At 38.3% G+C, this 261594-nt stretch overlaps 2 protein-coding genes across 5 annotated transcripts; both read right to left on the reverse strand.

Moving 5' to 3' along the window:
* Positions 1-60432: 60432 nt before the first annotated feature.
* LOC139686773 (choline-phosphate cytidylyltransferase A-like) lies at positions 60433-179161 on the reverse strand. Of its 4 annotated transcripts, XM_071583811.1 has the most exons (11): positions 178951-179161; positions 178129-178253; positions 118080-118454; positions 82282-82390; positions 81661-81777; positions 80675-80826; positions 79743-79964; positions 76294-76461; positions 75234-75361; positions 69272-69363; positions 61960-62073 (listed from the first exon to the last, which is right to left on the reverse strand). In XM_071583811.1, exons 1-10 carry the CDS (start codon positions 179027-179029, stop codon positions 69273-69275), a joined length of 1566 nt encoding a protein of 521 aa, XP_071439912.1. In that variant the 5' UTR covers positions 179030-179161; the 3' UTR covers positions 61960-62073; position 69272. The 4 variants fall into 4 exon arrangements, with proteins under 4 accessions (XP_071439911.1, XP_071439913.1, XP_071439914.1 ...); XM_071583810.1 differs by lacking the exon at positions 69272-69363 and having other exon boundaries at positions 60433-62073; positions 178951-179155; XM_071583812.1 differs by lacking the exons at positions 69272-69363; positions 178951-179161 and adding an exon at positions 178452-178596 and having other exon boundaries at positions 60433-62073.
* A 233-nt stretch (positions 179162-179394) lies between these two features.
* Karybeta3 (karyopherin beta 3) lies at positions 179395-210436 on the reverse strand. Its single transcript, XM_071583814.1, has 22 exons — positions 210333-210436; positions 209696-209845; positions 205145-205371; positions 203479-203575; positions 201203-201307; positions 199481-199606; positions 199174-199385; positions 198583-198814; positions 196442-196595; positions 195174-195283; positions 194876-194976; positions 194285-194402; positions 192330-192456; positions 191755-191928; positions 189229-189420; positions 189024-189136; positions 186599-186739; positions 186360-186509; positions 185074-185281; positions 183498-183660; positions 182281-182500; positions 179395-181010 (listed from the first exon to the last, which is right to left on the reverse strand). Exons 1-22 carry the CDS (start codon positions 210411-210413, stop codon positions 180921-180923), a joined length of 3291 nt encoding a protein of 1096 aa, XP_071439915.1. The 5' UTR covers positions 210414-210436; the 3' UTR covers positions 179395-180920.
* Positions 210437-261594: the final 51158 nt, after the last annotated feature.

Raw genomic sequence — 261594 nt, forward strand, 5'->3', positions numbered from 1 at the left:
CTATATTTATGCATGTACCATACCCACTTCATATTTTTACCAACAACTTCCTATTCTCGTTTACTATGCACAACCCTTATTTCGTCTTTTTTTACTGTGGCAACTGCAATACAGTTTAAATACGTACGTTAATACATCCATGGTACCCCACAAGCCACCGCTAGGGCGTGTAGCATGGAGCGATTACGCCCGAGGCTACTTTAGACACAAAATACTTTCCCCTCTAGTGCGGTCGGATGACCTTATTCTTATCCCTAGGCGTCTTTGCGAAAAATTTCATCATAAATACATCTAACTTGTAGGGTAACATGTGTGTATGCTGACACCCAACTACAGCATTTTCTCAAGTCTGGAAAATCAATCCGTCTGCAGATAGGTTAAAATGCGTGGGCGAAAGCGACGAAACGCTTTCTCCTCTTAAAGCTGAGTATCCTGTCTTCATCCTATAGTCATATTTGTACAGTCTGATCCATGTGAAGGCCTTCATTCCACATGTTACGTAATTATCGGCCATATCATTTATATATCAAACGCCCCATTTCCTGAAATAGGGGAATAAAAAGCACATTTTGTTTTGACGGAAGTATTTTTCACTACAATTATCTTCTGATCACTTCAATTAGGTGTTTGTACTAAGAGAGAATCAATGAACAGAAATGAATCCATGAAAGCCTTAAATGCCAGAGTGAAATTAAACCATAGAATGAAATGAAAACATTTCGGAATCCTTTTAGCAGGTTGATAAATTCTATAAATATTTCCGCAGCGATGGTATAGTTTGAGATCATTTGCTCCGTGAATTCTTTTTGATAGTTAAAACTCTTTCTTCATGAACAAAATAGGGCTGAATTAATGAAATAAAAAACCTCACGTAAGATTTCCACTGCGCCGCCCCTTTCCATCCCGTAAGGATACGTACTGGAATGCAACATTCTTGGCTTACTTACTTGCCTACTTATCTTGCCAACTCACCTACCATCTACCCCTTACTCCACCCTAGCCTTGGTCCGCAATTCAGATGCTATTTGTCGTATAATTTCTTGTTGTCGAATATTATTGTCTAATATCTTATTGCTTCTTCGGTTTGCTGTTCATGACGTGATTGGTCCCATGGGTCTGGATTTTAGTGCACATATGAGATGAGTCGAATTCTTTCCATGCCTACTATGTGATTGAAAATGATGGAATCACAACAATCTCATCGTAAACAAAGGATGTAATAAACACACTGTCAGTGCTTGAATTATGGATGAAAGTACTTGAATTATGAATGATTCCTTCGAGAGATATAAATGCGTTCGCAAAATATGTACCATAGCACTCAGGTTATTAATTTCAATCGTGAAGCTTCAAATATTCATTTTGAAGCAAAAAAATTACGATAGCGAAAATTTCAGTAGAATGCTGAAATTACTTTATTTCGGAGTTGTTACGGACCTTCCGCATCTTCTACAAATGGTATCTTAGCGGTGAGGCTAGGGAACAGGAGCTTTAGATTACGGTTGACGGTAGCGCCGAAGTCCCAACGCTTAGCCAGCAGTGAATCAAGGCTCAGCAGTGCGAACAGTACCCTTGGATTCTGTATGCACTGAGCGGAAAGGAAGTCGAAATACATGATGTCTTAGTCCGTGCCTTGGGAGAATACAGGCCGCCCATAGCCCACGAATGCTGAACGTTCTCCCCCGATGGAGACCCCCTGGCCTCCATCACTTTTGACGTGCCTTTTCATTGTACATCTGATACTTAACTATTATTTATAACAATTTTAAGAACGTGGGATAGGATCTACGATGGTCGTTTACCACCAGACGAGCCCGTGGAGGCAATGTGAGACATTCCATGACCTTTCTTTTAATTGGTTCCGATAAACTGTTCAAAATTATCCAGCGGTCAAAAACAGAATAAATTTAATTTGAACAGAACTGTTATACTTCAATTCTTACTGGCGTCAGTCTTCTCTCCCCCTAAATACCCAAAATCGTGATCAGGACGACGGAAGAACTCCCAAATTATCAGAGTAAACTTTAATTTAGCGCAGTGTGATATCGTCTTTATCAGTGTTTCCCAAACTATTTCTGCAACGGAACACTTCGCAAATCTGGGGCGCTTGACGGAACACTTCGCTTATTTTTTAAGCTGGGTAATTCTACTAGTTAAAATGTACTATCATTTTATTAAAAAGAGTTATTTGTTCAGTCATTATTTTTAAATAAACCTAGGAATATGAATAAATTAAGCGTTTAATGACTATTATAATTTTGAATTAATATTTGAGTAATATTTATCCTTCGAATTCGGGACTTGCACGATTTTTGGGAATTTTCACTCGGTGGAGCTCGATGTTTGGTGGCAATGCTCCGAGTCAGACGAACGGCTGGGCATATACTGTGCCTTGATCTCTCTCAGGTTGAGAGGGGCCCAGGACTAGAATATTTTCGTGCCTATAACTTGCAGCGAACGCTAGCAAGGCTGTTCGAGTTATTTGGCGACAAGGCTTGCGCTCGCGCCAGCAATATTTGTAACTCAGGTTGCAAGTATACTCAGTATCGGGAAAGGCTGCCTTTTTGCTTTACGAATGTTCATATCAATCATGGCACGTCGATCAGGAAGGGTGGGAACGCAGAGAGAAAACCTGACATAATCTAGGGGGAAGTTACGGAAGGTTAAATGACGGCGGAAAATGATAAGGGATAAATTCATATAGCGATCAAGCGGTTTGACAGAACAATGTGTAGCAGTGAACCAGATTCGCGAACAGTATTCAAGGACAGGAAATAAACAGGCAAAGAATAAATTACGGAGAGCTGACAAGTTGGATACATCACCGTATCGATAAACTGAACCCTCAAGGGACATCGCTTTTGAGGACATACTTTTGATATGCTCACGGCAGAGAAATTTTGCGACGAAAAGTACACCTCGATCTTTTAACTTATTTACGCAACCTAAAATACTAAACACTACACGTTCGCGCAAGTTGTAACTACAAGAATTACCCGACCACTGGTACCTAGATACATTCAAATCCAAAACTCAATTTTATTTCAGGTTTTCGCACCGTCGAAAATTTAAAAAAATTAATGACATCTCCCCTCCCTCGCCGCAGCGTTAACTTTCCCCCGCTGCTGCGCGAGACAACCTTCCAATCCTCCGGTTTCCGGAATGGCACCTCTCCCCTATCAAAGGATTGGACTCCGGGAGGCCTCTCGATCACTCCGCCGCATGTTGCATTCGGACGAATCCGTGCGGCTCCATTGGCGTGGCGAGTTTTCGCAACTCCACCCAGATTCAGGCAGAGTCAAATCATTTTGTGTAAAGGTAATACTAGCAGGAATATTTTAGGGTTTCATTAGTGTTCTAACCTCATTTACACCTTCCTTCGGAATAGAAGTGCCCCTCTTTCGCTAGGGTAAACTGGGATATAAATAACTGATATTGGTCTCAATTCAACAATTTCAGAGTGCGAAAATCATTCGCCTGATCCCGAATGAATTTTTCACTCTGAATTGAAATGCATGTTAGCGGATGACTCTGTTAAAAGGTACTGTCGCGGTATCTCCCGCAGTTTCTTTGGAACTGATATTGGTGTACAATTGGCAAACTCTCTTAAGTGACGGGAAGAAGATGAGTGTAGCAAGAGCTTAGAATTGAAAGGAAAATTTAAAATCGACGAAAATGCAACCCGATTAACAAAATGAAAATCCTGGCAAAACAATTGGAAAAAAATTACCACTCAAGGATTGGGAATAAATCGTACCCCATTTGATATTTCCGGCGGGCTAGGTTTTGAGTGTGGTGTTAAGGGCATAACGCAAGGAAAGAAAACCTTTCGGTTGTATTCGGAGTGTATGTCGACATGGACTTATGCAACCCCTGCCATACACCTTTGGTGGATCGCGGTGTATTTATGTAGATGTAGATTCTAGGGTTAATTTTGAGTTTTACGTGACGAAGGGAACAGTAATTTTCACTGCTGTGAATTTACTCCGTATGAATTTTCGATGCCCACTGTTGCTAAATCCAGCAAGGCGACGACCAGCAAACCACGACGCCCCAACCCCATTCCCTCTTCTCCGAGCCAGTGGAACAGTACCCCCCGGCCACTCCCTAACCCTCACCCCCACTTCCAGGGGGATGGGGCCGAGGAATATGACCCGTTTGCAGAGTCCGAGATTCTCCATAGGGGACGGGGGTTGAGGACGAGGGGGGCACACGAGCCCACCTCGCCCTTGGCAAGTACAAAGGCAAACCTAGTCGTTGGAACGGAGACCTGACCCACCCAGATTAGAATCCAGTTCAGCTTTTGCATTGATTGGACTGAGGCCTTACAAATAAAAGTACATAATCACATAGTGATGACCAATTTTCTCCATTTTCACAAATTCACTGAAAACATTCACTATTGATGGCTGTCAAAAAAATACGAAACAACGAAGGTAGCGGGAAACCACCTCAATTATTACTTCCTTGGTTTTCATGACTGGCAGTATAGAGAAAATTGAGTCCTGGCAACTATGGGACTCAACTGTGTGTCGTGCCTGGCGGCGGGAGCGGCAAGGTTTCGGCAGTCGTCAACTCAAGAAACCCTCGGAAAGCAAAACTGACATCAGCAGCACAGAAGACACAGAAGAACACCGAATCACTTAGAATTGGAACTTGGAACGTTAGGGCAAAATATCGAGGACTGGAAAATTAGAGAATATAAAGGGAGAGATGGAAAAAGGAAATAAATATATGAGATGTTTCAGGGCTATACAAGGTGAGATTGAAGGAATAGGGGGGATTACTGGAATAACAGTTATAGAGTAATTTACAGCGGAGGGGATGAGACAACGCACGCCTTCCAGCTGTAAGAGAGGGGCTACTTAATAATTGTACTCTGGACAAATATTCCCGCTGTTTAAAACACTTGAAAATCGTGCGAGAAAGGGAAAAGGGAGGTTCAGGAAACTTCTCAACAGAAAGTAAAATGGCAGCGAGAGGTCACCGACGAACTAAGCCAAGCGCGCGATAACCTGGCCAACACTCGCTCGCCTTCTTGCTCCTTTAGGTCGTCCAGACCATTTGGGAGAGCGCGAAAGGTGATGTTTACTCCGGGAGGGTAATACTGAAATGGGACAGAGAGGGAGAGTGGTGGAGAGGGAAGGTCAGTTTGCACTCTTACACCCGTGTAGGCGAGCTTATTCCCGTCTGTGTGACTGCTCCCCAAATTGAACCATTTTAAAATTATTTAAGGTTATACATTTATTCGGCTCTCTTTTTCCCCATCCCCTTCTCTGTAGGGGTCTGTGATACATTTATCTCCCTTTTCCTCCCCCTCACATATTAAGCGGCGCAATCATCAGTGTATCGAATTTGTACATTTCCCCGAAGAAAAATAAAAAAGCACATTTGAGTTTGACGTAAACGCTTTGCATTGCTATCATCTAGAGCTGATTTCCATTAATATTTTCTGAAATTAAATTTTACTTTTAGTTTTATTTACTACCCTACGAGCCATCACCAGGGTGTGTGACGGTGGGAGATTACACACAAGACTACCCTTGACCCAAAACACCTTTCCCTCCTCCAGCGCTCAGGCAAACATTTGATTCTGATCCCTTTCGTTGGTGGGAAAAATTAAATTTTCCATCTATTTCTTCTGCGCTTAATCTCTCCAATTTAATTCACACTACTGTGAAACGATGGGGCTAGTAACACAAGTACGCCACCTAGAATAATATATTGTTAAATTAAATGAAACAAAGGTTTCTAAACTCTTTTGAAATGCTTACAAGTTCTCAGACCATTCTCAGCGATATTTTCGTACGTGAACATTGGAACTACGTCGTTCTTTGGTGATAAATGCTCATACAGATTTCTTCATTAAAATTATTGAAACAATGCAGTAATAAAACCATGGTAAGATTTTTGGCCAGGACCGAGAGTCTCCTTAAGTCTTCGAACTCATTTGCCGTGATCGCTTGTACTTCCTACTGAGAGTGGAAAAAAACCTCATTCGAATTCGAAACTTCCTTTGTTGGAGCGACCGAAACAAAGGGAACCTTAGCCCTCTTCTTCGAAAAGGAGATAGAAATCCTTCGTATATTCTCACTTGAGTCTGTTATGGCTCGCTTCGTAGGAAATACTCTCGGCACGGGCCACCCCCTTGTCCATAATAAGGAGATTTAATGAAATGGCCCACACTACCGTTCCCCAAATGTCTTGTGTCAAATTTAAGTACAGCAGCCCCGACTCACTCCGCTTGGAAAGGCAGCCTACTAACTTGGGACTCGGTTTGTACCACTCAGTCGCTGCATTTGCGATGGTCGAATGCACCCGCGAATGAAGCCATCGGGTAGGTCAACGTGAAAGGACCTCCACCCCAACAAATTTCTCCCCCCCCCCTTCCTCCCTCACTCATTTCACCATTCCAACGCACTCATCGGCCAGGTGATCTTGAGCGGATAAGTTTTTCCCTCTTTCATTCTTGTGCCTCCCGCTCTCGTCCATACCTTTGCCTACATTGCTTTCTTCTGTTCCTGGCAGCCTACCTTCTCTCGAGCGGGGCGTGAGTGGAGCTATCTGGACGCATTCTGGAAATTTAAGTACAGCAGCCCCAACTCACTCCGTTTCGAAGGGCAGCCAACTAACTTGGGACTCGGCTTGAACCACCCGCAGTCGCTGTGTTTGCCATGGTCGAATGCACCCGCGCATCGAAATCACTCCAACTCCTCCACTTATTTCTCCTCCCACGTGCGAAGCCATCGGTTAGGTCAACATGACAGGACCTCCAGCCCAACAAACTTATTCCCCCCTCCTCCTTCACTCATTTCACCATTCCAATGCACTCATCGGCCAGGTGATCTAGAGCGGACGAGTTTTTCCCCTCTTTCATTCTTGTCCCCCCCTCTCTCATCTTAACCCTCCTCCCTCACATCCTCTCCCTGTCTCAGGCAGGCGTCATAGTCTCCCATTACACTTGCTCGCTCTCTGCCACTTCCCCGCTCGTATCTTCCAGCTCCTCATTCCTCCATCTCGCCTTTTTGGCTACATTGCTTTCTTCTGTCCCTGGCAGCCTTCCTTCTCTCGAGTGGGGTGTGAGTGGAGCGCTCTGGGAGCATTCTGTTCGTGGCTGCGGAGGGATGACGAGGAGTGAATGTAGGAGTGAGGGAAGATTGAGCCGCGCCGGTGGGCCGACGGAATTAATTACTGGACGCTGCTCCGCATATTCCAGGTGGGCTTGAATGAGTTTCACTAACTCTCGCCGACGATTTATATCTTAGTCATCGATCCGAAGGGATTTTTTGAAAGATGGTGATAATTGTACAGCTCGCGATCAACTCTCTTAGCCCGCGTGAAACTCGAGAATCCAGTGAATGGGAACATTCAAATCGTATCTCTTTCCTATAATATAGTTTTCCTCAATTTATGAATACCGCATAATATTCCTATTTTAATTTCAGATTTCTCCAAATATGCCGACCAGGATTGCATTCCGGGGACCACTTAACAGTATGTAAAATTTCGGTTGTCAAGACTACTACGTCGCATCATTCTATTAGGAATATTAATGTAATACTTATATTAAATGTTTGGAGCAATTACTTGGCAACGAAAGATCCAGGCAGATAAGTTGCTCATTCTTATGTCGTTTCATGTACTTAAAATTCGTTCCAAGTGAAGATAATTACTCGTAGTCTAGTTGTGTGTTGTTTAGAACTGATGCCACATAATTATGACCTGATAAAAAATTTGTAACTTATAACAATTGCTACATAATATCAAATTTTTTAGACTGTTTTTGCATTCTTGGGGACTAGCCAAGGAACATGACTTCAACGAAGGAGATCAGGTTGGTGCGGCAGCTAGTATATTGGCTTCCCATGCTGAAGGCCTGGGTTCGTATCACAGTGTTGGCATAACTTTCCTAAGATATCCTGATCCCTACTTGGGTGCCATGTGCTGTAATGGAGTGGTCCCCAATATTCAAATCATAGCCAAATGGAGTATTAAATTGTGTGACCTCTTGGCGTCTTTCCCTTCTAGTAGACTAATACTGACAATGGTGTTCTCTCCCCACCCCATACCCAGATTGATATCCTAGGGTATTTATTCAAGCACAAATGAGAAGATTCATGAACTTTTCCCTCAAATATTGAGCATGGAGATGAACCTACTCTGTGATCCTTAAGTTTGCTTTTTGTCAACAGATCAACGAGGCTTAAAATGAAAGATTTCAGTTATTTCTATTAGGTTTGAGATGTATTATATCCAGTGTGTCTATCTGTGCAAGTTATACAGCTTCTTTTTCTCCAGAACTCTTGTCAGCCCAAATGCATATACTGAGTAATTGCTTGCACCATGGTTTGTACCATTTCACCATCCTTTTATTACTATTTACAATGTATTTTCACGCTATTATGCCATCTTCAGGTACATGTGAGCACATGTGAACAAATGTGCCTACTACTACAGGGATAAAAATATAGATTCACATACAAAATATAGCTGGGAGAAGTGCAGTACTTCATTGTACACGATTTAAGTATTTAGTAGTCATCTTGGGAAAGATTTTGTGGAAATAATTTTAATGAACAAATCTTATGGTGAGTAAATTGAAATTCAATGAATGCTCATAACATTGAATTTCATAGCAATTGAAAATAGTGCCACTGGCACACAATGTAATCAGCATGTACTTGTTTCTAAAATTAAAAAGTTTTAATGGTAAATTACTTTCATATAGGTATTGGACAATTTAGAGAAAAAATTCAAAACTCTCTAATCATACAAAGAAAAAAATCTAAAAGAATTATTCTCTCTCCTTTGAATCTGCATTCGAAAATCTTCTCCTTTTTTTACTTAATTCTCTCATTTTTTTTATCTTGATCAAATTCATCTAACCATCTGCCATCCAGTTCTGATGCCATGTACAGAAAAAGTAATAATAGTTCAATCACACAGATCCACAAATAAGGAGATTTTTTAGCCAAATTTTCCTAGTTCTGTATCTTATTGTTGAATTTTGTTTTCATTGCCTTGACCCCCAAACTGCTTATGCGGTTGAATGCTAGTTTTTTAAATCACAAATTCCCCCATGCTGCCACCCTTCCCATTGTTGTACTTTTCTAGGTTTGAACTTCCTGCCTAGTAATAATACTGATGGAACACAACTCTTCCCCCAAGCCTAGAATGGACTCCACTTTGGAAGAACGGTTTTTGATGTCTGCAACATCTTCCATTCATCATCAGCATAACTTTGGTGTCACCATTTGTGTGTTCTCAACTGGAAGAAGCCACGCTCCGAAGTGTGCTTGACCACATAAGGTCTACTGAGGCAGAAGAGGGGACAAGGAAGAGAGCAAGATTCACACTGCAAGTAGTGACGTAAGGTATTTTCAATCTTTATATATTTTATCCCTTTGGTGAAAATTTCAGGATATTTGCAGTGCTTCTACAAGAAGTAGTGAGCGTTATATGTAGTTGGTGGCATGTCTAAAGCCAAAGATGACTCTTTGTAAATTGAAAGTATTTCATTTTATTATTCAAATTTTAATTGAGTTTTGTTTTCTTGCTCAAATGAACCTTTCAATCAAAGAATTACTTTTCCAAATCAATCTCATATTTCCCTTCAACTAGTTGGATGCAAGTCATCTAATGTACTCTGTGAAATGAAGTTATCTTTGAACCTTGGCATAAATTTAAGTTAGAACACATAATTTCTGAGGCTTCTATGATGAGTTCAAGTTAAAATCAGCTCTCGATGGCCATTAGTTTTGCCTCTTCAAGTTACAAGTTGATCAAAGGCTGCTCCGCACACATTATGCAACCACCTGCAAAGAGAATTGGTTTTATTTTCATTGTCTCTATTGTGCTGGTGACAGTTTAGTTCTGTATTAGTGGACAATGTAAGACTTGCCGCATTAACCTTTCACCTTGAAAATGCCTCCTGGGATGTTTTTAATTATGAAATTCTTTGGATTAATTGCAAAAATGCTTTTAGACCAGATAAACCAAAGCAGTGGAAAACCCAGAATGAGTAATTCATCATTTCCCATTCATTGCCTAACCCCTCTGTTACTGCATTTAACACCTTAAACTCCTCTGCTACCTATTTTCTTACCTCTGTATCAGCCCCAGCCCCCTATCTCCAAATCCTTCTTTCAAATCTTTGCTATTTTCTCTGTACTTGCCTATTTTTCATTACCTTGTTTTGCTTGGTCATATTGTCCAAGAGTCAGTTCACCTGCTGTAGAATCTCACTGAAAGGTAATGTATAATGAACATGATGTTTTGTCTTTCAAGTGATGTTTCCTGTAACTCTGCATTGCAAGCATTGATTAATTATAGCTTACTTCTTTTGAAATTTCAATGTTATTAACAAGCTCCTCTTACTGACATTTATGCAGACTTGCCTAGAGTGAAAATTACAATACTTTATCTGAGTTGAGAGAATTATTCAATCTTACTTACTCAAAGGGATCATTGAGTTACAAATCAGTTACGTATATAGACTTTAATACTCTGGTTCTCATGGACATATGGATTGCGATCCCAAATGGGGCTTTGAAGGGTTTTATGTGGGATTGCCAGCTGAAATATTCTAAAAATGGTAATGGTTTTTAAGCAATTTGGATTTCAATCAGCATCATGGTTTGAATAATATCATAATTTAAAATATTCAGTAAAACCATCAGAAATCCCAAAAATTGGGATTGTCTTTGGTAAAACCAAAGACAATCCCAATTGCAAATTTTCTGTCACTTCTAAGAGGAAAAAGAGTTCTTTGTTACTCCCAGCAATACTCGCATTGGATATATCCTCCAAAAGTGTTCTTAAATGTTTTAACACTGAAGTGTTTTTTTATTTGAATAGCTGAGGGATTGAGAATTATGACCCGAGTTATTTTGGTACAAGGCTGAATGGAGAAGGCAGAAGGGAAGGCAAAAGACTTGTCATGGGACTTCTGAGGGAACAAACGAGATGCAGTTGGCAGGGCACCTTCTCCATCACAGGTTATTTTTCTCCATTCCTTCCATTTCTCCCTTCTATTGCATTTCCTGTCTTCTCTAAGCCCTTCATCACCACAATTCATTGAGAGAAAATTGGTGATAGACAGTGGTTTGGTGCTGTTTGGTGTCACATCAATTGTATTACTGCAAGGAATATGATCATGATATATTTTCATAATTTCTTTGACAGAAAGTTTAGATTTTAGTTTAGATTTTTCATATACTCTTGGGAATCATGAAGATAATTTCTCTGGGCAAACTTTTTCCCCTTAATACTTGCAAATTTCCACTAGTTAGGCCAATTAATAAAAATTTTGATGAAAAAAATAAATGGTTCACCTACATGGGCTAGAGGGTATTTGTAGTAATTAAAAAAATGTTTTGCAGTCGGAGTTAAATTTCAAAAAGGTCTGATTTTGAAATTCATTGCCGTTGTAGCTTTGTAATAGTGATGTAATGGTTATGACTTATCCTATAGCTGCTTCTGAAGACTGATTGTTGCAGTGTAACAGTGGTAAAAGCAAGCAGTTATAGCGATCACCTGCAGGCAGTATTCATGGCAATGGTGGTGAATTTTTGAAGGAAGTGGGTCTCACTATTGATTAAATAAATCCCAATATATAATGATTGTTTATAACTTGATACCCTCTTCTGTTGATAGTGCTCAATTAAATTTCTTTTCGTCCTTGTTGAGGACATGAATTTCACGAAAGTTCAGTGACAAGAGCTTTAGCCAAGGGATATCACAGATTATTTCATGTGAACCTTGGGTCCTCATGTGATTCCTCCAGAAGGATATAAATGTCATTGAAATGGTAGATTTTTGCTACCTATTGAATGGCAAATATGGTAACCGTGGCAATGCTAAGTTTCATCTGTTAATCTTATTTCCATGTCCAATCCAATTGGTGCCAAGTATGAACAAGGAGATATTCAAATTTCAAAGAAACTGCGGGAGATGCCATAACAGCAAATTTTAACAGAGTCATCTGCTAATAATAGTATGCATTTCAATGCAACAATTTCAGATCGTAAAAATCATTCACCTGATTTTTACGCTCAAAAATTGTTGCATTGAAGGAGAGGTTCTCAAATGTGTATTCGAAAATGTTAAGAGACAATGATGTATTGAAATGAAGATAGTTGGATCTGTAAGGGGGTTAAAAACTTTCTTTCCTGCCAGACTATAATTTACTTTGTGTGAGAAACTGCCTCATTGATCTGAAATCAAACCAATGCAATTTTGAAAGCTGGTTTGATAAGAGAGATCTCCTTAATTTAATGAATATTATTTGAACCATTCATGGAATTCACACAACAGGATAATAAGAAAGGGCTAGTTCCATTCCTTGAGCCAGATCTGGTTTCCCAAAGAGATCTGGTTTAATGACTAATTGCACATGTAATCAATCAGTCTATTACGGTCTATGAAGAATTTTGAATGAAATAGTTTTCAAATATGCACATTTGTTATGTTAAATTTTGTTAATCTTAATGGAAGGTATTTTTTACAGAAAGTGAGTCAGTGTCAGTTAATAAACTAAATGCTTTCAACATCTGTGATAAGTGTCAAAATTTTGCCGGTCTGATGGTAAAGGATTTAATCAATTTAATCAAAGAAATTTAATGAACCTGGTAGTCTGGGAGTAGTGCTGGTCTGCTGACTGGAGGGCCTGGGTTCAATTTGGAGTCATGTCTCTAAGGCACCCTCGGCTCCAACCAAGCTTTTTTTAGGGCCACAGATCTTCTTGGGAAACCATAACCAGCACAGGGAAAGGCACTGACCCCCCCTACCCTGATGTGTGAATTTGACATCCCATTGGCCTTAGTATTGAGTAAACAGACCTTCGGGTTGGTTACTGTAATTTTTTGTGGTTTATATCACAGTGTTGCCAAGTATTTAGTAGTTTTTCCTGGTGTGGCTAGATTAATCCTTTGTTATTATAATTAACAGATTTATTCCTATTTGATGTAATCCAATCTCTAACATGAAACATGTAAATAAAGACTTTTACTATCTATTTGTAGAATAATGAAATGCTTTAAGAAATATTTAACAGGCAGCCATTCATATTTTTAGCTGCCAGAAACCAGCTGCAACCGATAGATCAAATGAACAGAAAGGTAGGTAGGTGCCTGTGGTTGAAAATATTACAGCTGAGTTTGAGCTGATTAATTTGAAGTGTGATTTAATGTTTAATTATTCAAGCTGGAAACACAGTAAATAAACCCTTGAGTTTTTTGCAATAAAGTTACCATAGTGAAGAATATATTTGAGGGGCTCTTCACAATGGTCCTCAAAGACCCATGACACCCAAAGACTCTTAATCACTCACTCGTACAAAAATGGCATACTTTCATTTGATTTTTATTTCAAATGTTTCTTCGAATTAACAATTGCCGGGTATAAGGGTTAATGTTCTCCAATCTTTCCAAAAGCTTTTTCCCCCTCCTCTTTTTTCCACATAAGTTTCTCAAGGTCCGATTCTTAAATCTTCAAACTGGATAATTGGAACTGAATGGAGAGGTGCAATGAATTATGAAGAGTATTGATTACAATTTGAAGTAATCAAGCATTATCCACTCCTACTTTGAGTCAAATTTTTTGTTTTGGCAAACAAGTTCCCAAAAAAATTCCAAATAAATTAAGATTAAAACCCTCCCATTTGTATAAGATATTATTTATATCTGTAATTGGCAGGTTAATCTGGTCCAGTAAATTACAGTTCATTAAGTTTTGATCCACTGTTACCCAATTCATAATCCTTATTTTGATGTCAGATTCGTACAAATCAAACCTACTACTTGATCATAATCTTATTTATTTTAACTTCCTTGGTATCTTAATTTTATTTGATTGCTACATTTCCTCCAGTTCTTTAGCATAGGTCTAATAATAATAATTATTATTATATTAATCTACCGGTAAAGATAGGTTTATGATAAAAATCCGCTACCAAACAGTGCAGCAACAACTTCCTTACCTCATCTAACTAAACAACCCAACATCCAACCCTACAATAGACCCCTCTTCAATTTATGCGTACCTCCTTATTCCATTCTGTCTAATATGCCTCTGCTATTACTTACTACCCCCTCCTTGCCTAACAATCTCCCCTTGATTACAAATCTAAATTCCACATGCCTGTGCAACTAAGCAAATGAATTTTTATTAGGTTTTTAATATGAATCCCATTGATAGGTGAGCATAAATAATTTCAGAATATGACCTACTAAGTGACGTAGGGGTAGTAGTTTGTGAAGTCAATTTCATAATACAATGAAAAGCATACGTAATAATTTTTCCAAATTGTGTAAGAGATTAAATTTTTCCTTCAACTTTTCGCATAGACAAAATATTCTTTGAACATCTTCAAATGTACGAAATTTGAATTTGGGCGAAATCCAAATAAACTTAATGGGAGCTGAAGTGTTATTAACCCCGGAATATAAGGGACATGGGTTTTGTCTGCTGCATTGTTTAAGAAGACTTATTTAGTTGACACTTTTGTATTCTATTTCTTTGAAATTAATAAAGATTTTGAATATATTCTTGCATTATTGATTCTTAATTATAATTAAAATTTTTACCATGACTGGAGTAATAAAGAATTAGAAGCTGTTAGCAGTTCAATGGATAAAATTGTGGAGAGCAACTGCACCATTAAAACAGTGTTGAAATCAAGTTCTTCAGGAATTTTTTGGAAAATGATTTTATTATAGTGCTTTGGATCAAATATAACATTGCCTTACTTCACAACTGGCTGATTCCATTGATAAAAAATGTAATTACTGAATATAAAGTAGGAGATATTACAACCTATTAGGGTTGCCACCCCATTATTAATTTGAGCATTTAAAAAACCATAAACACAGTAATCAACCCGAAGATTGGTTTGGTAGGTAATGGCCGAGTTCATCCGGTACTAAACCTGACGGCATGTGAAATTCACACATCAGGGTAGGGGGGGCAGGTCCTTTCCCTGTGGCGGTTATGGTTTCCCAGGAAGATCTGGTACCCAAAAAATCGCGTAGCTTGGGTGGAGCTGCAGGTTCCCAGAGACTTGCCTGGGAATCGAACCCGGGACCGTCCGGTCAGCGCTCTACCCCCTGGAATACCTCGTTAATATTTAAATTCCTTATGAAAATAAGAATGTGCAGGAAGTAATCGGAAGGGCGCGTTATATTAATGTTAAACGTGCCCTAAGTTCGGACGAATCCCATTAAGCCAGATACGAAACACACAATGCATTTTGAATGGTCACGTAAAAATTGAATTTCGAAATTACACGTCGGTGTCTCTAGTGGGAAAAGAATGTATTAGGATGTGCTGGTATTTGAGGTGGTGTCAACTAATGAAGGCATGCGCCATCTGTTGGCTGTATCCTCAACCAATCCGTTAATTAATTTTTGGTTCATTAATTTGCAGTCAATTGTCACCAGAGATTTTGACGGTGGGTTCAGGACGCCGCAGGAGATCAGGAAAACAATTAAATGTTGAATATTTTTATGAAAAGGGCTGCCATTTTTTCCGGCGCCCCGCCGCCCGGCTGGAAAAAATGGCAGCCCTCCTCGCAATAATATTCAATATTTAATTGTTTTCCCGATCTCCCACGGCGTCCTGAACCTTCCGTCAAAATTTCTAGTGAACATTTTGTGCATATTAGCGAATCGAAAATATTTTGCAAAAAAAAAAAAATTTCGGCTGCAAAAGTAAATCGTTGTAACATGGTCTACAGTCTCGCTTCCATATTCCGCCTCTTATCCCCCAGGCTACCGAGTTACTTGTAAATAATGGGTTCAAAACTAAAACATGTTCTGCAAAACTACGGACTTAGCCGATTTCTTCTCAAAATCAACTCGAACTCGGCAAGGCTCTCTCACCCGACGAATCCAAGGCATCTGCCTGCCTCGTCGCCTCTCTCGCCAGGCGAGGGGCTCTGGACTTATAATATTTTTCGCTGGGTGGACTCGGGACTTGGATATATTTTTTTCCGTGGGGCTTAGCACCTCACCTTGGGTCTCACAGTACTCCGAGACGGCTCGTGAGCGGTTGGCCGCTGATGGAGCTACTCGTTTTTGAAGCGTGAGCCGGTTCTTGGAAAACATACGATACCATGCTTTTTCGCATATAATTATTGGACAGGCTTCAGTTCGGTGCATGACGTAATTTTTGACCTGGTGCTATCAAATGTAGCTCATATGTCTATTGTAATCACATATTACACCTTAAAAACCAAAGAACAATTGTGCTGAGTGGACACAATGTTGCCATGCTGGATGAATAATAATAATTTGACATTTTAGGCTACCAACGTACGGGTTGTCATCTTTTACACATGCTACAGATAATACATATTTTTTACGTTTGGTTAACTGCTGTTTAACTAGTTTATGCTAATAATTAATTGAAATAACGTCTCTTTCGCGGTTTTTCGGCTTTAAAACAATCAATTCGATAACTATTTGTTTCGAATTGATATTTGCAGGAAATACCGACATACCATTCAATTTCTAGTTGTACTTCTGTTTTAATTCATAACGAATTGAGTAACCCACACTGCCGAATGTATGGCCGAGGGTGTAAATATATTCAGTGCCATTATTTTTTTGGAGATTGTTAGAATATATCCATTTACAATGTACGGGTAACAATATTTATTTTTTTAATGGATTCCTGTATTTCTCTTTGTAATTATTAAGCATATTAAAGCAAAATTAGTCATTAACCCAAAGGGGAAGATTTAAAAATTATACAAAATCCATTTGTATTTCTTTCATCTTTATTAGTGATAAATACATTTGTTGGGATAAATGTGTATTAGAAATTGCATCAGTACTCAAAGTATCATTTTATAACCAAAACATTTTACTGAAATTGCCACTATCCACCAAGTTAGCAGTGGAGGAGTTGCAGTCTCTTCAGAGGCCTCATTTAAGGCTGTCAACCACATGATGTGCACTTCTTTAGATGCTGACAGCACTGTGCAACTTGGCACCAGCAAGGAAATATACACCTTTGATTCTTATTTCCTTCAGTGAAAAAGCTTGCTGATCAACCTTGATTCCAATGGATGCTCCTCGTCTTATTTAGCATAAGCATCCAATGGAGGACCTCTAGGAAAACAATTGCAATATGATTATGAATTTTAACTTAATTTGGTTACTTAAAACTACTTTTAGGATGTTTTAAGCAAAAATATAAATACTTGTGTGTTCAAAAGTGCTGAAGAAATATTTACTGGAGTAAGATTGCAAGATTGGCTCCCCATTAAAAACTAAAAAACTGGAAACATTCACTTTAAATCTATACATATAACCACAATGAAATATCAGAGATATTAACCTTTAATTGAAAGGGAAATAAATTTCATACAAATGGTATTTTAGTGAAACATGCAATTCATCCATGACAATTTAATGGAAATTACTTGATTAACAACTGCTGCTACTACAATATTTCAATATTTTATTCACTTGTCTCAAAACTAATGGTTGGAACACCCATAAATGACTATCTGTGGTAAACAATGGTGAAGAACGGCTTGCTGAAATTGACAATTTCAGATCACTCCTAACTATCATGTAAGAAATTTGAATCTAAAATACATTAATATGTTTGTGCATGTTGATCACAATAATTTTTTAAAGCATTCGTACTGCAAAGACAAAAATATATTTAAATAATACATTTTTATGAGTGTATAAATTATAAGATTAAGTTAAAATAACAATGGAATCCTTTCAAGAAAAGGGAGATGGGGAACAATGGAACATTGACCAACATACATTTTACTGTTTCAAATATGTTTATTTGATGGAAAATCACCTGGGCTAATAATTAAGTTTATGACATATTCTTACAGACTTATTGATGGATTAATTTTTTTCCAAAGCAGCTCCAAGCACTGCTTAGCCTCCCCTTCCACCGACACCTGCCCGTGTGAGCTATATATTCCAAAAAGGTGACCGAATATTAACCAAGGAATGAAGACAATGGATGTAACAATGAGGACAGAATGAAAGTAGAGGATTGTGTGCTGGGAGAGTCCAAGGCAGGAGAGGTGGGAAAACAAGAGGGTAAACAAGGAAATGAATAATCAGTTCTCAGTCATAACATCTGCCTTACTTAATATCCTTTAACAGGGGGAAGTAGCACTTATTTAAACAAATTATGTCATTATATCATCACTTAAAACAGTTGCTAATGCCAGTGGATAAGCATATATTGAAAGCTTGTGAAATGGTATAGAGATTGGGAAAAAATCAAATTGAAATGCCATTAAAACAAGTTTGCGGCATGGTAGGGGCGGGAGAAGTGTTTTGGGAATAATTTGAACAGTAGGAAATACTGCGGGGCATATTGACTGGACAAGGTCATTTGGCACAGCTATCGTTTAACTTAAGAAAATAATGCTTATAAGTATAATTAAAGGTAGTTTAGATTAAAAGGAAAAATGAAGGGAAAGAGTTGATATTGAGGATTAAATTAAAGTAGATGTTACACTTGCGCGGGGGAAAACCTGACACCCAGTAGAGATCACTCCTTTGACAGAAGTGCCCTAATGGACATCACAGGAGGAAAACCACAAGTAAACATCAAGACCAGAATGTCTCAATCACCAAAGAATATCTCATTCATGGGAGAAATTTTTTAATAATCTGATGAAATCACAAATTACCTCAAAAACAGAAGAATGAAAAAGAAATAGCACACAGTAACTAAAGGAATGAGGGCTCAAATAATATTTTTATTGTTCACAGACCATACATATCATGAACGTATAGGAGTCTTCAAACAAAGAAATTTACAAAATACATTTCGGCACTATGAAAATGTTTAATAAAGAGTGTGCATCTTAAAGTGTGTAATAAAAACTATGCATCACAATTACTTTGTGTGAAGGTTTCCATGGCGTTGAATAGTTTGTCTTTGCATTTCTGGGTTCTCCATCCCTATGTGTCTTTTGGTGACGACAAGTCTCTGGCCATCCTGTCTGCGTCTTCAAGCCAAAGGTATTTTTCAAAGCTTTCTTGTCCACTTTATATAGGGCTGGTAGTCAAGTACTGTGATCTGATTGGATAGTCCTTTTCCACGCACTGCTTAATGGATATCCATCATCCATGTTGATATTTCTTGGTCTTGGACAAGAAAGCTTCGAAAAATACCTTCGACCTGAAGATGCAGGCAGGATGGCCAGCTAAACTGTCATCACCAAAAGACAACCAATGTGGATGGAGAACCTGGCAATGCAAAGACAAGCATCACAGTTATTAGTCCTTTAAACATTATGCAATGAAAAATAACTCTTAATTAGAAGGAATTTCTCAAGTTTTAATTTGAAACTACTTAATATATCACTCATTTTCAAGAGTTTGGTATTGTGTTATCAATTAATAAACCCATTACCATTGGGATTTCATATGAAATTGCTGATTAATGATAACTTATGTGGATGTTATGATTTCTAGTTGAATAGGAGTCAATATTGCTTTTTGCATAAAAAATCTGGATATTATTTATGATCAACATGACAGGCATGGCAAATTTTACATAGAAGGAATGGTTAGAAAATTTAAATGTTTTGAATAAGGGCCCATATGTTGGAAGAAAACTATGTACAAAATGCATACAGATGATCCCCAGAACACTATTCCACATTAATTCCCTTGGAGAAAAAAGTAGAATGATACACGAGTTTTGATACCTCTAAGAGAATGTTATGTAGGAACCAAATAGTGTACATCAAATTTTGCAGTTTAGAACACATTATTAACATCAATATTCCACACGCCAGTTTATTAAACAAGTAGAGCTTAAAGCTTGGTATTGAATGTATAAATAATTATTTCTTGTCGAGATTTAAATCAATCCTCTTGCAACATTGCACGATTAAATGCAAGGACCTGTGTCGTCTTACAAGACTAGTATATAAGTATGCTGAGACTTTGATAGTTTCACCTAAAATGAGTGTTAAAAATTTACTTAGTTGAGTAACCTTTAATGATTTCATTTATTTTTCCATTGACATTTTGTCAAAATGCATTTTATTAGAAGGAACTAAGCAAAAATTGACATTAATCCATCTCGCAATTGGTGATTCTTATTGAGATAATTTTTCAATACAAAGAAAAGATGAAAGAAAGATAAGAACTTTAACGTGACACTTTCATATTATTTTGATTTATTTAAATTTTCATTGGCTTTTATAATGATTTAATTATCTCCTAGAGAAATTGATCAAGTTTTTGACATAACATTTATTGTTGGTAAAAATACTTTTATTAAATTAAGGTGAGGAATTAAAGCTAATTCTGATTTTACTGAAATTTTAATTATGTTTAACTTAACTCTATTAAAAATATATATAATATACAAACTAAGCAGAGGGTGATTAATCCAGTGGGTAGCATGTTGGTTTAATGCCCTGGGGGCCTGGATTTGATTCAGAGTGATGCCTCTTGAGACCCTCTGCCCTTCATCCATGCTGGGGGATTTTTCAAGTACCAAATCTTCCTGGATAACCACATAATGGCACAAGAAAAGGAACTGTCCCTCATTATTACCCTGTTGATTAGTGAATGTGACAAAATTCAGCTTTTTACTAGGCAAGATATATCAAAGCCAACCTATGAGTTTATTAATGTTGTTGGTTAAAATTAAAATAACCTCCCAGTCAGCATAATTTAAGTATGTACTATGGTTTCACCCAAATCCATGCTACTTAAAAGCCAAATTTAAAAACTATTTGAAAATCAAACTAACCAAATGACTAAATAAGGGTAACCACAGTGATCAGCACAAAGATTGATTTTTATAAATATGAGAATGCAGCTCACCTCACTAAGGCATGTGGCATTAAAAGGTTGACAATACCTCTCAAACTGACAAATCAGGGCATCATGCCAAAATTAAGGAGCAGAGATGAGGCCATTTCCTTGGGCTGCCTGTGGTTTGCATGTTAAGCATCCTAAAAATAATAGAATTATGGTGAAGCTGAGAATTTTCCGAAGTCACCAGGAATCGGGCCTGGCTCTTCAGAGTTAAACTGAATTATCTAATCCCTTGACTACCAGAAACTCCCAGAAAAATACTTTCATACTAAATTTCCATTATAAGATTATGTTAATTTAACAATGAAATTTGAAAAATAACTTTTTTCAACATACAAGATATCAATGATCCATTATCATTGGGATGATTACAAATTGGGCTTCTTAGGTTACCATTTGGATCGTTTTTCCAAAGATGTGATGCTTTCAACATGGGCTACTCTACTCAAAAAAAAAGCTAATTTCAATCTGTAATCGCACCTTGGGTGTCATAAAACTCATTAGTTCCTTGACATATAATACAAAAAATCTATTTAAATTCACTTGATTTGGCAGATACTACATATTTAAGAAGTGGCATCTCAAAAGCTTTTGCCACCACCAGAAATTGGCACCATATTTTACAAGTAAGTTTTCATTGTGGAATGATTTTTTAATTAGGTAAAATATTTCACAATAAATGGCAAAACGTACTTTAAACTAATATTACTAAATAATAAAACAAACTTGTTAATAATATATTAGTTCATCAGTAAATAAAAGTTTAAAGTTGGTATTGGAAAGACACTAAAATACAGCCACTTCACTTCTCAACCTTGCCAAAAAAGAATATCTGACACCACATTCTACAATAAATCATCCCATTCCACATTCATCCTACCTACCTTCATTCCACCCAACATCCCTAGTATATTCCAACAATCACCTGTTATGACAAACGTTCTCCCCTTTAATACACTCAATATCAGGCTTGATTGCATGGAAATTTTTGAAGGAAAGGAGAATGCGATGTATTTACCACAAAACCTTTATTTGCTACATCTAATTTCAACACAGGCATCATCATAAAATACCCAAGGATGATAGATTTGCATTGGAACTAGTTGTCGCAAATGTAAGATTTGTGGAAAATACGTAGTAATCTTTTATTCTCGGCTATATTACAGAGTCAACATTTACACCATGACTACTTGCTAAGACAAAATGTAAATAATTCATAATCTTATTTACAATACTTAGGAAGTGAGTGAAAATATTTGGCAAATTGTCTCAGTAGAGCCAGAGCTACCTTAAGTTATGAGATTTTACCTATATTTTCTTCTCTCCGTAGCAGGTGGACATTTTTTCAGGTGATATTCCTGCCACAGGCCTAAGATGAAATGGCGAGGGAAGCTTGACATATTTCAGTCTAGGAGTGACCTCATCTGAAGTGTACCTGCAAAGGAAGCAATTTCAAAAGAGTATTTTTTTATGGCAAAATGAAGGAATTGGTGGCTAATTTCACTGAGCTCCAACGCGCCGGGACGGTTGCTTTCTTTTCCTTATTTTTTTTTTTATTCCTGGGAACTACATTTCAGTCGCTCGGATATCCGACGCTAGATTAGAGCGCACAGCCTCTGTGCTTGGACGGCGAGCGCGGTATTAATTAGGGTGCCACCGTCTCGTAAGAAGGAATTAACTACAATTTTCAGGTTGAATTTTTATACACTTAACACGGGATCGAATCTGCAGTCCCTCACCATTTCGAATCATATGCCAAGCGGGGGGTAGACCAGAAGGTAATCAGATTATAAACTGTGGAGCGTCTAAAATCACGAAGAATTGGACGTCTCAAATTGAAATTTCAACGCCTGTGCACACAAGAGTTGGAAGCTACCGCGGCCGTGATTGCAACCTCAATATTGCCGAGAATCGACAACATTTGTAATTTTAGAGGAGGTGGCCGAAAGCAGAGGTCATTAGCGCCATTAAGGGTTGATGAGAAAGGTGGAGAGAAACCTGACGTCGGCAGTAGTCCACTCATAACGAAAGGTGCCTAGGGGTCCTCAGTTTAACGTCCCATCCGACGGACGGTGTACTGACTCAAAGTGCTCTTCACAAAGCACCTTCTTCGCAGGTATCGAGACTCCACTGAATAAAACCTGCCGCCTCTAGGATTCAAACTAGCACCCTCCGAATGGGAAGCCAGTACGTTACCCACCGTACCATCCCAATCCCTAGTGATAACAATTACGGGACCATCATTAATGCATCCCCAGGACAATGACCAACGATAATTGAGCTAAGCTGACAGTCGGATTTACCGCGTACTTCAACCCTTTACTCAGTGTATGTATATACGGATGCCAGCAAGAGAAAACATTTCAAAATAATTTTTTTAGGCGGACTACTTACGTACCAACATGCAACCGTCAAATTTGGAAAGTGGCCCAAAGATCTAGATAAACGAAACCTGCCGTTTAGAAACTTGATACACTGAACACGTTTATGAAGAAGCCTAATCTACCACAGCATGTTTTCACGTGGGCTTTTGTGAAAACACCACTAACCAATGCTATAGAGCAGCCCGTGATGTCGACCGTTCAGTCTTCTCCAGAGTAGCTCGACGATATGCCCTCGCGGGATCCACGAAGTCCAGGATAGCGATGAGTCCACCCGCTTCGATCGGCTGGCTCATCCCGGTTCTCAAAGCGAACTGGCGAGACCGAATTCCCGTCTGAAAGTAAGGGGGGGACTTTGGGGGGAAGGCGGGGGAGACTAGGGGGGTTTGTTGAGCGAAAGACTTCACATAAGAGCACTAGTGAAATCGAATTGGGACGAGGGAAAAGGAGGCAGAGGGAATTAATTGTTAGCCCATTTCAATTCCAAAAATGCGCATTTGTGTATCTTCGCAGGGATTTGCATCGGAGCGAACTGGAGTCCTGCAGTTAACTGAAGTCCCTTCCTCGCCTAAAGCTCGATTGCCGAGTGTACGTACAGCTGCCTCCAAGACCACCAGCCTACAATGCAATTGCGTGCCACTCCAGAAATGCGCGCGCGTCATCCATCGTGTGACCATTCAGTGAATTCAGACTTGAGTATCAATGATGATGCCAATGCCTTGCGACCCGAGAAATAATTTGCAAGTTCCCATTAAATTGGCGATAAATTGCTGTAGGGAACATTTCATAAAACTGAATATTTACTTATTTTCTTTGAGTTTATCATATAATGGCATGGCAGCTTGCACATAACGGGGAGGGTGGAGGGTCAGAGGAGAGGGGGTGGGGGGGTTTGAGGCACAGGTGAAGCAGCATTGCCAATCCCGCCTCGGAAGTACGATGAGTCAACTTCGTCCCATCCGACGGACTGTGCAGTGCACTGGGATATTCTTGGGTAGCATTCAATTCCTCTTTCGCGAAGACTATCATTCTTTGGTTGGTCTCAATTCCCCTACCCTCATGCGGGTAGGGGGATTGAGAATTCTCCCGCAGTATCCCTGCCTGTCGTAAGAGGCGACTAAAAAGGCTGAGAGACATACGCGAAAACTAACCCCCAATAAGAAAGGGATACCTCCTAACAGTCTAATGGATTTACTGTCTGCTTACGGCCATACCATCCGGCCTGTGATTCACATGGGTGTTTGCCGCGCCTGCAGACCCGCAAGTGTGAGAAGGGGATTTGATCCCGGAGGGTGAGCGCTCTGGTTCCCAATCCGGTTTTGGAAAGCCGGTATGGACCAGGGAGTAATATTCCTCATCGACCCTGGATTTCGTGAAAACGGGTGTCCGGGGCCGATGCACTCCCAGTCAATTGACATTCGTCACGTTAATATATTTTGAAAGAAGATTGTAAGTGGGACCTCTTTTTTCCGAAATTCTTTCACTTGGTCCTCGTATCGAATTCAGGGTTTCACCATAGGTGTCTTCGGCAGTCGGCACGCTGGGGGCCAGTAAAGTAGTGGCCGCAATCCGAATACGGACAAGCGCACACGAACAAGGCTCACACGGAGTAGCATATGTAAGTGAGCAATTACGGAGAATCGTTCCTAATCTCGAGGAAAAAATCCACGACAATCTAAGAAATTGTCTTTTGTCCATGCAAAGGTGTTTATAATGGCAAATTTGGATAACAAACGCTACGGCAAATTCAAGTTCAACAGCTAGGGTAAAAAAGGTAGTCGCAGCAAGCTCTTTAATTCTTCGCTGGTTAAAATGTAAAGGTTAGAAGTGGAATTTTGAGATTTACGAGGACAGAAGTCAACAGCATTACTTACATTTAGTGAGAACAACATAATAATTCACGCAACTACTTATCCAACGGGGATTTAAACATCACAACAAAACAGGTAAAAATTAAAGAGAGACAGGAAACTTACGTGAAACTTCCTACATGATGTTTCTCCTTACTTCTCCCATCCATACTTATTCTGCGGGGTTCTCAAGTGCGCTACAATAACCAATCGTCATTTCCATCACCAGCAAGATCACCTGAAAGACGGAAAATAAAAACAAAAATATTCAATGATGATGTGAGACATTGGAAAACCACTCCCATGACAACGCGAATAAATGCCCTGAGATCACGCAAGAACCGGAAAGAGAACACATCGAAAGCCGTTCTCCACACTCGAATTCGTCCTGCCTTCTACTGTCTAACTGAACGAATTCACCTCTGCCCACTCGCGAAATAATACCTGCCTGGCTCAAGTTACAGGCGATGTGAGCGGCACTGCCACATGCAAATAAATGACGAACGTTCAACGCGATTCCCACGAATATTCCAGCGTTGCGTTAGAACATGGAAGAAACAAATTCTATTGAGTTATAGACTTTGAAAACAAGTATAAATCAAGGAAAACTTAACAATAAAGACAGGCAAAACGATTAGAAGTAGGATATGAATAATGCCAAATGCTAGTATTGATTCTCACTCATTAATACTATGTCATGCTTGGGTCAGTGATATCCATAAAAAGAAATTGGTCAAGGTAAAGAAAAGTTGAAATGTAATGAAATAATTGACTTTGTAATTCCACACACTTTATTTAAAAACACACGACCCAGGTTTCGACACATACTAGCGAAAAGGCTTAATGTACTCTTCAGGGAGGTTTCCAAATTTTCCACGGAATATGGTGTAGTGAATTCCTTGGACCTTGTGAACAAACTTATGAAAAAGGTCATCCCGAAAAAGTGCATGCTTGTTTCCTTTGATGTACGCAACCTTTTCACCAACGTGCCACCCATGGAAGCGGTGAACCTTGCCGAAGACATCCTCATCCGGAAATCTATCCCAGTTCCAGTTATAAGTGAACTTTGTGCATTACTTAAGACGTGTGTTTCCCAAAATTATTTCATTTTTAATGGTACCTATTTCCAACAACCCAATGGTTTAGCCATGGGCTCGCCCTTGTCCCCACTCCTGGCCGATATGTATATGGACAATTTTGAAAAAGTTTTGTTCTCCTCAGCCTACCCTCTCATTAATAATGTATTTTGTTGGTTAAGATATGTAGACGATGTCTTCTGTGTGTGGACAGGTTCTGATAGGCAACTAGATCAGTTTCTAGCACATCTAAATTCTATCAATTCTAATGTACAATTCACGTGTGAAAAAGAGGAAAAAGGTTCCCTGAATTTCCTCGACCTATCCATTTCTAAAGACAAAGATGGGTTACAGTATTCCATTTTTAGGAAAGAAATGTATACAGACCAATTAATTAATTCCTCTTCAAGGCATTGCTTCACCCAAAAGCTTTCGGCATTTCATGCAATGATCCACCGTTTGACCGCTATCCCTATGTCAAAATTCAATGTAAATAAGGAACTTAATGTAATTAAAACGTTAGCAGTAAACAATGGGTATTCAGAAGATCTAATAAATAAACTTTACCGGAATAAACTTACAAAAATAGCCTTAAGCCACATTTACAACCCCGAACATGTAAAAGATCCCACTGCCAAATGGCGGAGAATACTATATCTTGGGACTATTTCTCAAAAAGTAATTAAAAGTTTACCTAAAGAAAAAATTAAATGTGCCTTTTACAGTCGTTCATGCCTTAAGAACCTGATCTCTCACACTAAAGACAAAGTCCCCGAAAACGAGAGGAGTGGAGTGTATGAGTTAAAGTGCTCGGATTGTAGCACAAAGTATATTGGACAAACAGGACGGAAATTTAAAGAAAGGATTAAAGAACACCAAACATGTGTAAAAAATAAGAACATAACATCCCTCTTTGCAAAACACCTCATCGAAAGTGATCACAAAAGTGACTTTGTGACAAAAATTATTCATTTTGAAGAAAAAGGTCAAAGGCTCGATGCTTTGGAGCAGTTAGAAATTTTGAAATGTGTCCGTTGGAAAGATGATCTTGCCAACGAAATTTTGTATCCCTCCCACTCCCCACTCCTAGACCTACCACTCTTCTAAATCAAAAATGTAATTCTCTTTTCTTCCCAGCTACATTGTAACCTTTTTTACCCCTCCGACCTCCCTCTCTGACCAACCCCCCCCTCCTATGATCAGAAGGTATATATAGCCAGCGTGCTTCTATGAGGACCACCTGATGATGACGTTCAACGTCGAAACCTGGGTCGTGTGTTTTTAAATAAAGTGTGTGGAATTACAAAGTCAATTATTTCATTACATTTCAATATGTTATGCAAATTCCACAAAGTTACGCCTGAGACAACAAATTTTGTAAAGAAAAGTATTCAAACTTGCGACATAAAAGCGTGATGGATGATTTTAACTTCCAAGATAAGAATATTTATTATTCTCAGTAAAAGGTGAAAGAGGGAGCCTTTCAGAAATTCCTATGAAATCATCTCTTTGATGTAATAGTATCTCTTTCTGATTATCTCGCAGTACTGAGAATACCAGAGGGTAGCAAAAAAAACAGACTTAATATAGAACCTTCGAGGAAATTATTATGGCATCACATTACCATAGGAGCTTGAACCACAATGATAAAATGAAGACAGCCACCGCTACTGACAAATTCTAGCTTTCCTTCCCCTCTTGAACTAAATTTAATCTCGAAAAAAGCGAACATAACTGCTCTTCCAATCTCAATTCGTGAAGTAAAATTGAAAGCTTAAAGAAAATTGTTGCTTAGGCGTAACCATTGCCGCATGACGTAGATAGTTTGTTCTGTGCCTAATTAATGTGTCTATTTATGTACCGATATATAGTTATGCGAGAGTGAATAATTGAAAATGAAAAAATAAAAGCTTATGTCGTAATACCACCAGCCACGCCCCATTTCCGCTGCTTGTGGAATACAGTGTAAAGATACAGCTCGTCTCTCGAAACTCACGAAACAAAGAGAGCTTATGACATTTTACGTAATGATTTTTCGTGGTCTCGTGATTGCCCCTGGCATTGTGTAGTCCATCGTTTCCACTTATATGAGATTTTATTGCAGGCACTTAGGTTCCAAGTAAAGCCATCCTGCCTGCCTCTATACGAATTTAGAAAAATGTAACAACATTCATTGGATGACTCCAATAGAAGAGAGTGTCTTTAGGAATAGGCGGGTAATATGGTAGGGATGACAATAATAGGATATTCGGCGGATGGAGAACATTTATAAGGAAACCCGCCATCAGGATCAGACTACTCTTACCTAAAACGCTTAGGATTCACAGAGCTTTACGTCCTATCCTACGGGACCCACTTTAAATGGTCTCTTCACACGGCACGGAAGTAAGGATCGGGATGCCACCGAAAAATTCTTCCAACGCAGGGATTCGAACCCTTAGGTTGGGAAGCCAGTACGCTAGTTACCACAGCTACCGGATCGCCGTCTGTTTGAAGACCCTCCAGACCAAACCAGTCGGGTGATAAAATGATTTCATGTTCTCACCTTCCAATTTAAACACATTTTTTCGACGATCCGTAAAAACAATCACCCTTACATCCTTCATCACTCGTGAAGGTTTTATTTTCCCAACATTTGCTTCGCCTCAGTTGTCAATAGTATTCAACATTTAGCAATGAAAGATTGGCGTTTTCTTGTCAGCCAGAAGAACGTACCTCATATTTCTCAAGGGTGTGGCGTACGCTACCTGGAAGTTGGGAGTTAAACAAGGAAGAGAACAGGAATTATGATTCGCTACCATTTAGTTACGTCCTGGATACTTCCTGTCAATTATTACTCGATGCAGTGAGCTTACAAAACAACGAAGGGGCATGGTAAGGAAAGAAGAGTGGGTGGAAGGGAATGGGGAAGGAGATGAGGACATCTATGGACGGAGAGAAAGGCTAAGTAAAAACTAATACTTTATCTGCCAGAATTGAAGTCGATCCTCCGTATATCTCTATTATGTCTTGGAAAAATGTAATTTTTGAAAATTTTGTAAAAAATAATGACGGGCAAATATTCGGGTGACCTTAAATGCGCATACATATATGCGCGAGTATCGTGAGAAATGGTGATTATAATTAGCGGTTATTATCATCAGGTAATCTACCGGTTAAGGTAGGTTTTCGGATGGACAATTACTAATTAAATAATTTGTGACCCCTAGCAAAATACAACATACATTAGCGGTAATGAGTACATACACAGGTAGGTAGGTACCAGGCATAGGACGATGGAAAAGCGAAGTTCATGAGATAATAATTAAATAATTCAATTATTTCTGGTAAAAACTGGAGGTAAAATTTCTTTACACAGTTGGGGGAACAGTATAAATACAATTCCGTCGAATAGGAGGAATGCTAGGAAAGATGTTAAATTGCTGGTCAGGTGTGGTGTGGTGTTTCTAACTACTGAATATATTCAAAATATATTACAGGATCAATGGACGCTATTTTCAGGAATTAGACATCGCTCAATGCCGAGGAAAGCGAAGTGTTAACTATAATATAATTCGCCATTGGAGGTACTTGGGGCCAGCAAGTTATGCTGCTGCTTTATAAGACGCGGGTTCCTTAGTTCTCGCCAGATGTAAATAGACTATGGCAGGTGAAAGTGCTTCCGAATAGTATGAATATTTTGCTATTTAGCTTAACTGATTAACCAGGTATCTTAGAGTTCTCTATTTGGTATAGACTACCGGCACCTGGAAGACACAGTGCGAGGAGGTGCAAAGTTTGCAGAAGAAGTGAAATTGGTGCGCTGTAGAGCAAGGTTAAATCACTATTGGGATGTAAGAAGGATAGATCTGTGCTAACAGTTAGAGATAAGTGGGGTAAGATAATAGTTGACTTAGAAAAGATCAATAGAGATGGAAGGAATAGAAGATCTAGTATCTAATGAAATGACTTCGCCTCTGTCGCATTCCTATGTGTTAACTCTGGTATACTCATCAAGGCTGAGGTTATAATACCGACAGACTCATCGCGGGAAATGTTTGGAACGAATAATTTCGTAATTGGCACCCGAGAAACCTAAGTGTCCACTTAAAGGTGAAAGGAACGTAATGGTTTTTGCTGAGCACATCATATGTATTTCTGCCGACAGCGAGAGGGGGCTCGGCGAGATGCCTCGATTCCCAATTTTCGGAAAATCTGAAAGGTGTATGTGAGAAACCTTAAAAAGGAGAGATCCTTTGAATTCGAACGCGCGGGAAACAATTCAGTGTGGCATCACCAACTTCCAACTCATGCAACAGATTTAATCTGTAATTTAACCGTAACTACGTGAGTGATTCCCCACCTAGCCCCTCGAATAATTTTGATACACTTCTCTGTTTATCATAAAAAAGTTTTATAAAACTAGCTCCTCTACAGTGCACGCGATTTAATTCGAAAATCAATCCAACGTCACAAGGATCCCATATACTAGCAGTGAATTCTAAATGAGACCTAGCCAGCTAAAGAAATCACTGTTCTTTAACCTTTTCGTCACATTTCCACTATACTCCTCTGATGAACCCAATTTGTTGTTACACACACATTTCCGGTATACACACGAAGTGCCCACCATCCGTGAGTGAGAGTAACCCGTAAGTATTTAATCGAGTCAATACTTCCTACTTCGGTATTTCTGATGCAATAGATCTTCGGGAAAGGAGGACGGGACTACTCCTAATAGTAGTAGCATTTAGGGGAGGCGCCCGACAACTGCGGTCATTTGCGCCATAGGGGATGGACAGGAAAGGATTAAGGGTGGAGAGAAACCCGGCGTCGGCATTAGCCTACTCTTAACGAAAGGCGCCAAAGGGTCCGCAGCTTAACGTCCCATCCGACGGACGGCGTACTCACTCAAAGTGCCCTCCACAAAGCACCTAAAGTAGGGATCGAGATACCTCTGAAAAATATTCAACACCGCCGGGATTTGAACCCGGGCCCTCTGGGTGGGAAGCTAGTACGTTAGCCCCCGCACCATCTCGATTCAAAAATTCATCAATAAACTCTTTTTTGAGTTCCATTCTCATTGCAAAGTGTCGCCCTAATGTTGTTTCGCATTAAGGTCATCTGTTAAGGTTCCACCATCCGCGGGAAAACGGATATCTTTGGAAACCCCCACACTTAATGAGGCATTGAAAGAAAGCACGCATAGATGATGGTTTCTTAACCGCCACAGTCACCTCTCTCACTCAATTCCTCCACCAGAACGAAAGATGCACCGAGAGAGGAAAAAACACTTTCTGCTGCCGCTGCAGGCTGTCCCTTATTAGTATACCCATTCATCGCCATGTGGTTGTCTCTGACGCTCACGAAGCGTGACTCCTACAATGAGTTCACGGTTTGCGAATCTAGGAAATCTAACAAAAGGGGTCTTATAGTAGTGATATGGCCTAATTCATTTTCTCTCAGCAGAAAAGGGTCGCCGGCACGCAATGCGATAAGACCCGGGTCTCTCATGAAGCGGCAGGACTTCCATCACCGTTCGTTACGATGACGTAATTGATGAGGAAAATACCTCTTGTCAGTAGCTTAGGGAGTCCCGTCGCCCATAAGCCAAACCTTCTCGAGATTTTGAATGAAAACTTTTGTCGTAAGTCTCATTGACTCCAGATAAAAATATTCTTCTGATAGGCAATCTACCAGTTAAGGTAGGTTTTGGATGGACACAACTACCAATATTTCTCTTGCCTCTCCTTACAAAAACAAAACCCAACATCCTACTCTACAACAAGACACCCCGTATAACTTCCTTCCTGCCTTCATCCGATCCAACATCAACATACAATTCTTGCCCTTTCCTTGCTTGCTTAACATTATCCCCTCTATCACAGTCTTCAACATCCCGTTGCCAATCAATATGCTTTGCATCCATTTTAGCTCTCTCCTTCAAATTTCTCCCAGCAATCCCCTCTTCTCCCTAACCATTACTACTAGCAACTGCTCAGTTGTTTTCTTCTCGGTCCATTTCACCTTTTCCATTCTCCACACCCACATTTCAAAAGGGTCCTATCTACGTCTATCCTCCTGCTTCATTGACCACGTTCCCGCGCTGTACATAACCACGCTCGCTCCGAATCAAAATTTTGACGTCTTTTCTTAACACCCCTGCTCAACGTCGCTGTCATCAACTCCCTCCTTGTGAAAGCCTCTTTGCTTAGCGCAATTCTTCTCCTTACGTCCCTACTACTTTGACCGTGTTGGTCCAAAACACTTCCGAAATAGGTAAACTGTTCCACTGCTCTAGCTGTTACACTCCTATTTTAATGTGAATCTTAGCCTTTCTATTTCTGGAAAACCGCGTAACCTTCGTTTCATAAACATTTATTCTCATCTCATACCTATTGCACTTAGTTACCAATGTACTCAATTCTTGCAACGCCTTGGCTGACTGACAAACTAAAGCGTGATCATCGACACACCAAACTGATATTACGAAAACCCCTCCGACTTTCATTCCTGTCTATAGCTCTTCCCATGCCTCTTTAATCATTTCTTCCACATAAACATTGAACAGCAACGTTGATAATGGGCAACCCTGCCTCTTCCTAACACTGTCCATCCGAAATCCCTGTCTCCCACTTGCGCCTGAGCAGTCTGAGACAGGTTGCGAATAAGCCTCCTGCCCCTCCAATCTATTCCTACTTTCTGCAATATACTCATGCAAATGCTTCCTGATTATATTTTGTATTCCTCTCGATTAGTGATCTTATTACTCCAATGGCATCACGCGTGCCTCTCCCGTTCCTGAACCCAAACTGATCATCCCCTGCGTAATCATTTGCCCCACTCTCTATCCTTCTGTTGATGATGCTCGGAACAACTTAAGCTGTGTGGGAAATCAAATTTCCTTGTAGTCCTCACATGATGTAGCCTGCATCTTTTTCGGAATAGAAACTAACACTGATTTCATTTAGTCTTACGGTCACATTCCTTCCTCATAGATACTATGAATCAGTCTATACAGTCTCTTCCTCCCACATTTTCCTAAATCTTTTAGCAGTCCCGCCGGAATGTTTTCTACTCTTACGGCCTTATTTTGTTTCATCTTCCCATCATCTGCCCTTTCTATATCATCGTCGAGTATGCCTGTACCTAAGCTATCTTCCTCTACGTCATGTTCCTTTTCTATGTCTAACCCCTTCATGATAAGTTCTTCACCATACAGTTCTTCTACTATCTACTCATCGAATGGCAGCGGTTCATGTTTTAACCTTTCTGACCTGATTACAGAACCAAGTCCAAAAGGCTTTAACATGTAATCACCCCCTGCCACACATCCGAACAGTTGCCACTGCAGGGTAATATGTAATATTTTGTATGATTAATTTATCTCTTTCTTTTTCATCTGAATGTTGAAGACTGTTCGACGGTGGTGGGGAAAGAAGAGGCATGTTGACAGGAACATAAGGAGGTAAGAAGTATACAAATGTGAAGAACCGCTTATTGTAATGCAGGTTAAAGAAATGTAGAAATGTGTTAGGTGGGACATGTAGCAGAGCATAGGCATTTACCCGTCAAAAACCTACCCCGGCCGGTAGATGATTCTTACTGATAAGCTGTAGTAGAAAAATCTAAGAACTTTATATTTTAAGTTGTAGTCGATACAATATTCTTTATAATTAGTATTAATGATCCTAGGTAACCAGAGAAAAGGGAAACCAAAAATTAGGCTAATACGAACACTAGCGCTCTGTCAAAGACGCATCATTTTAAAATATGAGGGTGTGAAGCTGGATAAACCTTGGGATAGAAAAATCAGTTAAAGGAAATCGCCGTGAAATCAGTAATAAAGAGGATATTCGCAGAAGTACCTTATTGTTCTCCATGCACAATTCTATCGCTAGTCTGGTCGTCGAATCAGAATTTTTTATCTCATGAGCTGGCCATAACCCTCATTCGGGTTATCCTTCTTCATTTGAGCCAGCAATCTCCTTCAAGGAAGAGGGGGAGAGCACGAAGCACTCAGCGGGTTCTTACGACTTTTTATCGAGAGACTTCGAGAAGAAGATAACAAACAAAAGCAGCAAAGAGCTTCACTATCTCATCTCCGACCTTTCAAATTTTATCCTGATAACTAAGCATAACTATTCGTCCCTGGATTTCATCCCGACAGCTAAGGTTATTTGCGCCTTTAGGGATGGATGGGAAAATAAGGGTGGAGAAAGGAGAGGCGTCGGCATTAAGCCTTACCATGTCGAAAGGCGCCAAGGGTTCCGGAGTTTAACGTCCCATTCGACAGACGTCGTGCTCTCCACACATTTCGATCCCCACCCTGCTCCTCAGTGCTGAGTCGCAAACGCAAGTAGGGGAAGATGATCATCTTCGAAGGCAGGATGGGAAGGGGGACGTTACCCCTTCGCCCTTCCTGAGATCTCATTGGGTCTTCCGCTCGTCTCATGGTCCAAACTCTCTACCTCTGCCAGACGAGTTCAGACGCGCTGGGTTAACAGGAGAGTGAAGTTGTCTAAGGTTACTTGAGTGGAAATTTATTGGTCATCAGGTATTGATTTAATTGTGATGTTCGTCTATGTTGGAAATACAGTATCGGAACATTGGAAGACATTTTGAAAATATCGACGTATGATAAGTTTCTTTTCTTTTCAGCCACAGTTGATCACGATTATTGATGTGTATTGCATGGAACCTGTAATTCTGACTGAGTTGACGACTTCGGAGGGAAATAGTAAGTAGTGAGAAATCTAATTCATAATAAGTGTGGTATGTATTGTTCTCAACAAATATTTTGCAAGCGATTATTATTAAGGACCTTGGGGAGCACGGGTAAAATCCACTTGAGTTTAATCAATGCAATATTTTCAGAAGTATGTAAGTCGTTCGCCTTGATCGGCATTCCTGTAGATTTTTACTCTTATAATTGTTGCTATTACCCCTATCACAATACCGTTCGAGAGAGATGCCAATGAAATTGGAGAGGTCTAGTGTAGAGCAGGTAGATATAAGATTTTATTATTTCCATGAACGATAAGGGATCGCAATAATACTGTTCGACCGCGGTAGTCGTCCGGGTAAATTTATTCTGGTGTGTATTCACCCTCTGCCACACACTCGAGGATGGCTTCCTGGGTCGATATTAATCATTGCAAAACGAGCATGGGGGGGTATGACTCGTTGTTGCGGCATTCACAGTATCTTAGAATTATTTTATTCTATCGTTGGAAGCCGAAGGGATGGGTTAGTAAGACAAAAACGATGGCGGTCCATTTGTTCTCCTGGTTGAGAAGGCAATTGAAATATAATTAAGAGTTGAAAATGTGTGTGGGATTCTGAGGGAGCACCATCTCGAGACTAAAGAAATGTGATATTGAAGGATCTTCCCAGCTGTAATAAGTTGCAAGGGTAACATCTATTTGTGGTTGCCCTTTAAATTTTCGGAAAATTAGATTTAATCTACTAATTAGATACACTGTGACTCGTTAACGGCATGAAATTCATCGATGTGACTCGGGTGGTTAATTGAAAGATTCTTTAAGTAATTCCAATTTAGGCGGTACTGGGATATACGGCATCTATGTAGGGGCATAAAATAATCATGCGATTAAGAATGTAATTGTCGACTTTGGACGATGGGACTCTTAGAACGAAATGAGACCAGCTCATTTCATCCAGGGTGTTGGTGCTATCCGTTAGCCGTGCGGTGCGCCGTGAAACAGAATGCTAGGAATTGGAAGTGTATGCCTTAATTTTAAAATTGTCTTTACGACCACTTTTTAGCATCGAACCGAAGGCACACCGGTTAATAAATACCGGAAATAATTGGCTCAATTATTTCTGGGTTATCTCAATACAGGTAAAACCTTCCATCTCGATGTACAGCAATTCGTGGCTAAATCTGTAATATTTTTTCCGTGGGGCCTAAGCGTTAAAATTTATTTTTACACGATTTCGTTGCAATGACAGGACTTTGAAAACTCTTTCCTAGCGATAGGAAATTATTTAGTTGTCAAATTTTTGGAAATTTTCGAATATCACGATCGTAGAATTTCTTTCGAGAGTTAATGGGAAATCGTGTTACTAATTGTGAGGTTGTTGTTGGAAGACCTTTTTTCAGGGGTTAAACCTGGGTGGGAAGTGAGCGGCACGCTCAGGGCCGCTCTATGCTCTTCTCAGTAACTTACGGGAAGTGTGGGCTCGTTAATTTTTATGTTAAAAACCTTTTAAAATTGCAATCATTTTTATTCTCTCTCTGCACATGAGCATTATTACATGGCAATTAATGATTAATTCAAATCTATACAGTACCGGGTATGATGCACCTGAATTTATTTGCACACGTGGATTTTAACATTTATTGAAATGCGTAGGTATGGTTCCTAATTAATTAAATGTCAGTGGGGTCTTCTCTGTCCTCAGTGTCTGAAGGTTCGATTCCAGGTGAAGTAGAACAAGCATTGGAAGTTGAAGACCACATCTTGGCAATGAAAATGAATGAGGGAAAACTACCCAAACTACCTGTCTATAAGCCTAAAGGTAAGAGTCATCAGAAACAGGTTTGAAGCATGTGTGCTTACAGTAAGGTTGATAAGTATTATTAGATAAGGGTTTCTTAATTATAACATTTATAATTGATGCTCCTTTGGGACATGTATAATAAAACCCGTAAATGACGATGTAGTGTTCGATTGTATGGTAATGAAAAACTAGAATGTTGTGATCCCACAGGATATATAAATAAAATATAGATTTCGAAATTCAATTGTCTGGTATGTAGTACTAAAGACATCTATGTAAGTGTTCCATTCTGTTGGGGAGTGTTGGTGGCGGCTATTAATTAGAGGTGGGTCAGTAAGAGTTATAAGGGGGGCAGAAAAAGCAATGGGTTCCCCCACTGGAAATTACACTATTTGAATGAGGCAGGAATATAGATTGGGGGTGGGCAGCCTGTGCTAAATGAATTATACTTGAGTAACAGTAAACAAGGTTTGCAGGTCAAGAGAGGAAGGTGATAAAGCTGACTTAATTTTTCTCTGCCGGTTAAAGGTGTTAACGAGAGCGGGGTGTTAGAAAAGTCATTGGCCATATTGTCCTTATCCCTTTGCCCTCAGCCCTTTTTTGTTTTTCAAACTCTGAAAGCTCTCACCTCTTTTCCCTAAATTTAAAGTTTTTTTTCAAAATGTTCGTGCGGTTTTTAGCTCAGTTGGTATTGAAATACCAACTGAAAATGGGAAACCTACTATAATTTTTATTTGAAACTTTTTTGGACATGTAAAATTAAAAAGTAATTTTATAAAAATATTTTGCGCTAATATTTTAATGTATCACAGTTTTTGTTATAAATGATAACTACTACAACGTGCACTTTTGTCAAGTAATAGAGTAGATATTGAAAAACATTAACTTAACGACAACCCCCTCTACACTCTAGTGTAGTTACTTTCTTCCTCCCTTCATTCTGTCACCCATCCCTGTCCTATTTCCACCTTTTCCTCGTTTTTCTAATATTCTCCCCAATCATTGTTTTAAACTCCAACGTTGTCAATTGATGCGTATGCTTTGCATCCATCTTTTTTTCTTCTTATGGTTTCACCCAACAATCCTCTCTCCTTCTTAACCATATTTAGCACTTCATTTGTATTCCTTTCTGTCCACTCAGCCTTTTCCTTCCTTCCCCTCACCCACATTTCAAAAGCTTCCAATCTACACCTATCACATTGAATGACTAAATTTCCTTGTTTTGTATCAGTTAATTAATACTTGTGATGAACATTAGGGAACAGCATAAACAATTCACAGTTCCCAAGGAGCAGATACAGATCTTGTTTGAATTTATGCTACACAATAAGGTAATAACTCCAGTAGTGTGAAAGAAAAATCTGTCTCAATGATCAGTGATGTCAGGAAAAATCATAGCTGGACCAGAAAAGATCCAACTGAAATGGAAAGAATATATTGGTCTAGGCTTACTCAATGGTGAGACGGAAAGGGCATTAAAGGAAACTAAGTAATACAAGACTCGTGGGGGTAAACAACCTTTCTATGGAAAGGCTTCAGAGAAAATGAGAGGAAGAGCTATTATGGACTACTACGTAGCATATATGAGAGAGGAATTAGGCCAGAGGACTAGGTTAGATAAGTGTTAGTTCTCAGGATCATCGACAAGAGAAGTGGAGAGCAGGGCAAATTGTGGGATGATCAGTTAGCATTCAAGAAGGGGTTAGGCTTGCGTGATGACGTAGCAGTGGAGGTTACTAATTTAGAGGAAAATAGAATACAATGAGGATTGTGTTTCCCACATTATTGAAATGGTCTTTGATAGTGAATTAGGGAGAATAATGGTTTACATGGGTGGCCCAAGAAGTGACAGACCCAGCAAAGAATACACAAAAAAACAAAAAAAATATTAATTTTTCCTCAATCTTTTTTCTACTCTATACACATACCCAGCGACGTTCAATAAGTGCAATATGCTTGTTATATTAAGAAGTCTTGCTCCTTGAAGTAGCCATAACTGCTGACATCACTTCTTCACAGTTGGAAAATCTTGGACCGCAAAGCCATTTTTTTCTAGTCTGGGAACAGAAATATAATCTGAGGGGGCTAAATCTGGTGAATAGGGTAGCAATTTAAAATTAAAGAAATGAAATTTGGCCATTGCAATAATGGATTTGTGAGCTGGTGCATTGTCTTGATGAATCAATACTTTCTTCTTAGCCAAATGGCTGCCGTTTCTGCTCTATTTTCTTGCTCAAACATTGCAATAAGTTAGCATATTACCAGCCGTTAATAGTTTTTTCTTGAAAATTTATTTCATGCGCATCCCTAAAAACTGATGCCATGACCTGGCCAGCAGATGAAGTCTTGAGCCTTCTTCAAAGGTGGTTCACCCTTCTGCATCCATTGTTTTGATTGTTCTTTAGTCTCGCGTGTGAAGTAATGGACCCATGTTTCAACCATGGTCATGAAACTGAAAAAAATTCTGTTTTGTTGCTGTTAAACTCTGATTAACACTCAATTGAAACACCTTAACGGCACTGGTTTTGCTCGAGTGAGAGCTAAAGCAGCAACCATCTTGCTCACAGCTTTCTGATGTCCAAATTTTCAGTTTATATGCGATGTACAGCACTTTTTGAAATGCCTATTATGTCTGTCAGCTCCTGCACCTTGTCTACAATCATCCAGTATCATCTGTGGATATTCTTCACAGTTTCTGGAGTCATCACCTCATTTGGTCGACCAATGCAATTCTCTTATTGACAGCTCGTATGGCCTCTATTTAAATAAGCTACCCAATATTTTACTGTTGTAAACAAAGGAGCAGACTCACCCAGGGTAGAATCCAGTTCAGCTTTTACATTGCTTGGGCTGAGGCCTTACTTATATGAGTATTTTATCAGGTAACGATGACCAATTTTCTCCATTTTCTCAAATTCACTGAAAATGTTCATTATTGATGGCTTTCAAACAAATACTAAGCGACATAGCATCTTCTAAGGTGAAACATATGTCTTATAGAATGCTTATATCTAATACAGTGATATTTTTCAAACAAGTACCGCCATCTCTAGGTCAGACCAGGTACTGAAGGGTCTACCCTCGCATTGCGGAAAGTAGCAGTTGGAGGAATGGAAGACTTATCTGCAATCTGTTCATGTCTCAGACTGATATGGTATTAGTGAGGAAGGAGAGTCAGGATGAGCAGTGTCAGGAAGAGAGTAGTAAGAATGGTGTACATTATCACCTGTGCTGTTCAACATATAAGTGGACAAAATAAGTATAGGGACATAAGGAGGACTAGAGTGGGAATGAAAGCAGGGAATTTTCATGAAATATGTTAGATATGCTGATGATAAACTGGTGTCCATTATCACCTGTGCTGTTCAACATATAAGTGGACAAAATAAGAATAGGGACATTGGAAGGACTAGAGTGGGAATGTAAGCAGGGACTTTTCATGAAATCTGTTAGATATGCTGGTGATGAAGTTTTATATTGCCTCAAATTGCTATGGTTATGGGATAAGAATGTGTATAAAATAAATAATCTGGTCTTCCAGAAAGTGAGAGCTATTCTGAACGCTGAAATGAGGAGGGCAAAAACTAGAGCAGTTGGAACAGTTAACATAAATCATAAGTGTTTGGACCTAATATAGTATTCGAGACAAAAGAAGAAAGCCCGTTAAAACTTGATAATGGTTTGTAGTTATTACATGTGAGTGGTCATTAAAGTTGGATGATAGGCATAGATAAGAGACTTCTGAAATGTGGGTGCGGGGAAGGTGAAGTGGACAGAAAAGAAAACGAGCAAGTGTTGGGTATCGTGTGGGAGAAGCAGTGATGTCAGGAAAAGTCACATGGAGGCAGGAAAAATTTGGTGAAAACTACCTATATTGATTAGCAGTGGAATGTTGAAGATTTAGACCAGAGGGAGAATGTTAGGTAAACCAAGAAGGGACAGGAAATTTTAAAGTGTGTTGGATGGAGTGAAGAGAGGAAGGAAGTATATGGAGATAAAGAGGGTCTATAGATAAGGACCTAGATGTTGTATTTTTTACAAGAGACAGGAGAATTATTTCTAAGCATGTGTCCATTGAAAAACCAACTTAATGAGTAGGTTACCCATCATAGTAATGACCTTAGAAAATCTGGTCCCGCTAATTAATAATTTTCTTACGCTTAACACAATTCATATTAATTTATAACCATATATATTCATAACCATGTATATTCATCCCTAACCATTCAAATCCATCTGTATTCATTCTTCCGTAGCTTCCCTGGATGACGAAATTGGATGTAATGAAACTCATTTGGGAAGTAAACTGATGATTTCACTTTGTTTTTGTGCACAAAATTATGCCAATTCAGATGGTATAAAAATACTCGTGGCTGCCACATATATGCTGCGCACTCAGTTAAGTTTCAGCCATCTATGTCTTAGGGCTGTGCTGGCTTCCCACCCTTAGGATTCGGGTTCGAATCCCGGAGGCGGCAGATATTTTTCAGTGGTAACCCCATCCCTACTTCAGGTTCTTAGTGGATAGAACTTTGAGTGAGTACGCCATCTGTTGAATGGGAATTACGTATCAGACCCCTTGGCGCCTTTCGTTAAGAATAGTCTAAATGCGTATTCCAGTAGGCTAATGGGGTTCCTCCATCCTTCATCCTTTCCCATCCATCCCATATGATGCAAATGACTTCGGCTGTTGGTCACCTCCTCCAATTTTTACTACAAGTTGGGGCAATCGAAAGCCTTAAATGTACATAAGATTTTTTAGCTGCATGGCAGTTAAAGAGTTACTTTTGCTAACCTACCGTGTAAAGTGGAATCAAAGTAGTCAAACTAAGGAGTCTTGGATGATTGGCTCTCTTTAAAATACTGTTTTTGTTCTAAGGAGTCTTGGATGATTGGATCTCTTTAAAATACTGTTGTTGTTCTAAGGAGTCTTGGATGATTGGCTCTCTTTAAAATACTGTTGTTGTTCTAAGGAGTCTTGGATGATTGGATCTCTTTAAAATACTGTTGTTGTTCTAAGGAGTCTTGGATGATTGGATCTCTTTAAAATATTGTTGTTGATCATGGTTTTTTGTTAATTTGTCCATTATAAGTCCAAGTTATAATTTTTGAATTTTATTATTACCTCCATTTTCAGCTAAATTATGTGAGATCTACAACCCCATGTCAATAAACATGCATTCCTCACGTGTGGCATTGGCATTTTATTGACGTGCCAGCTTTCTGTCGTAAATTTGTTGGCTCATCCCCCAGCCAAAGATAATTCAAATCAATAGTAGACTTGAAAATAGAAATTAGAAGGCATTTGAATGGAATCATGTCTGACATTTTTTTCCTTATTTGATTAGGTGTCTGGACAGATGACTATGATGTTCCCAGGCAGCAGGCCCAGATGTGGGCCTATGACTACTTTTCTGATGCCACGGAGGAAACAAGACGATTCATTGTGAATGCTGTAGCGGCAATATTTGAGTGGCAGCTGCTTCAGTTTTGTTCTGAGAAGTAAGATACATTATGAGCGCATTGTATTATTCAGAGTGATTTTAGCAAGGTTGACTGAGTAAGACGTGGGATATTGGTCAATTTTTGGATTGTTTTCTATTTATTAATGGTTCGTGCAAAATTAAACCTTTTTACAAAATTATTTTTTATAACCTAACTTTAATCTATGTTGGCAGACATAAATATTTGTGGATGGGAGTGTTTTGGCAGCTGGGTTCCATAAGGGATTGATTGCATCCTGTAAATCATTCCTTTCAGAAAGGGAGTTTTAAGGCATTTAATACCTTAGGATCAGCTGGATTGGTATATAAATATTCAGTATTCAAGGGAGACATATTGTCTCTGGAAGTAGCCAATGAATTCTCCAATTGAAGCCAGCAACAATGTATCAATATCCTTAATATCCTAATGCTGCAGCTTCATCAGGACTTCCTTTGTACTTGATACTATTCAACTGGCTTCACTAAACATGTTGCGTACTGGCATATTTAAATGGGATTCACGAGGGCGGTTCAATAAGTACCCATGTGTGACAACAAAGGGCGTTCCTGAGGGAAGTATATGTTTTCATCGTGTACTGCCATCTATCAAACGATGGTGGAACAACTTTCAGACTGATTGAAAGGTAAGTTTGGATTTGGCAGCCATTCGAGCGAGACATGTTTCGTGATTTTCGCTGTGATGGAAAAAGAGCAGTATTGTTCGGAAATTCGCTTTTTGTTTTCGGATGGGAAGAAATGCAAGGAGATAAAAGCAAAGTTGGATGCTGTTTATGGGGACACTTCGCCATCTATGACCAAAGTTAGAAATTGGTTCAACGAATTCAAACTTCGGTGGACATCTGTTTTTGATGAGGAGTGACCAGGACGCCTGGCAGACATAGTTACCAAGGATATTGTTCAAAAAGTCCACGACATGATTCTCGCTGATTCACGAACGAAAGTGTGCGTAGTAGCTGAGGCCGTGGGTGTGTCGACAGGAATGGCAATTAATATTTTACATGATAAGTTTGCGATGAAATATAATTGATGGTTTCTGGTGTAACTTTATGGAACCGATTCATTATAAATAAATTAAAGGACTAACTTTGTAGTTCCACAGGAACTACAAAGTTCCCTGGCTGTATATAAGAAGGGCTGCAAATGTAGAGAGCTCACCTGATGATGAAGTTTTACTTCGAAACCCGGGTCGTGAGAATAAATCGTTTGTGTGGAACTACAAAGTTAGTCCTTTCATTTATTTTTTATGGCGATGAAATAATTGTCAGCCCAATAGGTGCCGCGATTGCTCACGGTGGACAACTAGCTGATCTGGCTGCGAAGCGGTGTTAGCAGCAATTTAAGTGAGATCTGAAGGTGTTTTTCCGTCGAATTATCACTGTTGATGAAACCTGGATTCATCATTACACAACAGAAACTAAGCAACAATCAAAACAATGGATTTCTCCCAGTGAATCTGCTCCAAAGAAGGTCTGATCGGCTGGAAAGGTCACGGCTATGGTTTTTTGGGATGCCAATGGTGTCGTCATCATGGATATTTTAAAAAAAGGAAGAATGATCACCGGGAAATACTGCAGTGAGTAATTTGACCACTCTGACAAAAATTGAAGGAGACACTGCCGCATTTGGTGAAGAAGGTGCTGTTTTGCCACGGTAATGCACCAGCACATTCATCCGGAGTTACCGCCGCCAACCTGCATGAACTACATATGAATTGCTGCCGCACCCCCCATATTCACCCGATCTGGCTTTCTGTGACTTTTTCTTATTCCCTACATGAAGAAATGGCTCTCGGGAAAAAATTAGCTCAAACGAGGAAGTTATCGCCGATACAGAGGCGTATATTGGAGATTTCGACATCCTATTTTCTTTGGAAGGGTAAAAAAAATGGCCAGAACTTTGAGAGAAAGGTATCAACGCACAAAAAATTTTTGTAAAAATGATTTCTTCATTTCTAACACGGGTACTAATTGAACCGCCTTGTAATCCTTTGTTCCATCAGATTTCTAAATTGTTGTTTTTAAACATTTATTGCGTCAGTTAAATTGTCAACTATGTTAAAAATAGGAAATTCTAATGGAATTGCAATATATTACTCCACAAATAATTATAGTATTTCTTCTTTGTGTGATACTCCAAAAAACATTCTGTGTAGTGGAACAATGCAAGAAGAGCACACATCTTGTCTTGTTACTAATTTTTGTTGAAGCATACACTTTCCATCTCCTTGTGTGGTTTTCTCTTTTTTCTTTTTTAAATGATAAGAAAGAGATGTTGACTATGATCTTTCAATAGATAATGTGGATTATCCCATAAGGGATCATGTTGAGTTGGTATACCATAGGCATTAACTGTTAATGTGGCTGTTAGACTTAATCGTTGTAGTAGAGGTTCCTGGTGAAGAATTGCTTATTTGCGCTCAGATTGGAGTTACTTTCACTCATCAAGAGAGGAGTGCAATTTTTTATTGTTGACCATAAATACAACATTGAGATCACGTTTGCTCTAGTTGCTCGTCATGAAAAATATGGATTAAGAAAATCCCTCTTGCAAGGCTAACCCATCAAAGTATTAATTCCCCGGAACCCGAGGAAATGCTGAAGACACATCAAGAGAAGGTACTAACCAGAACTATGGATAATTCATTATTGGCCCCCCTCATTCTTTTCATAATGCATGTTTAAATTGATGAAGCAGAGCAGAGAGTGCATTACATCAGTTGGGAGTGGAACCTGCTGATGGTCGGGAGTGGAACTTAAAGGCGAGACAATTGTCCTTCAGTTGATAGAAATAAAATTGCTTGCTGATAGCTCAGCCAGGGCCATGTAGAAGAAATGACAAAGCAAGGGGGTGCACTAGGAAGAAATTTAGAAAAATATCACGACCTAGATAAAGAGGAGAGCAAATAAGTTTTAAGCTGTTGTAAATGGATTTGCCTGTCATCTTGAAAAAAGTCTTAAAAGTTAACCCTTCTTTTTAAATAATGAAAGGCAAATTAAAAATTACCACCAAAACTTAAAATCATGTTAATCAAAAGTTGCAGGTGATATTAAATAACAAGAATTCTTGTCATCATAACTGTTTGGATTTAAATGATGAGAATTTTCGTCATCGGTATGCAAGGTGTAAAAAATCCTCAATTAATACTTAGCAGATTTATGGCCTGATTGAGTTCTGTTCTGTTCTGTCAGTCAGAACTGTATACATTGAGCAATTTCACAAGTCATACTTGATTCCAACTGTTTTGTCACTCTTGAAAGATCCTAACTGCCAGATGTAACATGCTTATGATCTCCCTGAATGTATGCATGCTTTCCAAGTAACTTCATTTGTCAGTCCTAATTTTTTCTGTTGGAGGAAATGTTGCTTCACTCAAAATGTCTCTAGCACACCCTTTATTAATAATGCGCCATAAGTTATGTGGTAGACAATGGTTGATTAAACATTTTTTACTATCATAGAAAGAGACATTACAAAGAAGTGAAGGTGATGATGTGAAACTAGTTTAATGGAACTTTAAATTATTTAATGATACCATGAAGTTAAATTTCAATCTGCATCAGTGATGTTGACTGTTGTGCATAGAAAACAGCCCGTAGATGGCAATCCTGTACCTTCACAATGTGTTAATCACCATCCATTTCAAAAGGTTAAAAATCATCTCACCAGGATTCATATCTGATTTTTCGATATCTGGCAGAATGCATAAGCCGGTAAAGATACCAGGGCCTCATCTAATACTGAATTTCTAGGGGCTTTTAAGGAACTAAATGTTACGGCATAAGTACTATGTCTAAAGTAATTGCAGTTATGATATGCTGTCAGGATGGTGATACCTTGTGAAATTGAATGCATGGAATATTTATTACAATACCCAATTCATTCAAAGCCTTTTAGGAGTTCGGTATTGTGTGATGCCTCTATTGCTTAATTGGCCTTAAATCTTGATCAAGGCAAATTTTTACCTTTGAAATTGATAATTTTAATGCAAATTAGGGAATGACTTCGGCATCTCTTGCAGTTCTTGGAATGTTTAATCATTTTGGTGGGTTTGCTCTGAAATGGTGACATCCTTGGTCAAGATTTCATTTGATTGTTTTGTCGAAATTAATTTTGCATAAATTTTGCCTTTTAGATGTGCTAACAATGGGCCATGCTCGAATTGTGGACATTGGGATTGGGTTTCCAAGCCATTGACACCAAAGAGTGTCAATCATGCGGAAATCAAGCCTCGTGCATGTGATTTGAAGACAATTGAAGATGGTTACCCTTCCCTTCGCCATCCTGAAGTTGATTGGATGAAGGGTCCTGGCAGTTTGATTAGCAAAGAGGGAATGAGGTGTGCAGTCTCCGTTATCATGGCTACAAAAGCTGATTTCTGGGCTAAAGGACCGTTGAAAACTGAAGTAGTTAACAATTTGGACGAGCTAAATGTGAAGGGTGCCAAGCAAGTGAGTGCATTATAGACTTCTGGCTGAAGTTCGCTTTTGTATTACTAGAGCTTTTAATGATAGTTTTTAATTCACTTGGAAAATTTTTAAGTTGCAATTATCTGAAAAGAAAAAAAATGTTTTTCCCTTGGAGCTTGAAACATGGTCATTTTCTATAATGAAAATAACTAAAACTACTGGTTATTGGAGTGAAGGTTTCCCCTGCTTAAGTATGTGCTTCAACCAAATTTGGTCTTTTTTCCCATGCTTGATAATCGAAGGCTGAGTATAGGAAATAATGCAATTTTATCAACCTTACTCTTGCAATGTTGATCCTTTCTTAACTCTCTTATTTATCATTTAAATAAGAGCCAACGTTATCCCCAGGAGGACACAAGCTGATTAAGAATATATGTTAAGACTAATAAGGGCCCTTGTGACATGGATTAATAAAATTTTTAATTTTTAGGTTGTATCATCAACCTGCATTCAAAGTTAATACTTCCCTGTCAACTTGTACAAATACCCTAGAATTTCTTCTTTTGAAAAAATGCTAATGGCTTAATTCTTCACAGCGACAGCCTTGTTAGAAGTAGAGATTTTCAAATTTTGCCTTTTTTAGTTGTCATGAAAATTTTTATTGTTGTCATAAAAAATATGCATGTACCTGTTTCTTGAGAAGTTCCCTTGTAACATTTCATCTGCTAATCAAATGGCTAATCAGCAGTGGCTAAAATAATTTTTGGACCATATGAATGCGATAATTTTCACATATATGAAGCTTCCAGTTACAAATAAACTCAAGACCCCTGAAGTAAACTCAGTGATGGGTGGTGAGACTCCAGCCCGTCACTCATAATAACAGCAGGTAGTGTTATAAGTGAGGCCACGGTCAACTCAGCTTGACGAAGTGTCTCCACTCCTTGAGTTCGTAACAGCCCCCCCCAGGTAGAGGGTGGTCTAATACTGGAACGGGGGAAATAAACTTCAGTGAGGGATGTAGGAAGAATGGCCAACCTTATCCCAGTCTAACATGGACAAAGTGCTAGCCATAACCACAGACACAATTTTTTTGTTTTTGGAAGATAATCATGTTTGCTCAAATTAACTAGGGAGAAATAAGTTTGTGAAAGGCCAATGGTGATGGAAGGAAAGCATAAACTTTGGCGAGAAGTCCTCTAAAATCTTAAGGTATATGAATATCAAATGCATAATATTTGAGTAGTAGCTGTTCCAGTTAATGTGATAATGTAAATGTATATTGTTAAGTATTATTTAATATTTATTTTAGATACAAATGCAGAGGTTTTAGTGAAGATTTCCAATACAGATGTAGAAGTTCTAGCGAAGAGTTCCATTGTCCATTAGAGGTACATGCTTAATGTTGACTGTAAAGCAAATCTTATTCTGTGATATAATGCTTACATAGTTTCTTAATTTTTTTGAGCCCTGAAATATTAAAAAAAAGTACCTTTGTAGCTACAATCATTGTATTTTTCCAAGCATTTTATTTTTATCGTGTAATTTGAATGTTTATGGGACCTCCAAGAAACAAGGATAGAATACCATGTACAAATAGTGGATTTATACTAGATACTCAATAAGTCTTAACAAATTTTAATTAAGCCGGTACATGACTTGTCAGTTGTAGTTGTAGCATAGGACTGAGTAATTGTCTTCACTGAGTGTAGATTTTGAAACAGTTGTCATTCGAACTATGCTACTTTGTATAAATTGTGTGGTGGTTATGCTCAATATGTTATGTCCGTTATCATGTATTTTATTATTGCACTGCATGTGTTTACCTTTCTTCTAATTATTTCTCTATCAGCAATAATTTCACATACTCAATGAAATTTGTGGCATACGAGTACCCTTATAGAAACGCAGTTTTTGCTGTAGTTAATAACTTTAACTTGCTCATTTTTTAGTAATGGCTCATAACTTGTTAGGCAATTAAACAAAGTTATGGAACATTCCCCTTTTGGTTTAGTTTCCTTTACCTGTAAATATTAATTCCCACCCATATACTTTTTTCTTGTCTCCATTTGGAAGTGTGTGAAGGTTGTTTGTGAAACAGGCAATATTTAATTGTTAATTCACCATTTATTACCTTTGACTTAATATTTGATGCTTCATGTTGAGAGTGAAATTTGTCAATTGTGTGCGAGTGTGACAAAGTTGAGAAATAGGTATCCTCAATAGTTAATTATGCCGTTCTTTACATGATAAAATAATAGTAAGGTGAATTTAGTGTTCCACATAAAATCATGCCTTCATATTCCAGATATTTTAAGATCACCCACCTCCAGGGATTGCCTCATTTTGAAATAATTCCTGGAAAGCAAAAGGTTTCCACTATATGTTTATGCATATCAAATGATGTGAATGCAACCTACATACAAGTGACTGTATCATGGCATATATCGATGCTTATTTTCAGGCAGTTTTAACTGTTAGGTTTTGTGCATTGGATTGAAATTTAATGATAGTTTCATATTTTTGATGAAAAATATTAATTTCATAGTGTATATCTGTTTATTATAGACAGTTGCACCCATTATTTTAAATTTGGAAAATATGGTACTATTCTTTATCCTAGGGCAATAATAATTGTCACATTGCAGTTTCCAATAATTCTATTAGTGTGCAAACTAATTTAAATTTCATTTTACAGCTGATCTTGGGAAAACACGCATGTACCATGGTGCAAGATTTATACCCCACCTGGAGCATAAATGATGCTGCACAACCTGTCATAATTGCAGGTCTTTGGGCAAACACTCGTCATATTTTGGCAATGATTGGAGGAACACCACTGCCGAAATGCATACCATTATGGAACATTGTACCAGAGATGAGGTTGATTTTAAGCCCAGACCTAAAAAAATCATTTAGGTCATATCCAGCTGGCTCTGAGGTATGTCCGACTTGAATTCTATTAGATATTGGATATTATTTGTTGAAGTTGCTGTTAGTCATTTTTTGAAGTGGCATTATTACAGTTGGTTGGGAATGGAAAAAATCTTTGGTATACTTCGCGGAACCAATTAAGTTTCATGAAACTCAATTTTATTGATAATTTTTAGTACTGAAGTGCATTAGATTTCCATCAATTTGCAAATATCATAGTACAAATTCTCAGTCCTATGCTCATCTTAATTCTAAACCCACTTTCCAACTTAATGAATCTGTCAAGTTTCCCTTTGGTGTGAATGTAGAGATACATGTGACAAGCCTACAGTCAATGCCAATTTTATCGCCAAAACAGCATGAAATACTCAATGAAAAGTTCACGTATACAGAAGAATTACTTAGTATAGCTATTATCAAAATAAAGTTTGCTTTTAAGTCATCCATTGGCAGTTGGTATCTACCAGTCTGTCAGTCATACTTGAGTAATATGCAGGGAGCCCCTACAGTCTTGCTAGCCTCGAGGTGATGTTTATCTGCCCTTATATGTAAGTGACACTTAAAAGCTTGGGGATTGGGGTGGCGCTGAGGCCAATGTACTGGCCTCCCACCCAGATGATCCTGGTTGGAAGCTAGAAGATGGCATATCTTTTTCAGTGGTATTCACACTGCGATGTGAAACGCAATAAAAACAAGTTAGCAGTCCATTGGATGAGACGTTAAACTGCAGACCCCTTGCACTGTTCGTTAAAGAGTAGGATAATGCTGATGGTGGGTTGGCCCTCCAACTTTTCTCCTTTCGCATTCGTCCCTAATGGTGGAAATACGTCAGATTCTGTTGCTTTCTAGTAAATGTGTTAGTAGCTTTCAATTAGATTAACATAAATCTAATGTGGATACACAGTTAACCCCAAATTAATGTTATCAGAATTGGTTTTCCTGCAATTTACAACGATTACAGTGCTTCTGATCAAATCTTGTGGTATTTAAATGCATGTGGAAAACCAAATTGACCGAATTTTATTTTCAGTTTTACAACCATTTGCATCACGGCTCGTTAAAATACCTGGCATTCCAAATCAGTTATTTGGGTATTTGTCTAAATGAAAAATTTCTTTGAATTCATTTGATACGTGTTCACTTAAAAAAAAGAATAGCAGTAATGTGAATGTTTTAAGAGAAAAATCGATATGGGAGGGTAATACAAAAAAGCAACTAGTGATTGAAAATTGAACTGCTTGGATTTCATTGAAGCTACCAAAATTCTTACCCATGAAATCTCTGCCAGGAAATGATTCTTGCTATGAAACTATTACATTGAATGATTAGGAGTTAGCAATGCGATTTATGCATTTGCGAGAGACAATTTATTTCTCAAACAAGTTGAAATTATGAAGAATGAAAAGGTTTTCTGACCCAAATATGATGATGCATGAGGAATAAAGAACTGAAAATGACCGTGATATGACGATATTTGAAAAACCTGGCCACATTGCCCATAATCAAGAACACTTCATCTCATTTCATTACCCTTAAAAGAGTGCCAGGGAGTGTGAACGCGCCTCCTTCATCTCTTGCTTAGAGTGCCGGGAGCGCTGTCGCCCTCCTCTGATAGTGCTTTTATTAGTTCTTAGCTTTTCACAGTTTTCTTGACAGATGTAGAATTTTTACAATGCCAAATGTATGTAGTTTTAAGATTGACCTGGTTTATCTGCCTATGTTTTTAAATGTGCTAAAATTTTTTTAAAGTTCACTTAAATTTTGTGGCTCTTAAACTTCAAAATAGTGTCTACATTGAAGTCCGCATTTATTAGTGATGATGATGGTCTTTAGTAAGTCAGTACTTATGGAGATGACGATTCTGTAGAAGATATTGGAGGGGAATATCCCTGAGGAAGTGCTTAATATAACATCACATAATAATCTTAAAGTGATAGCTGTGATGATTTTATTCCTCTGAAGTGTAAACAAAGTCCTGTAATTCCTGGAAGTTAAGAGAGTGGCAGCATGTGTGAAAATTTTGAAGATTTGAACTATTCTAGTTTTCTTGTGTTTATCAAAACACAAACTGATCAAGATTTATTTGTGCTGTCTGGACCTTATCTTGAATTACCCGGTTTGAAGAATGTTCCCAAAGGCACTAAACCTGTGGAATGTTATGACATGTTTTTCGATTTGAAACTGTGGAATGTAATGGTCGCTGAAAGGAATAGTAATCAGTTTTTGGGTTCACGGCAGCATATACCTGTATACCCTAATTCTAAAGTCGGAGAATGGTAAACATTAATGGAAGCTGTGGTGTTGGAAATGGAAATTACATGATGACCTACCATATTTTCATCCTGGGTTGGTAATAGTGGAACCATTTGGGAGTATGTTCTCTAGGAATAGATTTCAATTAATATTGGAATTTTTTCATCTGGATGGCAATAAGTTTCTACCAGGTCATCATAATTATTATCTGTTCTTAAAATATCCCCCTTGTTGAGCATGCAAATTTGGTGTTCAGATTTCATTACAAGCCACACCAGCACTTATCCATTGACGAGTCCTTAGTAGGCACAAGAAGTCATTCAACTCTTAACTTAATATCTTCCAAATAAGAAGCACCACCAATGGTAAATAAAGTTTTGGATGTTGTGCGACTCTGTTGTCATTATTGCTTAGGATTTTTCTGCAAAGGAGCAAATGTGATGAAGGAATGGGGATATCAAAAAGAAAGGTCTTGGTCAGGTAGTGGTGATCAAATTGCTCAAACTAGGGAACTACCTGAATAAAGGTTATCATGTGGTAACAGACAACTTTTTCGTCAGCATTTCTCTATTAAAATATGTTAGAGAAAGCATCATCCTCGCTGGAACATTTAAACCAACTAGGAGGGGCCTGCTGAAGGATATTGCAGCAGATTATGATGCAGGGCAATTAAAATATTTCTGCAGTAATGACTAGCTTTTTGTGTGGATATTGAAAAAAGAAATCTTAAAAGAAACTCGTGTTTCTTCTTTAGACCAATGCAGTTACTGAGAATGTAACCATGTGTAGGACACCATATGCCTTACAGGGGCAAATAGCTAAACCTGCAATAGTAAATCGGTACAATAAATTCAGGGGGGAAGTACAGGTAACAGACATGCTACAGATGAAACTGGTAGCGAAAACGGAAGATGCGTCATTGCACCTAGGTAGAAATTCAATAAGTAATGTTGTATGCAGCAACAGGAATGGAGGACCTGTGAAAGGATCCAGTTCAGTGCATGACAAGTGTGGGAAGGGACTCCACGGATTGTGTGTAGATTTAGCGCAGCTGCTAGGGATTCCAAGAAGTGTGTCTACTAAAAGCATTTTTTGTTAATAGTTAAATTCTTGCTTTGCAATGACTTATGAGCTTTGAAGGATTAGTTTTTCTCTACGATCAGAGAACATACCAAATATTAATGATTTTTTTATCAAAAGTTGCTAAAAAGTTTAAAAATTATCTGTAATGTATTCAAAGTTTGCATTAATTCTTTAACATTACATGCATTGTTCAAAATTTTTTTCTATTTATATTTTATAATAGAATCAGCGAAGAATATATTTGAAAGGTGAAAAAACAAAGGTTTTCTAGAGTTTTTGAGCATGTAATTTGATTTTATCTCGATTCATACTTTTTTCCTAAACCACTGCAAAATCACCAAAATACCTTGGCAATTTAAGCGTTGATCCTAAGGAATTGGTTGGCACTCACGAGTGTTAATTGCCAGGTGTTGAGTGGCAGAATCTGAAATCGCTGGCTAAAATTTTCTGGATTAGTTAATTCATTCCAAAATATTTTCAGCCTGCGTTTGTCTGGTCAGGGGGAGATTCCACATCTAATAAATTAAATATTAAATCTTACTATGATTAACATGCCCATTAAATGATATTATGAATAGTGTCCTGAAAGATTGACAGCTTAGTACTCCACTAGACTAGCTGATGTTTGCATGGCATATGAGGGTTGTTTAAAAGTTGAAGACCTCAACATTAAGATAGCAGCACTCATCAACAAAAGTAGGGCATGTGCTTGAAGGTAATCATAAAGACTTATCATTTTGCACTCCTGCTGTGGTTTGACAATGTCTTAAGTGAGTCTTAGTGTGGGTTTTTGTGAAAATTGAAAAAGTTGAGCATGAAGCAATCGTGAAATATTAATTTTTGTAAGGAAATATGCCAATGCAAATCGGAAATGGTTGGACACAAGTGTATGGGGACTGCAGCATCATGACTAAAATTTTGTTCAGCTGAATGTAAACATGACCATAACAGCTTGGCTCATGATACTCGTTCTGGATGACCAAATATTGAGGCAACTACCGATAACTGAGAATAAGTTCACCAAATGTTGTTAGACAATAGTCAAATTAAGGTTATCAAGATAGCCAAGGCTGTGAGCAAATATGTGACTTAAGCATTTGTCATTTATTGAATTGGACAAGAATTGTATACCCATAAGCTATGCCCATGTACAGTGCTGTACTTGCTTTAACTCCTAGGAATCAATATTTCCAAGGTCCTCATGGAGCTGGTTAAACAAATACTCCTCAGCAGATATTGCTAGAAAAACAACTATATGGAAGAAGAAGATATAAGGGCTTATCCATCAGGACAAGGCACCTCACTCACGGCATGGGTCGCCATAGCTACAATTATTGAATTACATATTGAATAGGTTGACCACTCATCAAATTCGCCAGATCTGACCCACAACAAATTTTCCTTATTTCTTAACTTAATAGTTGCTTTAAGGATGGATTATCAAAAGATGAGTAACTGTCAACAGATAGACGACAAAATTCACTAGCTTTTATTTAAAAGGGATCTTCATGTTGAGGTCTGAAAAAACTATTCAGACCATCCTCATATATATAATGATTTGTTTATGTCTATCAATGCAACATTTAGGCTAAGTGTGGATAGTGATGCCTTGCTTAATGCCTATCAAATTATCTTTCTAGGAGCTGCTTCATTTCCTGAAAATTGCAAAAGATCTGGTCTCAACACCATTACTCATTTTCTTCCCACAAGCTCAAGATTTGACCATGCTGCTTGAAGCTAAGGAGAATATAAAGGAAAAACCATTCCATTATCATGTGTGCGCTCAAGAATTGGGAATTGAGCCAATTATGGAACACGACATCAGATCAATTTATGGTAGGTTAGGAAGTTTTTATTTGGCTAATGCGAAAGCTAATAATCATCCACTGACTGAGTTTTGGTCTGTGGATAAAGTCAAAGAGAGTGGAGATTATGATGAACAATATAATGAACTATGTCAAGCCTTTTATGGATTAAAACCAACAACTGAGGAAGCGGCTTGTGTATTGCTCCAAGCTAAACCGAGGAATTATCTTGATCAGTTGAATTGTGTCCTGGATGAATACGGGATGACTCTATCAGAGAAGCAAGGAAGAATTTTGACAAATTAAGTATTGGAGCATAATGGTAGTTATTTTGAGAATTTTTTAATGATATAATATTTTTGTACCTCAAGATATAAACAGGTTTAAATTGCATTACAAGAATTTGCAAAAGAACAAGTTATATAATATTTTCCATAGTCATAAGATTCCCTTGAGTATCCTTCAAGTTCCTAAGGTGACAATTCAATTGTTTTTATGACAGCATAATATTTTATTCAATATTCATTTTAGGCAGGATTTTTTTATTTCACAAGTTAATGTTAGCTAGAGCATATCAGACATCACACTACTGGAGTCAAAATGATTAAACCATAGACTTGTAAAAGTGTGATACGTTTGTAACCTTTTCGAAAAAGATAGTTAGGTGAAAGAATGATATTGAGAAACAGAACAGCGATACCAATTTTGAAAACTGCAATCAATATTTGGTCATCCTTATGAGTCTCTCAAATACAGTTTTCTGTTGTTATTTACTGATTCAGGTTAGAATTAATGCAAAATATTTGTAGGTAAAAGGGATGTAATGGTTAGACTAGAAATGAAGGAAATATTACCTTAAAATATTCATCCCTGTCACTCTAACGCTGTTGGTTCTTGCATGTGAAGTGACACTGCTGCAATGCCTTCATGATTTGTGAAATTTTTAGGAAGTGAAATATTGTCAAAGTTATACTCTAAATGATATCCAAGTTATACTCGAAGTCCTATACCCTGGCCTAAGAAGACAGGCTGATTTTAGAGGACATGTGTAGTTTCAAGATGTCTAATTAGCAAGGAAATGTGGTGTGGCCATGGCTCATTTGAGTATGACGTTATTTTGTTGGTCATTGACACCTTCAGCGATGGACACTTAAAGTTATTCATAGTGCATTCTATCTGTTGAATAAATTTTAACAGTTTTCTATTCTGAATGGAGTGAGAATTACTAAAGTAAATTTTATCAATGGGTTTAGGGCATGTATTTAGCTGTTATGGTAACAACCTGCTATGAGAAGTTACTGGATGACAAATGTCTTTTGTTCTGTCAACAGCAGATTAAAATCTTAATGGAGTGATTCAAAGTTGTAGCCAAATTAAACTTTGCAATAAGTTACTGTAATTTTTGTATTCGAGTGATTTGAAATATATAATGGTTTTCAAGGAATGCTTACTGTATTTTCATTTAATGTCCTAAGAGAGGTGACGTCCTGGAAGGTGAAGATACTAAAATACTTTAAAAATGAAGTGATATGAAATGATTGGTTCAGCTTATTTGCATGAAAGGCATATTATTATAGCCTATCTACCAGTTAGGTTAGGATTTAGATGGACCCGAGCTACTAATTCTTCTCCATCCCAAAAAATACCCAACATCATACTCCACAAGAAGTCCCTCGTCCATCTCTGCTTTAAGTGGAATGTCATGTTAAAATTTTAATACATTCTGAGATTTTTCTTGTAAAGTGAAGTTCTTGAATGGTGAAACAACTTTTTGCATTAAAGGCCTATAAGATGACCTAAATTTGTCAAGATCCAGTTATTTCCTCCCAACTACTTCTTATTATTCCAGTCATGGACCTGCAGGTTATTTATAACTTTAATAAGCTCCACACAAAAGCACTTTTCAAGCTTTGTTAGGAGATAACTGGAAGGATCCATCTCAATCTGAGAGAGCCAATGGAAATAACATTTCAACATCATTGACTTCTTAAGATGATCATTAAGGCATGAGAAGGGATCACCAAGAAAACTTACTTCTGATTAGAATAAACTTTGGTTAGAGAGCATGGATGAAATGAACTTGAAGGTATTTGAGAGCGCAGATGTAGGGCTGGTAGTGAACAAGATTTTGTCTTAGACCCAATTCCTGGGGCTGGAGGTGGATAACATTCATATCTATGAACTCGTGGTGAAGCACACCTATGAGCTGACTACCAAAGGCTTAAGAAGAGTTATTATTGTTTCCCAGAAAGACTTGAAGGAGAGTGAGCAGGTAACAGAGAAGCAATCCATCTAGGTCAATAAGATAAATGCTGAAAGCATGGGAAATGTTGCTTCGTACAAAAAGAAGCATCATATGATACCTGTTTTCGTAAAGGTTCCATTTTTGCACTATTTGAAAATTCTGCAAAAATCAATGCATCTAGGCATGTTTCTAGTTTAAAAGAATAAAAAGTGCACCATAAATAATAAAACTAATTATTTTGATTCGTTTTTTTCTACAAATCATAATTCATATTCCATGTTGATTCATTCCACAATAAAGAGGAGATGACTATAGTTCTCTGTTGCATCTTATATTGAGAAGCATCACCCTAATGAGACTGACATGTATGCTTAAAAGTTACATAATGATATTGCTGACCCACTTTGAAAAAAATTGTGTTACAACAAATGACCTGCGCAATCAGTTCTCGACCCTGCTTCCCCTCCTTTTCCTCCCCTCCAAAATAAAAATCCCCAACATGACCATTCACTTCACCACCCATTCCACGCAACTAGTTTCCAATGACTCACTCCCCATACTTTTGACCGTTACATTGCACTCAGTATGTGAGAGACACTACACACAAGACTGCATCATTCCATCTCTAAAGAGGACTGCTTGGCAGTCATAACAGTCTCAGCTTCTGGGCACATACCCTACCTCTCCCGGAGGGAGTCACAGGACTAATGTTAAAAGAGATTCCTCTGTAGACCTGTCTGAGTGAGCAATTGCAAGGGTTAAGGCATTTACACATACCCAAGCGAGTGAGTGATTGGCAGCCTACTGGTGCAGAGAGGAACCCCTCTGAATCCCTGGTTGTGTGAGTGCTAGAAACTAGCAAGGATCAATGCTATTTAGTTAGTACATCCAAGGTAGAGAGTGCGTGATTAATATGCATTTATTGTATTTTATACCGTGTGATTGGCTGGCGTCTAGGTAATTCTCTTGCAAGCCCTGACAGGTGAGTGCTTGATAAGGGCAAGGGTCAATGCTATCTAGTACATCTTAGCCAGAGCATTTTTGCTATTGTATTTTTGTTAGGAACAAGCCCTTTGAAGTCCCAAAATTTCAAAGTTTTAGAGGACACCTCGATAGCTTAACTGGCCAAAGCACTCGACCTGATATTGAGGGATCTGGGTGCGAATCCCAGTCAAGGCGAATGATTTTTATACTCTGAAATTGTTGCATTGAAAAATCTTTGTATTTAGTCCAGCTGATTCCTTACTGCAGTTGAATACAAGAATTGGAAACATGAATGTGCAATAAAAAAATTAAAGTCATTGGGTTAGACGAGTTACTACTTAAATTGTTGGAACAACACTGAAAGAAATTTCCATCTTTAAGGCATATAAATGAATTAGAATGTAAGACGCACCCTTGATGGGTGCGGCAGAAATGGGGCAGACAAGAAGAAAAAAGTCCTGTTTTGTTATGATGTAATATGATTAAGTTCATTCAATATCTTGCTCGCACCTTTTTTGACATTGCAGAAGTGAAAAAAACAATATTGACATATAACAGCAATGAGCCTAGTACCAATAATCCCAGCTACAACATTCTTCAATGGTATGACAAATATTACGTATAAGTAGATATGAAGGTACTTAAAAAGATTTGCAGAATCATCACCGTGTGCAGTGGTAATGCAACGAGTTTCCTGCGTAGCAATAGGCAATTCTATATGATTAAACACAGCGTCAGTGCTCTGAGCAGAGAATTGTGGTGTGAATGCCTCTCTGTTGTTGTTCCTGTCTAGTGATATGTGAAGAAGGTAAAAATTGTGATTCTAGAAGTGATTAAATACTTAAATAAAAGAAAGGTATGACTGCAAAGGAAATTCATGACGACTTTCGGATCACACTATGATCCTTCACATTCAATTGTTGCCAAGTGAGCAATTGAGAAGTTTTGTCAGCTTACATATGATGATCCACATAGTGGTCGGCCAAAATGTATCATTACACCAGAAAATTATTGCAGAAGTGCATAAAATGGTCATCGAGGATTGCCAAATAAAAGTGCGAGAAATCGCCAGAGCTGTAGGGGGATGTCATCTGAGTGGTCTTATCACATTTTAATGGTGGAATTGGATGAGAAAATTATCCACCCGATTTGTGTCGTGACTCTTGATGCAGGATGACAAACACATCAGAATGGAAATTTCTGAAAAATGTGTCACCAACAAAATTTTCTGCGTTGGTTTATGACCGCAGATGAAACTTGGGTCCACAACTATACCTCGGAGACAAAACAGCAGTCAAAGCAGTGGAAACATGTTGATTCACCACCACCAAATTAATTAAAGGCAATACGGTTGGTCAGAAAGGTGATGGCTTGAATGCAGCAATTCCAGAGTGTAAAAATCATTTCCCTTGACTGGGATCCTGGTCAAGGCGAATGATTATTATACTCTGAAATTGTTGCACTGTAATGCATATTAGTGGATGACTCTGTTAAAGGTTACTGATGCAGCATCTCCTGCAGTTTCTTGGAATTTGTGATGGCATTAGTTTTTTGAGACGCGGAAGGGAGTCTGATGATAAATTATCTTAATGCTGGTCTAACAATTACTGGAAAATACTATACTAACCTCCTGGGCCAACTACAGCAAAAGATATGCGAAAAAAGGTCAGGTTTGGCAAGGAAGAAAGTAGTCTTTCATCTAGGCAAGCCCACATTTCTGTCGTTACCATGGCAAAAATGTGAACTAAGATACAAATTTTGCCATACCCGCCTTATTTGGCTCCATTTCTTCCCCTAAGCTCAAAATTTTCCTTGGTGAAGGGAGATTCACTTTAAACAAAGAACCAATAGCTGAAGTGGACTGGTATTTTCCAGGCCTGAAGGAATCTAATTTTTGAGATGCAATCTAGACATTGGAACATCGCTGGACCAAGTGCATTAGTGTACAGAGAGACCACATTGAAAAATGATAAAGTTTCATTGCAGTGTCTTATTATTTCTATTCCATTCCGAAAATTTTCTAATTACCCTTGGTTAATGGAGTCAAAATAGATAGTACTGATCATATGGGGTAAAAATATAGTGTGCAGTATTGGACATTAACCCGTTGAGTTCCAAACTTCACATATTAGACTCGGGTGAAATTAGAATCTTAATTTTGAAGAAAAAGCTTGCATCTTCTATGCTGTCAAAAATAACCAATAAACTAAGGCAACCAACAAACCTATAAAAATTGATTCATATATTTTAGGCTATGCAATGAGGTGCATTCCAAGGGTGGTCATTTTCAAGAGAGAATGATCCTTTGGTATCCTGCCTTTCATGTATTTTTTTTATGGACAGCTTTCATAATCAAGTTCTGACAGGCATGAGATAAAATTTAGTATGCAATTTTAGTCCCAAACATTATTCATAGTGAAAAATAAGCTCGTGTAATTTCATGGGGTATTAATAAAAATTAGCTTCCAAACAAAAGTGCTTTCAATGTAAATAAAACAAAAAGTCCACTTTATCACAGGCATACTATGGGTAAGAAAACAGTAATGCATATCTTCAATGGAGATATTAAGTCCTTTATTGAAAATTGGTGGTTCAAAAAAAATTTGAGGAAACTGAGATGATACTTAGATTTTTACCTGGCAAAGTGAGTTCCACATTTTCCCTGCCCATACATGCTTTTGAACTTCCTGGAGCCGGGTCAAGCCAACACTTTTGCAAAGCATTTTGATTTTCATCTATGTATAATTTATTTACTTTCTCTTTGCACCTAGGAGCATACCAGTGTTACCATCAAATTATTTTAAATTCTTGATATTTACATCATCTGACCTGTTGGTTAAAGCTGGAAAGTTTGACTTTAAAATATTTTCCCAACATCAAATCAAGGTTGTTCTAAAAATCTGCGGACATTGAACAAGAATGCATCTTAAGAAATGAATACAATTTCATCTTCTGCCAAACTAGGATTCTAAAAAAGCTTATGCATCAAACAGTATGATGCACAGAATAGAAGTCAATTATGAGTGTGTATACTGTACACATACACTAGTAACATATTTAACCCTTCAATTAAGGAACTAAATTCATCTTTAAGTCCATTATGCTATTAGGTAATCACAATTCAGCAGTGACATCATTATCTTAACAGAGTATCACAATAGTTTATTCTCAAGTGAGAAGCACAAAATAATGCTGAGGAATTGCTTAAAAAAATATCTTTAATCCTACAGATCACTGGAATCATCAAAGATTACCTACCTCGGTGTCCCTAACCTGTACTGCGATATATTCGGTGAAAGGGACAAGGTGTAATCTTGAACACCAAAAGGCACTACATTCTTTATTTTCATTTGTCCCTATGCAATTCTTCCAGACACCATTTCTAATTACAAGAAACCCTGCAGATGGAAGAAAATAATCCATAATTTGGATGTAATTTCTCTTTATTCAGGACCTTCTCATTGATAAGAAGCAATACCAATAATAAATAATACAACCCATTACTTCATCACCCAACCATTCATAGCAGGAATGTCACATCCATGGCTCCGATTGGGTATTATAAATCTTCATTCCATCTAAAACAATAGAAAGAAGCACCTCCATTGTAATAATGGACCACTCCTCTATAAAAAACTAAGGACATATCAGTTGTAAGTGGCAAGAGCATCTATCAATTGTCCATTTCTCATCTGCTATAAAATTACATCTCATGAGGCTTTGGCAAACTTTGTTTCCTGTAATGGTTTCATAAACGCTCCACCATCTTCTTTTACTTCATCACATTCAACTCAGTCATCTGGCATGACTGGTCAGGCAAACTGAATTGAGTCAATGGAAGTTTGGAAAAACCAGTATGTCAGAGTAATTCAGGAAAAGTACAATAATTTATAAGACTCTGAGAGAATGAATTTCTATCACCAGCTCTAATCCTCCCTAGGGCACTCTCCATCCTGGCCCCTATGCAGTCTTCTCATTTTTTGAGGAGTGGTCACACTGACGTGATCCTCGATACAACATGGCATTCCTGCCCATTCTGAATGCCTACATGGTCCCCTCTCAAGGTTAAAGATGGGTGAGATGGGTCCTGCGTGTCACTCTGATCGCGATTCCTCTTCCTCATCCTCATCATAATGGTCGTGATGACTCGAGGAATTAATCTGGCTCACAGATGATCGGGGTGATGGGAATTCGAAGCGTCCAGCCTTGGGTGGTGGGCTGGTGGGGAAAAAGAATGCAAACATTTTAGTCCCAACAATAATTGCTGCGGTGAAAATTCATGGCACGGAAAGAGTTTCCTAAATTTTCCAAAGCAGTGCCCAGCATTTTATGAAGGTTGTGCATCTTGCATTGAGAACCAAGCTTACCATTGTTATTACATAAGCCTTCAATCAAGGAAGCAGGCAACAAATCTAACACAAATTATACTATAATTCAGATCAAATTTAGTCGAAAATGAAAAATTAAGCAAGGTTTCTCTTGTACTTAAGGCATATGGAAGGGTAAGATAGTTGACTAAATAATTTTTTTAAAAACATGGAATCATTTAGCATGCTCCATGAAATTTACAAAATAGCTGAATTTTCAAAACTTGAATTGGGAATTTAACTATCTTTGGCAAGTAATATATGACAATTTTGACACAGGAAAATCCACCTTACAATTACGAGGAGATGATAGACTTAAGGTATCCCGTCATTGGGCTCAAAAACAAAATTGTTAATCTTGATTTAACAATGCCATGCCTGGTTCATGGAACAAAGTCATCTAGCATTGACATTTAACAAGGAACTATCAAGGGGTGAGGGAAATAACCCTGAATAGGGAGGAATGGAGGGCTGTAATCAACCTTTCTTAAGATTGAAATCCTGATGATAATGAAATGCCTAATGGTTAAAAATTATCCTTCAGCAAGATGAAGTCAGGAAAAATTAATGCAGTGAAAGCATATTCATTGACGTATCAAAGAGTTTTCAGTAAATGTACCTACTTATTAGATGACTAGTAGCATGAGCCATCAAAGATTAAAGAAAGAAAACTTAGAATAGTTAGCAGCACACGGTTACAAACAGATGAAATATGGAGTCGCTTTCTGAATCTTGCAGGTTAAGTAGCTAGAAATAAAAGAAATTGAGCTCTACGGCCTTGCAAATTAATAAAATTAAATAAAAACTCCAAGAGCCACAATAAGTTAGCAACTCTCATCCCTCAATGAAAACAAAATTTGTTGTGATAGTTTGTGGGAAAAGAAATTCCACGACATTGACCAACCACAACCACCCTTCTGCAGTACTTTGCAGGAATGTCACTTTCTTGCTAGTGACCAACTACAGACCCAAACACTCAAACCCAATTGGGATTGCTCCCCTCTTAAATCATCTAACTCCCTTTTCATTTCCCCCCCCTTTACCATCATTAGTTCCTTTAACTGTGCTTTTACACCCCCTTAAACTTACCCTCTTAAGTTCACCTACTGTTCTCCGAGTTTTTTCTCCCCTTAACTGTCATTGGTTCCTCCAATTTTTGCCTTTACCAACCCCCCTCTTTAGCTTAGGGTATACATTGAAAGCTTGTCTTTATTCTGATTCACTTAAGACCTTTTGTTGCGAGTCTTTTTTCCTTCACTTCGCTGAGGAGGGCTATATAGTAGTAGAAATATCCAATATATCCGACGCACACTGTCGTCTTCCCCTTCCCCAGGGGAAATAAAAGGGAGTGAGGTGATTTAAGGGGGGAATATTAAAATAATGACAGTCAGCAAATTTCAAATAATTATTTTAAAATAAGTATTTCAAATTTTCTGCTAACCCCGTTCAATTTGAATAATATTCTCTCAGTAGTGAGGCCCTTTTTGAATGAGCAAGCGATTGTTTTTCTGAGTGCTTGTGAGTGTGTCAGTTGTGTGTGTTTGTCCCTGGTGCAGAATTTATTCCTGTAAACAGTCACAGATAGTGTATATCTGTTAGTTAACCCAGCTGTCCTCAACGAGTCCCTTGAACTCTGTCAATGATCCCAATTGGGTTTTAGTGTTTCGGTCTGTAGTTGGTCACTAGTGAGGAAGTAACATTCCCGCAAAGTACTGCAGAAGGGTGTTCTGGTTGAGAGGTTGTGGTTGATTGCTGTCGTGGAATTTCTTTTCCCAAAAACCATCGTAAAAAATGTTGTTTTCATTGCAGGATGAGCGTTGCTAACTTATTGCGCTATTGGAGTTTTTGTTTTATTTTATTTACCTAGAAATACACAAAGTGTACATCGTTTTGGGAGCATTGCTTGGGGCCGAGTGCTAAGTGTGTGTGTGTGTGATAAAACTGATATTTACTAAAATTGATGTATTTTACTATGGATGCACTAACAATACACAAAACAATGAATCTTTCAATTCGAACCTACATCATAACGTCATTCATTAAACACAACATGCAGTTTCGCACAATCTCTTGAAATTCCTCAATCATGGATGAATAAGGATTTCTCCAACTGTCAAAACTTCACATTTTAAAAACATTGTTATTAAAATTTGAATTGCTACGTTGTGAACATTGTGACAGCGATTAATTAACATGCTAAAAATCATTTCCCACATGATAAAAACTCTTAATTACAAACTATGATTGAGTATTACATAACAGTAGTCATTAATTGATAATACTTTATGATAATACATTTAAATCTATATCATCACTAGAATTTTTACCCCATGAGAAATTTAACATTTTGCTAATAATCATGCTCCATAACATCCTGCCTGGATTTTAACTAGTCATGATAGCAGTCATTTTATGCTATGAATTTTCAATTGATCAAGGACAAGTGACCTTTGCTGAATCGATATAATATTTTTTTCAGATGAAAATACAACACCTAAACCAAAGAAATTGAAATGATTGTTTCGACTTGGTTAACTCACAAAATGGTCAATGTTGACCATGCCCTAATTTTTAATTCAGAAATTCTTAATTGAAGGAAGAGAATCTTAGATTTTCAGAGGTGTAGGGTCATTTACTTTAAAGATTAGCCAAACCAAAAATATGCTTTCTGAAATGGAAGGGCATCTAACTTTTCTATTTATAAAAGAATTATAAAACTTGAAGTAATCCTTGGAAATGCACTCATTAAGGCTAAGTACTTGAATAGGAGAGATGACATTTGACACGAGACGAAATAAGAAAAAGAAATGCAGGAAAAAGTTTTATTACCATTGCGCTGATCTCAATCTGACTAGACTGTGTAAAACATTGATCATTTTAGAATCATAACATTCTCAAAGGAGGTTAATATTAAGGATGCAAAGTGACAATAGCTACTATATCAATGGTTCATGAAACCTGTTAATGACTTCACAGACAATTTCAGAATTATGTCATGGGAGGATAAAAAGTCAATATTTGATATTTATGTCCCAATAGAATTTTAGTGTTCCCAATTACTACTCATTCACTAGCCTCCATGAAATAGCATGACAATTATTACAAAAATTATAATTTTACAGGGTTATAACCAAGCAGACACAAAATTCATCCCCAGTCCATAATTTGTAGAGATATTCTGACCAATGATTCATTTTGCTTGGTTTATTTTAAGGTTATCCATGCTAGGGAATGCTTTGTAATATGAAACACGTTTTTCTCACTGAATTACCCCTGAACAAGTAAAAACTAAATTTAGCTGTAAGGTGCCTAATATATTGAAGTAAATCAAATCTAAAAAAAAATACCTAATGCTCAAAAGGGAGTATTTCTTTGAACAAGTGCCAAGTTTCAGCCAAATCGTTATCTTTTGACCTCTTCCTCCACAACTACTTTTCTGTGAATAACTTTTTCAATAGAGAAATTCATAATAACTCTATTTACCAAAACACTAAGTTTTTTAAAACTAACATTTTAATGACTCTTCATTTCTTACAGATCCCTATAGTTGAAGATCATTCATTCAAAATACTTAGGAGCTAAGCATACCTGGGCAAATGATTGGCTGATAATGTATTGATATATTTACTTCTCAAAGGTATATTGATTAAGAATTTACTATATTTTCCTGTTTTGAAATGCAAATTAATGATTTTTGACGCCTCATGTTTACATTAACACTTTATTTAAAATTAACATTGCATTGATCTAACTAATGATTGTCTTCCCATGACATTTAGGCTGTAACTGTTCCATAAGAAGACAATTTTAAAATATATATTTGTTACAACGTGGTTAGCATATTATTTGACCCTTAATCTAATTTTTAAATGATATGAAAACAGTCATTAATTTCATGAAAGACAATATTTTCTTGAATAATAATAGTTATGAATCTTTTACAAAATTGCATTAACCTGAAAAAACCTTACATACTATGCACTGGTTGCAATGATAAAAGCAAATAAAATGTTCGAAATTTTATACATTAATTTTAGGTGGACGAGGCTTAAGGGATATGGATGTGAAGGATGGAAGCGGTAAAATGGACAGAAAGGAAAATAAATGAACAAGTACATGTAATGGTGGGGAAGGAGAGAGAATCATTGGGAGAAATCCAAAGGCAAGCGAGGTATGGGGAGGCAAAGGATCAGCAAGTAAAATGGAATTAAGGGAGGAAGGAAGTACATGGAGTTGAATAAGGATTTATTGTAATATGGTTGGGGATCAGGTTGTTTTCTTAAAACCTTAAAATGCTTTCTACCTAATAGGCAGAGAAGCAATAAAGGAATCTTGTGAATGAAAATATTGGCATGGGGATGTGCAAGAGAGAAAGAGTGGAATGTGTGGCCTAAATTCCAGTTATATCCAAGCCCGCAAAGATTTAATCACAGGAGCAACATACTTCTGTCATCATCTGAAAAGTTATCCTTTTCAGCCAGCTCTCAAACTTTGGAAAAATTCACAATTTGATCAGTCACCAAAAACACACACACTTCTGTCCCCCTTTGCATATTCTATCAATATAATTGAATATAAAAAATATCTTTTCAAGAAATGTCAAATGCATATCAAACAACATTTATGTATCCGATAGAACATTTTCACTACCCTTAATAAAATTATGTTTCACTCCCCTTCCTTAATTAAACTAGGTTTCTCAATGGATAAATTGAGGATAAAACCAGAATTCTTACTTTAATGCTTGTGCAGTAGTTCTTTTTAATTGCCATTTCTGACAGAGATGAATAAAATGATGAAAGTAATCTTTCAGGGGTTTATGCCACCTCAAAGAATTTAAATCAAAGTAGGAGAGAAAAAACCAGGATGGTTGGAACTAATCGTGCAATTGGACAAAATCACATGTGGTAGGCATCAACAGGGTCATCTAAGCGAAGGAAGCATTTACAATAAGAAGGAACTGATGGTCTGAATTGTAAGTAAAAGCAAACCATATTAGTTGATCTCTCAACATGAGGCAAAGCAATGCGTGGTTCTAAAACCTGACCTTTAAGATACGAAAATGAGCGTGGACAAAGGCAAAGCCTAAGATATGGTAGCGAGAGAGATGAAATCTTTGAGAGAAATTCAAAGTAAAAAAAGTAAATCTTGTAAGATAGTAGAGTGCTGCAGGCTAAGAGTGAACACAGAATGCTGGGAAACCAGGGAAGAGGGAGGAAAATTACTATCCTCCTTCATAGGAAGTATTCTTATGAAAATAATGAAGCATTAAAACCTTCAACTGAAATAAGCAGACCTATGCTTAAAAAACCATAAAGTCTATCATGATAGCACCATGCGCCGTGGCACAGTGAAAGTCTTAACTGGAATGCTACTCAAGTCTTTCTCCATTATTGAAAGGTAAAACCCAGAAAATTCAGAAATTTTACTACTCTCAATGCTTTGACTTTGATGAAATTCATAAGTGAAAATAATTATGGCCTATACAGATGAGACTTCTACAATATATTGAAATTCTACTTTTGCCACAGTGCCTGTTTTTATATTTTATGATATTTTAGTTGTCCATAGCAATTGCCATATGACCATGATAATTTTAGAGACCAGGCCACTGTTACTAGCATCCACAGTGATATCTTGGGACACACTTTTGGTGATGAGAACAAATTTGATGACAAAATATACATTTTTCAGAAGTTCAAGACGCTTGAAAAATAACCAAAATAGTGGGAAGAAAAAATTATCAGTTTTTTTAAGGCTAGAAACATAGATAAGAATAATGGTTTTAATTTGGCACTTTGATCTGAGGATAGCATAGGGATTCATATCTATATCCCTACTTTTCTAATTCCTTGCTATAATGGAAAAAAACTTTTTGCACTTATGCAATTTCCAGTGGTTCTCCAGGTTTTCAATTCATTTATTCAATTACAACAACAAATAACATTTCATATCCATAAGGAAATTTAATGACTTGTCCCCCCAATCAATGACTTGTCTCTCTTAATGATCATTATATTGAGAAAACATCAGTTATGTCTTGATACAAGTATTGGGATACCATTAAAAGTCCTTTTCAGGGAAAACCTTCACAGCAGTTTTACACAAAGAAACCTAAACATCTCTGATTGCAAGATATACAATTCAGAGAGAGAATCCAGTTTCTCACTACATCGAAAAAACTTTTAAAAATTCAAATGAAGTGTATCCAGAGAAGGAATAGTATACCTTGTCCGGTAATGATCATTAGACACATACTTTAGAACTCATATTCTCAAGTCTAGTGTCTGTGAAAATTGGAGTGTTCAAATCAAGCTGCTCCAGCAAAATTTGTAATATAGTTAGATTATAACAAGAAGTCCATCCAACCCGCCAATCCAAGGCTATACTGAGGTTGTCAATGGCTTAAATCTGTATTAATCATATAGCTTTCATCCTAGGTTCGTAATGGACCCTAAAGAAAAAAATACTACAAAAATAGGTGCATTTAAATGCATTCACTTTTCTCAGAGGAATGCAGTTTTTCATTTCAAGGCATGCCAAAGTTAATTTTCAACAAGCATAATTCAGTCTGTCTGTATAATAATGCAATGAAACTGGAATGCAATCTAGCAACTAAATTTGATAAGGACATACTGGCTGTCATTTCGTAGGGCTCAAAAACATTTACTCATTTTGAACATAGAAATCTTCATTCTTTGAGGTAATCTCTTTTACTAAGGCATTAGCAAGCATTCCATGTATTTTTTCATTTTTCATGAAATATGTACTTTGTTCTCTGACTCGTAAAATTGAAGTTTGAAATCCTAAATAAAAAAATACCAAATTCTTGAAAAGCGAAGGAAATTCTATTTGAAGTCAAAATGACAATTTATAGCACCACTACTTTAACATAATTCAGCTCATTTATGTGATTAACATGAGAGAAATAATTTTGAAAAAGAAAACATGTTAGATGACTTTTCTCTAGCACTACGCAGGGAAGGGAGACTAATACCGACATTAATACTGCAAAATAGTTTTTTTTTTGGCATTAAAAGCAGCCGCACCTCAATCTGTCTTTCCTCCACTTGCTTCGACCTCCTCAGCCACACTATTTCCCAGGGGGGCATCAACATCTACAGACCAGCAAACGAGGTGACTTCAATTTTATAAAAGCATTGAAGACGGCATGTGCAGTGATGAACAAGATGGAAAGTTTTTATGTTGATGGGTGATGAGGAAACATAGAAGAAAAATTAGTGGATTAATGTGAGGCCAATGTGGATGCCTGGCAAGAGATATGAAAGTGCGAACACATTAAAAGACTAAACTAAACACACATGTTTGTTTGTGCAAAAAAAACTAAGTTTAGATATATCTGATCTCTCTTGAACAATATCACTATCAACGCAAGTTTTTTAATGCTTACTCATAGAGCATTTTATTTTGAGGTTCCAGAGCCACTCATGGGTTGGGCAGTACGGAACGAAGATGGGGAATCAACTGACTTCAAATGTCAAACAAATTTTAGGCCTGCTTGAATTTTGTGAATTTTGGTTTTACCTGTTCCCTTAAATTATTTTAAGGTCACATGTATGAAAACCTAAAATTTTATATGTTATCTTCAAAATTGAAGCGAATGATGTATGGAAAGATGAAAATATGCAATTTAAATTGCAAAATTTATTAAATAAAGTTTGCAGTTTAAATTGCATATTTTTGAAAAGCCTCAATACCAAAGAAATGTAAATTTATGCCCAGTTTTTGTTGAGTGATGACCACTTGAATGGGAAATATTAAAAATAATTAGCATCTCCGGGGCTGGGATTAATGAGAAAAAAGAGCAAAAATTATCTCTGCTGAATTGGACTACTCAACATGGAGAAATAAAGAAGAGTGGTTGGTTCCATTAAGCACACCTCTATCCTGAACTTTCTGATCTCTTTCACTCTACTGTCAATACGATCAACATACAACACCTGTGAAAGCTAGAGTTGGAATATAAAAGGTCAGGCAATTTGGAATTTGATCGGATAGGAGGAAAATAAAACTATACAAAAATGGTTTTCCACTTACCAAGCACATCCCTAGGGAGTATTAATTTTACCTGAAATTTGTAGCTATGCATCTCAAAAGTTTGTTTTTAGAATCTTTGAAAGATTAGGTGACTTTGTATTCTCTCTCTTTGCCCTTATCACCTGTATTTGACCACAATTCTTTTAAAATTAATGGTCTTTGATGCTTGCATAATGAATGCAAACATCATCCAGATTTGTAATATTTCATATACAGCAAAAACAAATTCAATTGGATGTTAGTAATAAACTAATGTTGTAGGTCTGAATACTTGTCTTTCATTGCCTTTTGCTGTTGTCTTAAATGTAAGCTTGAGTTAAATGATAACATGTAAACGAGGTAGCACACCGAAAACTAACCATGAAATATTTCAAAATTTAGACAAGCACATATTGTGCACTTAAAATAAACAAATTACAGCTGATTACATGGAAGTTGTTAAATCTAACTAATCACACCAGACTGAAATGCACCATACAGTAGACAATTATATTCTTAGTGGACAGAAAAAATTGAAAATTGTGAGTCTGACATCAAGTTTTCTTCAGTTTTAGTTTATCCCCTTGGATCTGCACCTCACTCTAAATGACATTTTACGGGATATTTTTTAAACTCTGATAGGATACGTACAACCAAATTCATTGATGAGATTTTCTTTCTTTGCTTTCATAAATGACTTGCCCGCAAGACATGATCTTGGGACTCAAATAAAAATGCAGCAAGAAAAGTAAACTTTATTATGTACATGTTTTCATTCCCATCACTTTAAAAATTATGTAAAACCTTTTCATAAGTAAATTGTAAAAGATTTTTTCCAGTTTTTTTGATTCGTGTAACCCGAGCCATGGGATTTTTTCATTTTCACCATTAACTCCTGACATTATTACTGTGAATGAAGAATTTAGAAGGAAATTTTCATAACAGATAGGAATGTTACAAGTTTAATTGAATAAGTACCATTCCTAGCTATTTTTTATGCACATATATTGTTTTAAGAACAATACACAGCATTCATTTGTGTGCATTTTTCTATTATTCATCTTCTTGTCCATCTGGATCAAAACAGGTGATGAGTCGTTGGGTTATAGATATGCCATAAAAAAAACGTAATCTTCAAAATGAATGCGTAAAACATTCCCCTGCCCCAAAAAGGCTCGACAAGTTCGCTTGAATTTCAAGGTGATGTGGAATTTTTTATTCAAAGGGGGTTGTACATCACGAATACCTAACTAAAGGCCTAACAGTCAACACAAGAGTGCTACCTGGGGGTTATGAAACACCTAACGGAGAGAGAATTAGGCGAAAATGGACCCAACTTTGAAGGAGTAGAGAGTGGTTTTTTCACCCTCACTACTCATGCCGGCTCATTCCCCTGTCAGAACTTAAAAGAGTTTTTTAGCCAAAAACAAGACTGCTGTGGTTCCCCATCCACCTGACTCATCAGATCTGGCCTATGGGACTTTTTCCTGCTCCCCAAACTAAAAACCCCACTCAAAGGAAAAAGATTGGCCACCAATCAAGAGAGCGACAGAAACTCAACAGAGGAGCTTATATTCCAGAATAAGGGTTCCAGGACTGTTTCAATAAATGGAAACACCATTGGGATAAGTGTATATGTTTGGGAGGAGCCTACTTAGAAGGGCACCCAGACCAATAATTTGTTGGTGAAGTATTTATTTGGTAATAAAAAGTTCGGCAACTTTTTGAACAGACCTCACATTATTTTTACAAAAATATTTATGATGCCACAGAACCATTGCACAAGAAGAGAAGATCTAAGAGGCAATATATTACAATCAACATCTGACCTTCAAACATGAACAGTTTACATTTTTTAAGTTAAATCTGTGAATTGAAGGAATGATGAAAGTTAGAATGACTTTGCATCTACAGTGTAAAGCTCTAATTACTCACTCATTGAATTATTTATTAATTGGTTTTACTGCATTTATTTAAAAATAATATAAAAATGAAAGTTAAGATAGTTAAATCATACTGAATAAGATGCCTGTGTCCATGTTTTGCACAGATTAAAATGTCAATCATGATATACCACTGACAAATCTGAATAATTTTTTAAAATTTCATTGAACACATGAAAATTACTGCATATTTACCCTGAATTGCATTTATTAGTGATGCATAGCTTTCAATAAGGAAGAAAAACAAAAATTTTTTAAGGCATAGAAGGGCTTCATCACTACTGTAGGAACAATTTTTTTTATGAAGCCTAACCATGTAAAACAAAAAAATAGCATTTAAATTAATAGCGATTACACATATTTTTATTTGAATAATTTATAGGGCAAAAATTTAATTTCGAAAATATTTATCTTAATTTGTAATGCATATGCGGTAGAAATTTCATTTATTTGACTCCAGTATTAAATTAGCTGCAGCTGTGGCATATGGGTACATTAAGTGGGTACTCAGTTCATCTAAGCAACTTCCGATGATGATGAAAAATGCTTTTGACAAGTGTTCCTCTGCATTTGGGGACAGGGAAAAAATGCATGGGACAAGTTCTGGACAATAGGGAGAATGAGGACATTTTGGATTGATTTTTATGAGATAAGTGTGATTTTGCAATGGGTTTTGTGGATTCAATACAAACAAGTCTCATTTGCAATTTTTCTGCTGCCAATGTGTAGATGGCAACCCAATTTATTTTTCAATATTTCTGATGGTACTCTTCATAAAAGCTAAGGGCCTTTTCTCGCAATGTCAGAAGCACTGCTTATTTTTACTTCCATAAGAGCAGTGATAAAACCTGGGTCTGTATTTTTTTAAAAGATTGTCTGTCCCCTCTTAAACATTTTACGCCATCTACTACCTGTGCTACAGGGAGGAGCAGACTCTCCGTATGGCTGATGATTTGTACAAACAAAGGCAAAATTTTATTGCAGTTTTGCGAGTTACCTCCAGTGACACTGTAGGCTAACTGAACATGTTTCAACTTTCAACAGCTGCCGCTGACGTAATACTGAAGTTATATCAATGAAACTTGTATCACATATATGTACATTACACATTAAGCAAATAATATAACATCAGATTACATTGTTGCACAATAAACTATGCAAATAAAATATTACGATCACTCTTTATAAAATATGCTCAAACTTCCAACTTGTGAATTCACCTGAGAGATTTAACAATAAATCTCAAATAAACTATTTTAAGAAAGTGAACGGTGACAATACCAGCGAATTTTCAACATACTTCCTAACAAACCATGAAGTATACAGACTCATAGTTGCGCAAATACTTATTTATGCTATATGTAGTCCAAAGAGTTCCTCAATGAAACTAAAATTATTCAGGCAACAAAGATACACACAAGAAATTTCCAAATTGCCATGTTTTCAAGTTTGATCGAATCCATTTGGTTAAAATATATTTCACTCATTGTCACGGGTTAAACTGGATGATGGTTACTACATACAGGTATTGAGCTTGGTCATGTTTGATAGTTAATTTTCATTGAAAATGGGTATGACCTACAAAAAGATGGCCCAGGTGGGCCGCTGCACAAGTCAACCGCGGCAGGTATTCACTGCTTTTGTTTCAGTGATTGATGGTAGTATGAGTAATATATCGAATGGCATTGTCCAACAATGAGTACTCGAGGCCCTGAATACTGAACCACTGAGGATATACCAATGTGTTATCAAATATGTTAACCCAGAGAAAGTAATGAAATCTAAATTCAAGGGAGCTAAATTTTTGAAGCAATCATTCATGTAACCAATAATGCATTTTAATGCAACTTTAACTAAAAAGTCATTTTATTATGATTATGTAATCATAATTACTGCAAACATGGCATTACATGTAATAAAATTACAAATAATCAGCAATCTCCCTTTATAATCTGATTACCTCATTAATTGCTCTGGCTGAAAAAACACACACCCTTAAAAGAAGTGATACTTGTTCAATAAAATTGAATTGTATGAAGTAACTTTAACGAGCAGAATATATGCACTTGGCAATACTATTACCGCTACTACAACCACACTTCATTTTAGCTTAGCAATATAATGAGCAAGAAAACTGAATCACACCTAGATGAAATATAAAATATTGTTAAATCTTAAACAGCATTATATCAAATGCTTTTTCTACTCTGTACTGATACACATTACTAGTGACAAATTCCAAAGAAACTGCGGTCAAGGCGAATGATTTTTACACTCTGAAATTGTTGCATTGACAATACTAGTGGATAATACTGAACTTTTTTGCACTAGTTTTGCACTAAGATAAACACCTGCTTAAGGAGTCCATGCTGGGCATTGAATTCTTATACGGGATGAGTAACACACTTCTCTGAGAATAAGGGCATAATACCTGCATCTTCGACAACCTTGGAAATCTATTCGCTTCTATTGAGTTTGGTATAATTAGTAATACTTTTGCTTGTGTTCTTCCACATGAGATAACAATTTAAAAAGTAAATTTAATAACTTAATAGGAATACACATCTAATTTTGATTTGCTTATTAAATTCTCATTCTGGTAGGGAAGTGGATAGTGACAGTTGTTCCATCTTTACCGAGGATGCTATCCGAAAAACCAGGGCATCTCTTATAGAACTTTTCATACAACAGATATTGAAGTTGATCACAAACATTATTCTTGAATTTCTCTTTTTAAATTATTACAAAATGCCGAGATTCAAAATTTCAGTCATCCATGCCCAAACCTTAGAATTATTTCCAAAAGAAATGTTATGACATGAGTTTATATGCACATTCTTTAATTTTTGATATTAGTAATGCATGCAAAGTTAACATAAACAATCACCATGGTTTACTGTTGCGCAAGAAACTTTTTAAAACTGTAATTACAGAACACAATACTTGAAATAAAAAAATATATTACATTCACGCTGGCCCAGATCAGTATGTTACACTACTAACATTCAAATGAAAAGCAAGAATCATATACCTGGCTGAATCATCCAAGTCATCATATCCAGTAGCAGAGGAACTGCCATCTTCATGGTTGTGATGAGGGCTTCCAGGTGGTGACAGAGCTTGCATTATCCTCCCTTTGCTTTCATTCCAAATGTGAGACTAAGAGGGTAAACGAAAAGCAAAATGGGTAACTCAAAGGACAAAGGCAGACTAAAACAGTTAATGGGGCTCAAATTTTCAACACATCACTCCAGTAACTCTCACTGAACCCTTATCAGCAATCGTATTCTCAAAGTTAGGGTTGAATGTCATGTACTTGCAGTGACATTTACCGGGAGCCACAAACCATGCATTTCAATGGAAACTATCCGATATGCAATGAAACAACCCCATCCCTTTAGGAGAAAAAAATTCAATGAAATTTTCCAAGAAGAAAAAAAAGGCAAACACAATTAAAGTTAGGCATCAAAACCAATTCGCGAGTGCGCATAATATTCATCATTTTCGCATAGGTTTAACCCATTAGTGAAGTTCTATGGTTAACAAAAACAGATTTCCAATACCAAAGCAGTTTTCACTGATTTACAAAAATAAACAAAAAACATTTAAATTTTGTTCTACAAATAAGTTTAAACTCGAAATAAAAATAATGAAGACTTGAAAAATACTTGGGGTTATCCATTTATTATCAAATGACTCCAATTTCCTTGTTTTCTGACAGAATGACAAGGTCATAATACCCCTCTCTCTGATTTGTATGTCTACATTCATCCCCAAAGTGTATAATCAGAACACCCTCTCCTACTCTGAGTTTCTAGACAGTGAAGGAGAGCAATGGGGTCATAAATGCAATGCATGCAATGTTATTTTTGTCTCTCCATCAGCATATGATTCACACTTTTAATGAATTACTTAGTTTCACTTGACTCAAGAAATCATGGTCTAACTGGATAACGTGGCCAGCTTTGTTTTTAAAAATATAACCGAACGTCTCAACAGAAAGTAAATTAAAAGCCAAAAACATATTTGCAGGAAGAAAAATAATATTTAATGACCCTTTAAAAAAAAACCCATCAGAAAAAACTACTCACCAGCCGACCTTCTCGTCCAAAGAGAAGCAAGAAAGTATCGATGAAATCTCTTGACTTCTCCTCCCATTTCTGTATCATGTCTACTCTTTTCTCATCCAAATTTTCAATCACCTTCTTCCCTTGCTCTTTCAGTTCATCCATCTTGTTTTGTAACCTAAATTTCTTTTCCTACATTCAGGTTGAGAAGAAAGTAAAGCAAAGAAATTGAAATATGAAAAAATGAATGACATTCAAAATAACTATTAAAAAAGATACCTGTTCTGGTAATTTTTCCAGCTATTTATTAATTAGAAGAGACACTTGTTAGAGTATACAGCATAAATCAGAATGAGGGGGGGACTCTCAACATCTACAAAGAATAATTATACATGAGATTTAGGTGGCCGAATGGTCCATTATTGACTGATTGCCCCATAATTGATGCAACTACTTACTACATTAGGTTGAGGTGTAAAACTTTTAGTTTTCCAGATAAAATTCACACAGTCCACAAGTGTTACCAAATACTATCAATGTGATCCATGCCAATTTTTTCTAAAATTGACCGATGTCCCAGCTGACTTTCCGACAAGTTTTATTGAAAAAAAATTCAGGATGAGAATTGGAAAATAGCAAAGAAAAAACAAGTTTTTATGATAGTTAAGAAGAATCTCCAGTGCAGAAGGAATCTTTATTCCTTTAAATCAAGATATCTTTTCATCATGAGATGACAAATATTCTACCTCTATCGAACTGGGGATCGAAAAAAAATTATATTGCCAGGCAACCCTCAAGTAGTAGTAGTAGTTTTGAGGGGAGGCGACTGACAGCTAAGGTCATTTGCGCCATAGGGGATGGACAGGAAAGGATGAAGGGTGGAGAGAAACCCGGCGTCGGCATTAGCCTACTCTTTACGAAAGGCGCCAAGGGGTCCACAGTTTAACGTCCCATCCGACGGACGGCGTACTCACTCAAAGTGCCCTCCACAAAGCACCTCAAGTAGGGATCGAGAAACCTCTGAAAAATATTCAACACCACCGGGATTTGAACCCGCGCCCTCAGGGTGGGAAGCCAGTACGTTAGCCCCCGCACCATCTCGATCCCCGGCAACCCTCAAGTAAACCAAAATTACCACTCTGACCTGGGACGACTACACCATTACTTAACATTGTACTGCATTTACTACCATTACCATGTCACATTTAGTTACCTATACATACAGCAATTGATGCTTTTATCTATGGAAATGTTTTAATTGATCTCACACTCAACCCCCAAATCAGTATATTTCAAATAACACAATAAAAACTCTAATTATTCTGATTTAAAAAATCAATTTCAGGGCCATATGCACAGATGACCCTTCATTATTCAGTTACTTTTTCACCCATCAGGAAAAAAAATGATTTTTTCCCAGCTTACCCTAATAAAAACATACACCCAACATCCCAAAGGACATAAACTAAAAATATTGTTGCCAAGCTGACATTTAAAAAAAAATAGTTTTTATTAAGATAAAATTTTGAATTCCCAGCTTTTTTGTCATTATTTAATTCGTCAGAATCAATAGTGAAATGTAATAATCCCACAGACTCAACAATGGAACCAGAAGCAGTTATAACTTTTTTACAACACTTGAAATGAGGCAATTTATCCAAGTATTTATGACATCTGTGACTCTTATTATAATGTGCAACACTACACGAATTTCCATAGTTTTAAAAATACGAGGGTAATCCGGAAAGTAGTACCCGTTCGTGAAATAAAGACACAAAAGTAAATATTAACAAACATAAAAAATTTTATTTGAAAGAGGATACTTTAAACTACTTCTCAACATAATCTCCAAGCAAATTAAGGCATTTGTCATAACGTGTGACAAGTTTCTGTATTCCTGCTGCATAGTCCTTCGCCGCCAGCTCATTGAGATACGCGAGGGACCCATCTTGCACAAATTTTTGCATAATGCAGATGGTGTTTAACAATTTCATGAACAATTGTTCGAGAAACATTGGGAAAATGCTCACAGATGTCATCAATTGTGACGCGCCGATCGTTCCTCACGAATTCGTCAACTGAGCTCACCAGTTGGTCTGTAATGACAGACGGTCTCTCCGAACGCTCATCGTCGTGTGTGTTCCCCCTCCCCATGTTGAAGTTGCGACACCACCGCCGAACAGACGACTCGTCCATTACATTGTCTCCATACACCTCCTTTAATTGGCGATGAATATCACATGGGCGAACGTTTCTTGCATTGAGGAATTTAATCACTGCCCTCACTTCACAACTGGCGGCGTTCTCAATTTTTTTAAACATTGTAAACAATCACAGAAACAACACAGGCAATGCTAGCGTCACGCAACTTGGCTCAGAGAAGGCAGACAAGCCACTGAAGCTATCTGACCTCGTCCAGCGGCTACTCGCGTCGTCAGCACTTCATGCGGCACGAACGGGTACTACTTTCCGGATGACCCTCGTAATGTCGCAAAATGTCAAGTTGCTTAAAATTATTACATTCACCATTACTTCTTTGCCTTAAAGAATAAATTTATCATATAAATATGCGGCTCTGATGACATTGGTTTGCTTCAACTTTCATTTAAAACAAGTTGCAGTTATTTGTTATTTATCTGATTCTCCCATCTAATTTGCACATTTCTTAGCTGATAAGTCACATCTATGAAATAAGCACACATCCTAGCCACTATTGAGCAAAGTGCTCCAGCCAAAGCTGCCCAACTGGGATCCAAAATGATTGAGATCATTAGTTAAGGACATTGGTTGGTTTGAGTGGCATCATTGGTTATCATCAATAAAGTAGACACATTGAGGCCATACAGGTGGTATTCCAGGATTAGCTGTCTTAAGGCTAAAATAAGACCCCTTGAAAGATTTAACAACTTTCAACTCCTTGCAAGAGGTACAAAATGCATTACTCTCAGGCTAAAACGATGTTTTCTGGTTAAAAAAATGTACATTTTCTTTAATTCATACAACTTTGAATATTTTTCTTCATGATACTGAAGGGTTATGGAATAATACATTACTTAATAGTGATTTTTAAAAAAAAATGAAGTTTTTAACTGTTTTCATTTTTTTGTGACAAAATTACTTTTTCAATTGATGAAATATTTGAATTTTAACTAACATAAGTTCTTAGCCATAGAAAATACATGAAGACATCCATAGAGACAATAGAATGAACCATCATTTGTAAAAGTAGTGGATTAAGTAATGCATTTTTAAAAGGTATTTCATGATTCTCACAAGCTATTTTGCCTAGCAAGTACACATATTAACGTATACTTACAAGGAACAAGAACTTACTCTAAATTTACTTATATATCCTGCCAAATATTGTCATGAGAAGTAGTTTCCACTGTCCTGATTACATTTCATTGATCTGAATGCAAATTTTCCATTTAGGCCATTAACTCCAATTAACAAGTTAAAAAAATTTTACTCACGTTCAAGAAGGAAACATTCAATTCCTTGGCACTATATCCTCTTGCTAGGTTTCGACGGACATACACATCATAATCTCGAACAATTCGAGCCACAATATCTGACGTGGACACACCTTCAGTACGCTGTGTGGCTACAAACATGCCTCGAGCTTTCAGAGGGGCATAAACATCAACTCCAGATCCAGTGGTGTATGGCTCCTCATCATGGGCAACAAAGTCAATCTAATGAAATAAGAGAGAAATGAATAGAGGTCAATTTTATTTTTATATCATTACTAAAAGTAACTTTTGTTTTGATATATCAACCAAACTAAATCCAAACACACCACAGTAAACAACCCAAAAATACAAAAATATACAAACAATCATCACAATATATCATTCCCATTCGAAACATAATAACTTTTCAAATGAAAATGCTTTAAATTAACAGTAAAAATTGCCATCAAGTTAATCTTTAATCTAATATTCTGCAGACATATGTTCATATCATGAAAGAACTTTCAAACAAGCATCACATAAAATAATTTTATCTATAAGTGTGATGAACAAAGTATAAATTCTAAGCCTTGGGCAATAAGGATTATCCTTTTCCATTGACTAGTCCAATCAAAATGAAAAGCTAATCCTATTTTTCATATTCTTTTCACCGCATGCGGTGGTCAAGGCAAATCAATGCCCTATGCAAGAAGAGTCCTCCTACAAGCAGATTAAACATTGTGGAGCAAATGAAATAAAATTATAAATTAATACAAAGCCAGAAGTGCCCATGTACAGATCCTACAAGCAATATCCATTCTACCTTACAGTTTAAATTGGCATGCAGACATTCTGTAAATCATAAAGGTAAGGTGTGTTAACATGCACACCATTCATTGTCATAGCTGTAAATTGATTAAGTCGTAAAGGCACAACTAACAACACAAGCTCACCTTATGCTTGCAGAGGAATTCATCATCCAGAGACCATGGTGCATCTCGGACCACTTCATCAACATACCTACAGTGGCGCACAGCCTCATACCTCTCATCATCAGTCATCACTGTGCGTCCCTTCTTGCTGTGCGTCAGAGCTCCACTGCACACTTGAAATCAAAATACAAAATCACCAACAATCGTGACATCTCAAAAAAATTACTGAAAGGAAAAATAAAATGTGAATTTTGTACACCCACAGGTTTGTAAATAACACTTGAATTTCCTGGTTTTTCCACCATGGTAAAGAATAGGGGCATAAAAACAGCAATGTTGTCCGCGAAAAACAATTTTTTAGCAATGGGCTCTATAATCCTGAATGACAATCACAAATAATTAAAAAGTCAATAATTTCATTTCATTACAACAAATAATTGCGTTAAAAATGAACTTCAATGATAATCATTGAAGACATCATTTGATTCTTTTGAATTATCAAATACCTGATGCCTCATTTCAACAACATTTAAAAGTGAACCAGTGGTAGTAGTAGTAGTTTTGAGGGGAGGCGACCGACAGCTGAGGTCATTTGCGCCATAGGGGATGGACAGGAAAGGATTAGGTGGAGAGAAACCCGGCGTCGGCATTAGCCTACTCTTAACGAAAGGCGCCAAGGGGTCCGCAGCTTTACGTCCCATCCGACGGACGGCATACTCACTGAAAGTGCCCTCCACAAAGAAGATAAAGTAGGGATCGAGATACCACTGAAAAATATTCAACACCTCTGGGATTTGAACCCGGGCCCGTGAGCCAGTGGTGTGAAGTAACTTGGTGCTTATTAATGGATTGAAAGGATAGAAGAATGCAGGCTACGACTCACCAAGTTTTCAATGTGCCTACCTATTCACATCAGACTACTTCACACAATCTTTCCCAATCAGGTTATCTACTTAAAAAAGAGTGGCTTAAATTAATGGAGATTAAAGAAAGGATTTTTTTCTCACCTCCGACAATTAGGTACACATTAGGGAAGACATTTTTGGCTTGCATCAACTGTCTTGCATGTCCTTGGTGGAAAAGGTCATAGATGCCATCTGCATATACACGAACTGGACGAGTAGCTGAAAGGTGGTCCATTTTAAATTAAAAATGTGATTCAGAGATATGATAACAATCTTACAAGTTATCTTTCAACAATGACTTATAAATGCTTCATTTCTGCATGCTAGATAAATTCTTCATTATTAAATCTAAAGTGCATTAACTTATTATTTTCACTGAAAAGTTTGAGTAGATATGTGCATGAAAGAATTGATGGTTCAAACAAAAATATAATTACATGAAAGGACTGGTAGGTATTGATCAACAATGACCAATTCCTCAAGGGTGGATATTTCTTTTTATTTGAAAAATTTTCATTAAAATTGAACAACACAAAATTGTAGGAGAGAATGCATCACTACTTCCTGGAATAAATTTAGCAATAACGGGAGCTTTAAACAATCTAGGAAGTGAGAATCTGAACATTTTTTTAATTTAAGATAATGAAATGAATTGATCTAAAATGGGTCTTTGTTAGCATTAATTCTTATGAGAGCCATAAAATATGATGACATTTACAATACCTGCTCCATTGCATGCCTCTTCGTAAGATATTCGTACTGAATAATCACAACGTTCTCTCTCCAAAAGCGCATCAGGTTCATCATCAAATGGTGCCGGCTTGAAGATAGACTGCAAGATGACAATCAGAACAGAAATGTGACTCGCTGTGATCACCTCCCTCTAAAACTGCTCATTTATACTTATGGGCAAGCATGTCCCTTTCATGTATAAACACAAATCTGAGTAAAATCAAAGAGGCAAGCTGAATGTGATGGCCTCATGAAAGAAAGAGAAAAAAAAGCAGACATGGAATAGTTAGCACTAATTTAATTCACAATCTCACCTCTCAATGCTATACTATTCATTAATGAAAAAAGAGATCATGAATTTACCTGATTTGTATCATACTAACCAAAACAACTTAATTTTCATGCACAATGGAAATAAAACAAAATTTTATCGACATGCTTCAGTGACCTCTTTCTCCTATCACAGGGGCTGGTAACATTTCTTCATCTTGGACCAGAATTTTATACATTAAAAAAAAAACCATAAACACAGTAATCAACCCTAAGGTCCGGTTGATTGCTGTGTTTTATATATTATACACAGGCATTCTAGACCGCATAACCCTGTGAAGAGCCTATGAAGGCTACAAAAGCAGCACATATTAAAATAAATTATGCAAAAAATATTGCCCAATAAATATTTAGACAGACTAGAAACCTAGATTTAGCCCTAAAGCTGCTGACCCTTATTCTATTAGATTCATAAAAAAACAACATATTTCAGCCAAAATATAGCAACAATAACAGCAATAAAAATAATAGAAAATAAATCAGCAATAAAAACTGTAAAAGCTCTACAGCTGATCAAATTAATCTAGGCATGCATTACAACGTTCATGAACTATGCAGTTCTGAATGTAAAAATATTGGCAGCAGTCAAAATCAAAGCTATATGATGAATGAAAAAAAAGTTAATATGTGGAGGCATCCATACAAGCATGCTAGAGTGCATTCATTTAGTCAGTATCTCAAGGCATCCTGCAATACTCAGCATGACACTAAAAATACAAACTGACTTCATGGTCAAGGGAGATGAAGAGAGGTGAAACAGATTTCTAAGTTAAGGTTATTTTTCTATCAGACTTCTAAGTTATGGTCATTTCATATTACATCTATCCATGAAATCCTCATGTTATGCATTTTATTTCATTGCCAGACCCATACCATGCACTTGATGCATGAATCAATGGAACATCATGTTCAAATTAAACAATTAAGGACCTGGAATACTGAAAAACTCAAAATATTGAATTAACCAATAAAATTAATTATTAAGTGAGTTTCACTGATGCCTACGTATATAAGGTATTTTATTCCATTAGGGTTACGAGGGTGATTTATTTGGTGCAGGGTATTCAGGGAATGAGGGATGGGTGGTGAACATCCTGGTGCCAGGATTTGCTTGCTCTTAATGATAGGCACCAAGCGGTCCACAATTTAATGTGCTACCTGGTGGTTAGCATACTCCACTTGGAAGTGCTCTTCAGATGCCACCCAAGCATGGATCACTGAAAAATTCTGCCACATCTGGGATTCAAACCTTGGCCTTGGAGTGGGAAGCCAATACATTAGCCACCCCAGCATTCCGATCCCCATCAAACAAATGTAGATTTGTGTAATGCATATGCGCACAAGGATGATACTTTAGGTAGTCTAGTTGGGGAACTGATAAAATTTTAGATGCACGTTTCCACACATTGCCATAAAATTATTTGCCTTTCGTTGAACCTGTCTACCTGTTATTTAATAGTAGCAGCTATCTGGTTCCTATAGAAAGGAGGTTAGAGCCAGGAATAATTAAAATGGGGCAAGGAGGATAACTGGGAACATGTCAATACAATGGCCCTCTCTTGGCTGTCAACTGAGTGCTTCACTTGGGGAGCAGGATGTGTGGGGTATTATCAACAGTTCCCTTTTTAATTTCCCGTTCCCATATTCCATCCCCTACACTCCCCTCACAAACTCGACTCACTTCCATGGTCCCCATATTTGAGTTCTCGGTTCCTAGCGTATAATGCAACAATATTCTTCCATGCATTTCTCCCCATTGGCAGCTGAACTTTGTCGATGGAAATATTAGTTTTAAGTTTCTTACCAGTTTATTATTTACTGACTTCAGTTTAACCCCCCTTCCCTTACCAAATTATAAGCCCACTGACTTTTCTATTAATATGGTTCCAGCATAATCATAAGAATACTTCATCAAGAGCGTTCATTCAATCAGTAAAACCTTCTTCAAATTACTCATTTAATCGACCATTCATTATCGATAAAACCGGCTCGACCATTCCCTCGCCCGTCCGTAGTCACAAGTTCGGCTAGCGGGTCTCCACGATGTGCCACGCTAGAATAACCAACCCTTCCCGATGGCGCCTGTCCTAAAAGTAACGCCTCCAATGCACTTCCCAACCCCGCCTCGACCCGCCGTTTTCGGCGACGACCTTTGTCTATGAATAGGCGGCCGGAATGCTCGGCACGGCTTGTGAGAGAGTCCTCGGGAGGTAAAAGAGGCTTGGACGAGGAATGGGGGTTTTGGGGGTGGGGGGGGGGGGAGAAAGGCGTTCGAAAGGGGCTAGAAGCGCGGACGGTAGAGAGGCTGGGGGATGAGAGCCCATGTGGTCCGAAATCAGTGGCGGACGACTACAATTCACCGGCACTTCTCGAGGTGACTTGTGGGAGGAATGATTGAATGCATACATGGACTTGAATGCGCAGGCATGAGCACCGACATCAACATCTAGTGCAACAACTTAAGTAACACCGAAGAGCAAATCATCTGGATGAAATAACGGGGGAAATTGCGATGATTTCGTTCAGATTAACCACGGTTTTAACGTAATCTTCTACTCTTCATGTACAATTATATATTACTAGTTATGAATTGAATATCTGGGTAAATACTGAATCGAATTCACCCAGTGCTAAAGTAAGAATAAATTCGATATGCCGGGGGTTTTACAAATTTACACGGTTTAACAACGGTAGTAGTGGTTTTTATGGCCGGCGACCGACAGCTATGGTCATTAGGGATGGATGGGAAAGGAATGGTGGGGAGAAACCCGGCGTCGGCATTAGCCTATTCTTGTCGAAAGGTGCCAAGGGGTCCCCAGTTTAACGTCCCATCAGACGGACGTCGTGCTCACTCAAAGTGCTCTCCACAAAGCACCTCAAGTAGGGATCGGAATACCACTGAAAAATATTTGAACCCGGGCCCTCTCGGTGACTGTACGTTAGCCACCGCACCATCCCGATCCCCCTTATCTCTGCGGTTTTTTTAAAATATTTTATTGTGTTTTTCCTTCAAACAGACACACACAATTCTTGAAATATGCTCTTTATCAAGGTGAATAATCTTTGTAGAACCAACCTAATCCCTCCAGCATACCCGCCACATTTACTCGATTTTAATAAAATTATTTCAGATACTGGATGACTACTGGATGATTACTTGATGACCTGCATGTGCTCATTTCTTAACACTCGTGCTAATTGAAGCCAAGTTACATTTTTCTTAGATGCGTGAACATAGAATCATTCCTCATAACATATCTACGGTATACACATTTTCAATTTGCTGAAGGATAAAATTATTAATTCAATATTTACTGCAGCACGAATCCAGCGATTCATCGCGAGAAATCAATATCAAACCCCATCCGAGGCATTGGCAATTTTAAATTAACATAAATGAAACTCTAATTACATAGAACTAGATTTATACCAGATATAAACTCGATGATAGCACATTCATTAAGTGCTGGGCATTAAATCTAACACCTTGAGAAATGTATACTTCCACACAACTGATGTGCCTTTTGTACACATATCGCGAAGGACAACAAACTTGGAATTTCACATCACGAATACATGAATATCGCATGGGCACAATGGGCTCAAAATGAAGATCTCACTTCACTCTTCCCATTATATGCAGTATTTTGTGGGGGAGTGAGCAGCAGGCACGCAAGTCGACATATTGAGGCATTGCGTGGCAAACGTTCATCAGCCATATTTCCACAAGAAAAAAATCACTAAGATTGGATTTTTTTGTTGTACGAGCCGGTACGCTAATTTCAAGCGACCTTCATTCATGAGGTATATCATCGCTTGGTGCGTTGCATAGCGTGAAGCTCCTTAATGTTAGTTCAAATGCAAATTAGGTTTTATTTCCCCGCGGACGTATTGTTCAAAAAGAGAGAGGGATAAATGGAAAGCGGCGCGTGAAAGATGTCATAGTCATAGCAAGAGTTTCGCATAAATCTGTATCAAACTCATCAATATTAAACATATCAATTCATCAAAATCATATGTTAAGCTCATTAATTCCGTCATCAGTGGTGGCGGGGTAACACCCTCACCTGCTAATCCAGAAGTCGGGTCTTTCATCCCTGCCTAGAATTCCTTTTTCGCCCGGGGCTTTGGCTCTTTCAGATTGTCTTCGTACTATATAATATTTTTAATATTGTTAACTAAGGCATGACCCTAATTTAGCCGTCAAATGTGTAAACATTATATATATATATATATATATATATATATATATATATATATATATATATATATATATATATATATATATATATATATATATAGGTTTATAGGTTTTTATATATATTTTTATATAATCCTTATACAGTCCAAAAAAGCTTCACATAACCACAAAAATTATCGTACTCTACGTAAGCCTTACACGATTTTTACTTTTACGGTGAGCATAACGAGAGAAGCACTGATATAACACATTACGTTTTTTGAACAACAATTCACGGGAGGAACTATTACTTTTCCAAATTATGCTTAACAGAAGGTCTCACGTTTTTGACGTCCGTAACCCCACCTTCCCCATACGCTGCCCTTAACTCGTCACCCCCATAAGTGCGTCGGGAGGCTTTTCGACGACCCCACGCTCATGCATTCCGAGAGATTGGTAGGAAATAAAAGCTGTGCTTTTATATAACAGACCGTAATTAAACAAGGGGTACGCTGACGTCCTTGTGAAGTTAGGGATTTCTCGAGTTTCATTTGGCGCCCAAATGGATCATATTTTTAAAGAAGGATTCAACTTACGAAAACAATCGTCAGTATTCGGCCTTTTTTTTTAATAATTAGGGAGGGCAGTATCGAAGGATGTTTATAGAAAATGAAAAGAATGCAATTGCAATTTGAACAAACTATGATTTCCATTAATTATCCACGGCTTAGGAATGTAAGCGAGGATGGCAATGAGTAGCATTTCACCGCATAGGGTACGTAGTTTTCTTGAGCAATACGAGGAAGCAAAATCTCGGTTCTTCTTGGGAGAGCTCGTGGTGACTCTTCATTGGCGTGATAAAATGTCTGAATTTTTCAGAAACGGAAGAAAAAAATGTTATCATATCGTGATCTCTACTCTCGTGACGTCTGTGCTCCGACTCAATTAGATATGACAGACAACTCCCATAATGGGAAAGTTAATAAGGGTTCGAGCAAACCCATCCTCCGTGTCCAATACTGGGAAAACATAACGTTATTTAACGAAAAAGGTCAACTTCCCTTTGAAATACCATCAAAAGTTATTTTTTGCCTTTATCGGAGTCAGCACAGATTAACTATTGAAAACTTTTGCACTTATGCGCTAATGTAGGTTCTTCTCAGCCGACGTTCAGACCCCCCCCCCTCCCTGAACTTCTTCATCGGTGCCATGCGAAAAGGACAAGCAAACTTCGGTGGGGAAAGACAACTATCAAGTGATAAATTCCGTTAAATGATCACTCATTACCGTGGAATCTATTCTACTAAATTTCAGGCACAAGGAAATATGTAAAACTTTAAACCTTCAACGAAAATCTCACCGAACGGTGCGCACAGACTGCTCCCCTGAACATACACGTATAACGTAAAGGAAAGGCGGAGGATAAATACGTATGAATATAAGAAGTAACAAGGTAACCGTCGAAGGGAAGAAAGATTCGGGCATACCATTCGAGTCGGTACGTTTTGCAGCAAGTTAAAATATTCACTGATTCTTCCATACTTCCCAATCCTTGAATACTTCTTTCGCCTCTTCCACACACAAACATTGTCTCACTCATACACATTCTGTTCTTTTACCATTCACGATTCAACATCCACAGTATACCATTCACTCTTCTCTCATACAGGTATATGGGTTTGGTAATTCGACTCTCATCCATTATCTCAACATGACCACACCAGCGAAGAAGCAACACTTCTTTCATACTCGCCCATTACCCATACATCCATTTCACATTTTTCCACGACCCACTCATTACTCTCTCTCTCTACCTCCGATTTTCATCACAAACACTGAAGTACTCAATGTCCACAACATTTAATTATTATTTATGCTTAGCCTCGAATACCCACGTCCCCTCTATTACAGTCTTCAACATCCCACTGCCGGTCAATACCCCCTTCATCGACTTTTCCTGCCTCCATAGGATTGCTCCCAACAAACCCCTCTCTTCGCCCACCATACCAAGTACTTCCTCATTTGTTTTCTTCTCTGTCCATTTTACCTTCTCCATTCTTCTCCACACCCACATTTCAAAAGCCTCCAGTCTACGTTTATCCTCCTGCTTCAATGACCACGTTTCCGCTCCGTACATAGCTACGCTCCATATCAAAGTTTTTACGAGTCTCTTCTTAACATCCTTACTCAAAGTCCCCGTCATCAACTCCCTCCTCCTTGTGAAAGCCTCTTTGCCTAGCGCAATTCTTCTTCTTACGTCCCTGCTACTTTGACCCTGTTGGTCCAAAACACTACAGAGATACGTAAACTGTTCTACCTGCTCTAGTTTTTGCCCTCCTACTTTAATATTAAGCTTAGCCTTTTTCTTTCTTGAAAATTGCATAACCTTTGATTTATTAATACGAAATATTAGAGAGGAAATCAGGCCCTTCAGCATTTTGGACACAAAATAGTGTTTCACTTCCGTGGACACGGACTCTTCACGGAATCCAGTCGCTGAAGTAATGCAGTGAAAGAACGAAATTTAATCCGTCGCAATGGCACACACAATGCTTTCATAGCCCGTCCAAAAAATCAATGAGATTCTCCCCGAAAGAGCTAGACTAGTCTGAGAATCGCTCTCACTCTCTCTTGTTAACGTTATCGCAGGCGAAATAAAATTTAAATAACGACCAACGAAAGGAAACTCGCACACACTCAGAGGTTACTCGGGGGAGGAGCCGCTTACCTCCCGAATCCTAGCAGTTTAAGTAGCCAAAACTTATTGCAGGTATTTCTATCCCGCGATTGGTGGATGCTTACGCGGATTGCGAAAATTTTGCTTTGAAATTGCAACAACTTTTCTCCCCATAAAGAGGCGATATAAATGCAAAATCAATTACGCGTAATCCTTAAGCTCTTAAGGAAAACTTCAGAAAATTCACTTTCCATTGTCATTGGTCCATAAAACTTTCTCAAGGACGAAGGAAATATTTTAAGCTTGCGACCTTGAATTTTAAGCAGACTTCGTTTCGGTGGCGGGTATTCGCACAAATTTCACACGTGGAACGCTTGTTCGTTCATGGCTTAATAGTTACAGGGAATCATTAAATCACTAAGTGAAAATTAATTAAACAATCCAAGGAGAAAGCAAAGAAAATTATTACAAGTATATTTTATGCCATGGATTAAAGGTAGGAAGAGTGACTGAGGTGCGATTCTCATAATTGAAAAGAAAATATTGCAGAAGGCACTTGATCTCTTTGCACCCCTCTCTGACACTTTTAGGCATTGTGACTGGTTCACAAAGGAAATTGCAAGGGCTTAATGCTCTGAGTCACACTACCTTCTGAGATGACAAAGTACTACTAGGATAGCGATCAATATATTGACAAATTTCTCCGATGCAGTCGATGTCGATCCCGCAATGGGTTAGGCTAAGTTATCTCCATGCACGACCTTGACCCTACACAGGTGGTGGAGAAACAAAATAGCTAAGTTGTGAGTTAAATATACCATCAATTTTGAGTAAGGTTCTGATCGATCCACAACTCCATTAGACACTCCGAGAGACAAATTTGGAAAACTGAAGAACGGGATCTCACGAAAATTAATATTAAGGACAACGGCAAAGATTATTATGGTAAGTAAGCTTATATCAAGTCGTTCGGGTCTTTGATACATCGATGGGTTAAAGTTTGCAACAGCTTCTGCCCTTTCAGCTTACAGACCAAACCACTTAGATAGAAGCTATCAAACCAGGATAGTTCTTAGCTCTTTAACATTCATTTTACTCAAGATTCTTTTATAATCGATGGTTTCAGGCGTTATTTTATGGAATCGGTTCATTCTTAAGCGGATAAAATAATACTTTGTAATTCCACAGATTTATTTCACAAACACACGACCCGGGTTTCGACGTACAACGTCATCTTCAGGTGGCCTGAAGATGACGTTGTACGTCGAAACCCGGGTCGTGTGTTTGTGAAATAAATCTGTGGAATTACAAAGTATTATTTTATCCGCTTAAGTCAAGATTCTTTCTTATAAATTTCCAAATTTTTTCTCGTTTCACATTTTGGGAAACAACAACGAACAGACATAACTGAGATGAGTGAGCCCCCTACTGGGAAGGGATAAACCAACAGAGTCTTGGGCAAATGAATTAGAAGATTCTCTCACGAAAATAAATATTAGATTTTCAGGTATAAACGCACGAAACGACGCAAGAATGCGACCGAGTCCAAATAAGTACGCAAGGATACAGAAAACATTAGTACACGTCAAACATTTAAACTTTCCTAAAAGCATAATATAAGAGCCTGCAACGACACGGAACTGTTGAAGGGTACGCATCATGCACTACTATTATTATTGATTTTTTCGTAGTCTACCGTCTAAGTCAGATTTTGGATTAACACATTTCCCCCATTTCTAAGCCTCGCCTAACAAGACACAACACGAAAACCTACCCTGCAACAAATTTTTCTTCAAACTTTCCACCTACCTTCATTCCGCGTACAGTTGACCAAATTAAGAATTCGGTTTTTGGGAAGTCAAGTGTCAACTAAAAGACGAGAGAGGGCAAACAAGTCAAAGAAAAAAGATTTCCTGGATTTCACAAAAAATACTAATAAAATACTAGAAAATACTGTCAAATCTAGGAGATTTTTTCCTAGCCTATCAAAATTTGCTTACATTCACAAGCACAGCAACCCAATATGAAAGACTTACCAGAGAGCTAAGGCGCATTTGAGGCCAGAGAGGGAATAATTAAGACCACCCAAATCTGCATAGCAGTCCAATCCGATGGCGTATAAGCGAAGTGGATTCAACGTATTGTTTCTACTCGTTCCTCTCCTGTGCGACTCCCGCTCGAAATAAAACCAGGGCTGAATACACTTTAGGGAGCTATGCTGAGAAATGTCTTTTTCCGCGAAAGCCCGACTTCGCCTATAATATGCCCAATGTTGCAATTTGCAAACTAAGATACGTGGGAATATCTACTTGGAAACAACACTTTAAAAGAATCTGGCATGTCTCAAACATAATCACCACCAGATAACAACCCCCGGAATCGATGCGCGTCCTTTCCTTTTCTCACCACCTCTCCCTCCATTTCTCCGTAATTTACGTAATTCACGTCTTCCATTTACAGTTTCGCCCACTTCAAAAACGGCTATCGACTTTCCTCTGAAGTCACCCGCCTTCTCGTCTCCTCTCCTGGGAAATCGTCCTCGTCAAGGGACTAACAGAGGTGGCCGTCCCTCCCCACTCAAAGATTCCATGGATTTCGCGTATAATCTCGGATTGAACTCTTTCCAGTGACCTTCTTTCTCACTATATTCCCATCGCTTCCTCTTGCTCCCATTATTTCTGCGGAGACGCTCTGATCACGATCCATTTATGAGGGAAAGCGAATTTCTGGAAGAACAGAGGGTGCAAGCCGACTTGAAAGGGTACATAAAGCACTGAGTTGCAAAACAATGGCCGCTTTTTGTTCGCAACCACAACTGAAGTAGTCAGAAAGCGTCCGACTTTTGGTCTTAGGCTCCCATTTCGGGAGATACCTCCCCCCCCCCTCTCTTGTTAACCTAAGCTGCGCGGTTTCTGGGTGTCATGACTTCCTGGAGAATCATACAGATTAATTTTCCAAATAATTAGTCATTTTTCGAGTCTGCTATATTCACGATACGCGTTAAGTTTTACGATTATAATTAACCTGCCAGGGTGTGAATTAGAAATGTCTATATTATTTCCCATGTTTGAACTACTTGAAAATAAAGTTCATTCGACGATAGTCCATATTAGAGTGGGCCTACTCTTATTATTAATAAAATGCGCAATAATTTAATTTTACATTATACAGCTACATCCAAATAATACCCCGCAAGCTAGCACGGGCGTGTGGCGGGGGGTGTTAGGTCACCACCCGTAAAAGAGGATAAATCCTGACGCAAAACCAACAAATTCATGCAAACTTAGACCAACAGAGGCGTATATATTTATGCAAAAACCTTTTTAACCTACACGCACGCAAATATACACACACACACACTATCAACTAACAGACAAATCCATATGTACCTACAAACGAAGGAAAATGTATCCAATAACGTGGCAAATTAGAATTTAAAAGTACGAGGGTCATCCGGAAAGTAGTACCCGTTCGTGCCGCATGAAGTGCTGACGACGCGAGTAGCCGCTGGACGAGGTCAGATAGCTTCAGTGGCTTGTCTGCCTTCTCTGAGCCAAGTTGCGTGACGCTAGCATTGCCTGTGTTGTTTCTGTGATTGTTTACAATGTTTAAAAAAATTGAGAACGCCGCCAGTTGTGAAGTGAGGGCAGTGATTAAATTCCTCAATGCAAGAAACGTTCGCCCATGTGATATTCATCGCCAATTAAAGGAGGTGTATGGAGACAATGTAATGGACGAGTCGTCTGTTCGGCGGTGGTGTCGCAACTTCAACATGGGGAGGGGGAACACACACGACGATGAGCGCTCGGAGAGACCGTCTGTCATTACAGACCAACTGGTGAGCTCAGTTGACGAATTCGTGAGGAACGATCGGCGCGTCACAATTGATGACATCTGTGAGCATTTTCCCAATGTTTCTCGAACAATTGTTCATGAAATTGCTAAACACCATCTGCATTATGCAAAAATTTGTGCAAGATGGGTCCCTCGCGTATCTCAATGAGCTGGCGGCGAAGGACTATGCAGCAGGAATACAGAAACTTGTCACACGTTATGACAAATGCCTTAATTTGCTTGGAGATTATGTTGAGAAGTAGTTTAAAGTATCCTCTTTCAAATAAAATTTTTTATGTTTGTTAATATTTACTTTTGTGTCTTTATTTCACGAACGGGTACTACTTTCCGGATGACCCTCGTAAGTAGGGGGAATCCTACTATCACATGGACATGAAACTAATGATCTCCTACACACCGCATAAGGCGTGCTCCCCCTCCCCCCACAGATTACAAGGGATGATAGGAGAAACTTGAAAATAAACAAAGCAGGGCAAGCAATACTGTAACGAGCACTACATTCTTAATAGTAGTCCCATGCGGTCATGCGGGAAGGTTTTTGACAACAAAACACACGAGATTAGTGAAAGTGCATGAATTTGAGTAAAACTAATAATTCCTTAGACGCGGTGGGCGGATCATACTGTTAGCTTAATGGGCATTTTATACGCGTCACAAGTTTGGTTGATTTTTAACCCAGTATTACATCAGCGGCAGTCATTGTAAGCTGAAAAATAGTTTCCATTATTTGAACTATTTTAAGCATTTATTGGTTACTAGAAGTTAAGTAAAATTTAATATTAATGTCACGTGTCTAGTGTGGAATCACCACCCTCCGCCACACACCCTTGCGGTGAGTTTGTAGGGTACCACATAGACGAAGATTATCAGTTTACAACAGGGAATAAAAATGTACAGTTCTCGATTCGGACTAAGACGTTGGCCATTCCAGATCCAAGCGGAATTCAGGCTTTTCGTGATTACGTAGTGAGATAGATACATAAACTGATTCTCCCCTCACATTCACACTATTTGGGCACACGAGTTTTCGACTCCCTAAGCGAGGCGCTAAATGCGAAAACATGAATGACCGCGTCATGGAATCATTAACCTTTGCCCACCGAAGCCGTGCTCGAATCTTCAATCATGCTTCCTCTAAAACATTCTTGGCTCGATGTCACACCGAAAGGCTTGTTACTAAGTCCGCTTCGTGTATTTCTTTAGGCGACGTGCAACGGCCGGCTTTATTTTAGAGCTCAACATCGAAGTGGACGCCCGTGTATGCAGGATAGGCTCCGCGAAAGCACGGGCACGGCTTAACATTCACTACACTGCTGCAATGCTGGAGAACGAACGTTTATCGCCAGATCTCAAAAGCTGGGTTGGGGACGTAGTGGGAGAGGAATGCAGCATTTCCTCGAGTTCACCGAGCGATGATGGAGCACTTTTACCGAAAGGAAATTGTATCTTTTCCGTTCACCGTCCGGTTGCACCTCGGGAGATATTTCTTAATTTTCTTCGCTCACCATTGCCTTATCTTAATTATCTACACCTGAAAGTTCCGCTGTAAGCCACCGGCAAGTTTTATGGCAGGGGGTGCATCCTCACGAGGCATGCACAGCACACGATGAGTTATGGTCACTGACCGTACGTGAAAGATTAGTCGTCAAGTCCTCATAAAACCTATCACATTACGGAAAGAAAACAATTACTGGTTAAATTCGCGAAGAAAAGACCGCCACCATTACTAGAGAAATCATTCAAAAAGATGAATTTATTGCTATCTGTAAAAAAAGTTTTTACCATAATCATCTATTACATTTACACAAGCCGCCTGGTGTTAGGGCACCAACATCTTACGCACGAATGTTCACTCGTACATAAACATAATTACATATTTAAACATGCAAGAACAGACGCACACGCAACATTCTATATTTGTGCGCGCATGCACACACATGCGTGCCAATCTAAATCATGCAATAATCGGTGCGTCCGGGTAAAAGTTCAAAGTTTGCTCTTTGGATTGGGAGCCTGAGGAATGGTAGAAAGTGGTGACCTGATTATGCTACGTGGCGGCAAAACAATGGCCGTGAAATATAATAAATTGTGATTTGTGGCATTGCGGCGTTTCTTTTTTTTGCCATTCCTTGGACTATGGAAAAATTCCACGCAGCTAAGCCTGAAACATTGTCCCACGAGAGAAGGCGTGTTTCTGACCGATTTCGTTGTGATTGTGCACTGTGGAAGGGAAGAACATAGAACACGTAATCCAAATAGGGTCGAAATAAAGTGAATCAACCCTTTTACTCATTTAACATTTTCCTAAAACTGTTTTAATGAAACGGTTTTTTCTTCAAGACTTACCCTATTATTCCTCTGATGTGCGCGCCCCAACACCCAAGTATTTTACATTATCTGAGTAACTTCATTCGAGCCCATCCTAAGAATCATTAAGCAAGAATAAAATGAATATCTGAATATTCAAGAATAATATGAATGAGTAAAATGTGGCTTCCAAAACTTTCAGTGCCTTCCCCCCGTCCACCCGGGTTAGTGGCGAAGAAAGGGACTGAGCACCCTTCCCCACACTTCTCTTTCGCTGTTTTTCTCGACCCGCGGTCGCGTGATTCGTGCATATCATTTTTTAAATCTTTTTCGGCATCTTTCGCGGGGATGCAAGTAGCGTTTGTGGAATGGGTCCAGGGGACGAGTGAATTCAGTTCACGCGGCCTGCAGTCAGCTCTGAATGGTAATCGATCCGAAAAATTCGGGATTGACGCCTAAACGTGCATATTTGCAGAAAAAATTTCAAAATCAACTAGTTCCGATGTCTATTGCTTCAAATTTATCGTTGTCGTCCGGCTAAAACCCCACTAAAATAATAGATCGTGCTTCGCGAGTGAGTAGAGATGCTCCAAAATTTTCCAACAATTTCAATCCAGCGACTAATGTCCTGCACCTCGAAGATGTCCAACCGAGGAATGTAAATAGAAATACTTTGATGTGTTCCATGCGTTCATCAATTACAAATGAATGGGGTTGCTATATGCTGAAACTTGTCAAGAATGAAACCGTTCTCGTCCGGTTGAAATACACAGAAAGCGTATTCTAATATCCAACAAGGACGAGAATGCGCAACCTCAAAACGTTTTAAATCAATTCTAGCGAACATACGTTTATTAAAATAATTTCATCAACGGCATAAGCGCAACTTTTACGTGTACCGGGACGTCAGGATAAGCTGTTAGTAGTAATTATCCCAAGATACCTAATGGAATCAAGTATCTACTTATAAACCCCATGTGTGCTGGAGAAACAGCAGTCTTCAAAAAATACTGCTCGAGTGGACAGGTGAGCACAATTGTCTCTTGGTGATGTAACTTATAACTCTATTTCGGAAAGTTAGAAGAGATTTAAAAAAAAAATTAAGTCATATCATCAGAACCTTAAGAGACAAAATGATGCTCTTTAATCATATGATCAGAATCAGGAAAATAAACTGTCTGAATATCAATTTGATTACCGACTAACTTCCATTTGATCATATCCAGGTAATTAATATGTATAGCACATATATCAAAGAAATTATCACCTATTGAGTAGTCATTTGTTGGGTAAATCATTGAATTTCGATTTAAGATTTCTACCCAATTTAATTGTCCTCACTTTCCTCCACTTACTTGAGCCTTAAACGCAATATCTTAATACTTTCTGAAATTTACAGACGTTAACCGATTTCTAAATAAAAAAAACATAAATAAGTTATCGGTTTAATGAATGCAGATATGCTTTTATACGCTCCATGAAGATTTCCATAATTTCCAATCGAAAAAATCCACACCAGATAACCTTAGTCTTTAGACAAGCCTGCAAGAACTCTTATAATAATACTCAGCAGGGTTATCAGAATGATGGTGTGGATGTAAATGTGGATGTTGGATGTCGGATGGATCTTATACATGTTCACCATGCTTTGAAACGTGAAAGACGAGAAAGTGGAAAATTGCCAATTCATATCCATGAAATTGGCTCAATCTCCAGTTACATGCAAAAGCTGGCAGCGGACTTATCCAGCCCAGTATTTCTTCGAATGAAATTCACATTAACTACTATCGAAGAACGGAAACTTAATATCGGCGCTACAACATTTGAGTTTAGAAGGCCACCAGTAGTCAAAGTAAGGGCTTAAGTTAGATTTTATTTAGGGTGATAATAGAGAGCTATTTCCAATTCTTATTTTTAAATAATTTCTTCATTTTCCTGGAAATATTCAAACCCTCACCCTTCTTAGAACTCTTGATTTCCGATATTTTTTTTAATCAAATCTTTACACTGTGCCTATTGTTTTTTCACGCGAGCAACATTCATAATGAGAAGGCACGCCACAAAAATCGAAGTCGTGATACGGAGTCACGAGAACCCGTTTAATACAAGATTCTCTCTTCGATCCATGACACGCTTACCTGTGCCAATTTGGGCAGTTTCTCCAGACTAACTGAATTTAAAATCCTGTATTTGCGACTTAATCCCACTTTGTATTCACTCCTGACTTTCCGACATCAAACCAACTGGAAGGAAATTCTCTACTACTTCATCTCTATGAGCCGACCCTGGACCACACGAGGAAGGCGAGATATTTATGGATTGATAATGGAGTAGTTGACTATCTATAGTTCAGTTGACATGTAAATCAGCGAAAGGAAATTTAAAAAAATAGAATACTGCGGTGTCAATATGAGAGTCATTTACTAATTTCCGTCGATTAGTTCAGAAAAACTCGCTTTTTATTTATTTCACAAAATGAAGAGACTTGAACGACGTATTAATTTTATGTGAATTCTAAAACAGCCAACGGAGAAAATCAAAAACAGATTTTTTTAGTGTTCTAAACTGACTTCGAGAAATTATTTCCAACTCAAAAATTCCGACAGCTAACCTGCTTAGTCGTGGCGATTTCATAACCTAACAAAATTTCGTAGATAAAAGTTTGTCTGATCTACCTAAATTGATATAGAAATATTAGATTTATTTAATATAACAATTTAGATTAGAATTATTTCCTGAGTATCGTAATTAGTATCGCATACTTATTATTGCATACATTCAACAAAATAGTACGTGATTGCGAGTCAATGAGCACAGGGTATGATTCAAGAACAAAGGTGACCTGGGTAAACAAGACGAGATAGTGGAGTCCAAGATGAAATTATATTTTACGAATTTATTTTCTACAGGCTAATTTCGAATCTAGAAATCTGGAAATACACCATACACGAATCGGTAAAAGAATAAAGATCTGCCGGAAGCTAATGAGTACATTATATAACGCCAGGCGGCTGGTTTGGCGTATGAGAAGGGCTAACTGAGGATTTCAGAGAAAATTTAAAATAACTAAAATAATAAAATAAGCATATTTAAGGGAAACAGTCGGAAATATTATAATGTAATGTAATAGGAAGAGTTACTAAAATCCAAACGTATTTCAGATAAAGTCTTATAAATTTATCTTGAATTATATGCTAATTCACTACTCACTCCCCCATACAGGCTCCTGCTGTTTCCAAGAATGGCTTAAGCATAACTAAGTGTAACATGCCTACCTTTTCAATTAATATATCTACTGAACATTTTGGTAGCTCATAGACTCAAATTTTAGTCACAAGTTTTCTATAATAAATTATACATGCATCCCTTATTTATCTAATTGAAACTTTGCCTAGTGTGAAAGGGCCATGGCAATTAATGCCATTTGTGACGTCCAGGAGAGGCAGATAATCAGGTCAAGGATTGGGTTATGGGCAGGTGAAAGGGCGGAGGGAAACCTGACATTCGCATGCTCCTTAGGAAAGGTCATATTTAATGCCTCATCCCGTGCCTGCCTGCTGGACGACGCAGAAGCATTCTTCACACAGCCAAGAAGGGATCAAATCATCCTGGCAATTTCTAATACGAATGAGAACTCAATACAAGACGTAATTTAAAGAACAGTTGGGATCAAATTACACGACTCAGCCAAAAGTGCACTCTATCAAATCGCGATGACTAAACAGGATTTTTCCTCTTAGTTTCCATATCAATTGACATCAAAAATCCAATCTTTCACGCAAGCGCTAATGGCTATGGCTGTCAACTACCACCAGAAGAATTGTTCATCGATGGCGCAGAAATACATGTTCTCACACAAAACAGATATTTTGAGCGCAATTATATAATAGCCATAATTGTGTTAACATAAAAGCACCTACCCATCTTTGTTTAAATGATATTGATTAATTGGTGGAAAAAACAGCCAAAATCTCACAGCTTCAAAAATTGGTGCCTCATAAATTGACCAATAGTTTTAACAAGTTATCAGAAACTGAGGCAAATACATAAACTAAGAGGTGAAAAATTAGACTCATGCAGTCACGATCAAGTCTCCTTAAATAATTTAGGTTTCATCAAACGGGTGGTAGTAGGAAACTATAATGAATCGAAAAAAGAGAAGTGTTACTCCGCTACAGCTTCGCTACATTCTTCGAATACGCGTATTTGGGATCCACGAGAGATAATGTTATAAAAGAATTGTAAAATTTTCAGATGATTCCACGGGAGTTGTTAAAAAAAACTGCCACCGACAGGCACAAGTACTGGTTGTTCTTTCTATTTTTTTGCTTTTCCCTCGCACGAAACACAATCATAACAAAATCGAACCCAAGCACCAAATTACTTTCTATTTAAAAAGCAAAATTTAACGATTTAATCAAGCACATATTTTTGCATACTGCGTATAAGCATGTATGTATTTGTGTGTGTTAAGAAGGTGAACATTCATATGCATGAATGAATTCATACGTATGCATGAATAGCTGGTGCCTTGACACCCTCCGCCACACACACTCACGGAGGCTTACGGGATGTAATGTAGATGTAAATGAATATGGGAAGCCATCAATAAACTCGAGCGCTGGAGATTACATTTTCCGTGAGTGCTAATGAGTGCAGAACCACTTGCTTCCATTTCCCGGCTCGTGCCCCTTCGAGAAATGGGAACCATATACTCTTTAAATAAAAAGAACACATCGACCGCGGCCCGGCCGCGAAATTAAATTTTAACCTCGACCTCGACGGTAAGTAGGCGACATGATCCGGAATCTGCTCATCTCAAACAATTGCGAAAGACCTAAGAAAAAAGAAGGGCTAGAATTCGTTTCATTTGAGTCATATTGAATAGACGGTTCATGCACGCTCCACCATACAAACACTATAAATACGCTAACTCTCCGCGATCGCAGAGAGTTGATGTACATATTTAGAATTCATACAATTGAATTTATTTCTACAGCACATTTCTATTACAAGCCACCGCTGAGGTATTTGGCAGGGGGTGTTTTCACACCAGCCACGCAAAATCAAAGTTAAGTTTTGCTTGATGTTCAGTAACTAATAAATGTAAAATATTTCAAATTATTAAGGTAATGTTAACAAATGCCACATGAACCAAGGCATCTAAGTTTAATATATAGTATTTCTCCATGCATTTGAGACGATGACCACAATATATGGATTAGATAAAATAATAGCAACATAAATGGTTTCTTTGAAAAAAATACTTTTTCCCCCATACATCTACAACTATACACTACCCCGCAGGCTGCCGCAAGGACGGGTGGCAGGGGGTGTTAGGTTATCTACCATTCTACTTCTACTCCACTACTTCCCACCCCGCGAACCACCAAAAGGGCAGATAGAAGGGGGTCGACCGGAAACCATTCACACGACATCCGTATTGCACGCTACGAATATGCTGTTTGTAACCATTCCACTGACTAGGCTAAGAAGATAAATAAGGAACCCATTCAAAAGGGTATGCTAACATGCAACGCAGTCACCAACCATTACGTAGCATTCCACTCATGAAGGACGGACAATTCACAAATGAATTAGATCTACAAATTTACCCATTTACGCCACACTCCTTCACCCGGCCTAGGGGCGCGTGGAGCGGGGTGTTAGGACACCAGCCATGAAGTGAGCTGAGGGGGAATGTAACTTATATGTTCCTAGATATTTCCGCCGGTGCTCTATCTATTTTATCGGCAGCCATCTCTCTTATTTTGTGCTAGTTTTCTGTGTAACTGCGGTTGACTATACTTTCTATGTCGGATGCAAAGTTACACGATAGTTATCTTTGCAATATGTTCAATGTTTCTCTGGGGTTTTCGCATATCCAAGAGTTCCCATCCAAAATCTTGTAGTATGTATGTGTGTGACGCTTTGTGTTCCTTCGTAATAATTTTTCACGAATCTGGTGGCCCTGCCCTGTACCCTGTGCAATTCAGTAACCAGTGTTTTTTTAGATGGATCGTTTATTCTCACCGAACACTCTGGGCAGAAATTTATTAAAGAAAAAATAGCACGTCTCCTTCACTTTTTCATCGCTAAATTATTCAAAATTACGGTCCTCAAGAAGCCAGCTTCTTGAGGATCCCTCCGAAAATACAGCATATGAGTTTTCTCCATGCAAGATCAAATGCAATTGTGGCACCTTAATACTTAACGAGGTCTGCAACGTTACATATCGCTAATCAGTTTGACTGGGCCTTCACTGGTTATGTTTGTGTCGTGGGTACAGACGCTTCAAAAAAATGATTTAGAGCATTCAGTTTCGGATGCTGTCTGTAAATATATTAAAGTCGAGGTATTTGAGCCTCACCTCATCTTCGTACTATCATGGCTCGTTGCTTTCGTGTTTTGTTTTGCTAGGGATATGTCTCTATTACAGAGTGTCTAAATAACTCTATCAAACAATGCCATGCTGTTACAGTTCCAGCATTGTGCGTTCGCGTAATAAGTAATTGTGAACTGTTCTACATACCGCGTGATCTTGCGGTTATTTTGAATCTTTATCATTCGCGGGAAAATTGACATCTTATGTCTGTTGAATTTGAAAATGTCAAAAACTATGCACTCACTCTACACTTATGCGATTTGCCTGACTCAACTATTCACGAGTGCGTTCATGTGGGGATACTGTATTCCTTTCGAAGAACAAAACGGCTCAAATTCCCCAATTTTACTGCCACGAGAAATTAGGGAACGAGAGAGGCTTAGAGCCTACCCCGTTCAATGGTCAGACACGACAGTTATGGCGCCGAACCCCGTTATCACCACAGTGAGTCAGGGGGGTTTTCCTAGTGACGAACTTCCCATAGGAAACGTACGCTCGTGGAAGATTTGCGAATATATTTACGTCTCGGTGGCAGACAAAGATGATTTACGAGAGGAAGACCGCGCCACGAAAGAAAGTTGGGCTAGATAGCCAAAATTTATCTCTGATTCTAGTACGCATTCAATTCAATTGATTTCAATGGTTACGCTTCATCTACATAAAATGAACGGAAATTTCATCAAATTATTTTAAATTTCAAAACAAAAGTGTTATCTAAAAGTAAAATAATTATTTTTAAGGAGAAATTATTTCAAATATTAATGAGATAGAATGGTTAAGGTTCGTTTCCAAGTTGTTGTCCCGTTTCTATAATGGATGCACCTAAAATACCCCACCATATAACCTTGACGTTCCGAAATAAGGTAAATAATTCACATATTTTTCCCTCATACTTATACATATATACTCATACCTCCACATAATTTCTACCTCCCTTCATTCTGTCCAACATGCCCAGCATATCCCTTTCCCTAACTCGCTTCTCTGACGTCCTCGCGCGTATCAGTTTTCAGTATCCAAAACCATATTAAAATGCTCTGCATCCATCCTTCCTGCCTCTTTCGGATTTCTGTCAACAATCCCCTCTCGGCCCCTACCATGCCTAGTGCTCATTTCCTTTTACTACCCATTTTACTTTTTCCGTCTTTCTCCACATCTCAAATGCCTCAACGACCAAGTTTCCGCGCCGCTTCAAATTAACGTTTCAGCTCAAACATCTATTCTTCACCTTCTCACTCAAGGTCCCCGTGACCAACCTCCCTCCCTCCCTCTTTGTAAAATCTTCTTCGCCTAACGCAGTTCTTATTTTTGCGTCCTAATTACTTAGACCGCCTTCGTCCAAAAACATTGCTAAATAACTAGTGTACCTAATCTAGTGCATATGTATGCTACGAGAAAAACTGTCGGCGGTAATCACACGACTTTTATTTTCTTAAAAAGCGACCAACTTCTAAAATTAACAATACACATATTTCAATATCCCAAGAGCGTGCCTTTTCATGAACCCCGATAAAGTTGCCAGAAAAATTTAATGAAAAGAGCTTCGCTAATTATATTTGGCACACCGGGTTTCGATGTATTACATCATCATACTAATGGATTATGTAGTACACGAGGATAATGTTTCTGCACTATTAACACTTTATGGAGTTGGGCCCGAACTTATTCAACTATTGTAGTATAGTGAATAACAGATCGTAGCACTTTTCCACTTGATAATTTTTTTTTTAATTTTACGACCGGGATTCGATGTATTACATCATCATCAGGTCCTCACCTGGTGATGATGTAATACATCAAAACCCGGTCGTAAAATTAAAAATTTTATCAAGTGGAAAATTGCTACGATCAGTTATTCATTATGTTCGACTTCCACCTCATCACGCCTGAAGCTATTCAATTTGTATTGTAGTATGGGTTAGATAAAAGCATCTTTTCAGAGTCTGCAGCCGTAGTCATGTTATCTTTTAGTACAACCGACTTACAAGACCTCTGGTGAAATCCGACAACCAGGGGAGCACCGAAAAAGGTTAACATATGATTCTTTAGCGGGAATCCGCCACAAACGAAATACTTCACGGCTCGATAATTAATCGTCAGCACGTACCCCTGAGCATCTAATATAATAATATATAATAGGTAATCTACCGGTTGAGGTAGGTTTTGGATAGACACAACTACCAAATAAATATTTTGTTTCTCCTAACGAAACACAACCCACGGACAATACGGGATAGCAACTGCAGGGTTATAGATAGCAAAAATTCCACTTGCCACCCTCAGCGTCTAAAAAATAATTAGTTGTATTTAAATGCATGCTCTTCCACTAACCTTATGTGTTTTGCTATAATAACCCATTCTTTCCGAATGACCTCATTCATGTTCTGTTCATCTGTTTTTAGGTTTCCCTTTCAATCCCTCGTCCCTCTCCGCGAGGGCAAATTCCTGCTACCTGCAACGTTGGGTCGCATTCCCTGCCTTTTAGAGACTCTTTGGGGGTAGAGTGTTTCGTGGTGCATTTTCATGTGGTGTTTCAATTTCTTGCTTGTTGTGTCCTGGCCTCCGTGTTGTAGGATGGCTTTCGTGCTGCATCATGGGGTGCAGTTTTTTAGTTGTTTTGCGGTATATGTGTTTGCATGAGTGTTGGATGAAGGGATTTTTGCATGAGTGTGTGCGCTGCTGTGGGTGTAATTTTCCGTGTTGTTTTTTTGCATGTGGTATTTTTCCTCTTTACGGTTGGTGACCTAACACCCCCCGCCACACGCCCTTGCGGCGGCTTGCGGGGTATTATGTAGATGTAGATGTAGAACCCAACATCCTGCTCTACAACAAGCCCCTCCTTATCTCCATGCACTTCCTTCCCCACTCATCATCCCTATCCTATCCCTGATCCTTCCTCGTTTGCCAAACATTCTCCCGTCTATCAGTGCCCCAAAACATGCCACTGCCGATCAAGATGCTTTCCGTCCATTTTTCCTGCCACCTTATAATTTCTCCCAACAGTCCCCTCTCCTCGCCCACCATACCCAGCACCTGTTCATTTGCTGTCCTTTATGTCCACTTTATCTTCTCCATCCTCCTCCACAACCACATTTCAAAAGGCTACAATATAATTGTATCCTCTTGTTTCTTTGCCTAACTCATATTCTTCTCCTATGTACCGACTACTTTGACCATTCTGGTCCAACACAATTACAAGATACGTAAACTGTTCCACCTGATCTAGTTTTTCCCCTCCTATTTTAATCTTAAGATTAGAATTTCTCTTTCTGAAAAGCCTTTGTTTTACTTATATTGATTCACATCCATATCTGTCACACTGAATTACCAATTCACTCAGCAATGCTTGCAACCCCTTAGCTGACTGACAAACTAGAGATTGGTCATTAGGAAACCTAAATGATTTTAAGAATATCCCCGCCGACTTTCATTCCTACCTCCAGTTCTTCCCATGTCTCTAAAATCATTTCCTCCACATAAACGTTGAACAGAACAGGTGATAATGGACAACCCTGACTTACAACTCTTCCTCACACTGCTCATCCGGACTCTCCGTCCCACACTCAATATAATAATAGCAATACGATATTCAAGCACCGTAATGAGCTTCCAGTGCCTTCCTTAAAGCACTTATATCGACTGTAAAACGATTTTACATTGAGTTCAACTGTTATACTTCCAATTTCTAAGCATACTTTTTTGCACATAAGCTAACGCAAAAGCTGGAAAGCCCAACATGAAGTAAAATGTTTCCAAAATCGATTCCAAAATATTGATGTACTTCATGTCAACTACCTATTGCTTTCGATACGACGCTGAGACTTACATTAAGTTTTAGTTGTATTTTAAGCTTAAGGCCTTTTTGGCAACATCACTAATTTATGTCCAGTATCCTACTGGAACTCCGGGGAATTAGAATACTACAAGGAGATTAACAAAAACAAAGCAATCCAAATATAATATTAGATTAACACAAGTATCCGGATTGTTACTTAATGACTTTAACTATACCAAACTGAAACTTATTTTACAAAGAAAAATTTCCTTTATTTTTTTCAGTTGGGAGAATTACCAAGAGGAATACTTGTACAACATGGAACAAATTAAACCATTAAAAAACATATTTTGTAGAAACATCCGTAAATTTATGCCATTTCAACGAGTTTTCGTAATGCACACGATTAATTTCGAATTTGCATTCGAAAAGCAGCAACTGGAAAAATATTTCAAAGAATACAAAACCTGATTAGAGGAGAAAACCTATTTTCTACGAAATATTTTATTGCAAGTAGTTGATCTTCCTAATTCAGGGCTGATATTCTTCACTTGGCGGCAAAGTTTTCGAGCTTGATATCTAATGACTTTCGAGTTCAGATAAAAACCAGACAAGCCCACAGTAACAAACCCGAACGTTGATTACATAGGCGAGAGCGGAGATCACGTAGTACTACGTGATGTTGTAGTACTAATCCTAAGCTCAACAGTGCGTGAAATTTATACATCTGGATAGGGAGACCAGTCCCTTTCCTGGTGACTCCAGAATTTTATCAGGAAAAATAACCGAAAAATCGTACATATATGATGAAGCTAAGGGTGTTCCAAGGTCACTGGGAATCGAAACTAGGCCGTTAGCTCAGTCAGCCGACCGCTCCGCTTGCTACGCTACCACACCCCCTGAGTTAAGATATCTATCCATTGTACAACTACACTTCAAGTAAGATTAAAAGAGAAAAATAAACAAGCTCCGAGAAAATAATTTTCGACGGACAAGGACGAAGAGTGACTTAAATCGGTTGGACGTCCATTTTCGCTTCAATTTTACTCAAGGTTCATGGCGTCACAAGACTGAAAATATTTTGCGCTTTGGCTTGGAGCCATGCCCTACTCATAACCAAAACATGCGAGAAAACAAAAATCGTACGTTCCTACAAAAAATCGATTGTTCCAACACAGTCATTTTAAAGAATAATTGATTATATTTTACACCAACAAAGCTGGAAACTTATACGTATAAATTAGCATGGATATTTGATAGGGCATGGCTGTCTTTTACGATGCAAAACAAAATACATCGGCTCTTGAGGAGGGTGGCTTGAAAATTATCCGCTTCGCATGCTCAAATGCTGCCATGCTGCCGCTCGTGTGTGGTCAAATTAAGGGCAAACAAGTTTGGACTCCATTAAGAGAAAATCCTTCGGTGAGGAAAGCTGCTCCGAGCTCCTGCCAAGCTGTAAGCTGGGTATCCACTCTCTCGACTCTAACGACGCTAGGAATAGTGATAATGTGTTTTAAAATACCATGAACTGAAGAGAGGAGTCGCTCAGAATGTTTCTCACTTTAACGAAACTCAAAATTGCATGACGCGAAAAATGAGAAAATGGGTTTAACGACCGTGGTAGTCTCGCGGTGGGAGACCAGACCGTAGGGCAGGAACGTTAGATTCCGGAATGAATGCTAATATTCGTTTAAAATAAGAAATATGATAAGATAACTTTTTCGGAACGCCCACTGTTGGGGGTGAAGACTAATTGCCAATACAAGAACGTTCTTCTTTCAAATTCAACCTACAAGATTGCGCCATCAACTTTATATTACGGAGCACCAAAAGTTTAGGACAAATAACACTGTCAACTACCACAATGTAGTCTACCATAGTTTCACACGTCACTTGGTGATACTTCAATTTCTAATGAAATCAACTTAGTTAAGCCAATAAAAAAACTTTTTTCCGAGACAGTCGTTGACTCAAAATGTTCGTCAAAAATCGCGTCGGGTTTCAAGATAACAAATTGATAAAAATAGCGTGAAAACAACTATTGCATAAGTCAATACCTGGGTAAAATAAAGTTTATCTGTGAACTTCACAAAGTTTATTACATTCGCAACAATTTTTCGCAATATAACAATTTTTCTCTTCTCTAGGAAATAAACTGATTTGATTACGTCCTGGACACAAAGGGAATAGAAACAAAACTTTACCTCTTCGGAAGCAGAAAAATACATAGGGATAGTCAACTGATTAGCTGGAGACCGTAGACGGTTTCTATAGACTGTCGTGATATCTTCTTGGACCTCTGGGTCCGTGTACATTATGTTGGGAGCCAATCGAAACTAGGAAAAGGGTGAAAAAATAATCGAAACTAGGAAAAAAAGAATTCTCTTGAGAATGCCATCCGTAAACACGGAAAAAATACTCGAAAAAGGTAATGTAGGACAAATATTAACAGTCAACCTAGAAAATTGACATGAACTGTATCACACACCGAGTTGAAATCATTTTGGTCATATCGCACGGTAAAGGAAAAATGAATCAGCTGACAGCACAATATCCATGTCCTAGACAAAATGTCTAGAACATGGATGGATGCCCATATTTGGATAATCCGGCGAGCGCTCTACCCAATGGACCAACTTACTGTATGACCAAGAGTATCTTGCATTTTTCCGTTTGGCACGCAAGGCAGGTCGGAGCGCGCGCACGACTTCTCTCATTTAACACTCGAATGACATTTTAAAGCGGGAAAAATGACAATTTTTATTCGTCTCGTGTCCTCCTGGTAGCCCTGCAGCATTATAAATGTGTATAGGTAGGTAAAGGTTGTCTCCCAATCAATACCAACGCCGGGCACGAGCTCGGCGCACACTGACCTACCTCAAGCCCCGCGGCACTCGGCCTCACGTGCTCCAAGAGCGCGAGAGATGGGTGGGGAGAGAGAGAGAGAAAGAGAGGGGGGGTTGTGTGGAAGGCAGCAGATTGCAAGTTCCGCCGTCTGCTTGCTTCGCGGGGATATCTCGGGACGGGCGAAGTCACGCCGCTCGTGTTTTGCGGCGGGAGTCGGCGGCCCGGTAGACAATACTCGTTCTGGAGGCTGGGGCGTTCCCGCCTCGCGTAACGTAAATTAACGTCAATTCAGCCAAACCTACGCGGGCAGGTATCATCGGGAAAACGGAGCCTCAGAATTAAAAATTATTTCGGATATTATTTTCATCAGAATGAGAGTTAGTAACTAACTGCATACTATCGGGAAACCTATTTTTTATTAGAAAAAAACCATGCCGTGATTAGTTTATCGAACCCTTATTTTATTGTTGCTCTTGTTACTGTCATACCGTACTTGTCATACCATCCATCCATGAAGGATCTCGTCTCGCATGTGTGGAGAAGTATTTTACACAAAGATACCGCATCGTGTGACTAGTTAATATAATCTCAAATGCAAAGAACTGCGAGAAATGCCGGAATAGTTATTTCGACGGAGTCATTCGCCAATGTACACCTAAATGCAGGAATCCCACAGCGTAAAAATCATTCACATTGACCGGAATATTATCGCCATTATTCAAACTATTTTACATATTTATTGCCAACTGGCAATTAAACAAAACAATTTTGATGCCGCATTCATGGTGTTGAATCACCCCGTCATCATATATACCGCTGGGGTTCTCATATCATGTAGACAGCAGAGCTTCCTCCAACTCGAGCTCGTCTCTCATTCTTAGAGAAGTATTTTACACCTGTATATCTTAATACATGTAACTGTTGTTTAAATTATTCCAATTGTTTGAATAATTTAACATATTTATTGGTAACTAACAATTGAGTAATACTTAAAATTGGTGTTGCACGTCGGGTGTGATATACCCCTCTCCACACACCGCAGGGTACCAAGTAGATGAAGGTATTACTGTCACAATATCTGAATCATTTTTTTCATGAACAAAATTAGTTTCCCTGCAGTACGCGTGGATGAAGTGGTACTAGAACACACCTTACGAGTTCCTTTATCTCAGAGAGTGATATAAAATAAACTTAGAGGCTCATGGGATTCCACTACTTTTTACTTATCTCGGACACAGCCATGACTGAGCCATCCATCCAAGAGCCACCCATCCATGAAGGGCTGTCCCACCTGTCCGTTGAGAACATTCGGGTTTCCTCGGAATTTAGAAGCTTGGATAGTTATGAGTAACTACCAGTATAGCGAAAGATCCACGCACATTCCCAGGCCCCTAAGTAATTTCTTTTGGGAAATGCACGAAAATGGTTAACCGGAATTCACTTCCCACACTCTTTGAAATTTAATCCTCAGAGATTCTCTCAACATTGGGGGATATTAGACTAAGAGTTATTGGGACAGTAACCAGGGCACTCAATATCAGTCCATACTTTACCTCCGCGAATTCATACATAATTTTTCCTCATACCTCTCGCACACATTTATTTTCCAGTTCACATTTATACGGGAATATGATTCCGTAAATAACGCCTCAATGGAAGAATAAAATATGCTCGGTCATTACGTGACTCACTAAATGAAAGTAATGACCCCGATGCCGGCGGGGTATCGTTTCCTTCGGCCAACCCAGAGGTTGTGCGCTTTATTCCCACATAGAAGGTTTTCATGATTAACATTATTATCGTAAATTGAGTTGGAGGTATTGATGGGTAGTTAGCTGCCGACGGAGGCGATGGTCTCTCATGGACATGGAGGGTGAAATGATTTACTGAATAGCATTCGTAAATGTGACCGTAAATATGACACTTGTATATGACCGTTTTAGTGAAGTTGGGCTGCTCCAACATTCTTTACATTAAATACGACAGGACAACCTAATGTCACATGGGCGTCGGGGAAGAATTTCGCGCCAAGCCCGGATGGTTTATCGAGGGCGCAGCTGGTGATCAATTCGGTGAACGAAAGAGGCGAAAACGGCCAAAAAAACCTTTCGCAATCACTATACTTATACAACATAATATATATTTGACCAATTATTCCATTGAAACGAATTTCGTTTGGAGCCTCCCAATTCACGAATATAGCTGGCATGACTTTTAGTAAATTACAGGATACCCGATTTTTCGTCACACTGAGGGAATTACCGTGACTGCAAATTATTCGGCTAGCAATGCGATTAAATAGGAAAGATACCTTCGAGGGCAGATTTAAGCACTCTTCGTTTCTCGCGAAATACATAATGTTAATAAAATCGAACCCAAGCACTCATATACCTTTCATTTGAAAAGCAAAATGTAATTATTTAATAAAATACAATAATTATTACATTGGTTAGAGAGGCATGTATGAATACGGGTGTTTATTTATGAAAGCCATTATTAATCCATGCTCATTTACAAGCCAATTTTTACGCAGAACGGCTCCAGCACTCCCCTTGTGGTGGCTTGCTTAGAGCAGTGAACTTGGAATTCCTTCGATTCCTCTGTTCGAAGAAGCTGTAGCATCTTTTCAGCATGAATGAACAAGAAATTTTTCCCGGGTACGCGTACACAAAATTGCGCCCTCCGAATGCAACTTTACGAACAAAAAATTCCAATTATAAAAAGACATCGACAACTACGTAACAAATTTTGTGACAAATTTAAGATTGTCTCCATTGAAAATGTTCTGAAAGAAAGTGACTCCTTATCAATGGAAGAGACCTTTGATACACTCGGTCGCCCATGTTCAGTGACACTTAACTAAAATCGGTCTTGTTTTTCATTTTAGCCAACGCGACATGATGCTTGCGAAAAGTACTTGTAGAAGCACCCCGATGATAACTTGGAATAAAAAATAATTTCGCCAATCAGATGATTTATTGCATTTCGCAAGTTTTTGCAGACAAATTAAAACTTTAAGACAGCGACTTTTGGACTTCTTGCTGACGTTTCTTGTCAAAAAATATTATCTCTGGAATGACTTCAGGAATTAAGACGGAAACTTCGACAAACACCCAAATGAGGGATTTCCCGACATTGCTTTAACTGACACTGCGGAGTCGCAATTTTCTAAATATAGACAATGACAAATACAGTAATTTGCCGAAGCTGATTTTTAACTTCAACTAGGTTTTAAAGAGAGAAAAATAGATAACAATAACAAATACAAATAACAGCTACGGTTCCCTGGAAGCCACCACAACGATCTGTTGCAGGAGGTAATTTCACACCAGGTATATAACAACAAAATTACATGCAACTAAAAAGTAAGATACAATTAAATATGTTAAAAAATTCAAGCAAAAGAAAAATATCACAATACCTGCATGCACTACAGTATCCAAGTACAAAAAGTGTGTCAACGCATGCAAAACATGCTGCCATTTAAAAAAAATGAAATAAGCCCTTAAAAAAATAATGACAGCGTATTAGAATACTTAAATTAACATGTTTAATATTTACATTGTTGTTTAAAACTATTTTGATCCTTTATTGTTCGCGGGAAAAATGATATCTAAGATCTACCCGTCCTACACTTTATTTCTCTAATTTTATTTCCATGATTCCCTCCGTAGCACAATGAGCCTAAAAATAACAACAATTTCAGTACCACCGCTCGTGAGACCTGCTTCCCATTAATGCAATAGATTTAATAGTAATTTATCTTTCGTTCCGCGAGTGATTCCCACCCTAGTTCCTCTAATAATCTGGTTAAGCTACCAAATTTATTAAAACAACGTTTTACAAACGTAGCTTCTCTCTGCCCTGCACAATATTAAGGTGAACCACCGTCGAGAGGTCCCCATATACCAGCAAGAACATTCTAATTGAGGATTACCGAGTGGAATGCAGCATCGCTCTTTTACAATCTCGTCACATTGCCCCAGTACTCATTAATAAACCGCAATTAAATCCTAGCGCCACATATTCCTCGAATATGTTTACTCCAAGTGGTGTCGTAGGTATTTTATCGAGTCTACTCTCGACATTTCGGTATTTTTTATACAGGAGACGTTAAGGGAGAAATGTTCTGATTCAAAAACTTTTTCGCTACGCAATTCTTTGTGCAGAATTTAAATTTCCATGTGTCGTACCAGCGCAGTAATGCATTAAGATCATCATCCACTAATGCTCCTCAGGACTATGAAGATCGTTTTAGACAACTGCTTTGTAGGCAAAGAAGTATATTTTACTCTAAATCAAGGTGTTAATGTCGTTAATACAGAAAAGAAATAAATGAGACCCAATGACCGAATAATTCTGCTGCGTTCACTAAAATCGCCAATGCCTAACCTTCGGTCTTAAAACCAGCATCATGAATCCATTTGCTTAAGATATAATTTCTTCCTCTTATTCTCTGTGATTTAAATCTTAACGTGTTTTTCTAATATTACTATATTAAAACTCCACGCGCCCAAGCAATAACATTTATCGTTAGCACAAGTTAGCATGACTATATAAAGAAAGCCGAATATGACCCGTAAAAAGAAGGAGCTCAGTACTACGAGTATACGAGTACTCGTATAAAAATGGAGCAACACAAAAAGCTAGTTCGACAATTTCGGGCACAGTAAATGCCTGAGAAATGAAGCATTGATCTTGATGTTACGTCCAATAATATTTTCCTAAAAAAGCAGCTATTTTTCAGCCAGGTCACAACAATCTACCCTCAATCTTAGCCCACGGAAACTACGAGGCCAAATGAGATCACTTCAATATCGGCAAGGGATTTGAGAACAATGATTCCGTTCCCATAATGACTCCGCCGTCCGAATAACGACTTGAAACGATGGGATCGGCTGGGGAGCAAAGAACCATGGATAAAGCTCGGCGGGGGAGATGCGTATCCCTGAGGTTACACCCAATTTGGAAGATTCAAATGTTACATAGCAAACCGTCATTAAGGATTTGAGAGAGGAGGTGATAAGACAATCTAATTTTTTTTCAAAGCAAGATTTTGGGCTATTAGCCCTGAGCGCTATTAGCCACAGTAATTAATTAAGTTAACAACGGTGATTAGTAAAAGGCAATCGGAAGTACACGACAAAAACTGTAACAAAGCAGAAAGGTTATGATATAACATTTTAAAACTCGAATGCGCAATGCCTTTGTCTCTAACAAGAAGTTAAAAAGCGGTGCCTGAGCTGCTATTAGATTTGCAATTTGTTCTACCGAAGTAATTACCGCTGTTGGAGTGAGAAAACATTCCTGCAGCTTATTTCACATAACTTATAACCATGGATTGGGCATAAATAGGGAGATCGTTCTCAAGCTTGCGGGGCAAGGGGGCGTGACCCCCCTTAAAGAAATACGCAGGTCTGCAATTAACAATGGGCCCATAACTGTGGCGCTATCATCCTACGAATTCCGGGATTCAATTGCCCTCTTCGCCTGATTCAGACTCGGAAGGCACCAGTATTTTTCAATGGGTCAAGCCTTTCAAGCAATTTTCGTTGTGCAGGAACGGAAGCGGTGAGGGACACGCCTTGCCTGGAACAGGGGCGGGAGCCACCGACCGCTAGCGAACTGTTGATGCACTCGGTCGAGCCTGTCGTCACGCTGGCATAGCACGCTCAGAACTTTCACGTGAGGAGAGTGGACTAGAGATACCCGGCACTTAAAGGCACCGGGATTTTTCTGACGTGGCTTAAAAACCAACGATAATATTGACCTGGTATCGCAGGTTACTTGCCAAACTGGTATTTTGGTTTCCAAGTACGTATTTATTGTAAGTTTGCCTAGTACAGGTAAAATCGTTAAGGTATTTCCCAGAACAGGTACCAATATAACGCTGGCACTATTGATGTTAAACCAAGTATTATTAAAACACTAGGGTAAATAAACAGGTACTGGAAATGAAGATATACAGGGAATATTTGACAAAAAAATTCGACTCCGTACAATCAATACCTGCAATGATGTTTTATACGTGTACGTTAAAGTGATTTTCAATGAACATTTACGTATAAATCATCATAGTAAGTTCCAAGATACAATTTATAATGGCGATTCGATTAGAGTGGTTAGAAAAGGTTAATACATGCACAACAATATGAAATTTATCCCTCGTCCCTCTCCGTGGGGGCAAATTCCTGCTACCTGCAACGTTGGGTCCCATTCCCTGCCATTTAGAGACTCTTTGGGGGTAGAGTGTTTCGTGGTGTATTTTCATGTGGTAGTGATGTTTCAATTTCTTGCTTGTTGTGTCCTGGCTTCCGTGTTGTAGGATGTCTTTCGTGCTGCATCATGGGGTGCAGTTTTTTAGTTGTTTTGCGGTATATGTGTTTGCATGAGTATTGGATGAAGGGATTTTTGCATGAGTGTGTGCGCTGCTGTGGGTGTAATTTCCCGTGTTGTTTTTTTTTTGCATGTGGTATTTTTCCTTTTTACGGTTGGTGACCTAACACCCCCCGCCACACGCCCTTGCGGCGGCTTGCGGGGTATTATTTAGATGTAGATGTAGAAATAGGGCATCCCCAAATGCTTCCATAACACAAAGAAAGCTAGCTTATCGGCAGTGATCAAATTATTTTGGGGGCGCGATTTATCCTTAACATTAAAGATATCAGGGCTCCTAAGATAACGGGATTATTATGAGCGCTGGAATAAGATGGGGTCCCACCATCCGATTTCCTCCACCGCTCCCCAACTACGAGGGTCATCCGGAAAGTAGTACCCGTTCGTGCCGCATGAAGTGCTGACGACGCGAGTAGCCGCTGGACGAGGTCAGATAGCTTCAGTGGCTTGTCTGCCTTCTCTGAGCCAAGTTGCGTGACGCTAGCATTGCCTGTGTTGTTTCTGTGATTGTTTACAATGTTTAAAAAAATTGAGAACGCCGCCAGTTGTGAAGTGAGGGCAGTGATTAAATTCCTCAATGCAAGAAACGTTCGCCCATGTGATATTCATCGCCAATTAAAGGAGGTGTATGGAGACAATGTAATGGACGAGTCGTCTGTTCGGCGGTGGTGTCGCAACTTCAACATGGGGAGGGGGAACACACACGACGATGAGCGTTCGGAGAGACCGTCTGTCATTACAGACCAACTGGTGAGCTCAGTTGACGAATTCGTGAGGAACGATCGGCGCGTCACAATTGATGACATCTGTGAGCATTTTCCCAATGTTTCTCGAACAATTGTTCATGAAATTGTTAAACACCATCTGCATTATGCAAAAATTTGTGCAAGATGGGTCCCTCGCGTATCTCAATGAGCTGGCGGCGAAGGACTATGCAGCAGGAATACAGAAACTTGTCACACGTTATGACAAATGCCTTAATTTGCTTGGAGATTATGTTGAGAAGTAGTTTAAAGTATCCTCTTTCAAATAAAATTTTTTATGTTTGTTAATATTTACTTTTGTGTCTTTATTTCACGAACGGGTACTACTTTCCGGCTGACCCTCGTATCTTCTAACAATTGAGCCCTGTGGGCTCGTAAGACGAGACCGCTCACACATCCGCTGCGTTTACACAACAGCGGCTATAGGGACCACACTTCCGTGCACGTGGACGGAGATTTGATTGCAGTCTGCAGGCTACGTCTCCATAAGTTTTTCTCCACCCTCCCCCTAGCACAGATCAAAACACCTCTCTTCTTTTTTTCACGCAATAAATATAGTAGCCTGATACAGGAATTGAACCTCGGATCTTTTGTTTTCCGAGCCAATTTTCGGAAGCACTCACAGTGAGCACGGATTCAACCACCATGCTTTATTTCTATGAAATAACAATCATTATTTATACGCTATTTATACTATATACATACTACTCCCGCAGTACCTAATCAACCCCAAGGTAGATTTCACGGACGAGGGTCAAGCTCGCCTAATACTAAGCCCTATACAGCGAGTGGTATTCACACATCAGGGTAGAGATATGCTGGCTCTTTTTTCTGTTCCACCCTTGGATTCACAGGAACACCTGGTACCCGAAAAATCACACTGCTTAGGAGTAGCTCAGGGTGCCCAGAGGCGTTATTCGGAATCGAAAACCATGAGCAGCTTTCATGTCGTTACAAAAGCGATCTTTGCACCGAATTACCACGTCCCCATTCCAATTCACAATCAATTATTATTTATAATTAGCCTATATTCAGCAACCCACAATCACTAAAATTATGTCTGAAGAACATTTTGTACGCTTAACTCATCAACTTAACACTCGTATAACAAAGGGTTTCTCCTAGTTATCTTTCGAGGTTTTCAAACGGTGGCCCAATGGCCCAATTTATCGCTAGTAGCAACTGGGGGGTGGAAGCCGCGTCGTCATAAAATTGGTATTGCTGAGGGAATATAATTTCGAATTGTTCCTGAATAAGGTACCTGAGTTTCCTTCCGGCATGAAGGAATTATGATGGCCATCAATTATATCGACGGATCCGACCAACGAGATACAATAAGAGGGATACAACTACGTCACCGATTAATTTCGGCATCAGCCCTTCCCTCGTACAATAAAATCGAACCCAGGGGCTCGATTATTACTCATATTAAAATTTAATGAATGATGTACCAGGGTGCACGAGTATAAGTATATGAGTAAGTATTTATTCAAATGCATGATTGAACTAATAATTGCGCGGGTACGGCTGTTGCCTTTGCACCCACCGCCACACGCCCTTATGGCTGCTTACAGGGCATTGTGTAGATGTAGATGGTCACAAAGCAAAACTGATGAAGTGATGAACAATTTCAATTCAGTTTTCAATTAAATTCTAATTTCAGCGAGAAAAATCTTTTTTCCTTTAACGACTAGAATTATAAGATCACAACTATTAATCAGATGAAGCAATCATAAGGTATCCTCAATAATGAAGGTCCTTTGGCTTCCGCTAATGAGATAGATAAAAAAAGTAGCATCCCCACATCGGCAGAATCAAAATTCTTGTACGACGTTTAGGAGGATCAAATTTATGAGGAGACCCATCTCGCACAGACAGCATACTTAGCGATGGCGGTGACAGCTCACGGTGGACATGAATGTCAACGACACCCATTGCCGTTCTATCCAGAACGGTCATGCGCATGACATGCGACCACTCGATTAGATGATTCCCTAGAAGGGCCTCCACAATCCTGTACACTGTCTTGACCACAATACTAGTGGAGAATGCTAGTCGAGCGTGAGATAACAAAACACGCTCCCCACTTAAATAAAGCACTCTCACCCAAAAACACCACGACTATTTTAAACTGCGAAAACACCATTTGTCGAATAAAATAAGCACAGCGAACAAAATGAAAATTCCACATTCCTAAGAGAAAAAAACACCAGCCACCGTTCGACCAAGGCGATGGAGGGGGTGGGGACGCTCGACCTCCTGCCATTACTCACTGGTAAGACGGGAACGATGCGCAGCCCGGGGAGGGCGGCCGTGACGACACCGGAGCCATGGGGAGTCGCGGAAGTGGAGGCTGAGGCCGCCTGGGGCGGTGAGTGCCGCCGCGAACCCCTGGGGCACATCCTGAACGGTGGTGAAGTAGTCGCTACGGGAGCCACGGCGAGGCTGGCGGGTACACAACCGACGACGTCAGGCAACAACTCCTCCGCAGCCCGCAAGCTCCCGACTCCGAGGTGGACCTCGGTCTCTACGGCCGCCGATGGATGATGATCCTCCTCCCCGTCATCGACGACGCCGCTGCCACCGCCTCGGCCACTGCCCCGCTGCAGAGGTTCCGTTGGCCTCGTGGTCGGCGATACGGCGGGCGACTGAGGCCGAGGAACCGTCGAATGCGATTAGCACCGACCCCGTGACCTTGACTCTCTCGCTCGCTCCCTAACAGCGAGGCCGAGGAGTCGGACGGGGAGGGCTCACGTGGCACGTTCGCGCGCACTCCGCTCCGACGCGGGGAGGGTTCAATTTGCTTTTCTTTCTTTTTTTGAGGGCACGGCCCCTGTTCCACTCCCACTCCACCCTGTCCCTCGCTGGAGGGGGAGGGGGCAGAAAGGGAGCCCCGCGGGCCGGAAGGCCCCCGCTTTCGACGCCGAAACAATGAGGAAAGTCGTTTCGGATCGAGCAGTCAGTGGCGCATAAATGCCAGATGCCACAGTAGGAAATCGATACACCAATAGCGGGGGTTCGGCCAAGGGGGTTTCTTAAGAATAAGGGGAAATTAAATTTCCGATTTCCAATCCAAGCAATATAAGTAAAATTTATACACACCTAAATTAAGATACACAGATTTACCCTAATCAATTCTGGCTACATCTAAAATGTTGTGCACATGAAGAAATTTTATTACAGTAGTTATCAAACTTTCGAGGTAAATGTTATATGACCAGACATAGTGCCATGATTATAAAATCAAATATTTACGGAGACTTTCGAAATCTTAGCTGAATAAACGAAATAAATTGTCACTACAAATTGCATGTCTTCATTTCACTTTGATTTTTAATAACACGAATTGTTTTACAGTCACTCGTTATCGGTATTACTGGTGTAGGCAATTTTTAGGCAAAAGAAAACGTGTTGGAAAACTTTCAAGTCGATGACGAATCGAAAATACTTGAAATCACCATTAGGTTAACTCTTCAGGTTTCATTAATATCTCTTTAAAGTTTAAAAAAATATAAAAAATCGAGAGTTTTCTTCAAAGCTGTGTTCCTTATGGAACTGCAACTGCATGTACGCTCACGTCGAAATATATCACACGTTTTGGTCGAAGAAGAAGGTGATGATATGATAGATTGACGATTGCTTCCTTCACCGGATCATCAACATCACGAGTCATTTGCTGAATTAAAAAAAATATACGGGATAACAAAAACATAATTTTACCCAAGAAGCGCGAAGGGTTCGGGAGAGTCGAAGAAATCGCTGTCGCTCGATTGATTCCCCGCTAGTCTCAGCCGACACGAAAATCCACCAACTGACAAAGGGCTATTCCAGGTCATTAGTCAAGCAAAATATGAGCTTACTACTGAAAATATTTTATATGCAATCCATCCATGAAGAACTCAAAAAATGGTCCAGTTTCAAGCGCGGCATAACCCATGTTGTCTCCACAAGCAAACTCTTGTACTGGGTCCTTGGAAGTGGGATGAAACCACGATATTTAAAAATTTTGCAGTTTAAGAACACGCCTCGCGGGAGATAGGCGACATCATGCGCTTCCACCCGACGGGATTGATGGGTCAGTTGATTGGGGGCAAATGATTCCGTATCGGGACTTTGGGAAGGGCTCCGCGCTTGAGCCCATTACTTCAGCACCCGATTTCATGTGGACATCTCCGGTTCTTTCAAGAAAATCTCTCGCGTGCCGAGGACAATAATAAGCGGACCTTCTATCTCCGCGACCGTTCCCGGGGAGTCGAGGGAGGGGAGTAATTTGGAGATGGAGGAAATGGCTGAGGACAGAGGTTCTGGGGGGGGAGGAGGATTGGGAGCCGGAGAGGGGTGGTGGCGTGAGACACGATTAGAGAATCCGGACGATGGGAGTATTAGGGGGGGGGCAGCAGGGGAATGGCGACTGTCACGTCGTTTCCGACGGAATGCCCCAACAAGTCAACGAACTTCACCGCGGCAGAACTTTCCCTGACGACCTCCTCCCCGCCCAATCCGTTTCAATGGGCTCCAAGAATAAACACCGATGACCTCGGGACTGAAGGGAGTTGTCCTCCGCGGGAGCGACCTACCACGCCGCCGAAGGATCATCGATAACTGGGTCCATTGAAGTCCATCGATTCTGATGAGCTTTTCGAACGTGACTGAGCGGCTTTTGAGTTGGGTACCGGACTCGGATCAATCACCGACCACCTACGAGGAAGAAAGGATGGCAGGGAGCGCTGCCGGAATGCATCCGGTCTCGTCCACCGTTCATCTTCACGCGAGGAGAATATTCAACTCGGTCCCTTTGAAAGGCGCAGCTGAAAACTCCGACGACCCACACGGAAGAAGCTGCCCAAACCAATGAGCGGGGTCCTCCGCAACTTTCAACAGTACACACACGGAGAAGGAAATTAAATAGAAAATAAGAACGGGATCGAAAAAAATGGGGGAACGAAAACAACAGGAAATGAAAAAAACTTCCCAGACAGATGCACAACAATTAAGTCAGTAAACAGATACAGGAGTATAAAACATTCCATGACGGTACAAAAATATTTTTTGATGCAGAAGTCCGAAGCCTGTCGCATGATATTCAAGCGCGCGGGATGGGTTCAGACGAACGCCCTTCCCTCAAGATACCTAACAGTACGCTAACCTATTTAATCTCTCGGTGTGACTTCTCGAACTATTTTTGTTTCTCGAATGGACTCGCGAAACCACGTGCGGGGTAACGTGTCCGCCTTCAGCTGTAAGACAATGGTGAGCCGAGGACAACGTTGCTCCAAACATTATACCTGCGTCAGCAACATTAAAAAGGATGAGGAGGCAGATTGACCACCTCATTAAGTTTCCGTGCAGTGTAATAAAGAATATGTAAGTAGCAGAACAGAAATATGAGAGCACGCTAGATCTAGAGAGCGTTTCGCGTGCCCGTAGCAAAAAAGGCACAACATCTTTATGCACCAGTCAACACTACATGACTTAAAAGAGGGACGAAAAGATAATCATGGAACAACACTTCGACTACATATAAGTATGGGTGCATTGTGACAACATTCAAACATTTCGGAGACTATTATCCTCATTCGTAAAATAATCACCTTTTGAACAATTACTACATTCATATACTTAGTTGCTCAAGTAACTGTTGCCGCTGATAGTCGCTATTGTCGTAAATTCAGAAGTGTCAGTTGATCCAATTAAAATAATAAAAGGTCGTGTCCGAAGGAAATGTCATAGCCCTATCTAGTAGAAACTTTAAATCTTGAATAATAGTTCACCATATTTACAGAGCATCACTTTCATTTTCCGACTTAACAAATATTAAAGACGGATTGATGTGAAGACAGTTTTCTGTTGAAGTCAATAAACATGTGCCGGCTCCCTCAAAGCTCTTTGGATCGAAAAATTAACAATGGTACATAATATAAATTATATATACTTATATTTCACGATCCTTGTTATAAATATTGTCATCCTCACGCCTGAATACGTAACGAAAACTGCCTACGACATTATGAAGTTTACATTCAATTTGGCAAAGTAACTTCCTACATCTACATAATACCCCACCAGCCGCTGCAAGGGTATGTGGGGGCTGGGTGTTAGGTCACCAACCGAACCCGGTTCCTACCGGTTCTGTAATGAATACACTTTGCTAGGATAAACCAATTAGTGTAATCTTCCCATTATTTAACCCCGCATTCGCAACAACAGCATGAGGATGGCGATTCATGTGTGCCCAGAGTTCTCTGTAATGCCGAGAGTCCTCTTTGACTGCCAATGTGACCTACAGAGTTAGATAACATAGCCAATTAATTGGGCCGGCCGGCTTCATGCGTTCCAATTTTTTTCGAAGAACAACTAGATTTCAATTGGAGGGAAGCCAATCGCGATCCGGTCTGGCTTAGCAAAATACATCCCTTTTCTCCCAATAGCAAAATAGGATAAATGGTTTTTCATTCGGTGGGATAAAATGATCGGAACGAGAAAATATCCACGAACGAATGTGAAAGTAAGGCATTAACAAGTTAATTTAGAGGTTTTACGAGAAGGGTATCTCAAGGGAGATGTAAAACCTCCTTACTTCTCCACCCACAGAATCAATTTCGATGGAAATTTACATTATTTCCTGCGGGTGGGAGGGGCTTCGATACAACACACAAAGCCGACGTCGGGAGATGGCAAAGAGCTTCGAAGAGGTTGGATTAAGAAGTGGGCCAACAACTAACACCCGCGTCCCAAATTCATACGTCTGGCAGACGAAAAAATCCGTTCCCAAAACATCGCCAAAAACTTGTTCGCCATTAATCTCAATATAAACCGAATTGTAGCTAACTTGATTCTTTCGTGAAGTAGACAAAAGGTGGGAGATATTCCATAAACACAGAGGAAGGTAGATCGTATGACTAGCCTCACATTTAATGTTTGCTACACTTGACTGCGATCTACGTTAAATTGTGATGTAAACTATCCAGCCTCAGCAAGATCCTCAGACTTCACCACAAGCCAGCAAAAGTAAAAACTTCATAGAACTACGTGGCCTAATTAAAAATTTGCATTTGGTTTCCAAGATTATGTTCCGTATGGTAGTGATATTATAAAAAATATAAAATTAACTATTGACGCATCACTGCTGTTTAATACTCAGACTTCCAAAATTTTTGAAAGCAAAACTAATTCATGATCAAATAAGCACATAATAACGCTCAAAGCAAAGATACGGATTTTTAGAGGTGATTCAGTCTTACGGCATCAATAGAGGACACGAATAAGGTAATATTTCAAGGAGAATTACTTTCGTGACTGACCAATTCATCAAAACTTTATCACGATACAAAGTTTTTAGCTTTGTATGTTGTTAATAATAATATTCAAATAACGCAGGTAAGATGGATGCAGAGCATTTTGATTGGTAATGGGATGATTTGCGTAGTTTCAGGAGTGAAGTGATGGAATTCTTTTCACCAGCGGTCTAGCATAAGAGGCGAATAAACCAATTCCAATTATTTATAGCCTCTGCATAAATCAATGTTCTCAAAATATTACGCCACCCTTAACACCGGTGTGCGCTGACTGTAAATACATATGCCGTGAAAATCCTGAGCGACACTTCGCTAACCTAACCAAATGATGCTACCATAAAATCTCAACCATTCCTAGAAATGGCCTTGAGAGACGAATGACCTAAATAGCCACTAGACCAGATTACTACAGACCCGAGAAATTCCCTCTGGATGTGACGTAACACCACTTCAAAAGTATGAGTTGCGCTTTTACAGTTCACAGGAATCTCTTAACGAATTGTACAAGTGCACGTTACAGGTGCCCATCTGTTTTGTTCTCCGCTGACGTGACGTGGTGACTGTTATTGATTGAGCCTTTGTGGAGCAGAAAATGCCGAAGAAAGGAGTTGAATCGAGACTCGCTCCCAAACTGAATTCGCAGACCTTGCTGAAATTGCACGCGATAATCTTGAGTGGCGCCGGGACCAAGCCGACCGACGCCAACGGAAGAAACTGATGGCATTTGGAATGCCTTTCGTAAATTGGGGTAAAATGTAAAATAGAAATGATTTTTTGGAGAACGCGAGTGGGCAGGGGACGAAAATATGCTCGTCGAAGTGTTAGCACATGCTTAACAGTATGGCACACAATTTTACGGGATGCACGAGCAGGTGAGAAAGGATTGAGTAAGGCAACACTTTCACAGGTTGCAGAAGTAACCATTGCTACAGCAAGACGGGGAAGCAAATTGTATTCTCTGCAAATGGCGCACAGCATCCGGAAAATGACACCTTTCGGGCGGGAGATCCAAAAATTAACCTTGAACGGGGGGAGCAGGAAGAGGAACAATTGCAAATATCGCGTACACTTGAATATTTTATCGAACATTTCAATGACCAGTGATTCAAGTATTCATATTCATTCTTGACCAAAATTTTTATTTATTTACAATTAACTTAATACTTATTTTTACATTTTAAATCACTCTAAAAGTTTTCTTTTAATAACTATTTTAAAGTTATTAATAAAAGTCATAGTAGACAAAAAGACAATTATATCGAGCAATTAGGAAACGAGATACCAGAATTTTTTTCCCCTTTTCAATGACAACTGCGACTTAAATCTTTGAAAATTTGTAGTTTCGAGTTTTATAAGTATCAACCAACGACTTGTTCGAAAGGATGTGGACATTTCCTTTCCGCAACTTATGGATTCCGTTCAACGATCAATTCAACTTAATCGTGGAAAGTTTCCAAAAAGTATGCAATTCCCAGGAATTCGTTTTTATCTCCCTCCAAGGGCAAATATTACCCCCAGAAAGATAGCGCGACTTGCCTAACCCAATGACCACGACATGGAGTCAGGATAAGTAACTGTGCTGAGGGTGACGTACTAGGATATCCACCGGATACAATGGAAGCATCATTGAGTCGACAGATGGAAGGTATGACAAAAGAGGATTTCCTCATCCTCCATCCACATGACACTACGTATCGCCAAGGAAATGACTAACACTGCTAGCAGTCACGTAATAAACAAATTTCCACTAAGTGCTATCAAAGTGTTATCTTCAGTCGACTTATAATTTAGGAAATATGTGCTACCTGACGACACATGATTAATAACTTTCGATATCGGCACTGGAGAGTGCTCTACCGCACAAGTCAAACGCGTAATTAAAATTTTCCGAATACACAAAAGGTGGAAAAAGAGGGATGAGGAATTAAACAACGGAATGATTAAGAATCAACCAATTTAACCAACCATGAAGAACCACATATCGAACTCAGGGTCATCTGACGCCTTTAATCGAGTAACTCAAGGCCGCCCCGGGACGCCACCATCACTGGAGCCCAAAAATCAAACGGTACGCAAGCAAGTAACATATGGAGATAAAACTGTCAGGCTTTAAAAAGGCTTACACATGTAGGGCAACTACGCAGCGAGTAGTTGCAACAATGAGTTAGTTTTTCAAACACTTTAACATCCGCAGTCTACCGAAAAAGATTATAATACCAATTTTTGCCATGCCATAAGCTTTGATATCGCAACAATTTTACGGCGTCGTAAAGCTGTTGTCAAGCCTCGTCGGCTCACTTCAACATATCAATAACTCAACTTCGAAGGCCAAATTAATAATACAAAGGCATCGGAAGAACATGAGTACTTTGGCTATCGATCGAGCGAGCTTTATAGAATATAGCCTGCATGATGACATTCGAGAAAGAAGGAATTCGGGAATAATTTCCATTCTTGACATGCCGGCTATTACGGTACGCATTTGTATTATGCTCGCGTTTCATTCTTCCTCGCGCGAAATTGCGATAAACGAGTTGAAACTCTAAGGCGTTCGGAAACTTCTGGCAGCTGTAACAGTTTACGTGGAATATTTACCTTTTATAAGAACTTTGAGCATGTTATTTAATGTTAGAGCATAATCACGATAGCCACTTTCGAAATATAACACGATTTAAAGTCAGTACGGATAGAGTGAGGGCAAATTGGATTTTTCCTCGATGTTTCCGAAGTTCTTGAACCTCTCGCTCTCTTAAAATCGGCGATTGAGATATTAAAATAAGAGAAGCGCAGTAAATTTTATATCGATGCTATTTGACGCCGAAGGAAGGCAGAGATGCCATAAAATCCCTGTTACAAACATCATTCGGATTATGTACAAGGATTTCCCGCGGAGTATCTATAGTGATAAGGATTAATCCACCTCTTCCCATTCAGATCATTTTTCTAACTAGACAGAGGGTAGGTTATCGTTTCCGCAATCAATCGATGTTGTTCTTGCCTATTGTTTTATTTCTATAACTCACAAACTCAATTTTTACAATCAAACAATTCGCATAGCTATGAAATTTGATTGGTACATGCTTGATTGGATGATTGCATGATTGGTACATGGAATTTGATTGGTGTTGGTGTGCGCGTGTGTATGTGTTTATGAGGATGCCTACTATTTACAGGAAACTTCTGATTAACAATAACGTGTAAAAACATCGTTGGCAAAAAACTATCACAGGATACAGAGGGGGTCAAAGAGCAACCTTGGCTTGAAAACAGATATGTGACACTCTTTAACGACTCTCCACGTGGCTAGGCGTTGCGATTAACACATGGGCAACTTCACGCGTGACCCATTGCATCATCTCCTCCGCATGACATACGGACGATTCGTAGTTTTGCCTCAAATCTACGCCCTAATCATTCAGAAGCTAATGCCAAATGATCCTTTTATTGCCAGTTGAGGTTGAGAGGATTTCTTTCAGTTCTCGCCGTAAGTGACGGTGCGTTAACTTTTGTAACAGTAGCTACTTTCATTTAAGAAGTATTTACTTTTTGACTTCATTTACTTTCTCCTTAAATTGAGAAATAAAATAAAATAAAACCAGTTTGGGAGTCAGTAGTCTAAAGAATCAATAAATCAAATAAATTCATGCAAAAACACACGGGAAAGTGAAATGTGACTGGGCAAGATAGGAAAGAAACGGCAAGCTAAGGAACGAACTTATTATTCGAACAAAAAAAAATTTGTCAGAATCACGTAATACGATATTCAAAATATGAAGGCACAATTAAATCGTTTTTCTCCGCTATCGGATTCTATAAAAAAAATAAAACAGCGATTCTGAGAAGATGAGAATACCGCATGTAAAAAAAAAACAATTTTTTTTCTCGCTAATTTTTTAAATACGTTGTAGGTTGGCTGAAAAATAAGGCGAAATTGGTAGGTTTTCTACTGCTGCGATAGATTTAATTCATTTGCGGTTATGAAATGTTCACCGTAACCAAAATAAATTATAATTTCATTGCAGGCCTTTATTGATGCATTAAAAATTAACTGAGGTTAGGATAAAGGGTGGTTACACTACGGACGATAGACTAGCAGAATTGGTTGTCGGCGCACGCCGTTCATCATTCCCTCTCGTGAACAAACAAAGCGGAGTTGATAATTACTAGAGCACTGAATTGTCTTTGAGAAGGAGACGTTTCAGAGGACGGATTGCTATGGGGTTCAAAATGAAATATCTCCGGCCCCGGATTAGGAAGCGAGGTTTATTTACACAATTCATTGACATGTTAAAGATCGCCATTTTCCTAATTTTACATTCGCAGAAGTTTATCATTGACCTTAAAAATTTAATAATGACTTCGGAGTAGAAGTGACGCACTTCCATTCGGAATGATAACATTTATATTTTTCCTCTAACTATTCAATTTTTGACCAGAGGACGCCTTATCAATGCGTAACCGGTCGCATCAATTACTATCATGAAGAAAGTACAAAGTCTATTTCACTCAAGAGTTTGCCATTTTCTTCCGACAAACAGTATTTTAGGGAGGCGTGTAAAATTTTAACATGATTTAAGGGCGATGCCCATAGCAAAAATAGTATGGAAAGCCCATGGGAGAAGAAAACTAAGGAAAATTTTCTGCGAAGTGGCAATTAGCGAACGATGGGATTACCTCGACAGTGAAGTTAAAGTGACCGGAGAACGTAAAATATATATAGTACATGCATTCATCAAGACGAAGGGTTAAGGATTAGACATTCCCGGGAGTCAATGACACGAGGCGACGGAAATTATTTTTTGCTATTGAAAGGGATGAATTGAAAAAATCTCCGAAAAGCCGCCATAGCTTCATTAATGAAAAAAGAAGCGTTTTTCCTAGGAGCCAGATCTTGACCTCCTCCTCCCTCCCAGGAAACGGTCCACGCCCTTAAATCAAGGATACGAACAATTTATTATAAATATTAAAATTATTAGACATTAGAGAAGATATTAAAAAATACGCGTATCATTGAATGAGCTAAGTTTCTCAGCTTGTAAAGTAGTGTTTATACGCTTCGCTAATCTGAAGTGACGTCTCCATTTTTACACATTTCCATTTTGGCACGCGCAGCACAGAACGCACTGGACTTAATACCTACCAACGCAGGAGGCGTAGTGTGCGACTTCAAGAGCAATATATTGCGAAGTTTGCTATTAAATATTTCGTTCGAAAACCCTCTCTGAGACTTCGAGCGAGGCTCGGAACATTTCCTTTGCTCGGGAACCCGGCCATTTGTATCGACGGGAAAACGGGGGTAAAAGAAACGCTAAAAGACTCAACTTGATGCTGCCCTCCCCCACCTTCCCACAGAATTCGAGGCCTGGGTTCAATGATCCCATCAATGGTCCGCGCGGTAAAACACTCCTCCTGGAAGCCTCTACTCACAATCGATCGAATATTGTACTCGCAGAAAGGCCTATAATTAAAGGATGACGGATACTAATGCAATAAAGGGATGAACGAAAAAATTGACGGAATGACGTAGTAATAGTGTTACCTCACGAAATATTCCATGCAAAATGCATTCTTAAGCTCTAAAATCAATCCCTTCAATTCCATTGCATAGATGGGGTCAACAATCAATTTTTACTCCAAATATTGCAACGGGAACACGCTACGTCATTCCTCATCAGAGCAAGTGATTTGATAATATTTCAACCTATTGATGAAACAGAAATTTGGAAAGCCCTTAACATGATTCCCATACACTACGTATCAAAAAGCAGTTAATGGCAAATGGACCTACTGAACGCATTCCATCGCTCTAACATTTCAGTAGCACACATTAACCGTCCAAACGCTCAAAATTGATTGAAACACATAGAACGGACATATCAATATCATCAATCCAAAGCACTGAAAAAAGTGTACTAAAAAAGCTGAATTACCATATCCAGCCATCATAAAAACCAAATTTGCGACTTCCCACACCAATGGTGGTGCTTCAATTTCGCGCAAGAGTACATTTTAGCGATGTGGATAAGAATTTAAACTGAAAAAGCCCTTAATTATAACGCCTCCGCGTTTTGCTATAATTATATAGCCACCTTACATTTTTTTCAAAGACCGTCAAGGGATGTAACCCAACGGATCTGCTCCCTGTAGTGGCGTTCCCCGCTAATATTGAAATACGGAGCCGAGACATCAAAGCATTTTTTTCATCAAACCCACTCCTACGTTATGAATCTAAAACAATGCCGGCTGTAATCAGTCATTCAGAAGCGCAAGAAACATACCGTCATTGTGTGGCAACATAAGTGTTGGGAAGAACCTTTCATAAACCATTCGTACAGAGCTTTAAGTTCTGGCTACAAACTTTTCGTCAACAAATGGTTTAACAACCCAATTTACATTTAAATCGATCACTTATTATGATTTATAATGAGACAAGGTGATAGGAGACTTTTGAGATTTGATTGTGGAGAAGAATGGAATTAAGTTAAACGGTAGGGAAGGAAAACAAAAGAGGAATTACTAGGCACTAGGTAGGGGAGAAGGTTGCAGGGAGAAATTGAAATGGGGTAGGAATGATGAATTCTTAGCATTTGGGTTGGAGATGGGTTATTGGAGACGGATATTGAGGGGAGAATGTTATGTAAACGAGAGAAGGGAATGAAGAGAAGATGTATTTTGAAAGGGATGAAGGGAAGTAGAATATATGCAGCATTGAAGACTGGTAATTATAGCGTATAGAGTGCAAGGTTGTGTCTAATTTGGCGAGGTTTAGAAAATGCAGCGGTTGTTAATCTGCGAGTCCAACCAAAACCTACCTTATAGTATATTGTAGACTAACATAATGAATCATAATTAAACGCAACAACAGAAAACGACAATCCAAAAGTATTACTGTGTTCCCAGCTGGTTGTCATTTCATGGTCCTATGGCCAATAGTGAATTCATTGAAAAGTGAAGAAAGAGCAAGAGACTAGCAGGGTAGAAAGATATGGTTTATTAAACTCACCATTCAAAGCATCTTCACTAAATGCTCACTAATATCACACCGAGAATCGACATGGAAGGTTTACTGAAAATGACTTATCGTAATTAACGCTTCGGAGTAACCAAATATTAGCCCGAGGTTATAAAAAGCTAGAACCAGAAATAGAATCTTATCTGGAAATTATATTTATTGCACACTTATCACTTCGTTTCGAACGACTTGGGAATCGATAGCACAACACCTATATTGAAAGCGGCGATATGGAAGAATCCAGTGATTACGGACCCGTCACGATTGCCAGTTCGATGAGTCAGCTTGAAAGCCATCATTTATTGATAAGAAATCAACATGGATTCCGAAAGGAAGGTGAACACTTTTTGCTCATGATATTTGTGTCTAATGTGTAAGTAATGATCCATTTACAGGTGTCTGCCTATACAAACAAACAGAAATATAGAATTTATGAAATAGGCGCTGGGGAATTGTGACGAGCGTCGGAAAAAAGGCAATATCATCTTACTTTTAGTTGGACCTCACTCAGAACAGCTGCTTGCCTTTTTTTATAGCCTAGAACATTAATAATGGGTGAATTTAACACTTGTTTGGAACTAAGTTTTCCGCTATCATGCATACGGATTTGCACATCTTTTGGATGGAAAAATGGACCACCACATTCTTAATCTCGCCCGAATAAAGCCCATTTATGATAATTATTATCTTTTTGGGCTTCTTTAGTGAATGATTTTTCCCTTTTCCTAACCCTTTAAACACCCTTCCGCGCCCTTATCGATCCCATCTAATGCTTGAAGCCAGTTTGTAAGCCCTGTATTTCGGAATTCGATACAGGAGTCTAATACCTAAAAAGAAAATTTGAAGCCTATGTTTATGGAGTGAACTACCTGTTAAAATAATAATGATTTTCAACCGTAATTTGATTATATTGTACGCTGATGCACATTTTATGGAATGGGGTGCATGCGTGTAAGGGTAGGTGCATTGAAAAACATACGTACATTTATATCTGTGTGTCAGTGAATATATTTAAACAAAGGCCGGTGTCCTAACACTCCCCACCACACGCCCTCGTGACATATTATGCAAATGTATATTTTGATAATAGTTATTTCCGAACTACCGAGGTGCTTCACTCGACAGAATTTGCTACAGGGAACAACTTTCAATCTTCCCGTGCCTTCCGTCGCTGCAGCAGGGGCTGGAGCCGATTCCAGACGCCGCGCCCCTGGCCAACAACAATTCTGCCCCCTCCACCCCCCCCCCAAACCTTCCCTGAGCCAACTGGCGCCTTAATGTTTACCAGCTTTCGAAGGAATCCCCGTGGTGACTCTTATGCAGCCAACTGGTCGGCTGTAGCAGCTGGGGGAGAGCACTCCCCTTCGCCTGTGCCCATGGTGTGATCGGGGGGTTGCTCACCTCCCCTCTACCTACTACGCCAGTGGCGGGAAAGAGGGCGAGCGTGCAGTCAGTCCGCGCGTGCGTCTCGACGTAACCGAAGCCACGAGGCATATCTGTCGCACGGCGAGGGTGGTGGCACGAGGGATGGCGACGGGGATGGAGAAGAGCCCACTCTCCCTCCCCTCCGCTCCCGTTGCCGCCTAGGATCACGCCACCTCTAACGTCACCCGGGAGTATGAAGGGGAGGGAATACGGGAGAGATTAGAAAGTGCAAGGTGGTGGGGGAGGATGGGCGCGAGGGGGGCCAAGGAAATGTAAACAAGATACGGGAGTTTCTACTGCTAATCCTCTTTCGGGATTAGTCCTAAGCCACGGAAATCCAAGACAATTCCATCCCGGAAAACCGGAAACAAGGGAGCAAATATTTTAACGCGAGCACGCATTGAAGTGCGAGCAGCTGCCGTTGGACGCGCTTGGTTGAGCAGCTAGTGACGATGTAGGCGAATATTACATCAACTGTCTGTCGAAAGCCTTAAAATACATGTAATACGCACAAATATTCGGCTTGAACCGATTAAATCTTAAGGAGGTTGTATCGAGAATTCAGTTATATGTCATTTTGATCAAATTTCCTGAACTTTTGGTCCCAATTTCACTATATCTAATGGCGATGATTAAATAGTCACCGTGATAGTTATCATAGAAATTGGCATTGAAAATTCAAGATTTGATGCATCCTATTTTGACTGGACGACTACCACCAGAATAATTATAGATTAACGGAGCGGAAATACATGTCGTTCGCACGAAAAACTGATACCGTACATGTATGCGCAATGATACAAAAGTTATAATAACAGACACTACTCGCCTTAGTTTGATTAATGCTGACTAACTTGAGGAGAAAACTGCCGAAATCGCATAGTTTCAAAACTTAACGCCTCAAAATTGTCTAAAAAATTTTAGAGAACGTATGAAAAATTTACAAGAACCTCAAAGTGCTTAAAAACTGTACATTCACTTCATATCTGTTGACGAAGTCCGCTTGAATGAGCGTCATATTTATTTCATCACTCGTCTTTTAACCAGAACTAAAATAACACACGGACTCGTACAGTCACAATCGAACCCCCCTAAAATAAACGAGAGGCATTTAGAGTGGCTTACCAAAGGCTTAGAATAGCTTACCACAGCTTTTCCAGGATTTTGAGCGGATGTTTTTTCCCTTTTCCAAAATTTTTAAACATCCTTTCTCTCCCCTATCCCTTACCCTTTCAACTTGGTGGTTGCACCCCCGCCACAGAACTATTTGGTGGATCACGCGGTATTTGTGTGGATGTAAATGTTATCTTTAAAATAACAGATATGACAACAGGTCCGAGATTTTTTAGTACCCTGCGTCCCAATCGTATGGAAGTTAAATGAGTGCAAACCAGTCCTCTGGTGAGGTGATATCCCCTATTCCCTCCTCCAAGTTATATCCTATGCCATACATTTGGTATTCTCCCCATCAGAAATCAGGTGGCTACATGGCCAATATAAATTATGCTCTTAAGTTTATCTCCTGATTTTTAGACACCACGAAGAAATTTGGTTATGATGGTGCCGCCACACTACTCCGTTTCAGTAGATTCTGGGTAAAAGGGGTCTTTACGTCCGCCAAATAATTAAATATGGTTTAAGAAAAAACGTCTATAACCCATTAAGAAAACTGACGGTCCGGTAATTTCAAGCATCGGTTAGCTTCAAACTTTGCTGATACTCACGTGGGCAAGTCTTCTACACACTTCTATGGACTCTCTCGGACATTGGGAGAGTTTAATCAATCAAGCAACATAAAACATTTTGAAATGTTCGCCATGAAAACTCGATTAAAGCAATTGTCCACAAAAATTGGGGAAAATCTCACCACTGCTTTGAACTACATCAACTAGATTAGTTGAAAACAATTAGACGTGAATAATAACATAAATAATTTATAAACCAAAGTCTTTTTAATGATGATAGACGACGAACGTGTTTCGAAAAAGATTGTTATGAAGCTGAATGATATATAAATGTGATGCACGATAGGATCCAAAATCGATTAGAGAATTATTTGCTGAAGCAAAAAAGCAAACAATAGATCAACAAAAAACGAAAAAACCATAATCTTGACCAATTGATTCAATATTCATCAGCTCAAGAGCTCGGACTGAGAACATTCAATAAATCTCACTTAGCTTCGAGCTACCTTGCTATTTTCGGACGGGTTTCCCTTTCTTTTGACAGCTCTTGCATTTCTCTAAATATAATGACCGATATCATGACCATAATCATGACATAAATATAATGGCCGAAACTGATAGATATCGAAAATAAATAACTTACGCTAAAAATGAGTACTTTCATCAGAAACTTCAGTGTGAATTCACTGCCAGTCGCATGACACATCACCTCTCAAGACTTCAAATGCGGCCGGGGGATTCGTACGACGATGCATAAAACATTTGAGTTTGCATGGAACGTCTCGGCGTAAACAAGGATTCGCGACGCCAACTCCATTTGTGATAAGCAGTACAGGTAAAAACGCCAATAACCTAAAGGACACTAAAATCAGAGAACCCAATCCGGATGGCTGGCAAGTACACTTCGCCAGTTTGAGCACACTGACGCGAAGAATTATTGAAGAAGGAAACTCTCCCTGAATTATTTGTAAACGTACCCCGTATACCCTGCTGAGATATAATTCCGGGGTATGGCAGTATTGTGAGAAAGTACCCCGTTTAATCAATGGTAAAATAGCGTGATACATATGAACAAAAAAGTTTTTCCAGAAGGGGCAAATTTACCTTTGGACGAAATCGATACTTTCAATCCGTTAAATAAAAGTTCAAAAGTACTTGGAACCTAATATGTATACCTTGCCTACTTGCAATGTCACCACCTATGGGTGATCAAAATTTAAGCGAATATTATATTCCATAAAATTTCCCAAGTGGGGTATCTCATTCGCCTTCTGCAAATTAGGGATTATAGTCCGAAGGAACTTATTCAGTGTCATTTATTCTTTTGATTTATCACTCACGAACAATACAATCCACGATATGACGATACGATCACAAGAGGTGATAAAATATTAACCCAAAATGAGCAACACCTGATATTACGGCAAAAAAAATTCGAAATGTCAAGTCATACACATAAAAACTAGCAGACGAGTGCAAATTCGCCAAAGTTTAAACGATTATAGACGTTGACTGCTTGGATAGATTTATCACCTCAACTGCATCTGCATGTTATCCTCTCGTCGAAAGAATAATGTTTGCCCTTACACAGTTACTGCAGCAAACGAAACAAAAGACTTCAACGGCTTCGTCTACAACTGCAAACATTCGCGTACAAACAAACACACACGTGAAATGTGTTTCTCGACCATTCACTGGATGTTATTCTCGTCTTTTGCAAGCAAATATTCCGGATAAAAACGTCTACCAACAAGCATGGATAACGCACACACACATTTTTCAACATCCAAAGGTCAGGATTTATTTGCAGAATACTGTTTCTCTGTCCGGAGGAAGCTATTAAGTTCCTTCGTGCACCCAAAATACATCCAAAGAAATGCCCAAAGCTTTTGGGACGGATAAGTTTTTGCCGGTAAATTTTAAATAGACACGTTATGCGCGTTTGCAGGAAAGATATACGCAGGGGTAGGACGAAAGACTTGAAGCTAAAAGGCGTCATAGTAAGAAAATATTGTATGTATGGTGACGCGGGGTAAATAAAAACAAACATTTAAAATACCTCTAGGTTTTCTAATCTGCCATCCTCGGTTTTCACTTGGCCATCTACGATTTAACCAGCTCCTCGACATGACTCGAGTGACCTTGACATTCCCTCCCCCTCCGCACGCCCCTCTTTTTCCCAAACCAGGTTACGCTTTTACCACCACAAATTTACACACCTCTTCAGTTGCTGGATTTCCGCACCACAAATTTGATAACACCTTTAAAAAAAAAATTGGTGGCTTCCGACGTAACTTGGTGAAACCTTTTATAGTGGATAATGGAAATGCCCACTCCTTCCCTCTATATAAGCAAAGGTTCTTCTGCTACTAAATGACGACTTTCAAAACCCGTGTCGTTTCAGTGAGTTCCTAAGTGGAACAACGAAGATTTTTAAATTATTCATGAGATTACCAACGCTTTTACATCATTATGCTGACAAAATTTCAGAACTTTACGAAATAAAAATAAATTAATTTCCAAAACTCCATAAGTTTCCAAATCCAAATTTATCTACGATCATGACTTCATTTCCTATTCTAATTAACAGGCTATGAACCTAAGTAATGACATTTACGTCGCAGAACACTTAAAAAGCTCGGCTGCCTCTGTGAGTATGAAATTTTAAACAATAACAAGTATTATACAAGAGAAGAGAATGGGATGGATTATTTTGGCAGTAAAAACAATGCATTAAAATTGGAATCTACTTTTTATGAAGACATCAATACAAATATACAATTGATCAACAAAAATAGATCTTTTAACCTACCACATCCCTATCAATTTATCAGTTTCTGCTTCAGTACAGGCGTTAAACGAAATTTCAAACATAATTATTGACATCGATTCCATGACGAGAGGAAGAAGAAGAATGGGGATAAAAAAAAACCAACAATCGATTAAGGAAGAAATATTAAAGCTTAAGAAGGAAGTATATCAATGAATGAAAGAGTCATCCTCTTCCCCAAGGCTAATAAAAGACCCATGAAAATACAAGCGCCAAACACGCAATAAGCAATGACAAAATAAGAAACCACGTCAGGGACAGACTTATTTGTGTTTCTAGGAAAAAAAGACAGGACAAGCAGTTGATGTGATATCGGGCCCATCATAAGGATCACTATTGGCTTAGTTCTGCTTCGCACAGACGTTGGCGGAGATGCGAGACTTCAAAAATATGTAACGATTCGTTACAGCTGTTCATTCAAGTACGAGATCTTTCGGCAATCGATCATTCTGAACTACGACATACATTAACATCCGATAGAATTAGCTGAATTACTTAGGGAAACTTTCATTAACGATTATTTTTCCCATTCTGTATTCCGCGTAATCTAATAAATCAACGTGCTTGATAATAAACTACACGTTATAAAAACATGTCTAATAGTTGAGAAATTGATTTATCATAGGGGAAATATTGTGAAAAACATACACATGAGTTGCTCAATAACACAGGCACTAAAGAAATGATTACGCGACACGGAGATTCGATGCTTTCGTGAGTCCTAAAAAACCCAAGTCACCGTATTCGGAGTCATTCTTGAGACACCAAAACATGTATCATAAAAAAGACCCTTCAATAAAGAAACATTTTTTTTAAACGTATTAATTTCAAAGCGTGCAGTTCGTGATATGGAGAGGATTGAGTGGATTGCTTGGTAAGCCAACGAATGAAAAATCAATCGGCCCCACCATTTTTACACGAGCATGGCTGACCGCGGGTTAAATTATAATTAATAGGAATACTGTTATAATACCTTGGCATATATATTCTTCTTTAGCACGAAATTAATATTATCAATACTCCCTTCTGTTCAACAAAAATTGATAGTAATGAATAATATAACTAATATGGACTCTAGGCAATCACTGAAAGGGGGCGATTATTATCGAAATGCGGACATTTGACCATGGAACTTTAATTAATAAAATTAATTTTGACCATGGAATAATTCATTATTTTAAGCAATCAATGATTGCCATAATATGCTAAATCTACTTAAATTGACCGATTATCACGGGTGATTCCACGGGTTAGGCAACGCACCACCACACGGGAGGATTGTCCGTGGCTAGGATTTGAACAAAGAGTTTTCAAACTTACACAGGCATGAGAAGTGGTCACGGTTTAGTAACAAATAAATTTGAAACAAAATACTTTCAGTCACTGGCCCAGAGAGAAAAAGTTAAACCGACTGAAACGGCAGCGGAGGATAACCGAGGGCAATTAGGCGTTCGGGGAGTGTCAAAAGAATAGGATATGGCAGCGAGCTTTCAAGACAGGCGCGTGACATTAAAGAATTAGACCGCATCGCGACCATAAGGAAGCCGATCTTTTTTTAAATCTATCCTTGAGAAAGTGCGTAGCACAGGGCTTAAGAAATCTTTTCCACGCAGTTAACCCTTATGCCCCGAAGCTTCAAAATGAGACACTAATTCTTTTTCTTGAAATTGTTTCTTTTTTAATGCTTACTTAATCAGTGAGCATTGATTAATCGACAACGAAAATACAATGGCTTGCAGTAATGAAAATCCATTTAGTGTACGCATTTGTTCATTGAAACACGCGTGAACACCGCTGTCTCAATGCAAGACTCAATATTTGAGCAATTTGAATCTATAATTTTAAATTGGACGTCGGACATATATAGCTTTAATAGTGACATACTAGTTATCGTACTTTCAGTCGAGTTTCGAAGAGAAACATTGACGAGCATTAGTCAACTACTATTAAAGAAACTGTACTATTAAAGAAACTCAACATCACAAGTTGAACATTATTGCGTCAATTAACTAAGGATTGGAATTTGAGTTGTATCTTCCACTGGGGAAGCGACACGCGCTTTCAATACAGAGAAAATCCGATCTCGACGCTAAAAGATGATCTCGTTAGTATTCAGTAGAAGTGAATTTAGAAACATCCCAAAGCGTGGAAGGAGATGAAATTTTAAGACTACTTTTCCACAAGAATACGAAACGTTTCAACAGAGTCGCTTCTGTTTTAACAGAATTGTTTTAATTCACCACATTTTGTATGGATAATATCGAAATGATAATTTATCATGATATCTTGCAGGCATCCACCTCCGTTGATAGCGTACGCACAGGATCTGAAAAGTATCCAACGGGTGCAAACTCTCCCTATGCTATACAAGATTGTAGAAATCGCACCCAATACAAGCATCTATCATGAACGCTGTAATATGGTCATCTCATGCTCATCTAACTGACTACATAAATCCGCTTTTGTTGTAAAATTACAGAAATGAAGAAACACGATTGGGGATATCATTTTTGGTCAATAAACACCACTGACAACCTTAAAAACTAAAATAATGTTTATTAGGCGGTCTCAAGAGGATGCAATGCAACTGAAAATTACGCTAATCTTAATTCAAGAAAGTATACGTAGAGGAACGCAGGAAATCTTTTTTCATGGTGAACACTATTTATATTAAAGAAAGTAGGGCCTAGACCCGCCAAAAAAAATTGTCCCGCATGGGATCCCAGGATCGTTCGTTAACCCGGAAATTCCATTGATTGATTTTTTCAAATCCCCGGATCCGGTGGCAGATACCTGGGATTTCGTGGAATCCTTGATTTCTTTTCCGGAGGATTATATAAATACTGATATAGCTTTCATAATAAGCAGCTACATAGCATTTGGAAATTTCATTTGCGGGAAACATTACCAGCGGAAACAATCAGACTTCGCTCGCAAAAAGGGGCATCGTTCAAGTTTGGAAGATGGAAGTACATCGGCTAGTCGATATACAACAAGCATTTACACTACACTTAAAAATATAAATACGCAAAGTGTATACTAAGGAAGTTAGCCCGTGGTTGCAATAGCAAACCGTGCTTGCATCAGCATGCTGGTTTTTCGTACAGCCCGATGAGTTGACAAGTTTTTCAAAGAATTAAAAGGTACTTCCTAATACATAATACATCGGCGGATAGTGCCTCAAAGGATAATCTCTGAGAAAATATCTACTGACTAATCAGGATTTCCTTGAATTGATTTTAGGAGACTTTTGATGCGCTCAAAAGCAGACATTTTGACTTACCGTCGCAAGAAAATCCAGTCAATTTCGCGTTTCAAGAATTATTTCAAACTCATGATAAAATGACAGTGAACAAAGTTTGCAGTACTTCTTATTGAAAAAAGTTTTTAGCTCCAGCAGCCACTATGCTTCATCCGCGATAAGTCAAAATCTCCAGCGACACTTGGGAGAAGTTTCTTGCCCAGAAAACATTTTCATAACTTGAAAATGAATCCACGCAGATTCGAAGATTGACTGGGATTTTTGATTCCGGAATTTCCAGAAGCATTTATCTCCGGTAGACAAAGTTATTCCGTATCCTGTGATTGGGAGTTCAGGTCCTCTTATAGAAGTAATCGAGTGTGCCATTAACTTAAATTGTGGAAAAATAAGATTTTTGGCGAGCAAACAATTTAAAAACTCGGCATTAAATATGACGAAAATGCACATAACAAGCAAACTGCAACTAAGCATAAAAATCGCTATTATCCCTGATAAAATTTGTAATGATTTCCACCGAAGTTTCCCATTAACGCGCTGCAATGCAGTTGGCCAATCGATGCAAGGGGGCATCCTGGGGGCGAAGGAACCAGCGGAAATCGAAGGATGAAACATTCCGATGCAATTGCAGTCATTTTTTCTGCCGGCCACGGCAAGTCCCGTGCGTGCCTCGCGATGTCGCGACCTCGATGTTCTGGGTCGCGGCATCAACTTAAATGTGCGGTCACGGGATGAGCACTGAATGGGAGGTGGGAGGCAGGTTTGCAGGAGATTGGGAGGGAGGGAGGGAGGGAGGAACAACTAAGGGGAGTTAAGAAGAGAGAATGGGGAAAGAAAAAGAGGAGGAGAAAGGGGCCTCATGGTATAAACCCGAGGTCAGCAGCATTGTCGCCTACTGCAGAGGGGTTGGGGAATGCCTCGAAAGCAAGGCGTCGAGGAGTCGAGAACTGGAGTCTGCAATTTTTCTTTTTAGAGACGTGCTCCAAGTCTAAGCTACGAAACGTCACGCCTACCTTTTCCATAACCACATACAAGTGGTTAAAATCTTCAAATAAAACAGTAAAAACGTTTTTCCCATTGCTCGTAATGGAGATTTCGTACTTGGGCAATAAATTAGATGGAAATTATGAGAGAGGAGATTGGAGTGAGATTACGGGAGGTATTGAATTATGAAAAATAGTAACAAAATGGAACTAGTAGATGAGAGATAACATGACATTGAAGGGTACTATGGGTGGGAAAACATTAGGCATGAGGGAGAGAGAAAATAGGCTGAAAAAGGAAGAAAGCGCTGAGGGGCTGTGATGGAAGAATGGACTAATATTTATTGCGTTCATAGCGTTCTGAAGTGCGCAAGTGGATGCACTGATTGTCACGGGTCGTCCGAAACATATGCGGTTCTACATGGTATACTGCTCAAATATAATGCATTATTAGCTTCGTCATAACAGGGTAGCAGACATCACGAAAATAAGATAACAGGGACATGTAAAACCGACATGCGTTCAAGATGCCATTTTTCCCGCGAACGATAATGGATCGGAATAACTGCAAAAAAGACAAAGCTAGGAATACAAATTTTATCCTAGGTAGTCTCGTGTACGCTGCCATTATTTTATCGAACCCCTAATTGATTGTTGATCTCTTTTCGCATGCGAAGAGGCGTATTTTAGAGTAAGATGCCGTTGAGGAAGAGCTGCAGTTCAAATTTCCACTATTTTCAATAATTATTATGAAATCACAACTAAGCAACACACCTTTGATGTTGAAAGCCTGACGTCGAATCTCTCCCGGCAACGCACCATAGCGGTAGCTTGCGGGGGTACCGTGTAAAATGTACGAGTATTGTAACTACACTGTAATTTTCCATGGTGGTATTTTTATGAGCTTGCTGTTTCGGACCAAGGTGGAATGAAATTCGTCAATGGAGTCAAGTGAACTAATGAATTCGGAGTCAGAAAATTGCTATCCAACTACACAGAACTGGAGAGTAGGCACCACGACACGCTCTAAATACCACATTGCGGAGGAAATTCACTCGCGCCAATCATTCCTCCGACATAAAACAAGATTTAAAAAAAACAAGTATAACACGAAAAGAATCTCAGTCGATCGTTCGCCCGTCGGTTTTCGAGGAGGACGGTGGGTGGAATTCAAAATAAGGATGAAAGGATTTCGCAGCGGCCGGGAATATTCGACCACGGTTCAAACACCGAAAAAAAGGAAAGGAGAAATAAAAGCTACCTCGGGAGGCACGGATCGCGGAAACACTTTGAGAGGACAGGATTTCCGACTGCGCCGGGCAAAAGGGGCAGGGGGGTGGGGATCGGCAATTAGGTGAACACGTGCGCCATTTGCATTCGCGGAATAAACTTGCCCCCACGAAATCGATCTTTATCTGTTGAGTTTACCCGTCCCGGCAAATAGACTCTCCCGAGTGTTTCGCGAATGCGTGTGACACGTTCGCTCTCTCTGGGTGACACCTACTAACGCGAGATAGCGATGTCGCTGGATTAACAGAAAACTACCTCGGGCAAAAGAAAAAAATAGTACAACAAACGAGAGTGGAAAAAAGTCACTGCCAAGGGGGTCACAATTCAGCGCACCACTCGCTTAAAGAGAAATGGCGAACTTACGTGATGTGTGAAGTAAGAGCATGGAATGACAGTATTTAAGGGAACACCTCAATGATACATCTATTCTCAATTAAATACACATTGCTGACCATGCTTTCCCCGAACAAGCAGTGAAAAAGATTTGCATTGTCAAAAGTCTGAAAATGTCTCATATTCGAATATAATCGCAGCATCGTAATGACACTACGATGACCTCTATTCAAATATATATTTTTATAACAATACTGAATTAGTTTAAAAAAATTACTATTACCTACATTTAAAATCAAAGAACGCCATTAGTTATCATCAGCACAAGCCACCGATATGAGAACATGGATATTAGAGTTGAAATAATGTATTTCTGGCCTTTATCGAGTCACAAATGCTGATTCACTAAGGTATAACTTTCAAATAAATACCGATCCAATTTTAGATACAGCTGATATTGTACCGATTCATTTTTGAACATTTAATATTAAAAAATAACAAATTCTTTCTCGCATACTTCTCTCAAATTCAAATTCAGTGAAGCCCCCGCCTTTTAATTAATTTTTCATAAAAACAAAAAAAATCAAGTTCATCAAAAACTCATTATAGGTCAAATGGCCGCATAAAAATGAAAATAAATTGAGTGGCGCAATGCGAAAATGAATGAGCAATGCAAACAGTAGTGAAATCCTTTGATGGAGAGAAGCAAAGTTCTAAAAAAAAATCAATTCCATTCACTCAATTAGGTAGTGCAAACGTAAATGTGTACCCAAAAATAATTTTTTTCACCTAACGGCTCTCAAATATTCTCATTTAAACGTTGATCGATCTCACCTCATTTAAATACAATTTTCATCACTCATTTAAAATGGTATGACACGTTTTTCAAACTATCATCCACACAGACCCATTCCCGCGACGAGTGACTGTACCAATTCTTATGGTGGCTCTTGAAAAGGATATAAATAGAAAACAGTACGCTACGTATCGATTGAAATAGGAACAAATTAAGGTTGGGCACACTAAGAAAACGAAGCTAACGACCGATACGTGCACGCCCGCCAGCCCAGCATTTATCAACGGTGTGACACCAAAACGCAAACGGTGACCACCCCTGGATTAAATTTATATCACATGGTTCCACTCGGAAAAAAGGGAATTAATCCCAGGACGAATCGAAGGCCACAATTTCTGCCCGATCCCTCCCGAAGGACTTCTCTCCGCCTTTCCCTGAATGTCTCTCTCGCCGCTAATGAAGCGCCCGATCCGCAGTGGATGACCTAACTCCAGCGGGTTACCTCCCCGGCTCCGGACAGTGACTCATATACGGCAGCTCACGACTGCAGATGCGTCGAGACTTCGATCGAAGCGGAAAAGAGAACTGGTAAAAATAGTGCTGGGCGCTCGTGGGAGAGGAAGATGGAAAAGCACGTCACTTGTCCGCGTCGGAGTTGATTCGTGGCCCTTACCTCCGTCAACAAGCTTCCAATGCGGGCGGCCGGTGCGGGGTGCAACGGGTCAGGGCGCGAATGCTCCCCCGTCTCCCTAAAATTGGAACAACTAACTGCCGGCCGGCCCTACACGGACCGCCGGAGGCATGATTCCCGACCACGGCGGAGGGCGCACTAATTAGAGCCACGGCACGGCAATTAAAGAATTTCAATAGAACAGAGTGAATGAAACAACCATTTGATGAAGTACCTACTCCGACGTGTTCATGGGAATCGCACGGACTCGTTGCTCGACCAGCGTAATGCCGAATTATTACCCCATGGGCCCAAAGAAAAATTAGTGCACGCTTCTATTATAATGGAAATCTCCAAGCGCAATTTCAGTTGAATAAAACTCATGAAATTAATCCCATGCGAATCTTACGAGTGCAGCGTTTAGACCTGAAAATATAACTACGAATTCACACACGATTTCGCGATCAGAAGAATCCTGGATGGGCTTTTGTCAATGAGCTGCTGATGAACATAGGATTTGAGTCAATAAATATTAAGCAGAATATACAGGAAAAACGATTCTAAAAGATATATAAACTTAATTCTCTTCCAACGCATGATAAAAGAAATTTTGTCACAAAATCATGATTGAAGTAGATTTGGACAAGAGCAAATAAAAATTGAGCAATAATCATGAAACGTCTTTCTACACCTAGCCCAAACGCAGACTCTTCTAAGGGGTCCCTGATTCCTTGAAGGGCATAACATAAGTATATACACTAATGAATTCTGTCAGAGAAAACTCGACAGAACCCAGCATCATGATATAGGAACTAAAACTTAATTCCAACAGAACTTGTGACAAATTCTAAAATCAATTCATGTCTGGCCTCACGATTTTATTGACTTAACTCAAACAGTTTTTATTGACTAAAAAAACACATCTTTCGGACAGTCAGCAAACTCCAATTTTCCATGTATTCTTAACTTTACACCATTACGTGTTCCAGGAATATCGCTCGCAACACGAAGTTGGATATTCCTGACGAGTCTTAAATTGCGCATTGGAACGGGAACTGTGTACGGTAGAGAATCACATTTATGGTCGATATTCGAAAATCATACGTTCTTACGATACCCACGGATAATTAAAAAAGATTTTTCACGAAATGCAAAGCAGCAATGCGGATTCCAGTTCCTAGACCAGCGATTAAATGAACATGTACCATTGTGACATCTTTAAAAAAAAACATTCCTTTAATTCGAAAAAAATAACGCATATACTCATAAAATCATTCTTACACAATCGTTACTTTAGTTTTGGCTCCTTAATCTACAGAGCGCTACAATCCTAGATGCTTGTGACGCGGTCGTAAAGTGGGCCAATTTTTAGACAAACATTTGTCGACACGTAAGTATAGGACAATTAAAAAAAACATTCACCTGAATATTCCCTTTGGGAAGAACTACATGATTACTTGAAAAGCTAGAGCACATATTTGAGTAAGTTTGGCCCGATTCCATATGTAAACAAGACTGCGCGTCGGACGTAATTTTTACCGTGGTCTAACAAGAACGTTACCTATCTGTGAAAAGTGGACTGACATTGAATGACACAAAATTGGCATAGGCGTTATACCTATGGGGATATAGGGTATTTATAATTACATTTCCCTTCAACGAATATGCACGAAACCGTTGCCTCCGGACGTATCTGAAAATATTTCGAATAGGTTATGGTTCCACTGCAGACGTTTTTTTTGGAATGGAAGTCTGGCTGTAGTCTCAGAATTCGCCGACATTATTTGCCGAAAAATAGGGAAACATTCAACAAAGACTTTATTATGTCGAGGTGCGGGAGTCTTCCTACACGGATGTAACTTTCAACGGGACTTCACGATTTAATTAGCAACAACGCCCATCGCATTACACACAGAATGAGAAACGCTGGTTCGATTGGCACGAGCTTCCCTAATCCCCCTTAATACGATTACAAATTTGGGGTAATATTTACCTACTCTCAAGAACAGGACCGCGTTTTATTAGGCGCCGTAAACAAAGACTTATCAAGGTCAGGTCGAGCGATGGGGCATATGAAGGTAAATATTCACCAGTGATTTAACAGGAACTAAACGAGTGTGTTTTGGAGGCGAAAAAAAATTACAGCCTCCCTTTCTGGCAAGCTATACGCTAGCTAGCGCTGACAAAAGCTGGCTAATGGAACTAGGGTGACGTCAAGGCAAAAAAAACCGGACCGAATTATTTCGCAGAAATGTGACGGTCGCGAGGAAGCTTGGCGATTCCTTTATTTATTTTTTATGCGGTGGATTAAATAATTTTTCCTGAGTGACGAGAGCATGCAGGCGGGGACCTCCTTAACGGATAAAACGTTTTGAGCTGTTTGAACAACCCTGGAGCTGGACGCCGCGCAAGTAGGCCAATTTTCAAGCCGCGAAAACCGTGTAAGTATGCACGGCTGGCCTTGTAGTTTTTGCCACAGGACGTGCCGGTGGATATAGGATGCGCGATTTAAGTGAAACCGAAATGTTAATTTGGGCGATACAACCATTACAGTTTCCAAAACAAATAGTTCGTGACGAAACTAATTTAAATAGTGTTAAATGAACATTTCCTATAATTATCATTTCCTTTTCGAGGGACAGAATTACAGTACTGCACGATATCATTAATGTCATTCAAAAATAATTTTTGATAGACTCGTACCTAGGTAATAACGACATATGTGTACATCTATATGCACCTAGAGTTTGTAGAAGCATTCAGTAAATGTGTAGATATCCGCCCTACGATGATTATTCGCGGAGAATCATAAGAAAATATCCTTGTCAATGCGTGAATTCCACCCTCCAAATGTTAAAAAATAACCGATTTCCCGAGGATCCAGCAAATTACGAAAATTACCACAGGGTAACTTGGGAAAATTTGCGCGATAACTTCGGACTGAGCCGTCTTTCGATGCAAAATTCATTCCAGCAGGGTCAACCTGGCCACATAAGGACTTGAATGAAAAAAAGGCCAATCTTTAGAGTCCCACTCACTTATGAATACTTAAAGACATGATTTTCGAAGCCGAGCGGCAACTTGAGGAGTACCCATAGAAAACTTCGCGTGTGTGGGGGAGCCGCGTTTAAGGCAATAAGCCAAGGGCGACAGAAATATTGGGTGAGTGGCTTGAGTTGCAGCGACATGCGATCCGATAAAAGAATTCATATGATACGAGAGATTCATATCTATACGATCATAAGTGCAACGGAAATCATTGGAAATTTAATCACGTTTTAAGTAGGATGACTGTCTCCGACAGTCGTGGGGAATTCCATAATTTGCCCAAAAATTTTCATCCTCCTCAATAGTACATCTTAGTACATCTCCCTAAGCATGCGAAATTTCAAATTCAAACCAATAATTTTCAACTGGATGGTTGCTTATTTTCCCGCGCGCTGGAGAACCAAATTAAATATGCGATGGCATCCGTGTAAATTTAGGGTCCTTCTTTTCTATCTCTCTCTACATTACCCTTTCCTCTCCCATATTACACAATACTGGACTCTAAAACTCAAGCTTGCCGTTAACTTCAAAATACTTTAATCGGTTAAGAATTCCTACTGCGAAGTAAAGCGTAACTTCAATATTCATGTTAACCATGTTGAATAAAAATTTAAAGTAATTTTTTGAATGGTGTAAGATAGTAACTTTCGTCACCACCGAATTACTTTAAATTGCATCAACTCTGAGAAGAGCAGTACTACTGAGAAAGGTGCAACTATTTTGGGATGCTTAAAAATTTCACTTTGATGTCATCGGATTGCAAAATACGGGAAATGACGAGCGCCATTTTGGAATAAATTTATATGAATATTAAAAAAATGAATTGGGTGAATAACTACACCTCGGCACAGTACAAGTTAGATCAAACGACAAAATCGAATACTTTTATCGAATTAAATTCCTTCTTGCATTCCCAATTGAATTCCAAATAAATTAAACATTCGTAAAGTCTAAATTAGATATAAAGGGCAATAGAGAAAGGTATTGCTTTTTTCATTCCGCCGCGGTACGGCGGAGGGTCTCCAATCATCGACAACATCTCCGACAAGCTGAACATGGTAGTGTTCGCCAACTAGATGTTACGTAAAATTGGAGACCTTGTGCCATCTGCAGAAGGCCACCGAAACCGTCTCGAAGCCGCTGCAGTGCAATTATGGGGATTCAGCCGTTTCTCAATTAATGATGCCACACCTAAATGTGGATTTCGATTGGCGCCGACTCTTAAAAACCACTATGCGGGGTAAGTTGTCTTTGCAGCTTAACCTAATGTCAATATTTTACCAAATGCACTGCGATTAGCTTACCTTCCGAACCGTGATATTGTTTTATGATACTTGCAAAACAGAATTTTACGAAATTGACTAATTTACAAAAAAGTAAAAACCTAGGTCATTTTAGAATAAAAAATAATCTTTTTCAAATTTAATATGGCTACACATATTTTTTGTTAAAACTTTAAAATCCAAACCGACCAAATCTGATAAGGGATCTTCCTTCTGACAGTGAATGAATACAAGCATCGCTTAAACTCTTAAGACTGTACGTGATAACAATGACACCACTACAGCAAATTATAATTATAAATATTTAACGAATCCTGCAAGTTAAACGCACTGACCACCATAACTTCACGTTTCAAGGAATGAGCGAGCTTAATGTCAAAATTTTCCAAAGGATTCAATTATAATCACACATTTCTTTATGAATACATACATTTACAGGGAACGCAGATGAGATTCGCTGATGAACTACGATAATATTCGCGATCAGCATAACGGTGCGTACTACCACTAAGCGTAAGTGAGATTATTTAAGTAGTAGCGGTGAGCAGGCTATCAGTACATCAAAACGAGTATGCTTCATTTGAAGTAAAAGAGGCAAAAACAACCTGAGGACCGACGCAAGACCGGGAAACTAATACAAGAATCTGACTTTGAAACACAACGTTTTCCAAATGGATGCAATCTTCGACGCTTTGGAGCAATTGGAAAAAACGAAAAATCGCACCGAGTGAAGGTTATTATGCAGAGGAATTTCAGAGACGTGGCGAAAAAAGATGCACACAAGTTCAAGTGCTAGGCTCTGGCAAAAGAGTATTGATCCCGCTCGGCGAATAAACTGGATATCTCTCCGCTGCATGCACTCTCGCAAAAGGGAAGAGGGTGCTCTAGTTGGCGCCGTAATGTTCCCGAGAACGGGGGAGGGAATAGAAGAAAGTGGAGCGACGAGCAGAAGCACATTTTAATTCAGCCGGTCAGGATACGTTCACTTTCGTTACCTGCAAGACCCTATTTCCGCGGAAGTTCATCATTTGCTGACGAATTCTCGATTCTGCCGCATCCAGGGTCAAATGTGGGAACCGCATCAATTAATACATACGTCCATCCACACACTGAAATACTGGCAGGGCAATGTTCACGTCACAACTAATAATAAATGAAACCTAAAAAAATAAATACCCATCGTCTCCAAATAAAAGTTCCATTTTAACCACAGCTTTAATTTTTAATATACTGTATGATTCATAATGAAGGATGAAATTTTGACGAGAGAGAAGACGGCAGAGTTAGATCGCTATAAGCATAAAAAATATTACAGAGGGAAATAATAACATGACTAGGAAAAACTAAAGTCGACCCAGATACTTTAGTGGGAGATATTTGTTTTCGTAATAAATCGATATTCATTGCTTGGTCTCTCCCTTAAACATTACAGTTTTTCTGTTCATAGCATATTTCTGCTTCGCGTCATACGCCTGTCAGTTTCAAAGTTAAGTCTGCCCATCAGTATATGACCAGCCAGTTACAGAAACCTTAAATGCGAGGGAGAGATGTTAGATCAAACGCCTAAAAGATCAAAGTTTAAAATAATCTTAATTCTGCTATCATTTTAATTGTAAAATATCTAGAATACACAAAGCAACGCGTTCGCGTGAAGATATCGATATATTCTGATGTTTTCAAATATTTATGAACTCGTACAATCTTTTTTCCATTCGTTAAATTTTACTTTTACATTTCTTCTCCAGACTCACATATCAAAAGTCCCCAATCTGTAGCTATCATCTTGCCTCAACGACTAAGTTTCCGTTCCGCATAAAACTTTCATCTATCTTCTGTATACATCCTTAATCAAGGTCATTGAGCATAAAAATATCTGACGAAATATGAGCAGTACCGTATTCAACCTCAAGTTAGAAAAATACAGGCAAGAAACAGAAAATACCTGTATACTTAAAATACCAAAGAGAGCTTCTTTTCAGAGTAGCAGACAGAGTGACGTGCGCTAGCTGGCTTAGCAGCGCAAGGCATACTAACCCAAGTTGACATTGACTTTAAAGCCTTGTTTCTACTTTGCGTAAATGGCAGGTCTTGAATTCAGATGAGGAATCAGAGACTATATCAGCCATGCTGTCGATCGAGGGAAATCGTTAGTGCCCACCGCAAAGACAACCTTTTCGCCAGAAAAAAATAGATTTACGGAGAAATTACGAGTAGTCGGGTATTTTGCAGGTCTGAAGGAATCTAATTTTCGAGATGAGATCAAGACATTGGAACATCGTTCAACCAATCGCATTAGTGCACAGGGAGACTACATTGAAAAATAAAAAAAAAGTTTCAAGAAGTCATTTCTGTTCCATTCAGAGAACTTTTCAAACTACACTCGTATTTTAGGCCACGAAGAACGCTGATCACCACGAAAGAAATATACCACAATCTTCAACACGAAGGCCGGCTATGCATGTGATAGTGTCGTAGCTCAACCAGAGATGATGTCTATGGCGTGCGAAATCCACAAATAATGAGAAGGGCGATGCTTTCTCAATGCCACCAGCAGTTTTCCGCGTATTTCTGGTACCTAAAATAACAAACATAGGAGTTCTTGGATTGTAGACGGGGTTGTCTAAATGCATCGCGCCTGCGGTTGAATACGGATTCCATAGGTCAGTCGCCGAACGATTCTCCCATTGGTCTACCACGAGACTCCAGTACAATCATAGGCGGTACAGATTTAGTTACGTGAAAGCTGATCATGTTAAAGGAAAAATTAAAATCACTCGGTATATATTTTTTCATCTGATCATGGTTTAGGAGTTATGTTGAATACATGAATAGTAGAAATATACCGATCGAGTTTGATTTATCATAACGAACGCAACAAATTTCCACCGATTAACGCCTGATACCTTACGAAATGAAAATTGATTCATATTGACACGCATTTGAAAGGTATCTACCGGGGATTTTATAAATTTCTGAGTGAATAAGAAACAAGTTATTATTAAGTTTTATTTAACATGCTCCACCAGAAAAGGAACTGATGAGATATTTTATGACTAACGAGGGCACTGGAAAACCATCGCCCCACTGGCATTCATACGACCAGAAGATTAAAAGGTGGCACAGAAAAAACAATGAAGGGAGAATTGGAAATTAGTCATAGAAAATATTTGAATGGGATACGTAATCCAATTTTTTAAGATAAAAAGAAAGAAACTTGCTTGGATAGACTAATGGAGAGTGAAGAAAGAGAAAACAGCAGACAAATGTGCGTTGACAGACGAAGCATTGCAGAGAAACAGGGAATTAGCAAACACCCACACGCGAGAATCGAGTCCCAGGGAGTTACAATGCCAAAATGAAAAAAAATATTTTCTTCCGTAAAATGTGTTGGCTGAGTGAGGTAGAAATCAAAAGAGACTCTAAATTCATGAAATATCCACAAGGCATCTAAAGGGTGCATGAAGGGTATACTACTGGAGAGATGACAATATAAATTATTAGCACTGGTCTAAATGAATTCCTTCGCAGGTAATATTCCGCTCTAAAATATCAGGTTTCTTAATTTATTATCCTTAAATCAACAATAAGTATTCAAAAGCGGTTTTAATCATTATTAGTTAGTATAGCAAGTTCTTGTTCCGCTAAGTTAAAGTTACCAGCAATTACTTAATTTGCCTGGATTAAGCATGTGGTCAGGATTTATAATTTAACGAATTTTTCAAGAAAAATGTAAAAGAGGAACCTTTAAGGAATCATCATATTATCGAAGTAATGTGCATTTGTAAAAGAAGTATTTTTTTAAATTTTTATGACTATTCGCCTGTAATATGCAACTTCATACGCAATAAAAAATTTCCTAACACACATTTGCCATGTTCAGCCACCCTATATGGTGTAAAGTTGTCATTATATTAATAATAAAATTTTCTCAAAAAGAATATTCCCTATAATACTTTCCCAAAGAAAGGTTCCTAGAATAACTGGGGCACGTTTGATGTCTATGCGTATTAAACGAAAGGATCGCTCGACCACTTTGGCTGGCAGTCCTCTGGGTGCTGGGAACAAACTGCATCACCTTAAAGTGAAAGGGAGGTTTTCGGTGACATTCAAATGCTAGTTCGCACGTTAGCTTCCTTTCCCTAAAACGCAAAATGGCGTCCTCGAAAATGGGCGACTCTAACCATTAACCCAAAGACCCCTGGGTTAATGGGTGATTCAACGAAACAACGGGCACACCTGGTCGGTCTGCATACATCCCATCTGAAAAATGGGATTTTCCCCCAAAAGGAATTTATTTTTTCCCTTACTACAGCCGAGACAGAATTAATCAAGAGCGAGGGGAATGATATTACACAAGCGGAGATATGGAAAAGGGTGAACTGAAACGTCATTAAAAATAGGGAATTAATAATGAAACGTCAGCCAACCCGGTGTTGGCGAGAAAGAAACGCCGAATTTCGAGTGCTCAACCTTTTAACCAATTTTAATAAGAGTGTCGGTATGCGGTTCATACTGCAATGAGGGTCCAAATCTTTTGACGACTACAATCTCTTCGTTCCACGCAAGTTATATCATCGCTTTGGGTCACCTTTCTCCGCATATTTCAACCTGACATGTTTTGAACGGCATTAACGGAACCAAATTTCGTTTTTTTACAACTATACATTATTTAGAAAATCGTCCTGACCAGCGGGCCAGAAGTATCACAAGAAGGCCCGCCCAAAGATTTATTCTCCAGGAGCAAGGAAATAAAATAATTTTTTAACACCAACTCTTTACTTGGGTTTGCGGTAAAACCAATAAATAACATTTCCATACAACCTATCAAATGCAATCAAAGTGGTTAGACGACAACTAAATCTCGCACGGGTAGTGCTCAATAAACGTAGCGCATAGATACTTAAAACTATATAAAAATGCCTGACGTAATTTTTAAATCCTCGTCAAATTATTAACATGTAAATTTTATGTTTTGGATATCACTGATCATTAATAATTCTCTAAGAAATGGGATATCGATAAACTCGTGAAAATTACATTACGGATTTTCCATTTCATATTGCGTCCGCTCCGAAAGAGATTCGAATATTTGGACAATTTAATTACCCGGCGAGCAATCCCTCCAAATTAACTCGACCAACAACACCCATTAATAATTCAAACTACGGTAAACACTAACATATTTATTAACATTAAGGGCCATCGACATTCAGGACGAAAGAGTGGGACTTTATTCAATATTTCAATATCTTCCACAGAAAATCCAACTCAGAGGGATTAAACTTTATTATATATCTCTGATTGCCGATAAAACCACATTTTAAAGCGATGTGTTTACCCACGATTACTCTAAGCTGTGTCATTTTTCTTGTGAAATCAACTTTTCCCATTTTTCTTGTGAAGATGAGTGACGTTAAATGTGACGAAATGTATTTTAATCGATTGCATTCCTAATGAGATGCGGAAGGATATGAAAAATGCAAAAGAAAGAATTTTACTGTGCAGGGGGCATAAGAGTATTTAAAAGCATGGAGGGGACTGAATGGGCTGCCGGAAGCAGTGATGACGTGAATACGTGTACAGGTAGTTTTTTCTGGGTTTCGTGAAAGAGATGCTAACGAAAGAGCTAGCTGATGGTTCGACAGGATGACGTCGAAGGCCGCCGAGGGGAAAGAAATCGTGAGATAATGGAAAATGCCGTTAGCCAATTACCCCGTTGAGAGATGCCTTTGGACGCGAGGCGAGCGCAAAGAATACCAGCTTAAAAGCTAGAACGGATACTCACGGAGCATTGCCATGCCTTTATCTACCGTCAAAATTTACTTTTTTCATATGGGAAACTCGGGCATCTCCATTCCCTACTCCAATAAACATACTTTGGCACGAAAGACTTTTATTCATCTACATAATATAATAATGGGTTTCAGCACGCTAAAAACTAATACTGATTAAGATAAAGCTATTAACATAAGAGTACGGCATATTCCCTACAAGTCATATGATTAAATTAGATTCACAAATAATATACGTTTACGAAGGACAATAATGTGAAATATCATCATCATCATGGAGTTATCAATCCGAGGATTGGTTTGTAGCTGTTCTCCAAACTATTATTATCCTCCCAACCAATCTCTTTACTCCGTCATGACCTCATTGCGTCGACATTCCGCTTCATCCCCTGCTTCTCGTGAATAATCCTGGGCTTTCCTCCTTAATTCTTTCCCTCTATGTGTGCCTCAATAACGTTTTTCGGTGGCAATAGCGCCTCAGGAAGAGTAAAAAAAAGTTCGCAAACATGAGTTAAAATATGTAACTATTTTGATATACATAACAATTAGGAGACCTTAAATATTGGTATTCACCCCATTAAGCGTGTACGAGTAATTGAAAATGCATTATACACAATCACTTTGACAAATTCCTCATCTTAAACAACTTCAAATTTGATATGAATTAATATTTAACAAATGAAAAATTGTAGCCGAGTATTTTTATATTTGCACGCGTGTTAAAATCGCTGTCAAATGTGCTGAATTCCGCAAGAAAAGATAAATGTAGAGAATGACAATAAAAAATCGTTTTGAGGTGCCAGATAAGATCTTAAACATTTTATCCTTAATCATCGCCACACATACGGAGTTTCCGCATTGAAAAAAAAAGACGAATCAGATATCGATACTCTCAGCCGTATTCGGCACACACTTTCCAATGAGTGTCACGATGACGAACAAATCGCAAGACACCGCAGGGGAAACACCACCTTATCACCGCCGCTCAAGAGGAGAGACGCGCGCACAATGCAGCGCGTAATTGGATATTGATGTGCTTAGTTTTTAGTGGAAGATCGAATTCAAGAGTCATTCAAATGATCAGAGATAAAATGAATTGCGAACATAATCAATAATCCAATTCAGTTCTTCAATCACAAAGGAAGAGGATTCTCACGACTTTGCTGCCGCCCTCAACGAGGTGAGACACCTTGTTTATCATGTTCAACGTGCTGAGGAGAAAAGGACAATGAGGGTATGCAGACTCAATTTTGGTGCGTCAGAAAGGCTAAGGGTACTTGAAAATATTCATGAATTTCTACAAATTCCTCCACTCTTCCGCTAGGGAGTAGCTGGGTTTTCCATATTCTTTCTCTGCCGTTACTGGGGCAACTGTAAACTTTCTAGTTTCTATTTTTGATACGTAATCCTTATTAGAGAAACGCTTAATTTTAACTCTCGCATTCCGAATGAATTCCTTTTTTCTATTGTTTAAAGCAAATGTGGCAGCTCACTCATCATTGGATTAGCGTTATAATAAATAATTTACGCAATAATCGAAGTTGTCAGTTACAAATTTTTAGATTTTTTAAATTTTACTAAGGTTTTTATAAAATATTTAAACGGTTATTTTTCCTTCTATATTTTACACTGACGCGCCGATCTAATGATAATACCGAATATTTAGCCCTGTATTTGAGGGAATACAAGTTCTTGTACATAGAGATTTTTCTATGGTACTGAACTCCGTCATTGCTACAAACGAGAACTCCCATGGATAGGTAATTGCTATTTCCGTCAAAAGAAATTTCACAGATTATGACATTTACCTGGTAAACCGCTAGGCTTGTAAGCCTATTTTAATTATTCAGAGAGAGAGAGAGGGAGAGTGTGAGCGCGCCCATCGATGCATTTCATAATTCTAGGAAGGTTACGGAGGGTCTACTGGTCGGCGGTATGGGTAGTCTACAATAATTAATACGAAAAAGTACCCTACATTTCACAAATAAGTTACCAAGGTGAAGCGATGATGCCGCCGACGCATAATACATAATTACAAAATTAATTTGCGAAAATTCACAAATTTTCACTTTCTCTGTAAATCAATTTTTACAAGACGGAGAGGCAAACTATTCCATTCTTGAAAGAGTCACTCCGTATCAGTGGTAACGAGAGGAACATTAGCGGCACTTATACTCTTGTGTAGAGTACATACTCGTAGACTGCTCATCGAGTGAACGTACCATCAAAATCCATAGGATTGATAAACTGGTCCGAGCGGTAGGGAGAAACGCAAATATTAGCAGTTAAAAAGTGCGATCCGTTGATTGAGATAATCTAAAACTGCAACTTAAATCATATATCGTAAAGAAAACAGGATTTGGGCCATGCGCCGGGACGCATGTGGAGAATTCGGAAAGAATTCACCAGCCATCGTTCCTACTATGCGGTGCCCTTTCCGAATCCAGTTTAATTTCCGGTACTATTGCCTTCCAGGTCCCGAAACATCACCCACCACGCCCCCCCCCCCCAAGTCACCCTCAACCCATCGACCCCGTCCCCCTACCTGCATTTCTGATGGTTTGCGCGCGTATGGGCGACTTCGCTACGTTTAATACGATCCCTCAACCCCCCACCCTCTGAAAGGCCGCTATAATTTTCGCTAGACGGCGGATCCGACCGTTGGAAGGGTGAGAAGGGTTGGTGTTGTGTGGGTGGGGGGGGAGAGGAGAGAGGCAGACGGGGGGAGGGCGGGACTGGAAAGCCGGCGGAGGTGCGGCGTGGAGCGAGAGCAGGAGGATGGAAAGGGAGAAGGCGGGGGCGCGACCCCTTTTCATCGATTCCCCTCGCCACTCAAGGGCGAGTCCTTTTGGTACCTGATGGGTGGCCCTGAGAAGCTCCCATTTTTTTATACTCCGTGGACCGAAGAATCCATCGGACGGATTTTGGGGTAGGGTAGGGCATTTGAACATCGCGGATGGAAGTCAACCTGATTCCGACTTAGCCACGTGGATGGACCAGAAATCGCATTTCATCTCGCGCGTCGCGACAATCCAATCTCGTCTCAATGTAAAATCGTTCTCCGGTAGCATCACAATGGAAGTAGATTCTGGGGTTTTGGGTTCGCCGACGAATAGAGACATTTAAGCCCCCCTCATAATCCCAATGAACTGTATATTCTTAAAAGTTTGAACTCGGATATTAGTATTGAAAACATGTAAAAAGAATGAGCTGGATATGTGGACCATATAAATAGTAAAAATTATTAGAAAAATACAATACCTCTTAATTAGATAATTGAGTGCTACTAAAAGAAAGTACCCAGTAATTTGGAGTCCGGCGTACGTGTGGAACGGGTCCATTTACACTGTGCCTTGAGGTCTTAACGTAGCGCGATTTCAGTACGACCCGTGTTCATATTTTAAGTCGAAGTCGCTAGGTTGCCCAATCATGGCCGAGAACGTGTTCTTCAGTTCTCCAACCATGTGCAATCGTGGCTCGCCCTTAAGCGCCAACGTGTGATCAAAAACTACAACAATCTCATAAACCATGTCAAACCACAACGGCAGAAAAAGAAAAAAAGCATAAAATAAATTTTCTAAATTCAACTCGAGTATCAAGAGTGTAACACACTTTTCAAAGTCTCACAGTAGGTTTAACACAAAACATTAAGGAACACACGGAGCCATATTAAGTTATACCATGGACGGATTGTTCCCAGAGGTTGGCGCAAGAGAAGATAAACGATTACTGACTGGTTGGACATGGAAGGTATGCCACTGATTACGATGTGAGAGTTTGAGTTTTTGTCGAGACAAAGTAGTCTCCTTACATTCGATGCCAACCAACCTTTAATATTATGTGATAATGGCTGGCTATCATTATTCTAGAAAGCCTTCTTGACTCGTGTTCTCCGCAAAGTATACTACCTTGATCAAAAAGTTCCCGGAATAACCACCGTGTGGCGCTCCCATCGTTCCGATTTGAGTTCTGTTTTTTTTTGTTAAATTGGTACATCTGTTGTTGATATTCCCTTTAAATCTTAGTGTCATAACTTGACATTTGCAAAAGTTACGTAGCCAAGAGTACATCTATCTCTGTGTGTGTTGGCGATTTTTTACAATTGCAGAAATGGATTTAAATTTGCAACAACGAACTTGTATTAAATTTTGCGTAAAAAACGGATTTAGTGGCGCACGGACGTTGGAAATGTTGGAAAAGTGTTTCGGCAACGATTCTCTAAAAAAAACGGTCGTTTACCAGTGGCACGAGCGGTTCAGAAGTGGTCGTGAGTCAATCGAAGATGATGAACGCAGTGGCAGACCATCGACATCGAAAGTCGGTGAAAAAATTGATAAAGTAAAAGAAATGTTGGTCAATAACCGCAAATTAACCATCAGAGAAATAGCGGAGGACTTGAAAATTGCCTATGGATCCGCCCAAGACATTGTGGTTAATGATTTGGGTTTCCGTCGTGTAGCATGCCAAAAGACCTCAATTTCATGCAAAAAAGAGACCGTGTTGACGTCGCAAAAGACATGATTTGCGAGGCTGAATCCGATCCCACCCACATTCATCAAAAGGATCATTACTGGAGACGAGACGTGGGTTTATGAGTACGACACGCAATCCAGACATCAGGCAAGTGAATGGCGTTCACCAAATGAGCCGAGACCAAAAAAACCACGTCGTTTTCAGTCAAAAAAGAAGGCAATGCTGACGGTTTTCATGGATTACAACGGTGTAGTGCATCATGAATTTTTGCCAGAAGGCCAGACAGTAAACAAAGAGTATTATTTGGGCGTTATGAGACGTTTGCGTGAAGCAATTCGCCGAAAGAGACCAGAAATGTGGGCAGAAAACTCGTGGATTTTGCACCATGATAACGCACCGTCGCACAGTGCTATCATTATTCGTAATTTTTTGACGAAAAATGCCACCGAATTCACCTGATTTGGCTCCCTGTGACTTCTTTCTGTTCAATCGAGTTAAAAAACCATTACGGGGAACGCGTTTTAGCAGCCGAGAGGAAGTAATGGAAAAATCGCAGGAAGCACTGATGGACATACCGAAAACCGACCGTAACTTTTGCAAATGTCAAGTTATGACACTAAGATTTAAAGGGAATATCAACAACAGATGTACCAATTTAACAAAAAAAACAGAACTCAAATCGGAACGATGGGAGCGCCACAGGGTGGTTATTCCGGGAACTTTTTGATCAAGGTAGTATGCTCCTGCATTCTAAATCGTTATTGATGCGACTTAAAATTTCATGCCTTTTGTCTGGTATTATTTTTAACCTTTCCTTATTCTCTTCCTCTACAGCCAATCTGGAAAGTTTCGAGGGGAGTTAAATGCATCGCTTTAGAAGGGCGAATCATGCGCTATACCACGAAACCGTTGGATCAGTGTGAATTACAACAACTCATTACAATAAAAATTTGCCTTAAATTCAGTCCCGAGACATCATGCACCTTCACATATTGGATTTGTATGAACAGCGATTACGACTGAATCAAAGTACACTCTTCATATTCCATTGGAAAACTAAGTTATTTTAGTCTTATTGGTTGAAACATTTACCATCTGTAATGAAACCTGGCCCATCATAATATTGCATAAATACTACATGGTACGGGGAGTTACACAGAGTATCCTTGTTTTTACGTTGACAGACCACGAAAACGAAACGCACTGGATTTTAAGCTATCATACTTCTCACCACAAATAAAATTAGCTACTTGCAAGTGTTAATTCGATGAGACGTGTTCAAATTAACGCAATTAAATGTGCATATGTGACTCCTGCAGACTGAAGTTAAAAATGATTCCACGAACCGAGCCAAATATTTGGTAATTAAGGTTCGCACGGCAAAAATTCCTAAATCATTAAGATACTACTTCTCGTACAAAGGCTCAACACAATGTTAACATACATGGTGGAAAAGCTCAAGCCGAAAACTTCGAAACAAGGAAATTCCGGTTTGGAATGGTCTGAGTGTGTTATCTGAAGTGACTTTTTGAAACAAGGGCGTTCACTCGTCCAACGTATCTCCGACTGTTAGTTTTTTAACCTTCAGGCAACCTCATCGAAAAATACTAAAAATGTGCTTAGAATGACAGTGGTGAGGAGCAAGTGAAAGGATAATGGGTCTAGTTCAAATGCGTTTTCAATAAAATAGCAAAGGCGTGTTCCAATAGTATAATCGCAGCTAAGGAAGAAACGGACCATGGGTGTTTATCTGATTAATATAAATCCGGTACCAGCCAATACACATAATACATGTATATTCCATATAAAAAAAATGTCACAGGTCTTACGTGACCTCTGACACACATTACATAATGTGGCGAATGATAAAAATGAAACGGGAACGGAAAAACGCTTAAACACAAATGGGATGACGCACTCCCTCCTGGCTAGGACACTGGCTTATTCTTCTCATATCCGGATCAGGTCGGAGGCCGACACGGAACTCAGAAATGTTACAATCGCCTTCGAAGCAGAGATGTTCTCCTGACACACCATAATAAAAAAATTCCGATATATTCAAATTCTGGGGCGAGCTAACAATAACATCACCTGCATAAACCTCCACCACCCTATGAGACGAGAGAGTTCTATGTTATATCTCAACCTGTCGACTCCATTCGGATTTAGAAAACTGGGCGTCAGAATAATTACTATATTTCAAAAGGAAGATATTTTACATTAGAGTATCATAACGTAAATACCAGCTCCTGATGCACTCCGGCTTATACAAATACATTCCTCGTTCCTGCTTGGGATCCAAATATTCGAGAGACGGGGATTTGAGCGAAACTATGTTCACCGTGATGTTGCCTACCCTCCAGACATAACCATAAGAACAAAAACGCTATCCACGACCAAAACGAAAACCCTAATACACGGGCCTGGGCATGAGTGAGGTACAAGATATTATACTGGTCCTACTTCCAGTTATACATCAGGTATTTACGAATTTGTGAATTTTTTTACCCATTCAAGCGGTTGGTGGTGGATACATAGAACCATACCACAGCAATCAACCTGAAGGTTGGCCTAATAAGTTAGGGTAGAGTTCACATAATACTAAGCCTAAGGCGGCGAGTGATATTCGCACGCACATCAGGGAAGAGGGATCTTTTCCTTTCCCTTCGCCACCGGCAGTTTCCCAGGAAGATCATGTACCGGAAAAATCACACACCGTTGGTGAAGCTCAGGGTGCCAAGAAGTGTCAATGTGAATCGAATCGAGCCAAAGCTCAGCGCTCTACATACAGGTAAAAGTATTGCACTGCCACTCCACTGGCGAATACATTGGCGAGAATAACTATCTTGAACCATATCATTCAGTTGCCAACACTGTTTATCTATTTCTTTAAGTGATGGCTTCTTTCATTTCATTAAAATTACCAGTAAATACGAAATCATGATCACCTAAAACTACCTCCGCATTGTTTAACACCTTAACACGATAAGCCACTCACCTGCTTCTGGATGTGGCATAACCCGTTTAACACTTTTTGAATAATAAATGCGGACAATTTGGACAATCAATTGAGTAAACCATATCTTCCAACTCTAAAGCCACCGAGTTGGTTATTCTTTCGGTTGCTGGTTTTAGCGCAGGGGGATTCCAGTCTTATATGAGAACCTCTCTACCTTCATAAATATTACTCAAAAAATGTTAAAAACATGAACAGAAAATGATGAACTGCGTTTATTTCTTTCGTTTTTCCATTAGTTCCCAAGTCATATTTTGTTGCATCACCAATGAATATTTGAATTGCCGACTGTGTCTTTTTGCCCAGCAGTATTGTAATCAAATTAAACTTCAAATTATTTTATTTGTTTACTTAAAATATCACTCTTCACCCGATATATTTTTTGTAAAAATGGAACCAATAATACAGCAATGGAATGTTACTTCAGACCGCCGTGCACATTTTCAGGACATTGGAACTTGCAGTAAGATTGATCTTTGAAACCAAAACTTGGTAATGGATGCAACTTCGGTAGGTTTTTTCTGCTATCATTTAGTAGAAAAATTATGAATAATGGATCATTTGTCAAAGATATACAAGTCACTTGGCGAGAAGAAAGTAAAATGTAACAATAGACTTTAATTTAACTACAGGGAAAGATTAAAATTGCAGCCTTAAAGAACTACTCCGTGGATCTCCAGTCTTAAAGAACTATTACAAAGAACTACTGCATAGAAGCAAAGGGGAAAAAATAAAGGAATGTGACGAGAGTGAGATTTAAATTAGTTGAACTGAATGTGAATAGATCACGACCATAAATTATATCAACTTAACGCGTTCAGCTAATCAACATACGGGCACGAAGCTAGGTTTTTAGGATGCCAGCCGTTAATGCTGTCATAGCAGGAAGTTACAAAATGAAAAGTTCTTATCGGGAATAAGTGTCTCTCTCACGAAGTCACTATGGTAACAAAGCACTAGACCGGGCTTTTTGTTTGGAATCATCTCCTCGCACACCACATACTCGGTCAAAAAGACGGCTTTCGATTTTCCGCCGAATACCTACTCCGTAGTATGTTTTCAAATGATAAAGAAATGCCAGACGAGGTACATGACAGCCGTATTTTAGCGTTTACGGACTCAGTATGCGATGACCGCAGTACGCCCAAGGAGCAATGCCATCCACCCTGGAAAGATTCACTTTCAACAATTTTTTAATGTTCAATGAAAATACTAATTTATCCTAAAATAATTCTGAGGGGGCCATGAAAAATCCCAGACTTTCCGGTCGAAAGCCTCCCAGAATATCATATTCGAAAAATGACAAGTAATAAATGAGTTACACTTGGGAAACAATTAGGAATACTTTCGGTGATTTGCGGGTTGCAAGGCGTTTTCCGATAAACCCCTTTCGTACGCATTGGTCCTTCAGCCTTTGCCCTATGGCCAGACTTCATTTCCGCTACTGGCCACTTTTTCATTGACTAATGGACTCTCTTACCGCTGAGCTGGGAGGCTACGGAAGCAATTAACGGCGGGGGATCAGAATGGGCAAAGGAAAGACGGGAGGGGGCAGAGAGAATGCATTGGGACGGTGAACGGTCGGAGGTAACCGTCGAAAATAGAATCCCAAGCATCTTCCCATTCTTTGAACAAAGAAATTTTTAGGGGTTTTTCTTTCAAATTGGATACCTCTTTTAACAGCAGAAATGCATTAATTTGGCCTCATCTTGAACACACACTTAACTTAAAGTTTGACAGTTATTTTGGAGCTTGATACGACATGCAAAGTAGTCATAGTGATACCTGAAATTTCAAAAATCGAGAATTTATAATCCTTCGCAGGAAAATTTGAATCGTGATTAAAACAAAATGTAGAGATTAGAAGAGCGCTTAAAAATTACCGAGGGAAAAACGTCACACGACAATACGAAAGTAGTAAGAGGGATGAAGGAAGCTGGCAAGCAAGACGACTTAGAAGAAAAATAATAATAATAATAGTATGATTTTAACGTTGACAGCAAAGGGATTATTCTTATCTTGAATAACGCAGCATAGACCACCGTGAAGTTTAGGAAACAGAGACAGTTTAAATAATCCAATTTGTACGTGAACCAATTGCGATCACAATAGCACAAAACATTAGTCTCAGCCCATCTTACCCTGGACTTTTCAAAGTGGGCACTTCTTAGCTATAGGGGAAATGAGATATTTGACATAAAAGTTATAAAATAGAGTATATTACGGGTCAAGTATCCATACAGTTTACCTTGATTGCCAAACGTCCTCCTCTCTCAGTTTTCTATGTTCCATCGCCAGTCAAAATGCCCCGCATCCACATTTCCTGAATCCTTTGAATTTCTCCCAACAATTCTCTCTTCTCTCCCACACTGCCTAATACCTCTAATATATACATACCAGCTTTTAACCCTTCCGTCCATTTTATTCTTTCCGACCAAATCTCAGAAGCCTCCAATTTACGCCCATCATCTTACTTCAACGATCCAAGTTTCTGTGCCGCACAAAACCACGATTAACTAATCCAAAAGTTTAAAATACCGTAACACTGCCCCTGTGCTTTTAGCTCTAACTTAGTAACATAATAATTACCAGAAAACAAAAAAGTAAATGCATTAATAAAAAAAAAAGCAACATTACCTTCCCTATACTCAACATGTAAATATCCACTCGGTTTTTAAGCTCCTTGACCAAGTCATTCACTTGTCAGAAGCATTTTTGACGCCCCACACCTTGAGGATTTGCTGCCACGGGTTTGAATGACGCCCATTAGCTAGATTAATTGTATCGAAGGTGTTGTGAGCAGACACGATTGCGAACACATTGCGCATTGAAATTATCACTTCTATTATCAACTATGCCGGAATATTTTCATGAATGACACCATCAGCAGTTTGCCAACATTTTACATCTTGTTGGCAGATACGTTATGCCAAGCAGGAATACTGATTTCCACAACTTCAAAAATTACTACCCAACACTCGTACAAAAATATTTTCTAAAATCAACAATAATTGTACAGCAACACCTTTTCAACGAGTTTCGGAATCGAAGAATCCAGGAATAACAATACTCTAAACTGATTTCTGCTCCCGAAACTTATGTAACCGGTTGAAAACTTTCATCCCAAATACATAAAATTTTACGGTAAATAGGCTAGGGGAAAACAAGAAAATGAATTATGTCATTTTCACACGTTATTCGGAAATGCAAAAACAGAATATTTCACTTACAACGGTAGAGAGTGAAAGTACAATTTTGTCGCTCTCCACAACACAAAATAAATTCGTTTCAGTTCACCGTGATTTGAACGAGAATATTAAAAAAGCCTTCCATGTAACTAGTTCCTCTCCTGTGATTTGAAATAAGATTTTACGAGAACAGAATAGTTTATTTTACGATACCCAACAACACGAGTGGATAAACAAATACTTCGGGACATAAAAATTAGGGCATTCAAGGCTTCAAAAGGTAAAAACCACAGGAAACACAATAAATGAAATCATAATTCAATCGACACCAGAAATCGGTACAATCTACGTATTCTGAAACGTGGCTAATTTTTTAGGCTCCGAAATAACTTAAGTCGGGTAAATAATATCGAGCTTAGACTTTCAAGGTACGCAATAAGTCTAAAAGGAACAAACATGCACTGTAAATATCAGCACTACAAAATTTCGAACGAGTCAAATTAAATGATTCCTTAAATCACCTTAATTACGGGTAAATCCGTGCGTTGAATTGCCTTAATTATGTGTAGATCCGTACGTTGATTCCCAAATCTAGAAGCTAGCAGCCTTTAAAACGTCCCATCAGGATGAAAAGGATGTATGAACGTGCATGACCAGAAATTGTTTCTCATGTGCATGCCATTCTCAACTAGTGAGGCGCGAGCTAGAAAATTACTGTAGTTGACCACCAGCGGAGACAACACGGACACGAATGCTAGCGGTTGATGAATTCATTCCTCGCATCAACTCAATTGAATTCTGAACAACAGCTAAATATTTTTCAAACCAAGCAAAACTAAACTCGACGCTAAATTGAGGCTGCCAATCAAAGTAGATAAAAGCCGATAAAAAATCACCCCACCTATCAGCTAGAAAATTAAAGTCAGATTTCCAGACGATACCGGTGAATCACGATCTCAAACTTAAACCAATAAACGATTATCTCTTTATTTTTTATTAGCAGTTGGGACAGAACTCCTCAGGGCGGCAACTTACAAGCTTACGCCTGGATATTTCCTGGAAAGATCCCGAAAGCCCCAACGCATTTCTTGATAACTTGACAAGCTGAGGATGACGCGGGGTAAGGTTAAGCTTACGGCTGCTTCCAGTTTCCCTTACCGTCTTCGCTAGCTCGCAAGCCTGCATAAGTAAACGCTGTGTGCCCCGCTCGATACGAAGGTTGCCAAGAAGTCGCCTAACACGGGACTACGGGATAACACGGGCGTAGGCATAAAGGGGGTCAATTCGGTTCCGAGCATCACTCCGGTAACCCTAGAAATTCACATATTCTGGCTCTGATGAAAAATATCTCACTGATAGCGCTCACATCAGAATCCAATGAGAATGAGGAGTGTTGAGGGGAGGGGGATTGTGAGTCTTGAAAGTCGATAGCTCAGTGTTTTGCGAGAGACACTCAACCCTGGAAACCAGGGTTAAAAAGGCGCATAAAGGAAACTCCGCAGGGGTTAAATCTCTTTCAGTATTCAAAAACCATCCCGTTCGCTCCGCCGGAAAAGAATACGGCTGATTTTCCAGCGTTGGAGCAAATCCGCTTGGCAACACCCGAAATGAGATCGTTTGTCATTCGTAGTTCGTACAGGCAGAAAAAGAGTGGACACCAGTTAGGATATCTTACATATTTCAAAGGTAGTTTAGAGTAAGTGAAATAGGTGACTGGTCCTCCTTTGCACACAAAATTAGGATAATAAAGACCACTTAAGGTAAATATAAGAAATCACGTCAAAGAGCGAGTAAATAAAATTGTGAAAAACCACTGAGTAATTTCCCTCACATTGTTAAAGGAATGGAAAACATTAGGAGAAAATTTACAAGACCTTTTTTTATAGGCACATGGAAATATTCCACGAAGTGAAGTGGCTTGGCATTATCTTCAAACCTATTAATCGACATAAAATTGGCAGGAGACTTTTGGAAATATTTTGAACTGAAAAAGGTCTACTGATTTCGCACTTACTGCATTAAGTATTGCATTTGAAATAGTTTCAATACCAAAAATGGAAACTCTTTCCTGACAACACATACACAAGCATATTTGTATTTTCGTGTAAAATGGGCTCTCATTTTATTTCGACATTTTCAATTCATCCTCAGCCTGGCTATCATCACCGCAAACGGCGATTAAAACCAAAACAAGGTTCAGCTGTATTCAAAATCCTTTGTCATTAACTAGAAGAGATGAAATATTTAGAGCAATATTTTTGTTATTTTATCAGTAGTGTGTCAACTTCTTGGATATTGATTTCTTTCTCGCACTTATTAACGACGACGAATCCCATATAATTGCCTTTTTCATGAATTAAATTAGCCGTCAAAATCATATAATAAAATTGGATATTGGTCGACTGTCTCGATAATTGTACGTGTAAAATCATCAGGATCACTTAACTACATTCATCAACTCATAACATTCGTACTGAGAGCATACAATTTTTTAACCAAAAACACTTGGATGAAATCTTTTTTACTGTTATGGTAGCAGGGCGAAACATCAGCAATAAAGGGATAAGGGGTGTGTAAAATTTAAAAAAATGCGAATGCCGCGGAGCTTATGGCATATTCGTAAATTCTATTCTTTTGTAAACGAGCGCTCAGCGCATGAAAATTCAAATACACTATTTCGGCATTACTTCGTACGGATCTCAGAGTATCTGCATCACCTGCTGACACAATTGTGAATATATTAAAGAGGGAATATTTTGATAATGGATATTTGAAATCCATTGGAAGCACTAAAATAAATTGCGTGGCGCTGGCGATTAATGTTGATAACATCACTTTAAGAAGACTTATAAATTGAATGGGTTTAAAGAATAGTTATCGTGAAAAACTATTAGGCAAGATGAATACAGACTAAATTTACACATCGCAAGTACCTCACGTGTCAATGTTTAATTTCGTAAACTAGAAGCATGTAATCGTTCAATCTATTTATGCCATCTGTTTTCAGTGTTATCAGAAAAAATAAGCAAGATTACGATAAAACGTCGCTTGTCGTCTCCTTTCTTGATACTGATATGACTATCATAATTCTGCAGAACCCTATCAGCAAAACTACGTAAACTACTCATAACTTTTCCATCATCGATCAAATTTGCAGTATTGTTTCATCAGTATACAGTCCAAACATCAGTGCATGATGATTTCCGGTATATAAGGCGTTAAAAATAAAATTCAGAGCCTTTATACTGCCTGTACATGCGATCCTGATACGTGTATTTACGGGACCATAAATCGTCGTTGAGAGAGACTTCAATTAAATTCGGAGTGGTTCGAATTGAAGCCGACATGTGAAAGGAATCGTAGTCGAAAAAGCACGTCACTAAGTTTGAGATAGTAAAAAGCGAATAACTTGGCTTTACAATGTAAGCAATACATACGTCGTTTTCTTAGTTAGGCGCCTTAAAAAAATACTTAAAAAGCGGGCTCCCAAATGTATTGGAAAAATATAAAATGGAGTAAAGCTATCAGTGCATCTTTGAACAGAGGTGGAAGACTAAACTACACACGAAAACCAACAACTTAATCGCGGATAATGACGCTTGAAAACTGCGACTCGTCAAGATCGAATCGGTGATAAACTTAACCTTGAGGCGGGCGACTAGTGACCCGAAAAATTTCTGGGGTTCGATATTCCAGGAAGAATCTGCATGAGGAAGAAACAAGTTATTTTCCCAATGCTACGCCGCACTCTTGGGGAAAAACGAATTCGAAGTTTATGGTCATGATAAAAATAGGGAAACAACCGATATCTCTGCGACGGGAACAACCACCATCACGATCACTGGGTTGGAAATCCTTTGATGTGGCGATATAGGAGCAATGTCGATCATGGTTAAACCCAAGAAAAATATTAATTTCACCTCTCTCAAACGTGTTACGTTATAATAAATCCCAGGGAATTATCTAAAATCTAATGAAAACATTCCTAACCAGAAATGCGCCACGTGACTCTCAGGACAGCGGTTGAGCCAGGCGCAAATGCAATTTTTTTCAGGGCATTTTTGACATAACTTCTGAACAATTAAAGGATTCTTGATCGACGAAAAGCTGTTATAGTCTTTGGAAATACCAACTACGGCTTTTACTAAAGAAAAATTAACAGGATCGCTCGCGTCTTTTCACAATTCAGTTCGGAGACTTCAACCAGATCGAATGCCAATGGTTGGAACAGTCATCCATCCTTTTAAGTACCCTCCATATTAGGATGTGCGCGAACAATGGCCTTCTTTCCTGCAGGCAACTTATCACCTTGGAGAGAATGTGTACTACCATCAGCTCAAGAAATGTCCTCACATGATTTTTAGACCTACATGAAAATCAACTTTACTAAACAATTGAATGCACGGCTCACGAACCGCATTGAATTACAACGGCAATGGACGAATTTAATTACCTTGAAAATAATCAGGACTCCACAATATGACTGAAACAAGGAGAAAAATACAAAGCAAATTGAAATCTTTCACCAAGGCTATTCGACAAATACTTTGAAATGGTAACGAAGAGACCATGGAATATGCTTCAACGGAAATAAGGCGTCTAAAGAAGAAATCGACATTCTTTCGTTCACAGATGTTTATCATCTGAGGCTATAACTTACCTTGAGGCTCGTTTCTCAAGACTACAAGTAATTCAAAGTGCAATTTACAAGTTCAGACTGAAGTTTAGTTTGGGAACTTATATTAAATTGAAAACTTTTCTGAGGATTTTTAATCGACAAGTTGTTTTGAAGAAACGGGCCTGCGGACTATTGGAAAAGTCAACCCAAGAAGAACATTTGCCTACGAAACCGAATGATCGATTCGGATGCAGCAGATAAAACTGACAAAGAAAAGACTACACAGGGAGGAATACAGAAAAGAAGAAAAATTAAAATGAGCAAGATATAAACAGAGAACAGGATAGGTAGAACAATAAACCTAGAGGCACATTGGATGCTTTGTATAAGATACAAGGGAAAGTATAGTGGTTAGTGACCCAAACGACGCGTAAGGGCAAAGATCTTTCCGACGCGTAAGACAAACACGTAGAGGTAAATACGTAGACCAAACAAATATATGTAGGTGAGACGAATGAGCCACGCATTGAGAAAACAACCCCTTGGTAAGGGAATAACGGACGGTTGAAGTCCATCCGATCTTCGAAGTGAAGGATCAATGAAAATAATTAGTGATTGGGAAATAGCAAAATTACTCGTAGTCCTCCTTTCCCTGAACGTTCTCAAATATCCTGAGCAAACGTCGTCAATCTTACAAGATCACCTTGACTGTTAGATCAAGACGTGAATGTAACAGTTCTGCGTTTAAATGTATAAAATATAGGGCGGGAGTGATGTTTGGGAAGCAGCTTTTTATTTAGAGAAAAAGGGAAAATTATGCTAACAGTGAAGATTTGCTCATAGGTAGACACAGATGAAAACAACTAAGTAGTGATTACTTTGGAAAAATCTTCAGTAGCGACGAGCACTTCTGCATGATATTTCTATATTTGGATTACGAACAATACAACAGCACTAACACTCAAACAACACACGACCGTTTACATTTTTTTCGTTAATGGAATTCAGGCATTTAATGTGGACGAAACATTTTGAGGAGACAGAAATGAGCGTGAAAAAGTCTCGGATTTACTGTCCATCAAATGATGATTAGGAAACAGCTTAAAGCAGGAACATCACTGCAACGATTTCACCTGCTAAACTAACACCTTTCTTCACTGTGTGCCTTAAGAAGTGTTCATTCAAATCCCGCATCACTTGTTCATCGAAACACAGGCAGAATTCCACTTTCCCGCGTCGTTTTTCGAGCAAAAAAGTGAGGGTGTTCTGCTTGACCCAAAGTTATAAATACTGAATAATCCCACGTTTGCAAGCCTTCTCAGCAAAAAAAATGATTGCCACAGCTAAGTGAATGAAAGATATTTGGTGACGAGCTTAGCGGTAAAATTAGGAAACTTGGATTGTCTACTCTTGCAATGTTACTCTTCCAAGGATTCCTTCCGCGGCATTGAAATGCACTTCCAGGACAAAGAACCCGACGGTAGAGAGAAGCTTATAAAATCTCTTGGGTATCCCATCTCGACTGGTCATGGAATTTTTATTCCTTCCTCGGTCTCGGAGACAATCGCACAAAACGGATGCGATTGGCTGCAGCTTCACTAAGCTACTGTACTGTACCCACTAAGCACATCGCTTGGAAATAAAAACGCAGTACATACGACCTAGGCCGCGCGCCATTTCTCGTTCTCCTTAAAAACGGCAAATTCTCGAATTTTTCGGAAGGAATAAACGATCGCATCCATCGTACATTTTCAACTGTACTGCTAGCAAATAATTACGATGTGAAAACCCCTCAGAAGGAAGGCGCACACAACGATCAAAAGGAGAAAAAAGTACTTCGGCAACATTCATACAAATGAAACGACTACTTACTTACTACTCTATATGCATGAAATTATTTTCTAAAATTATATTTTCTTCAATCAGATCATACTATTTTCTATATCCCTGGCCATTCCTGCCAATGTAAAAACCACTGCCATTTCCTGATATCTCGACACTCTCAGGTCGCTACACGCATTTAAATCACCTTTCTTGAAATGAACTATTCCGTAATGAAAACATAACTGAATAACAAAGACACAATAAAACTAGCAATATTCATCTTCACGAGGAGAAAACAGTATTTAGAGCACTCTTGGTTCGAATTCCAATAAACACCAGATTAATCCATCCTCTAGGGTAACAAACGTGAACTTTCCATTATAAAGTGCGAGATAGAAATTGGCAGACTTCGAGTAGTAGGATTTGGAGTAGCTAATGGAGGTAAAAAATGTACGTTTAAACCTCATCAATGAGCATGTGAAAAATAACCAAATAGAATGAACATTTTAAAAATAGTTCACTTTCATTAATCAGCACGATAGTGTATATAACTAGGGCAATTGATCTTTTCCACTCACTCCAATAAAATTGTGATTTTGCAGATTGGTAGCGGTGCGTATTATCCGGGGGTAACTCACTAAACCCCAGACGGTTATCTTAATGTTCATCTCTCCTCCATCTTTGCCATAGGCAAACATTTCTTGGCTTCAACAATTTTTTTCTTCTTCATCGAAAAAAAGGATGGCACGGATATATTTTGGGATTAATAATTGCAAAAAATTCGTTATCACAGCATTAAGCTAAACTTATCTCTATCTAAGCTATCTTTGACCTTTGGTATACATTCATTAAATTTAAAGCAGTACAAAGTGAAAATACGCGATGCTAGACACTGCAAGGCAAGGGGGTTTAGTTCGTAACTCCTTGGGGAACTGACGCGATAGTACTGCACCACGCTACATAAGGGGCCGTGAAAAAATTTCAAAAGCACAGGAGCATTACACAGAATGACCACAAATAAAAACCAAGGCAGGATGAACGTAGAACTAACCTGGATAGGCGTGCACGCAATTATATTGTATGCAGTTGTAGTATTTTGAATTTAAGTATGTATTCAATTATACATACTTAAACTAGGCCGCGGGAATCGAACCCGGGGCCAAATTTGGGTACCCTCAGCTTCACCCAAGTTTTGTGATTTTTTTGGGTATTAGACCATCCTGGGAAACCACGGGTGGTGTAGGGAAAGGAATGGCCCCCCTACCCAGATGTGTGAATTTCACACGCCGTTGGGTGTTAGGTAAGCCCTACCCTCACCTATCAAACCAACCTTCAGGTTGATAACTACGGTCACTGGTTTATTTCGTTATTGTGAAATAATCACAAACGAGTGGCTGGGAATAACAAACGTTCCTCTAATACCAGGTTAACAGCAATGCCGCAATGCTCTACGTCTATGGTGTGAGGGCGGTCGGGTGTAATTGGGCATGACTTCCACGGTCAATTTAAGGCATAGAAAGCGAACATCCTGAAAGATCGCAATTCTGTACGATGAACGCAGCAGCTGACGGAGAGAGAGGAGTCGCAGGAGAATCCACAACGGGCATTACTGGTGCTTATAGCTGACGGGATGTGTATGCCGTTCTGCTCAACCCACAGAAAAAACGGGCGAAAATGATTTAAGGTAACAAAAAAACACATAGCTGGTGTGAAGGCTGGAATGCGGATACGGGGGGAGGGTACGAATTATTATGACTCCCGGAATAGGTTAACGAACAGCGTACATGGACCGCCAGGTCAATTAATTTTCTTAACTTTTTGCAACTACATTTTTCAATACGATATCACCACCATACGTTCACAGGTATACATACATAAATATATTTATATAACCATAAATATGTAGATAACACGCACCTGGCATGATAAATTCCAGGTGTATGTTAAATTTTGAAGGATACAGAGACTAATGGCAGCTATCAAACCTAAGTTGATGATAATACGAAAGATTACAAGTATTTCCGATTTGAAGTTAATTCTCCAACGAACTCAACACGTCCCCAAGGAAGAGAACGAGGTTCAGTTTTTCGAATCGATAGCCCGGTACGCATTACCGGTAAAGTAGACGCTCGAATTATCACGAGAACCTGGAGTGGTTTTAATCCTAATTTTCGTACGACCGCGAACACCTACATTCACCAGCTCCTTACATACTACAACCTAATCTACTGTGAAACCATCCATTTCCTGTCATACGAAAATAAAATATAGTGTATCGGTACTATACAGGAAAGTTTGTTAATTACGGAACTGATGACGAATATAAATAGTATGGTGATGTTGATGGCCATTTTCAAATTAAATAGATGGGAAAAACAGAGTTCAACATGAGAATAATAAGGGTGAAAGGGATGGAGGAGAAGGGGGAGTGAGGAGAAATGGGGAAAGGAAAATTTTCCGCAACATTTACTTCTAGAACGTTGGAAGCACACATCAGAGAAGAACTACATGGGTACATGGATGGTTAAGGTTCTTGGCCGTGTTTGATGAAGGCTCGGCATTAAGAAGAGTCATTAATTGGTATTCTACCCTTTAAAACAAGTTTTGGATGAATACATACTTAATATCGTTACGTTTCCTGGCTTCATCTAACAATACACGACCTGACACCCCGGACTATGTTAAACCCTGCTTCCAAATTGTTTAGTTTCGTGTATTAAAAATAATGAAAGCCTACTTCAATTCCACGAATGTTTTACCTCCCTTCATCCCGCCCAGCATGGCTTTCCTTTTCCTACCTCAACATCGTTCTCCGAACGTTTTTTCCTCCATAGCGCCGGCCCCAGTGGCGGCGGGGTAACGTCCTCGTCAGCGAACTCAGAGGTCGCGGGTTCGATTCCCGCCTAGATATCTCTTCCTCCACCTAGGGCTTGGGTATATGTTATTGTAAAATTGTTACCTCAATGTCCAAAGTCCGATGTAAAGGTTGAAGTGCTGTTTTCGGACTGATGCAAAATTAAAAAATTAACATGAGACATAAAGGCTTCAGCATTCCCTCGCCTATCAAAATGCTAAAAAGATAAAAATGAGGGGCACGACTTGGGGATACTTTGGTGGAGTATTATCGGACGAGTAATGAGATGCAACAAGAGGAATGGATACAAATTGATTCGGAAAGAGAAGAGGAATGGGCGAGAAAACTGAAAATGTATGCGGAATAAGGACCAGAAACATCAGGTAAAGGGTTTTTTGTAAATGCTCAGACGGCGCCAAAGAATATTTGTTTTCAGAACCCAGTGGTTCTAAACCGCGAAATAGGTTTTGGGTTGTAGGCATTCTGAGGATAAGAAGTAGATTTTGCATGTCTCGAACAATATAAGACAGCACTATGGACATCTGAAGCAGTTCCAGCCGACATAAATGACCCGGGGCCGAACCCATTTTTAACTTCAGTTCCTCATGTACTCTAGTCCTCTTCATTACGTGTATAATGCATTTCCTGTTTCTCCAACAACCTTGCGTTTCCACTACCTTCATTTTTCTTGCACAGTTCTTCCTCCAATCACTACCCTCAATATTTAATCTCGATTCTTCTACAAACCCTGACTTCAAAATGTCCCCAAAATCTTTCTCTCCTTCACTCAAGTCTGCGTTGATGTAAACTGGCGTAGTTTAAGAGATGTATACCGCATCACACCGTCCCCCACCGTCTTATCATGCATCCAAAAGGAAATTATCAAAAATTCCACTTTAACAGAGTGCGAAATGCAATAGTGTTAAGGCGTAGGAATAAGGTAAGTGTAATTAGGACGTGCGCGAAACGGTCAACAAAATGTACCAACGTATTCGATACGTGGCAAAAATCGACGCGCCAGAAGCGAATTAGAACGAAGAAAAAACGCTAAAAGGAATTCAACCTGCAACCTGAATACATAAAAAAGTTGCATGTTTAACGTCAATATCCCCCAGGAATTTTCATTTTTACTCGATATGGAGTAAGCCACCCACATTTCCAGATCACTGCAATTGACCAAAACTACCACCCGCAGCGGACTCACTCTCCTGGCAAACTACGCTCGCCATATCAATATATAATACTATGTAACACTGCAACAACTAACTGCTTGCCTATTCCCTAGGGTTATTTTCTCGATACCCTAGTCTTGAATTCCTCCTCTCCTGACCTACACTCATGCTCCTTCCTCGAAGAGTATGCCGACACTACGTTCCAAATCGAAGTATCTACCTTTTTCACTGCCGCAGCGACAGATAATTATACGTTAACGTGATAAAATAAACCAATGGAAAATGTTATTTAAAAAATCAGGCAAATTAAACTATATGCATCGTGTATAATAAACCTTCCGTAGGCGGGTTATACGCACATAACTTCTTTTTTATTTGTATTAACTGTGTCTGTATCTCAATCCATACAATGTTGTTATTGTAGAATGATTCATTCTCGGACATTACACATTATTACTACCCTACCTAGAAGAAAATTGTCGACTAATTCCTGGTTTTAATTAGTTGCTTTCTTTCCGCCACTTGGAAGAGATTAAAAAAAAAATCCGACGTAATTTCTGCTTTAAGGTGGTATAATTTAGCTGTTGTGTCATAGCACAATGCAAAAACTGTTTTGCATTAAAGATCAACAACAAAAACACAAGAGGCAAAAGAATTAAATATCTGCATGGGTGAGGGGCTGTCGAAAAATTTTAATATCTAGGGTTAACACATGAGCCTATGCTCTCAATTCAACATCAATAATAACTTGATAAGACGTCAAAGGTATGATATTTGTCAAAGCGCTGCCGAGATAACTACTTACGACTCAGATTCTACATGTAAATCATTTACATAAGAGACAATCCATCCTTTATCACACTACTTCAGTGCGATGCATGGAGAAAAGAGATACTTTCGAAATGTGAGAGATTATATGAATATATATCAGAAATGATGCGAGTTATCTGCACGTCGACTTTAATGTCGCCACGGCAATATTCTCTCTTGTAACACGCCGTATCAAATTCTAAGATCTTAACTGCCATCACCTGATGTGTCCAAGGGTACAGGAAATACTTGACAGTTATTATCTTTTTAACACGTAAATTAAACGCTGACAATGCATTGAAATAACAAAAATACACAGGGGGTAAGCGAACGACAACGGCTGTTTCTCTTATGAATATGGCATATTATGTCTGTGGCATCAAAGAAATCTTGGCGCTGAACGGCTAGTCAGGTCCATGGACCTTCTCCCAAGGGTCAAATTTGTGACAGGAGAAATACAAATACAAACGCTAATCTTTCAAAAGTCAAATTAATTAGGCACATCATCAACATGGGAACCTAAGGCAGAAAATATGCACTTGGAAGCATTGTGCCTAAATATCTATTGAAACGGAATTAGTACACAAACAAAAAGATTATTGAATTATAAATATTTAAATCGCAGAAAAAGATGACCGTGGTCATTAATTGCTGCCTCACTCTACATGAGTGGTGGTTCATCACTTTATGAAATGAAATGTAGGAATTAAAAATCAAGTCTCAGGGCAGTAACAACTCCGTTAAAACACATCTTTCTACGAGTCATTTTTAACATTAAGATGATGTGCAACTGCTCTAAGTATGCAGAGGAATTATAAGGTTAAGAATACTTTTCAGAGACCTTTCTTCACCTTATCTTGGGGTCTATAAGCCTAATTCAGCTTTCAAGTGTCTTCTGGTATATCATTCTATGATTCAACAAAAATTGAAATAGCTAGACTGAAAAATTGAAATAGGCTGGCCCAACTAATTCAGCCTTATCATTGGTTACGATAAAAATTTCACCGCCGACGGTTTTAAACAACCTATTTATTAAAATAAATCGAACGACAAAATAATTGATTATATACTTTACATCTGCAATAAAATCACTGAATTGAAAATCTCCCTACTTTCAAGTCAAGGTATAATACGAGAAATAATGGATATCAACAAATGTAGTTCTCAAAAATCTCATTCAGGTTAATTAAAAAACAAATCCATTTAAAAAAAACATCAATATGAAGGTATAACTAATAAAACTACAGCAAGTGATACACCTAAAATACAAAAAAGAATAAGTTCATTTTGTATTACTAGACGAGTAGTTTGTGTAATTAAAATCAATAAATAGAAATAATAAATGTATAGGTCATTATACTTGAAAAAATGTCATTTTAAGTATATACTCGGTGAAAATGGATAACAGGTAAACTTTCAATGAAAATGTTTCCTTTTACTATACCTCGATACTTAATTGACTTCAATATTACAACAACTCAGAAATGAATTTCTCAAAAACAAAAAAAACTCACATTCTCACAAAATATATGACCTCTTGGACGTATATAAAATGTACATGATCGGTTTTTGGTGTTTGAGCAATTCTTGTGCATACATTCTCAAAAGTAATGTAAAATATCATAACTCCCTTTCATTGCCTCTTCCTGTGGTAACAGCATATGGACTGACAATTAGAATGAAATTTCACTCACATTGATGGTAAAATTTCTTAGCAACAAAAATTGAAATGAAAATGGGTTAAAATAGCATTCAGAGATAAAACCATTTAAAAAATCGAAATTTGAATTTGGCAACAACTACACCATGCACACCTCAACTCGCGCATTATAACAAGTTGAACATAAAACTTTTAGAATTAACAGCTATAATGTGAGTAGAAACTAACATGCAAGGTGAAAACACACGCAAATTTGAAAACGAAAAAAAGGAAGTTAGGATCCATGCCATAATGAAATCCTACCACATCTGAATAAAAACCGGTAAGGAAATTGATTGTACTAAATAAATACCCTGGAAATACAATGCAGTTGAAATATGTAAATATAATACAAACATCTTTATCCATGGGCTCCCACTCAGCCACTATAATAACTCTGGGTATAGTCCAGACTAGAGTCTGGACCTCAAAATTACCTCTATCATTAACAAAAGCTATCCATTGCAAACAAAGGCTTGAAAAATTCCACGATATCTTAGTGGTGATGCTCTTAGATCATCTGAATTGTAACATACGATGAACATCCAGGAGCACCCCCAAATGAATGTTAACCTACTCCTTTTTCTCGACTAAACACAAATAGAACCATTAGCAGAAATTACTTAACTCAAGTGCTCGAAATCTGTCCGAGAGACTGTTAAAGCAATATGGGAAATATGTACACAAATTGGGGTTATACTTCAAATTCCACGATAACTTTTATGACACCGGTACAAATTTCAGGCGCCAAATGTTTCTTCAAGCGTAATGAACACTTAAAGATGTTATTATTCCTGTAAATTAATCGCGCATACATGAAATACTAATTTAAGCAAGATTTAAGAAGCATAATAGCGCATCAAGACAGAATTAGAGTTCTTCCGCAACTAACTTTGAAAGGCATATCTACTTCGGTTTCAACTACCAACAAAGTTTTAGAAAATAAACGATTTAAAAGTATCATTACCATTTTTAGGTGAGGCATGGAATCCTGAGTAGTGGAGTTCCTGCAAATCTCATCATAGGGACGCTTTCTTGACATTGTCGGAGGCTTTCGATCTTTCGTCCATGTACTTTTGTGAAATGAAGCCCCTGAAATCATAAATTACAACTCTGCTGATTACTTCTTGATACGAACCGCCATAGACATATAATACGTCTACACTACAGCTTAATATACTTTTCATATTCACATGATGTAATAGTTTAGCCTAATCACATAGTGAATGATTTTGTAAAACTAATCCCACTTCTTGCTAATATCGAAATACAAATTAAAAAGTCACCTACCAATTTATAATAGTCCCCATGGGAACACCATTTACTTATAACTGTACAAACAACCGCAACTACTCGAGGAAATACGGCCATTTATAATTAATAATTCACAAAACATTTTCCTATGGCAACCAAATTACTACCAGCAGACAGCACAAGCAGTTTGTCAGTGACGTAGACGAACTAGTTCTCACTTCAAATTCCAGAGGGGACCACATTTTCCAGTTGAAGCGCAACAAGTTTAGAGAAATTTTACATTACACATTACAATTATTGCGTGCATCCTTAAATGCAATAAGCAATTGCGAAAATAACCTCGGCGAAATATGCAATCACAATTATTTATTCCTAATATTTCAACTTGAACAACTCCATTCACTGACTCGGTCGAGTAGAGATTAATTGGCCGCATACATATCTCCCAACATCGTGAACGGACCTCTTAAGTACTTGATTTTTCAATAAAGTTACCGACTAATTAATTACAATATTTAGAAATAGCTTACAGTACCTTTCCGGCTCTCTTTATGCAGTTTCTCAGTAGTTCCTCCGTTCTCCATATGTTTCGGGATGATTTCGCTTGTTTCCATTGCTAATATACAAGTTCTTGCCTATTTGTTTGTTCAAGTCCTCTCCACCCACTGCGGCCCTTTCATGCGTGCTACTGTTTTCGTACTGTGCACCCGTGATGACGAGGGTGCGGTAGCTGCATTCTATCGTCACGCCATGTGACGTGACAATTGTGACGGTGGAAGTCATAGAGAGCTTTGGAATCCCGATTGGTGATACGACAACAAGTACAATTTTTCACCTTTCTTGTTCGCACGGAAGTTTACTACGAAGGGAATTGATCGCTAACACTAAAACTCAAATTGTTCCCGTGAGTACCTTAGTATACTTTGTTAACAACAATAAATAGGATAGGTTTATTTGTAATAAAAAATAATTTTGCAGGACCTTGAATGTTAGAAACAATTCTAAGTAATTTATTGGTTTACTAGATGACAGTACATTAATAAGAAGTCCCTTGAACGGAATTTTACATCGAACTAATTACTGTAGAGGCAAAATTAATTCATCAAACGCCATTAAAAGTTTAAAAGATTATGTTAACTGTACAGATTGCTAAAAAGAACAAAAAATAAAAGACAACTATCACAGTCAAGTATGGTGAATGATATTCACTTCCATAAATTTATATTGTCAAAATAATAATGCATTTCAAACAATTATTGAACTATGGAATAAATTCGTAAAATCGTATCATATTTCATCAGACAGATGTACACCTTAATAATTTTATTTCCAGATAAAACAATGCCGGTCCATTTGGAAAAATATACTATACACAGTGTTGGGTTACTCCTTAAGCTTTAGTTTAACTGTCATGATTCTTTTATATGGCATATTTGACTTATTTCACTTACAAAGAGTGATGATTAATCCTTGTATCATAACAACGTTTCTTAGGCCAAAACACACAAAGTAATGGCATGTAGGATCAACATTCCAAACAAGCAAGGAACTTGCAGTAACATTAAAAACTGCAGAGGCTGCCACGAAAGTGAAGCTTGGTTCAACATGTGAAGTTGCTTCAACTAGTCCACCAGTAACTCACAAACTTCAAATGACGTCTTTACCCATGGTGCATGGTCTCTTTACTCACTTCTTAGTATGGTTTACATAAAATAGGAATCCAAAATTCTATGTACTATTTATAAAACAAGGCAATTGAAGCAAGGTCAAAAAGAAGTGAGAGAGCCAAAGATTGAGTTAATAGTCCTTATAAGGCAAAAAACCACAAAGAGCTTATCAGTGTGGGTCAATAAGAGATACAAACACATCCTACTCCATTAAAGAAATGGAAAGAAATGTAAATTGCTTTGAGTATCCAATTCCACATTTGTTGTGAAGAGGAATAGCACTTGGGCTATACACAAGCACTGCAACACTTCCATCTAAAGCACAGCTGTCACATGGTTCCATTCACAGCACACAAAGGGGTTGTCAAATTCCATCCACCACAGAAATCAATTGCATCAGTCCTCTATTACCTCCCATGAGTTCAAGCAGTGGCCCAGTGATTTCAGATTCCCCACACAACGGAAATATAATTGCATTAAAGCATAAAGAAATTAAATTAACATTTGTCCTTGTAACATTAAAACCACTACAGCCAACAAGATCTTCCAATACTTCACTCATGTTAACAAGGCACCAATCACTTCTGAGACAAGACCCCTGATTTATTACTTCGCATCTTTTGGAGAAAAATTCATTCAGTTTGAAACCATTACATTCACACCTATCTCTCAAGACAGAATGGGAAGATATTTTGTAATCCAAAGCCACTGGTTGAGAGACACGAATGACTTCTAGATCATAAAAATATGAGGTGATTTTGTCGTAAGGGTCAAGCTGACATAGAGACCCACTAGGGGCACATACGGTGACTAAAGAACATTTACTTGGGGACAGCAGTCAGTTGGATGCACTCAAAACTTCATGTAGTGCTCTCTGAAGCTCTGCTGTCAGTTGATTTATACATGCTTGGAATACTGCCTCATTTCCCTAGAAAAAGAAATTAAATTCATAACTGCACAAATGTAATTTCAAGGTTTTTGTAGCCTTAATACTAAAAGAATATGACATAGTCCTTAGGTCCTGGCTTATTTTAAATAATGAAGAGTGATATGGAGATGTTAACACAAATTGTTTTGACCAAACTGATATCATGAGATGTTCTTTGGTTTTAATTTACTTACCCATCAACAAGCTCCGCTGATTCATTTATTATAATAGGCTTTAATTTAGAACAAGTTATATTATTAGGACTAAAGAGACTAATGGGTTTTGTAAAATAATGTTCTTGATCAGACCTGTCAGACTCACATTGAAGTCATATTTAAATGCACACGAGGTAAGACAAGACCTGGAGCAAAAGCATAAACTGATGATGTCAACAAGCTGAGAGTAGTGCTGCTTACATCCAGTAAACAAATGCCCAGACCAAAATGCCACTGATCTGCCATGACCCTTCTGTTTGTTGATGAGTAAGAATAGATCTTAATTAAAATCTTAAGAGAACCCTGGAGGTGCCAAACACCACCTGGAATGCCTGCTGAAAATTGCCACTATCATTGGGATAGATGATGATTTGAGAGAAGAGACAACTGGGAAATGTGGATTGGAGGAATCACGAAGGCAAGACAATAAATTAAAATAGGGTGTGATATTTTGAAAGATAAGAACAATGAAGTGATCCATTCAAGTTACATGAATGCACTCCTTCCTCTCACCGCAAACGAGAGTGATGTGAGCAAAGACTGATGAATGCTCACAATGTTCAATGAAATGCTCACTGATTAAATTATTGTCGAGCAGTTACCCAGACTTAATGCAGTGCAATACTGGAACATGTCCCAAGGGCCCACAACTGACATTATTTAGTATCTCTCACAATGCTAGTAGTCGGTAGTCTTACATACACAACCATTTTCAAAGTTTGGCAGTTACTTGGATGATTAAAAATGCTATCAGCCACACTTCTATCAAAACCATTTATTGGCACTAATCAATGATTACCCAAAAATGGAATGGCTTTTCTACCTATGACCATGAGGATTTTGTTATATTGATATAAAAGTAAGTACAGGTCATAATTAAAAGCAGGTAAAACCCATGATATACAACAGAATAATAGTAAAATTGAACTATGCCTAACCAATGGTTTCATAATTACAAGAGACAAAGTTTAAATGTCATTCTGGCATTTTGCATCAACATTTTGTAATCAGTTCAAGCCCATCAACACCACAACATATACAAAAGAATGAAATACCTGAATTTGCCGCACGAGCCCCAACATGCGCTTTGAGACATCATTATCCAAACTGAGGGCATCCAAAGCAAATGCCTCTGCGATTATTGCAATAAGGCGAGGGAGGTTGGAATTTGAAGGTCCAAGAACTAAAGGATGATTGCCTTCGATGAGGTCACACAGGTAACCATAGACATGAGGTGCTTCATCCACATCTTCATATACTGGGAGCCATGAAAGCCTTAAGATAAAAATGAAACTCATTTATTGAGATGTACATTTGGAAAAAATATACCTTTCACGATGTAAGTTTTCATATTTTAGGTCACATATTGAAACAATTCATGACCAATTATTAAATAGCTAAATTACATTTTTTAAATCATGCAAATTATACCAAGTTTTAAAACCCTGTTAACACTTCTGAATTTGGCGTTAAAAATTGTAAACAAAATAAAAATGTTTCCACAGCAGGACAAAATCTGCATTAAAAAGAATCATCAAATGAATATCTAACAGAAAGATGTACAGAAGGCAAAATTTATTTCCAAGGCACTGGAAACTGAGGACTATTGGCACCATTCAAAACTTGGTATAATGAGCTTTGGCTAATTCAAAAATGAATTATTCAAAGGTTGATTGCATCACATAGTGTATTGGGAGTTATCTGCCCTTCTTTAAGCTATTATGGGGAAGCTCAAATTTAGTTCACAAAGAATTGATGCAATGGCACAATTTTGGCTGTTTCACTTTAAAAAATCTACCACTGATATAGTGACTGAAGTAAAAATTTTCAATTAGCGACTATCACTAATTTGTGTATTACCAAATGGAATACCAATAATAGGTATCCAGTCTCAAAAAATTAAATGAAGTATGTACTGTTACTCTCCTAAGTTTTCCAAATTATTCACGCAAACACCACAAATTGGATTCATTAGTGTACGATTCTGAAAATTGTATTTTTAAACCCCACAACTTGTTAGTAATATATGTAAGAGGTATCACATTCTTCCTTTCATACCTTCTGGCAAGTACTTTTCCTTTGTTTACGGAAATTTGGTGATTTCCCTCTATTTGCTTACAACAAATTGTTGAAAATGTATATTAAGCATTTTTTCAGGACTGATTTTCTTAATTTGATTAATATATCTATTTACATGATGCGAATAATATGATTACTTTGTACGTCCATTACATCAGTATTTGAAAAGTGTATTACTTGCTTATTTTCTTACCAATGTGGCAGTATTTCTTCTACATTAACGGCTGAGCTATTATATTTAAGGATTTTGGTTACGGCTGATATAGCATTTTCAGTTGGATTAACATTTTCTGGGGTTCTTGATTCGGGTGCTGTTATAACTTTAATCAGGCGTGGAACAGCTTCTGCACAAGCTCCTAGAAGGTAAAAGAATACAAAATATAATATTCACAAAACTTCATCCGCATATAATATAGGTACCTATCACCACACCTCCATATAAAAAAATTATGATTAAACAAAATACTCAAATAGTGTTTAAATGTGAACAAATGTACCGATCTATTGATGAATCTACATTTTAAGCTGACACTACCATTCACTAGCAGTGATACCTTATATGCAGTTTTCTGTTTTATCTTTCAACATTTTGAAACCAATTACAAGTTTTAATTAAGCTAGGATTTTAAGAAATACTTTTATTTGCCTGAGATATTGCTTCACACAAAAACACAAGAACTGAAGCGTATCATAACATAATTTGAGGGATAATTTTTACGATACCACTAAACTGAGTTGTCATTTAATGAAAAATGATTATTTTTCACTGCTGTGTAAGTTTTCCTGCACATTAGCATGCATAATGTTTCCTAAAATTCATTGTCAGCAAGCAAACAAATCATACACCAACACCTAACTCCACAACCATTATTTTAGTCTGATGTCACAATAAAGTGGCTTCATTCTTCAATTATAGTGAAGTTTGAGAGTATACATAGCAAAAATATAAGTACTGAGTCAGCTAAAAACAGCAGGGCATATTACATTTAAATAGCAATGAAAACTTTTTCTGATCACTATTTTCTCAAATAATAATGCTGTGGAATTTTTGGCGTGAGCTATTATAACCTTAAAAAGAAATGAACTGGAGTTTTCACTTCTCTAGTGCTTACAAAATTTATCAAAATATTTCACTTGCACAATATCTTGTAAAAAATAATTACCCTTTAATCCATTGGGTGTAATAACAAAGGTATTAAAACCTTTTCAAGTCTGGTGACTGCTTGCACTAGTTGAATGGCGAAGCAGCTCAGATTTTTGTGGGTTAAGTTTTCCACAATAACCCAGAAACGTAAATATTATCCTACTTGAAAATGGAAAGATGAGGTGAAAAAAGAAACTTTTCAAAAACTAAAATTCTCCTTTTTGCCCATTTGCATTTTCTAGCAGTTTACACTTTTTCTGGGGTACCCTAAGTGCAAATTAGGGGTTTAACTGTATTATCATTCTTCATTGAACAGTACTTGTAGCTTTTATCCCATTACCTCCTCTTGTTGAATTATTTGACATACACAGATAAGCAGCATGCTTTTCAACATTGCATGCCAGGTATAAAACCAACCTGTGACCCACACTAATGGTGACTTGCAGTGTACCATTGTACGTAGCTATAGAAATGGAGGTAACCCTGAATTTCTTCCATTTATTTTGTGTGTGCGGACATTATGGTGCAATATAATATAGAATTCAGAATGGTAAAATTATCACACTGGGGATTCGGAGAAAATTCTAGCAGCTTGAGAAAAATCTCATCAAGGCCTACTACCAACCTGCGAACTGGTCTCCACCATACTGCCCAAGTACTCCACACCCATAAACAGCTGCCTGCCGAACCTCCGCAGATTTGTCATCTACGTAAGCCAGCATGGGACTAAGGAAATACTCCTGGTACTTGGCGCATGCTGGACCTCCATATTCAATTGTGTCATCAAAAACACAAAGGGCCCACTGATGATCTGACCATGCTCGGTCTGGAGCCTGGGTTTGAAATCAATGTATGACATCAGAATTATTTTGACGAAACCATGTACATTTTAAAAATAAAAAGGAACAATGCTTTCTATCCTATCTTACTGCAAATCCAAAATTTCAAATCTAGGCATAGTTTTTAGGTCATGCAAGAAAAGTAAAATAATGCTGTTGGGGAAAATTATTTTAACTGTTTCTTAAGATACAAGAATTTTCCTTTAAAATTTAACAGCAAACAAAATAGCTCCTTACACTAGCCAACGAAAAAGGGTTTATAAGGGACAACTGATAACAACTTGATTAAGGGATCAATAGTTAAGAGACCCTGAGAAGCATTCAATCAAAATATTATTTTAACTGGTTAAACCACCCTTATGATATGCTCTTATGTGAATTAACCAGGAGACAACCACTTGTTTTTGGTTTTGGTTGCATATGCTACTTCAGGACAAAAATGAATGTATCAAATCTATTTACCACTGTGGAAACAGAAATCAAAGAATTTTATTTACAGAAATTTTAAATTCCTGCAACATTTAGGGCATGAATTAAGCAAGAGGGGTTGAATATATATGTGTATGTTCAACAGTTACTCAGGCTTACACAGAATTAATGCCACAGCAGTTCCAAACATATGAACTATGAAATAATAAATAAAATAAAAACAAAAAAATTCCCCATTTGAGCAGTTATTACTACGCAAAAATGCTACATATATTAATGGCCCAAGTTATAATACTCAACTTTCTAACCAATTTCATTTAATTCAATGATACTATTTTTTCAATGGGCAAAATTCTTATTGTACTGAACTTTGAGCAAAAATATAATGAATATATGTGAATGGCCAATGGCCCTATTCTAGTTTTGAGTCCCCAACAATTACCAAGCCCCCCAGAAATGTCAAATGAAATAAGGCGTAAAACTTAACAAAATATAATTGGCAAAACTACACAAATTATGCAATGCAAAATAATGACTATATTATAATGAATATTCTTCAGCAAAACCATGACAACATATTATTTCCAAAGCTAATTTTTAAATAACTAAATTTCTTAACATGAATTGGAATTGAAAAACATACCAACAATTTAACGAAGTGACCAACAATTTGGTCAAAATACGGGAAGAAGTCCTGCCTGTATGATGAAAATAAGGCGTGCATTACATCAGCAACCTTGCTTAAAATAAATACATCTTCGTTGTCTTCATCAGCAAGTTGCTCCTCCACAACCTTAAAGAAGAAGATCATACTGTAGTATTGCCACCGATGGTTCATCAGTCTTCAAAAAGCCATACTATTGTTTTAATATCAATGAATACCTCATCATAATCTTCATCTTTTCTCTTCTCCAGCCGAGCAACAGCCCGGTCGAAATGTTCCTTGAGTATTTTGTCTAATATTCGAATGAGTTCTGTCATTGAAGCCTCAGACAGACATCCATTACCCAGTGTTTCAATACACTGAAAATAAAAAAAAACAATAAAATTCAATCCTTTCCATAACATATTGAAAACTATACAAAAAGATAAGAAGGAGAAGCTTCGAAGCATCTAGATATCGAGAATCTATTATCATCAGTATTTCAATCCTAGGATTGGTTTCCTGCAGGCCATGTCTTTCCATTCTACTATATTTGAATATAAGGCAAGGCTGCATATTATTATTTAACTCTATATTCACAATTAAATACTTAAAATAATAAAGTTAACGAAGAGACATAAGACACGGAAATAATGATAATGAATAGATCCATTGAAACAAACTGACTGGTTCCGGGGTGGGCAGATCAGTATTAAGACTTCCAGTATTACTTTCTGATTTTAGTAATACACCAAGAAATAATTGAAATATGATTCAATGTAAAAGATAGCCATATTAACAACTGAAGACTCAGGTTAACTCACAAGGCGTAATGAGTAAAAAATGCTCAGTAACTTTGATAAGAGTTACTTAATTATATTTTAAGAATTTCCATGACCTCTTTTAATATACCTACTTTAAACGTCCATTTATCATAGGTGCATCTCCAATTTCAACATCTGAAATTATAAAGAAACTGCAAGAGATGCCGCGAAAGTAACTTTTAACTGAGTCATCCTCTCGTGCATTTCAATGCAACAATTTCAGAGCGTAAACATCATTCGCCTAAGTTTCCATTAACCATTACAATCAAAGATTACAAGAGGTCAATTGTTATTTGCAATAAATAATCACATATCATAAAAAACCTTAAGCAAAGAAGAGATTCAATTGTACTATTATTCAAGAAACCTAGTTATTCTAAGAAAATGAATCAAATTGAATTTATTCTGGGTGACAGTTTATAATGTGACATCTTTAGGACTTCTTCAATATTTAAATAACTTGAATAACTAGTTATAATAGGGTTCAAAAAAGTATTAGTTTTGGGGAGCTTTTAAAGCATTTCCCTATCCACTGCAATAAGTTAACTATACCCACATCGGAACGGAAAATTTTCTAAGAGGAGTAATTGTGGATATCTTAGTGAAACTCTTATATAAGAAACTGCATCATGTGGTATATTGCATGGCAATGTTAACAATCATTGTGAGAAGTTTAAGATGCGAAGTTAAACTTCCAGATATTTTTTAATTGACCATGGTGTCTTTGCTCAATTGTCAAGAGTGATAGTTCATGATCATGGCACACAGAGCTGAAGCCATGAAAAACCAATAAATTAAAGTTGGAATTTTACCTAATGATTCTAATAAGTCAAAATGAATGCAAATAGTACCTTTACCTACACTGACATACCGAGTTAACTTCACATTAACAAATGTTAAGCAGCAACAAAGTATAATTATAACTATTGCTTCTATTATTTCCAAATTTTAAATGGCTTACTTCAAGTTCACATTTAGGTTTTTAACTATATAATTGTTGTGAGATCTGTAGAATGGTGATAACCTTCACAGGCAAGTATATTACTTTAATTGGTAATTTAAGTGTAAAGAAAGAAGACGCTTTGCTTTTCCTCATAAAAGTATATCTATTACTAATTAAAATATACTAATTAAAATATTCTAAGTGGAAAAGTGTCTTCTTTCATCATGAAGGATTTCTTGATATCTTGACTTGAAATTTTATGGAAGGCTTGTCAATTTCAACCAATTGATTCAGGACACATCAACCAAAATAAATTTGGATGATGTAATTCTAAACTGAGATTAGTTCTGTTCTTCATATGATGTTATATAATAATAATTTATCTTAACAAAGGGATTAGTATACAATAAACAAAGAGGTCACTTGTACATTATATAAATCACACCAAATATTATAAGTCACAAAGTAAATAGATCTATGTAGAAAAAATCACTACACAGCAATAAGTAAAAACTACATCATACCAGACAGAAGTAAGTAATAATTTGCAAAAAACATTATATTACTGAGATTTTTTGTATTCTTTCACAGAATAAAATATATCATTTGCCAGGTATTCCATAAGGTTTACTTTCAAGCTACCAGCACTCACAATTTCTTTCAATGATTGAGGTAATTTATTATATAATTTTATGTTCTTGCAATGAAATTTGTCACTCAATACTTTTTCATCTAACCTCTTCATTAATTTAACTCATTAAAATACCTTAATATTTTATTTAGACCTTCAGTCAGGGACATTTTGTGATATTTCCACAAAAAATTATATCACTTGTATGATAACTAATTAAAACCCAATTATTGTTTAACATAAAAATATGTTACTATTTTACTTACTTTAGCTAGAGAATGCATGTGCTCAGAGAGAACTTCATTTTCTGGCTCTGTATCAACTGCCTTCAGCAGTTCAGGACAAATAAAATTCCACATTCCTTCTAAGTACTGGGGGCCTGAGGAAGAAAATGAATAAACATACCATAAAAATATTAATATTTACGGTGAACACAAAAACTGTCTTTAGAATCAATGAAGAGACGCTGACCTTTAATTTTTCCACAATCCAGCAGATATGGAAGACTTTCTGCTGCAGCAGTTCTAACACCATCGTGGAAATAAAACTTCAGCATTGGGACCATTAACTTTACCACATCTTCGGCGTATTCAGCAAAACCTTCTTTTAGCTCTCGGGCATAGCAAACTAACATTTCACATGCAGAGGCTTTATCTTCCAAACCTAAGAAATGAAATAAATTACAGTTCGATGAAGTTGACACCAAATTCAAAATGTGTGACTTTTTACTATGTAATTCTATTTAAATAGGAGTCATAACGGGTAACAATCTTAATATTTTCAACACCAAAGCAATTTCAGTTCAATTCTTACAGCCTTCTGTAATGTTCAACTTCTCAGTGCCTGAAACTTAGAATGGAACTTGTGAGGTGTCACTTTAGGCAGGTTTACACATGTACGAATATTTACATTGGTATTAACATTGTGTGTTCCAGCTCAAAAAATAGCTAACAACGCATTAGTGCTTGAAGTCACGTGCGGTGAGCATTCAGTCAGTTCTGAGTGAGCCATCGTGACATGGAGTTTGAAGCAGTGTTTTCTTTAGTGTACTCACATGGTTTTTGTAATGAGAGATTAAAAAACAGACAACATTAAATAAACTTTATGCTGGTCGAAGAAGAGCACCACTAATTTTTCTTGATGCGAACATGGAATTCAAATTCCATATAATTGATAATTGGTGTGAAGCAATGTATGTACTTGTAATCCATTTATTCTTTTTCACTTTTTTAGTTTTACACTGTTCTACGCTTAAATTTCTGTAATCCATTACAGTGCAAAAGTGAGTTACTATTTATAACAAATTCATCAGGAAAAATGTTTTGCATAGCTTGTTTAAGTACTCTTTCACAAAATAGAAAACATGATATTAAGAGACACTATACAGCACAGCATCAGACTAATATAGAGGAATAAATTAAGCTTGCTCTTTAGTCTTAATAACGAAAAGAATATGTAACTAAGAAAAAGGAAGAAATAAAAAAAGACAAAATATACTTGTTAAAGTAGTAAAGACTTGGCTATGACAGAGGCATCATATGAAATCGCTTCAGCATTGGAGAACAATATAAACCTTTTCTGAGGTAGAAGAAATTGTTAAGCCGTGTCTCCAAATATTTGCATGCCATCTTGGCAAAAAAGTTTCTGAAAGAAAAGCAGATGAAATTGCTCTATCAAGGCAGACAGTTACGAGATATATTGAGGAACTATCAGAATATCACTCAGCAACTGGAAGACCTTGTCCACTCCTGTACTTTCTATCCTCTAGCTTTGGATGAATTAACGGACACATGCGATGTTGCCTAGTTTAACATTTATATAAGAAGAATTGATGATAATTTTAATGTATTTGAGAAACTTGCCAATATGGAGTCATTGCATGGTAAAACCAGAGGATCAGACATATTTGAAAAGGTGAAATCGTGCCTAGAAGATCTAATGTTGTAATACGACAAACTTATCAGTAATGTACTGATGGAGCACCATCAACGACAGGTGAAGTCAAATTGCACCATAAATTTGTATTAAATTTTTTTAAAAGGTCCTATTACTGAAATATCACTGCATTATACACTTAGAGTCACTATATGGGAAAACTTTACATATGCAGCATGTATTGTTTCCAGTAATGAAATCTGTGACTGAATTAGCGCAAGAACATTAAACAGACAAGAGTTCAGAGAATACTGTGAATTGTTTGACTTGGAATAGGATGAACTTATCCTTCATTGTGAAGTGTGCTGGCTTTCTAGAGGTCAGGTTCCGAGTAGATTTTGGAAATTAAATAATGCTGTTTTCTAATTTTTTGGAACAGAAAAATGAACAACCAGAATAAAGAACCCTATTATTTGAAAATAACTGGCTATTTGATTTCATATTTTTAACTGATGATACTAGCCATCTCGATTTTCTAAATTTCAAACTACAAGGCAAGAGTAAGTTATTTCCTAAATTAGTAAATAGCATCCGTTTGTTTAAAATGTAATTAAAACTGTTCATCTAAGAGTTCTAAAATAAGAATTTAATTCAATTTCCACATTTGAAAGAGCAGAGTGAATGTGCTTTGGATAATAGCAGTTGGCATAAATATATTCAAAAATCATGATATTGTAACAGTCATTTGAAAGTCGTTTTCATGATGTTACTAAAGAAGAAGACAGCATGCTTGCATTTAAAAACCCATTTTCACTAAGTGAACAAAACGTAACGCAGATGCCTAGCATCATACAAATGTAACTGATAGATTAAACGGAACAAAAGTCGGTTTGGAACAACAAACAGATGTAAACAAGCATTTTCATCCATGAAATTGATCAAAATTTGCATACTGGCTAAATGAGCATTGACATTACCAACAATCAACTGCAGATTAAATGAATACTAACAGTTAGTATAGCATTCAGAAAAGATGCAGGATTAGGCACCGGCCATTAGTGTCAGCTGCAAACTGACGCATGAAATAACATTACTCTATCCTTTGGCAAACCCAAGACTCACCAGCAGTTCTGATACCAAAATTCTGCTGCTCTCCAAGTGAAACAAACTGCCAATCTAGGTCACCTTCAATTCCTTGCATGTCTTCGTTATCCAGAAGAGCTACTTCTGGTTTCATAGAGGCAGTTCTCATCACAGGTCCCATTACAAGAGGAAGATACTGTTCAAATTGCTTGCCTGTTGAAATTAAGAATAATTGTTCATGTAGCAGTGAAGACCTTATTAAGACAAAGTGCAATTTTTGGTGAAATATAGAATTTTTTTACAGGAAAGTTGACACATAATTTAATGACCTGATTATACTGCATGCCATACCATAGCTATATATATTCATCCCAAAAGAAATAATAAACAAATACAACAAGCATTCAATAATTTACCCAAAATGATTTACTTTGAAATGAAAATTTCATCTTAAACACAATACTTAATACTAAGGAAAAACTGAAACAACAATGTATTCATTCACTGCCTGAATCAACATGGAGGAAATAAATTACATTTGATAGCATCAGAAAAGCAGGCATTCAGTAAATGATACTACGTCAATAGTTCAAATTTTACAAGCAAATATTCACCTAATATTTTGCATATTCGGGCCCATGCTGTGATCAGATAAGATGTCTGTGGGTCATCATCTGCCAAATCACCTTGAGTCTGGGCCTTAAAAAGCATATTCATGACGTCGCTTGCATCCCTCATGAACTGAAAAAAATAACAACATCGCCTTAGAAACTTACTTAAATTAGAAAATGATGACATCTGAAATGGTTCCAAGGCTTAATCAACTCAAATGATCCCAAGGATTATAACATAACATAGTTGATTGATGCCGAGATCATTAAACTATGCCACAAAAACATGGGGTACGCATGATATCATTTTGGTCTCTAAGATAGTGAGATCAGATCTGATTATTTGATTGGCTACATCAGATTTGATTCATGCAAAAGTCTGCAAACATGATGAGCAACTGGCAGAATTAGAGATTCAAACATTGAAATAGAATAATATTTGTTGCCACCTTGTTTCATGTTGCAGAATAAACTTAACCCAATAGAGATCGAAAGAAATTTTTTCCCCGACATGGCAATAATCCTCCACATTCTCTCCTTATAGTGAACATTATACATTTGAATTATTTTGTCAGGATGGAGAATTGTCATGTTTTATCTCCTCAAAATTTCAATGCATTGATACCAGAATGTAAAAATCATTGGCCAAGGCAATGATGTTTACACTCTGAAATAGTTACATTGTAATGCACATTTAGTGGACGATTCCATTAAAAGTTACTGTTGTGTAATCTCCCGCAGTTTCTTGAAACTCCTCTACATTTATTATACAGACAATATTTTTTAACACACTCTACAGATCAAAGTACAGACTATCCCAGCCTACCCACCATTTTTCTCTAATGACGGTTAGACCATTATTAATATTAAATTATCAAGTTTTATCCATCACTGAAGCAATCAGCCTCCACCTTAACAAGGGATCTACTAATGCCACTAATCTAGCTGGTATTAAGCAGCAAACTTTATCTCTCTGAAGGCTCCGACCTCTGATGACAAAATTGGTTCAAAAGGGACAGATACCATGATGCCTAGGACATTGTGATTTAATCATTAACAACGATGGAGCCAAGGTGTGACGAAGTCCCACAGAAAAAAAATAAACCATGAAAAGCATAAACATCCAGAAACAACCACCGTGGTTCCGATACTTAGGCCCTACTATAGCTGACTGAGTTCACATTCAAATTGTAGGATAATGACTGTGCCTAGGCCAGCAGCCAGGAAGATAATTATACGCCATACTCATTATATCATAATTCCATTGTAGCTATTAAGCAATAAGCCACCATCAGCTGTAATGGGAACTAGATATAGTGACTGATTTATTGAGAACTGCTATAATGAGATTCCAACATAAGTAAGGCATCTTTTAGGCTGACATTCCAACCTCGGAAGAACAAGCTGTTATAAAAATAGAACAGTCATTGTTTGAAAACTACAAGTTTTATTTGAAGTCCATTGAATTTAATAGACTTTTGTACCATAAGCCATCAGTATATTTCCTGCATTCCAATTGCTTAAAAATAAATTGCTATGAAATTCAAACTATATAAAGAGGATACAATCAAGTTCTAATTCAAGTACAAATCATATCCAGGTTTCAAAAATTGCAATGGAGAATAAAGAGATAATAATATAGAATTTGAATAGTTTGAATTTTATCTCCACTAATACATTGGGAAACCATCCAGGGCAGTAATAATTAAGAATATAGTTTTTTCAATAAATGTAAAGCAATGCTAATACACAGTGCCCTTAATTATATCATAGTACTTCGGAAATCGACCACAAACTTATATAAGTTTGAAATTGGTAATCATCCAGACTCACACACAGCTCAAAAGAAATGTCAACAAAATAGATAACTCTTTGATCTCAATATACAAGAAATAACCCAAAAAAGACTCTCAGGTATACACAAAATCCTTGTAAACTGAGAGAAAATTAAAGCATACCTTTTCTGATCCTACAGCCAATCCAATAAGGCTTACGCATTCAATAGTTTTTCCTCGCAGTAACTTTAATTCATCTGTTGAGGCATTTTGAATGATGTACTTGAGGCAAGGCATCAACCTAAAAGGGAGAATGCCAATGTTAAAAAATTATTAAACAATTTCCTAATTTCTAGAACTGCAACATGACATAAACTCATGTTGAGAAACACCAAATCACTAATATTTACAGCAATGTTTAACGATTTCAAAGCAAATCCTGATGGTTATAAGAAAGTAACTTTATTTTTAAATAAAAAACCAGATGAAACTCTTTAGCTTTACTGTAACTTTTGTCTGATTAATTGTTAAAAACACACTGGGGCAAGAAGTATCTCACTCCATTACCATTTCATATATTGAATTGGCCCACAAAAATTTTAATCTTTCAAACATTTGCCTCATGCATGTCAATAATATACACACTAACCTTCAGTACTTTTTTATGCTCCAAAGCTTAGTCAGAATGAATGCCCAAGTAGAATTATTAAATCATATGACAGCTGTCATTAAAATTAACTCTTCCAAGTATTTGATTTGACCAAGTTTTTTTACCTGTCATAGTAGGCAACAAATTGCTCTTCTGATGTATCAGCCACTGATGCTATGGTGGTAACCACCTGCTCCAACACTGATTTAGTTCCCTTCTCAACCAGCTGAAATCAGATATGAGAAAAACAATCAAGCACTTTCCATGACAAGGTAGGAGACAACAATTAAGATGGAATCATGATTTATATAAATGATGGGGCACTAATTACAGACACATGCAAGCAAAAAATATATAATGTTAGATAATGATTTGAAAACTATTCAGGAATATACATCACAATTTAAATCCAATAAAAATTACCTCTTTGAATTTAGCACTCAAGATGGCTTCCAACTTGCCCATGATGCCATCTAGATATGGTGTAAGAATGCTCTTCGGACAATCCTCACTGAAGTTCACCAGAGCAGCACCTTCAAAATAATAATTTTGAATTTTCCATGATTATTAAAAATAATAAAGGCATACACAATTCAGTTTAGAACAGGATTAAGTAACTAAAAATTATCAAGTTAATCGTGATATAAGTATGATCATTTTATTTCATGCCTATGGTAAATGGATAGCTGTTTATTAAATAAAGAACAGAATGTATTTTTCCACTGTTCTGTACAATCTCACGATTTCTTTGAATAACTTTTTTATACGTGTTCTTCTTACCCTCTATGCAATCATCTACCCTTGATGGTCATAAGCATTCTTATCATTAAAATATCCCAATCATAAATAAGAAAACGAGACACCCAGCAGGTGAACTGTTGTATTAAGCAAAACCATTCTAACATACTGGCTAATTTATTCATGGTCGCACCTGATGAATTTGGTCTCTTCTAACTTATGAACTTTTAGTTAAATTAAGTTCATAATACTGTTATATAACTGACAATGTAAGAAAATTCTATACCTTATAATCCGAACTTGAACAATAAGAGAATATTTTTATGAAACATTTTCATTTACTAATGAGTAAATGCCTTAAAACGTTTTTGTGGATAAAAAGATAATACATTCATTGGTAAGGGATAGTAAAAAAAATGGACAAACCAACTAAAAATTGAATTCAAAGATAAGCCTTTTCAAAATGCTATGCAGAATTAAATCTAGGAATTTACGATCCAAGAATGGAATTATGTATTCTCCAAGTAAGTTTGCTTTTCAAATAGCACATTTTCAAGTCAACTACGTATTAAATAGTTCACCGAGAATTATTTCTTTCTTATTAAGAACAATCCGCGACAACATTCATCTAGCAATATATGTATTCAAAACAATTTGAGATGAGCATAGATTGAGAAACAGTCATGGTGGATTATCAAATCAACTACAAGTAATATAAAAAAAAACATTTTCCATCAGCAGCCCTAACTAAAATACCAACTTGGTAACCTATGCATACAACAATATATTTCAGGATACACTGATCAACCACAATGGCACAATGTACCCAACATAGGGGTAAGTTTCTCATTTAAATCTTACGAAATGGTGAATATTCCATCACCACATGAATTCCTTAGATTTGGTGAGATAACACATGCCTATTTTCTAGAGAAAAAATAAATGGTACTCACCAGCATGAGCTTGAACCCTTGGATTATTGTTGTCATCAAGAACCATGAGCAGGCCAGGTATAACTTTTTCATGAAACTTCTTCTCAAACAATGGAGCAAAGTCAGTCGACATCTGCCCAATGGCATTGCATGCAGCATACCTCACACGTGGGTGCTGATAGTAAAGAAATAGAAACACAATTACATCACTATGAACCTACTCAACTTCATCCATATTTAAGTGCAATAAACACTTAATTATCAATGCTAATGATACGCGATGAAGAAGGAATAATTGAAAAACATGAAAAACAGAATTTTGTGGAAAATATGGTCATGATGTAAGCAGATACATACAGGGACTCTCCTTTATCGTTCTTCATGATTAATTGGCAGTTTTAGTCATGAAAAGTAAAGTTTTTTCCACTTTTCTGCCATTTTTATTAGGGTGAAATTATAGTTCTACAAGGACACATTCATATTCATCACATGATACCTATGAAATTAATAAAGTGTAGACAGTCACCATCATATTTCATGCATAGTAAAACTTTGTATTTGCTTGCCTTATAGGAAAATATGGAGTCAGAAGGTAATATTTACAAAGGGAAATAATAGTGGGAATGTACAGAAGTAATAAAATACTTGACCCAAAACATTAACCACCATTGACAAATTTTAATTTTGTGGAATTGAAAACTTTTAAGAAACCCCAGGAAATTCAAACTTTTATTTTTTTAAATGTATCGAAGCATTTAATTATCTTTAAGACTGTAATTCCATTAAAATTTTGAGAAGTTAGGAAGAGTATAGCACAAATAAGTCGCACATGAATTATCGTGAGTTTACTATATTTGAGAATGACCAATTAACATTAAACAAGGGAAATAACTTAGTATATTGAAAACAAAAAGAATACATTACTGCACAATAATACATGATTTCATTAATAAAAACCTGGGAAACTATCCTTAAAATGAAGACACTGGTAGAGGTCAACTTTAACTCTCTCCCAAATAAGCTGTAAGGGACATGCTTTTTGGATTATTTGAATCCCATTAAAAATCCAGTTAGTTCAGAGATGACAGTATCATAAGAATGAAATAATACTTTCCTATTTTATTTCATAGGAAAATTCTTCTTTATCATATACTGCATGAAGAAAGCAAGGGGTCTACTGTAAACCCCATATTCACCCCACACTAGTCCTATTTTTTATACTTGGGAAACTTTTGGTGACTTCTCCTGGAGAATTAATTGCACTACCAAGATTGTGCTTCCATTTACATATCTTTTCTCAAAACAAAAGAGAAAATCAGTCATCTTATTCACAGAGCAACTACCTTTCTTCAATTACTTTTTCAGTGAATTTCAACATATCATCAATACTCCTTCAGTAGGAAGAACAGTTAAATGTACACACACAAATGCAAGGTCATGCTGTAGGAGAGTACATAAAATCCAGACGATAATGACCAGAGGCAACTAACACACTACCTCATTGCTTAAACTTACTATTACAGAAAACCAGAATAGTTAACATGAAAAGAGATGATAAGACTAAGGTGAAGCTCACTTCAAATGAAACTTAATGGCAGGAGACATGCATATATTTAGGGTTAATGGGCCAGCTAATTCCTCCCCAGGTGATTTCCAGAGAAGACTGGGTTTACAAGAGTTACACAGCCAGGGTAAAGCTGAAGATGTCCAGAGTCACTCAGATTTCAAACCTTACCCTTCAGTCATCTCTACTTATTGGGATACTATGGCCCTCATTGAGAAAAACAACCAATAATTATAATCCCCAGGATTAATATTAGTGAACAGCTTCCATCAACTTTTAATAAATTGTACAGATTTGGTCATACTTTCAGAACTTCATTGATGAAGAATTGAAGTTATGGGTCTACCAATGCCTTACACACTTAACATGTTGCAAGGAAGCACAAAAACAATGAAAAGCTCAAACTTAAGGTTCAAGTTTGGGATTACTTCAACCTTCTCAATTATAGATTGGTTTGAATACCTTTAATATGAAACTGGGCTCATGACCTTTCCATGTGTGTATTCTATTAATGGGGTCAAAAAACCCTTATCTTAATGACCTTGGTGTTGGGAACATTCTTAGGTGGAAAAAGTCACTCCAAAATTCTTTTACTCACTGGGTCCCTCAAGAAGTTCAGGATTCCTTCAACAATCTGGGGGAGCATTGCTTCCATCTGCTTATGACAACCCTCTCCAACAGACGAAATGGCCATCAGAGCCGTGTGCCTATGCTTCCAGTCTGGACTGGAGAGCATGTTTGGGATGTTAGACACAATCTGAGGCAGGACGGTCTTGCCACCGAGGCCACAGGCCAACCGATCAAGAGCAGACTCTGCCACAGCTGGATTGCTGCAATGTCAAAAGTTAGAATATAATGAGAACTGTTTGAATGACTGTAACAATACCAGCAATCACAATAAAGTGAGCTCATTTCAGATTCCACAAAATTCCCATCCACCCAGGTAAAGATTTTCAATTTCTCAAAATAAATTTCACTTTGGGAAACTGAAGGTGGAATTATTGCTTTTTAATAACATTGCCCTGAATGAATTAGGTTGATTACATTACTGCAACAACCAAATGATTTTAAAACCAATGTCCAGTTGGTGTGTAAAAGTGACTTGACTTCTCTACCCACAAAACAAACTCATGGGAAGCAAACTTTGATGCTAATGGTATTCCATGGACACCTTTCATTCAAAACATACCTATCACAATCATCCTCCACAATTTCATCCGATATACCCCAGTCTGCATCATCTTCCAAATCAGTCATCATCAACAACATTTGGGGCACCAAAGCTGGGATATATTTACCGCAAACCTTACGCACCATAGCAGGAGCAGTTTCAGCCAATGTCACCATTACTTCAAGTGCCAAGTGGCGCCATGAATCTGGGACACTTGTATCAGAGAAAACCTGCAACAAGATTAATCAGGTTACGAATATTGCCTCAAGTATGGAGCAGAAGATTAAGGAACATTTAAATGTTATGACCAGAAAATTGGTCTCACCTTCATGCAGAGTTCAAAAATAGCCTCCAATTGGGCTCTCAGGAATTTGGGTGATGTTTCAGCCACATCAATCAGACTTTTTAGAAGAGCATCATCATCTTGCTTCTCAATACTTTCAGCAACAACCTATAGGAGGGTGAATTTTGCATCATTAAAAAATTGAAATAAGTATTGAAAATGTCTCTCATATATATATAAGGCTATACTAAAAACATATGCCACAAACTTTATGCATTCCAGGTGCAACACTAAAATTTAACTGAATTATTCTTTTGCCTTGTTAACAGTGAAAATGACTAAGTGCAGTGGACACTTATAATATGAGCGTAATCTGTCTCGTGATCTTTCTAATAAAGAGAAACAATCATTTAGTGAAACAGCTTCTTGCACATAAATTAATGTAAAATATGATAATGCGTTCCATGCCAAAAAAATAAACTATGCACAGGGTTTATTCAAATAAAATTATGTATACATTGTTTAGGATCGTGGCTCATGTTCACCTTTTCTTTTATTGCAGGATGAATCACAGGAAATGTAAACTCGATTTGTAAAAACAAAAAAAGAATCGAAATAAATGGTTAATTAGTTATTACACATACCTAATTCATTTTTAAATCGGCAAAAACAAATGTCTAGAATATTTGTTTTTGCAGATGCTTTAAAATTTGGTAAAAATGCGACTCAGAATGATAGTTAAATAACTTTATGGTATGCATCACCACTGCCATATCAAGGCGATTCCTCATACGATGCAAAAGTTTCCCATGACCTTCACATCTCATTTAGCCTGCTGTTTTGGACTTCACACTTCTTGAAGGCACTTAAGAGTTTCTGGATGGTCATTGAGCAGGGTTTTGATTTTCAAATCGCCAATCGCATTAAGCAAAATAGCAACATGAGATGGCCTTTCACTGCCTAGTGATGGGGCAATGCATTCTCTTCTACTGTCATGTGCACAAATATAAGTTTTGGCACCTTCTTCCCAAAGAGAACCAGGGCAAAGTACTTTCCCCTTCTCTCAAATTATTTTCTCATTAACAGTTTCACATTGCAATTGCCTTTAGTTTATACATACGAGATGCAATGCTTCAACATCAAAGAGAGTTGGTAACTGTTGCGTGGATACTCGTCACTCTATTTCATGTATATCCTTAGTCTAGTCCGTGTACTTGAAGAAAAGGCCAATTGTTGATGCGCATACTAGATAAACTGTGTTCACACTTGCTCTTTATTTCAATGATTTTCATTTCTACTTTTATTCTCTAATGACTTTCTTCTTTGAGGTTTTTTCTTCAGGGTCAATTTTAAGACTGCAGAAAATATTATTTAACTTTTCACCCAAAATCATGAATAATGTTTGAACACAAGTTTGGAAAAATGTATGATCACCAACAACGCTAAGATGCTCAAGGAACGAGTGTTTTAGACAAACTGCCGAAGCAGGAGTGCAATGAATCTGGAAATTCCTCTTTCCTCATCACTTGTTATCTGAAAAGTTGCTCGTAAGGAAAGCCATTTTTGGGATCAATATTTTAGCTTAAAATAATCACGGTAAGTGCTTGTTCAGCAAAGTTCCACTGCATACAGAAGTGATGTGAACATTACAGAGTATTTAAAAAAAATCTCCCTTACCACTTCACCAAGAAATGAATCAGGACAAAGAAAAAAGAGAGAAATGTAAAGGAAATTCCTTTATTATTCTATTTTCAAGTATCATACCTGAATTATGTGCGGGAGGAGGTCAGCAAAATGCCTTTGGATGGTAGTTTCTTTCTCATGAAGAAGAATAAAAGCTGCTGTGGCACGGACAGCTTGAAACCGCACCTGTAAGAAGGAGTTGAAATTTATCTTGCAGGAATGTAACACATGAAAATTTACAATGTAATACAAATTTCCTAATTTTTGTATGAAATTGCACATTTGGCTAAAATATTTTATAACAAACACCATCATAAACACAGGTGATCCTTGCGTTACGAGTATGACCCTGAGCACACCTTTAAGTTGGATACATATTTTAACTTAGATTTACGATAAAAAGCCCAAAAAATCAGGTAATAATAATATCAATCAATATTAATAAATCATAGTACAAGGATGATCAGGGACATAATAAAAAAAGTTTCAATTGAAGTAATGCTGTGCCAACAAATTGCTAATGCCATACAGTTATTTTAAATGTACAAGAAATTAAATACCTTGAACTGAAAAAATCATTTGGGTGCCTTTTAACCCAATTCTATTTATCCACTGATCCTAGTACAAGAGATTCATTCCCCTAATTTCCAATCCTGCCCACCTCAACATCCACATAGATGGCCTATGAATGGAGAATGCAATCACACTGCCAAGTCACCCAAAGCAGCGACTCACATTAATAAGACCCAAGCAAGCTGAGGACACTGCTTTAAATAGTCTGTGAGCAATGTCAATTCAAAGCAAATCAAGCAATTTAAATTTCTCCAAAATGATCACATATGGAGAGCATGTTACCTCGGCGGGAGGTGAAACAGAGAACAGATTAAGAGGCTGGAACTACTAGGACATTTGAAAGTCAATCTAACAGTGGGACAGGCACCACCAAACATTCAAGCCAAGGAAGGCTCTCTTCCTAGGAGACATCAATAAGCCTATATCTACAATTTATACTATAGATCCTTGCAATATTTGCCTACCCTCATTATTCTTTAACAGCTTTAATCACTGACACTTCTAATGACTCTATGATACATCTGAACCTCCAACCCAAAGTGTAAAAAGAACCCATTCTATTTAACATTTTTATTTCAAGACTATGTATTACAGACTTTGAAGTTTGGTGTAACCATTATCAAGTATGTAACTCCAAACAACAATTGTTGGGCACATTATGCTATATAACAATGGAGTCATCCAATTCCACTCACCTATGTCAATGCATTACAACAATTGATCATCAAATTTTTATTTGAATAAATGACAGCTTAGCTTCTGAAAAAAATGGCATCAATTTCCTTTTACTTTCTTAGTTATAATGACGCAATTCAAGGCTGCTGCTGTTATCATTTTCAGGAAAGGTCATTTGGACCAATGGCTTAAAAAATCACAATGCATTAGGACTCAAGTGCTAATGCCAACAGAATAACAACTACACTTTAAAAGAAATTTAAATAACTTTTAATGTACTATATGTTGACCTGCAGTGCATTCTGGTAATACTCTCTGCATGCCATTATTTGGCATATGATGACTTACGCTGATGTACAGCAAGAGGAGAGAAAAAAAAGGTGAGCAGCAACTGTTCATTATCATTTTATCAGCTTCTTTGGAATTGCTTACAAATTGATATCTCCCATGGAGTTCTCCCTTGACCATGATAAAAATGCAAGTCTAAGTGTAACCTCATATCTACAAAATATTCATCATAGCATCAAGACTAGTGGACAAAAATATAAAACAGAAATATTAGTGTATTACTGCAATGCTATAATCATTTTCATCCATAGGCATAAAAATTTGCTGGTTCAAAATGTTTTCGCAAAGTGCTCGCTTCCCCTTCATAAATTTCCTAATCTCCATATCTCAACTGTTTAGATTATGTAGAAATTATTGAGAGTTTAACACACACATTGTCATTTTAGAAATGCATCCTTTAAACAGAGGTAAATATCTGTGCCGGCTGATAATTGTGATTTATATGTAAATAAAAAAAGACAAGAGAATGTGTGTTGGGTACAGAGCAATTCCTTGATTTGCTTCCCGTCAGGAATTTTACATTTACAGCTTAATTCTCTTAAACAAACCCTGAATGGTTGACAGTATGAAATGACAACGGCACCTTCATAACCCCCTATTCATTAGCATGGAATGACATAGGCCAGATCATTCATAACTCATAGATCACCAGAAGTAACATAACATTAGATAGAGAATATGGAACTCCACAGACTTAAGATAATTCTTAAGTGTATTTGTGTAATGGTGACATCAAGTCATGGAATTATTTGCAACATTACCTCATAATTAGCCTGGTCAATTAAAGACTGCTGCAACATCTGTTTGATAAGATCTAAGTAATTTGCTTGCTGATTTCCAAAGACACCAGGGGCAGACCTAAAATGGAAATGAATGAGATACACATGAGACATTACAATGCAAGATTGAATTTTAGTAGTTTACCCTTCGGTATTCAGATGAGAATGCCAAGATTGGTTGGGCTAAATATACCACTACCAGGAATTCAATACCTGATCAATCAATAAAATTTCAAATGAATCTAGTAAATTAAGTTAGAATATACTAACTAATTCAGCCAGAAGGTAGATAATAGCTGGTTGACATAAGAATTTGATTAGATAAGTTATATAACAAATTCATAAAAATTGTAGATTGCCAGTTTCACTCCACAGTAAATTGCATCATTACAAGCATTACATCTCACACAAAAATTCATGAGGAGCCTAATATCAAGCTAATAACCTTTACCCAAAGCATTAGTAACTTCAATAAATATGAAAAAATATTAGAGTAGATAGAGCTAGCTAGCTCATTATTTTTTTCAAAAGTGTGTACTGATGTTTTGCCATCATAATTATTTTAATCCTAGGATTGGTTTACTGCAACCCATATCTTTCCATTCTACTGTATTTGAATGCAAGGCAGGCTGCATATTCTAGGGAGAATAATGTGCTGGTTTCCTGCTGCCTTCCACATCGCAGCACTGTAGTGGATACTTCACTCTAACCCGCAGCGGTGGCAGCTGATGCCGGGCCAACCCATGACTTCACAGGCATACACGCTACCTCTGGTCTACCTCCCCCTCATCTGAACTGTGCCTGCGTTTTCACATCTGATTTGAATTATTTTCCAACCACCGAGATTTCAGACTACAAGACGTCACATTAACCTATTTCCGATCATCTAAATTCAAAATCAATCAACAATTTAAACATACATTTTTAGAAAGCAGTTAGCCCGATGATGAAATTTTAATTTATTTAATGTGTCACTGGCAAAAAGAAAATCTTCCAATACCATGGTAGAATTTGGTCAAGAATACTAATAAATATAAGATGGGTTTTTGGAGATTTTAGTTTTTATCTTAGAAATATTTTGAGTGCCACGTGGCAAAAATATTGCAGTTTTTCCTTGGAAGGAGCATAACTTTTTCAAACTAATTTTTCCTCACAATGAGGCAAAAGAGCTTCCCAAACAACTTTATTTACATTTTAATCAACAGAAAATTGCTTTGACAAGGTAAACGTTAGACACAGAAACACCAAGGAGAAATCACTGAATTTTTTAATCAGCCTACACCCATGGCTCTGGTGCTGTACATACATTTCACCAGAACATACAATCACAGAAAGTTTTAAACTAGATGCCAATGGCATTTGCTCTTCCAGAGAATAACTCTCTCGAATATGGTACTTTATTGGCATTAAAACTGGGTTGCATGATAGCAATATTATGTTTTTTTTCATAGTATATTCTGTTTTAGTCTGACACCTATACAATTGTTCAACTGCTCAATTAGTGTCATGTAAAGGGATGCACACTACCTTTCTCATCAAAAGAAGCTTTTCCACATTTAAATATCAGGCTCACAAAAAATTGATGGCTCCATAAATATAAAGTATTTACTAAAATCTTGCACATAAGAAAAAAATCAGAAGCTCTTACGTGAACATGCGCAGGGCACTTTCTTTGAGAACAGGAGCGGGAGAGTTTGCACACTGGAAAAGAAACCGCAAGAATTCTGGCCACTGATTATTCCCATCATCGTCGACCAAACATCTGGCCACTTCTGCAGCAACATCACAGACTTTTCGTCGCAATGCATCAGGTTGTTCTCTCTGTACGGCCACTAAAACTTGCTCCTTCAGCTGCGTCTGAGCTTCCGGTGGAAGCTAAAAAATTACAAAGAGGATTATATAGAAAAAAAATTCCAGTCCACACGAACAACATGCAAGCTTATTTCTTTTACGGTCAACACTTTCAACACTTTTAACAATTCAAATGGGTTTGAGGAGTAGTCGCGGGATCGAGATGGTGCAGTGGCTAATGTACTGGCTTCCCACCAAGAGGGCCCAAGTTTGAATCCTGGAGACAACAGATATTTTTCAGTGGTATCCCAATCCTAACTTGAGGTGCTTTGTAGAGAGATCATAGAGTAAGCATACCGTCCATTGAATGTTAAACTACGGACCCCTCGGCACATTTTGCTAAAGAGTAGGCTAATGCCAAAACCGGGTTTCTTTCCACCCTTCCCCATCCATCCATAATGACACAATTAATCTTTGCTGTAGGTCGCCTTCCCTAAACTACCACTAGTAGAAGAGGTGTATTTTAATACCTCTAGCTTATTATGTACATAAGCACAGAATACTTTACAAACCATGAAATCTCGCTTTGATGAAGACACAGTTCAGCTTTCTTTGCTTGAATGTACTTGAGAGAAAATATATGGCAACGGAATTTATTGTGCCACCTTTTCTGGTCAATAGTAATTTATTATGCAAGCATTTAAAGATATGATTCTAGAATTGAAAAATGTACCTCCATATTGCTCTTTGTCAGTTTAACAGAATTTGAAGAAATATTTTTAAGTTGATGAATGATCACACCAAAGGCTTTATAAAGGTAAAATCAATTTGCTTTGCTAAAGCCAGCTTTATACAAATTTAGCCTGTAAATATGTTTACGACAACACAAAAAACTGGGGGAGTAACCTAGTAAACAAAACATGTGATTGTTGGTTAATGGGTTTCAACTGAGGCGAAGATTCTGAAAACCTCCAGCTAAGCTCAAACTGTGATTATCTAGAACTTCCCTTTCTGGAAAACCTAAAGAAAATAGAATAGCTTGAAAATAATCAATCTACTCTCTCCTTACTCTACAATGAGGAGCATTACCAGTACACATCCATTCTCATTATCAAACTGATGCACTGGTAGAAATTCTGTTCCATGGTAAAAAATAGTAAAAACTAATATATTAACACAAGTCTCTGATTTTAATAAAAAAAAAGACATTACATTCCAATTATAACACCTGATGATGATCCAGTATCTACTATTTTTTCTGGTATGAAGTTTATCCTTATTAATCTGTTTCTTATCAACAATGATCTAAGTAATGGCGAGAAGAAAAAGTGATTACATTATAGTCGAAATTATTTGACTTTCATGGTGTCTAATTAGATGCCAAAAATATTGCTTTACTTTTTGATGAGTTGAATATAAAATGAATTGCGGATTAATTAGCTGATTAATTGCCAATTGCAATTTCATTAGCATTGTTTGCAAATGAAATTTAGATTTCTTAACAACTGAGTGGAGAAGAAAACCACAAGAACAGTAGTATTTGTTTGGACATACATAATTTAATGCTGGTTAACAATTTCATGCTTTAATATGCTTCCCTTTTAATTTGATGATATGGCAACAGCCACTTCACAGTTTCACTGACTTGAAAGTAATTTTTATTTCAAAAAAATTTCGACAGAACAGGTTTTTCTATTGTGACATCATGGACAATCAGAAAACCCTATGCATTCATTCAAAAGCCAAAGTTAGGAAGAGGAAGAAAGATCAGAAGTGACCAAGGAATGGTTTATATGCGCATATTCCTTCAAGGGAAACAAGGATCCTCTTGGTGCAAACTTAAAAGAAGTTTGGTCTAGCATGAATCAGGGAGAGTCGGTGAGGGCAGGGGTGAGATTCTGTAGCGTGAGAAGTGATAGGCCACATTGCCCAGCTAGATAAGCAAGGGGCTTACACTGGCCGGAACCTGATTTAATATAATCTCCTGGTATCTGCTTCTTCTTACCCATTCATGAACCATTTCCCAACATTTTCAGACATCTCAGCCTTATGGTACTGAATTTGCCCACAGTCAGGTTTCACTCATCTGGCCTCATGACAAGTTTTGACTATTAATGAAGATCTAAGAAGCTATCTGAATTCTTTGGTGAAAGTGACCACAAGTATCATCTTTATTATTTAACCTCATAGATGGGCACACCCATTCTTGCAATTTTAAGCATTTGTTCATTTGTTTGTTGAATTTGCAGTTCAAGGCAGTTATTAACAATTTTATATCAAAATGAAGAATTACTGGGCAATTTTAATAATCACTTATTGTTCTCTGACATTAACCGACCATTGGAGTTGATTGACATGTCAAAATACTTAATTTTATTGCAATAGAAGAATAAAAAGAATATTACATTCTATGCTAGCAGTTAACTATTGACTGCTAGCCTATTCACAAAACATTGGTTGGTACATAGACACCCAGGGGCAGGGACAGAGGTACTGTGTGCAAAATTAATGTCTAAGACAAAAAAATAACATATACATTTATTATTAAGAAAAAATTGAAAACCTTATTCCTCAACACCTGAGATTTCCTCATCTCAAATGACAGTATCATTCATTTTGAATGTATTCTTGGCAACTGCATTAAGAGATTGATTTAAAGAACAAAACAGTTAATGGCATAGTTTTATAGGTCTATAGTCACAAGAAAAAATCTGAACTTGGAAACATCCAATTTGGATCTGCTAGAATTAATGTTCATTAAATTTTATGCTGACTATTTTCAGCCAATCTCAACAGTTTTTATTTGAAAACTGGCATTTAAACGGAGCCAAAGAGAAACATCTAAAATGTCGCCTGAAGCAAACTGAAAGTAATTGGAGAACAGGATGAAGTGGGAGGGAGGTAAAAATTTCACCATGGCTACTAATTTTCTTTGATGGTAGTTAAATTCTTAGCATTAAGTGCAAACTCATGGTTTCAAATAGCTTGTATGGAAACCAATGCATTTTTAGTTAAATGTAAAAAAAAATTTTCAGGAATGTCTTGAGGCTATTTTATCATAAATGTTGAAGACGCACATATTATATAACAATCTATCTGCTTTATCCATGGAGAATAAACACGGACCATAAGAACACAACACCTCACTACATCTTTGCAAGCACTATTTAACTTTTTATTTTTAGAAGTAACCACCTGATTATGTGTATAACTATATCATTACTCATTTGTTAAATCCATTTGCGGATGTCATTCTTTGAGGAATATTAACACATGCATACTTCATTGCAATTACTTACACATGGATAAGTATGTGTACATGTAGGAGAAGAGATCATTGATTTCTCAACCTAATGTCATGACCAAATAAGGCCAAAAAAGAAAACACCAGAAAATTTATTTAAGTTCCCATAAATTAAGCTCTGGAATAAAAAGGATTTATTTTGGAATGCGGTGTAACCAGAGAATGCTAGCTTTGAGGTTTTTTATCCAGCTTAATCTAGGAAAGAATAATTATGAAGTGTTTCAGCGTGACACAAAGATCGGTATAGATACCAATAGAGAAAATTCGAAATCGAGTCCTGCGCTGTCTTTTTAATGAAGTAACGGCCATCGTAACTACGCTGTACCAAAAATGTCCCTTACGTATATTAACATAGGCTGCGAGCTGGCAATTTATCACGAAACTAATTAGAAGATGTTATAACAATTGACACCATTAAGCACGATCAGACAACTCGTTAATGAGTAGGATCGAGCAATAAGTGTTAATTTATAATTCACCAGTATCTCTTTTGGATCATTAACCATGTCTTAACAATGCGATAAAAAACCCAATGACAAAGCTGTTTGCTAATCGCCATATTACCGCGTAGTAAGGTCAACCATTCCAATATACTTGCCATAACTACAATAAAATGTAATAACCCAACTTTAAAACATTAAAATTTCAACGGCAACATGAAATTTAGATTTATTTTTTGTCAACCAGAAAGACAATTTAAGAAATAAAACACGCATGGATGCGTAAAGAATTCTTCAGATGCTGGCTGAACACTCTAAGAACTACCCATTACTAAATAATCACTAGTTAAATATATTTATCACCGAAACCACGTCATCTTCCCAAATTCTCTGTCGAGTAGATTTCACTGTCTTTAGCTAAATGTCATGATCTAATGCATTTTACTTCCAACAACTAAATATCCAGCGAAGATAACCAAACTTCTTGATTATATAAATTAACTTTCTTCGAAAAAAATTATGATGACCTGTCAAACGGAATGACTCAATCGCCTTGTGTGGAATAGTCCAGTTCAATTTAATAATTTTACAATTCTCGGACATAGCTCATGGATAACACACAAAAATAGACTTTAAATGACGAAGCACATGAGAGATTACTGACCTTCGGATAGAATTCCGTGAATTCCGCTGAGAAAAGTCTACGGAGGAGAACTGCGGCCATCTGCCGCAAGTCCTCACCGAGGGCATTATTGTGAATTGAAGATATTAGGAATGGTACTTTAGACTCCACTGGCAAGGCATTATATGCTTCCTGAAAAACATAAACATTGGACATTAATAACTTAGGCTGACCAAGAATATTATGCACTCAGACTAAAAACATGGTTTAACCTAGAAAACCTTCATCACAGTATTAGATGAGATCCTGCTACCACTATATACAATTACGCATAAAGCCACGGCAAAAATTCACTAACATTAAAGTTACAACAATTAAGTCCGCCAATATGGCGTTTTAAGATGATTAATGGAATGAAATTCGAAAAATCACGCACACAATTCAGTAATACACCAAAAGACTAGCTTCCATGGTGTTTTCCACTTTATACAACAACAGAAAAACTTGTTTTTACTACACGAACTTCTAAAATAACATGCGGTCAGTCAGTCAGTATGTGCGCGGGCGAATGCCAACGTGTACGGCAAGTTTATTAGGTTAAGTTTTAGCAACAATAACACTGTACATGCAAAAAAGTAATATCGCTCAATAACATCCGAGTTATAGAAATGTAAATCACCTCAGCTTGTGTCCGTATTTCATTATCTGTACTTAGAAGTGTTCCTAAAAGCTGCTGAAACTGTTCCTGATCAGCCGCCATCTTACTTTTGAGAGGCCGGAAGAAGGAGGGCATGCGCCATGTGTTTCCCGCGTATTTTGCCCCTTTCGGAACTTGATGTCATGTGGTGAGAAAGTGTACTATTTCTGAACAGGAATTTCATATAGTATATTATATATTCGCATGATGGCGGTAAGTTCCTACTAAAGTTAGACGAGGGAAGTTTTGAATTAATCGAAAAATTGACCCGGAGCTGAACTGTGAATTTAAGTAAATAGAATATTCAATTACAGGACGGGTTATTATTGGGAAGACGATTTTCTGCTAACTTGTAGCCCACGGAGTTGAGCCCTTCATCGGTGATGGAACATTATGAATTAAGTCGGCAGGAAAATGAGAAAAATCGCTCTAGTTGCAAGGAACTCAACGTCAATGTAGATTGAAATTATATCCATTGAAACCTGATTGGCTAAAGACATACAGAGGTACTGTTAAGAATATATTTCATACAAAGAAAATGAGAATTGATAACTGGGACTCTTTTGGAGTAATTTATTATTTCCAACCAGAATCGCAATCCGCGCTGGGGAATAAAGCGAGAAATTTATTGCGACCATTATAAGATAAGTAGCCAAGGACCGAAAGCATAGATCTTAGCATTGCGCAAATATCGTTCTTAACTCGATGGTTAGCGAACAATTTATAACTTTCATCCAACTCCACGATACGGTATCCAATGAAACACCATTACTGGAATCACTACGATTAATTGGATCGGCATTGTAATGTCCATGGTCGTACCCGGCGTCGCAATAGGAAAATACTTTAGGGACAGACAGAGATAGCGATAACGGGAAAAAATAAATCTACAATTCCAACACTGGAGGTTAATAACTCGGGTAGGACAACTCTCGCCTGCTGAGAACACACTTCGGGGCGACTAAGTGAAACTCGCGGGCGGAGATAACATGAGTAATTTCATAAGTGTCCGAAATAAATTCTTCGAGCCAATGAGGAGAAAGATATATGAGTAACGTGATTACGTGATTTAGCCGGCCACTGAAATGCTGGGGTGAACGAAACACTGTAAAATATTTCATTCCAATAAATATGGAAATATATAGCTAGATAATTCCACACATTCGATGCAAATGACTACCAATGAAGATTTACCCTAATCCATGATGAAAGAGTGCCTATACTCTTCATCAGTTAGTAATCCATTTATTCACGCAGTCGCTAATTAATACCAATCAGCAGGTAGTCTGACAATATGGAACACATTAGAAAGTGAACAGTTTTTGCGATCCCCGAATAGAGGGTAGTACCACGAGGTACTCTCGACTTTTTAAAATAACAATTCTTACCTCGTAACACGTAACAAAAGAATACGACGAATAGGTATTAATTGCGTTTTCAATAAACATGCGACAGCAACACTATTCCATACCAAATATACTGACCGTAGATTTGCGATACAGCGAAGATTACTAGCTTTTACTCGAACGGAGAAGATACCAGACAAGTGGAAAGAGGGAAACTAAGCACACCATGCAATATTCGTTATGAACATTACGATTGTTATACTGATAATAACTACTGCACTGACTACCAAGAAGAAAAATACGGAAACCATTAAGAAGGGCGGGATCACATGCAACACAGTCACCAATTATCAGGCAGCATTCTACCCATTCAGGACAGACAATTCACAAAGGCATTACTCGATTTGATTTGCAATAAACTTTCGAAATATTATCGATCGAATTCACCCATATTGGCAGGAGCATTTTAAATTAGCGCAATGATCATGAGAAAAACGCTCCATAGAGGTTTAATATTTTCGGAGTAGTGAATCCACATCTACCCAATATCCCGGACGCCGTCGTACAGGGCGTGCGGCGGGAGGTGTTCGGGCACCAACCCTTACATGCAGAAGTATGAGTTATTTCTTGATATTTCTTACATTCTGAATTATAATGGCATATTTAGAAAGTAGAAAAGCCTCAGATTACGATGCGTGCTTGTCAGTAAGATATTTAAATAAGTAGGAACATTTAGGACTGATATTACCACATTCCACGCAAAACAATCTTTGCGAAGAAGATTACCCTTCCCATATTCCAAATTGGTTGCTATATTTCCGCATGCAAAAGCACACAAGGATCAAGCGATAGAGACCGAAGAAGTGACTAGTTCTTCGACGACCTTTGATGTTTGTGAGATCAGGGAGGCGGGTTCTGATTCATTCCATCATTCCCTCCCAACGCGGTCAGGAAATGCGTCACGAAATCTACATCCACGCAACACCAAGCCACTCTGAGGGTGTGTGGCAGTGGGTATCAGAGAACCAGCCTTTTATGTGTAAATATGCACTTAAATATTCATTTAAGCAAAATACCATATAAGGTAGGTTTTGGATGGTTCCTGAGATATATTATCACGGGAACTTCCTCATGTTTGTCCAACATTATTTCTTTCTTCATTTCTTCGTAACTACTGCCTTCATTCATGCAAACCAAAAAGCCTATTCTCATCCTTCCTCTATACCCTTATTACCCAAATTTCTCCCTTCTCCCACGGCCCTCAAAATCGTACTACCTGCCAATATTTTTCCCCTTCCACTTGATCTCCGTTTTCGAATTTACACCAATTACTTCCACTCTTAGCTCACTCTGTTTAAGTCTTCAAAGTTTTTTCCTTTTTTGTCCGACTTTTTTTCGCCATTCTTCTTCACATTGACATCTCAAAAGTCTACGATCCTTTCCATCCGAGAGAAAAATAAATGGTGTGACTTCTCGTTGCCTTCTTCAATCGTGTTTTTTAACGTGACACCTTAACTTGAGAACCGATCAACACATTTGCAGTCGACTCACTGAGAAAACGACGTTATACGCTTTCTCCTGGCTCCTAACCTTTGACCTATCTGTACCAATTGCCATTGCTCCTGCCAGTACATGCAACTTATGGGATTAATGGTGCCCACAAGCCCTCCCTCCTCGTCGCGAACTATATTTCATTGGAGGGAATTATGCATACATAAATAATTATATTATTATAAGTGGCAACCTATCGGCTCAGTGAAGGTTTTTGATGTACACCGTATTACATGTGATGTAATACGGTGAAATACCTAGGTGTCACATTCACAAAAGACTTAACTTGGGGGACTCACATACGTAAAGTCTGCGGTCAAGCATATAAAAAATTGGGATTCATTAGACGCATTGTCGGCAAAAGTGACTCGAAGGTCAAGGAACGTTGTTACCACGCTCTTGTAAGGCCTCATTTAGAATACGCATGCAGCGTGTGGGATCCGAGTGAAAAAGGTCTCATTCGGGAAATTGAGAAGGTTCAACGCCGGGCAGCCCGTTTTGTAAAAAATTCCTACGATAAAACGCAAAGCGTCACCGAAATGTTCATGGATTTGGGGTGGGAATCATTGGCTGAGAGACGATTCAATGCAAGATTGAAATTATTAAATAAATTTAGATCCGCATGTTTCAGCACCGAGGTCTCGCAAATTATTCGTACTCCTACATACATTAGTCGCTTGGATCATGCATATAAAATTCGGGAAATAGATGCCAGAACTAGCCGACTCAAGGACTCCTTCTTTCCACGGACAATACGGGATAGCAACTGCAGGGTTATAGATAGCAAAAATTCCACTTGCCACCCTCAGCGTCTAAAAAATAATTAGTTGTATTTAAATGCATGCTCTTCCACTAACCTTATGTGTTTTGCTATAATAACCCATTCTTTCCGAATGACCTCATTCATGTTCTGTTCATCTGTTTTTAAGTTTCCCTTTCAATCCCTCGTCCCTCTCCGCGGGGGCAAATTCCTGCTACCTGCAACGTTGGGTCGCATTCCCTGCCTTTTAAAGACTCTTTGGGGGCAGAGTGTTTCGTGGTGCATTTTCATGTGGTGTTTCAATTTCTTGCTTGTTGTGTCCTGGCTTCCGTGTTGTAGGATGGCTTTCGTGCTGCATCATGGGGTGCAGTTTTTTAGTTGTTTTTGCGGTATATGTGTTTGCATGAGTATTGGATGAAGGGATTTTTGCATGAGTGTGTGCGCTGCTGTGGGTGTAATTTTCCGTGTTGTTTTTTTTGCATGTGGTATTTTTCTTTTTTACGGTTGGTGACCTAGCACCCCCCGCCACACGCCCTTGCGGCGGCTTGCGGGGTGTTGTGTAGATGTAGATGTACCCTAGGAACTGAAAACTACTGTACTTCTCAGACATTACTAACATGACAAATACATCCTTATTTTTAGTGCATGTCCTTAGACCCCGTAATATATAGTGCATTAACGCATTCTTTAGCCCTGCATGCTTTCTATCACACCTAATTCCATTCAAAATGCCCATTATTTTCCACCCTCTACCTTGCTTTGCCAGCATTTTCCCATCTGTATCACATTCTTCAGCCTCTCAGTATCACCTTTATCCCTCGGTCCTGGCTTCAGTGCATTTATTCCAACAGACGACTCTCTTCCTCCAATCATGCCTAGAGTGTCATCATATCTTTTCCTCTCCGTCCAAATATTATAATAATTTTTTTATATCTCTACTTAAAGTTCTTCTCTTGCAAAATGTTCATTAGTTATGCCCAGTTTACTCTGTTGAATGGCATGGGATTGGGATATACGTGTATGCATATCGGAAAGTTGATGCATAAACAATGTTATACATTTTATTCTATTGTTTCAGGCTTCACTTCGTGGAAGTAATTAATATCCATTACTAAAAAAGAAAGAAAGACTCGTACTTTTCCACAGATTTTATTATACGGTACTAAATTTGTACCGTATAATAAAATCTTTGGAAAAGTACGAGTCTTTCTTTCTTTTTTAGCAATGGATGTTATACATTTTAATAGAATGCGTACTCTTCTAGGTGGCTCTAGTTTGAAGATCGAATACCCAAACGTTAACTATCGTCAAGTAACTAAATTTACGCCATAGCCCTTCGAATCTTCCCGAGAAACCACGAACGTCAGAAGAAAAGGAATTAGACCCATACCCTGATGTGTGAATTTAATAAGAGGCGGAAACTACGTATTTTCACCTTCACCGTCCACCGCGTACGCTACACGAACTTATAAAACATTTACTGATTATAAATTCTACTGAATCTTCTTCACAATAATAGTTGTTGATAATTAACGTAAGGGTAGTAACGTCGGGGGAAAATGGAGCCAACTTTGTTGTGCTTAATTCATACCGTGAAAAGTATTCGGTGAGAAACGATGCTTATTCGTAGAATACAACAGGGAAATAAGGGACGTTTGACACGTGCAAATTAAGGTTGCAAAGGCTTTCATTTAACACTAAGAGGATTGTCAGGAGAAATGGCGGAGGTGAAAAAAACCACAGCGTTTACATTAGAGACTATTTTACATCTTCACTGATAATTTATTATTTCCGCTTTCAAATTATTTTGTTGTCACCTCATGAGTAAATTTATTCTCTCAAATGCTTTCTCTCTAAATAAATTCTCTCAACTTCATTCTTTTCTTAAAATTTTTTACACTATTTTAGACATATATTAGTGCTTATAAATGCTCTTTTATTGCCTGCACGATAAAATAAATCGCATAACAGCCGGAATTAAACAACATAATTGATAGATAGAAGTGCATAATACTTAACCTACCTAGTCTATCAAAGTATGTGCAACGAATGTCACCTATACAGTAGTAATCTTGGGCAGGATATGGCTACGTTTTCGTGCATATAGTTTTGCGTTGCGTTTTTGCATTGAATCCGTGCCTGCGGCAGCGCCGGAAGACGGCGATGACTCATCCACTTCGTGTTGTGATGGCATTGCCCTATATACTGCCGTGGCATGATGGGAGATAAATGACGGATGGCGATCGTCGGTTTACACTCGTCGCCGCAACTGTGGCGCCGCAGCCTACGGTGAAAGCCGAGAGATGGAGCGCCGCAATCTGCAGCGATGATCTGCGTCGTCCTGATGGGCTGCACTGTCTACGAAATCGCAAAAAACGGATACATGAAAACGTGGTTCATTGGTCCGCGCTCCGCGCTATCTTCCGGCTTGGTAAAGCCGCTGTGAGTCACGGTTGAGATCATTTTTATTGGCGATTAAATATGCGTTTGACAATAAACTAATGATTCGAACGAAATGTTATCATCATGGGTAGCCAACTGGTCAAATACGAGGAATATACGTATAATGCTCATTTACATTGTCACCACGCTTAGACGTAAATCGCTAATGTTAAGGTTTCGAAATGTTTTTCCGCGGAGATTATATCGGAACGTAATGGAAATCTACAGGTTAATCGTATCGCATTTGCTTAATAGTTGTCACCATGTGAAAGAGCTTAAGTGTACCTTAAACTTGACGAACCGGTTACCAAATAATGACAAATTTATTTGGAAAGGGTTGTATGGTCTCATACATTTTAAATTTGCGATGAACAGGTTCATGCATTTATGTTTTTTAGCTTCGGAGCAATGTTTGTTATTTCTCGAGTTGCACATATGCGGTAAAAATGATCGTAAACACGAGTTATTCTTTTAGCAATAATTTAATTTATTCCAAAACTTATATCCATGATTTCAATAATTCCTTATATAAATTGTCAAAATATACATGAATTTATCGGGTTCGTGCAGTACAAGCATGTATAATAGCTCCTTAACCTCTTTCCCACTATCACGCACAAATTTCCCCTTGGATCGGTAAGAACGAAACAAACGAATCCCGCTGTGTAATTATTATTACTAGCCCCAATTCCATCTAAGGATGAGATTTTTTCGCCCTAATACCGACATAATTGGATAGACGGAAGAGTCCAACCCGAAAGGTGGTTATGATGTACAGAATACTAGTGTTCGAGGAAGATATGGTTGCGAACAAGGGTGGGGAATTTCAATTGAGTCAAGACGTGTCAGATTGAGAAAAGTCGTAGTCTTCAACGCTCAGTTCTTGGGGTGGATGTCAAAGATCAATGGAAATCGGTATCAAAAAGGACAGTTAAAATGAAGATGCATATAGTATTCAGAAGAAAAGAGGAAAAGTCTATATTGGCATGTAGTCCGCGAATAGGAAGAATCAGATTGATATATTAAAAAACCTCCTTCATAAATCGTGGAATCAAGGGATGGAACGAGTTGCCTACAGTTATTTTAAAACCATTTCCTGAGTGTACATAAATTAATAAGGACATTTTTATCGCTTTTAAAGTAATTCAGCTGATGAACGTCACATAAAACTGGAGCAAGAGTTAAATTACGAGCATTTTAAAAGTGATATTTAGTTTTAGAAATGTGTTCCGCTGTAAATATATTTTTTCAGTTACATTCGAGAGTAATTTTGACCGTTGCCACCAGGCCAAATGCCTGCTTGTAACGAATCCTTAAATCATATTATCTGGGGCAAACGTGATAAAGAACACCTGGACGAAGAGATTAAGCGTTTGGAAAGTGACAAGTGGAGCGATGCAGTCGAACAACCTTCTGATCGGATAACCGGAAAATTAAATATAATTGTACTAAGCTATAAAATCTCAAGGAAGTAGTTCTCTTCATTAGCGAATATCGCCGAAAGAACTTGAACATTAAGACTTTCTAAATCATACATTTTTTATATTTCAAGTGGAATCGTCTAATTGCTAGAACATTTATAATGGTATTAATTTAAATCGTTACTTTAACAGGGTTGTATTGAATAGGTTGGCAGGCATGGCTGGAAATAATCGCAGCTGCAAAACTAAGGAATTTATCCCGAAATTTGAGCTGAATAAAATATTGTACTCTAGCCTTTTCTAGCTTTTAACCCTCCGAGATTGAGGGGTGGACGTGTAATTGCTAATGCAACATTGACTTAAAAGTCTTCTCATGGCGTAGCTTTTCACTCCGCCATTCATCTACGGTTGAATTGAAGACTGTGCTCTCCTATCATAGACAACAAAGAGTTCATCTGATGACAATTATTCGTGTACTTTTCTCTCGCAAAGGTACCAAGGCTTAGTTTTTTGCCAGTAAATATTGTGTGATATCTGAATAAGTGCTTCTGGAATAAGTATCGAAGAATCACTCACGTAAGTGAATCTAATATTTATCTTGCAGCTCACGATTTTGGCGCAAGATTGGAAAGTTCATTAAATAATGTTTTGACGCAAACAAATTATTGCTCCTAGCTGTTCTGACCCTTCAGATGCGAATCAGCCCACCCCCACCCACGGTCAATGGACGACCAGTAATGTTCGCCCACCCCTTATTCATGCCTATCCTATTTGTGGCCATCCCTCGTTTACCTTACGTTCTCCCCTCGATCACAGTTGTCAACATCCAAGCCGATTAAAATGCGCTGCATCCACACGCCATGTCTTCTTTGAGTCTATGAAAAAAACCCTCTCCACTATTCTTTCATGTCTAGTACTTCTCAGTTTGTTTTCTTTATTGCCTGTATCAAATTTTTCTCACCCATATTTCAAAAGCCTCCAATCTACACCTATTTTATGTATTTATAAACCCCGAAAGCCACCACTGGGGTGTGTGGCAGGGGGTGAATGCACACCGGACTAATTTTTACCCGAATATGACCCTACCGTGGCCGGACAAGGTTATCCTGACCCCTTATCGTCCGTGGAAACTTGTTTCAGCAACCATGTTTCCGCGCCGTATAAAACCACACTCTATATCAAAGTTTCACTTTTCATTCCTAAAAAGCATCCATTTTTTAACGTCCCTATCATTAATTCCCTATTTATAAAAGCAATGCATTTGTAACATTGCTACAACGTATATTCCCAATCAATTATTCTCAGTTTAGAGAGCACAGATAATACATCTTATCATTGAGGAATGACCGAAAAAGGGTATAGTACGCCGAACAGGCTAGAGTAAGAAGATTGCTATAAGAAGAAGGAACTTCGGATAGCAAATGGCGTTAGATCTTCTGAAAAAAGCGGTTCATAAAAAATATATTTTTATGTACATGTAGCTTACTTTCCTACGACTGAGAGACAGGGGCCTAAGAAGCAACACAGACAGGTAGATTGGAAGCTATGGAAATGTGGTTGTAAAGAATTATGCCGAAATTAATAAGATGACTCGGCATAGAGAGCTGAGACGTGCCTACCTCGAGAGTATGGGAAGTGAAAATTCTTGATGGACAGACAGTACGGAGGATAAATTACGAGAAGAAAGTAATAGAAAACTTTGCTGCAGAGGGGTGCTAATAAGAAGGAATCAAGAGATTGGCAGTTAACAGGAGAGATAAAAGAGTGACTGAAAACCAATCTCCGTATTCATGCTAAGTAGTGTAATTATAGTACCTGTAGTGTGTAGTACCAGTCATTCAGTAATTATTCTTTGACTGACAAATATGGTGTAGCCATCGAAACGGCGTAGCAACTCCCTCTTCTACTCTCTCCTTACCCTTTTCATTTGATCCTTCCTTAAAGAATTTTTCTCTTCTCAAGCTACGCCTTCCGTTAAACCACAACCCTAACCCAGTAACGGCCAGGTATCTCTTAGCCGCTAGAATACAAGGCAACGTGCTAACAACGTCCGGGAGATTCTGCAGACGCCAATCGTTGACGGATTCTCGAGCGAGCGCCGAGAGTCACAATTTCCCCTTTTTAATCCTAACCTTTCCGTCATCCCACTCCTCGTCCCTCCAAACTTTACTATCATTGGTCATCAACCACCCGTCAAAGTAATCGTAATATTCGCATTGATAAACCAATCCTACTCAGAAGATGATAATGGCAATATACATATTTATTTATTTTTGCAATTAATTTATAATATAAGGGGGGGATTCGGTCTACTAGAAGTCCAAGACCGCTAGAAATCTCGTTCGCACGTTCACTAGTACACTTCTAGTACTATATATATGTATATGTGTGCGTGTGTGTGTATATATATATATATATATATATATATATATATATATATATATATATATATATATATATATATATACATAAAATGTGCGAAAAGTTACCGATGTACTGAACTCTGATCGTCGTCTTAGTGTTCGGATGATAGCAGAGCAGTTTAATGTGCCAAAAACAATAGTGCACGTCCGGCCAGCGATCAAAAACATCTGGCGGCTGCATCACGACAATGCGCCGTCTCACACCGCGCTTGTCGTGTCGGACTTCTTGGCCAAGCACGGCGTGGCAACGCTGCCGCACCCGCCCTACAGCCCGGACTTGGCACCACCGGACTTCTTTCTGTTCCCGAAGATAAAGAGGAGTTTGAAAGGAACGCGATACGGGACTTTGGACGCCGTCAAAGAGGCCGTGACGACGTGTCTTCGAGAGGCTCCCGATGATGCCTTCGCGGGAGCGTTCCAGGAATGGGAACGCCGCTGGAACAAGTGTATCGACTCACAAGGGTCCTATTTTGAGGAATATTAGCTTAAGATATGTAAAAGTGTAATAAATTTTTTTTCCTGAGCTCAGTACACTTATTTTCCGGACGAACCCTGTATATATATATAATAGTTGACGCAGGAAAGATCCAAGAGAGATGGAAGGAGTATATAGAAGAACTGTATAGTAAAGAACTCAGACCAACACAGTTAGACATTGAAAAAGAAAATGACGTAGAGGAAGACAGCTTAGGTCCAGGCATACTAGACAATGAGATAGAAAGGGCATTAAGGGAGATGAAACTACTCGTAAATAAGGCTGTGGGGGTAGATAACATTCCCGTGGAACTTTTAAAATGCTTAGGAAAATGTGGGAGGAAGAGGCTATATGGGCTGATCCGTAGCATTTATGAGGAGGGAATCTGGCCGGAAGACTTTGTGAGAGCAGTTTTAGTTCCGATTCCGAAAAAGGTAAAGGCCACGTCATGTGAGGACTATAGGACAATTAGTTTGATATCCCACGCAGCTAAAGTTGTTCTCAGGATCATAAACAAAAGGATAGAGAGTAGGGCAAATGATTACTTAGGGGATGATCAGTTTGGGTTTAGGAAGGGGAGAGGTACGCGTGATGCCATTGCAGTAATGAGATTATTAATCGAGAGGAATATAGAACACAACCAGGAGGTATTTGCCTGTTTCGTAGATTTCGAAAAAGCGTTTGATAGAGTGAATTGGGAAAAACTAATGAGTATATTGCAGAAAATAGGAATAGATTGGAGGGAAAGGAGGCTAATCCGCAACCTGTACATGTCTCAGACTGCTCAGGTGCGAGTGGGAAACGGGAAGTCAGGATGGGCAGTGTTAGGAAGGGGTGTAAGGCAGGGTTGCCCATTATCACCGTTGCTGTTCAACCTGTATGCAGAGGAAATGATCAAAGAGGCATGGGAAGAACTAGAGGTAGGAATGAAAGTGGGCGGGGAATTCGTAAAATCAGTTAGGTTTGCTGATGACCAAGCTTTAGTTTGTCAGTCAGCCAAGGGGCTGCAAGCATTGCTGAGTGAATTGGAAATTCAATGCGACAGGTATGGGATGAGAATCAACATTAATAAAACAAAGGTCATGCGATTTTCTAAAAAGAAAAAGGGCAAGCTTAACATTAAAATAGGAGGGCAAAAACTAGAGCAGGTAGAACAGTTTACGTATCTCGGTAGTGTTTTGGACCAACACGGTCAAAGTAGTAGGGACGTAAGGAGAAGAATTGCGCTAGGCAAAGAGGCTTTCACGAGGAGGAGGGGGTTGATGACGGGGACTTTGAGTAAGGATGTTAAGAAAAGACTCGTAAAAACTTTGATATGGAGCGTAGCTATGTACGGCGCGGAAACGTGGTCATTGAAGCAGGAGGATAGACGTAGACTGGAGGCTTTTGAAATGTGGGTGTGGAGAAGAATGGAGAAGGTGAAATGGACAGAGAAGAAAACAAATGAGGAAGTACTTGGTATGGTGGGCGAAGAGAGGGGTTTGTTGGGAGCAATCCTATGGAGGCAGGAAAAGTGGATGAAGGGGGTGTTGACCGGCAGTGGGATGTTGAAGACTGTGATAGAGGGTAGAATGTTGGGCAAAAGAGGAAAGGGAAGGAACAGGATAGGGATGTTGGACGGGATGAAGGGCGGAAGAAAGTACTCAGAGATGAAGAGGGACCTGGTGTAGAGTAGAATTTAGGGTTGTGTTTTGTTAGTAGTCACAAAATATTTGTTTGGTAGTTGTGTCCATCGAAAAACCTACCTTAACCGGTAGATTACCTTAAAAAATATATATGTGTGTATCCATATAGATATATTCGAAATGGAACGCTCTCCGGCGATATATATATATCTATATATATATATATATATATATATATATATATATATATATATATATATATATATATATATATAGATATATACACACATATATATAGTATATATATTTCTTTATATATATATTTATATGCATGGACAGAGAAGAAAACAAATGAGGAAGTACGAGGGTCATCCGGAAAGTAGTACCCGTTCGTGCCGCATGAAGTGCTGACGACGCGAGTAGCCGCTGGACGAGGTCAGATAGCTTCAGTGGCTTGTCTGCCTTCTCTGAGCCAAGTTGCGTGACGCTAGCATTGCCTGTGTTGTTTCTGTGATTGTTTACAATGTTTAAAAAAATTGAGAACGCCGCCAGTTGTGAAGTGAGGGCAGTGATTAAATTCCTCAATGCAAGAAACGTTCGCCCATGTGATATTCATCGCCAATTAAAGGAGGTGTATGGAGACAATGTAATGGACGAGTCGTCTGTTCGGCGGTGGTGTCGCAACTTCAACATGGGGAGGGGGAACACACACGACGATGAGCGTTCGGAGAGACCGTCTGTCATTACAGACCAACTGGTGAGCTCAGTTGACGAATTCGTGAGGAACGATCGGCGCGTCACAATTGATGACATCTGTGAGCATTTTCCCAATGTTTCTCGAACAATTGTTCATGAAATTGTTAAACACCATCTGCATTATGCAAAAATTTGTGCAAGATGGGTCCCTCGCGTATCTCAATGAGCTGGCGGCGAAGGACTATGCAGCAGGAATACAGAAACTTGTCACACGTTATGACAAATGCCTTAATTTGCTTGGAGATTATGTTGAGAAGTAGTTTAAAGTATCCTCTTTCAAATAAAATTTTTTATGTTTGTTAATATTTACTTTTGTGTCTTTATTTCACGAACGGGTACTACTTTCCGGATGACCCTCGTACTTGGTATGGTGGGCGAAGAGAGGGGTTTGTTGGGAGAAATCCTATGGAGGCAGGAAAAGTGGATAAAGGGCGTATTGATCGGCAATGGGATGTTGAAGAATGTAACAGAGGGGAGAATGATGGGCAAACGAGGAAAGGGAAGGAACAGGATAGGGATGTTGGACGGGATGAAGGGAGGAAGAAAGTACTCAGAGCTGAACAGGGACCTGATGTAGAGTAGGATGTTGTGTTTTGCTAGGGGTCACAAATTATTTAATTATTAATTATGTCCATCCGAAAACCTACCTTAACCGGTATTTATATATATATATATATATATATATACAAAAAATATGAACACACACTTATTCATACGCTCACATAAAATATCTCTTAATTCGAAATCAGGAGCAATCAACGGTATTTTCCTCTTCCAGTTTTTTGCGTCGAAACGATTGGATATAGAAGCATATGTCCCAAATGATCAACAAAGGCGAGCGTTATCCCGATTCATTTTTACCGCCAGTAATCCAATCTGATAGTTTTATATATCTCCGCGAGAGCGAGCGCTAATCACGAAGACGGCCACCTGCCGTGGGGTCATGGTAGCGGAAAGCTTTTTGGCGGCCTCCGCTTTGCCTCAGCCGCGGACCATGCAAGCGAAACAGTTGGCTGTCCGACGCTCTCGTGAGGTGTAGTTGCTGAGTGAAGGGATCATATTATTATTTTCAACGGGTGTGTGCTACAGAGACGCGCCGTGGACACCCGCGCGCCTTGGATTTTTTTCTCTTCCATTGCCAACGGCTTCAAACAAGAGAAATAGTGGAAGGGCGGATCTCTGATACCCTTGGCGACCGTTGACAATCGGTTTGTTTTGAAGCCTCGCCGAATATATCGCCGCTCTGCACTTCTCTGGGCTCCGCGGTGCTCGACTCTTCCCATCCGACCGGCCAATGGGGACGTCGTGAGGGTGTACGGCCCACGGCACTGACCGAAACGAAGCAAGCTGCGTGCCGGGGGAGATATTACAGGTGATAATTCCTTTTTTTTGTTTGGATTAAAACGGAAAATATGAGTATCTTCCGCACCGAATCCAAAGTATAGCCTATATTCGATGTGAGTCGGCCAAAGAATGATATGAAAGACCCCCCTAATAGTATAATTAAGCTGGATCATCTTCGGAAAACTCGCGTTCAAATCACCAGTTGTTAATAATTAAGCAAGTCAAAATAAAAGTTAATTTTTTTATTTAGGACCTGCATAGATTTTTTGACAATAGTTTGTAAACTTCAGTTCTCCATGCGTTAGTATAGTAATTAAAGAAACGATCAAAGCAAAATCAATTTTCAAATTTTTATGCATTGCCGAACGGACAATCAGGTCATTTGGTTTGGTCAGTTTTTGGAGTGTTTACTAAAACGCGATATCCTCTGACAAGTTTTCCATAGAATGGAAGTTTTGCACAAGGCTGGTATGAGTTCTGTTGGCTTGGTGTTGTGAGATGTTTCGCAAATTTATGAGAATTCAGTTTGAGAGCGCTCAATTTTGGAGGAATAAAAAAATAAGAAACGCAAATGTGCGTCTCCTTTCTAGAGCCTCCTGCAGAGGAAACGCGCGTGAGATGAGTCCAAAAAAATCTGCGACTTTACTGTAAGTTCACATCAAGAAGTTCACTCTAATTCCACAAACCTCAGAAGATAAATAAATGTCCTTTTGACTGTGATATCATTTTTTCGAACCCTATCACCTAGGTATTACGGTAGCAATCCCTGACCAACTGAAGATCTCTACAAACGGGTATTACGCGATTTTCTATGCACACAGATTTTTAAACCTTAGAAATGTTCACGCGGCTCCTTGGTCCATTTGCACCAGTAATTTAAAGTCGGCGATTCAACTGTCTTAAGACATTTTTCAACAATCCTTTTAACATCTTAAATATTGATCCCAGCCATTTGAGTACCAAGGTTTTACCAGTCTCGTAAGTACTATTCAGGAACGTGATTTCCAAAGTTCGTGGGGTTCTTGGAGATCCAATTCGTGAATCTGGTAGGATGAATGATTTTAACCAATCGGAAATGATAAAATTTGAAGCGTTGTCTCTAGTGGCTCCCTAATTTTAAAAATTCTTCCATAATCACTATGTAATATTTACCATTGGAATACTGAATTTAATAGTCCGTTTTGCGTGGCCAGATTCAGCTGCATGAAACCAATATTTGAGCTAGCTAAAATTTCAGGTGTATACATATATATATATATATATATATATATATATATATATATATATATATATATATATTCATGTATACACATACTTATGCATTAGGTGACCTATATATGTACATATATACCGTGTGTATACACACACATACATACACATATATACACATATATAATGTATATATACACATATATATACAGGTATATATACACATATATATTCATGTATATACATACATACATACATATATAAAAAATAGGTATGTGTGTGTGTATACTTACCTCACTGTAGGAATCATTTTCTTAATGGGCTCCGATGATCGATTTCTAAACACACTGTAGGCTTTAAGGGCACAACGTTCATGCCCTTAGACATACACCGTCTCGTTAGGGCACTCACGAAGCTAACCGGAACGACTCTCGCTTCTGATTGGAACTCTTCGGACAGGATGCAACATGCGGACGTATCTAAAACTAGCGTAAGAATATTCGTCCTCGATGTGAATGGAGCAAACTAGAGAGTTAGTCGTACTCTCTGATATATCCGACAGCGGTTGTTTAACACATAAATCTTTCGCGAGGAGGAACGGAAGTGGCGAATGCATTGACAGCACAGTTTACTATTTTGAGAATGAAAATGGCAAGATGATAGAGTTTTCTTTCATCGGGACGATAAAAAAAAATATCAGAATATTTTTCGGCATCGAAGCAACAATTAAACGACGCGTAAATGTGGTAATTTACTGTTTGGCAGTAGATTTTCTCCGATGCTTGAGATGTAGGTAGATATTTTAACTATCATTGTGGATTTATGAAATACTTATATAAAATATAAAAATTTGCTTGGCGATGCTGCCCAAAATTTGATTTTGTTTTAACTGCGCTACACATTTCAACTCTTTGAGTCACCGTGAAAAGTTCAATCGTTTTTTATAAATAAAAAAAAATTGTTTCCGCGAAATCACACTGGTACTGTTGATTATCTAGCCTTAGGATTGTTTTGACAGGACTCTTTACTTTGACGTCCGTGAAGCCCTTTGTAGCTCTTTTCATCTTTCGACGACTGTCTTCACCATGTCTCAAAATGCATTCATTAATGATGCCAAACCATACTCTCTTTAGACCTTTTATTGGACTTCTACCGACTCTTACTCGCATAGAATAGCGGTCTCACCCCGTCGATCTCGTTAAAAACGTCGCTTACCCAAAATTCCGAGCTCAGCTAAACCTTCTCCTGCTTTAACATACTTAAACATCCTGCTACCTACAAATATCTCCTCCATTCACTTGCTGTTCCTTATTCGAGTTACCACATCAATAAACTCTCTTCCTCGACCCTGACACGACTAGTTAAAACCGCCACAAGTGAAACTGAATTATTTACGACAAGATTTTTCTTAGGGTTTCAACACAATATGTATTCATCTGTATCCTTGTTAATTAGGTCTTATCTTTGCAAAATCGTCCTTAATCTTCTTTACTATCTTAGTAAGTTTTTTTAAACCATTTATAAAGTTTCAAGATGAGTGAAAACGTCGCGGGTGAAATTTTTACGGCCGAAAATGCTGAAAAAAGTGAAAGGTGACGGAATAATTCCGTCGAGGAGAGACATGAACGCATCCGGTAACAGCTCATAGGTGAAAGCTGAAGTCCATGATACTCTCAATTAAATTAGTGAGGAAGTGACCACTGAACAACTCATCATCATCTGTACTTTTTTGACTTGTTCACAGGAAACGGAGGATTTTTCAAAACAACTTTTACAAACAACGTTCAGATTATCGTTGCAATTAATACCGCGAAAGCAGAAGTTGGCATTGATGGACGTGATCGTGATCAGGTTAATATGACGGTGGCTTGAATACTCGAACATAGATCCATCACAGGTTCTCGGTTTCGGCCTCCTGCAAGTGCTAAAAAGTTCGCACGCTCTAGGATGCAAAAAAATAACTATGTGGCGCTTGGTGTCCTCGACCTTTGTTTGGATGCTATCAGCTAAAACTAAAGATTTACGAATATTCAAGATCATTTAATACCCAGAATAATGCGTAAAATTTAACGGTACAATACATTGTTTGGCATCACAAATTGAGACATTTTTTACAGCGAAAGGACTGCTACTCCACTCAACAGCATAATTCTCAATATTAATAACGGATATCAATAATAATAATCTTAAAAAATAACCCATTATGGTTGTTTTTGGATTTACTCTCAGGGAAATTTTTAGGAAATCCGTTTACAATGGGAAATATCCTTCAAAGGATACGGGCTCAACAGGTATCGTCATTAGAAGCCTATGACCAAATACCAGTGACCAGGATTTATTCTGGTAACGTCGAAAAGTGAAATTTTCTATCTCTTGAATCTCGAACTCTTCATTCCTTCTGTTGTTTTTATTTTTTAATTTTTTTAGATCAACGCGTTTATTTTATCACAAAAACTCAGTGTAAGTAATTGACACGTTAACAAGTTTATTCATCAGACTCTACAGAAATATTGTGGTATATCATTCAAGTGAGGCATGCGATGTGCAACTTATATTTTATCAACGCCATACGAGATCCGTCGTCGTCCATTATTCACGGAGCTGCGTGGAAAAAGATTTCGGGTAATTAATCGACACGTGAAATAACCCGTGAACTCCTCCTCTTCCTGGAGAGATGATTCCCTGATGATGGGAACAATGGTTGAGCCTAAAAAATAATTCCCACGGGTAGAGAAAATTCGTATGTTTCTCTGGACAACGAATGCGGCAAAGTGCGACCATAGACCATTATCGAAAGCATAACGTACTCAAGCCATTTCAAAGTAATTCAAGTCGCTTAGAATTCAGAAAAGGGTAGCATTTGAACACCATTGGCTTATCTACCTGATGATGATCGTGCGAATACTCAACACGATCCAATAGAAAAAATTTCAGAAGAGGACTCCTAAAATAAAAGAAATTTTTCTTTGATTTTTTTAAATAAGCCGCTTACTTCCGAATCTTAAATATACGCAGAAGATGAGGAAGTTTTCGACCAACAAATTACCAAGAAACCTTTTTCTCAAATTAACGTCATTCTACGTAAAGGAAAAAAAAAGAATGCGTGCACAGGCAACCAAATTACGAAACGCTCTTGCAGTCAATTTCAATGCTTCGCATTGCACCTGTGGAATTATTATTTAAGCTGAGGAAACAATGGACATTTTATTCCATGGATTAAAAGCCGTCTGGATTCCCATTAAAAAAATTATCTCCAGCACAAATACTTAGGCTTGCAAAAATTAAACTCACCTTCATTCCTTCCTTATTTCAAGTCATTCTCTCCAGACGCATTACATTAACCGAAGGCTATTAAGCAGAGAATTATTCCCCATTGGTTAGGATTTATTTTGGGGGTTCTGAAAACGAAAAGTGAGGAATATACCTCTGTACAGTGCAAAAATTGCAGAGTGTAAAAATCATTCGACTACTCTGCAATTGTTGCATTGTAATGAATTTTTACGGATAACTACGTCTAAAAGTTGTCGCGGAATCTCCCGAAGTTTCTTGTAATCTCAGTACAGATTCATGATCGAGGAAAGGAAAGAGAGAAAAAATATTAGGTGGCTCGAAAAATACAAATTGTCTCATTGACAAACAAAACTTTTCGTTTGGCCCTGCGGGGAAGGATCTAATCGGTAACAAAGCATAGAAAGGCATTGGGGCAAAGGAATGATCGAACTGCCAAGTTAAGAAAATAAAATTTTATCATAATTTTTTTAATGTTTAACTTTCAATGATTGGGATGGTGTATGCAGGCCTTTGCTAAAATTTCTGACATTTCTCTTTGGAACTGTAATGATAGCCGGTAAGGATTTAAACTCAATTAATCGAACATAAACTACTTGCCATTATTTCTGTGTCGTATTCCCTTCATCCCCTTTAAAAGAACCTTTACATATATTGAAATCATTAGTCTAAATGCGTAAAGCATTGTAACAGCGATTAATGGTTTAAAATGGTATAATTATTTATGTCTTCTATTAAGAGGAGGGTATTAACAAATATGTATCCCCTAAAATATGTTCCTATAAAATCATGTATTATACATGCATGCAGTCGCAGCCAATACAAGCAAAATTATACATCCATGTAACAAACAACAAATTCTATGATGGAAACGGATTTTTCAATAAGGCGTACAGTATATTACCAAAGAGTTTTCCACGCGTCAATTAGTTGATTCTCCGCCGTCATAATCATCAACTCACATTTAAAAAAATCACACTGGAATTATAATATTCCCGATAGTAATGTAGACATTGATTTTGTTACTAATAATACAGTTCTGAAAATAAGATTTCAATTACTCTGGTTGCCATGGGATAACGTAGACTGGATCGAAGTGAAATTTTTTTTCTGTACTAGTTTTCTTGTATCTTAGCCTATTTGTTACAATTTTCAATTTTGCCACCACTTTTCATGCACTTTTAAGCGAATTTTTAGTAAATTGCAATGAAAATGTTAAGTTTCAATGATACGAGGGTCATCCGGAAAGTAGTACCCGTTCGTGAAATAAAGACACAAAAGTAAATATTAACAAACATAAAAAATTTTATTTGAAAGAGGATACTTTAAACTACTTCTCAACATAATCTCCAAGCAAATTAAGGCATTTGTCATAACGTGTGACAAGTTTCTGTATTCCTGCTGCATAGTCCTTCGCCGCCAGCTCATTGAGATACGCGAGGGACCCATCTTGCACAAATTTTTGCATTATGCAGATGGTGTTTAACAATTTCATGAACAATTGTTCGAGAAACATTGGGAAAATGCTCACAGATGTCATCAATTGTGACGCGCCGATCGTTCCTCACGAATTCGTCAACTGAACTCACCAGTTGGTCTGTAATGACAGACGGTCTCCCCGAACGCTCATCGTCGTGTGTGTTCCCCCTCCCCATGTTGAAGTTGCGACACCACCGCCGAACAGACGACTCGTCCATTACATTGTCTCCATACACCTCCTTTAATTGGCGATGAATATCACATGGGCGAACGTTTCTTGCATTGAGGAATTTAATCACTGCCCTCACTTCACAACTGGCGGCGTTCTCAATTTTTTTAAACATTGTAAACAATCACAGAAACAACACAGGCAATGCTAGCGTCACGCAACTTGGCTCAGAGAAGGCAGACAAGCCACTGAAGCTATCTGACCTCGTCCAGCGGCTACTCGCGTCGTCAGCACTTCATGCGGCACGAACGGGTACTACTTTCCGGATGACCCTCGTACATTCGATGGATCAACGCTTATGCTTAGTAAATTAGTGCGGCTCTTCTAGCTTTCCGTATGGTGCCCAGTTCCCTGCTACGATATAAAAATAAATCCAGGAAGAAGATCACATTTGGATGGAAGAAGACGTGAATTTTAAACGCCTTCAGTAATTTGCACATCCGATGAGGATGAGGTTGATTGATTTCATGAGCGGGGAGCACCAACGAATTGACTCCTCAAATCCGCACTCTTTTTAACAGACAGAATTGCTGCTCCGAGAGTGAACTGAAAGATTCCGAGGTTGTGAGAAACTCATTGTGTTCCTCTTCCTCTTTTTTTTGAGAAATCGTAAATAAAAATCACCGAGTCAAACGGTAGGAGAAAGTGAGAGAGCGGAGGGCATTTATGAAAGCGTTGGGTGGGGGTGGAAAATAAGACGGGGCGAGGAATCGCTGAAATATTTTGAGCCGCGGCCCTTGTGAACGACATATAAGTCACGTGTGGCGTTCATGTCCGTGAGTGAATGTGCGATGGATATTTCGACTCGGCCTCAGGGCGACGTGGATTGACATCGCAAGAGGGTCGATACATCGGCGTAGCTAAGCAAGTGGAAAAGAACACATTTCTCGTCGAAGTCACCTTGATTGGATCACAGTTACTTCTGGCATGTTCGATTTGATGACATGGACAATATCTCACCCTTCTTCATATCTGATCTCAACCGATAATACCCTAAGTAGTCCTTTGCTCTCCTCTTCCTTTTGTTGACCACTTTGGCTGCATGCGAACCCAACATTGTTGACCTCTAGTCTTCACATGCAAACTGCCTTTCCCTTTTGTTAGGGACGGGAACTAACACTGATCTGACGAAATCTTCCGGCCAAATTTCTCCCTCATAAATGCTGCGGATGAGCCTATAAAACTTCTTCCTCCCAAGTTTTCCTAAACCCTGAAATAGTTATGCGGGGATGTTATCTATTATCCCCACGACTTTATTTGATTTAAATTCCATTAATGCCCTTTCTATCTCGCAATCAAATATGCCTGGATCCCAGCTACTCTATACCTAATCTACATCATGTTCTCTTTCTATGTCAAAATTTACTGTGTAAATATCTTCATCACTTAACTTGTACTTGTATTCTGTCGATCTCCCCTCTTATCTTTTAAGGGCCGAATAATAATAACAATAGTACGTGTATAATTGGTCATACATATTTCATAAAAACATTATATGGGTTAATCCCATCTTTAAAAATATCAATTGAATGTAGCTGCCCATAAAACTTCATTCTTAAATTTTGATATATTTTTGAAACTATATGCATCTACATGCAAGGGGAAATTATAATAATTTGGCACCGTGCAGGTAACTTCTCATTGAGAGGGCCCTGGATCGATTCCCGTGGGTGAATAAGCGAGACGTTATTAGGTAAACGCGTTTTGTTAGGACATGCTAAAATAATGCTCCCAGCTTATTTCTACCCTTACTCCTCTCCATAAGTTTTCAGCCCTCCCACATATTCTCCAATATTTTGGCAACAAAAAGGATAGCATTGATCAAATAATTCGACTGTCAGGAATAAAGATCTAAAGAAATTCGTTCAACTGATAACGTACATAATTTCAACACTGCCAAGCATTTTCGTGCTTTAATTCAGCACCAAAACTTTTTCTACCGTAATACCATCGCTAAATAGGAAACAAAATCGCACCTTTCCATGAGAAAAAGGATGCAATGCGCTAGAATATAATGTTTATAAGCTTTGCGTATTATTAAATAATTATACTGGACTAATTAAATATCATTTCTCCATCTCCTTAATTATACATAATTGAGCGATTGAGTATTAAAAGCTGAAGAGTGTCAATTTGTCCCATTGGTGTGTTTTTTTCCATAACGGATTCCAAATTCTACCATGCAGTTACAGAAATTAAGAGCCGACGAATCTGATACGCTTTTATTTTTCGATTACGCAACTATCCCGGAAGAAAACGAGGATGAATGAACTCCTCAGCTGACTTTAATTTCAGTCTAATTCGCGTGTTTTCACCTTAAAAGACTTTCCCCTCTGACTTCTTTGCTGAAATTTGAGTTTGATTAGGAGAATATGCTATTTAAATAATATAGGAAAACTTCACATCAAGTTAAGCTAACCTATGAAAAATCGGAGAACTAACGCAGCTCAAAGGAAGCCCGATTCGCATACTGGGATAGTGAGCGTGGAGGCGTCTCCAAAACATTACATCATGCACCCAATAGATGAATCGTAAGTGAATTAAGACTATTTTGATAGTGGAGGGTAAAGCTCACTTAGGATTATAAAGCCGATGGTGTTAGAGATGCCTTCATCAGAGTTGGGGGGGGGGAGTTCCTTTCCCAGTTCAACCTGGGGTATCTAGGAAGATCCCCAGGAATCAAACCCGGATCCTCAAGTCAGCAGCCCAGCGCTCTATGCACTAGATTACGACGTCCCCTTCAGAAGGTATAAAATTTAATAATTTCATTCCAACATCTTATACTAATTCAGTGAGAAGATCGTTGGTCCCTTGTGAAGCACGAAAGGTGGATGTTGAGCATTTTGATTGGTGATGGGATGTTGAAGACCTTGATATAAGGGAGAACGTTAGGCAAGGAACATGATAAGGATGGAACGGAATGGGGGACGTATGCGAAATTGAAGAATGGTTTCTTGTAGTGACGGTTGTCAAATTAATCTTCGTTAGGAGGGGTAAAGAAATGTACTATCTGTGTCCTTCAACATCAACCTTTCACGGTAAACTACTTCAATAACAATAAAAATGCTATTCAAACGTAATGATTTCCAATTCAAAGAAATTACATCTTTGTTGAGTAGACAATGAAAACAATTGATCGTTCTACCTCTCAAACGTTCTTCTTACTTTTCCGATTATCCAAATCATTAATTAATAACACCATCAACAGTTGTTTCAAAATTGAGATCCAAATTTGTTGAAGAGCGTCTTTTGAAGAAGTGTTTTCTTCCAATTTAAGCATCTTAAATAAAGTCGATTGTTCTATTCATCTGTAATTAATTTGTCGCAGTAAAGCAGAGGGACGGTTAATTAGTTAAACTTGTGTTTAATTAAGAACGTATTTAAATAAAGATAAGACCGCTGGTATATTCCCAAAGAAATTTCAGAGGCAAACCGAAAATATAATCCTAGGGATAAAAAGCGAAACAAAATGAAGATAATTATGAGTGATTAATTTCATTGGAAATTCAGATAAAATATGAAAATATAAAATAGGATATTAGTAAAATGCTGTGGACAGTTAAAAATGTTTTCCAACTTAAAGGAATATTATTTTATCTTTGGAAACGCATTGACTCCTAATTTTAGGTATATTTTTCAAGTTTTGCATCAATAATTATAAATGTTGGAGAGCTATAGAATTATACAGATGTATCGCACAATTATACATATCACAAATCAATTCTTTCCCAAATTCCGAAAAACATTGCGAACGGTCGTCCGAAATGGCGTTAACCCAACGATGGAATAAAGTAGAAAAACTTATTATTGGGTATTCCTGTAACTGCTATGCGATGTTTCACATTTTAAACAGATACTGGGATGTGCAATGATATAAAACGCAGGAGATTTTAATGGATGGGAAAACACCGCTCAGTCGGGCAATCACTGACTCCCAGAATGGCGTGCGACAAAGGATACGACAAAAGAATGGATGGGAAGCGGCTAAGTGGGGCTAAACGTGGGGTCAGGCGAAAGAAACAGAGCAAGACACAGCATGATTCACCCTCAAAAACACGACAATTTTGCGGATATTGTACGAAGTCACTGGTTTATGTACACGAAGTCACTGACTTCGGTGACACAGAAAATAAGATTGGACAGTGATTGGCAAGTCGGATTTATATAAATATGGGTCACGCCGGTCCAGGGGTAGAGCGTTGGAATACTGACCGGAGGGTCCGGGTTCGATTGCCTGGAAAGACTCTCTGGGATCCTGGGACAGCCTCTCTGCACCTGCAGCTCCACCCAAGCTGCGTGATTTTTCGGGTACCAGGTCTTCGTGGGAAACCATAACCGGCACAGGGAAAGGAACTGGCCCCACTACCCTGATGTGTGAATTCACACGCCGTCGGGCTTAGTACTGGGTGAACTTTACCATCACCTACTAAACCGACCATCGGGTTGATTACTGTGTTTATGATTTATATATATATATATATATATATATATATATATATATATATATATATATATTTTTTTTTTTTTTTGAAATATCACGTAGAAGATTTCTTAAAGCCAAATCTTGGTGTCTCTCAGAGTCTTATTATTATTCCCAACGACTATCGATTCAAAATATTTTGTTTGACGGTGGGTAATCAAGGGACACATTAATTCGAGAAAATTGGTATCACTTTTTGGCCACTGCGCGGTAAGGTACCATATTTATTTTAGCAAATTTTGAAATGACAAAATTATATGCAGATTTGCTCAATGCGAATAAAATGTCATACTATTGGCTTTGTGAATACACCAAGTATTCAACTAAGCTTACAATAAAATGTCAACACAATCTCAAAACCTAATACATTACTTCAATGAGATATGTTGACATTGTAATAAATTGGTTTATTGCGAATTTTTCTAGAAATAATCAAATTATATTAGATTTTTTCTCATAGTAACCATAAGCTCTTTCCTTTCACATACTTTGAAACAAAAGGAAAATCACATTTCAAGATAAGTTTTTACGATAGATTAAAGGGGTCCCAAATCGTGTATTTTTCTCAAATAAATTTTGTTAGAATAATATGTTGGCAAGATGCATATGTATAACATACCTTGTTTTCAGTCGGTAGGAGGACACACTCTTCGAGAAAATAATAATAAACGCCTGTGAGGTGATGATGAGTTCATTGCAGTGCAACAATTTCAGAGTGTAAAAATCATTCCCGTGAGAAAATTAGAGCTTTGATGTTCGAATATGAACTTCGCACTGGATGTAAACTAAATATCGCAAAAACAAGGATTTATAACTTTGTGATGTGTACGAACGTATTTTTATATTTTTTCTCTAACAGCAATATCAAACTCACCTTAAGGCTTTACGACTTGATCATATTTTCTTGATATCACACGTTCCAATCTATTGCTTCTTTCATCGAAGCTAATGATTTAGGATTTAAGGCCACTATTATGAAATATATACTTACACTTCATATTCTTGCTCAATAATCTAACCACCATCGATAAAATATTTTAACGAAGGTCGGTATCGGTTCATCCTTACAAGAAATAACATTATACAAATTGTTTTTTTTAATGTTTAACACTAATCAACTTGGCATCCTTCACTAAAATAACTATTCTCCAATTTCGCATACTTTCTACATTTCTTCATTCCATCTTAAATGCCTATCCTTTTCATCTCCAGACCTCGCTGGCTCAACATTCTCCTCTCTATCACAGTATTCAAAATTCCATCACCAAGTGCTTTACATACACTTATCCTGCCTCCTTTGTGTTCCTCCCAACAACTCTCTCCCCTCCCCCACCACATTCAGTACTCAACCGTTAGTTTTACCTTCTGTCCATTATACCTTTACCATCCTTCTCCACACCCACATTTCAATAGCCTACAGTCTACACCTATTATTTTGCTTAAACATCATGTCTCCGCGACGTACAAAATCACGCTGCATATTAATGGTTTTAGCGAGTCTTTTCTTAACGCTCTGGTCAACATCTCTGCAATCATATTTCACCTCTTTGTGAATGCGGTTGTCAAAAGGGAATATTAATTTATGATCCAATCGAGGTATCGCTCTACACCGATAACGTAAAATGAACGGATGAACCGTGTGAGCTGCGCTAGTTTAATTTTCATCTAGAACATGCGGTCAACCTCGCCGTGGTCAAAGTAAATTCGCGTAAAAACCCCAGCGGAAGACCCACGTCAGGCCCTCGCCCTCCATGCAGGCATCAACTTCTATCGGTTCCCTACTCTGGGTCGTCGGGGGCGGAGCAGGTGTGCTCCCGAGTGTGCGCGCTTATGAAGCAAGTGCGTGCGCCGAGCACCGAGGGAGGCAGGCGTTCGTCTGCGGCTGGGAGAGGGGCGCGCACACACACATTCGTTCTCAATAAGGGGAGGAAGCCGATAGGGAGAGAGCGACAGGAGGGGGGCGGTGTTGTTATGGCAATCGCTCTCGAGGGGAGGGTTGGCTGTGGAGGATTGGGGAGGGGGGTGGTGGTGTGGGTTAGACGGGTTGAGGGTTGGAAGCAGGGGTGGGAGGATACACTGGGCGATTTAGGACAATGGGCAGGAAACAATGGGGATCTACCATGAGACGGCGTATCGTGCGTGAGGGAGAGCGGTGGTGTTTGTCTGCTCGTGGAGGATGGGCCGTTCGCGTCGTCGGGGGCTGGAAGACGTGTTTCGAGGGGAGGGGGGGGTAAGAAAGGCCAGGGGAGCTGTGAAGCCTGGGAGCGACCGAGGAATGATGGGGTGGAGGTAAATTTGTGAGGGCGGGAATGTGCTTTTCTTCCAGGCGTCTTATTAATGGTCTCGACCATCTGGAGAGGATTTTCCGAAAATTAAAAATGCAGCCTGGGTCAGTATGAGTAGTTCCTCACTTGGTTCATTATAAAGCTCACGACTCCAGACCTGTAACGTGAACCGCCTTACTGTATCTGGAAAGCATTGGGGTTTGACTCAAGATTAGTAATTTTTCTGGAAGGAGACGCATAGGCGAGTTTATTTTCTCTCTCAATTTACATCTCTTGTGAACACTTCAAACCACGCTAGTTAGCCACGTGAGGGTTTGAATCTTTCTTGAACAAGTTCTTTCATCATATTATTCAACATGCCAAAAACTGCCCGATAGTTATGAGTACGTAAATTGTATCATATCAGCATTAAAATAACACTTGTTTTTCAACATGCATGTGTGTACGTTGTCTTGGAAATCGTACAATATTCCGATAGTCGTCTCCTCTTCACATTCCGTGACTCGTTTTCAGCGAGCCACTGATTTCCTCCATTCATTAGCTCCGAAATATACAGTAACCTAACCCTAAGACTTCCAGCTGCCCACGACGGCAGTTTTCATTCCGAGCAAACGAATCATTTACAAGCGAAAGAGCTGTGATGGAAGCCACTCGCCACCTGGCGCGGAAGGGAATATCGCCGTCTTTTCGAATCGGCGATGTTACTTAACTCCGTTGGAAAGAGTATTGCCGCAACCGAAGAACGTGAGCAGACCTGAGAGATACATGAGAGACCTATATGGAAAAATCTGATAGCAACTAACTTTATTTAAACGAATTTAAGCCACAAATCATAAAAAAATTAATTTAAAACAGTATTAAATTTTATCATTAAAAAAATATTTGATCATAAATAATTTTCAAGCACCTAGAGCGAAAGGTATTTAGCGTACGAAATTATCTAAAATCCAAAGAAAAGTTGATCCGATAAATAAGTGATAAAATAAGTGGCAATGAAAAATAATTAATAAATTAAAAAGGAAATATAAATAAGTAAATCATAGATTAAAATACATAATAAATCAAATAAATGATAAATAAAAATTTCGACGGAAAAATTAATACCTCCGAAAAATTACAATCTCGTAATTTAGGTCCAATTTCAGGTATTTACATTTCCGTGTAATAATTAATGTTCAGTTCGCATAACCTAAATTGTAGAACATATCTTCCGATATACCTATTAATTATCCGTTTTCGATCGAATTACGTTTCGTTTACGATCGAAGTTTCCACGAAGCCCTTTTTCCGTCAAACATATCTTCGGGCTGGTCAGTGTGGTGGCGGTGATGCGAGGTTCGTCGGTGTTTTTACTTTCTGATCACTTTTCGTTTCGGATTGGATGTCTCGCCGTTTCGCGATGGCTCTGAGGCGTGAGCTGATGGTGGGTGGCCCCTGGACGCGGAGAACGATATCTGGGACACCCAATGCCTCGGCCGCTGGGGATAGACGGACGACCGTGCACTGCCTGCCCACCTGCCCGCGACCGGCCTTGGGGTTTCCCATCCTCCTTCAACACTTTTCCCCACTCCCCCACCCACCTTACCTCACCTCCTCCGGTTGCGGGTGGTTAGCTGAACGACCAGAGTCAAAGAGTTTTCCGGCGATTAACGATAATGGCGAAAAGTTGTCAACGCTAAGAATTCATCACGTCAAAATTCCATAGAAATCCATGAATGACATGTGTTTCCTATCGGCAAAATTTCGCGAATTCAGCCCTTTTTTTTACTGAAAGGGCACATTTTCGCGAAAAACGTAATTAAGCTCTCTTGTAATTAGATGGAATTTTTTATGATACTCATCTATGGTGGGAGGTAAGTTTTGGATTGACACGCAGACTAAACAGCGACATTAAGCCTCGCCTTACACGGCACAACTTGGAACCCTGTCATTAATGGTAGTCTAACATTTAAGGTAAGTTTCGGTTGATCACAAAAACTAACCGCCGCTAAATTTCTGGGGCTCACTTAACTTACAACACAAAGTCATACCCCACAAAACCAAAAATCGTTCTTTAATTCCGCATAGTTTTCTTACCCTGGGGAAAGTGGCCTGAAACCTTTAAGGGAATACTGTTTTCACAACAGAGCACTTCGAAGGGATGATAAAAAAAGATTTGGGAAAGAGATTAGAAGACTAATCGGGCATATTATTACACAGGGTGGGGCATGGGAGACCTTATATGCAGGAAGGCAAAGGATAAATAGTCTTCCACCGTACCATTAGATACACGACAAATTTTAGGGGTAACACGCTTCGTATTTTCAACCACATGACAGTCTCCTCTAACTTTTAAGAATATGAGCAATGTGAGCACGTGTGAGGTGGAAGGTGAGACGAAGGGAAACGGCAAAATATAGGTGCAAAAGACAAATAGCTGAGACACCTCAACATTTCACTGGTGTTGACAGTAGAATTCGAAATAATAAAAGTATATCGGAGAATTCAAATACATGTTTTCTTTGTCATGCCGAAGTTTGTATCGATTTTTTCGGGGAAATTTCAACCAACTATTGTCACTTTGCTGTGCTAATTTAAAATAAATCTGCATTTAATTTCGTGTCAAACATTGTTTTTAGCATTTAAAAAAAAATCACATTCAAATACGTACTCGTCCTTCCCTCACATGATACATAACCATAATAAAATCAGGCGTAACCACTCCTACTTCCTACATTACGAAAGAAAAATGGAAAATTTACCTCGGAACCAAGTGCATATACCTGTATACGTGCATGGGTGTAAGTTGAGTTTCAATTATCCCTTTAATTCTAAATTTAAGGACATAGTCGAACTATCTAAGTCCTTCAAGTGGATTAAAGCAAAGGTAAAAATGATCAATAATTATTTTGAAGTATCGGAATTGAATTTTGTTATTTGATCCAGAGAAGACAATATAAATTCATATACTCATTGCCCAACACTAAATTCAATACTTACTGCGGAAAGTATTACGTTGTAAAATTTCTTGTGGGTTGCCTCCTGGATAACAATTTGGTTTACGGTTTCATGGAAGCAGAACTTAAATTTCTTCCTCGGGTGCCTCTATGGAGGGGTTCCTCTATAATTATGTCCCCCATTCGAAAATTCAAGGCCGAGGATATACGTTATTTTCTCATGCATAACTGCCGAAAACGTGTAACATTTTAATAAGCTGTGTAATTTAAATTTAAAGATATTTTTAGAGTTCTCCTTTTCTTGACCTCTACCAGTCCAGTTTTTCTCCGCAGTCCCGATATTCTCCTCGAGCACACTGAAATATCCGGAAATCTTCAATAGCAGACTTTATATTACTCCAAAAAATGGTAGTCCTAAGAAACTCATGATCTGTCGGACAAACTCAGTACAGGTCCATTTCTCAAAAATACAAGTCAATTTTCAATTCCTTATAATTTGCTCAAACAACCTTCTAAGGACGTTCAATTTCTTCCGAAGATTTGTATAACTTACACTATGATTAGGTAAAATATACTTGGCACTGAAATTACAACTTCTTGTGGGTGATTTGTAAATTAACTGGTAGTTGGCTATCACAGTCTTCTGATGACATTGATAGGTAGCGAAGTTTATTCTGCACTTCACTGAATGTTACTCGAAATGTTGTACTTTTGTTTAAGACTGCTAATAAAGAAATTTTGAATTTTCTTGTACCTTACAGATACAGTCTATTCGTGTAGATTGATTAAAACAGACACAATCTTGCACAAGGAGTCGGGGTAACTGTGTCTCTCCCTATCCTTGACCTCCCAGTTTTGCCCACTTACAAAACATTCCGTATATCCTTAACTCATTCTGCATTTTCTTCTGCTACTGCTCTTCGTAATCAGGATTTTTTGCATCAATTTATTTTCTCTGTGTAAATATAACACGCTCTCCGAGCTTCCTCAGCTTTAGCTGTAGCCATCCAGTCATATCTCTTCCTCTACGCTCACAGAATCTTACATTTTTTCACTCCACTTCACGTAACCTTTCATTCTTCCGGCCAAATCTTTTGACATACACAATTAGATCATTCGACCATCATTCCTTGCAACATTACTATGCATCGCTCACACGTGAATGATATGATTGTTTCATTCCTCCCGATTCGGACACGGCGTGTCCTCATATCTGTTTCCATTCCGTATTAAAAATTATTTTCTTGCAAGTTTTTGCCTTTTTTCTTCTCAAATTCTGTTGCGCCAGAAATATTCTTCGTGATCCACTATTTCCCCGGATATACTTTTGAAACTACGAAAAAGTAGCCGAGCGAAATAGTAAAATTATTATTTCCCTCGGCGATTTTTTGCGTAGGACGCATCAAAATGCCAATTAGGCATCATGAGGTACAAAATCTAATTATTAAATATGTACTCGATGATGGGGATTTGGCATTTAAACAGGTTTTACCCAATAAGCCGCTGAGTGATATTCCAATTTTGATCATTTCGCAAAATTTTCAATCATCAAACATTAGGGTTTACCACGGTTACTTAAAAATTGTAGCTTGTTTCATACACGTCACAACTAATAGGTCTCGTGTCCTTCACTAACGTTCTCGTTATATCATCATGTATGCTGCTAAATCAGCAGTTCTCTCAGGATCACCACTTTATCGTACTTACAAATGAATACGCTTGATTAGTGTATTCAAGACAATCCTTTTTTGAAATGCAAACATGACCCTTCACCTAAATATTCGATTTTTCAACATAATCATTCACTCAGGGGTTACCTGCTGCCCTTTCTGCTTATGCACCCACCCCGTTCTAAAACCAACCCGGGCATTCAAGTTTCCTGACACTATTATTCTTTCACCAGGGTCGTACTCATTGCAAACGTACCCAGAACACATGATTCACACTTCCTTTCATTTTTGCTCCCCATTCAGAAGTAGGCTTAACTACTGCCCTGCCATACTCCTGACCACCTTGCCAAACCAATGCCATTAATTTCAACGACATCACACCCTTACCGCTTTTTTTTTTCGTAAGTACAAAATCCGCGGCATCCATTCGTCTCGCAATCATTTCGTCCATCAACTCTCGTTCCTCTCCATGCACACCTCTCACATTCCAAGAATACCATATCGCCATGTGGGCCAATCTTATGAGAGCTACGCCGCTCGGCTATGGCGATCTTAGGCTTTTGTTTGGCTTTTATGAGTAATGAAGGCTTGTTTTATTGTTCTCTTTGTTAACTGCAGCTCGTGCCGAGAGCCGTGCTCGTCTCTTGTGTGGAGAAGCATTTTGCAGTCATATGCCGTAAGCGCATGCAGCTCATGTTTACGCAATTTAAATTATTTGAGTTATTTAAAATATTTATTAGTGATTATGAATGAAGCAACACTTTGATAATTCATGCCTGCTGTTAAATCGCCACCTTTTTGCCTCACAATGAAGCGGTGAATGAATGTAGACGTAGACTGAGATGGAGATGTAAGAGTATGGAAGATTACCATTATATCATTGAAATACCTGTGCCACGTGCTGAATTACCTGCTAACGGTTACGGCACTCCACAGGTGTTTTTTGCACATTTGGTACATTTTTTCAGAAGGGCACAAGCGATTTCAATGCTTAGTAATGCCTCAGGATGGCTTTCACAATGCTAAACAATCTAGTATCCCTTCTGAAGGGACGATCTTGATGACCAGTGCAAATGTTTTGAATGAGTTATATTTAGTGCACCCACACATTAGGACATTATGGCACGTCAGCTCCCTCCAAATGCGAAATATCACGGAGTCAGGAACTATAATGGTAGAGAGATAGAATTTAAATGAAAATTAGAGAGAGGATTCAGAAGGTGCTGACCAGTTCTTTGGATTACCTACGTGATCTTTTTTCTCCGAGAGCGAAAAAAGAAAGAGAGAGCATCACCCACGTCAATCAGAGAATAGATGGTGTTATTTAGTGGTATAGCTTTAATAAGTTTCCTTTTCCTGTCTTTCTTTCTTTCGATATTATGCGGAAATTACCTATACTAACTCTTATTACCTGTTTAGAAGGAGTCGGGATTTCTTTCCTTTTTTCTTGCGCAATTGATATTGGTTTTAATCTTGCTTGATACACTAGGAACATCCTCTTAAGGATAAGAAGTTTTTTCTTTTGTTTACATTATTAAATTTTACCATTGGTGATTGAACTTTCACCACGAGTTCGACACATTGTTTTCAATGCGTAATACGTTTTATGTTGCAACTACCAGTATTTTATGAACGGTACGTGACCGTAAATCTTCCCGTACTGCATGATTGCCTCGGGTGGATGCACACCCTGCCAAACACGATACCGGTAGCTTGTGGGATATTATGTAGATGTAGATATTAGCTGAGAGATTATTTTTATTTTCCAGGCAATAACAAATTCAATCTATTTCGCATAGAACTACTTTGTCACTTTGGGTAATATTTGCGTAATTCCGATTTAAGAGAAACAATAAATCATCGACGATATTGCACTGGGGTGAAAAAAATCTCTTTGATCATTAGCATTCTTTCTTGAGAATTGAGCCATCAGGTCCATCACCAACTAGTTTTACTGCGCAACCGTAAAAAAAGCTGAGACGTTCTCTTTCAAGGAAAGCTATTTCATGGCAGGAAATTAGAGCTCAGGTGATCCTAAAAGAACAATAAATAATATACCTCGACGATCGTAAGCTACTCTTCTCAATTTAAGGTGATATTTGTTGAACACACCATTAAAAAAAACGCCTAATGTTCCTATTCAAAAACATGATCTTACTTCACTGATGCTCTGATGCGGAATTTTATTTTTTTTAGGCATTAGAAGTGTGTATACACTAGCCACCTAGTAAATAGGTGTGTATGCAATAGCCACCTAGGAGTCCGGCAAAGTGGGCTGAAATGCGATAGGGGGGATGGGATGGTTTATATCCAATAACGACGTCGAACGGAGAACAATAGGTGAGGATAGAGCTCACCTATCTCAAGCCCAACTACATGTGAAATTTACACATCAGGGTAGGGGGGGCAATTCCTTTCCCAGTGGTTTCCCAGGAAGATCTGGTACTCACTGAATTACAAAACTTGGGTGACACTGATGGTGTTCAGAGGTGTCACCCGGAATCGAACCCGGGTCCTAAGGTCGGTAGTAAAACGCTCAACCTACTTGACTACCATGACACTCTATCGTTCGCGGTAAAATTTCACCTTAATATTTTTAAGGAAGAATGACGTTTTTAAAATAATACCAGACAAAATCAGAATAAACATGAAATTAGAAAAGGATGTGTTTAAGAAAAAAACGAAAAAGGATAAGAAGATGAATGGAAAGGAATACGGAGATGGGAGGGGTGGATCATATTTGAAATGAAAATGATTCTACTGTCATTTTCAGGGATAAAATTCTACAGCCGCTTATAGACCAATGGTGTGCTCATCAGGAAAAAGGTTATCGCAGATTGAATTTCACTACGCCCTGTGATGCTAATGTTACATATGTTAGACAACTATCATTTTAACAAATACGTCAACTCTCAACATGGAATAATAAATATGCTACACGTTTCGTCAATTTCAAAAAGGAAATATTTAAACCACTCGTTGCATACGCTTAGCAATTGGCGCATGTATAAAAAAATACATTTGAAAAAAAGCTTCCTTTGGAGAAAAAGTCCCTTAAAAACCTTTCTGCTTTAATTAAAATGAATATTGATTGCAATCTTTCGTATTGTGGAGGAGATATACGTCTGTAAACCACACACGTCAATGAAGTCAATTACTTGAGGCTGAACTTTACGGAAGCTTTGAATATTCATATTATTATAATTGTTACTTCTCCACAGAATTTCGAATTAACAACGCGTTTCACCGTGTTACGCCACCATAACGTAACATTATATGCCTCTACATATAGAAGGGCGAATAATGTGGCCTGAATCGCCGTTCATTTGGTGAAGATAGATTTGTGGGGACCATTCGGTCTTTATCATCCCGAACACGTGACACTGCTTAAACTTGAGGGACTTCTACTGCAAATCCGAACTTTCATTTTGTTTATTCAGAAGGCATTGTGATCGCAAATTATTTAGCAAGATTACAGATAACTCCTGACCGGTATTTAATTCCTGGTGAACAATGAACGATGATTTTACAGCATGATCATTCGCAATTCGCAACTATTCCCCGAGAGTATGAGCAATCTAAATGCAAATAACTGTAATTCTCAACTGTTTAAAGTGAACCATACACTATATAAAAATAAAATAGAGGAAAATTGAAGTTTTATTCATCCAGATTGCTGCTGGAATCTTCCAAATTTAATAATTTAAAACTTAGAAGATCGAAATTCTTCGCCGTTTAAATGTGAGCAAACTGACATTCCGTATTAGTCTAATAGGTTGTCAATTTATTTCCGACAGAGAATTAAATTGTCTAAGATTTTCATTGCATTTCTTAAGAAAAATGATCTTTTATTCCATGGACAAAAAATCACATATCGTAAAATACCAAACTTGACCATGCGCAATATAATTTCCGCTTTGAATATTTTAAAATTAGCCACAGAATATAATCTTCACACACAGTAATCAATTCGAAGGTCGGTTTGATAGGTGGTGGTAGAAATCACCCAGTACTAAGCCCAACGGCGTGCGTAATTCACACATCAGGGTAAGGGGGCCAGTTTCTTTCCCTGTGCCGGTTATAGTTTCCCAGAAAGATCTGGTACCCGAAAAATCACATAGCTTGGATGGAGCTGTAGGTACCCAGAGAGCCTAGCCCGGGAATCGAACCCGCACCCTCCGGTCAGTAGTCCAACGCTTTACCCCCTGGACTACCGCAACCCACTTATTCGAATATATACAGCAAAAAATAATTTTTTCTTGTTGATTAAAGAAAGTATTTTCGAGTAAACCCTTTGAAATAAAATACGAAAATGATTACCCTGTGGTAAGGTAGGAAGTAATGGACAGTCAAGTGGCGAAAAAGGGGGGCAATACATAATGAAGATATGAGAAAACAACTAACAGGATATTTAATGGAAAAATAATAAAAAACAAATTTTAAAAAATAAAGGCGAAGTAGGTTCAAACATACTTCCACTCGAGTTTGTGACCCTCTTTTAGTCGCACGCACAATTTCACTCAGAGAGTTCTGGGGGAAGTTTTTTCATTTAATATTATTTTATCGTTGATTTTTTTATATCTTCGTTTAATTTCCTATTCTTCAGCTCTGTTTTACTTCGGCCCTTACGAGTAATCTTTTTTGCATTTAATGTTTTTTTCTCTTTGTCACAAAACGTTCATCTTAGAAAGGCCGGAAGCGTGGGAACACTGCAGTCCTAAGAGGTGCAGTTGGTCGCGTGTAGAAGTAGATTATGTTGATGTTTTTTTGCTAAATTTCAAAAAAACATAAATTAGGAATTTTCTGGATATGGTTGTTTTCGTTGAGGTCCCCCTCGGTGTACCGCGGGTTTCACCATGAGTTCCCATCAGAAGCCTCGCGAGGAAGGACCTGACACCTTAAAAATGACCCCAGGAAATCGCCTCTGCCGTTAACTTTAATTTAAAAGTCTTTAATCGGGTAAGGAATTCATTTCTACCGCATAAATTTTATAGTCCAAAAAATAGTTCAAATAAATATTATCGAAATAAGATTTTGCGAGGATGCCAAATTTAAACGGTATGAAATATTAGAAAATGCGCTACACGCACTTCCTATCCGCATAACTGCAGATATTATTTTTCTGGCAAAAAAATCGAAATGAGATCGCAAAAGTATGATATTTATGAGTGCAGTAGCGCCAGAGGACCGTGGAGTGGAGCGTTTTATTGAGGTACATCCATCGAATCCTTCGCAGGAAGAAAAAAAATTCGACGAGATTAAAATTTTGGGGAGTGTTTTATTTTGATGGAGATGTAAACTTAACACCATCCCTCTCAGCACGATCACGACACGCCATCCTTTAGTTTCAACCGTCAGCCGGTGGTGGGTGGTCTATGATCCATTTCCGGCCAACCAGTTTTTACACCTCAATATCCTCTCGTTCCTCGCCCAAGGGTTGCAACAGTAGCAACTTTGACCCCATAATTACCCATCCAACATCTCCTTTTATCTCATTTTTTTATTGCTCTCTCTCTCTCGATCTCTTCCAAACGTGCATTTGAGCATCCTTTGTCCTAATTCACCGGCCATCTCATTCTTCGAAATTCATATTATTTTCTTCCAACCTTTTTTTTTGGAAATCGCCAGAAGAGAATATCATAAACTTTGCTCCACCGACTTCAGGGACACATCTGTCCTAAAAAAAATCGCGTTAATTCTGGTTCACTTCCGTCCATTGCTGATGGTGTAACTTTTCTTTTTGGCGATTACTACAACGAGGACTGAGAGTTTCGACTCCTCCAATTAAGGGCTAAAGTGAATTGGAGTTTCGACTGTAAAAATAATTGTCGAAAAATTCAATGTTTTCCCTATTTCGCCATGGGACAAATCCACGCTCACCTACTTATTCGTTCTCCTCTGTCACAGTCTTCAGCATTCCATCGTCAATCAAAATATTCTGCAATAATCTTATACTAAAACAACCCTCTTCGTTGATTTTCCTTTCCGCCCATTATACCTTTCCCATCCATCTCCACACCCACAATTCAAAAGCTTCCAACCTGCGCCTATCACCATGCTTCAACGACCATGTTTTCACACCGTATAAACCACGCTCTATATCAGAGTTTTCACTAATCATTTCTTAACATCCTTACTGTCCCTATCATCAATTCCCCCCGCCCCGTCAAAACTTCTTTTCTTAGCGCAATTCTTCGCCTTATGTCCATACTCATTTGTCTATCTTGGTCCCAAACACTTCCTAGATAGGTAAACTGTACCGCTTTCTCTAATGCCCTCATAATATAGCCCCCCCTCCACGACATCCTCATAGCTTTTGTTTAGTTTTCACTAATATTCATACCATCCTATCACACTGATTTTATAGGTTATGATTGTAACCCCTAGACTTACTCTCTAACTAAAGCTTGACCATTTGCGAATCTAACTGATTTTGTGAATTCTCCACCGACTTTCATTCTTATCCCCTGTCCTTCTCATTTCTCTTTAACCATTTTCTCCACGTTTACGTTGAACAGCAGAGGTGATAATGGACACCTCTGTCTTACTCCTCTTCCTAATACCAGTCATCCGGACTCTACATCCGCCACTCGCACATGAGCAGTCTTAGACACGTAAAGGTCACAAGTCTCCTATCCCTTCCTCCAATATACTCCAATATTCTGCAATACAGTCATTAATTCTACCCAATTAACTCCATCAAACTCCTCTAAATCTACGAAACAAACAAATACATCCTAATTTCATTCCACCTCTATTAGTGCCTCACAACTGTGATGACGTAATGTCTCTCCTCTTTCTGAACTCAAACTGACCATCCTCAAATAATCGCCTACCCTCGTCTCCATCCTCTTATTTATGATCCTTAGAACCACTTTATCTGCATATAAAATCAAAATTATTGCTCTATTATCCTCACATAGGACAAAAGAGCAATATCACATGGCTGCCTTTCCCTTTTTTGGGATGGGAGCTAACAATGATCTGACGAAATCTTCCGGCTAAATTCCTCCTTTGAATTAGCCCACAAAAACTCTTTCTTCCACATTTTCTTTAACCCTTATCCACCCCAACTGTCTTATTTGATTTAAATTCCCTAAATGCTCTCTCTATCTCGCAATCAAATATGCCTGGACCTATGCTATCCTCACCTACGCCATATCCTCTTTCAATGACTGAGCCATCTTGGCCTAATCCTTTTATCATGTGAATATGAAGACGATGGCAGAGTCAGCCATCGAAACGTCGGTACTCCGAAACCTGACCCGGTTGGAAACCCGAGAAAAATTCCTGAACTGTATTAGTGTGCTCAGTTTTTCTCTATTTAATTCCTGATAGTTCTTTCATATTTATGTGCAGCGCCCCCGTTTTCTCCTTCCTTAGTTAACTTTCTGCATCATCGCGCTGCGTCTTCCACTACTATTACCTTTTAGCCTCAGTTTATAATTTATCTCTTTTTCCTTCCTCCTTCCAAATTCTGAGCTCGTATTCTTCAATATTCTTCTCCAGTCTATTTTTCTAATCGTCTCGTCCGTAATCTATGGCTTTCTTGTTCTTTTCCTATTTACGGTTTCTATAGTTTTGATTGCGGCTTTCCATAGCCCTTTTTTGATACGTTACCATCGTTCATATGTTGCACCCGTCTCCATTCCCTCACTCAAAACTTTTTTCTACTACCACCTGGCACTCCTTCCTTATTCCTATCTAAAGCTTCTACTTTCCAATCCTTCATCGGTCTTCCCTGTTTTATCCACTTGAAACTCACGTGACCCCTTAGTTGCACTACTTTATGATCTGATCCCGCATCTGCTCCTGAAAAACTGTGTGAATTAATCCCGCTCTTCCTAAATCTGTGCCTAAGCATAATATATTCTTAACTGATACCTCGCTAAATCCCTGGGTATTATCCACGCATACCCTCTCCTGTTGTGGTGTTTAAACCAAGTATTCGTTATGATTAAACCCTGTCTCTTGCAAATCTCTACTGCTTCCTGCCCACGGCAATCCACTCTTAATTAACCATAAAGTATGTGGAATCAAAGATGAAAGAAGATTTTGTAATTTAAGGAATAAAATGGTGACGGAATTTTTTTCACATTTTTTATTGAAGTATGTGATTTTAACGAACCAAGTATATGACTGTAATGCATCTGCTTTTTAAATCTATATTATAATAACCGTTCAACTCTCATCAGTAGTGGAAAACAGAGACAACCATTAATGAGTGAAATACCCAATGATCCTAGAACTGCTTTGAGCCCGTTCACCGGTAAACGGTGACGGACAAAACTACGGCTCGGATAAATAACTTGGAACTGATCGGGAATTCCCGCATGTCCCTGAACAATGTTGAACTCCGTTAATGGTAGTCTATAACCTAATTATCTTCTAACATATTTCCTGATTTCAACGCAGATTCAGGCAATAACCCACTTCAGAAAATAAGTCAAATTATTATAGAAATATTAAAACTCTAAAATCGAGTTTCCCTTATGAAAGCCATTTTCTCGCCCCTCTCGAATTTATTGCTCGTGCTGCGTCGAATCAGTGAAAAAAAAATATAGAATGTTCCTTCCCTTTAATGGACGCTCTTTGTGGTCTTTCCTTTCTCTACACACTTTGTTTCACGTTCGATGAATTTCATCCATTCAGAATTGTGGATGGAGAATTAAATTTGATCTTAAAATGGTTTCGAAATAAAAGAACCGAGCATAAAACCAACGGTATATTTCCACCGATTTTCGATTTCATTTGAACTTTACCAGACAATTCAATGGCTTATCTGTCAAATCCACAGTTGCTGATAACTTAGAGGATTTCAGTCGTGACTGAAAGAAATGTTTCCGATGTTCGATGAGGTGAAACTGATCGCATCAACAAAAATCAGTGGAAAATTTCGAAGTTTTACATTGATCACGAACCTTCATCTACATTCCGAAACACAAAATGGGCCGAAAGGACGCTAGGGCACCAGCCCAGGAATAAATAAATATATTTAATTTGAATATAATTATTTCGATGCATAATTTGTAACATAGATTTGGTAACGTTTGATTTTGTTACGATTATGATCAAGTATCGTGCGCGGGAGGAACAAATACGTACTTAAATATATCAGTGATGGTGCATGTCCTATTTTATCACGGTGATCCAATCTACCAGAGTAATACGGGGCCATTATAATTACCTCGGTATCACGAGTAAACTCGGATGTTCTGTAATTTCCTGAAAGTTTTAGTCTCGGCTGTTCACTTCGTGACTCGTGGGGGCTCCCATACTAATTATTCCAACAATGCCGTCACGCTTACTATTTAATCGTAGCGATTCTAAATCTCTTTTCCGTAACAACTACCCTAGGTTACATTTGATTATGAATCGTGATGCGCTGAATGTCATTGCTCATTGTTTGCCATATAATAAGTAGGATTCCACCAGGATAACGTAGGTTTGTAGATGGGCCTTGGCACTACACACTATTGTAAGTCCTGACGAATACAAATGACACAAAATATTCTTGAAACCCATACTTAAAATTATAATAACTTTTTATACATTTATATAATTATAATAATTATTTAGCTTTGCATACTTTTTTTCTCCCTCAATTTCTTCCAAAATATTTGTTTTATACTCCTACCTAAAAAATTTTCCGAATCGTGAATCTGGGAGTGTGGGAAGACTCTTCCGCGAGAATGACGAAGGTATTTCACTCAGCAGTGTTTAGGATTCTTCGTCACGGGAATAACACGCTCGTTCTCATCATATTTTGGATTTAAATATTTAATGAAGATAAGAATGCGCTAATGAATGCCCCCATAATTGAGATGAGACCGCGAGAAATTCCCGTCTCATGTTCCCTCGCGGGCGGGGTCGAATGAGCGGAGTGCGGAGAGGGTAAAGGCCGAGAATGAGCATTTACGAGCACCCGTGCTCGCGTAATAACGAAGGATTTCATGAGTGCCAGGCCACGAATCTCCCTTGAAGGCTGGGGAAGGAGGCAATCGCCTTTCTGACGCGAACATTTCAAAAACAGGTCTGTTACCTCTAATCTGCTATCCACGAAATGACCCTCATGAGCTTCGATGAGATTATGATCATAATCACGTAAAACACAGGTATCACTGAATCACTTTTGCAAAACACTTCTTGAAAAAAACTCCACCTTACCAATCGATAAAAAATTTTGCAATGCAACTGAAAATATTTTGCAAAAATAAATTTTGAACTAAAAAAGGTATCCCATCAAGAATTTTGCCTCCATTTAAAAGAAAATGTTTAAAATCATTTCTACGAACACTAAAAAATGTTAAGTAATAAGAACGATCAAATTCTGGGATATGTATGAATACACTGGGGCATTTTGCGTGTATATTTCAGAACATTAGGGCAAGATGAACAATGTCAACAACCTCGGAATAGGAAAGAAATTGAAGCGAAAAGAGGTTCGGTGTATTGGTCATTGCGCCTCTGACTGAAGTTGGTAGAGGTGATTGCAGACACTGCACAAGGTGATGTGCAGTTTTTGTTCCGGTGTCTTGTACTGCCAAAGAGTCCAGGAAAACTTCACCGATGAGGTGATGGACGTAGATAAAAGGTTATACTGTCCGCTGTAATAGAATCCTGGCTCTTTGTCTACTAAATCGATCGGATCATGGGCTTCAAATCAGCAAACAAAATCATTAACTCTGAATTACTTAGGCTATAATTACATAACATAAACGCTTCTATAAATCCACAATCCGTAAATAATTCTGATTAAAGTTCTTATGCTATCTATGTATAAATATTATTAAATTGTCTCATTCTTTAGCTCCGAATACTTTCTACCTCCCTTAATCCCTTACAAAATGCATATCCTCTACCTCCCTTTATCTCCCTTTCCCACCATTCTCCCCTCAAATACCGTCTTATCCATCAAATCGCCTCTCAGAGTCTTCTACGCCTACTTGTTTTGCTATTAAATATGAAATAATAAATCATATTCAGGCTTCGTAAGTTTAAAGCAAATCCTGACATCCATAAGGAATAGAGAAAAACATGTGAGATTGCAGAAAATGCAGTGATTTTAAAATTCAATAATTTTAAGTTCAAATTAAGCCATGGATAACTTTTCACAAATCAATCATTAATTTGTCCTCTTTGATGCATGTGCACAGCGTTATTGGTTCTTAAGAACTACAAGATACTTCATTCTAAATTGAAGAGTTTAATCAGTCCTAAACGTAGGATATAATCATCTCCATCAACTGAAATATTTGTCGAAATTTGGAAGCGTGAGGGTCCTCTCAGAATGACTAAATTTAGGGGCTTACTCTACAAAATATCCATTTTTCTTACTCAATCCGCACTGCGGCTGTAATTGGTATACGTCTTGATTTAGTTCTATAGGCTGATTCATTTTCATTTTGCTTCTCCCCAACGACAAAGAGTGCTACTTTAATAATCTAAACAGCACGCTGGTTTGTTAGAGTTAGTTCCTCCTTGCTTGCCTCTCTCTTGGCGTGGTTTGTATATTAAATACGGAAGTGAACTGTCTGCCGCTATCCTAACTATGGTTGGCTGCCCCCTGTACCGTTCCGAAGAATTCGAGATGAAATGGAGATTAAAAATCCCACTGCTGTGGTCAGTTCAAATCAAAATAAAAACAGGTAGACGTTTAGATGTGCGGAAAAGTCGTAGCGTTAGCTGCGAGTAACAAATAAGGCTACGTTAGCTTTGTGAATATATTCTATTATTTCAGGCTTCACTTCGTGGAAGTATTTAATATCCATACTAAAAAGAAAGACTCGTACTTTTAGTATGGAAAATAAGGCTACGGTTTATAAGTAAGAATGCGTATAGTTATCAGCCTGAAAATTATGTAGAAATATTTTTATTGACATTACAGTGTTCTCCAATGTTTTGTTTGATAACATGATAATTTTAGAATATCGGATGAGGTTTAAAATATCGGGTGACTGTCATTTTATTACCCCCTGGAGACAATAATCAAATGTCAAACAGCGTATAATGTCAGCCTTCGATTATAGTACAGCATCGGCCTTGAATTCCTTAGCTATCATGAAACCTCTCTGCTATCATAAATAACGTAGACCATCCTAGAATCGTAATGAGATCGTGGTTTAATTAATTCCACGACGAAAATCTGATTTTGGACTAAAATTCGATCGAATTCGAAGGAAAGTGCTACGATAGTTATAAATAAGGTTTACCGTGATTTAGTATATTGTTGATAGGCATGTCGCAATTCTGGGCCTCATTATTTTCTATTTTGGAATTTGCTCTCTTTACTCGTAAAAGTGGTATAGATTTCCCCAATCAATAATTTTTGTAATTAAGGAGTCATCAGTTGTTGTACAATGACGTTTATTCGATTTACTTGAGGTATATAAGCACTTGACGTTAAATAAAGATACTTTCTTCAAACTTTTAAGCTCTTCAGAGAGAGTAAGAGAGAGATTGTCTTACATATGTATCCTTTTAATAACAAAAATTGGAAATGAAATAAACAATTTTACCTATAAAAATATTCAGATGATGTCAGCTCAACAGAAGTGATTAGAGGTAATCCCATAAAACGTAGCTGGATGAGCAGTATCTCGCTAACCTATCAATATATGGCAAAAAACTAAATGCCCCTATAAATGAAAATTATGACCAAATCTCCAGAGACTTCAATGGCTGTATAATTTCAGTCATATTTCAATTTTCTGCTTCGGAAAAACTTTCGTTATTTCCATTCTCTTTAACATCATTACACATATAGATAAAAAAACTGCGGAGTAAACATTTAAATACCATTAGTATGATTATAATACGAGAAAAATTATTGCACATCGAATATTAGCATCAAATAACGACGTGAAATCATTATAATGTAACCATAAAGTTACATACCGAATCGTTTAGAATGAAAAAAAATTCCAAATTAATATTTTGCAACGATGTTATTTTTCACAATAAAAATTCAATGATTGAATGGTATGAGTTTAAATTTTAAATTGTGTTGGGTTATTGAAAAAGATTTTTCCGCGAGGCAGTACCAAAAAAAATCTGCGAATGAAAATAAGAAACGTCGCTTCCTTGGGGTGATTTCTTCACCAAACCTCACATATATTAAAACGACTGAAGCGAAATTATTCCGTGAAGAGTAGCGATACACTGAATTGTTACACCACCGTTACAACTGAAACTCTCCCTCAAAACATGCGGATATTTGGCACGCTTGAATAACTAGATCTTGTTATATTTTCTTGAATGGAAAACTCATAAAAAAATCGGTCCAAGCCTTATTATGGGCACCGATTAAAATTCCAAGGTGTGAATCAAACAGCACCGTTATAACGTGAGAAATCTTCACTATATTATTCTTCTTACTCTACCTGATTTCACATGATCTTCTGATTTCGTGACGGACAGGATAATCGATGAATATCTTTGCGCGTCAAGCTGATGATTAACGAATAAATTCCGGTGGAGGGTGGAAAATGAAAAGTTATAATCTCAGCAACAATACTCTTAAACAGGGAAAATATTCGTTACAATGATCAAAAGACGCCCTTGATTTGTGGATGAAAGTTTATCAATTATCCTCATTTCAAATTTCACTAGAACCAACCTCTTTTGGGTCCATTTATCGTATGTGCATGCGAGAAGTTACATAGCGGAAGAACTATTCATCTGAATCGGGATTTGAAAATTAACCCTTCAATATCCCGTCTAGGTTTTAGCCAATTAAGCTACAGTAGCGTCCTCACACACACACTGTCCGCCCACAGAAGGAATAATAGAAAAAGGTGTTCTGAAGAATTACCATCCATGCAATATCATCAAGTACTCGTAGTTGTGTGAGTTTACACGCCACAATCCGAGAGTTTGAATCCAACGTTAAAATACGGTCTAAAGCTCCGCTCATGTTACTTATTCGGTATTTCCCGCGGTTTCCCTGAACCTTTAATATAAAGCCAGTTTTTATTCTTCTTCTTCCTCGTCTTCCGAAAAAAATTAAAAGGGCCCTCCACACTGGTTTTCTATAAAAAAGCTTAATAACAATGGAGAGTAAAAGTACAATGAACTCACATAAAGTTCTTTTCCAGCCAAGAATGAAAAGATTTTTATTGCCAGACTTGAAGTAAGGAAGCTCATCTAGGCTCGTCGTGTTTCCTGTAATTTTCACTTGAGTTTGTGGTTTTTTAATTGCGTAAGGTTTTATGTATTTTGCAAATAGGGATTAAGTCAACAGAAATTCTTCAACATAAACGAGAAATTTTCAACATATTAACTAGAGGAATCACACCAGGACCCTCATGCGTTGCATTAAGACGCATTTCTGATTCCTTTTTATAGTGGTTTTGGAAAAGTTTATTTCATTATGATTTGTAAATGAAAATCCTCTTAGAGTTAAAATATTTTCAATGCACATGGATCATATCTACGAGTGAAATATGTAGATCTAGGACTTGAAATAACTCATAAGCTCAATAGGTTACCCCTGCTCTTTGTAACTCCGACTATTTTAACTTCGATGTGTGCCAAAACAATTGGGAAAAAATATAAATGTGCCGCAGCACATCATCCTTTCAGATTTGACCGCAGTATGAAAAGCTAGGTACGATTGAGGTATGGATTATGATAGTGTATTTTTGGTCATAATGTCTACGTCAGATCCTGAGGAAAAAATAATCATAGAGTCACGAAAGGAATCTCAGTCAATCGAGCGTAGAAACCAGTGACTCTAAAAAAATTGGAGACATAAAAATATGGCAAAAACACTACAGATCAATACTTCAATGAAGGATTAATAGTTTAAAAAATAACTGATAAAAACAATTTTAAGCTTACGTCTAGTCAATTAAAACAACCATAAGTTAACAATACCAGAATATTTTTTAAAATTACAATTTTCAACTCCGCGTAGAAAGAAACTAACCACCACAGAGCCCCGTGTTTTGCCCCGTAGAGACAGTGACCTGGAAAGTGTTACCATATTTCTTACCCCTCCGCATATTGAGTCAGATGTCGGAACGGAGTGAAAGGATGTTTCGCGAATGCGGGGCAGGGAATGAAAAAAATAGGAAGCAGAAAAGTAGAATGATGAAATAATAAATTGACGCAAAATGCGAGGAATTGGCTCGATGAGAAATTTTTTGGGCGGTCAAGGAGGCCAGAGTGAAGCAAACGGCGTAATCTGTGAGCGACGATGCGGGAAATGAACGACAGGCTAAATGAATCATCGGTGTCAACATGCACGCGTATTACAAACGGGTGCTTCATGCAACATTTTTCGGGGCAGACAAAAGAAAGTGACACACAAAATTTTGATGAATATACAACTTCATATATTATTTTTTTTATAAAATTCAAGATTTTTAATTATTTTAAGCTGTAATACTTTTATTTTGAGCAAACATTGAAAACCTAATACTCACATCAATTGTGCGCTTGATTATCTTCACATTGACGAACTAAATCATATAACTTCGGAAGCTTTTTGCAATGAATAGTGTTTGTCTTCTGTGGGCTAAGAAGGACAGTAAAGCTAAATCCATTAGCTCATCGAAAGCTTTACCTTATTGGTAGACTTGTAAAAAAAACAAGCGTAGTCGTTTCTAGGACATGGATTTTTTATTATAAATACCATTTGTATTCGAAATTAACGAATGAGGAGCTTACATTTAGACAAAAAATGAAACAAAGCTAAAATACGCCTCTAAATAATTATATTTGAAATATTGAATATTAAATTTATTTTGTAAATAAATTAATTGATTTTCTTGGGGTTCATTTAGGTTTTTATATACGACTGATCAATTACATGAGTGAAAATAATTATACATTGAAATATAAACAATCAGCGACGTTTAGTTGTATTTTAAGCGTGCTGGAAATACTAGTGCTGCACTTACATAGGGTGAGTAGAAAAAACTCACATTACGAGTTTAGTATTTGGCATCGAATTTTGTTTTCAAAACGATTTATGTTTTTCGTAACTCTAAAGTAATGCATTAATAATCATCTGAAAAAAGAACGTATACTTTATCATTCTATTCTCTAAGGGCGTATGAACATCTTAAATCCAGGTGTAGTTTTAGATGCAGGAGAAAACAGAAAAATAAAGCTCTCTCCGAGTGCAAAGTCACGCAAATAGCCGTAATCCCATAATAATATCTGGTAGCTAAAATATCCATATCGAATTCGATGAGGAATTTCGTTTTTCGCAAAAAATTTCGCAATTTCGGGTGTCTACTCACAGTCACTGGCAACTTCGTTTGGCTTAATAAAGGAGAACGTTTAAGAAGAACATCTAGATAGCCATCAGAAATACGAGGATCGTGCATCTAAAAAAATACGACCGATTCAATTCTTCGTAACCTCTGCCTGTCATGCTATCCTAAAAGCCTTCCGTGAAACCTAAAACTCTTTCTTTCTCCATCTCGCTTATCCAATTTTTTCCATTCTATACTTATCGTTGCCTTTAAAATCCCACTTCCTATCAATATTTCCTCCCACCCACTTTCTCTACCTTTTTCGGATTTCCCGCATCAACTTCCTCTCTTCGCACACCAATTAAAAGCCTCGGCGTTTGTCTCCTTCTCTGTCCAACTTATATTCTCCGTTCTCCGCCCCTGCAGCATCTCAAAAGTCGAATATATGCCTAACCTCTGACCTCAAAGGTCAGATTTCGTAACCATCAAACACTACGCTCCACATTTAAGTCTTTACTGATATTGTCGTAAGAGCTTTACATAGTATCCCAGCCATATAATAGAGGAGGGGAACTGATGACAGGGAAAATAGTATTATGTTCTAAAAACCAATGAGTATTTTTCTCTTTCCATGTTTATATCCACTTTACCTTCATTTGATTGATGATGGATGCTGAAGACTGTGATAGAGGGAAGAACGTAAGGCAGACGAGGAAGGGGCAAAAATAGGATAGAAATGTTGGACGGAATGAAGGGAGGACGGGAGGAGTCTACGGAGATGAAGCGGGGCTTGTTTTAGAGTGGGATATTGAATTGCGTTATGTTGGAAGAGACGAGATATTTATTTGGTAGTTGTGTCCATTGAAAACCTATCTTAACCGGTAGTTTACCCATTATAATAATGACGCGCCATACACTAGTCTCGTAATCATATTCGATGATTGAAAATACTTTTCTGTATCTAAAGATGAAAGGTTTTCGCTATTATTAGTTGTGTGACAGGGCATTCGGTGGGCTACGGGAGGGGAAGCCACTCTCTCACCCGACTCCGCTAATGCGCTTTCTTATCGAGTGGCGCGCGGCTTTCCGGACCCGCGGCAGAACCCGCTCGTGCCCGGGCGGCGTACGGTTCTTGACGAACGTCGGACGCGGACGGCGTGGCCGCTTAAAGAGGCGGGGCGAGGCGGAGAAGGAAAAACTCATCCCCTCCTCCTCTCCCCGAGACACATCACCTACATTTTCGGATGCTCTCCTCCTCCGGGCACGCTCTAGAAATCGCAGTCCGCCGCGTCACGCTCGTCGAACCGGCAGAATCAATCTCCACTTCCTTATTCTGCGTGCGCTGCTCCCGACACGGCCGTGGCGACGAGCACGGGTTTGGAGAGGGCGGTTGGTGGTTGGGGAGGAGCGGGAAGTGGTGTGGTGTGATTGCTAGGGAGGGGGGAGGAGAGGCTTCAGTGTGCCGCCCTTAGTTCACCCCTCTTCTGTTTCTGTCTCTACCTGAACGATCGTTAATTTCCTTTAAGTTCTTCGTAGCACGAGTCTTTTTTTCTCTGTAACCAAAGGAAAGCACTCCCTGACGAGTTTCTTAAAAAAATGCTTCACCTCCTCAAAAAAATAATTCGTGATCATGTTCTGATGTGATCAATCAAATCGATTCAATCAATTTTCGCAAAAATTGGGCAAAATCGGTTGCCCGTATTGAAAGTAACAATAACATAAATTTTCTAGCAAGCAATTATACATGCCAATAACTAAGTATGGATCAGAAAGAGGATTTACGAAATACAGTCGCACTAACAAAGTACAGTCGTAAATTACTATGCCAACAGGTGAAAAATGTACTGCCCATATCTTCAATGCAATAATGGAAATTTAAAACTTCGATAAAATAATTAACTGATTTATCTATAGTGCTTATATGTTACATGTTTTACACTTGATTTTTAAAAATTAGAGTGGCGAAAAACCCAAGGATTACGATGTGATGAACGAGCGCAAAGTTTGTGCTCTCAGATGTTACTCTTGCCAGTTAAAAGGCTTTCAGTATTTTAGGACTGAATTACTTACAAAGAAATTGGTTTAAGTATATGATATTTCACCGGATATGTTTTACGATGAAACTATTTAGAGTGAACAAGTTGGCTAGTTGCGTATGAGATATCACAATCCACCAAAATGCCTTTGTATAAGACGCATTTTCAGCAAAGAAGAGAGTAAACCACGGCCTACAGAATTTTATATTTTGGGATGTGAAACATTTTTGCCATTCCGTTGCAAAATACAGGTATGCTTAATTACCGATGGTTGCATGTATGCTTAAGAACCGATATTAAGGATCATTAATTTTCCATATTCCCAGATCGAAACTCCAATCAAATTAAGCTAAAATTTGAATCATTAAAATTCTCACAAAATGATTTTCACCGCTAGCGGAAATTGAGTTGGATATGTTGCTTCACCTAAAATTGGAGAAAACTGCCCGTGAAGTAGGCATAATTGAGGCATAACATAAGGGCTGGCCATAATTTACGGCACACACTTTCGGATCGACTGCTCTTCCTCCATTCTCTGCCATACTTCCCGTGCGCACTTTAAGCATATGACAATCGTGCTTGCCGTATTGTTACTAGCAGATATAACTCAAGCAATTCTAATACGACAAATTAATTATTCCCCCCCCCACCACACACAAATAGTCTTTCAAATTAAACCATTCATAGGCTAGCCCTTCAATGTGGCCATTATGAAATTCATGCGTGACGGCTCTGTGACCCGTTGCCTTGGAGTCGGCTTGCAACTCTGCCGGGGCATCATAGAAGAAAAATTTCTTCAAAGATGTTAGTGCTCTTTGAAGGCGCTGGAAGCGATGGACGGCGGAGGAAATATTCGAAAACTTCAGCAGTAAAAAGACTGGTGCTTAGTTGAATAATTCTTTTTCCAAGTATGGACGATATTTTCGAGGTAATTCCGGGAATTATGAGTAGGTTCTTGGAGTGAAACAGTTGCGACAGATGCCCTATGAGAAAAATATCTCACGGGTCATTGTTCAGTTTCACACGTATAGAGAGTACGTAAAGAGGGGCCAGGTCTTTCTCCTGTGTCGCCTAAGGTTTCTCATTACGACCTGTTTCCAGTTTCTCAAAACCGGAATTCAATTCATCATCCCTATGTCTGTAATCGAAAATGTTACTTGGAACATTGTAAACCAGACGTAAAAAGTATAATTGTCGGCACAGATATATTTTCGTAAGAAGGAAAATAAGACAAAGTATTGAAAGTTGGATTTTGATTCCGAAAAACAGACCCCTGGTATCTGG

The sequence above is a fragment of the Hetaerina americana genome, unplaced genomic scaffold (assembly GCF_022747635.1).
Source record: "Hetaerina americana unplaced genomic scaffold, ioHetAmer1.1.p SCAF_15, whole genome shotgun sequence".
Lineage (NCBI taxonomy): Eukaryota > Metazoa > Arthropoda > Insecta > Odonata > Calopterygidae > Hetaerina > Hetaerina americana.

What these genes read in the sequence shown, in the direction of transcription:
- Karybeta3 (XM_071583814.1), bottom strand. Translation starts at nt 210,413, where the DNA reads ATGGCGGCTGATCAGGAACAGTTTCAGCAGCTTTTAGGAACACTTCTA. An exon ending in TCACGGAATTCTATCCGAAG is followed by an intron (nt 205,372 to 209,695) that starts GTCAGTAATCTC and finishes GTAATTTTTTAG; the next exon opens with CTTCCACCGGAAGCTCAGAC. An exon ending in TGGCTGTAGGATCAGAAAAG is followed by an intron (nt 192,457 to 194,284) that starts GTATGCTTTAAT and finishes TATTTTTTTCAG; the next exon opens with TTCATGAGGGATGCAAGCGA.
- LOC139686773 (XM_071583810.1), bottom strand. Translation starts at nt 179,029, where the DNA reads ATGGAAACAAGCGAAATCATCCCGAAACATATGGAGAACGGAGGAACT. An exon ending in GCATAAAGAGAGCCGGAAAG is followed by an intron (nt 178,254 to 178,950) that starts GTACTGTAAGCT and finishes TTATGATTTCAG; the next exon opens with GGGCTTCATTTCACAAAAGT. An exon ending in TTGGACGAGAAGGTCGGCTG is followed by an intron (nt 75,362 to 76,293) that starts GTGAGTAGTTTT and finishes TTACCCTCTTAG; the next exon opens with TCTCACATTTGGAATGAAAG.